General features: G+C 44.6%; 1 protein-coding gene across 6 annotated transcripts; it reads right to left on the reverse strand.

Annotated features, from left to right (window-relative positions):
* Positions 1-16,110: 16,110 nt before the first annotated feature.
* On the reverse strand, positions 16,111-231,885 carry LOC144696607 (fatty acyl-CoA reductase 1). Of its 6 annotated transcripts, none has more exons than XM_078568110.1 (13): positions 231,714-231,884; positions 156,723-156,946; positions 107,135-107,301; positions 104,410-104,589; positions 102,992-103,054; positions 73,207-73,384; positions 64,902-64,946; positions 61,344-61,462; positions 57,231-57,298; positions 40,581-40,752; positions 35,177-35,306; positions 19,690-19,817; positions 16,111-17,068 (listed from the first exon to the last, which is right to left on the reverse strand). In XM_078568110.1, the coding sequence occupies exons 2-13, from the start codon at positions 156,909-156,911 to the stop codon at positions 16,906-16,908; spliced, it is 1,602 nt and encodes a 533-aa protein (XP_078424236.1). In that variant the 5' UTR covers positions 156,912-156,946; positions 231,714-231,884; the 3' UTR covers positions 16,111-16,905. The 6 variants fall into 6 exon arrangements, with proteins under 6 accessions (XP_078424236.1, XP_078424238.1, XP_078424237.1 ...); XM_078568112.1 differs by lacking the exon at positions 231,714-231,884 and adding an exon at positions 225,937-226,034; XM_078568111.1 differs by lacking the exon at positions 231,714-231,884 and adding an exon at positions 172,484-172,633.
* Between the last annotated feature and the right edge of the window lie 56,473 nt (positions 231,886-288,358).

Here is a 288,358-nt window from a genome sequence, read left to right on the forward strand (position 1 = left end):
CAAATACACTTCTTCCATCGGCTGAAGACCGGCCATTACTCTTGCTCAAGTCTGTTCTTTTCCTTGCAGAAGAAAACACAGAACACTAGGAAGAGGCAGAAAACAGGAGCAGGTGCTTCACACCTCTCTGAGCTCACAAATATAGGGCTGAACTTTCTCAGAATTGGACTAAGTGCGTTGGCAGGTGGGTAAAATGGAGTCCTACCCACCGAGGAAAGTGGCGGGTTTTCACATCATATCTTCCCAAGCCCACCTCATTATATATTCACTCCCGTGAAACATGCCATTTCCATGGCGGTCGGACGCTCATTCACGGAGTCAGCCAGGGGCCATCGGGCACCCATAGGGAGGAGGATCACCAGGTGCACAGTCCTGGGCCACCCACCCAGCTGGCTCTGGGAGTGACTGGCCCATCTGACTCCCCTCTTCCTGTGACCTCTGCAGCTCCAGCTTCATAGGCCGAGGAGGGTGCCACTGCCACACAGCAGGACTCTGAAAGCAGGCCGGGGCCCTCCAAGTCTCAACCCTCCAGAGGACGCCCACCAAAGTCATCACGGCATCACAGTCAGCAGGCCGCCTCCACCTCCGCTGTGGATGTCCGGGGAGCACCAAGATGTAGCAGCAGTGTTAGGAAAGTTAAGGAGAATTAGTTGCACAGTCTGGCCATGGGTGTTAATCATTTGTACATAATGTTCACTATTGTCAAACTTCTAAGAATGTCTCCCTGCCTGTGGCTTCTTGTTCTAATGAGCAGTGTTCATGTCACTCAGATGTGAAATCTTTCTGCACAAGATAAAAAGCAGGTGTCTCAGTCCAGGGCCTCTTCTCTGTGCTCTGTGCGGCCTTCAGATCACATTGATGGTCCAACCTCCCACTCCCCGGAAACATTACTGATGCTTGCACCTTGATCATTGCTGCCAGAATGTAGTGGGCAGGCACCACAGAATTCTCTCATACACTCTGTGTGCTCTCAGCATCTTTAAGGTGGGGCTGGCCCCCATCACACCAGCATCTGTGATCAGTGATGCTGTGTAACAGCTCCTGAAGGGCTGAGGTGCTGAAGGCAGACACAGCATCAGATGCGTCTAAAGTTTCACGGCTGCATCTCTGAGATGGCCCTGATCATGGAGCACATGCGAACTGCCCTCAGCCAGACAGAAGTCAAGACATTCTCAGAGGCTATGTGAAGATCTGTGGAGTGACCTCACTGCATGTTGTCATCATCCTCCTGCGACTGAGCAACTATTAGGGCCTCCGCTGCATCTCAATGACAGGAGCATTCTCTCAGAGGGCATTGGCACTGTCATAAGCCAGACTGGAGTAAACATTCACAACTGCGATGTGAGGATTTATGGGGACAATTCACTGCATGTCGTCATCATCTTCTATAAATCTGGCAGCTATGAGGGCCTCCCAAGTGCCCCTGCCTCGTCTAACCAGAGGGAGAGCCTCATCCCCATCATCATCACCACTGAGGACCCCCTCACCCTCATCCCCATCAGTGCCCCCTCATTGGGGGAGACATGCAGCTCCTCTCCCCGTTGCAGCGCCAGGTTGTAAAGGGCGCAGCAGACGACGACGATGCATGACTCTCTCTGTGGACTGTATTGCAGGGCTCCACCAGACCAGCCCAGGCACCGGAACCTCATCTTCAGCATCCCGATCGTCTGCTCCACCAAGTTGTGAGCTGTTGTATGAGCATCATGGTAGCATCACTCTGCTGCAGTCTGAGGCCGCTGCACGGTTGTCAATTGCCAGGACCTCTATGGGTGGCCCTTGTCCCCAAGGAGACAACCCTGCAGCCTCTGTGGACCCTGGAAGACTGCGAATGACTCAGGATGTAGGGGCCGTGCACAGTCCCAGGAAACCGTGCACACGCCTGCAGGATGTGTTTCTGGTGGTCGCATATCAGCTGCGCGTTCAGTGAGTGGAAGCCTTGCGGTTGATGAAGTCCACTGAGGGTAGCGATGGAGACCTGAGCGCCACATGAGCGCAGTAATCGCACCCTGCACCTGTGGGAATCCCAAGATCAGGGCAGGGAGTGGGGTAAGGTATGGAGCACTTGGTGGCCCTTTGGTGCCTCTGCATTGCTTGCATGGGCGGGCAGGCTAGGAACCTGACCCCAATCATATCACCATGGCTGCGCCTGATCTGTCTCAGTTGCAGAGGCATCGTGAGTTTATACAGGTATCCCTAATGTATGGCCATTTCCTTCACTTACCCTGCCCCCACCTTGATTGCCTGTGTGCGGGATGTAGTACCAGAGCAGCACGACCCCCGCAGCCCCCCCCCCCATCAGCAGTCGCCTCCGAGGCCAGGCATCAGTTGCTCCCACCACCCCCCCACCAGTGCCCCTGAGGCCTGTAAACAACAGGCGAGCTGTGGAGAACGCTGTTGCTCACTCACCTCAGTTCCCCCAAAGTGAAGGCCGCCAACTGCACGACACCTGAATGCTTTTGTGAAACATGTCGACGTGCTTTCCCGCCAATGTGGACGGACGAAACTGCAAGGTTCCAAGAGTCTGGCGGGATGGCCTTTTAATTATATGTTAATGTATTACAATTAGCTCCCCACCGAACAATGGAGGAAAATGCAGCTCGCTGTCAGCGGGCTGAGAAGAAAATCGCGACCTGCCTTCACCGGTCGTGAAGTGGGTCCCGCCATATTTTCCGTGCACGCCACCTAACACGCCCACCACTAGCGGGCTCAGAAAATTCCACCTGTAGAGAGAAGTTGTTCAAAATGAAAATTGAGTCTCAGCACCCCTTGCCATCATAATGTCCAATTATGGCAATATCATTAAGTATCAGTGACCTTTATTTCATACAATACTCAGTTATATTGACTTGATTTCAACGGTGAGTGAAACGTGATCATCTCCCTAATGATAACCTCCAAGTCCTCACCGGTACTAACTCATGTTCTTTATTTCCTACAGGGCCTTCATGCATGCAGCAGAAGTTGGTGGATGTCATGGATGAGAATTCTTCAGAAGAACCGAATCCTGAGGGTGAACCATCACAGGACTCATGTCACATACCAGTTCAGATACCTGCACTTTAGTGGGACCAGTCAGACAGATAGTTTCAACTGGCAATGCTCACTTCCCAAGTGAACAAGAGCAGATAGTGGTGACAGGGACAGCAGCAGATAGTCCGTGACGGAGGGTGCAGCCCTCTCCAAGTTTTTCTCAGCTGGAAATGGTGTTGTACCCTGGGGTAAGAACAGAAAATGCTGGAAAACTCAGCAGTTCTGGCAGCATCTGTGGAGAGAAACAGAGTAAATGTTTCTAGTCCGTATGACGGCCTCTTCAGAGCTAAAGAGAAGTAGAAATATGATGGATTTTACTCTATTTAAGAGGGGTCGGAATGGAATAGAAGGTGAGGGATAGCTGACAGCCAAGGAATCTCTCCCATTTTCATGTTGAGGATTCCAGCCATCATGTTGTGTGGCACTACCACCATGCTAAATTGGATAGATTTCAAACAGATCTAGCAACTCGACTGGGCATCCAAGAGGTGCTGTTGGTCATCAGTAGCAGCAGAATTGTACTCAGTCACAATGTGTAACCTCATGGCCTGGCATATCCCCCAGTCTGCCATTACCACCAAGCCAGGGGATCAACCCTGGTTCAACGAAGAGTGCAGTAGGGCATGCCAGGAGCAGCACCAAGCATACCTAAAAATGAGGTGCCAACCTGGTGAAACTACAACGCAGGACTACTTGCATGCCAAACAGCATAAGCAGCAAGTGATAGACAGGGCTAAACGATCCCGCAACCAACAGATCAGATCTAAGCTCTGCAGTCCTGCCACGTCCAGTTGTGAATGATGGTGGACAATTAACTCAATGGAGGAGGAGACACCACAAATATCCCCACCCTCATTGATGGGGTAGCCCAAGACAGTGCAAAAAATAAGGTGAAGCATTCACAACAACCTTCAGCCAGAAATGCCGAATGGATGATCCATCTTGACCTGCTCCAGAGGTCCCCAGCGTCACAGATGCAAATCTTCAGCCAATTGGATTCACTCCACATGATATCAAGAAATGGCTGAAGGCACTGGATACTGCAAAGGCTATGGGCCGTGACAATATTCTGGCAATAGTACTGAAGACCAGTACTGGCCGTGCCCCTAGCCAAACTGTTCCAGTACAGCTGCAATACTGGCATCTACCCGGCAATATGGAAAATTGCCCAGGTATGTCCTTTACACAAAAAGCAGGACAAATCCAACCCATCCAATTAATGCCCCATCAGTCTATTCTGAATCATCAGTAAAGTGATGGAAGGGGTCATCAACAGTGCTCGCTTTTGATTAAATTAATTAAACTAAATTAGGAAAAACAAGGGACAAAACAAGATGCTGCACCTGTCATCAACAGTGCTATCAAGCGGCACTTACTTAGCAATAACCTGCTCACTGGCACTCAGTTTGGGTTCCGTCAGGGCCACTCAGCTCTTGACCTCATTACAGCATTGATTCAAACATGGAGAAAAGAGCTGAACTCCAGAGGTGAGGTGAGAGTGACTGCCCGTGACATCAAGGCAGCATTTGACCGAGTGTGGCATCAAGGTGCCCTAACAAAACTGGAGTCAATGGGAATCGGGGAAATCTCTGCTTGGAGTCACACCTACCACAACGGAAGATGGTTGTGGTTGTTGGAGGTCAATCATCTCAGTTCCAGGACATCCTCAAGGTAGTATCCTAAGCATACCCATCTTCAGCTACTTCATCTATGACCTTCCTTCCATCATAAGGTCAGAAGTGGGGATGTTGACTGGTGATTGCACAATGTTCAGCACCTTTTGAGGCTCCTCAGATACTGAAGCAGTCCATGTCCAAATGCAGCAAGACCTGGACAATATCCAGGCTTGGGCTGACAAGTGGCAAGTAACATTTGTGTCACACAAGTACCAGGCAATGACCATCTCCAGCAAGAGAGAATCTAACCATCACTCCTTGACATTCAATGGCATTACCATCACTGTATCCCCCACTATCAACATTCTGGGGGTTGCCATTGGCCAGAAACTGAACTGGACTAGCCATATAAATACAAGTCAGAGGCTAGGAATCTTGCAGCAAGTAGCTTGCTTCCTGACTCCCCAAAGCCTGTCCACCATCTACAAGGCACAAGCCAGGAGTGTGATGGAATACTCTCCAGTTGCCTGGGTGAGTGCAGCTCCAACAACACTCAAGAAGCTTGACACCATCCAGGACAAAACAGCCCACTTGATTGGCACCCCACCCATATACATTCACTCCCTCCATCATCGGTGCACAGTGGCAGCAGCGTGCACCATCTACAAGATGCACTACAGGAATTCACCAAGGCTCCTCAGATAGCACCTTCCACCCCATGACCACTACCATCTAGAAGGATAAGGGCAGCAGATAGATGGGAACACCATCACCTGGAAGTTCCCCTCCAAGTCACTCACCATCCTGACTTGAAAATATATCACCGTTCCTTCACTGTTGCTGGATCAAAACCCTGGAATTCCCTTCCTAACAGCACTGTGGGTGTACCTACACCACATGGACTGCAGCATTTCAAGGTGGCAGCTCACCACCACCTTCTCAAGGGCAACTAGGGATGGGAAATATATGTTGGCCTAGCCAGTGATGCCCAGATCCCATGAATGAATTTAAAAAAACCCTGGTCCACTTCTCTATCACCCCCAACTCCTCACACCCTACCCACGGCACCTTTCTGTGCAATCACCCAAAGTGCAACACTTGTCCCTTTACCTCCTCACTTTTCACTGTCCAAGGCCCCAAACACACCTTTCAGGTGGAGCAGTGCTTCACTTGCACCTCCTTCAATTTGGTCTACTGTATTCGCTGCTCCCTATGTGGCCCCCTCTATACTTGGGAGACTGAACACAGACTGCGTGACCACTTTGCGAAACACTTTCACTCAGCCTGCAAGCATGACCCAGACCTCCCTATCGCTTACCATTTCAACTCACTGTCATGCTGTCATGCCCACATGTCTGTCCTTGACCTGCTGCAATGCAAACTGGAGGAACAGCACCTCATCTTCCAAATAGGCTTTCTTCTGGAATTAACATTGAGTTCAACAACTTTAGACCATAAGCTCTCCCCTGCATCTTGAACCCTTTTTTAATCCAATGTTTTCTTCCCACCACCCTCCCACAGGACCATCTGTCACTTGTTCCTATGATTTGCTTTCACAGAGCGCAGACCCTTAGTCTGCTATTAACACGTTCTGCTCTCTTACCTTTATGCCACTATCAGCACCTTCTTTAGTCTTTAACACTGCCATTATCACTCTCTTTGTCTTGTGCCCATGACATCTTTGTAAAATCTCTCCTTAGCTTGCACCAATTCCTAACCTTCTATTTTTCCCCACCTGCAGCATGCCCTCTGGAACAGTATAAAATCCATCACATTTCTCCCTCTCTTTAGCTCTGAAGAACAGTCATTGGAAATGGAAATGTTAACTCTGTTTTTCTCTCCTCAGATGCTGCCAGACCTGCTGTATTTTTCCAGCATTTTCTCCCTTTATTACAGATTTCCAGCATCCACAGTAGAGTACCAATTAATGATTGAGAAGGAGATTCAGGCGAAGAGAGAGAACCTGAATGTAGAAAGTATAAGTATAACAAATGCCTTTTTCATTTAGGTCTCCCTTTCAAATTTTCAAATACCTATATTGATGGGAGAATACAATTGAAGGAATCCTATGTATTCCTATTAGTTAAATTGCAAAGCTACTCCTTTTTCTATGTTAGGACCATTCTTGCATTGTTAGCTTTTTGGGAGCTGTATCAGCTTTTTTGAAGCTACTTGACAGCTTTTAATAGTTATTTTTTAGGTTGGCTTCTGTGTAGATGTATTTTTAAGCTTCTTATATAAATCAAGGAATGTTCTGATTATAATTAGTAACTTTTTCAGATGTTCTAAGGTTTTGTTGTACATTCCAATATTATGGATGTGCTTCTGTACTAATTTGATTCAGTTGTATAGGCTGTTTCCACAGCCAGGTAACAAATGTCCTCCAGACCCCCAAAGATGGGAACTCACCTCCGTCAACAACATTTCTGCGATAAAACTTTCTGCATTTCAGAACCAGCACTTAAGTAACATTGTGGGCCAAAATAGTAGCCTAATTAGTTCATTCCAGTGCAAACTCGAGTGCTGATTACCCAATTTGTCACTGCAAGCAAGCAGTAGTGCACGTATCAAACACTGGGCTCCAAGTCCCTAATTTTCTGCCCATTAATTTAAAAGATGGTATATCACAAGCTGCGGGCCCAGGAGTTTTCACCACCGAATCTCATTCTGCATTGGAAATGTATGTTTGGAAGTCCCATGTGGAAGGTTCTACACTAACCGTCCTTTTAAAGGGGATCATTTTACTAACAACTGGTTGCTGTGGGGGCAATTAGAGTTGTTATTAATATTTTTACTTTTTTGTGCTGAGAGTTGCTAATTTGTCATTTTAATATCTGAGAAAAATAGGATCCTACAAAGCTCCGTATTTACAATGTTTTATATGTCTCAGTAATGTTAATTCTGAGGTTTTATCAAAACAGTACAACAGTATATTTCAGGCTGTTTTTTGCTTTATTTTCTCCTTTTCTCAGGAAGGGATATGGCTGCACAAGTGCTCACACCCCTCTAATTTTTCACCAAACTGGCCATACTCCATTTGTGAGCTGGGTGGTGAGTAATTGTAGGCTATTTGACTGTAGAGATAGCATCATAGCCTATCCTGTCCACTTGGCTAAATTTTTCTATCGTCATTCGGAGAGTAGAAGGATGTCAAGTGAGTTTAGACAATATTACAGATGTATATACATTATTAATAATTAACAACAATGACAGAAAACTGATTCACATTCAAAGGTAACTTCGCAAAAGGCTAACTTTATGCCTGGATGAGGACTTCTTAGTCATAATGATGACTGATGGGGTTAAATTATTTGTGAAATTTGGATCTGTAGCACACTGCCATATTGAACCATAAAACAGAATGAAAAGAGCAACTGGAGGCTGTGTTATAATGATGTATACTAGGCACAACATATTTCTAAATATAGTCGGTCTCCTTGGTTTGCTCATGGAGGAAATATTCAGAGAGAACTTCAGAACGTAGACCAATCCAAGTGCCCCATGTGCAATGAAATGTGATGAAATGCACTAATTGTTTTATAGTCAAATGCAGCAACCCTCCAAATCAAGTTGACATACGTGATAAATGGCATAAAATCTCATGTATACTTAAATGAGGAGTATTCATCAAAATGCTACATGATCAGCAGCTAAAAGCACCGGTTACTATGGAAACAGTCACATTTATAGCAAGGACCAACAAGCAATAGTTTCCATGGAAACATACTTGTGGCTGCTAGGGGCTAAGGAGCATTATGAACTACGGTGATTGCAGATGTGAGTTTCCAGTTACTTTGTTCTGCAGACAACAGTAATCAATTTTTTTATTAGTAGCTCATGGGATGTGGGCATCGCTAGCTAGGCCAACCTTTATTACCCATCCCTAATTGCCCAAGAGAACTGGGTGGTGAGCTGCCTTCTTGAAGCACTGCAACCCATGTGTTGTAGGAATAATCACAGTGCTGTTAGGAAGAGAGTTCCAGGATTTTGACCCAGCAACTGTGAAGGTACGGCAATATAGTTCCAAGTCAGGATGGTGTGTGGTTTGGAGGGGGGCTTGAAGGTGGTGGTGTTCCCATGAGTCTGCTGTCCTTGTTCTTCTAGGTGGTAGGGGTGGTAGGTTTGGAAGGATTGCTGAAAAATCACCAACTATTAGACTCGTATATGGTTAAATGGAAACAGGCAGTTAAAATGCCAATTCAGAGATCACTGTGGGCTGAGATTTTTAGGTTATACTGGCCTTGGGTTGGGATGACTCGAGAGCCCTTTAAAAGGTGTGGGCTGGTTTGGGTCAAAAGCCTACGTCCTGCACTCCTGATCTGGCTGGCTCCATTGCTGGGATAGACATGTCCTAGTCCTCTGCCATTTTCATGGAGTGAAGCCGGGTTTTCAATGGATTGTGGTTCATGTCACTTCAGAGGCATTGTGGACCGTAGTGTGCATGAGCGGACCTTTTAAAAGATAAGTCCAAAAGATCCTCCTCATGCGCCACTCCTCCCCCCCCTATGCCAAGGTATGCCTCCAGCCAACCCCTATAGCCCCTCATACCCTGACGCCAAGTTATGCCCTCCAAACAACCCTAATGGCCTCTTATGTGCCTCATGCTAAGGTATGCCCCTCATGCAACTCATGCCAAGGTATGCCCCTCCACCCACCCCTCTGGCCCCCTCTATGCAACCTCATGCTCCTATGCCAAGCTGTGGCACTTCCATGCCCATTGTACAACTATACATTGTATAGAACCAATGAACCCTATAGAGACAACAGAATGTGTACAAAAAAAGCTTTTATGAAGTCATTCCATTATATTAAAAAAGCTGAAGTAAAGTGTCTATTATCCAGACCCTTAAAGTTTCAATAGCTGAAATTGCAAGCACTTGAAATCTCTTAACCTTGTGTAAATTAACACTGTGCAATTGACAGCAGAGATCAGAGAGCCAGAGCTGTCAATCTAACAATGTTTTCTCTGGGGTTCAGGTGATTGAACAGCCTAATGGATTTCTGGGCTCTCAGCCAAGCCTCATTATGTATTCCTGATTGGTTGCGCTGTAATTTTTTTAGAGGGGTCAATCTGAATTGGCCAAACTAGTGAAGGAGTGGCACAATTTTAGAAACTAAGTGTAGCAAAGGAAGAATTGCATCATTAAGGAAGGGTTGGAATATTTATTTATTCTTTCATAGGATGTGGGTGTCGCTGTGCTGTCTATCCCTAATTGCCCTTGAACTGAGTGGCCTACTAGGCCATTTCAGAGGGCAGTTAAGAGTCAGCCACATTATTGTGGGTCTGGAGTCACATGTAGGCTAGACCAGGTGAGGATGGCAGATTTCAGATAGGTTTTTATGACAATCAATGGTAGTTTCATGGTCACCATTGCTGAAACTAGGTTTCACTGAATTGAATTTAAATTCCACCTGTTGTGATGGGATTTGAAGCTGTGTCCCCAGAGTATTAACATGGGACTCTGGATTACTAGTCCAGTGAACCAACACAACATTGGAGAGCAGGGGCAGCATAATCTCAAGGAGTGGAGTGCAGAAGGGAAGGGGGAGAGACATCAGAGGGCAGGCTGGAGCAGAAGCTGCAGAATAACGGCAAACAGAAGATGGATCAAAGTGTGGGAGGGGATTAGCATAAAATAAAGTAATGAGTTGGGAGTGCAGGAGCATAATTTGGGGGTGTTGGCTAGAACAGGAGATGTAGAACAGAGGAGAGTGGGAGTTGGTGAAAGAACAGTACAAAGCTGGGGCTGGCAGCAGAAGAGGAACAGGACAAAGAATGGGGCAAAAGTCCAACTTTCAGCCAAACAATTATTGACTCACTAGCATGTGTCATCTTAGGTGAAGCTAGTGAAGCTTAGGTGAATGAAGCTAGTATCATTTTAGGTGCAATGACTTCAGGGATGTTACTTTTGAAAGATGTGTCACACTTAAACGTGTTAACACAACTGAGTTATACACCAGTGGATTTCAGGCCGGGGATGAGGTGGTTGGGTGGGGTTGGGGGGGTGGCGGTGGGGGGGAGGTGGGTGGTAGAGAGGGTTGGATGTTTAAGCCAGAGGCAACCTCTCAGCATACCCTTCTATTATTTTATACCTTATAGCTTTTATCTAGCTCCTCTTACATGCACCTATTCTATCCATCCTGACTACCTGTGGTACCATTCTGGGTATAACATTTTTAGAGAGCTTGACAGGGTACTTGCTGAGATGCTGATTCTCTTGCCTGAAGAGTCTAGAACTAGGAGTCATAGTCATTCAGGACTATGATCAAAGAACTAGCTCCATTCAGAGGATTGTGAATCTTTGGAGAACTGTGGATGTTCGTCGAGTATATTTAAGATTAGATAGATATCTTTTGGGCACTAAGGGAATTGAAGGATATGAAGATAGGCCAATAAAATAAAGTTGAGGTAGAAGATCAACCATGAGCTCATTAAATAGGGGAGCAGGCTCCAGGGGATGTATGGCCTGCTCTTGCTCTTATTTCTTGCGTTCTTATTGTAGGACTTTCTGCTGAATTCTGGTGACTATCTTATATTTATTGGTCCTAATTTTGGTTTCTTCCGCAAGTGGAAACATCCCCTCTACGTCTAGCTTGCATAATTTTGATAGATATCTATTAGGCCATCCCTCAATCTTCTTTTTCTAGAGATAAGAGCCACAGCCTTGTTCAGCTTTCCCTGGTAAGTAGATTCTCTCAGTTCTGGTATCACCCTTGTAAGCTTTTTGCACCATCTCTAGTGCCTCCATATCCTTTTATAATATGGAGACCAGAACTGCGCACAGTACTCTAAATGTGGTCTAACTTAAGGTTTAATACGTTTAACATAATTTTGCTGCTTTTCAGTTCTGTCGCTGTAGAAATGAACCCATCTTTTGCTTGCTTTTTATATGGCCTCTTAATCTATGTTGCTACTTTTAGTGATTTACATATCTGTACCCCAGATCCCTTTGCTTCGCTGCCTCATTTAGACTCTTTATCCAAGCTGGATGCGGCCTCCTAATTCTTCCTACCAAAGTGTATTGTCTCACCCTTACCTATATTGAAATTCATTTGCCATTTACACATCCATCCTGTAAACTTATGGTCGGACTGAGATTTGCTGAGGGTCTGGTGTAACTCGACTGGAAAATCTAGATTAAGACTTTTAATAATTATATACAGGTAAGTTTTGAGGATATGTCACTTGAGAATATTGGCTCAAGGAGTTTAAATTCTCCTGTGGACTACTTTTAGCACAGGTGTACATCAAATTCCTCTTTGAACTATTTTAGCAGTCATTAACCTAGTTATTTTAAAAAGGTTAATGATATTATTAAAACACTGCACACATAAATTGGATACAAAAGGCTAACCTGTACACTACGAATAGCATTCCAGGATTTCAGTCTTAATGATTACTTCCTAAGGGAACTCCTTAGCAAGTTAGCCTCACTGCTTACTCACAGATGTTCTGCTTGATATTATGTGACATTGTTGCCATAATATTCAGTTCTCTGTGCGTGCACATAGGTGAAAAAGTGAAGACTACCAGATATATTGTACTCGGCCATTCTCCAATTAAGCAATTGAGTCACAAGGGTATTGTGCAATGCAGAGAATTCAGGAAGCATTCTGTGAAAGATTCCAAAGGGAAATAGGAAAATCCAATTAAAAATATAATTTATAAGATAAATAGAAATCTCCAAAAGGCAGGGAAGAAAGCATGTGGGGTACTCTGCATTAGCTGATTCAGTATTCTAGCATTTTCAAGATGAGTTAAGAATTCATTAAGAAAGCTTTAAGAATGATGTGATTTTTGGACTTATTGGAGGAATTGATGCTTTCTTAGGTTTATTGGGGGAGTTGGAACCAAAATATTGACCCATACACCTGTAATAAAGATGTGGTTCCCTCTAATGCAAACCACCCCACAACTCCTAATTGGTTTCCTACTAGACCTGTTTCATACTTTCTTCCTCTGCCACTTCTTTTTACCTGTACATCCCTGATTTTCTTTGTATCCCTAATGGCATCCATGCTTTCAGCTGTTTAGGCTTCAAGCCATGGAGTTTCATCACTAAACCTCTCGACCTCTCGCTGCACCTTTAAAACATTACTTAAAATCTCGTGACTCAGTGTCAAATTTTTCTGGTAATCACTAGCACAGAGACGCAGTTATGCAATAGAATTCTCAAAGCTGCAATTGTGCTTGAAATTTTAGAGCAGTTTCAGATCAGCCGGAGAGAAATTTGACCAAACCCATAATAAAAAGGCCATCAGAGGAAAATTGGGCTCATTTTGTCACCCTCTTGACATCCAAGGCCTATCTGTTGCCATATTTAGGCAGACCTGTAAAAGGGGCAAGCAGCCCACCTCTCTGAAACACAGGGCAGGATCTTATGTCCATTGGGCGGCACACGCCCGACCTGATCGGGTGTAAAACCTCGCGTGGCGACGTCGGACATGCGTCCCGACATCATTGCGCAATCTTGCAATCTTTCAGTCGGCGGGTGCGCGCGAGAGTTGGCAGTGGCCCGCCGACAATTAACAGGCCTATTAAGACACTTAAAGCATTAATTAAGTTGCATTTTCTGCTGCCCGCTCATCCGTTCAGTTGGCGGGCGGACAAATAGACCAGATGGCCTTGCATTTTTTATAAAACCTCATCCGCCGGATGGGATGAGGTTTCCAACAGTAAGTGAAAAACTCCAAAAAAAAAAATTTCCACTTCATTTTAAACATGTCCTTCTTCCTGTGACTGAGTGGGGACGTATTTATATAATTATTAAATCTTTATTTTCCTTTGTCCAAATCTTCAGCTCCCTGAGGCAGCTCTATGCCGTCAGGGAGCTGTCAGCGCGTGTTCCCCCGCGCGTGCGCAGACTTCCGTGCTCGCCTTCCTCCCACCCCCACCCCGGGGGGCTGAGCGTTTCGGCACAGCTTTCACACTGACTAGCCGTTAGTTGGCAAGCCGGCGTGAAATCGCGGTCGGGGCCATATCTCAGGCAGTGGTCTGTTTCATGGCCGCTCCTGGGCGTCCCTGCCCAACACAGGGAAAATCCTGCCCATAAGCATGAAATGGCTTAAATAAGCACAGAACTCCAAGTGGAAAAGGGACGAGTCTAAATAGTGCGCCCCCTGCCTAATAGTACTGGACATTGAGTAGTCCAACTATTGACCCTTAAAGAAATTACTAAACGCTGCCCTAAAACAAAAAAGCACAAGAAATCTTTCCTCCTAACCCACAAAAAAAAACTCCAAACCCTTTGAGATAGTGAAAAAAGTAATAAATTGACTGATTTTTCTCTCCGTCCATTTTTGCATGTTGTGTCAATATCAAACACCCATGGAGTAGCCAGCAAATTCTATTTCCATTTCACACATTAACCATTCTTGATGCTTCCGAATGATGAGTGGCCAATTTTTGATTTGAACAAACTGCCTTCCAGATACTCATAGCCTACATGTAACTTTGCCTCTATATATGCTTTTACTGAGGTTAATGGCCAGATTTTCCTGCGCTTTACTAACTGACCTCTAATCAGATGAAGTCATTTTTAACATAAGTTGAATCGGTCAGTGAGCAATCACACAATGTGGACAATTGTGAGGTCTGTAGACTAGACAACAATTAATTCTGATGCAAAATATTTTTCAAATAAAAAACTTATTCTTTTCTTTCATAGCAGCTCTAGACTTTGGTGCTCAGTCAGGTGGTGTTGAGGTCACTGAAATAACTTAGTTTGCAGCACAATTCTACTGTATGCTTGACATTATTCAGGAAAAATGGCACAAGTAAGACCGTTACTTGGTAATGTATTGAGAATGTAGAAACCTTACACTTCAAGATATGGAATCCAGCTGTATTATAAAATGATCCTCAAATCCTACTACAGCCAAACTAGCAAGGTTACAGGCAAAACATAGTTAACATGATTAATGTTTGCTTTAGTGAAGCATGAACAATGTGTGCAAATTACATTTTATTGGCTGCACAATGCAGTCTTATGAATCCTTAATTGGTGACTTGCATCATCTTCCACTATAATTAATTGCCATGCATTTGTCTCTTGAGGAATTGACTGTGTGCAGCATCAGTACATGTGGGCCATTTCTCTCAGGAATTTTCATGATAATTGAATTCCTGTTGCCTCCTCTTGCTTAAATTAAAGTGACTGTCTGTGTTTCTACCATACAGTGAACAAAGTTTACCATAGTTCACTTTAGAACCTCTCAAACTGCTAATAAGAAACACTAGACAAGCAAAGCCTGCCCATAATAAAGAGAAGCCAATATTATTCATACAAATATCAAAAGTAATATTTAATCTTTTACCATTTGCGTTGGAAGCAATAACATTACCATATCTGGTACTGATTTTCAGCTGCTCCACATGTTACAATTATGAGATTTATGAGATTATGCTTTGGGATTGTCTTTCATTTAAGGTAAAATAAAGGGGGTGATGTGACCTGTTTTGGGGTCTGCCTGACAACAAACCTGAGTGGTTTGATTGTTAGAGATTAAATGGGGCCGCGATTGTTTTACCGGGAAGAAGGTGCCAGGTGTTTACATTTGCAGACAATGGCAGCAGCCCATGAGCTAACAGTGGATTGACTGAGTCTCCAAAGCCCCAGAAAAGTATTAAGAATGTCGGGTTGTAAACAGTTGTGTTATAAATTGTCCATTTACTTTCAAATAGAGTTGTGGTCTCAAGGATAGCTAATCAACATCTCTTGCTAGATACAAGGCCCATGTGATTCACTTTGCCTGGTGATGGGCTTTGAGATGGGGAGGGAACCATTGCAATATCAGATTACAGGCTGTCCTAAAATATCACTGATTATCACAGGTTAGTCTGCCAGCGTCGGGGAAAGAGAGAGAGAGAGAGCGGCTAGCCAAACGTCTCTATGTTTCACCACTCAGGAATGCAGGTGGGAGCTCACACTCCGATTGGAAAGACCAAATTCATGAGGAGTTAAAATGAGGCTGGGTGATTTACCTAACTTTAGTTAGAGGGAGATGTCTCCAGGAAAACTCGTACTGTGAAAAACAGTTTTGGAGTTATAAGTTTCCAGGCTGGGAGAGAAAAAGATCAGAAGTAAACTCTCTGGAGATCAGAACCATTTTTGGACTGATTATTGGAGGATTGAGTGTCTACTTAAAGAACAATGTAATGTATATCTGATAGTTGGGTTTTATGGTTGTGTTAAAAGTTCTGCTGTGCAGTTTAAAGTGCAAGTTGCCTACAAAAGTATTTGGTCAATAATTCTTCTGGTCTGTAACAGTAAATATCTTAAAACGTCAAATCTTGTCGTGTCATCTTTTCAGCTATTAACTGGAAGTTCAAATTTCTTTTTAAACATTATCGGTCTCTACAGAGATCGTGACACACAACAAACTTTCTTTTCCTATTTTCTTGGCTCTTGGTAATACCTTTCTCTAATGATTCCTGGTTATGCACAAAACAAAACAGAATGAGTTTCACATATCAATTCTTTTTATTCTTTTTGTCATAAAAATGTGGTATGTTGTTGCCAAGGTCTCCAGTTGGTAGCATGTTGGCAAACTTGGGGAGGGGGAAAATGGTGACTTTCTGCAAATATTAGCAACAAATTCAGAAATTTTGGTCATGTGTCAACTTTTATATACATTTTACAAGTGTAAAACACCCAGTAATGTTTGTTAAGCTTTCTTTGCCATTTTAGCACCAAGAAGTAGAACGTTACTGTGTTATTGCTGGAAAGTGAAAGTTTCCTATTACATTAACTGTACAATGGGCCTCAAGCCCTATTCACAAAGATAACTGGATACAATACCAGTCTTGAATGTATTGGCACTACTAGTTCTATACACTGTGCAGGTTCCTTTTGTGAATAAGGGCCCTGCATCCAAAATGTAATGGTGCAGAAGAGACGATTTTGCACTTTACAATCCATTCCAGCAATTACCTGCAAAATCAAGCCAGGGTATTGCATGAGTGTGTAGAAATACAGACATTGAAAAACTGTTTACGTTGTCAATCCGAAGAAGGTAGTAATGCTAGAAAACCAGAAGGCCACACCAGCATATGCATGGTGTGAAAATATTATTGTTCTTTATTATAATATTGGCAGTGTGTAGTTTGGTTACGTTGGAATGCAGAGTCATATTATTTTCTTTACAGTGGCTTGGGAAGTCTTGTGGCCTTTTTGGGTCAGGGATATTCCTAAAGGATTGCTTGTTGTTTGGAGAAAATTGAGATTCTTCAATTTGTAGTATGCCGCATAAGCAGACCTCAGTACCGGATTGTACTGGATGCCCTGAAGTAGGACAGGAATTTGTAGCACAGGCTCACCACAAAATACCAGATGTGGCGAGCCATTTGTGATCGAGCAATAAAAACACGCCAGATGACGACGAGGAGAATAGTGTTGAAGGCATAGCGGATGTTTCGTAGCCTGCAAAAACAGAGAAAGGTTCCAGAGGTCAATGCACCTTCTCACACTGTGTTGAGCAGTAAATAATATGTCTTAGTACTTGCACAGGGCACCTGTTTCCATTTTGTGAATTATCCACAATTCAGATAATTAAATATTTTTTATTATTTTAGAGGATATCGTTTGCTATCTACACCCTCTTCAATATTTTTTCTTATAACCACGAGTCCTTCTTTCAACTGAGTCAGTGCCTGGATATACCTTCACTGCATGTAACGTGGGTGAAGTTAATTGTAAGGTGAGACATGAGGCATTACACCTGAGAATTCTTTTCTCATTAAACATAGTATTTTTAAATCAATTTTCAAAGTTTCATTACACCCCTTTAAGTTGCCACTTGGTGCACTACTACATCATTCCCTGGCAGACAAATCTTCTGCCCCAGCGAGAAAGCAGCCTGCATTGTCCACTTGCACTGAGCCTCCACTAAACATTTCTCTTAGTGGCCTGGGTCCCAGTTCTGGCGAAACATCTACACCTAAAGCATTAACCTGACTTTTTTTTTATTTTCAGATATTGGTCATAGGGAATTCAATAGTCAGTTGAACAGAAAGACACCTGACTTGTGTTGCCTCCCTGGTGTCAGGAGAAAGGACTTCATGGAAGCATGTACAGCATTTTGAGATGGGAAGGAGAGCAGTTGAATGTCATGGTCCATGTGGGAAGCGATGACAAAGGACTTCAAATGTTTTCCTGAAACTTTGAATGTAGGAAAAAGGTAAAGCGGCAGTTAAAAATCGGGACTTCAAAAGGTCGCAATCTCTGGATTACTCCCAGTCCACACACTAGTGAGTATAAGAACAATGAGATAAAATAAGTCAATGCATGGCTGCAGAGTTGGTGATGTTGGGAGAGCATCACATTCCTGTGGATTTGGGGACCAGTCTGGGGCAGGAGAGACCTGTCCAACAAGGACAAGTTTCACCACAGCAGGACTGGGACCAATGTCCTCACAGTGAGGTGAAACTGCGCTGTGAGCGAAGGCTAAAACTAAATTGTCAGGGGGTGGGACACCAGGACAAAGTATTAAAGAAGTGAAGAAGATGTGCAGAGTTTTGGGAAAGCCAAACAGCACGAGAGTAAAGAAAAAGTTTGGAAACAGGAATGCAGGTGCGTAAACTTAATGAGCATGTCAAGTCAGGTTGGTGAGTTGCAGGCACAAGTAGCTATATGGAAGTATTGGTGGAATTTATTGGATACTGTGGTGGGCCCGTCCAGTGACTAGCGAGTTGGCGGCAACTTTGCCGCAGCCATTTCTGGGAACCCTGCCAGGGTTAAATCCTAACAGCAAAGGCAATTTCCTGCTGGACTTCCTGGTGCAGGGGTAACGGTCCCACCTCTGTGAGCTGCCAGCCAATCAAAGGCCAGTAGCTCTCCAGTACCAGTGGCACCATTGGGAGTGGTGGCCGCTGCTGGTGGAGGTCTGAAGCTGAAGATTATCATTGAAGCCCTGGACCTCAGCTAAGTGGGGCAGGATAAGGATCACTGGGGCCAGCCAGTGAGGCCAAGGCAGGGGCGGGATGTTGTTGTCAATGGCAGGGGGATGTCTTCCCCTGGGTCCCTCATGCCCCCAGTGGGTCTGTCCATTGGGCACTGGATGCCTAAGAAGGAGGAACCCACTCCCACCGGACCGCAAGCATACCCAGCAAGGTTTTCTTAGTGGTTTCCCCACATGGCGTGGCCCCTCACCTGCCACTGGCTGAATACCTGTGTCAACGGGATAAGCCTCAATTGGCCTCAGGGGTGGAAAGGCCGTTCTCAACCCTTCCCATCCTGGACTTAATTGGAACAAGTCAGGAAGGCGACTGGGTCTCGTCCCGCACTTTCCTACTCCATCATACAGCTCCCCCTCCCCGCCTCCCAGATCAATTCTTAAATTCTTCCCTATGACAGTGACAATAACAAAGATGTGGCTCAAAGAAAGAGGGGATCGTGAACTTAACATTCCTGGCTACACAGTATTCAGGAAGTATAGAGAAATTAAAATAGGAGTGTTGAGGTAGCATTGATCAAAGAAATTATTTTAGCATGGTAGAGGGATGAGGGGGTCACACATTTGATTACATGTATTTAAAATTAAGGAACAGTAGAGGAGCTATTTTGCTACTGGGTGTATACTATAGGCTATAGTGGGAAGGAGATAGAGGAAAAAATTTGCAGGCTAATTGCAGGAAGATGCAAAAAAAAACCATAGTAAAATAGACTGGTTTGGGAACAGTGTAAAGGGAAAAGAGCAGGACAGTTCCTTCCGCACTGTAACATTATATCTGAAGAAGCTAACTGTCACTGAATGAGTACCTAGGGATATGTTATTATCAAGTGACAGCACATCAAAATTGTCCTGTTGTTCATTTATAAAAAAACTCCTGGACAATAATTTTCTATGGAAAGAAAGCTGAATCCAACCCATGTTTTGATCTCTGGATGCCTGCATCAGATACGAGAAATAAAACATAGGTGAGATGCAGAGGATGTGGCAGCAACTTATTATTTATACTGCTTATTTTAAAAGTTACCTTCTCCTTCCAAACACGTTTTGTAAAAGCCAAAGAGAAGCATCTAGTGAAGATGTCTGTACTCACTTCTTCAGGTGCTGTCTTGCTGCTGGGAGTCCAGACATGTCTTCATTTAGGACATATTTCTTAGTTCCTATACAGTAATTTTCAATGTATTCGGGCCAGTGAAGCTGGCGAACATCAAAATTGAATCCCTGCAAAAAAAAACATTAAAAGTTGACATTGTTTCCCTGGCTTAAAATTCACATAATTCACCTGTTGCAGGAAGACTGTAAATTCTCAGGCATGCAATCTCATTCATTGACATCTTTGTTTCCAATTAAATTTTGGGATTACACTTCCATTTTATAGAATGTTGCATTTAAATGTCTGCAAGCTGGCAGCACAAATGCTACTGGGTCAAGAGAATAGAGTTTCCATGTAAGTGTTTGATTGTGACTACACAATGCACACGGAAAAGCTACAAACATTATTCTGGTCCAGGGCTCCTATCAGAATTCTGCGTTGCTGCTACAAGCGATTAAACTTGGCTTCATTCTTTTGAATTCCTATCCACAGTATGGAGCCACACACAATCACTTCATCTGATAGCTTGCAACAGAATTTAGGTAGGAATCTACCAAAACATTGTTGAAATGTAGGGAGGAGGAAAGTTCCAGAATTAACGTAGAGGATGGTAGAGAACGAGGAATACCAATATGAACTGGGAGGGGGAAAGAAGAAGGAAAGTCTGTCACTGAGCCTGTGGAAACTGGTATTGCTGAAACCATCCAGGGTGACGGTAAGTTCCTGCCTTCTTAAATTCCACCTCATCGTCATCCCACAATCTGGTATGATGTACAAGTTACAGATGGTGTAACTATGCAATTTTGCATTTGTGCTTTCAGAACTAGAGGGAGGGGTTCCAGCATAAAGCAGGAGAAAAGTGAAGTATCATAAATAACTGGAGAAAGGAAGTTTCAGCTTATAATGGAGGTAAGGATAGAAGAGAGCTCCAGCATGAATTGGTGGGAGGAATGACGTGCCAAGGTGAGTTGAGCTGAGGATGAAACAAATGCTCAAGTTAATCTCCAACATTTCATGGAGGAGAGAATGCGATTGGGGGAAGAAGGGATGAGGAGGTTGGAGGGTGAACTAGATCTGAAAGGGGTAGAAAGTTCCTATGTACAGAATGGGAGAGGGTCTGGAGATGGTCAACGATGGCTGATGTAGCTGCGGAGGAAGTAATGATCTAGCTGTTTTGTTGTATGTTAAAAATCTATCTACTAGAACGCACCAACATTTATGAAGCAGAGGCATTATTTGCAAGAAATGTGTACAATTCTAGATTTGCTGCCTACAGTCTCAGTGGAATGGTCAAGATCTTGCTTTTTTAAACAATTCTTGTGGTTCAGGGGTGGGGGTGGGGGTGGGGGTGGGGGGGTGGGGGCAACATCTTTTAAAATATAAAGAAAAATAATTAATTTCCAAATGGCAAAGTCTAATTTTCAAAAAATTATGAAAATGTCCATTCCTTTTTAGATTAATAAATGCAATGTCCATCTTCATTGTAGGCTTTAAAATGCACAGAACACAGGATCAAGAAAATCTTGATTTTGCTCTGTTCTCCGACAGGATTTCCACCTGTCTCTTCTACCTTGTTCACCTTCATTGCTTTCCATTTCTCTCCTGGTGTTTGCCAAGGTGTTTACTAAAACCCGCTTTCACAGCCATATTTCCTTTCTCAGTGACTGTCTCCGTCTCCGACTCACCCCACGTGGATTTCAACTGAAATTCCATCCCTCTTGTTTCGAACCCACCCAGGATTACAGGTATCTCCGGGACATAAAACGCTTCTCGGACTGCTGTTCCCGTCGCATTCTGAGATCCACACTCAGTGCCATGTACCGCCATATGAGCACACTCGACCTCTCCCTCCAGCAGCACCGCCGCACCCTTTTTCAAAGCTGCACGTGCCCCCAGTTTCATTTTATTCTTCGCCTCATCCGACGCCTCAACAAGAAACTTTTTCTCTTTCTCTCAAGTGCTAAGGAACGCAAGCTCCAACAACTCATCGACACCAACACCCATCTGGGACCCTCCACCCCTGCTTGTCCCTCCGTCCCCACCCCATCTTCCAATCCCAGCCCCAGCCGCGTATTCACTATATCCCTTGACCTTCCCCTCTCCGATGCTGAGCGTTCAGTGCTCAGCAAAGGACTTAGTTTCATACCCTTACGCCCTCATCTCAATGAATTTCGGGCTCGCCACGATGCTGAACTCTTCTTCCGCCATCTTTGTCTCCGTGCTCACTTCTTTGGGCAGGAGTCCTCTCCCTGTTCAACGGATCCTTTTACCCACATCCAATATTCTCCCTCCACCTGGACCCCTCCCTCTGGATTCTTACCTTCTTTTGATCTTTTCATTGAGAACTGTCGGCGTGACATTAGTCGTCTCAATTTCTCTGCTCCTCTCACCCATTCTAATCTGTCTCTCTCTGAACTTACTGCACTCCGTTCTCTCAGGTCCAACCCCAACATTGTCATCAAACCCGCTGACAAGGTTGGTGTTGTTGTCTGGTGCACTGACCTCTACCTCGCGGAGGCTGAGCGTCAACTCGCAGACACTTCCTCCTACCTCTCCCTGGACCATGACCCCACCACAGAACATCAAGCCATTGTTTCCAGGACTGTCACTGACCTCATCTCCTCTGGAGATCTTCCTCCCACAGCTTCCAACCTGATAGACGCCCAACCTCGGACGGCCCGCTTCTACATCCTACCCAAAATCCACAAACAGAACTGTCCCGGCAGACCGATCGTGTCAGCCTGTTCCTGCCCCACGGAACTCATTTCTCGCTACCTTGACTCCCTTCTCTCTCCCCTTGTCCAGTTCCTTCCCACCTACATCCGTGATTCCTCTGACACTTTACATCACATCAACAATTTCCAGTTCCCTGGCCCCAACCGCTTCCTCTTCACCATGGACGTCCAATCCCTCTACACCTCCATCCCCCACCAGGATGGTCTGAGGGCCCTTAGCTTCTTCCTTGAACAGAGGCCCGAACAATCCCCATCCACCACTACTCTCCTCCATCTGGCTGAACTTGTTCTTACACTGAATAGTTTCTCCTTTAACTCCTCTCACTTCCTCCAAATAAAAGGTGTGGCTATGGGTACCCGCATGGGCCCCAGCTATGCCTGTCTCTTTATGGGGTATGTGGAACATTCCCTGTTCCAGTCCTACTCTGGCCCCCTCCCACAACTCTTTCTCCGGTATATCGATGATTACTTTGGTGCTTCTTCATGCTCTCATTGGGACCCATCTCCCGCGCATCCGCCCTCACGCCTTCTCCTCCCTCCCAGAAACATGATAGGGTCCCCCTTGTCCTCACTTATCACCCCACCAGCCTCCGCATTCAAAGGATCATCCTCCGCCATTTCCGCCAACTCCAGCATGATGCCACCACCAAACACATCTTCCCTTCAGCCCCCCTGGCGGCATTCCGTAGGGATCGTTGCCTCCGGGACACCCTGGTCCACTCCTCCATCACCCCCTACTCCTCAACCCCCACCTATGGCACCTCCCCATGCCCACGCAGAAGATGCAACACCTGCCCCTTCACTTCCTCTCTCCTCACCGTCCAAGGGCCCAAACACTCCTTTCAAGTGAAGCAGCATTTCACTTGCATTTCCCCTAACTTAGTCTACTGCATTCATTGCTCCCAATGCGGTCTCCTCTACATTGGAGAGACCAAACGCAAACTGGGCGACCACTTTTCAGAACACCTGCGGTCTGTCCGCAAGAAAGACCCAAACCTCCCTGTCGCTTGCCATTTTAACACTCCACCCTGCTCTCTTGCCCACATGTCTGTCCTTGGCTTGCTGCATTGTTCCAGTGAAGCCCAACGCAAACTGGAGGAACAGCACCTCATCTTCCGACTAGGCACTTTACAGCCTTCCGGGCTGAATATTGAATTCAACAACTTTAGATCTTAAACTCCCTCCCCCCATCCCCACCCCGTTTCTTCCCCCTCCCTTTTGTTTTTTTCAATAATTTATATAGATTTTTCTTTTCCCACCTATTTCCATTATTTTAAAATCTACAACTAATACCTTGTCAGTCTTTCCACCCCACCCCCACTAGAGCTGTACCGAGTGTCCTGCCATCCATTCTTAATTAGCACATTTTCTTAGATAATATCACCACCTCCAACACCTCTTTGATCCTTTTGTCTGTGACATCTTTTGATTATCTGCTCCTATCACTGCTTGCTTGTCCCTACAACCACCCCACCCCCCTCAACTTCTCTCTCCCCCCGCCCACCTTAAACCAGCTTATATTTCACCCCTCTCCTAACTATACTCAGTTCTGTTGAAGGGTCGTGAGGACTCAAAACGTTGACTCTTTTCTTCTCCACCGATGCTGCCAGACCTGCTGAGTTTTTCCAGGTAATTCTGTTTTTGTTCAAGAAAATCTTGTTCCTTTAGCTCTGGATCTCTCTTCAAGCTTTCATGTACTTAATATTTATTTTCTTCCAATATAAATGAACATTTGTTGTTTACATCTGCAGTTTAAATTACCTGCATGTATCCAACTGCACCTTCAGTGTAATCAGTTGAGTTGTCTGCACCAACTGGTTAGTCTTTGCCAGCTTTCTAGGCTGTAACAATGTGAGTTGATGTAGTTTTGCATTCTCCACATACATTTTTGACTTGAGATTCTATATCATAGAATCACAGAACAGTTACAGCACAGAAGGAGGCCCTTTGGTCTGTCATGTTTGCACTGACTCTCTGTAAGAGCAACTCAGCTTATTTCACTCCCTTGTCTTTTCCCCATAGCCCTGCAAATTATTTATCTTCAGTGGCTTAACCGAGTCTGTTTTGAAAGCCCCAATTCTATCTGCCTCCATTACAATCTGAGGTAGTGCATCTCAAATCCTGACCACTCATTGCATATAAAATGTTTCCTCATATTGCCATTGTTTCTTTTGCCAATCACCTTAAATTGGTGTCCTCTGGTTCTTGACCCTTCTACCAATTTTTTTTTTAGTCATTCATGGGATCTGGGCGTCGCTGGCTAGGCCAGCATTGCCCTTGTTCAGGGGACATTTAAGAGCCAAGCACATTGCTATGGTTCTGGAGTCACATGTAAGCCAGACTGGGTGAGGATGGCAGATTTCCTTCCCTATAGGAAATTAGGGAACCTGACGGGATTTTACAATAATCAACAATGATTTCATGGTCACCATTACCAGGACTTGCTTTTTAATTCTAGATTAATTGAATTTAAATTTGAACCCATGTCCCCAGATCATTAACCTGGGTCTGTGGATTACTAGTCTAATGACATTACCACTGTGTTACCGTCCACCCCAATAGTCTAGCACTATCCTTCTCATAGTTTACAATACTTCTTAAGTTTTGTGTAATCTGCAAATTTTGAAATTGTTCCCTGCACACCCAAGTCTATGCCATTGATATGTATCAAGAAAAACAGTGCTCCTAGAACAGAGCCATGGGTAAATTGTACTGCCTTCCTCCAGTCTGAGAAACAACCATTCAACACTATTCTTGGAGTCCTGTCACTCAGCCAACCTTGTATCCTTGCTGCCACTGCCCTGGTTATTCCATGGGCTTCAGTTTTGCTGGCAAGTTGATTATGTGGAACTTTATCAAACACCTTTACATCGTATAAAACACATTACCCTCATCAACCCTCCCTATTACCGCATCAAAAAACTCAAACAAGTTAGTTAACCACGATTTTCCTTTAAACAAATCCATGCTGGCTTTTCTTAATTAATCCATACTTGTTTGAGAGACTGTTAATTTTGTCCCAGATCATCACCTGTAAAAGTGATAAACTGACAAGCCTGTAATTGCTGGATTAATCCTTACACACTTTTTTGAACAATTCTCCGGTCCTCTGATACCATCCATGTATCTAAGGAGGATTGAAAGATTATGGTCAGCAGCTCCACAATTTCCACCCTTACTTCCTTCAGCATTCTCAGATGTATCCCATCCGGTCCTGGTTTCTTAACAACTCTAACTACAGCCAGCCTTTCCAAAACCTCCTCTTTATCAATTTTTACTCATCCAGTATCTCAACTACCTCCTCTTTCCCTAAAACTTTGACAGAATCTTCTTCCTTGGTAAAGACATATGCAAAGTATTCATTTAGCCTTTCTGTCTCCATGCATAGATCCCCTTTTTGGTCCTGAATTAGCACCTGCCTCTTATGACTTTTTTTTTTACTATTTATATACTTGTAGAAGACATTTGGATTCTTTAGATGCCAGTCTCTTCTCCTACTTTCTTTTTGCCCCTCAGATTTACTTTTACACTTTTCCTCTGAACTTTATGTATTCAGCCTGGTCTCATTTGTGTTATCAACCTGACATGTGTCAAATGCCTCATTTTTCTGCTTCATCTTACTCTCTTATCATCCAAGTAGCTCTGGCTTTGGCTTCCCTACCTTTCTCTCTTGACTGTATCCAAACCATTTCCTCCTTAAAGGTAGTCCATTGTTCCATTACATTTTTATCTGTCAATCCTTGATTCCAATGTACCTGATTCAGATCCACTCTCATCCCACTTAAATTGATCCTCTTTTAAGTTAGTATTTTTACTTTAGATTGCTCCTTGTCCTTTTCCATGGCTAAACTAAACCATATGCTACTATGTTCACTGTTCTTTAAATGTTCCCCGACTGACAGTAGATCCATTTGACCCACTTCATTCCCTAGAACCAGATCCAGTAATGCCTCTTTCCTCATCGGGCTGAAAATGATCAAGCAAATTCTCCTGAACCCAATTCTGAAACTCTTCACCCCGCCCTGAAAACTATTGCTATCTCAATTATATTAGGATAATTGAACTCCCCCATCATCAGTATGCTTTTTTCACCTCTCTGTAATTTTTCTGCAAATTATTTCTCCCAAATCTTTCCCGCTAGTTGGTGGCCTAGAATGCACCCAGTAGTGTAATGACACTTCTATTGTTTCTTAACTCTAACCAAAGAGATTCAGTTCTTGACCCTTCTACAATATCCTTTCTCTGCAGCACTGTAATCTTCTCTTTAATCATTACAGCCACCTCTCTCCCTTTCTTTCCTTTCCTATCTTTCCTGAACATCGTGTATTCAGGAATATTTAGTATCCCTTTTATGAACCAGGTCTCTGTTATCGCCACAACATCATATTCCCATGTGGCTATTTGTACTTGCAGCTCACTAACCTTATTTTCCACAGTTTGCCTATTTACATACCTTATACAATTACAGATCTTTGTATAGACTATTTATAAACAATAAACTGATGGTATTTGCCACAGTAACACTGAAATGTAGTTTAGACATCCAGATATTACTTGGATCACTGATGTAAAAGCACAAAAATGTGGATGGGCTGTACTGAAGTGACAACACATGTGGTATCACAGGGTAGTGGGACAGAGTTAGATCTCCATTCCACGAAGTGTTCATTTCTCCTCTCTGTATTCCCAATCGTTGCAAGATTGAAGTCTTGCAACGTTTTAAATTAGCCTTATGTGCTCTTTTCTATTGAATTTAAATTAGGCTATATTGAGCTTTTGTTGATTCCATCCTTATTTACAATTCTTAGCAATATGTGACATTCTGCTTGATTGATTCCCGCCATTCTAGAACTTCGGTATATAATCAAGACTGGCACTTTAGTGAAGTACTGAGGGTTTGCTATCTATCAAATAACATGTTAAACAAATGCCCCAACTGCCTGTAAAAGAACCTACAGTACTATTGAACAGCGGGCAGGGAGTTCACCTGGTGTCCTGGCCAGCATTCGTCCTCAATTAATACCACCAAAATAAATCAACTGATCATTTATCTCATTGCTGTTTATGGTGCCTTCCTATTTACAAACTGGCTGCTGCATTTGCCTAAAAAACAGGAGTGAAGACATTTCAGAAGGAATTAATTGATTGCGATGCATTTTGGGATATCTTGAGGATTTGACGCTATGAGCAGATACATTTTTATTTGCAACAGACTTAACTGCAATTCTTGTTTTAATACAACCATTTCTAAAGTACTAATTTTTGCTCTATACTTCCATGAAAAGTTTGTCTTGAAGCAGTTTTACTTTTTCCATTCCCCTTAGAGTCATAGAGGTCTACAGCACAGAAAAAGGCCCTTCGGCCCATCGAGTCTACACCGGTCAAACAAGTACCTAACTATTCTAATCCCATTTTCCAGCACTATACCCATAGCTTGTATGCCATGCCATGGCATCGCAAATGCACATCCAAATACTTCTTAAATGTTATGAGGGTTTCTGCCTCTACCACACTTTCTGGCAGTGAGTTCCAGATTCCCACCACCCTCTGGGTGAAAAAATTCTTCTTCACATCCCTTCTAAACCTCCTACCTTAAATCTATGCCCCCTGGTTATTGATCCCTCCACCAAGGGGAAAAATTCCTTCCTGTCTACCCCATCTATGCCCCTCATAATTTTATACACCTCAATCACGTCCACCCTCAATCTCCTCTGCTCCAAGGAAAATAACCCCAGTCTATCCAATCTCTCCTCATAGCTAAAACTCTCCAGCCCAGACAACATCCTGGTAAATCACCTCTGCACTCTAGTGCAATCACATCCTTCCTATAATGCGGATTCCAGAACTGCACGCAATACTCTAGCTTGGCCTAACCAGCATTTTATAAAGTTCCAACATAACCTCCCTGCTCTTATATTCTATGTCTCGGCTAATAAAGGCAAGTATCCCGTATGCCTTCTTAACCACCTTATCTACCTGTCCCGCTACCTTAAAGGATTGGTGGGCATACACGCCAAGATCCCACTGATCCTTGGTACTTCCCAGGGTCCTACCATTCATTGTGTATTCCCGTGCTTTGTTTGTCCTGCCTAAGTGCAACACCTCACACTTATCCGGATTAAATTCCATTTACCACTGATCAGCCCATCTGACCAGCCCGTCTATATCCTCCTGTAATCTAAGGCTATCTTCCTCACTATTTACTACCCCACCGATTTTCATGACATCCGCAAACTTACTGATCAACCCTCCTACATTCAAGTCTAAATCATTTATATATACCACAAACAGCAAGGGACCCAACACTGATCCCTGTGGAACCCCACTGGTATCCAGTCACAAAAACATGCCTCGACCATCACCCTCTGCTTCCTGTCACTCAGCTAATTCTGGATCCAATTTGCCAAATTGCCTTGGATTCCCTGGGCTCCTACCTTCGTTATCAATCTCCCAAGCAGGACCTTATCAAAAGCCTTGCTGAAGTCCAAGTAGACTACGTCAAATGCATTGCCCTCATCTACACACCTGGTCACCTCTTCGAAAAATTCAATCAAATTGGTCAGACATGACCTCCCCTTAACAAAACCATGCTGACTGCCCTTGATTAATCCCTGCCTCTCCAAGTGTAGATTAATTCTGTCCCTCAGAATTGCTTCCAATAGTTTCCCCACCACTGATGTTAGACTGAATGGCCTATAGTTCCCTTCCTCCCTTCTTGAATAACGGTACCACGTTGGCTGTCTTCCAGTCCTCTGGCACCTCTCCTGTGGCCAGAGAGGTATTGAAAATTATTGCCAGTGCCCCTGCTATCTCCTCCCTTGCCTCACTCAACAGTCTGGGATATATTTCATCCAAGCCTGAAGATTTATCTACTTTTAAGCCTGCCAGACCACTTATAACCTCCTCCCTTTCAATGCTAATTTCTTTAATTATATCACAGTCCTTCTGCCTGATTTCCATACCCACGTCGTCCCTCTCACTTGTGAACACCAACACAAAGTATTCATTTAGAACCCTACCTATGTCTTCTGGCTCCACACACAAATTACCACTATAGTCCTTAATGGGCCCTACTTTTTCCCTAGTTATCCTCTTTCTCTTAATGTACTTGTAAAATAACTTTGGATTTTGCTTTATTTTACCTGCCAATGTTTTTTTCATGCCCCCTTTTTGCTCTCCTAATTTCCTTTTAAGTTCCCCCCCCCCAATACATTCTATACTCCTCTAGAGCTTCCGCTGTTTTGAGCCCTCGGTATCTGCCATAAGCCTCCCTTTTTCTCTTTATCCAATAATATCCCTCGACATCCAGGGTTCCTCGGACTTGTTGGTCCCACCCTTTATCTTTACTGGAACATGTTGGCCCTGTACTCTCCCTATTTCCTTCTGCTCTGATGCAGATTTATCTAAAAGTAGGTGCTCCCAGTCCACTCTGGACAAATCATATCTGATCTTATTAAAATCGGCCTTCCCCCAATTTAGAACTCTGATTTCTGGCCTATCCTTGTCCTTTTCCATAACAACTTTGAATCTATTGGAGTTATGATCACTATCTGCAAAATGTTCCCCTACTGATACCTCTACCACTTGCCCAGCTTCATTCCCTAAAATTAAGTCCAGGACCGCCCCTTCTCTTGTAGGACATTCTACGTACTGGCTTAAAAAACTCTCCTGGATGCATTTTAAGAATTCCGCTCCCTCTAAACCTATCACACTATGACTAACCCAGTTAATGTTGGGGAAGTTGAAATCCTCCACGATTACTACCCTATTATTTTTACACTTCTTTGAAATTTGCCTACATATCTGCTCTTCTATTTCTCCCTGACTGTTTGGGGGCCTATAGTACACTCCCAGCAATATGATTGCTCCTTTTTTGTTTTTAAGTTCTACCCATTTGGCTTCATTTGAAGAGCTTTCTAAGGTGTCATCCCTCCTTACAGCTGTAATTGATTCCTTGATCAATATTGCGATACCCCCTTCTCTTTTACCTCCTTCCCTGTCTCGCCTGAAGACCCTATATCCTGGAATATTGAGCTGCCACTCCCGCCCCTCTCTCAACCCTGTCATGTGCCAGCAATGACATCATACTTCCATGTGTTAATTTATGCCCTCAACTCATCTGCCTTATTCGTCAGACTCCTTGCATTTAAATAAATACCATCCAACCTTGCCAAACTCCCTTGTGCCTTAACTGGCTTATAATTTCTATGCCTTCCAGACTCACTTGCTCTCTCTTCTAATTTTGGCTGTGCATCTCCCCCTGCTGAACCTCCTTTCAGGATCTCATCCCACTGCCAAGTTAGTTTAAACCCTTCCCAACAGCACTAACAAACTTCCCCGCAAGGATGTTGATCCCATTCCAGTTCAGTTGCAACCCGTCCACCTTGTAACGGTCCCAATGTCCCAGAAATCTGAAGTCCTTCCTCCTGCACCATCTCTCCAGCAGCGCATTCATCTGCACTAACCTTCTATGTCTATACTCACGAGCACATGGCACAGGAAGTAATCCAGAGATTACTATCTTTGAGGTCCTGTTTTTTAATCTGCTTCCTAGCTCCCTAAATTCTGCTTGCAGGACCTCATCCCTCTTTCTACCTATGTCATTGGTACCAGTATGTATCATGATCTCTGTCTGTTTGCCCTCCTCCCTTAGAATGCCCTGCAGTCGTTCAGTGACATCCTTGACCCTGGAACCAGAGAGACAAGATACTATCCTGGAGTCACATCTACAGCTGCAGAGTACAGGTATGGTGTGCCGGAAATCCTACTTAACCGGACTAATCATATTTGACCCTGAGGCTTTCATCTGTTGATTGATTGGGTTTGGTGATGGTCAATGTGCTTAAGAACTGGTTTGACCCCTTTCCACGTGTTTGCGAGTGTTTTGTGGGTGACAGAGAAGTAGAAGTCGAATTTCCAGATGGCTCAACAAAAAAAGCATATAAAAGAAATTGTCTTCTGTTGAGGGTTAAACCAAGACGATGAAAAGATATTAGATAGATATGTTTCTAATTATCCAATTATGTGGCTATTCAGTTAGCAAAGAGCCTGTTGGGTACCTCTCATATATGTCCCAAGGCTGCCTGATAAACAGGCAACTTGTCACGAAAATCTAGTTCATGGTTCATGTTTTAGAATATACCTTTTAGTTTTAGAATATAACTTGCAGTTTTAAGAATTAAAGTTTTGACTGTAGAAAATGGGGAATGCAACCTAAATAAGCTGGGAGGTTATTACACTTAAAAGCTCAGAATAGAAGAGATAGAACTATAAAACAGCAGGTGCAGGAACTTAAACAATACATGATTTAACTGAAAACAGAAACTGAAAATGGAAACAGAAAAGGGAAACGTAGAAAGGAAACTGACCCTCCCGTTTATAAGGGAACAAAAATGGAACTAGAGATTTCTTCTGAGTAGACTGAAACCGGTTGAGGCTGTATAAAGGGACACAGAGACATCCAAGTAGTAGTTGCAGCTTGGAAGTGGTGTGTGCAGTTTGCAGCTCACCGAGAGATGATATCCAAAGCAAATGACAGTTAAATAGACCCGCACTATAAGTGGAATAAAAACCAACTTCTTCTTTCGCTGTGATGAATGCAGGTGAGGCTTAATCTCAGTTTGAATTTTGTTAGGGAAGAAAAGTTGGAAAATTGCTTTGATTGAAATGAGTAGAAGAATCTACAGTATTCTTCAGAGTCTCGTGATAAAGAAAGCAACCAGTAGATTAGCTTGGAAATATTGGAAAAGTAACTAGAACAGGGACTGTTCAGTCAAGAAATGGTAAATGAAAGTTTTATCTCTGAGAATAACTGGAGCTGAGATGAATTAAAGTAGTCTCCAGAGGACAGTGGCATACTTAAGGGTCGTTCCTAGAGACGCAGATAACTTTAAGGTTGATGTGCCTTATGAGAAAATCCTTGGGGGAAGTAAGAAGTAAACTTGAGCGCATAACGTACGTAGTTATAAACAATATTGTTAATAGTGCTTGTTTTGCTTAAGTCCTTTATATACAATAGAGTTAATGTTTTTGTTTAAAAATGTGAAATCTAGTGTTATAGCTGGTTAAAATTAGGTGTTCAGATTTCCTTAAATGTTAATGGTCCCTAAACGGATCATAACAAACTTCAGATGTGGTGACTTTTGTGGGTCCATGGCCAAACCACTAGATGGAGTAGCTCCAGTAAGGGAATTATTGGCAGTGCCAGTTTCGCCCTGCTAAAATGCATCTCTAGTCTGCTCAATATGGATCATGATTGGGGTGGCACAAATCCAAGGTGCTTGTCCCTGTGTGTCCCATTTTCTCTCTCTGTAATATTTCAACATTTCAATGCTCTTTCAATTTTTTTTCTAAATGTTTGTAAAACATACTGAGATGTCTTTCTACATAAAAAAACATTAAATAAATGCAAGTTGTTATCTGGATATCCCTGTCTCTCCCAATTCAATGTGGTGTTCTGGGGAAACTCACAGCCACATCCTATAATAACATCACAACAATGGCTGATGTTGTTCCCATTGCTCCTGTCATACTAGTTCAGATGGTTTTCAACTTCACATTTCCTAAACGTGAAAGTATTGAAGTAAGTATTTTAGTATTAGTAACTGATTTTTGCCACCTGTTTAAAAAATACTATGGTGAATTTTGAAGCAAATTATTTGAACCACAAGTTATTTTCAACTTTTACACGTGCAGTAGACATGGATATTTTCAAATGATGGACAGTTAAGTATTCAGTTGTTTGTTGGGAACGGCTATGTGCAAGTTGCACCATGCCAAGACACAACGTGCCCAAAGGGCAGGCTGTTCTTTTACTGTGTATTATGGTATGTTTATATCGTTTAGTTTAGGAGAGGGTGAAATTTAATTCGGAGAAATCAGGCAATTTTTCTGTTGTGATGTTATAACGATATAAAAGCACCAATCACTCATAAGGGATTGTGTAAACATGTTGTGGGTTCATTTATTAATTCTAGGCATATGTGAACAGATATACACAGCCAGAAAGCTTGAAGGCATCAGAGCTGCAGCGCTGTGTACTGCGTGCTCTGCTCGAAAGCAACATGGATTTCATGTCGCACTTCCTTCTAGTGGTGTCATGTTGCAATCCCTTAAAAGCATATTATAACAGTTTCTAGTTCAGTAGCAGTATTGTTCTTCCTAAATGCTGTCATAATGTTCATTCAAATTTTGTATAAAGCCAAATTTCTTTGTCAAATGAAAATGTGAGGGTTCTTCAGTAATGATGGGTACTAGATACAAGGAATGCTTACATCATTGGGTGTCGACATTTCCTCACTTGACATCAAAGCCATTGCCTCAAATCACTTCTGCAGCAAAATCAAAGCTGATTTCATTTAGTGTGCTTTGCCAAAATGTTCTGAATGAATCAATATCTGGAAGTTTAATACATCGATCTATTTCTGCTTTATAACATCGGCCAATAGAAATAATAGAATTTCTTTGCAGGAGGTAGTGGGAACATGTTACAAAATATCTTCCAGAATTCAAAAGGTTAATGGCTCTTCATGCTACTAACTTTTGCTGCACTGATTTCCCTTCAAAGATGGTTCACTCAGAGCTCTTCACCAGCCAGAGCTGTTCCAACCCCTCAATCTTGTGCCTGAGAAATCCACTTCATCGAACAATAGCAGTTAGTGAATAATTTACTATGTGTTGTACCAGTGTTGTTAAGGACTGGCACATCCCACAGCTTCTCTGAACCATGTTTTCTAAATACCTCTCCACTAATGTTCTGTACTGAAAATATGTATACATTAACCTCTTGGACAACGGATGAGTTTGATTCACTTGGTATTGAACCAAGGGAAAAAAATAAAATTAGTTAAGTTCAATATTCCATTTGAAATAGCGTTTTTTTAAAATGGTCACAATTGCATATTTTTCCCAAATATCAAGGTTACTTTACAGAACTATCCTGGCACCTTAGTTTGATGCTTTATTGCAGACCCGTCCTAGTGCTGCTATTTGAAGTACTCAGTACTTCAGCATCTTATCAGAGGTGCAGTGAGTTGGATGTTATTATTTAGGATGGTTATTTTCCTGGAATATTTTGAGCCTTGGATAGCAAAATTTTGCTGGAGGCGTGACAGAATAGGTATGAAATATATGCTAGTGGGCCTGGCACTCCACTGCAGGTTACAATATATAGCCAGTGCATAGCCTTGTGACCTTGTGCTCATACCTGTAATATTGTTACAGTGCTGAAGATACTAGCATGTTGTAGTGTATAAATACATACTCTGCTTTAATTGCATGCAAGAGAAGATAACATGAGCTTGATTTTTTTCTTCCTATTTTGATTTCCCATGCAGTGGTTAACATTGGCTATGGAAAATCACCACAAGTTGCTAACACCATGCAGGTATAGTCAATGGAGCGGTCTTCAATTTTTCCTATCTGTCATCACATGGATGTGGTTTTCACATGAAGGCAATGGTTTCTTGATTTGAAAATGTCAGATTTATACATGAATTTCAGCATCCAAGGCAACATTAAACAACACTCCTCACATGGCACTGTTAAATTGAGTTAGCAGTACTTCATGAAAGATCATTACAGAATGAATGACTAGTGCTCACTCTCCTGCATATTCCTGCTATTGGGGGTCGTAGCATGGATTGGTGCTCACCCTTCTGCTTAGTCCTGCTAGTTAGGGTATTAGCACGGACTGGTGATCACCTCCTGCATGGTCTTTGCTATTTGGGGTACTAGCGTGGACTTGTGCTTACCCTCTTATCCTCAAGGCTGAGTTGACTCATCAACATATTCATGTTGTCTGTACTCCAATCCCAGGAGTTGCTGCTGAAGTACTCCAGTAGCATCATGGATTTGTGAAGTCTGTTGAAGATCTTCATCATTCTGCAATAAATGTACACTTAACTAGAGCTTACATTCAGTTACTCAATCCTTACATTTCTATTCATTAGTTAGAGAGTTGCTTTGATGTGAAAGGTCATTGTATTTTATTGACTTTATTGGAGCTCACTGATATAGTTTAGCATTCAACATTTTAAAAGTTGGTTAATTTTACATCTGAGTTATTTCATGATTTGCATTTCTATAATTATCTATTAAATTCAGTACATGGCAGACAAGCAAGAAGTATTTAGATGTGCACTTGAAATGCCATAGCATACAGGGCTACGGATCAAGCGCTGAAAAATGGGATTAGAACAGACAGGTGCTTGATGGCTGGCAAGGACACGATGGGCTGAAGGGCCTGTTTCTGCGCTGTATAGCTCTACGACTCAAATGAGTGATCCATTGAAAACTCACTATAGGCATCTAAATAACTTTTATTCCCATAGCAAGCATTGCAATAGATATTTTTAAATGTTAAATGCATCATATATTCCTGTCATAGTCAATGTCAGTCACACACAATAGATGCTATTTATAAAGTATATTATCTTCTTATTGATAATACAGCCACCAGGTTTCTGCAACTTGCTCAATTTGGTTTCTGTTTCTTTTTTTCCACCTGGCCTTTTGCTAATATCCAATGTTCAAAATAAGGGTTTAGAAAAAAAATAATAAAAATACATATAATAATGGTTAAGTTTACCCAGCACATTGACCTTTGTTTTTCCAAACACCTTCAGTAAAGTTTTTACTTGAAGCCTTAGGGCGGAATCATCCCAGAATTGCACAACGTGAAGTAGGTGTGGAAAATGATGTTTTACCTGCCGGCCGCAATGGTGGGTTTGTTCGCTGTATCCTCTGCTTCCCGACGAATCCTGCCTCATTAATAATGCATTCAGATTTGCCCACTGTCACCTCAGCACTTCCTCGCTCCGGGTGTCATGCTTAAAGCGCACCAGAGTGCAGCCTACTTCAGGTGTACAGACCAGGGCTGCTCCAGGTGACAAATGGTCTTGAAAGCAAAGGTGATTGCAGCCCCCAAATTTAACCACTCTGGGGCGCCTGCTGGACACAGTGGAAGGCTGCTGCGAACTCCTCTACCACCGTTCTGGCTGCAGGAGGTCCACCAGAGTCACCAGCCCGGCCTGGGAGGTGGTGGCAGCAGCAGTCAGCACCAACGGAGCATGGAGGTGGTCAGCCATCCAGTGCAGGAAGAGGATGAATGATCTCATCCGTTCCGCCAGGGTAAGTCAACCAGCTCATCACTCTCAACACATGCTCCCAAACCCACCACACATCCACAGGGATCTCATACCTGAAGGGACAACACCACTAACTCTCACACACACCCTCACATATCCATCAGGCTCATATCCTCTGGAGCTCGTGTCCTCATCCCGTCCATGGCACCATACAAACATTCTATGCATCCTTATCATCTGCCATGGCAAGCCTCCTGCTCACTCTCTCCATCTATTTTCATCAGGCTCACAAGAGGTCCTACCGGGGGTGGAGTGGCTGACATTAGGCCCCTCACTCACATTGAGGAGCGTGTCATTGCGCTGATTACTGAGGATGAGGACATGTACAGTGCCTGCAGTGACGGTGAGGTTGGTGGCGAACACCCTCATGAGGATCCTGCACCAGATCATCTCTCTCTCAACGTAACTGTGAGTGCTCTCTCTCTCCTGCTTTTAACTTTGCTGCCGTGCACTAATTATCTCTACTTTGGTTCACAGGGAGCTCTGCCAAACGACCAAAGTTCTCAGCCAGCCAGTCCCTCAGCTCCATCCAGACCCTCACCTCCAGCCAAGAGGACACCTCCTCCATTGGAGAGCTGTAAATATGCAGCCTGGCAGACCTGTCACAGCGCTTACTCACACCCTCCACCAGTGCAGAGACACACACCTCAGTGGGATCTAGATCTAGAGCAGGCTTGGGTTCACAATATGGAGGTCACCGCATGGACACGTGTCTGAAGCAGGAGGAGGCAGGTTCAGCCGAGCTCCCCGGCACTTGGAGGACTGCTGAGGAAGAGGCATCTCTGAGGCCCGAGTCAGATGAAAAGCTTCTGGATTCGGCCTTCCAATTCATCATGGAGAGTTGGCAGATGGCATGGGAACATCATGCAGAGCTGTTGGAAGCCCTCAACAGAGTGGCACGTGAGTTGGAGTGCGTCTGCCTGCTCACTGATGAAATGGTGCCCACATGTGCGTGCATGGAGGTCTCCATGGGGAGGATGGCAGATGCCAGGAAGACCCTGGTCCAGCAGGACACGGAGATGTGTGCAGACCAGCACTACATCGTGGGAGCCATGGGTGAGTTCCTGCAGTGGCAATTCCAGAGGGAAACGGGGCACCTCGATGTCCCTTCAGGTGCTCCTTCCCCTCAAGGAGTCAGGCTGGAGTCTCAGGCACCCACAGGGAGGAGGAGTAACAGCTGGACACCCCTGGGTCATCCACTCAGGAATCTGAGAGGCTGTCCTCTCCCTCCGAGTCTCCTTTGCCTGTGAGCCCCTCAACCTTGTCCTCTGTCACTGCAGAGGGAGCAGCTGGCCTTCAGGAGGACAGCCAAAGCAAGCCAGGGCCCTCAAAGCTTCGGCTCTCCAGAGGACGAACGCCGAAGTCATCAGAGGCAACAGGACCAACCATTGCACAGGCTTGCTGCAGATGTCAGGGCAGCACCTAGGAGAAGTGGTAGGCCTAGAGAAGTTAGGAAATTCTGATCACAAGTTGCTGCATGGGTGAACACATTTTTGTCACTTTATAACCTGAAAATATAATTATTTTCATTGAATAATGTGTAATCTTGTCTATCAGCGTCATTTACTGACTCTGAGAGTGCTCTCCTGCATCCCCCCCACTGCACGCAGCCAGACCGCAAGAGATTCTGGAGGGAGACGTGTGTGTGGCAGGGCCTTTCGGAGCCTTGTGCAAGCACTCTCCCACACGCAAAGCCTTCATCCATCACACTCATCTCACTGTCCTGAGCATTTTCAATGCTGCCTGCTGGGGTTCTCTTTCTGTTGTCCATCTGAGCTGAGCATCTCCACCCACCCACTGATCACACTCCCATGCAGCACCTGTTCCTACCCAGCACAAGGCTCCGCTCACTTTCGATTTTGAAAAGATGGTCGTGATCCAATTCCTCATGAGCTCCCCCACCATTTCCTCTCCCCTCCCCTGGTCACCCATGTCCTTTCCCCATAACCATAGGCCTCCCTGGCATTACCTTTGACCTCCCCATCGTAGCCTCTTCCAGCCCGAACATCATTCCAGGATGTCCAGGTGAACGTGCACGTTCCCTACCTTTATGGAAATCCCATCCACATTGACCTCCCCGACCTCTTTCCCAGCCCTGTGTCCATGTTTACCTCCGTGTCCCCACCAACCATCCTCACCTTCCCTCCTACCAAAACCATCGCACCTTCACCCTCCCAGCTCCCTCTGCCCCCTGTTACTCTGAACATCCTCTCCTACCATGCCCACACTGAGTTCGCTCCCCAGGAGGTAGTCATTGACCCCACAGCCCCCTCCCTTGCACCTTCACCAGGACATTCCACTGCCCTCTTATACCTTCCTCCCCCCCTTACTCTTTTCTGTTCCCTTACTCCCTCCGCCCCTCCAGAAACCTTCCCCCCCGACTCCCTCCTACCCCAGACACCTTTCTCCCTCCAAACTCCCTTCTCCCCCCGACACCTTAACCCCATTCCCTTCAAACTCCTGCCCTTACACCTACCTCCCCACTTGCATCATTCTCCCTGTTACACCTTCCCTCCCCTCCAGACTCCCTCCTTCCCCTGTTCTCCCTCCTCCCCCCGGACACCCTTCTTCCTCCTCCAAACCACAAACCCCCTGACCCTTCACACCACCCTCCCAACCTCAGCCCCCCAACACCTTTGCACTCCCCCACCTTCACCATCTCCGACACCTTCGCCCGCACCCCCCCCACTCCCCACCCCACCCAAACTCACCCACCCCGTGATACCTTTGGCCTCCGACTCCCCCAGTATACCTTCGTCCCCTACTCACACCTAGACCTTCCTCCCACCCCCCTCCTTTGCGATCATCTGTACCAGCCCATGATTAAGTCCATGAAGTTCTGAAGCAGACCCAAAGCATCAACAGAGACCATGGAAGGTGGTACGAGCCCATGGTAAAGTCCATGAAGGTCCAAAGCCTCAACAAAGTTGAAGCTGCTGCATAGAGGCCTCTCGCCTTCCGAGAACAGCTTTGTGGAGGAGCCATGTGCAGGAGGATCCACCCTGCATGCAATGCACGTGTTCCTCCAGGGTCTGGTAGCTGTAGGGCTCTGGCATCACATTCTCCTCGGATGTCTGCCATCTGAGCAAGGCCCTAAAGGTAGGCCCCGACTTCTGCATGGCACCCTTGTCTAGACGGCCTCCAACGGGATTCACGTTCTGACATTGCAGATGCCGCTGCAATTTCACGCCGGCGTGAAACCAATTTCTGCGTCCCCGCTGAATTCTCCACCCCCCTCCCCCCCACCCCCCACCCCCCGACTCGCCCACCCACCCCCTCCAGCCTGCCATGACACCCGCTGCAACCGGGAGCGGACAATTCCGGCCTCAGTCTTTCCCAAAAGCCTGGGTTTAGCTTTGATATATTTACCCAGAGCTGTGACTCCAAGAGCCGAATTTGGATAGTGCAGCCTCAGCATTTACAGTATAGCTAATTTCCCATCGTTACCATTCAGTTATATTGGGGCAGCATTCTAGTAGTTTCAAAAGTACAAAAAAAGTAACTGACAAATTGCAAAATCTCTACTGGGTAAAATTTATTTTTTAAAAAGAGGTCGTGTGCTTTTTTTAAGCTGTGTTTGTGTGCACGAGAAAAAGGACAAGTGTAGCTTTCATTTAATGTTTATAAACTTTTAAAAATGTATTAAGTTGAAAGAGAGACAGTTATTTATTGCTGTATTTGAGATTTTTATCCAAAGAATGGCTGCATTTTGAAGCAAATGGCGTTGAAATATCTCACCTGCTTATCACTGTTATGTTGACAGAATGTGTAAGTATTCTAATTACTAACAACTGTCAAAACAGAAACAGAGAGCAACATCTATATATCAATAGATAAGATCCTGTTAAAGAGGCTTTGAAGCTTCATTTTTGCCAAGCACCAATAGCTTTTCCATTGTAACACTAAATTCCATGTTTGCAGAAAAATAATTTGCAAAATTTGCTGAGAGTCCCTTTTCAATAGAGAGAGGTCACACCATTCAGAAAAAAAGTTACAAGGGTCGACTTACCGTGGTTTTTGCCCTGTTAGCCTCAGATAAAGATCATAAACCAAAGCAGGAGCTTTGTGACTGACAGCAATCCAATACTGATTAATCAAGTAGTTTGATGTAATATTTGCATTGGGCCTTCTAAAGGCCTGATCCAGAGGGTTCCTCTTAAACGTGGAAATGACGTGGTACTCTAAGAAGAGGAGGAAGAGAATCAATTATTTTTAGCATAGTTTGCTTTATTTAGTAACTCTGCCAGGTGGTAAAAGGCTTATTTTCTATTCCGAACAAAGCTGGAAGTTCAGTTCTTGTCCACTCTGGTGAGCATGGTGTCGCACAGAAATGCTGTGTCTTCACCCATATAGATGTGCTAAAATGTACAGCTTGTACATCACACGCTATAAATCAAGATAACTACTTATATAAGCTACAAATAGCTGATAGATTCTGTAGGGAACTTCATGATCTCACGATGTCTGAAAAGGAGAATTTTAAATACACTAGACCCACTTGGTCTATTGTAACTCCTTCTGGCACACCATGATCTCGGAGCTGGATAAATCACATTGCCTATGGCATTGTCTTTAAAAATCAAATACTTAAAACAAACAGTTCAGCCCTGAAATTCTGGAACTTCCCCCTTTAACCACCTGTTCAAGTGAAAAAGTCCTATTTTTAAAAAAAATTCTTTCTAATTTTTGTCTTCTCACAAATAAATAGTCAGGTATATCCATAAGGAAGCCCAGCCACTTTTCTGCCTTTCAATTTAAATGAATGGAAAATGAGTCTGATTACAAAGGATCCTCTCCACCCCGTTTTTCTTAATGCATTCTGTTCAGGCAATAGAGACCCTTGAAGCTATACTCAGAATTAGGAAAAGATCAGTGCTGATTGTCACAGCCCAGGGTCAGGAATGTACTCTGTCTAATGAACTGTTGAACAGCCTTCACTGCAGGTTAAAGAGAATGGTATTTAGATGATTCAGCTCCATCCCTTATTGACCTACATATTCCGTCTATATTGGTGCCAGCCTAACTGGAGTGGACAGAGGTGAAGCAACTTCAGAAATTTTCCACTGGCTGCTACTTCTGGCATTTTCCAGAGGTTAGGTGCTTTTAAATTCCCAAATGAGCCAACTTCCCAGCTCTGCAATTTGTAGGTTGTTTTGTTTTGGAAAAAATTCTTCCCCTCCTTGACAGGCCCCAATCACCATAAGACCACAAGACATAGGAGCAGAAATGAGGCCATTCGGCCCATCGAGTCTGCTCCACCATTCAATCATGGCTGATAAGTTTCTCAACCCCATTCTCCCGCCTTCTGCCCGTAACCTTTGATCCCCTTACCAAGAACCTATCTATCTCGGTCTTAAATACACTCAATGACCTGGCCTCCACAGCCTTCTGTGGCAATGGATTCCATAGATTCACCACTCTCTGGCTAAAGAAGTTTCTCCTCATCTCCGTTCTAAAAGGTCTTCCCTTTACTCTGAGGCTGTGCCCCCGGGTCCTAGTCTCTCCTACTAATGCAAACATCTTCCCCATGTCCACTCTATCCAGGCCTTTCAGTATTCTGTAAGTTTCAATCAGATCCCCCCTCATCCTTCTAAACTCCATCGAGTATAGACCCAGAGTCCTCAAATGTTCCTCGTATGTTAAACCTTTCATTCCTGGGATCGTTCTCGTGAACCTCCTCTGGACCCTCTCCAGGGCCAGCACATCCTTCCTGAGATACGGGGCCCAAAACTGCTCACAATATTCTAAATGTGGTATGACCAGAGCCTTATAAAGCCTCAGCAGCACATCCCTACTTTTATATTCTAGTCCTCTCGAAATAAATGCCAACATTGCATTTGCCTTCCTAACTACCGACTCAACCTGCAAGTTAACCTTAAGAGAATCCTGGAGTAGGAATCCCAAGTCCCTTTGCACTCCAGATTTCTGAATTCTCTCCCCATTTAGAAAATAGTCCATGCCTCTATTCTTCCTACCAAAGTGCATGACCTCACACTTCCCCACGTTGTATTCCATCTGCCACTTCTTTGCCCATTCTCCTAACCTGTCCAAATCCTCCCTGCCTCCTCAATACTACCTGTCCCTCCACCTATCTTTGTATCATCTGCAAACTTAGCCAGAATGCCCTCATTAATGTATGAAGTCATTGCACGTCATTTTACACATCAGCATGTTGGACCCAACCCAGCACACTGACTGAAAAATCCTGCCCCATGTTCTCCTGTCCATGGGTGGCCTGGTTTTTGAAAATTGTCTCACAACAGCTGCATGAGCAGAAATACTCAACTACAGGGGACCCAATCTTTACAAGGTGAGTGCGATAACACTTCTAGAAGTCATGTGATCAGGCATCACATGGCCAGCTGTTGTGTGGTCAGAATGTCTCTAGGAATGCCTCCGAGCAGAGTTGTCAACCTTCAATGGGATTCTACAAAAGCATAAAATCCAGGCCATGTAATTTACAACACCTAATTACTGAAAACTGTTTCAGTTCATTTTATCCAGAGTCAACAAGGAATTTTAACAATCAGCACTGGCAACTCAAATCATTATAGTATTTAGGATTTCTGCAATCTTCTAGAAAATACCAAAGCTTTTATTTTTGAGATACATTTTGGTTTTGCTGCTGTTGTCCATATCGCTTTGAGCACGAGTTCCACATGCCCTGTCCTTCTGATACATGAAACTGATCTTCCTCTGTCAGCTTAATGGTCAGGTGAGTCAAACCGAGCAAAAGGAAGATTCACAGAGAATTGCTGGAAAAAGAGACATGTCTAAGCTTTTCGCCTTACACTCATCAGGACACTCAAGAATACCAATATAAGGGAAAAACAACAATTTATACTGTGTGTAAAGAGAGTGCTGATTGATGGGAAGTAGTGTTGCAATACAGAATGCACCACTGATGGTGACTGACAGTTAATTGCCGAGCATTGTTTGAAATTTAAACCAGGCAGCTTGACCTTGATTGGTCAAGGCATTGCCCTGAGGAGTGAGTCAGCGAAAGGTTGTAACTTATTTTGTTTAGCTGAAACAGGCACAATGTGTGTACATGTTCTTTCTGTCTGCAAAGAACAGGACCCTGTGTATTAATATATGTAGCCTCCAGTACACACAAATGCGCTACATTGTGAGTCCGATTGACAATCTTAAGTTGGTTGTCAGCGTAATTCTTAGCACATTAAGGATTATTTAGCAAATGTTGTCCAATTGTAGAATCACATCTAATGTTGGACACTGTGTTTTGAGTTTTGCAAGTACAAGCTGGTTGGGTACAGTCTGTACCCTGCCCGTTGTGAACGGCAGCTAGGACTTGCTGTTTGATATGATTTGCCAGTCTTTGGATGTATGGCCTACATACTTAGCATCCCACGGGCACTGAAATTCATATACCACATTACCCATTTATGTGATAGGCAGAACGTCTTTTTGGCTTGACGGCAGTATCCCATTAGTGACGAATACCACTCGTGCGCATAGTGGCAGAGTGAAACAGCTAGCTTCATCTCTTGCTCAAACGTTTGAGATATCTTGCCCTTACAGTGTAATCTGAGATAGACTGGGCACTTTTCAGGGCCAAAAGTGACAGCCTTAGGCCCGTTCATGAGTTTGTGTGATATTCAGCGCAAAATGATCTGATCAGGGTAGCCACTGTCCTGCAGGATGCTTTTGATGCGCCCTATTTCAGCATCAAACTTGCATGGTGAGATATGATTCTGTGATTGGACAACATTTGCTAAATAATCCTGAGTGTGCTAAGAATTACACTGAAAACCAATTTAAGATTGTCAGTCGGGTTTGCAATGTGGCGCATTTGCGTGTACTGGAAGCTACATATATGAATACACAGGGCCCTGTTCTTTGCAGACAGAAAGAACATGTACACACATTGTGCCTGTTTCAGTTAAACAAAATAAGTTCAGCCTTTCGCTGACTCATTCCTCGGGGCAGTGCTTTGGCCAATCAGGGTCAAGCTGCTTGGTTTAAATTTCAAACAATGCTTGGCAGTTAACTGTCAGTCACCATTAGGGGTGCATTCTCCATGGCAACGCTGCTTGCCAACCAATCAGCACAGTCTTCACATCCAGTATAAATTGTTGTTTTCCTCCTTGTATTGCGAGTGTTCTGATGAGTGCAAGGTGAAAAGCTTAGACATGTCTCTTTTTTTCCAGCGATACTCAAGTTCTGTACTACCAAAAGACTATAAGATTCACAGTTAGTTTAAATTAACTCAATCCTTTGTGCAATGACTCTTCTAATGGGAATGTGGGTGTTGCATCAATATTTGGCTGTTTTCAAGTACTGGAATCTTCTACCTTAAATGCTAGCTTCCACCTTTTGGCCCCACCAGTGCTTTATATATCTTTGTGTTCTCAGGATTCTGCCTAAACTGAACTGGATTATCTATGTGAAAATGCATTAGAGTAACTCAAGGTGATACGGCTTCTCCTGATTTTCCTTCCCTTTGCTATTCTAATAGCTCAGGTGAGGTTAGCAAATCAATAAATAAACATCTTGCCACTCCATAGCACATGTTTGATAAAATGCCACATGATACACTTGCCAGGAAAGTAGAAGCTCGTGGAATGAAAGGGACAGTGTCAAAATGGATACAAAGTTGGCTGAATGACAGGAAATGAAGAGTTAGTGTGAATGATTGTTCTTTTTCCTGGAGGAAGGTGTACAGCGTGGTCCTTCAGGGGTGGGTTCTAGGACCACCTCTGTTCTTAATATGTATTAATGACTTAGACTTAGGCAAAAGACACAAAACTTGGAAGTGTTGTGAACTCTGAGGAGGATAATGATACACTTCAAGAGGACATAGACAGGACAGGCTGGTTGGGAAAATGGTTAAAAAGGCATACTGAATCCTGGGCTTCATACATTACAAAAGTAAGGAACTTATGTTCAACCCCTATACAACACTGATTTGGCCTCAGCTGGAGTAGTGTGTTCAATTCTGGGTATCGCATTTTAGGAAGGATATGAAGTCTATAGTGAGGCTATAGAGGAGATTTACAAGAATGGTTAAAATAATGAGCAACTTCAGCTGTGTGGATAGATTGGGGAAGGTGGGGCTGTACTCCTTAGAAAAGAGGAGATTGAGAGGAGATTTAATAGAGTTGTTCAAAATCATGACAAGTCTAGACAGAGTAGATAGGGAGAAACTATTCCCATTGGTGGATGGGTCGAGAACCAGTGAACACCAATTTAAGGTAATTAGAAAAAGAGCCATCAGGGGCATGAGAAAAATTGTTTTTCTGCAACAAGTGGTTAGGAGCTGGAATGCACTGCCTGAAAGGATAGTAAAGGCAGATTTTTAAAAGGGTATTAGGTAAATAACTGAAGAGAAAAAAATTGCAGGGCTATGGAGAAAGGGCAGGGGGTGGGACTAGCTGAGCTGCTCTTTCAGGGAACTGGCATAAGCATGACAGGGACAGGCTGAACGGTTTTGTTTTGTGCTGTAATCATTCTATGATTCTACGTGCATTGGTATACTGCCCATTGGTATACCGCCCAGTTAAACAAGCACACATTAGACTACCAACACCTGTTGGTCTTGAGGCTATGGGTTTTTCTATGTGATTCAAAATGTAACACAACACTCCTCTAGTTTTCACTCACTGTTTGCGCAAGCCTGTACCTGCTGCTGGAATAACAGCGTTTTTAATTAAGGTTACACTTCTGTTGCTACCTGTCTTCTGCTTTTACTAAATAAAATCCTTTGTAAATTCAACATCCACTTAGTTGGCGACACTGTTAAAGGAACCAAGTGTTTTGAAGATATCACTTTATCATTCCTGTAGCATTCTGGGTCAAAATGTGAAACTGTTTCCCTACGGTCACATCATTTTTAAGTCCAGATCAAAAACTTGTCATAAGATAGAAACGAGCCAAGGCACTATATGAAATAAAAACAGAAAATGCTGGAAAAACTCAGCAGGTCTAACAGCATCTGTGGAGAGAAAAACAGAGTTAACATTTCGAGTCTGTGTGACTTAAGAGTCATAAGGACTTGAAATGTTAACTCTGTTTTTCTCTCCACAGATGCTGTTAGACCTGCTGAGTTTTTCCAGCATTTTCTGTTTTTGTTTCAGATTTCCAGCATCCACAGTATTTTGCTTTTATCTTAAGGCACTATATGAAACTCGTGAACAAAACTTCTGTAACAACACTTTTAAGGGATTCCACCATTTGTAGCTGATTTGGCATCTAAAGGACAAAGTATGAATGCCAAATGTGATAAACAAAATGTTGGAGGAGCTGCAGCTCAGGGAGGAGAGGGTGAGGCTGGAGGAGGTTATAGAGATAGGGAGGAGTTCATTTTAATCAATAATTGAAAGCAGAAAATGCTGGAGGTGAGCACTAAAAGTAGCGCTGCCAGTCTGTGTGCCGGTTTCCCAGCTCCATCCACCCCGGGGTCACCATCAAGAGTAATTTAACGCAGGACAATGATGGAATAAAGGGGTCTCCCACAGGGGAATAAACCCAATTCTCATCATTTCAGCTCACATGTCACATGTTGATGGTCACTGTGCAAGATTCCCCAGGAAATATGTATCTGCACCATTACTAGTACTGCTACTAAATTCTCAACAGATCAGCAACTAAATTCTTGTCCTTCAGTGCATCTGCAGCACTGGGGAACGATGGGAAAAAAATGAAGAGACAGGTGACCCAATATTAAATCATGGCGAATGCATTTTTTAAAATAAAAAGGCTGTCATGCTCTCAAGTGTCAGGAGACTGGCACCTCTGATCTACGCAACAGAGAGCTGTGCTCTTGCCTTCATGGGGTTGCCGGCAATATTCAGTCTTAGTTTAATGACCTGGTTCTAAAAACTAAAAATCAGAACAGAAAGTGGATTGTCCTTAATTGACACCACAACTTTATTACCTGTGTAGGTGTACAATATGAAATAAGTGCCAACACAATATGGAGAATCTGAATGTACCAATCAATGAAATCCACCATTAAGAGAATGGCTTAAGATGAGCCGATCTCATTAGGGCCTGTCTTTCACACAGCTTGTAGAATGCTACTTTTTTTTATACATATAGCACATTAAGCCAACACAGCAAAGTGAATAATAATCAGTTAATTGTTTCATGGCCTTGCAAAGGTCTGTATACATGTATAGAGTTTTTAAATAGCTATTTATAGTTATTTAAAAATGGGTGACCATACAGAAAAAGCACTTTAAGTTGTTTTTTTTAAGCTGTACTCTTTATTACTCGGAACAGTTAGGTTGAAAAGGCGAGCATGTTAAACAGGTTGTTCCTGGCATCTGTGCCAGGACCCCTTCTGTTTCTTGTACACATAAATAGTTTGGATTTACAGCTTCAGTCCAAAGTAGTTAAACTAAAAAATGGCACTCAGCTGTGGAGATTATGAATCACCTAGCATCTTGCAAAGAGAACTATGTACTTGGGCTAATCAATAGCTATAAAAACCACATGAGCAAATGCAAGGTCCTCCATACTGGAAATTAGAAAATATTCCAAGTTCAGGTTAAACTTGTCACTTCACAATGGGAAAGTTGAAACAGGCTTGAGGATGTAAATTGTTTTGTCACTTGCTATGTATAGAGAACATGTGGTGACTAGTAAACCCAGGAAACTGGATTCTAAGGCTGGGATTTTACTGGCCACTGGGAAGTAGGCTAGGAGGCAGGGGGATGGGCGGTAAAATGCCTGGGAGCTGCATTGGGAGGGCTCCCCACTTGTTCCTGCTGCAGGGCCATTTTACCTGTGGTGGGAATAGCAGCCGCTTGGTCACCCACTGATGTGCAGCCAATTTACATAATTAAAGCAACAGCCATTTGACAGCCCTTCTTCTGAGGCGCCAATGGAGGAGCAGCCCCCCCATCGCCCCCACCCACCCACGTGCCCCCCTCCCCACCCCGCCACATAGGAAGACCATCAGTTGCATGGAGGTGGCCTCCCAGCACCTTCCCTGGAGAGGTGCCGAGGGGGGAGCCTTGGTTTCTGGAGGCTCCACTGCCCAAGGAGAAGACAGGGACAATGGCACTCCCCCTCCCCACAGCAGCAACATGGCCGCTGGAGGGGGTTACTCTTCTGATTGCTGGGCCCTGCCTGTCTGGCCCCGGCACAGCAAAAACCTTTTACCTGCTCTTCAAGGGTGCCTCAAAATGGAAGTGCCCTCTCATTCTCCTTGCAGCTTCAGCAACGGCCACTTCTCTCAGTGGCAGTATCAAGGCTGCAGAGCTGCCAGTCCTCTGGTTGAGCGACAGCATAGAGAGCCAGCCTAATTTCCTTATTTGAATGGCAGGCCTAATGGTGGCCTCTTAATTGGCGGCTGCTGGGAAGATCTCCCCTGTGGCCCTGCTGCCCACCAGCGTAGCCTCAGGACCTACATTTGGTTTCGAATGCAGGTACCTTGTGCCAGGAAGACCTTGGCCTACGTTGCACAGTGAATTAGTTCAGTCGTGATCCCCAGAAGCTTTCTACAGAGTACCTGGATCAGGGTACATCTGCAGTCTGCATACAAACTGGTCACCACAACATAAGGAGAACAGCGAGAACTGAGAGGCATTGAAGAAGAGGGCAGCAAGAGGACGAACTACAAGAAATGAATAAATAAGCTGGGGCTTTTATTTCTCAAATTAAAACAGTTTCAGAGAGGGTTCTGTAAAGATACAAAGCAATGGAGAAAGTAAACATAATGCTTCAGATATGACAGGACAGGACAAGAGGGCACAGGTTTAGAGTTGCGAAGGGCAAATTTTGGACAGATACAAGAAAGTGTTTATTTGCACAGAGGTTGCCAACAGCTGGACTTGGTTGCTGTAAAACATGGTTCAGACAAGGACACAGAACTTGTTTAAAAAACAACCGGATGCAGTATTGGGAAGACAGTAGGTTGGTATCCTGGAAGGAGAACATCAAATGGATGAAAGGGGCTTCCCATGATCTTTAATATTAAACTAATTTTTGGTGACTTAGTGCATGCAAAAAATTAACAGGGAAAAGTTTCAGAAACTTATTTATAAATTAAGAATGCTAGTTTAAGTTTTTCTTTAAATACAACGATTAGAGCAAATTACTTGATATGACAGCACATGCTGTGATGAATTTGTACAGCTACCAGCCCAGATTCAACTTGTGCCAACATGACTGGAAGCATAGCAAGATTTTTGACTGCCCAATTGAGTCACTTTGACACAGACAAATTTAAATATTTCCAGAGTTCAACAAGAATCATATGTGTGGCAGGAATTGGACACCTACAACAGGTTAAAGGGCCGGATTGCTTCTGCGTTTGAGGTTTTATTGTTGGTTCCAATTGTTGTCAAATTCTAATAATAAGGAAATATTGAGCACAAGTTCTGCAATCTATTAAAATACCTGCTACACAAGATTAAATTTTCCACCATATTTCCTGTTACCTATTAAAGCTGGATGCCTGCTGACTGTTGGTTTGAGTACTGCTCAACATTAATGAACGAATTATGATGGAAAATGTGATAAATTATATCATTCTGTTATTATCGCCTCAGTTAAAATTACATGTCTTAAATTCCAGCAGTTAAGAGACCAGGAGGAATGCAAAGCAGCTCAGGATCACTGTGAAGCAGACCGGGAGGAGTGTGAAGCAGACCAGGATCACTGTGAGGCAGACCGGGAGGAGTGTGAAGCAGACCAGGATCACTGTGAGGCAGACCGGGAGGAGTGTGAAGCAGGCCAGGATCACTGTGAAGCAGACTGGGAGGAGTGTGAAGCAGACCAGGATCACTGTGAGGCAGACCGGGAGGAGTCTGAAGCAGGTCAGGATCAAAGTGAAGCAGGTTACGATTACCGAAGTAAGAGAGAGAAAAATATCAAACTGGAAGGCCTTTGAGTTGATATCCCGGTGAATATTGTAGCTTTGTTTTCCTATCTCCAATTCTCCAAAGTTAGGAAGTTAGCCTAAGGAGCTGGGAAATTAAAAATTTCACTTTTTTAATAACAGGGATTAAGTAAAACATTTAAATTAGCCTCCCTATATTTAAGCAATAACAGAAGAAGAGAAGCAAGTAGTTGGTGAGTATTTTTTTAAGTAGTAAGTTCTATTAACTAATAGGTAGAGGAATGGCAGGGCAAATCCGACCCCTGGAATGTACGTCCCACAACCTATTCCATGTGGGAACTCCAGAACATAGGAAATGTCCTGGAACTGTCATCAGCTGAAACAGCTCAGCAATGGGCTTTGCAGCTTGAGTAGTAGCTGACGTCACTGCAGCGCATCAGCGAGGTTGAGAACTTTGTGGATAGCACGTATATGTGGTCACCCCGCAGCTTAAGAGTATGCAGGGAGAGAGAAAACGCACCTCTAGGGTGAATACTTCACTCAAAAGAGTTTTGAATCTTTTGAATTCTGTACCCCAGAGGGTTGTTCGATGTTCTATAGTCGAATATCTTTAAGGGGGAGATAGACAGGTCTAATGCAGCAAGACCTGGACAATATCCAGACTTGGGCTGACAAGTGGCAAGTAAACGTTCATGCCACAAAAGTCTCAGGAATGACCATCTCCAACAAGGGAGAATCCAACCAATGCCCCTTGACATTCAATGGCATTACCATCACTGAATCTCTCAACTATCAACGTCCTGGGGGTTATCATTGACCAGAAATTGAACTGGACTAGCCATATAAATACTGTGGCTACAAGAGCAGATCAGAGGCTAGGAATAGTGCGACGAGTAACTCATCTCCTAACTCCCCAAAGCCTGTCCATCTACGAGGCACAAGTCAGGAGCGTGATGGAATACTCCCACTTGCCTGGATGAGTGCAGCTCCCACAACACTCAAGAAGCTTGACACCATCCAGGACAAAGCAGCCCGCTTGATTTTTTAAAATATTTGTTCATGTGATGTGGGTGTCGCTGGCTAGGCAAGAATTTATTGCCCATCCCAAATTACCCTTGTTTGGAGGGCATTTAAGAGTCAACCTCATTGCTGTGGGTCTGGAGTCACATGTAGGCGGACCAGTTAAGGACAGCAGATTTCCTTCCCTAAAGGATATTAGTGAACCAGATGGGTTTTTACAACAATCAACAATGGTTTCATGATCGTCATTAGACTTTTAATTCCAGATTTTTATTGAACTCAAATTCCACCATCTGCCATGGAGGGATTCGAACCTGGGTCCCCAAAGCATTACCATGGGTCTCTGGATTACTAGTCCAGTGGCAATGCCACTATGCCCTTGACACCAGATCCACAAACATTCACTCCCTCTACCACCGGCGCACAGTAACAGCAGTGTGTAGTATCGACAAGATGCATTGCAGAAACTCACCAAGGCTCCTTCAACAGCACCTTCCAAACCTACGACCACTACCATCTAGAAGGACAAGGGCAGCAGATAGATGGGAACACCACCACCTGGAAGTTCCCCTCCAAGTCACTCACCATCATGACTTGGAAATATATCACTGTACCTTCACTCACTGGGTCAAAAGCCTGGAACTCCCTTCCTAACAGCACTGTGAGTGTACCTACACCACATGGACTGCAGCAGTTCAAGAAGGCAGCTCACCACCACCTTCTCAAGGGCAACTAGGGATGGGCAATAAATGCTGGCCCAGCCAGCGAAGCTCACATCCCATGAATGAATAAAAATAAAAGACAGATCTTTTGTCTCTCAGGGAATCAATGGGTATGTGGAGTGGGCAGCAAAGGGGAGTTAGAAGGATGATCAGCCATGATCCTATTGACTGGCGGATCAGGCACAAGAGGCCATATTGTCTACTCCTGCTTCTATTTCTTATGTTCATCACTAGTGTCTGTGAAGGCGACCATGGCAATGAACTTTTACATGTCTGTCTCCTTCCAGACTGGTGCTGGAGGTATTAGCAACATCCTGCAGTTTGCAGTTCTATGTTGCTTAAGGGAGGTCACTGAAGGTCTCTATTCAGAGGGAGATAATTTCATTTCATTCCCTCTTGCCAGAGAGAAGCAGTCAAGCAAGCATAAGAGTTTGCAAGGTTGCAGGCTACCCCGTTGTGCAGGTGCCATTGACTGCATTGGCCAAAATATTCCAGTCTCACTGGATTCCGGGAGGGTCCCAGAGGATTGGAAAACCATTAATGGAATACTCCCAAAAAGCAGGAAACTATAGGCCAGTCAGACTAACATCTGTTGTTGGGAAAATGCTAGAGTTCATTATTAAGGAAGAAATAGCAGGACATTTAGAAAAGCTTAACGCAATCAAACAGAGTCAACATGGTTTTGTGAAAGGGAAGTCATGTTTGACAAATTTGCTAGAGTTCTTTGAGGATATAACAAATAGAGTTGATAAAGGGGAACCGGTAGATGTAGTGTATTTGGATTTCCAGAAAGCATTCAATAAGGACCCACTTAAAAGGTTATTGCACAAGGTATTGGGGGTAATGTATTAGTATGGATTGAGGATTGGTTAACACACAGAAGACAAAGAGTCGGGACTAATGGGTCTTTTTCAGGTTGGAAAGGCATAACTAGTGGAGTGCCACAAGGAACTGTCCTAGGGCCTCAATTATTTACTATCTATATTAATGACCTGGAGGAGGGGGCAGAGTGTAATGTATCCAAATTTGCTGATGATACAAAAATAGGTGGGAGGGCATGTTGTAATGAAGACATAAGGAATCTGCAAGGGATATAGATAGGTTGAGTGAGTGGGCAAAAACTTGGCAGATGGAGTTTAATGTAGAAAAGTGTGAGGTCAAGTACTTTGGTAGGAAGCATCAAAAGGCAGGCTATTATTTAAATGGAGACTCCAAAAAGGTGTAGCACAGAGAGATCTGGGTGTTCTTGTGCATGAAACACAAAAGGTTAGCATGCAGGTGCAGCAAGTAATTAAGAAGGCAAATGGAATTTTGGCCTGTATTGCTTGGGGGTTGGAGTTTAAAAATAGCAAAGTCTTATTACAACTGTGCAGAGTGTTGGTGAGGCCGCACCTGGAGTATTGTGTACAGTTTTGGTGCCCATATTTAAGAAAGGATATACTGGCTTTGGAGGCAGTTCAAAAGAGATTCACTAGGCTGATTCCTGGGATGAAGGGGTTGACTTATCAAGAACAGCTAAACAGGTTAGGCCTTTATTCATTAGAGTTTAGAAGAATGAGGGGTGATCTTATTGAAACGTACAAGATTCTGAGGGGGCTTGACAGGGTAGATGTTGAGAAGATGTTTCCACTAGTGGGGGAATCTCGAACTAAGGGACATAGTTACAGAATAAGAGGACACTCAGACGGTAGTGAATGTCTGGAATTCTCTGCCTCAGAGAGTTGTGGAGGCTAGATCACTGAAAGTATTTAAAAAGGAGGTAGATGGGTTTTTTGGAATATCGGGGAGTTGGGGGCTATGAGGAGCTGGCACGAAAGAGGAGTTGAGGCCTGGGGCAGATCAGCCATGATCTTATTAAATGGCGGGGCAGGCTTGCGGGGCCAAATGGCCTCCTCCTGCTCCTAGTTGTTATGTTCTTACGACCTTATAATGGAAGGAAGATCATTGATGAAACAGCTGAAGATGGCTGGGCCGAGGACACTACCCTGAGGAACTCCAGCAGTGATGTCCTGGGACTGAGATGACTGCCCTCCAACAACCACAACCATCTTCCTTAGTGTTAGCTATGACTCTAACCAGTGGAGTGTTTTCCCCAATTCCCATTGACTGCAGTTTTGCTAGGGCTCCCTGATGCCACACTCATTCAAATGCAGCCTTGATGTCAAGGGCAGTCACACTCGCCTCACCTTGGGAGTTCAGCTCTTTTGTCCATGTTTGAACCAAGGCTGTAACGAGGTCAGGAGCTGAGGGCAAAATTTTGCCCTTGAAGGGCAGGCGGGCCCCACCGTCTCGGCGGCAGGCAGACAGCCGATCACCGCCACCGAAACGGGCCCCGCCGCCATTTTATGTGGGCGGGCCAATTAAGGCCTGCTCAGCGGGCCGCCCGACAGGAAGCGCTATGCGCTTCCTGTGCCGGGGCGGGGGGCGGGGGGGGATTCCCCAACTGTCAGAGTGAAAGAGCGCACATCTCCCTGAGACTAAGTGCTGTCTCAGGGATATCGGTGAAAGGTTTGTAAACTTCAAAAATAGAAAAATAAAAAAATTATTAACATGTCCCCCTCATGTGACAATGTCACACGAGATGGGACATGTTAATAAAAAGCACAGAAACTTTATTAAATTTTTTAAAAACAGGCATGAAACCTCATCCTGCCGGTGGATGAGGTTTCATGTTTTTTCAGAAGCCCGCCGGGGCTCCTGGCCTCCCCACCAACCTTAAGGTTGGACAGTCAGGGCCTTTACTTGGTTTAACTACCCTGTCAATGGCCTCAATTGGCTGATTTCGCTGTCCGCCCGCTTTCCTGAATATTTAAGTGGGGAGGGATGACGTCGGGGGTTCCTCCCGACATCATCACATGTCGGCGAGTGGGCCCCGCCCCCTTCTCGCCGACAGAAATTTTCTGCCCTGTGTGTGGTGCGAATGTTACTTGCCACTTATCAGCCCAAGCCTGAATGTTGCCCAGCTCTGCTGCATGCGGGCACAGATTGCTTCAGTATCTGAGAAGTTGTGAATGGTACTGAGCACTGTGCAATCACTGAACATCCCCAATTCCGACTTTATGTTTGAGGGAAGGTCACTGCTGGATGGTTGGGCCTCGGACACTATCCTGAGGAACTCCTGCAGCAATGCCCTGGGACTGAGATAATTAACCTCCAACAACCACAAGCATCTTCCTTTGTGCTAAGTATGACTCCAACCAGTGAAGAGCTTTCCCCAATTCCCATTATCTTCAATTTTGTTTAGGTCTCCTTGATGCCACACTCCAGTCAAATGCTGCCTTGATGTCAAGGGGCAGTTACACTCACCTCTGGAATTCTAGGCACATTGCAGTCCTTATTTGAAACTTCTGTGGCAGAACTCTAGCACCTGTGTTATTCTTGCTTCTTGCACTGGCTTGTCCCCAGTGCCTCATCACATGCAGATCCCCCTTCTACACTATCCTCTAAGATATGCATAATGTCATTATCTAAGATGGTGGCTGCAAGTGTGGAGTCAAGTGAAGGAGTGTCTTCATCATCACTATCCTCTTAGTCTTCCTCCACTGTCTAGCCAGGTTGAACATCTTGGGTCTCTAAAAGGAAAAATCCACAACGGTAAAGTTGTGGTGAAGGGAGAGGGAAAAGGAAGTGCATGCAGCTTGTAAGAAGAGAATGTGGGATGAGACAAAGATAATTGGCAATGAGAATATCATTATCTTCAATTTATTAAGTACTCATCTGGTCATAGTCTCAGCAATGCTCTTTCTGATAATGATCAGTACTGTCTCCTGCATGGAGACTAGAACATGCAGGTGCACCTTATCCCCTCCTGTTAGTTCCTGCCACCTCTGGTTGTGCACTACCTTCTCCTGCAAGAGAGAGAGATAAGTGTGTCAGTAAGTGTTGTGAAATATATTTGGGTGGTATCAATGTCATGCTTGAATGGGTGGCAGTATATGCAAGCTGTGATATGTGGATGTGAGGCTTGCAGCAGTGCTAAGTTTCAAGGTGAGGTGAAGCATATGAATCTTAGGTATATGTCCTGATTGATAGAGAATTTAGGTGAGCCATGAGTGTGCAGTGAATTGAGCAGTGATTGAGGCTAGTAGTGCAGTTGGTAGGATATGGCATTTGAAGACGCATTCACTGACCTTGACCACTTGTGTGGTTATTAAACTTCTTGCAGAATTGAATTGAGGTCCTCGGGGCTAAACTTGTGATGCTGACCTCCACAGATATATGTTCCCATAACCTCCTGCCCAACCTTACCCCCATGCTCGTGGATACAGGACATCCCTCCTCTACCTAGAACTCCAGTGCAGGGTCGGAAAACCTTGTTATACGCTCTCACCCATGATCAGCCATTCTTCTTTGTTGCACAGCATTATTCTAAATAATTTCAGCACCACCTTCAGCAGCCACAATGCACCTTCCCCTTAAGAGGTACAGGCCAGCTTTAAGTAGAGCTAGCAAGTAACAATATTGGGGCCCCTGTTGATGCAGGAAGCCAATGAGCAGTGCAGTTAGTGTTGCATGCAGAAATTGAGATTTATAAGCAGGCGTGTTGCCTGCATTATACTGAACAGTCCTATGTTAATTGTGCATCGTGAACCCCATGCCCATTCTCGGGGACTTTCCCTTTTTCTTCGTTTCCATACCATGGAGAAGATTTACTTCCACCTGTAATGTCAGGACAGATTTTCTGCTATTGTTTTATGGATCACAGTATTTACTATGCTCCACTTACTTATGTTTCCTCTGACCAATGCATTTCATGATAGGGCCACCTGTTGTGTTGGGGCGAGGTGGGGAGGCCAGGGTGGTGGAGCTTGTAGAATTACTCTAGTCACTATCTGACTATAAGAAAAGTTTTAAAAATATATTTACAATCTTGATAAGACACTGCAACTTTAACAGTTCTCCCAGATGTTGATTTAGTAAAGATATTGCACATTCCAAAAAGGCTTATTATATTTTCCCATATCCTGGTACACTGTAGCTTCCATATTAAATGCAAATTAATAATTTTAATTAATGAGATGGTATATTTGGCCATACTTGGGCGAGAGAAATCATTGGGCCAACTGGAAACCATCAATATAGTTTCAATTTACAAACTCAATCTTACCTATCTGTCCCCAGTGAAACGGGTTGATGCCTCCTGTGGTACAATTGTAAATAAGGGTAGTTTTTGGTCTGTAAAAAAAAAAGTACAGCAAGAGAGTTGTCAAAGAAATGTGCGTTAGGAATGTGGGTGTAATTGGTAGATTTTTTCATCTGAATTTTGGATTATTAGAGTTGTAACGTGATCACAGTACACCCTCTGCAACACCTGCTAAGGAACAGGAAGGTTCAACACTGCTGTTTTGAAGTAACATTGAAACTGGGTGGACTACCTCAAATAATGGTAAGGGATGCAGCAGAGTAAAGATAAACAAAGGAAGGGGGAAACAAACAAAAAAAAAAGATCGGTGGAGAAGAAATCAGTTAACATTTCGAGTCTTCACGACCCTTCGGCAGAACTGAAGCATAGTTAGGAGAAAGGTGAAATATAAGCTGGTTTAAGGTGGGGGGGCGGGGGGAGAGAGAAGTTGAGGGTGTGGTGATTGTGGAGATAAGCAAGCAGTGATAGGAGCAGATAATCAAAAGATGTCACAGACAAAAGGATCAAAGAGGTGTTGAAGGTGGTGATATTTGTCTAAGAAAAGTGCTAATTAAGAATGGAAGACAGGACACTCAAGGTACAGCTCTAGTGGGGGTGGGGTGAAAAGACTAACAAAGTTTTAGTTTTAGATTTAAAAATAATGGAAATAGGTGGGAAAAGAAGAATCTATATAAATTATTGAAAAAAAAGGGAGAGGGGAGAAACGGGGTGGGGATGGGGGGAGGGGGAGTTTAAGATCTAAAGTTGTTGAATTCAATATTCAGCCCGGAAGGCTGTAAAGTGCCTAGTCGGAAGATGAGGTGCTGTTCCTCCAGTTTGCGTTGGGCTTCACTGGAACAATGCAGCAAGCCAAGGACAGACATGTGGGCAAGAGAACAGGGTGGAGTGTTAAAATGGCAAGCGACAGGGAGGTTTGGGTCTTTCTTGCGGACAGACCGCAGGTGTTCTGCAAAGCGGTCGCCCAGTTTGCGTTTGGTCTCTCCAATGTAGAGGAGACCGCATTGGGAGCAACGAATGCGGTAGACTAAGTTAGGGGAAATGCAAGTGAAATGCTGCTTCACTTGAAAGGAGTGTTTGGGCCCTTGGACGGTGAGGAGAGAGGAAGTGAAGGGGCAGGTGTTGCATCTAGCTTCTAACACATCTTCCCTTCACCCCCCCTGACGGCATTCCATAGGGATCGTTCCCTCCGGGACACCCTGGTCCACTCCTCCATCGCCCCCTACTCCTCAACCCCCACCTATGGCACCTCCCCATGCCCACGCAGAAGATGCAACACCTGAAAGGAGTGTTTGGGCCCTTGGACGGTGAGGAGAGAGGAAGTGAAGGGGCAGGTGTTGCATCTTCTGCATGGGCATGGGGAGGTGCCATAGGTGGGGGTTGAGGAGTAGGAGGTGATGGAGGAGTGGACCAGGGTGTCCCGGAGGGAACGATCCCTACGGAATGCCGTCGGGGGGGTGAAGGGAAGATGTGTTAGAAGCTAGATGCAACACCTGCCCCTTCACTTCCTCTCTCCTCACCGTCCAAGGGCCCAAACACTCCTTTCAAGTGAAGCAGCATTTCACTTGCATTTCCCCTAACTTAGTCTACCGCATTCGTTGCTCCCAATGCGGTCTCCTCTACATTGGAGAGACCAAACGCAAACTGGGCGACCGCTTTGCAGAACACCTGCGGTCTGTCCGCAAGAAAGACCCAAACCTCCCTGTCGCTTGCCATTTTAACACTCCACCCTGTTCTCTTGCCCACATGTCTGTCCTTGGCTTGCTGCATTGTTCCAGTGAAGCCCAACGCAAACTGGAGGAACAGCACCTCATCTTCCGACTAGGCACTTTACAGCCTTCCGGGCTGAATATTGAATTCAACAACTTTAGATCTTAAACTCTCCCTCCCCACCATCCCCACCCCGTTTCTCCCCCCTCCCTTTTTTTTCAATAATTTATATAGATTCTTCTTTTCCCACCTATTTCCATTATTTTTAAATCTAAAACTAAAACTTTGCTAGTCTTTCCACCCCACCCCCACTAGAGCTGTACCTTGAGTGTCCTGTCTTCCATTCTTAATTAGCACTTTTCTTAGACAAATATCACCACCTTCAACACCTCTTTGATCATTTTGTCTGTGACATCTTTTGATTATCTGCTCCTATCACTGCTTGCTTATCTCCACAATCACCACACCCTCAACTTCTCTCTTCCCCCCGCCCCCGCACCTTAAACCAGCTTATATTTCACCTTTCTCCTAACTATGCTTCAGTTCTGCCGAAGGGTCGTGAAGACTCGAAACGTTAACTGATTTCTTCTCCACCGATGCTGACAGACCTGCTGAGTTTTTCCAGGTAATTCTGTTTTTGTTTTGGATTTCCAGCATCCGCAGTAGCTTTTAGCTTTTTGTTTTTAAAAAAAAATGATCATTGTGTCTGCCCACCGCATCCCTCTAATCTATATAAAATCTTGTCTTTTAAAGTTGCATTTCCTTTTCCTATGCTGACTTCAATAATGTATTTTTTGCACACAAATAAATCTGGCACCTTTTTTTCCATCCTATTTGTATCCTTCTACATTCCTTGTCACATCAGAACATTTCAGTATTGTTCCCCAAAGTACTATTTATAAATAAAAATGTTACAAAAATTTATAGGTGGATTGCAGGATTTCTGCGGTACTTATTATGCCTGTGGGTGGCACTGTGATAAGCCCTACTAATCTTAAAATGAAGATCTAACATTTCCGTTCTATTTTGCTTTCCAACTGCTAGAAACTTTCCAACATAAATTTACCAGTTTATTCTTGAAGAATACGTCATATCTGACTAACCTAGTCAAAGTTTTGAGGAAGTTACTAGCATGGTAGATTGTCTCCAGATGTTGTCCATGTGGACTTTCAGAAAGCATCTGCTAAACCTCCGCATGAGAGATTATTGGCAAAATGAGAGGATATGGTATTGGAGGTAACCTTGTGACATGAGGCATGGTTGGGAATTAGGAGACAGACAGAATAAAGAGTTTGCTCTATGATTAGAGGATGCAACATTACTATCCCCCAGAATCCGTACTGGGGGCCTTAGCTTTTCACTAGATCTCGCCCCAAGAGGCTGTGGATTTGGGTCATTTGGAATTTTCAACACTGGGGTTGATAGATTTTTATTAGCTAAGGATATCAAGGGATAAGGAACAAAGCCAGGTCAATGGAGTTGACATAAATTTCAACTGTGATCTAATGGGCCTTAAGAGACTGAATGGCCTACTCCTGTTCCTATGATTCTAATTCCTTGGCCCTGCTTCCACGTTCCCCTCCCGGTCCATGTGTTCACCCATGTTCTGGGTCCCTGTTAGACTAGTCAACATCCCTTCCCAGGTTTTTCCTTTGTATGAACCACAAGCGGTCCCTCTTATTCACCCTATCCCATTCACCTTCCCCCTCATTCCTCCACCCTTCCTCTCCTCCCACCTTCCCCATGCTCACCCCACCCCCAGGTCCAATTATTCCCCCCTCATCCACTAACCCTGTTTTCACTGAATTGAGTATTTGACATTGACTCTAATGGTGCAAGATGTGAGATCACCCCGCCATAAATAAAACAACCCAACACAAGGATAACCATGGCTGAACTGTACATTTTAATTTAAAATAGCAGGGAAGATTTGCTATTTGTCACTAGTTTATACCAAAATGGTTCTATTCTAAAGCATTTACAATTTTACTACAAACGGCAGAGCTATCCTCTCATGATACATTCAAAAATGGTAAGCTCTGTTAAGTATCTCCCACTTCTTCTCTTTTATAAACTGCATCAGTTCAGTGCCCCTGGGAGGAGAATGCCAAACTAGCGTCAGCGATTGCAAATGAAAGGGCAGTTTCTTCCTGTGGACATAAAACCAGAAATGTCTGAGGCAGTTCAAACTTGCCTCAGAAAGCCAATCATGCAAAGCAATTCTTGCATTTATTTTTGTCCAAAATGGAACATTTGATGAGTGGTGAGATAACCGACACTCGCAAAATTATAGTGAAAAGGATACTGGTAGCCAGAGACAAATCGGTGTTGTGAGCACACGATACGGTGTGGAGCTTACAGATCTCTCACCTGTGAACTGCTGTATACCAGCCAGCTGCGAGAGTGAGATTAACCACTACGTCAACAGGGATCAAATCAGCCACTGCATCATTAGTAGCTCTCATAGTGCGAAGAATCCCTTTGCCTGCCTGCATGACAATGGAAATAACATAAGAACAACATGTGTATGAAGTCATTTGATAAATTGCCCTTCCTTTTCAGCCCAATTTAGTAAAACTGCAAAATGTCATCACTGGCCGATCACTGTATGATACTTGTCTTCTCTGACACTTTACCTGTCACTTTTCCTCAACCCTCTCTCCACCCTACAACACATAAGACTATAAATTGGAAATGTGATATGTCCACCCTTGGACATGGGTGGAGATGGGGATGGGAAGAGTGTAATCTCTGTGCCTCAATGGTGATGTCTTTGGGCTTCATTTCAAATGGAGCTAGAGTGGCACAAACAGCCAGAGGAAACCAAGATCATGCTGTTGTCAGCATCACAGCAGCTTTTATGCAGGTGAGGACCAGGAGTAGGTGTGGAGGAGGTTGAGAGACCAGGAGGGAGATTGAAAACTAGGCCAAGCGGATTGGTGGCCAAGGGGTATCGGAGGCCAGAGAGATCGGTGAATGTTCCTTAAATGTGAAATTCGGAGGAACACCTCTGCTCTTCCTTGCTCAACATTCATGCAAGCAATTTTTTGTTAAAAATTAGTCTAGTTTTCCTAAGTGCAACTGCCTCTGATACCAGCTGTCTCCAGGCAAACCAATTTTGCAGTGAGAATCTCAAACAGGCTTTCGGCTCTTTATTTCCATAGGCAAAGGGCATAAAAGCTGCTTCAGGCATGCACACTGCACAATGACTTATTTTTCCTTTCCCAGTGTAGTGAGCATCGCATGTACAGCTGGAAATCTGCAATTACATCTTAAAAACGGGAGCCGTATGGCCAAATTCATAGATGCATGTTCCTTCCTGAAGCTTCTCCTGATCCTCATTCTGATTTTTAAACCTTAAAAGTCTTTAAATTTAAAAAATACATATATTAAACTCCTACTATATTAAAGCGATACTCCAGGCTAAATGAGGGCTAGCCATTAAATGAATGAATACCTTCTTTTAACATATTTAGAATGAGATTTTGTCATGATTTCCCCATTGAGATGATTTGCATTTGGAGGGCGAATATCTAGACATTGCTGATTTAATCGCAATAACCCCGTTGGTCTCATATACACAGGATGGGGTGGATTTTCTTTAATATGCCCCTACAAAGTTAGGATTGGACTTCCATTTGCTGCCCCAACTCCTGTAAGTACTGCAGTCGGCCTGGACCTGTGCAACAGTTGAATAGGCAGGAGGACACCCAAAGAGGAAATTGAGCCCTGAAGAAAAATTTACCAAGGCCTACAAAGGTAAGTGCTTGAGGTCAAATTGAGAAGCGACACTTGATACTTTGGTACCTTCCTGCCCACTACTGCCAGAGTGTTCCAGGCAGTGGCAGAGGTTGGTGGCCAGGGTAGATTGAAGTGGGCCTGTAGCCTAGGCTCTTCTCTACTGGCATTCACATGTAGCAGGAGGAGCAGCCAAAGGCAGTCCAACTGAAGCTGGGGGGGGGTGGGGGGGATGAAAATAAATTTGGGGTGAGGAGCTGGCGGTAGACCTTTCCATCTTATTTTTTCTGCTTTTCCAGTTGCTACACTATCCAATTTGGTGTAGGATAGCAGAGGAAAATTAGGGCTGATATTCTTAGAAAGCCATGTTTGGGGGTGAAAAAATTGAGCAAAGCATTTAAGGAGATTTTCAGACTGTTGAGGCTGAATGTTTTCTGTTTTTTTCCACATTTTTCTTAAATTTGATAATTTAACAGTACTTCACTTCCAGCAACCCTCCACTGAGAAGTATAATTGGAATTGGAAAAAAATTCTGAAGGACAGAATAAATTATAATATATAGAGGGACACAGATTAATCATGATCAGTCAGCATGGATTTGTTAAGGGAAGTTCATGTCTGACTAACTTGATTGCTTTTTTGAGGAGGTAACAGGGTAGGTCAATGGTAGCACATTTTAGGTAGTCAACATGGATTTTAAGAAGGATTTTGACAAGGCCCTACATGAGAGACTGGTCAAAAGCCCATGGGATTCAAGAAAAGGTGGCAAGTTGATCTAAAATTAGCTCAGCGGTAGGGAGCAAAGGGTATTGGTCAAAGGTATGTTAGCGATTGGAAGGTTGTTTCCAGTGGAGTTCCACAGGTTCTATGTACTCACTTTTCATGGTATATATCAATTATTTAGACATAACTGTAGGGAAAATTATTAAGAATTTTGCAGATGGTACAAATATTGGCCATGTTGTTGGTGGTGAAGTAGAAAGCTGGAGATCGCAGGAAGATATGAATGGACTGGTCAGGTACACAGAAAAACGGCAAATGGAATTCAATCCAGAGGAATATGAGGTAATGCCTTTGGGGAGAGCAAACACGGCAAGGGAATGCACGAGAAATGGTAGGATACTGAGAGGCATAGAGCAAAAGAGGGACCTCAGAATGCACATTTTCAGATTCATGAAGGTAGCAGGACTGGTAAATAAGATGGTTAAGAAGGCATTCAGGATATTTACCTTTCTTAGCAGAGGCATCAAATACAAGATCAAGGAAGTTATGCTAAAACTGTATGAAACACGAGTTAGGCCACAGTTACAGTACGGCATGTAGTTCTAGTTGACAAATTATAGGAAGGATGTGATCAAATTAGAGAGGGTGCAGAGGAGATTTAGGAGGATATTGTCAGGACTGGAGATTTTACCTTTGAGGAAAGATTGGAGCAGAGGAGGGTGAGTGGAGTTTTCATTGAGGTGTATAAAATTATGAGGGGACTGAAGAGAGTGGTTAGGAAAAATCTATTTCCCTTTTTAGAGAAGTCAATAATTCAATTAAATTAATTGAATCAATGGATTTAAAATAATTTGTAGAATTATTAGAGGGGCCTTAAGGAGCAGTGTTTTCACTCGGAGGACGGTAGTGGTCTGGAATTCACTGCCTGAAATAATGGTAGAGGCAGAAACCCTCATTGCATTTAAAGTTTATTTAAAAATGGACCAAGTCTTGGAAAGTGGGATTAGGTTGGAAGCATCTTAAGAAGGTGGAGAATGTGAGTAAAGTGGGATGGACATTTCCAACTTCCCACTTCTTTTTCTAGATGCTAGGCACACAAGCACAGGGTGGCTAGAAGAAACTGGCAGTGGTTTGCTCCCAACCTCAAAACAACTGTCTGTGGGTGTTCCAGGCCAGGTCGAAGATCCCACCACAGAGCTGACACCTTGTTTTTCAGACGCTATTACTGGTGCCAGGCCTTACTATGGGGCAGGTCTGTGGGACTTCCTGGGACATGACATGACAGAGGCAATCCCAGAGTTGGACTGGCGGAGTGCACATTGGGAGCACTGCTCCCGTTTAGCACTTAGGCACGAGGGGAGCAGGAAATTCAATCCTGTTATATTTGTTACCTGTAAATTCAAGAACTTTTAAGAAAGATTTTTTTACTCATAAGAAAATGACAAGTAAAAAAGATAATTTACATACAGCAATGAATAGCCCACTTGGTCCGTTGAAATTGTCGATCCAACCCTATTTAATTAAAAAGAAAGTCACAGTTAGTTTTTTAATTCATGACTTTGACAGTGTACAATTGATTTTACAGTGGTCAGCAAGGAGTTCTTTACAGAAATATTTTCACACTTTGTTACATCAATAACAGAAAGTCCTTCAAAAACTAAGGCATCCGTTAACATAAGAAATCTACTTTGAGATCCATTTGCATTCCATTTTAGAGAATCAGTTAGAAAAATTTACAACAAATTGATTCTGCAGATGTGATATTAACAGAAAGATGTGAGCATGCTGAAGTCTGAAAAGATATTTCAGTTTTCAAAGGATTAAAGGTACAGGACAATTTGTAAATATAGTTTAAAAGGTTTGAAGATCCCATATAAATGTTCATATTTCCTCTTCATACTTCAGCTTCCATCCATGTTCTTTTCTAACATATTATGAAGACAGAACTAACTCATTTTTTCACTGGAGTAAATGAGATTGAGAGGAACATTGTCTAGGTTTGGCTATTGGGCTGTTAGTGCTCATGAGCAAAAATATTTTTAGAAAAACTTTTAGTGAAAATTGCATGACGTTAAAGATTATATTACATCCAATCACAGAATTGTTTTGGCCCAGAAGGAGGCCATTTGGCCCATCGTGTCTGCACCGGCTCTCCAAGTTACATCCATTTAATGATATAATAGCTAAGCAATCTAAGTAGAGATACTTTGAAACCACCTTCCGATAAGGCGTGTCTTATTCCATATCAGAGAGTATGTTTGGATGGGGCTGGTCAGGACCTCAACAGCCTCAAACAATTTCTCACCATTCAGAGTCACATACGCTCTGTCAGTTAACACAGGAGCTCATAAGATCATAAGACATAGGAGCAGAAATTAGGCCATTCGGCCCATCGAGTCTGCTCCGCCATTCAATCATGGCTGATAAGTTTCTCAACCCCATTCTCCCACCTTCTCCCCGTAACCTTTGATCCCCTTACCAATCAAGAACCTGTCTATCTCGATCTTAAATACACTCAATGACCTGGCCTCCACAGCCTTCTGTGGCAATGAATTCCATAGATTCACCACTCTCTGGCTAAAGAAGTTTCTCCTCATCTCTGTTCTAAAATGTCTTCCCTTTATCTGAGTCTGTGCCCTCGGGTCCTAGTCTCTCAGTTTTATCTCCAAACTTCAACTAATCTACTCTTTCCTTGTTGCTAATACTTCTCCCTTGTTAGTGTTGCAGAAGTCAAATAATGCTGCATGGAGAAAAACAGTCCTGTGGTTCTGTGCATTTTACTTATATATTACACCATAAGTAACAATATTAGAAATTGTGATCAGGGAGGAGCAGAAACATGTGGAGAACAAGCCTACAACTTTATATAATTTCAAACAATAATACTGTGTGGTAGTGAATACAGAAACAAAAGGCCAAAGGTAAGCAAGCAGTTCTTCAGAATATTCATCCATTCCCACATCTCAACCTAAGTTCCCTCTAACCTGCACGCCTCTGCAGCTGCGTACCAGTACATCAAGTGCTGTGCACTTGATTATTAACACCATTCACATGGCCTCTCCACTTTCCTCCCACTTGCCACCTCTTCTGATTCACCGATCTCCCTGCTTGCCAAATGGGAGGGTCAGCGAGTCGGGAGAGGCGGCAAGCGTGAAGGTTCGGGAAGGTAGGAAAGGCTGGAGAGGCAGCAAGCTGGGAGGGTTCGGAAGGGCTGGAGAGGCGGCGAGCGGGAGGGTCAGCGAGGCTGCAAGCAGGAGGGTTTGGGAGGGCAGGAGAGGCGATGAGCGGGACGGTTCAGGAGGGTTGGAGAGGCAGCGCGTGGGAGGATTTGGGAGGATTGGAGAGGCGGTGAGCGGGAGGATTTGGGAGGCTTGGAGAGGCGGTGAGCGGGAGGCTTGAGGAGGGTCAGTGAGGTGGGAGAGGTGGCAAGTGGCAGGGTTCAAGAGGGAAGCAGTGAGCGGTAGAGGTGGTGAGCCGGAGGTGGGAAGCAGTGAGCAGGAAGTAAGTTATCAAGAGTTGGTCATTTCAACCATAAAGGAAATGTAAAAATTATTTTTTCATGCATCAATAATAATAAAATATTATGTTTCCTATGTCAAGAAAGTAAATAATGTTGTTTTATGCTAAAAAGGAATAGATACACGTGAGATTCTAAGACTAGTGAAACTCTTGCAGCATTAGCCTCTTTATATTTGATTTCATATCAAATTAACATCTTAAACAATGCCTCTTGTTAATTATCCCATATTTTCATATTCTTTCTTCTTCCATGCTTATGGTAACTTCTTAAAAATAGTTATTGAAAGTATTATATATAGGCTTTTTGTTTCTAATGGTGATGCACATCCACTCATTATCTTGACACTGGTGCACTTAACAAAACTCTTTCCGCACGTGGATGGATAAAACTAGAACACTGATCTCCACTATTAAACCATTAACAGCTGCTCCCCACATTCACAGCGGGGGAATTATATGGAGCTCGCAAGAACAGGAAATGTGACATGTTGGGTGACTGAATTAGGTGGGATATGCAATTTTGATTCCCCAACAACGGGTTGAGATTCAGAGATTAAGTCAGTGGCGTGTCTGTGGCAGGCTGGGTCTTGCGTCATCCTGTGGTGAGTTCATACTTGTAATATATTTGCATCCATGAATATTCATGAGTGTAAAAACTTTTTAAAAATAAAGTCCTACCTTCAGGACAAAGTTTAGTTACACAGGAAAACCTTGTCGCACTCGGTTCACATTTGCTTAAAGGAAGCATGCACCAGTCTGCTTTGTGCAGTTGCTTCTGAGGTTAGTGGTTTTTCTTGTTCAACTCTGTGGCACAAGGGAGGGGAGAAAGAGAATGACAGCTTACATCGAGGCTCGGGACCAGCCAAGGTGAGTCAGTGGTGAAGGGGGTCATAGGGTGAGGTCAGGGACATGGAGGAGTGATTGAGGAATCCAAAGGAGGACATAGGGTGGAGTTGGGGGCATGGAGAACTGGAAGGGGAAAGGGCCTGGCATCCTGGGTGTAGAGGGGGTGGGGTGGGGGGAGGTGGTGGCGAGGATAATCAGTTAACGCTAGACAATGAGGGGCCTAAAGGCCAGTGTCTAATGTGTATCCATTCAGGGTGTTGGTTGGCAGAGTCCTTGCAGGGTTTTGAGTTCACCTACAACATTTCAATTGTCCCTACTGAGATTTCTCTCAGCAATGTTCTTTACAACGTATATAAGGGAGGGCCAGCTGAGTCTGCAAGTTCAGCCATGTCCCACAAAGTGGCAAGTGCAACACTGGACACATTCAATAAAGAATGAACGCAAAAACACTATAATGTCACTGATAAAATTCTGCCCATCCTCACTCTCCAAGCCACAGTTGCACAGTAACTAATCTAAACCTAGCCCAAGATAATTTTCCAGCTCCATTTTTGAAAGAATTCATCAGTGCACTTAGACTATTTTTCCTGTTCGACATAATCACCTGGTAGAGAAAAATATTTTGATCTTGTTTTCCAGATTTGCTCATTTAGACCTTTTTAACTCAAATGTACCTCATTGCTTGCCTCTGGGTCCCACACGTAATAGTTTTGAACCATGAAAGAATCTGTTCTAGACACATGCCTTATATACTACATTCAAGCTTTGCCGTAATTGAAAAGACATGAGAAAGATAAAAATGTTCTGATCCTCTCTCAGCATGTTTTTGAAGGACTATGCTCAAGCTGAAGCTGATATCTAACAGGACCCTCAGGTACCAATATGAATCAAGACCCCTTGTATCTTCCATCCAATCTTTTTAAGACATCCTCTTCAGCAAAGTTATAATGTCACAATTAAGGACATACACCACCATATCTCACTGGTTAACCCACCGTTCAAGGTGATGAACAAAGCACATGCCATCTCCATCACAGTCCTCCTATGGGACAATATTATACGATAATATGAATAGAAGCGCCTTATATCTTTCAGAATTGCATGGATTACTGAGGGCATGACTGATTTGGTATCCAGCATGTCAGAAGTGAAGATACTGAATAGATGTGTGACTATGGACACAAGTTATCTTACTATGTCTTTGAGATTCAAGATCCTTCAGTAATTTTCAGGCTCATTAACATCCCCTTTTTCTTTCCTAGTACAGAAACCACAGCTACACTCTGGAGTATGTGTACCTCAACCAGAATTCTATCCACCAACTGAAGGTTCTTAATACTGTCCTCTAGGATCAATTCTGTAACCAATGTTCCCTCTCACTTCTGTTTGCACTGCGCGGATCCTTTAAGATTGAAGTGTAGCCACACATACCTGTACCCTAAAGGGAATGTTGCTTGAGCGCGGCCTGTTTGCTCCCTGTGCAGCACATTCTGATTGCCACAAGACTGCGTACCCACGCAGCTTAGAGTGAACACTGGCCATGTCCCTACTCCCCTGCCTAGAGCAACTTTTAGGAACTCAGTGAGATTGCCATTTGCCCTTCCCCTTCTCACTTCCACAATGTGGAATCCACTGTGACCAGAACAAAATATCAGAAAAGAGGACGAAAAGACAGGAAGTGGAAAATCTTCAAGATACTGAGGCTCCATTTAACAAGGTGAATTACTTTAGTGGTTAAAAACTGACCTCTGTTGCTTCTCAGTTGAAGACAGCATTCGGAAACTTTATGCGTAATAGTTTTGTCAAGGTTTTAATTCTTCCTAAAAAAATATCAGTTTTGTAGTAAACTTGATGAGAACCCCTGAACCCAGTTGAGATCTGCTGTCCATACCATGGAGTTGATAAAGCTGGTAGATGTTAGAAATTATGCAAAGTGCTTAACTCAGGTCTGGAATCACTGAAAAGAGCAACTACATCTTTTTTGTTAACGTCACTCACAATGACTGACAGAAATGCAAAAGTGAAAGTCAAAATACTTTTGTGTCTAATTAATACTCAGGGCTGAGAGTTGTATGGCACTAAGCAGTTTATTGGACACCTAGAGAACACAGTCCAGCCAAGATAATGCAGTTACCTTGCTCAGCAATGCAAGCCATTCAGTTGTATTCAAGAAGGCGGCTCACCACCACCTTCTCAAGGGCAATTAGGGGTGGGCAATAAATGCTGGCCCAGCCAGTGATGCCCACATCCTGTGAATGAATAAAAAAAGATCAGAGATAGGATCATATATGGAATCAAACTCACAAATGAGGGTGAGATTCCTTTGTGCAGCAGACAAAGAGATAACAGAATGTCTGCATGGGTGTAAACTTCCTTTGGGAATACACTAAACCTTGTAAAGGTTGAGCGCTTGAAAAATAAATTGCATACAATGCCATATATTTTAAATATAAGGGCCAATTATATGAAATTGCACCCCAATGGAGAGCCTCGTTCAACAGTAATGCATATTGGGAAATTATAGGCACCATAGTCTGATAATATACATTGTCACCAAATTCTCACTGTAGCTACAAGTATTAACTGCAAGTAATTTGGAAACCCAGCCTATCACTGTGTCTTTTGACATGTTTCGTTTCCAACTATTTACTTGAAATCTAAATTGTGTCTGGCTTGTGTCCATCTGCCCCTTCCATTCTCATTCTCTCCAAATCTCCCTGTCATTCATTCTTTTCCACTCTCATTACCTTCCTCTCATTATCTCTCTATCTTGCTTTCTTTTGTCTCTTTCTCATTCCTCATCTTCTATAGCCTTGCCTCCATTCCTTTGTTCCTTCCTTTTTTCCTCGTTTCTTTCTCTTATTTCCCCCTCGTACCATGTTTCTCAGATTCTGATCTCCCCTGCATGGTTTGAATATATGACAAATTCATTGTCTAGAATAACATTCCTTCAATGCAGGGAAACAGGAGTTGCCACAGGTGAGTTTCCACCCCGCTTTGTTTAGGAAAAGCTTCACATCTTCTGTTCTCCTTAGTTCCATTACTAGATCTCAATCATTTTATGGGCATTGTAGACCAGACATGCAATCCTGAGGATCTGCTAGGTTCATGACACTCTGCCATTGCATTGAAAAACTAGGAACTGGGTGAGGCACTGAGTCAAACTTTATCGATCATAAAGATGTTACGGTAAATCAGCAATGGAAAATCCACTCTATCTGGCAAGGCTTCTGCTTCATTATCTGATGGCGTACTCAAAATGTGCCAATAATGGCCTTGTTGCTTCCTGTTTGCCTCTCTGCTAGTTTGAGATTACTTATTCATGTGTGTCAAAGACGTTAAAGAACTATATGTCAATTACACAAGATGCTATCGCAGCCATAAAGAACCGAGCAGTTCACAATACAAAGTAGAGGGTGAGGCCACTGCTAAGAAGACAGTTCTGTAGCAAGAGCCACCAGTGCAACCATGTTAAGTCTTTGGGCAGAAGCAAAAATTGAGAAATGAAAAATAATGTCCGCATGCAGTCAGCTATGCAGGAACTACAAAAATTACAATTAGTTTGATTCACAATATTAAACCAAAAATTTGGGGGCCAATTTCCATACTATAATATTGCAAGTGAAACCCAACAGCAAGCCAGTAACCAAGCTGTCAGAGGTACTGCAGGTGAATTTTCCTCATTAGAGTCACTACCCCAACCATCCAAAGCAAAATGGCAAGTTGGATCCAAAATTGGCTCAGAGGGAGCAAATGGTAATGGTCGATGAGTGTGTTTGTGACTCGAAGGCTGCTTCCAGTGGGGCTTCATAGGGTTCAGGACTAAGTTTCTTGCTTTGGATTTAAATGTAGTGGTTATGATTAAGAATTGTGTAGACAATACAAAAATTGGGCATATGGTTGATAATGAAGAAGAAAGCTGTAGACTGCAAGAAGATGTCAGTGGACTTCACATAGGCGGAACTGTGGCAAATGGAATTCAATCTGGAGAAGTATGAAGTATTGCATTTGGGGAAGACTATCAAGGCAAGGGAGCATATAATAAATGATAGGACATTGAGAAGTGTACAGGAACAGAGGGACCTGCATACGCATGTCCACAGATTCATGAAGGTGGGAGGACAGGTAGATAAGTGGTCAAGATGGCAAACGGGACACTTGCCTTTATTGCTGAGGCATAGAATACAAGAGCTGGAAGGTTATGCTGGAACTGTATAAAACACTAGTTAGGTCATAACTGGAGTACTGTAATACGTGTAGTTCTGGTCATTACATTATAGGAAAGATGCGATTGCACTAGAGAAGGTACAGAGGAGATTTACAAGTTTGTTGCCTGAACTGAAAAAGCTTAGTTCTGAGGAAGGTTGGATAGGCTAGGGTTGTTTCTCTGGAACAAAGGAAGCTGAGGGGAGACCTAACTGAAATGTATAAAATTATGAGAGATATAGATAGAGTGGATAGGGACACCCTCTGGTTGAGGAATCCATGACCAGGGGATATTGGGCAAGAGGTAGGAGGTTTAGAGGGCATTCAAAAAGAAATCTTTTCACTCAGAAAGTGGTGGGGATTTGGAACTCATTGACTAAAAGAGTGGTAGAGGCAGAAACCCACATAATATTTAAAAGTACTTGGATATGCACCTGAAGTGTCGTACCCTGCAAGGCTACTGGCCTAGTGCTTGAAAGTGAGATCAAGCTGGATGGCTACTTGACGGCCAGCATGGACACAATGGGCCGAATGGCCTCCTTCCCTGTTGTAAATTTCCATTATTCTATCTTTATGCTATAACACACATCAACAGACCAGTTAAGTTTAATTGCAATATAACTCACAATGTGATCACAGCTAAGCAACTAACTGTAAGATCTTTTCAAGGTGTCATCTTGAAGAGGAATATCAGGCTAGAGATAGCTAATTCCCAGATTGCTTTCTTTAAGATAAACACCTCGAAAGTGCCTACTTTCCTTTTTCACACCAAACGCTTCTCAACAATTCTTAGCTCCCTATAAAATGGAAGTCTGCTAAGGCATGAACAGTGATCCCATATATCCCCGAGAAGCTCTTTTACCATCTATCTCAAACCCTGTGCAAGTAGGCAGCTTTGGTTTGACAGATGATCCCTGTCTCACCTCTAGCAACAAAATGGCATTGATATCAGTGTATCTGCTTCTCTAGGTATGATAGCAGGGAATGGTTATGAACTAACTCGAGTACAGTAGAAGCATTTCTCATTTTAATGTATCTCTCCTCTTACTTCCACCCAACTAAGTGGTTCCCCCCCAATCTGTGCCCATCCAGTGCAACAACAACTAAGATTTAGAACTAACGTTTAAACTAAGCCACATAGAGCTAAAGTAAAGCAGCAACAGGATGATAAAATACATTGCATTCAAGCAAAATGACTTACTGGGAATGGCTCCTGCCAACTTGCTCCAACAATCGAAGGCCTGATAATGGCAATATTCAAAGCCCCACTCTCCTGTTGGACCACATACTCTGCAAGTGCTTTTGTGTAGGTGTATGTGTTTGGCCGGTCTCCTATCAGTTTGGGGGTGATATCTTGGATCATACTTTCATCCATCCATCTGCAAAAAAGCAAGAGACTCATTAAACAAATGACCATGAGAAATTGCTATGGAAAATTTAATTACATAAAATAACAGGATTCCTTAAAATGGCTAGCCACCACAGACAACTGGCTCATTAAATACAGGAGGAGAGGTAGAGGTCTGAACAAGGCACTTGCTGAATTTTTTTACCCCCTTGGTGATGGTGATGGCACAAGCAAAAGTACGACCAAAAAAGAAACATCAGGTGGAGACGTGGGAGAGATGACCTAAAGACAGATTATTCTGAATTCTTAGGTGAGGTCTAAAGCAGTGAATAAAATGATTATTTCTAGTTAGGAGCATGTTGCCAGTTCGTCTTTCTTCACAGTTGGAAATGTAAAGATCGTTCGATGGATTTCAGGCAAGCAAAAATATTGAGATTGTAACAAAGCTCAAATCTCCTTCAGAACTCGGAGGACTAAATGGCCTTGGTGAGTTGCTGCAGTGCATCTTGTAGATGGTACACACGGCTACCAGCGTGTGGCAGTGGTGGAGGGAGTGGATGTTCAAGTGGTGGTTGGGGTGCCAATCAAGCAGATTGTTTTGTCCTGGATGGTGTCGAGCTTCTTGAGTGTTGTTGGAGCTGCACTCATCCAGGCAAGTGGAGAGTATTCCATCATACTCCTGACTTGCGCCTTGTAGATGGTGGACAGGTTTTGGGGAGTCAGGAGGTGAGTTACTCATTGCAGGATTCCTAGCTTCTGACCTGCTCTTGTAGCCACAGTATTTATATGGCTAGTCCAGTTCAGTTTCTGGTCAATGGTAACCCCCAGGGTATTGATAGTGGGGGATTCAGCGATGGTGATACCATTGAATTTCAAGTGGGGATGGTTGGATTCTCTTTTGTTGGAGTTGGTCATTGCCTGGCGCTTGTCAGCCCAAGCCAGAATACTGTCCAGGTCTTGCTGCCTATGGCCATGGACTGACTCAATGTCTGAGAAGCCGGTGAATGGTGCTGAACTTTGTCCAATCATCAGCGAGCATCCCCACTTCTAACCTTATGACGGAGGGAAGGTCATTGATATGGCAGCTGAAGATGGTTGGGCCAAGGACTTGATCTTGAGGAACTCAACTTCAATAATGTCCCACTTTGTGCTCTGTACCTTAATAACAGCCTTAATGCTTTATAATGAAGATCATTTTGAATGGACTAATTCTCCAGCAAGCTTCCTGGCCTTAACACAAGCCCTCATATGCCTGGTTTACTTGCAAAAAAAATCTCCTTAAAAGATTTAATCTTGCAAAATTCTTAGGGGCCTAAATTGGATCATCCTTGAAATTGGGCACCTGGATCACAATGCACAATTAACATATGCCGCTGTGGTCAATGCAACAGTCCTGCCCTGAGGCCCTGGATTCAGTGCTGAAAGAATCTTGATGATCTTACACAAGTGATCAAGGTCACTGAACGCATCTTCATGTGCCATAATCCACCAACTACACCACTAGCCTCACACATTGCTGCATTCACCACTGCCCCTTCACTTGCCTACCAACAATTTCCATAAAACACGCCTGATAACTCACATTCATAGTCTAACCTCAAACACCTAGCATTGCTGCAAGTTGCACACTCAAATCTTGCATACACGGCCAGCTATTCAACAGTGGCAGGCACCTTACGCAGACACACTGCATCACACTCAGTGGCACATTTCCCTCTCTCCGACAGGACAAAGTGGTCGACAAGAGGAGGCAGCAGCTGCTAACCGGTGGGGTCTGGTGGGAGGTAACAGGCAAGGCTGCCTCTGCTCATGGCCATGGAGCAGATGACACTGGAAGTCACTGGAGTGGCCATCACTGAGGCAGTGGCCAGCAGCACGGTTCAAACCATTGAGAATGATGATCTGTTCCTGCCTAATTCTCCTTTCACACCCCACTTCACTCTCCTCATGCAATCTGTTTTGATTTACAAACCTGCAAATGGTACATGCCTTTTACTTCTCCCCTTCCCTCATCCAAACGTTGTTCTTGTGCCTTTTTGCTTTCAGACACTCAAGAACTACCATCTGGCCAGGCAGTGGTGCAGCAGACTGAAGATCTAGAGAAAGAAGAGGCTGAAGAAGGAGAAACACTGTCCTCAATCTGATACACACTGCCATCAGCTCCGAGACTGGAATACTTCAGAGAGCAGCATAGAGGCAGGATCTGCATATGCTGGGTTACAGGGTATGAGTGGCCTGCAGCCAGGGCAGGAGGAAATGTTGGTGCGTATGCCAACTCACTGGAGGTATGTTGCAAAGGACTCAAGCGAGGACCTCGATAGAGCAGTGTACAGAAATAGGCTAATGGGGATCACACAGAAGTGCTTGGTGCATTAGCACGTATGCCCTGCTGTCACGGTCAAGGAGCATGGAGGAGTCCAGCTCTAACCTGGCACACGGTTTTGCGCAGAGAGTTGGGCCCATCCTTTCCTGTGTGGATTTGGCGGCCAGTTCCATGACAGCTCTATGTCATGAAAATATAATAATTTTCATAATGTTATTGGGATTTATTGTAAAAGTAGGAATAGTGGAGTCTAGATTATCTGTGTGTGTGTCTGGGACTTAACCAAATTAAAGACAGCTAGTCTGAAGGCTTTGATGTATCAGAAGAGAAGCTAGGTTTGAAATGTCAATTAAGTAAACATGGCTGAAGTTTTAGAATGTGAGGTGTAAAGGAAAATTTGCATTTTAGATAAGCGAAAGTTGTGAATTTCAAAGGAGAGGCCGAAGAAGCAAAACAGTGTGTTTATTTTTCCCAAAGCTTACTGACAATATGAATGCTATGAAAGATTTATATTATGGAAAAAGTAAAGTTGCAAAGACATATTGGAACAATGGGATTTGCATTAAAAAAGGAGAAACATGTATAAAGGAGATGAAGTTATGTATAAGTAGAAGGAATTCTAAGATCTAATAAGTCCGAAAAGTCTTCAGCCTCTATGTACCAAGCTGCTGCCTATAGAAATTTAAGCTAAGAGATTTCACTGTGAATATCCTTGTCCAGGGTATCATGTGCTTTGCCTGGGTCTGTTAAAATCTATTTTGTTTTATTGCTGTTGCCTTAACGGAGGTGTAACTGGGAGTCAAATTAATCAGGGAAGCTAGGAGTTATCATAGTAGTAATCTGTATACCTATATATGTGCTTAAAATATTTTCTTCTATTAATAAATGTTTAATTTAGTTTTGTAAAAAAAACCCTAAGACTCGGCTGTCTCATTACTACTGAATTCAAGGCACGCGTCTTGAACTAAAAATACAAATTGCAAAAATAGTTGTGGCAGCTGTTTCAAGTTTCTCCTGATAAGGAGCGGTCGCACAACATGTCCATGTTGACTGCTTCCTCCCTTCCTCTTCCTCCTCCCTCTTCCTGCCCTTGATACCGTCCAAGACAAAGTAGTCCGCTAGATTGGCACCACATCCACAAACATTCACTCCCTCCACCGCCAATGCACAGTAGCAGCAGTGTGTGCCATCTACAAGATGCACTGCTGGAATTCACCAAGAGTCCTTCAACAGCACCTTCCAAACCCATGACCACTACCATCTAGAAGGACAAGGGCAGCAGATAGATGGGAACACCACCACCTGGAAGTTCCTCTCCAAGTCACTCACCATTCTGACTTGGAAATTTTTCACCGTTCCTTCACTGTTGCTGGGTCAAAATCCTGGAACTCCCTTCCTAACAGCACTGTGGATGTACCTACACCACATGGACTGCAGCAGTTCAAGAAGGCAGCTCACCACCACCTTCTCAAGGACAACTAGTGATGGGCAATAAATGCTGGCTCAGACAGCTAAGCCCATGTACCATGAATAAGAAAAAAAGAGGTTGCTAAATCCATGGAGTTTAAGGGCTGCACCCTCACATTGGCCAGGTTGTGGATTACCATGAATAGGGACACCCACACTGGCAAGGACTGGAGGACTCCTCCAGAGCAACCAAGGCTGTGGAACTATTGCTTCTGTGGCAGCATGCCTTTCATTATACATGTGCCGGCCCCGTGGATTGTAGAGAGAAGTCATCAGCCAGGTGTGGATTGGATACCCCTTGTCACCCAGCAGCCACCCTCTGGTTTAACATGTGGCTGAAAGATTATTGAAACGGCAGATTGGCAGAAGATGGAATGCATCATGACTGCTGCCAGGATAGTGGGCATTCGCTTGCATGAAGTGCTGACTGTGGTTGCACGCCATCTGATCACTGCACGAGTGGTATGTGGTGCATCTCGGCAATGAGCACTGGCGACTGCAAAGCCACATGTATTCTGTCGATTGCACCCTGCACCATGTGGCAGCCCAATATCTTGGCTAAGTCACTTGCGCACTCTGTCTGCTTCTCTCTGTTCACAACGAACACAATGAAGTTCCATCTCCTGACATAGAGAGCCTCTATCACTTCAACGAGGACAGCAAAAGACAGTGAACGGGAACACATTCGATAAGTCACCTGTTCTGGCCTGGAAGGATCCCAACACAAAAATATCCAGGGCCACAGTCACCTTCACAGCCATTGGCAGTGCCGTACTTGCCCTGCTCTGAGCTTACAGGACTGGTTCCAAGAGGTGGCTGAATTCTGTGAGCACCTCCTTTGCGAGTTGCAGATGACAAACACACTGCTCCTGGCTTTATTGGACGTAAGAAAAGTGCTCTCAAAAGACCCTAGGCAAATAAGGCTTCCTGCTGAGAGCCCTTCTCCCCCTCCTCCCAAGCAAACACCTTGTCTTCTCATTTGCAGCCTCTGCATCATCTCACCCTTGTGCTGCAGCCAACTGGCATCTGCTATTATAGTCCCCACTATGGAAGCAAGTGGTGTGCCAAGAGCCCCTGCAGTCACAGCCAAAGCTTTCTTTGCATCCAGCACCACGCCCTGTAGACTTCACCAACTGTTACCAACTCTTCCAAATACCCAACCTTTCCACAAACTCAAAACAGATCCAGCAGAAAGTAAGTGGAAACTAGATTGCAAGTTGATGACGATCACTTTAAAAGGGTTCGTTGGGGTGTGGGGAGGGTGGAATGGGGTGAGGGGGTGGTAGTGGGGTGGTGGGGTGGTGGTGGTGGTTGGTGGGAGGAGTGCTTTGTGTTGCCGTAACCGTGTTCAGCTGTGTGTCTTTAAGAGAAGGTATATAACTAGGGCAGCTAGGCCCAAAATGGCAGCACTGGCATAAATTCAGTGTTAGATGCTGACTGATGTCATAATATGTCTACGCTACATACTGCTGGCGTAAACTCATAATGTCCACACTAACCACCTGACCAAGATGGTGTTTGGTATGGGCAGCTCTGGAACCGCACAAAACCAGCACAGGTGCTATTTTGGTACTAACCCGACAGCAGCGCTACAGAGCTGAATTTTAGGCCTTTATGTTCAAATAACAATGCTAATTCATCATTTCATCTTTTACATTTTCACCTGCTGAAATAGCAAATGTTCCAATATATCAACTCTTCTAAGACTGACAATGATGTAGAAGGGCCTCCAAGCTTTTACTGTAAATATAGAATTGACTAGCACGTTAGTTCGCCACCTTCCCCATCCTTTTACAAGTATAGGGACAGACATTGGGAAATACAGATTATAAGTTCTCTTCATCAGTAATTCATTAAAATAAAAGGGTAATTGTTCTGACAACTCTTTTCTGCTAGGTTAGAGGATGCCAAAAAATATCTGCTCTTTTCTTACATGCCCACTGATTTTTCTAATGCTGTTAGTCAGCTTTTTGTTAACTCAAAGGTGTGGGCCTGTTGCAGGTTCTTGAAAGGCAACTTTTAAGCTGCAGTTATAGTTGTATTTATGTCTAATTAATAAATTACATAAATACAGGTTTAAAAGTCTTATTCAACTACTAATTAGTATTCTTCACACAAATCTTGTTTTCCAAATATCATACAAAGTACAACTTTGCATCTTAATGAAGTGTAGCTCTATTATTGCCCATTGAAAGCCTAAGCAGTTCCTCTCAAATTTACATGTAGTGTGTTAACCTATGCCTCCAGTGGGTTTTTAGTTGGTGTCGGGGAGCGTGAAATTGCAGGGATAGGATTCCCTCCAGGTTCCTGCCCGCCCCGACCTTGCAGCAATTTTTACACTGAGGTGGGTAAGGCCTCGGTTGGGAAGCCCGCCCTTTCCCCAATTAATAGCCACTTAAGGGCCATTTCCCACCCAGCCTCAAGTTTTAGGCTGGCGGGCTGATTGAAGCTCTGTGCGGGGAACCCGAAAATAATCCAAGTTATATCTGGAGGGGGGAGGGGAGAACCACCTCCATCAGAAGCTCCCTTCTGACTGGGTGCACTCACCTTGAAGGCCCAGCGACCTCCGGACCTCCTCCCCAACCACACACCCCCACCGGAACCCAATCCCGCCCCCCCCAGGCCTTCCCTATCCTCCCTGCCCTGGGACCTGTGACATTGACCTTTTCCTCTGGATCCTGGACTTGATCTCAGGCAGAGTTTGGTGCAGCTTTTCTTCTGGCCACTGCAGCAGTGTTGGCAGGAACTGGAGAACTGCCGGCCAAACAGATTGGCCATCAGCTCTCTAAGCTGGGGCTTCCTCCCGAGTGAGTTGATGAAGACCTGCCTAATGCCAATCAACGCTCCTTAGAGCGTAAATTGGCAGCGGGACGGTCAGAGTTGACAGGGGAGGCGAGTCCCCGCCATCCTAAAAATTCAGGCCCTGGTAAATTTGTAAGACACTCTGGAAACCAGAGTAGCCATACTGAAATTATTTATTGAACTAGCGTTAAATTATTTTTATTCCAGTCGGCCATTGAGAGTGTAATTCACAAAAAATTATTTTGTTGTAATATGTCTTTAAGAGATAGCAGTATGCCATCACTTTAAAGGAAGTGTGTCATGTGATCCAGCCTCAGTTTACTGAGGCCTGGAGCAAAACACCCACACAGCTCCGATGTACTCAGCTTTTTGACCGTGTATGTTTGTTCACAAGTGCCTAGGATTGCGAAATGAATTCACAACGTGCTTGCACAACCTTTCTTGAGCGATTGGTGCCTTCATATCATTATAACACACATGGCAGATTTTATCTTATTTCAAATACTTCAATCATGTAGGTGTTTGACATCAATATTTGATAGCTTAAAGTAATTACAATAGTTGCACTTTAAAGAGAGAGCTCCCCATTTGGGAATATTTCCAATCAGAAAGTCCAACATCAGTAAAATTATTTCCTTCACGGAAACCTTCAGCTGGAATATAAACATCGTAGAGTATTGCCAGTGGCTGTCAAAGTCAGTGTTGCCCTGAACATTTAAATAGTAGGACCATCCTAGATTAGCACTGGGGGATGCATATAGTTATCGGTTACCAACAAATGGTTTATCTTTAACCCCACACAAACCTCCAGACCTCTTAGTGAGACACCAAACAACCTTACAACATGGAACATATTGGGCAAGTAGTAGGCGGACGATGATGTCAGTGACAGTGCCAATCAATTTTAGAGGGCAACCATTGTTTACGTACAGGAAGTGAGCTGCTAACACTAACTGTGCCTTTTAAATGAAGCTTGTCAGTTGGGAGGGCAGGAAATCTGGCAGACCAGCTGGTTGTCAAGGGCCTGTAGCTTTCAAGGAGAGTGGTAGAAGTGTCGGGAGTGGAATCAAACAGCAGTTTTCAGCAATATGGAAATTTCTGGAGCTCCCAGAGGACGGAGATGATGAAATAATGGAATAATGAAATGCTTTGATCTTGAAAATACAAAATAGGTTACAGAGAAAGTGAGTTCCAGGACCTGTTTCCAGCTTCCCCTGACTGTTGCCAAGGATCACTTTAAATACCAGTGAAAACAGTCGTTTCCTGACCAGTACCATTCATGGTTCGAGGAAGTAGTTAAGGCTGACACAAAAATGGCTTTTGGAGCCCTGACAATGCTTGTTGATCCTATTTACATACATTTAATAGACACCCACTCGGCTCTAGTGGAAGTACTGGCCAGCTAAATCAAGCTGTGCCTGAAAATTGGAATGTATGCTCCTCCAGTTATAAACTAATGTTTTCTATTTCAATTTTTATCCTGTTACCACACAATTTGCAAGTGTAAACAGGAAAGTAGTGAGATGAAAATGAGCCCATTATGCCCATCAACATAGAGTCATGTAGGTTAGCATCTGCTCCCCGGAAGGCTCCGTGATGTTTAATTGAAAGATGCAATGATTTAAAAGAGTGGAAGGGTTTCTCCAGGGGGACAAGGCTGCCCAATGCAGCAAAACCTCCTGATATACATGTCTTTGCCATGGACAGAAGCAAAGCATAAGTACAAAGAAGCTTATACCACAACCTTGGCATTGATGTTTCATCTCAGGATTGATTGGGGCAGCTAGAGACAGGACAATCTGAACCCAGGTTTCCAAAATAATTCCCATCTTCTATGTGCTGCATAATTTTGAACTGACAAGGGAGCTCAGCATACAATTTGACGACTGGGATGAGAACCATTGCAGAGTAAGAGGTGAAAAGACAAATAAGGAATTGACAGTAGTTGCAGCAACACAGTAGAAGAAACTGGTTCTTGAGGCACTTATTCAAAATACACCATTACCGAAGGGAAAACCACATTAGCCAAGTAATTGTGGCTAAACCAGCTTGTGTTGTATTTTCATATTTGGTTCCTCAAAGCCTTCTGTTGCCATCTGGGTTCTTGCTATATTGGTGGTGATTTTGAGGCCTCCTGCCCAGCAGAAGGAGGGTGATAATGCTTTGTAAATGATGGGGAGTGACTTACTGCCCTGTTGTTGCCAATGGTGTGGCTATCCCGATCTTCCCCAGCACCTCTACCATCGGGTGACCAGAGCGCTGGACTGAATCAGACAGCAGGTATTAGATATGCAGATTGGGGACATGTGGCATCCATAGCACTCTCATGATTATTTTAGGACAGTACTGGGTGGACTAGGTGCTGCACACACTCCACGCAATGAAAGGAGTCAAGCAGGCAAATTTTTGTTTTATTTTGTGGGGCTGGGTGAAGCTGCAGTTCTTTCCCGGGCTCCACGAGAACAACCTAGGCTGCTGCCCCCCCAAACTAAACAGATCTTTTTATGATTGGGACATCATTATTGTGATGGCCTGAAGCTGGCAGGCTAGCCAGGGGTGTTTGCTTTCAGGCAATCATTCGATAGCCTTATATTAACGAGGCCCAGCTATCAAATAGAAACGGGTCTCTTGCTGAGGCAGCAGACGGCCGAGGGATACTCTGTAGAGAGGTACTCACAAACACTATTCCGAGGCAAAATCTACCCCATTGTAATGAATAGATAAATATTGTTAGAGTGCATTTATAGCCTCTATTAGATAATGGGCAGAATTGTCTCGGTTTTGTACTAAGTATGGTAGGGGGCATGAAAAAAATACATTTTACCCACCAGCCGCAATGGCAGGTTTTCACGTTGTCTTGTCTGCTTCCCACCTCATTAATTAGGGAGCCACAGGAAACACGCTGTCTCGCTGGCGGGCAGCCTCTGAATCACCCTCCTCACCATTACCACACTCCAGGTGCCATATCTAAATTGCAGCCGCGCACATAGTTCTCAATGCTTGCAGCCTGCACTGCTCCAGTGTAGACATGTCCCTGAAAGCCAAGAAGAATTCAGTGACACGTCACTGGAATGACTTTTGGAGGCCTGGGGTGAGGTACTCACCCCCACTCTGGCCATTGGGGGTCCAGAAATCTCATCAGTCCGGCTTGGGAGGTGGAGGCAGTGGTAGTCAGTGCCAAAGCTGCACAGAAGAGGTTGGCCATCCAATGCAGATAGAGGATGAATAATCTCATCCGTGCCGCCAGGGTAAGGCAACCATCTCATCACTTTAAACTCACACACTCAAGCCCATCACACATTCACTGGCACCTCACTCACTGCCAGCTCAAGGGACATCACCACTGACACTCTCACACACACCCTCACATCTCCATCTAACCTCATCTCCTCTGGAGACTGCCTCCTCAGCCCTCACCATCTTGAGGCCACTTACACAAGTCGATATGTGCCCACACACACACCCTGGGATACCCCCATTCCCCAAAACAGCCATTGCCCTGCAGCCCCTTCCCTTGCCTGAAGCTGCTTCTCCCCCTTCCCCAAGAAAGCCCTAGCCCTGCAGCTATTGAAAAGCCTTACAGCTGGTCTGAGTCCCTCTAAAAGTGATGTGGTGTTCCCTGCAAAGCCTGGCACTGATGATTGCAAGGCTGGCCGAAGCAAGGTAGGCAAACAAAGTCTTAAGTGAAGTTCAGCTCATCAGGTACACATCGCTTATGTACAGTTGTGAAACACGTCACTGTGATGCCCTGATGATCCAGCGTGGGGGATGATTCCGGCGAGCAGGACTTAAATTGAGATGCTAAAGTATTGAAATTAGGGGTGGAATTGTCCCAGATTTGCGGTAGCAGGCGGGCAAAGTAACTGACTCATGCCAATGTGGGTGGACGATCCAGCGTGTGGGATGAGTCCAATGGGCTAGACTTATAATGATATACAGATGTATTACCATGAGGTTCCCGGTGTGTGGGGCGGGAAATGTGGCCCGCCATTGAGGGGGGAGCGGACAATCGCAAACTGGTTTCATGACGATGTAAAACCGATTTTTGGCCTTCTTGCCATATTGTCCGCTCAGGCCCGCCATGATGCCCACTGCCAGGAGTGGAAAATTCCAGCCAATGTGTGAATGCTAATAGCCAGACATGGCACAGTGCTAGGTTTAGTTTTTAAAAATTCATTTATGTAATGTGGGCATCGCTGGCTATGCAAAAATTTATTGCCTATCCCTAATTGTCCTTCAGAAGGTGGTGGTGAGCTGCCTTCTTGAACCACTGCAGTCCCTGTGGTGTAGGTAAACCTGTAAGGGAGGAACTTCCAGGGTTTTGACCCAGTGACAGTGAAGGAATGGTGATATATTTCCAAGTCAGGATGGTGAGTGGCTTGGAGAGGAACTTCCAAGTGGTGATGTTACCATCTGTCTGCTGCCCTAGTCCTTCTAGATGGTAGGGGTCATGGGTTTGGAAGGCGCTGTCTAAGGAGCCTTGGTGAGTTCCTCCAGCGCATCTTGTAGATGGTACACACTGCTGCCACTGTGCGTTAGTAGGAGACGGGGTGAATGTTTGTGGATGTGGTGCCAGTCAAGCGGGCTGCTTTGTCCTGGATGGTATCAAGCTTCTTCAGTGTTGTTGGAGCTGCACTCATCCAGGCAGGTGAATATTCCATCACACTCCTGACTTACGCCTTGTAGATGATGGACAGGCTTTGGGAAGTCAGCAGGTGAGTTACTCAGGATTCCTAGCCTCTGACCTGCTCTTGTAGTCACAATATTTATATGGCTAGTTCAGTTCAGTTTCTGGTTAATGGTAACCTCCAGGATGTTGATAGTGGCGGATTCAATGATGGTAATGCCATTGAATGTCAAGGGGCGATGATTATATTCCCTCTTGTTGGATGTGATCATTGCCTGGTACTTGTGTGCGCGAATGTTACTTGCTACTTGTCAGCCCAAGCCTGGATATTGTCCAGGTCTTGCTGCATTTGAACATGGACTGCTTCAGTATCTGAGGCATCACAAATGGTGCTGAACATTGTGCAATCATCAGCAAACATCCCACTTCTGATCTTATGATGGAGGAAATGTCATTGATGAAGCTGCTGAAGATGGTTGGGCCCCTAGGACACTACCCTGAGGAACTCCTGCAGTGATGTCCTGGAGCTGAGGTGATTGACCTCCAAAAACCACAACCATCTTTCTTTGTGCTAGGTATGACTCCAACCAGTGGAGAGTTTTCCTCCTCATTCCTATTGACTCCAGTTTTGCTAGGGCACCTTGATGCTACACTCGGTCAAATAATGCTTTTATGCCAAGGGCAGTCACTCTCACCTCACTTCTGGACTCCAGCTTTTTTGTCCATGTTTGAACCAAGACTGTAATGAGGTCAGGAACTGAGTGACCTGGTGGAACCCAAATTGGGCGTCAGTGAGCAGATTATTGCTAAACAAGTGCCGCTTGATAGCACTGTTGATGACCCTTTCCATCACTTTACTGATGATGGAGAGTGGACTGATGGGGTGGTAATTGGCCAGGTTGGATTTGTTCTGCTTTTTGTGTACAGGACATACCTGGGCAATTTTCCACAATGCCGGGTAGATGCCAGTGTTGTAGTTGTACTGGAACAGCTTGGCTAGGGGCGCGGCAAGTTCTGGAGCACAGGTCTTCAATACTGTTGCTGGAATGTTGTCGGGGCCCATAGCCTTTGCAGTATCCAGTGCCTTCAGCCTTTGCTTGATATCACTCAAAGTGAATTGAATAGGCTGAAGACTGGCATCTGTGATGCTGGGGACCTCCAGAGGAGGTAGAGATGGATCATCCATATGAATCGACCCATCTGGCTGAAGGTTGTTGCTAAGCTAGAGCTAGTGCTCAAGCTTTGATTCAGCTGCTTGATATCTAACTTGCCAATCTTTACACGTGTGAAAGAAGTGTGCTTGCTAGTGACGTGATTGTCCTGAAAGCCTTCTTGGAATCTGTGACCCAGACCTTTCAGATTGTATATTAAAAAGGCTCTGAGTGTGGGTTTACCATTTCCAGAACTGTAGTGGTTGGCAAGTATTAAGTTCTCTTAGCATCCCCCTCCCATGCCTTGTTTACAAGGCATCTCTAGGGAGGGTTAGCAGTCAGAAATACAGTACAGGATCAGGAAGGAACCTGACACCAGGACCACTTACAGGTCCCAACCTTACACACGTCAGTTATACCACGTGGTTTTTGATGATAAAGACCCTAATTAGCCCAGAGGTGAGTTCGGCATGCAAATAGGAGCAGCAGGCACAGGGAGGAGGTGGGCCTAGTTACGGAAGACAATTTTAAAATGCAAACAGCAGTTATTACTAGGTTTTCGGTTTCCTGGAGGAACGGAGTGGGCTGGAAAGCTGGGGGCCAACAGCCTCATGGTCGACACAATTGTTCAAATGCTCATTTCTCCAATGCTCAAGCCACTCAGTTCAAGCAATGGCAAATTTTTGCCACTGCATGAATGTCCCAGTCTAACTATCCTTTTTTATGCAAGATTTTTCATCGGCAACCACAATGAATAATGGCTCCTTGCTGTGCACTAGCACGCCCCAGCCTGTTTGCTCTTCCCATTATTAATTTTGAAAATATCATTCTGTCCCTCTCCAGCCTATGAACAAGCTCATTAAAGAGCGTAACAGCAAGTTAATTAGAGGCATGTGGGTTGTTGGCCCTATCCACCCCACCCTTTAAAAATTTCAGAGTGTCACAGAGGCATCAGAAGACTGAGAGGCCAAGGAGGGCACTATTTTCAGAGCACACCTGCACCGACCTCACCCCCATGAGCGATTGAAAATCCTGCTGATAAATTGCATCTGTTCACCTTAAATACCTGCCTTACTACTGACTGTGTTTTACCTGGTCTCTTCACTCCAATGTTGAATTCCACCATAATTTGACTAAATAATCATCTGTCTATTCCGTCTCAATGTAGTTCAAAACTGATTAATAGAATTAGCGTTTCTCTTTCTTCCAATAGCTGGTCAACTACATGGGAAATATAGCCAATTTTAGCCAACAGATTGAAAACAGCAAAATTACATGTAAATCAGCAGGTTTCATGTATAATAATTGTTGTCAGCCACTGAATATTGTACCAATAGCAATTTCTAGGCTTATGCGTCATAAGTTGTTTACAGTTAAAATATATGTGTTCATGTGACCCACCCAACATCTCATCAGCTCTTCATTTCGATAGACGTCAGGGCAACATTCCAGTGGATTTATAATGATATTGTTCAAATTGAAAAGAAAGACTTGCATTTATATAGCACTTTTTACGACCACCAAATGTCTCAAAGCGCTTTACAGCAATGAAGTACTTTTGAAGAGTAGTCACCGTTGTAATGTAGGAACAATAAGTATAGATCTGGATTCAAATACTCTCAGGAAATCCTTCAGCACACACCAGCCCTCATTAGATAGGGCTCTCATTTCTCCATGGGACATGATAGTGGTGCTTCTGGAGATTTTGGGGGAGGAGGTAATTAGTCTTTATTTTATAAACCTTAATTATTGCATGGCATACACTTCGAAAAGAGTAACCAAATTGAAAGAACTGGTTTTAAGGCAATTTTAAGAACTGACCTCTTTGACCAAGCTTTTGGTCAACTGATCGAATATCTCGTTACATGGCCCGGTGTCTTTCTTTATTTTATATTGCCCCTGCGAAGTGCCTTGGGACATCTCATTATGTTAAAAGGTGCTATGTACATGTAAGCTGTTGTTGTTGGTATATTTTGAGAGATTTACTAGGTGTATTTGAAAGGGGCAGGTGCCTTAATTGCTTCAGAATTATATATCTACTTTTTAATCCAGAGCATCTGAGATAACAGTAATGTCAATAATGTTTCTTACTTCAAAATTTCTATAATAAGGGAAATTAAATGAAACACAACCCATAAAGCATTACAAAACTTCCTGCCAAATAATGTAATGTCTGTGGTCCATTTAGCTTCTCCTTCAGAAGTGTGAGACCATCAATGCCACTGCTTCCGAGATGTTTGAAAGATCCCAAAAACTGAAATATATTTAAAGAGCAAAAATACTTATTATAAGCAACTAATAGCTGCACTTTGCACTGAAAAATTGTTTCAGCTGCAAAGTGGTATAAAACATCCGCTGCAGCAGCTTTAAGGCTGCTGGGACTGGAAGATAGAGAGCTGGATTTTCCTTCTGGGAACAGGAAACAGAGGTCAGGACTGTATTGGGTGCCAAACCTGTCCCCAGGGGAAACAGTCATTTATTACAATTTTCACAGGGTTCACCCTCCGATTAAGGGTGGTGGGCGGGTTCTCAAAGGTGGAGGACCAATCAGAGACCTACTAGCTTGAAAGGAGCGGGAGGCTATGAAGCAACTAAGTAACAGGACACTTCATTGTGGAGGTGCCCTCTCCAACTCGTTAAATCTTTAACTAAAAAATTGCTTTTGTGGCCAGGCCACCACTGTGGGGACAGGGGACGGGGGACGGGGGACGGGGCGGGGGGGGGGGGGGAGAGGTCAGTGAAGGGAAACTCCGCCCCAGCACAGGGCAGCCTGTGTCTGAGCCTGCACCCAGGCTGGCAGGGAGGGCCTCTAGACCTGCCTACACTGCTGGCCACCCCCAGCCTGCTGCTGGAAAGCCATCTTGAAGCACTTAAGCCAGCCCCTGTCACCTGTGGGAACCTGGGAGCGGGGAAGTCACTGTGTGTCATTTAGATTTTCAGTTCGGTGAGCACCCCCACAACCACCAGGGGAAAATTCTACCCCTGGAAGCTGACTATAAAATTCCCGTTGGCCTCCGTTAATTGGCCTCATCCCGCCACATATGGTCAAAAATGGCCTGGTTGTGGGTTGGAGCTGTGGAACTGTTTTGCTCCCATCCACCTCCAATCCCAGCCCCGGTGTGGGCTGAAAATACAGCCCATAGTTTTGTGTCAGTGTGGCTCAACACAATTGCAGTGTAGCCACAACTGGTATGAAGCAAACATCTTTTAAAAAAAATTAAAATCTTTTAAGCGCTCCTATGGGTAGATGGTTGGACCATTTCAGAGTTTGAATGCTGGTTGGCTGAACTCTGCATGTGTGTGTTTCAATGGAAACACAGAGCGTTTGCTTTCCTTACCTAAAAAGGGATCTGAATCTAGCAGTCTGATTTACACATCTCTTTAATCACAACTCAAACCAGTAAAATTGCACTCCAACAAAAAACATAAAAGCAAAACTGTCAAAGGAGAACATTCAAGTGAAAACTAATCAGATTCATTGCTGCGTACTGCTTTATTTTAAAGTTTCTGTAATGGAGACTTTCCAACTCCGTCTCATTTTAAGGACGTAACACAGACTTTGGCATGGTCCTCCATCTCATTCCTTCCAAATTTCATAATTGACCTCTTTTGACGTTTCTCTAACGTTTCTTCTCTCGGAAGATCAGATAAACAGCGTATCTGTGGTAGAAACTGCCTGCTCACCACTTTTTAATTACAGCCAAATGTTTGTGAATCTGAAAATCTTAGCTGCTCAGCTTAATAATTTAAAAACGCCTATTTACAGAGCTATTTATACCGCTGAATAACCTCACTCATGTAACATGCTGCTAATCTGTTTTTGTTTCTATCCAATTTAAAAAGCAATTATACTCTTAAAGTGACAGTCATAAAAATTCAGTTGCAAGGGTGAAATTTAGTAAAGTGCTCATCTGTCACAAATCTTGTTTATATTTCATGCCACTTTGGCATAACAAATAGAAAATAAGAAGTCCTTAAATGGTCCCATCTTCACAGAAAAGAGCTTAGCAAAACTTCTCACTGGTTTACAAATACCATGCAACGCCGTCAGTTTGGTCAAAATCCATCGAGGAATCTTCCTGATGGAAGCAAAATACTGCGGATGCTGGACATCTGAAATAAAAACAGAAAATGCTGGGGAAAAGCTCAGCAGCATCTGTGGAGAGAGAAACAGTTAACGTGTTGAGCCTGTATGGCACTTCTTCAGAGCTCAGGGATCTTTCTGACCTGATGCTATTGTCACTTTCCTCCTACCCTGTTAAAATTGTGTCGGGGTACCAATTATGTCAAGGGAAACCAACTGAAATACATTCATCAGGCATCCATCAACTTTTGGTGTCTGTGTTTCAGAATAGAGTCAGTTGCTCTGTTTAAATCGGGGCAAGTGAAAGGATGGGGTGGTATGTCGTTCCGCAGATTTAACAAAACACCTGCCCTGTTTAGGAATAAAACCAGGGCTTAATCCATATTCAGTTGCAATGAACATAAGGTGTACATTTTTGTTTCTACCAATCCTGGATCCATGTGTCAGGAGGGAATACTGGAAACTGGGTGCTGGACCTAATCATAGGATCACTTCTCTATCCATTCAAATTGGACAGAAGGCCTTGGGTCTACCAAGTAAGCACTTGCCCAAATTCCTGAGAAGCATTCCTAGTGCGTCAAGTGCTGCACGGGTGTGCTAAAGGCAAAAACGTACATCAATGTCTTCTTCAAGCTGGCTGTCGGCTTTGCTATCAAATTTCAGAAAGGTAATTATTGTCCACCATTTAAAAATGTATTTCAAATTTCTGTATCCCCAAGGAAATGCTAATACGTGTCAAAATAGCTCAGGAATCTATAAAGCTCTATGTAGAACAAGATGTATGTTTCTGTCAAAAGTAACTGGCAAAACAATTGTGCTGTTTATCAAGCCAAGTGACACCACAAAAATGCACCGTATTTCATGCAAATGCTGCAATTCCTGGTTACATAACCCACATACAGATGACGCAGTTTGATCAGCAACTTCAAGGAGAAAAGTACATTAATATTTTGAATGTAACCCTTCAAAGTTCACCTGTTTGTTCCTCTTCAGAGGCCAATGTGCCTGCTCATGTTTCCAGCATCGACTATTTTTATTTCAGATTTACAGGGGGGATTTTTAACTCCCAAAAACGGATGGGTTTGGGTTGAGCAAGATATGAAAATTTTAAAAATCTCAAACACAACCATAATCCACCTTCAAACCACTTCCAGTTTTAAAGGAGCCAAGACAGACAGTGAGCAACCAATTTGCTCTCATGAGGGTTGGTCATTTAACTATCAAAATGAGGTTGCATGCCTAATGATTTAACATATCTCCCAGGTACAACTTGGTAGCTAAAGGGAGGCAAGCACTGCCTCATGGAAAAAGCAAGTGCCTTTACAATGTTGCTTGTGGGTCAGCAGGAGCATTTCCTCCCAGCCCAGAAGGCTTATCTGCTTGCCCCATTCTAACAATTGGATGAAAACCAATGTCTCATTTTCTCCTGCTGATGCCTGTCCTACCACCATCTACCCAAGATCCAGGTCCTTCACTCCCACGCATCCCATCCGCTGCCTCCCTACCCCACCACCTCCACTAACCCAGTGCAGGCTTCCTACTAGCTTCTGGCCTGCAGCTTTCTCTGGAGCGCTCCCTACCCAAAAGGGAACCAAATCTATTAATTAGGTTGGTTTCCAGGTGGGAGACCTGCTGGATAAAAAAGATGGAAGCAACTCCACAACATGCAGGCTTGACAAAACCTCCTTTCCCCCCTCCCCACTCTCTATTGCCAACTAACCCCCACCCCCGCCAATCCCCCCATGCCCCACCAACCCTGCCACAACACCTACCATAGTCAACATTGCGGCCACAGCATCTATTGCTAATGTTACAGCAGTTTGAAAAGGGAAATTACTTAAAATGTTTAAATCTTTGTGGACATGCTTTGCTTCACTTAGCAGACAAGGGGCTGTGATATGTTGAAAATATTTTTCTATTGGAAGTTCCTTATTCAAGTTAACCTTTGAGAATCAATGTCAGTAGCCACATAGCCAAAGAATTATAAGCTTAGTTTTTTCATATGTAGCATACTATGGTTGTACTTATAAACTGATGCAAAAACTGAGGCCAGGATTTTTAGATTAGTGCAGGGTTTGGAGGCGGGCAAGTGTGCAATTTGGCACCACTGTCCTCTGTGCCGGCTCGCCACCACGATTATGGCCCTAAGCCATTTTCAATGAGGGTGGCTTGAGGTCAGATCAGCTACCCGCCACTTGTCGGTGGCAGCGAATTGAGGCCAATTATTGATAATTATGGGACCTGTTAAGGTTCTGTTCCTGCGGCAACTGGGATTTTTAGTCAGCAATGTGGGCAAACCCGTGTTGATCTAGACCATGGCCAGACCCGCGTGGTGGGCTCAGGGCAGAGATGAGGTTTCCAAAAGCAAATGAAGATAAAATAAAAGTTTTAAAATTGAATTAATAACATGTCCCTGCTCATGTGACAGAGTCACATGAGTGGGGGCATGTTTTATTACATTTTATTATTTTCTTCATTTTCTTTTTTTAACACTTCATCTCCCTGAGGCAGCTCGGCCCGCTCGCCTTCCTCCCCCTCCCCAGGCACAGGCAGCGCTCAGAGCTGCCACTCACATTTTACGCTGGGCGGGCCTTAATTGGCCCGCAGCATGAAATCGCGGTCCGTTCCTGACCACGGGCAATGGTCGGCTTCCTGACTGAACCCGCCAAGGGCAAAATTCTGCCTACAGAGTGTATTCAGGACAGTTTCCTAGAACAATATGTTGTGGATCCAACCAGGGATCAGGCTATTTTAGATCTGTATAATGAGGCAGGTTTAAAAAGTGATCTCAGAGTAAAAGATAACCCAGGAAACAGTGACCATAATATGGTAGAATTTAGCATTCAGTTTGAGAGTGAGGAAAAGTATGCGCGCTGCTGCAGTTTAAAAATGGCGCCCTATGTGAGGAAGCGGCGAGGTAACGGTGTGGCAGGCAAATCGGAGGCTGTCTGCCAGCGAGGTAGCGTGTTTCCTGTGGCTGCATAATTAATGAGGCGGGAATGGGATAGAATGGCGCGAAAACCCACCACTGCAGCCGCAGGTAGAATGACTTTTTCCCCGCTTGCTACTGCACTTTGTGCAAATCTGGGACGATTCTGCTCCATGTTGCAATTAGCTAAACACTGAGAACATTCAATACAGTTATAAACCAATTACAGTCACCGAGATTGCCCTATTGTATTTCCATCTGGAGCAGTTATGTCAAAGGATTGACAGATTTAAACTCTTTATGGGCCAAATATCTGTGATGTTAAGCACCTCGATTATAGTTTGTTTTTAAGATTTATACGTTATGCTTTAAAATAAAGGACATCATAAACTCTAAAGTTCATAAATTCACAGCCTGGCTCAAAGTTACCAACATAGGAAGAAATGAGAAAGGTGTCAGCTGTGGTTCAGTTTGTAGTACTTTAACTTTCAAGTCCAGAAGGTTGTGGATTCAAGTCCCACTCCAGAGACTTGAAGCAAAAATCTGGGCTGACACTCCAGCGGCCCTGTCTGCTCATTAAGGTGGACATGAAAGATCCAATGGCATTACTTTGAAGAAGAGGAGGGAAAATAACCTGATATCCTGGCCAATCAAAAGTACAAAAACAGATTATCTGCTCATTATCACATTACTGATTGTGGGAGCTTGCTGTGCGTAAATTGGCTGTTGCATTTCCTGCATTACAACAATGACTATACATCAAAAGTACTTAATTTGGCATAAAGCACATTGGGACATCCGGAGTTCATGCAAGATGCTATATAAATACAAATCTTTCTTTCTTATGTAAAGCTAAGTGCTACTGCCGCCGGAGTGATAACTCCCCTACCACACTTCATAACATGTATATATTATGCTTATTTCAAAGTTCCTTAATATCTGTGCAGCATCCAGTCAGGTATGTTAGGCAACATTTCCCTCAGAAAAATGTTTGGGGGAACTTCTCAAATCTGCTTGGAGGCACCTGGTGAAATGATTAAAATCATATTGTGAAACTTCTCTTTTGTCACCATAATAAAAATTAGGCAGAGCTTTTTGCCCTAAAAATAACTGGCGGACAAACTTCACAAAGGCTTTAATAAAGAAAATAGAATAGAGTTGAAATAAAAATAGTACAAGAGAGAACAGTTACAGATGAATTTATGAAAATTCTTTGCAAATCCTCTGTTATATTCAGAGCATTGCAATGTTGTGACAGACTGCCACAATGCTGATATTGATTCTCCTGTAGCGTAAACAGCTGAAAGTTCAATTTGATCCAATGTGGTGAAAGAAAAAAGGAAATTAAACCTGACACGTTTAGTATTTGGAGATCATTTGCTGGCATCACAGGAATAGTTGGGTAGGAGAAAGAGCATTAAATACTACAACATAAGAGATCCATGGCCCCAGATCCAAATCTGGCTGATGAAGAGGCTGACTGCCCATTCATGAACAGGTCAGCCTCCATTTGGTTTTCTTTTTATGCTTTCTTTCAGATAGCATTATGGGAAATTGTGATTAGGTAAGTGAAATTAACTTCTGATTATGTGAAGGTCACCTTCATAAACAAAGTAAGCGAGCTTGCAGCCCAGTTATCTCACAGTGAAGATGCCTTCTCACAAAGTTGCAATTCTGGGATTTATGTTTCTCAAGGTTAATTCATGTTCAACTCCGCCATTATCCAAATGTGATGAGAAGGCTAAGAGAAGATTCGATGGCGGTGTTTAAAATTATGAAGGGTTTAGATAGAGTAAATGAAGGGGAGCTGTTTCCAATGACTGAAGGGCCAATAACCAGAGAGCACAGATTTGTGATTGTCAAAAATTATTTGACGCAACAAACAGTTAGGATTTGAAAGGCACTGCCTGATAGAGTGATAGTTGGAGATTCAATGGTGGCCTTAAAAGAGGGAATTGGGTAAATACTTGAAGGAGAAATAAATTGCACAGATGCAGGGGAAGAGCAGGGAGTGTGGCTAACTGGATTGTTCCTATAAAGAGCTGGTACAGACTTGATGGGCCGAATGGCATTCTTCTATGCTGTACTGTTCTATGATCCAATTAATCCATGACAAGTAGAGGTTCAGGAATTTTATAAACATTAAACCCCACATGACCTGTCATTCCTGCTCACATCTGTCAGTCAGAACTGCTCGACTATCATTCCCAGGGGACTCGAATGACTCTTCTAATAAACTGCAAGCTTATATCTTTGTGACAGATGTAGGTCACTTACAATGTCAGTTTATTCCCAGACTCAAACATTATGAGCAATACTTTGAATGGTGTGGAGTTTCTGGTCAGCGGTGCATCCGCATATATAATGAATTTTTACTTTACAACCTTTTCTTTAATTTTTATTTAGCAGTCTGTGAAAAGGTTGCATCTAAGGGCAATAAGGAATGAGATGATAGGGATTTTTGTTACTTCTTCCAATGCTGATATGTGTTATTATTTGGCTCTGCCTCTTGCCAAAACAATCACAGGGGCTATTTAACACTTGAAATAGAATCATACAGCACAAAAAGAGGCCATTTGGTCCATTGGGCCAGTGACATCTCTTTGAAAGAGCTGTCCAATTTATCCTGCTCCTCTGCCCTTTCCACATAGTCCTGTAATTTTTTTTCTCTTCCAGCCTTTATCCAATACTCTTTTGAAAGATTGAATCTTCTTCCACCACTCTGAGATGGTGCATTCCAGATTGGGACAACTTACTGTGTAACGAAACAAATCTCATTTCACCTCTGGTTATTTTGCCAACTATGTTAAAATGTAAGTCACTCTCGTTTGAAACAATAGCCAGTACAGTGACTTTATGTGAAGCGCTAACTAGGCCAATTGTAAATTTAGTGGAAAGAAGGGATCAATATTGCTATGATCAAGCAAAAGAAACATCATGGTAAATATAGCTTCATTCAGTTTTGCATTTGTCTGCATCTGTGATATATATTTAAACAATAAAGCAAAGGAGATTGTGAGAACAATGGAAAGAAAATTTAAATATAAAATGGAAATTTTTTGCAAAGCAATGAGAATACACCTTTTTATAACTATTGCTTTTGAGTTGGCCAAGACATTTGTTGGGATATCAATGGATTTTAACCAAAGGCTTCAGTAGAACACTCAAATTCATTCTGAAATACCTGAACCGCTTTCAGGCTGCATACAGAGCCATTGCTTTAACATAGTCAGGCAAAACACCTCAACTTAATCCCTTTTTATCAGAATGCTTTGTGCTTTCTGCTATGAACAGTATGGCCAGGATTTTACAGCACCCCCCCACCCCCCCACTACCCAGTGGAAGTGGCGAGCCATTTAAATCTCCATTCTGTTCGGTGGGACCGTGATATCCCGCCAGGCGGGGAGGGGCCGGAAAATCCTGGCCTATGTGAATTGATGAAATTTGTTGCCACCATTCATCGATTTTTCACAGCTGAAATGGGAACTTCACATTGTTTGAATTAAATTCAGTTCATGCAGAGCAATTAAATGGCCTTTGATAAATGTGGCTGGTTTAAAGAAAATGAGAATGGTTTGCATAAAAGCATTGTGGCTCTGTGCACTTTTTGAAAATGAGTAGAATGCAGGGTGAAGGTGAGGAAAGAATATGATGTCAATTTTTTTGTCTTATGTCCAATTTCTGCCCTCTGTCTGGAAGACTTTGTCTTTTGCTAAGTTCCATAGGCACTGACTCCCACTGGCCATCGTGTAGGTGCAAGACCAGACAATGAATGACGACATGCTATTTGACAGTCCACACAGGTGGAGGTCACTGGATAGTGATCAACCGTGGGTCAACATTGTATTTCCGTTTCTCATATGAGCTATCTTTGTGTGCTGTTGAACAATTTGATGTCACTTGCTGTAACTTATGGCCAGTTTTGTGTTAAGCTGCAGTTGGTAAACATGGACTGATACTGTCAGATTAATTTTGCTCAGGAATTTTATTGTTATAACAAAGATAAAATATTCATTCCATCAACTTAGGCTAGATTCAAACCAGCATCCAAAAGCAAAATAACTGCATTCTAACCCACTGTTCCAGGGAGCTCCTCAAGCCAAATTACATTATGTGGCAGTTAATCCTAACAATTTTGTCAATAAAAAATGTTTCAGCATGACTCATTTGCTGGCCACAGATATGATTAATAATACTATGCTGTAGAATATTTTCAATAAATTGCAGACAACTAAAGGTCATGCAAACAAACTTTATCTTCATCAACTTAGAAAATGAAGTCAATAACTTCAGTGCCAACATTACTCATCAACTGCTGTAGTTCCTCAGGGTAGTGTCCTAGACCTAACCATCTTCAGCTGCTTCATCAATGACCTTCACTCCATCGTAAGGTCAGAAGTGGGGATGTTCACTGCTGACTGCAATGTGTTGAGTTCCATTTGTAACTCCTCAGACACTAAAGCAGTCTATGCCCACATGCAGCAATACTTCGACAACACCCATGTTTGAACTGATATTTACGCCACACAAGCCAGGCAATGGCTATCTCCAACAGGAGTGAGTCTAACCACTTCTCTTTGACTTTCAATAGGATCACCATTTCTGAATCCACCACCATCAACATTATGGGGGTTACCATTGACCTGAAATTTAATTGGACCAGCCACATAAATACTGGAGGTACAAGAACAAGTCAGAGGCTGAGAAATCTGCAGCAAAGTAACTCACCCTCCTGATTCCTCAAAGGCTGCTCACCATCTACAAGGCACAAGTCAGGAGTGTGATGAAATAATCTCCACTTGCCTAGATCAGTGCAGTTCCAAAATCACTCAAGAACACGATACCATCCAGGATCAAGCAGCCCATTTGACTGGCACTGAATCCAACGCCTTAATCATTCACTCCCTCCACTACCGATGCACAGTGGCGAGAGTGTGTACCATCTACAAGAAGCACTGTAGCAACTTGCCAAGGGATTTTCAACAGCACCTCCCAAACCCACAACCTCTACAACTTAGAAGATCAAGGGCAGCAGGCGCACGGAAAAATCACCCAAAGTTGCCCTACAAGTCACACACCTTCCTAACTTGGAAACCGATCACGGTTCCCTCATCATCACTGGATTAATATCCTAAAACTCCACAACAGTATTTTGGGAGTATATTCACCACATGGACTCTGGCAGTTCAATTTGATGCTTTACCATCACTATCTCAAGGACAGGTAGGGATAGGCAATAAATACTGGCCGTGTCAATGAATGAATCAATAAAATAGAAATGTATCCATTCCTTGGCTTTGACAGTATATGTAATCAACTTAATCTACAATAAGTAATATGAGCAGAACACCAATGCCTAAGAAAAAGATCCCAAAATTCCAGCTGGGGGTGAGATGGAAACCTTCTGGATTGGGGAGTAGACAATAGGGTGAAAACTGGTTAACTCTTACTATTTTCCAGTGAAGTGGTGTGGACTGATCTTCTGCCCATTCACTTATGCCTTGCATCAAGAGAACATATCTGAAGGTGCTTCTGGTTTACTCTGGATATTGTGCTCATTCTGCCCTCTGGGCACAAGAGCAAAACAATTACTAACAAAGGGCCTCATATTTCTGGGGTGTGGGGAGGGGCACAGACGGCTCTCCCCCCAGAAGCAAAGGGGGGTGTGGAGCTGACTCGCCCCATGCCAACCTGCCCCACAGCACATATGTTGCGCTGCAGGTGGCTAAATAGGCAGCCAGTGGGACATCCACCCCTCACTGGGGAGGAAGTCCCATCCTCAGGAGCTGTCAGCCAATCAGACTGGCCAGCAGCTTCGGCAGTCCCAGCAGCGCCAACAGCACATTAGTGGGCACTGCCAGGTCTGCAAGCAAGCCCAAGAAGGCGGCCCATGGATCCTGGAGCCAGGTAAGTCCGGGGTCTTGGGCAGGGACGGTTTGGCAGTTTAGGAAGGGGGAATGGAGGGCTGGAGGTGGTGTGTTTTATTGAGCAGGTGGGCAGGAAGAAAGGGTGGGTACTATCTTAGGGGGGCTGCCCCTCTGATGGCCAAAGAGCATATCTCAAAGACAGTACCTCCCTTCCTTCATGCCCTTGGAAAAAGTTTTGGAAAAAAAAAGCCTGCCCACTCCCATCCAACTGCCCATGCCAACCATATTATGGCTTGCATCAGGAAGAGGGAGACCCGTTGAGAAGCACCCCCTGCCCTTGCTGCCGACAACACCCCACTATCCCCCGCGCCCCGTTACTCACCTGTGGCCTGGGATCCAGCGACGATATTTGCCCCGGGTGGGTGCTGCTCCAGCAACAGCCACCGCCTCCCCTGTGGTACTGCTGTTCAATAGATCTGCCAATCTCTGTTTGACTTCTGCCCCCAGGTTCCCTAATCCTGGAGAAGGCCACCTGCTGTTCAGTTAAGTGCTTGAGTGGCACTTAATCCGGCAGGCCTTCCCCAAATGAGGTGTCACAGGGCACTCGTCGGCTCTCCAGCTGACAGGCAAGACCCCCGTTTCTTCCAATAAATACTGTCCATGATGTCTCTTTTAGAGCTCAGAACAAATTGGAACCTTATGCGCAATTTTACCAAAACTGTTTTTAAACAGGGGCCAGGACCATTTCCAGGTCCCGACCCCAATGGTGTCTGAGGATCACTGTCTGCGTGATCTTCCCAGGGGCGGCCAATGGGCTGCACGGACAGGAAGGCCAATCAGAGCACCCGAGGCTGTGGGTGATTGGCAGCCCCACCAGGTGAGGCGGGTGCTGCCAATATAGGTGGAGGACTGTGAGGGCACCTCAAAATGGCGGCACGTTCTGAAGACTTCTGAAATTTTAAAAATGAAGTGTGGCCACAGCTGCCAGGCCATTACTGTGGATGAGAAACCCCTCCACAGGATGGGCTGCAGCCTTAGCTGTGACCCTCTGATCTCTGCGGCTACAAGATGGGAGGATTTAAAGGAGGTGTTGTTTGCCCTTGGCCTGCTGCTGAAAGGCCTCCTCCAGGCACCCTGTCACATTTCGGCCTCAATGTGGGGGCTATCCGTTGTGGAAATATCCTGGCAGAATCCCCAATTTGCCCTCAGGTAGGTATTTAACTGATCCTAATTGGCTATCCGCCACTGCTGGGCAAGATCGCTCAGAGGCACGAACATGTGGGGTAAATGACCGGACTCGCAACCTTCAGAAATTCCCCGCCCTCCCACCTCCAAAGCTGCCTCCGTGCATCTGATAAGATTCCACCCCTTGTCAGCATTGTACAGCATAACCCCCAGGGCTATGAGCCAAGTGCTAAAAAATGGGATTAGTGTAGTCAGATCTTTGTTGAACGGCACGGACACTATGGGGTGAATGGGCTCCTTCTGTGCTATAGACATCTATGAGTCTATGAGCAAACCCTACTTAATCATGTAGTGATATTTTATGCTTGGAAAGGACTGCAAGTATTATAGGGTAAGCACTGCCTGTCAGTCAGCTTGAGGCTTAAAGGAGCATTCCTTCCTATGCTTCTTCTGAAATAAGCATTCTCCATAGAACCCTGAATGATTGTCTATATTATGGGATAATGCAGTTTATATAGAGTATTCCTTGTAACATTCAGTGAAATGAAAGCCAGTACTACACCAGTTCAAATCATATAATTTGATCTGAATTGGTGTGAGTGCAGAGGCATGCAGATCATCACTGTCTATACTCCCCAGTAGCAAAAGTTACTGCAAAGTGGAATAAACTAGCCTGCATATCACAATTATAGTTAAGAATCAACAACTAGGACAGGAGTTGGTATTGATGTATTTTAAAGACAGTGGCCATAAAATTTGGTGATATAGCACTTGTACTTTTGGCAGTAAGGATGCTGTTTCACATCCAAAACGGCCTCTACACTGGTTGCACACGGTGCCAGACATCATTATGGGTAGGTCATTAGCTTGGGCACTGGGAGTATAAATGCCCTTGTGCATTCCCTTAGTGCCTGTCTTGCAGGTATCTTCGCCTGTCCTAGCTCTCCTGCGCCATGTTTCCTCAGTGGCTGGCAGAAGGCTGCTGACGTTCAGGTGGCCTTGCAGGATACCCTCCTAGAAGGTTCAGCTTTGGACTGCTTCACCTTGGCATGGGCAGCAACATTCTGGGCTGGTGGGCTGACAGGGAACAGCAAGGACACTGACGAAGAGTATGTTGTATATGCCCCTGGCTGTATTGAATCTGTATCTGGGAGTATCGAATGCTGAACTTTGTGTTAAATTTAAGGAACCTTTTCACTCATGGGACTACCATTCCTTAATCTTGAAAAATACAAATGTCACCAAAGATAACAAAGTTTAACAGAAGACATAACTGATGAACCCATCAAAATGTCTTTTAACACACAGCAGCCTGTGTGTTTATCCTTTTTGTACTGTAGATATTACATATTAATAAACTCGGATCCTTCAAAGATTCATGAAAATTCTTCCAGCATGTTTCAACACAGTACAATAACATTTTCTCATTAATTCTATGAAAACTCATTAGACAATTTTATTTTATTGACATCCGCACGTCTCAATAAACGATGGACTGTACCCAGGGCGTATGTCACTTCTGTATTGAACATCATCTGTTGTGGCTATAGAGGCTGATTCGAGAGGGCCAGTCCTTTCCACAGCTGGCACAGATGAAAAGTGTTGGCCCGAGGTTGAATGATGTTCTTTTCCTTCCACGGGCTCTCTACGCCATCTGGCCATTTCTTTTGTCCTCTGCTTTTCCAACGCCCTTCCTGACTATTTGTCTCCAGGCACTATGGTCAGCAGCAAGCATGCATTGACTCAGATCCTGGCCAAGTTGAAGTATGGCCCCGAAAGGCATAAAGACTGCAACAGTTGGATGCCGTGGAGGCCCGCTGTAATGTCCTCTAGCCCCGCTCTGGCCATCGGAGTGGCAGCTACATTACCACTCCGGCTTGTTAGGCGATGGCAGCGGTGGTCAGTGCCAATGCTGCACAGAAGAGGTTGGCCATCGAATGAAGGTAGAGGATGAATGATCTCATCCGTGCAGCCAGGGTAAGGCAACCATCTCACTCTAAGCTCACACACTCAAGCCCATCACACATTCACTGGCATCTCACTCACTGCCAGCTCAAGGGACATCACCACCCATTCTCACACACAAACCCTCACATCTCCATCTGGCCTCATCTCCTCTGGAGATTGCCTCCTCAGCCCTCACCATCTTGAGGCCACTTGCACAGATCAACATGTGTCCCCACACACATCCTGGGATACCCCACTTCCCCAGTACAGCTTTCATCCTGCAGCCTCTTCCCTTCTCTCCCCCTTCCCCAAGCAAGATCTTGCCCTGCAGCCATTGAAAAGCCACCCACATACGGCTGATCTGGTGGGTAGAGACCTACCTGTGAACCCCTCTAAAAGTGATGTGGTGCTGTCTGTGAAGCCTGCGAGTGCTGACTGAAGCAAGGTAGACAAACAAACCTTGAATTCCCGAGCGAAGTGCAGCCCACCAACTGCACGCCTTATATGCGCTGTTGTGAAACATGTCGGCATGTTTTCCCGCCAATGTGGGCGGACGATCCAGCGGCGGAGGATGATTCCGGCGGGCAGGCCTTATAATGATATGCTGATGTATTACGATGAGGTTCCCGACGTCCGATGGTAGGGAATGCGGCCCACTGTCGAGGGGCTGAGTGGATGATCGCAAACTGGTTTCACAATGTCGTGAAACCAATTTTTGGCCTTCTTGCCATATTGTCCGTTCATGGCACCGAACATGCCCAGCGCCGGTGGGCAGGGAAAATCCTGGCCTATGTTGAAATGCTAGCTGTAACTACAAGTGTCCTGGCAGACCTGCTGATTTAACTTCAATGAACGTGCTCCCATTATGTTATAAACACAGCTGGTGCTACAGTTAGATGGCACTGGAGAGCTCAGAGCTGGCTTTGAAATCACTATAGTAATGATTTTAGAGTGGGTGGTCATATCTTGAGAGTAATAAGTGTTAGTAGTACCACTCAGTTCTGATTACAAGCATATGTGGCTTTACTCAATTGTCAATCTGGAGCCAGATTTTTGTTGCTGGGAAACGGGTCAGACAGAACACAGGTGATGAGAAAAATTGGCATCGATATCATACATGACAACGTTCCACCTCTGTTCCCAACCCTGCCAATTTTTGCGAGAGCAGGAGGAGCACAAGGGATGGGCAGGAAATGAAGCTGTCCACATCATTAATTGGGCACCTTGGGTAATTAAGCAACTCCTTAAGAGCTCACCTTTCAAAATTTTCACTGGGTTGGATGGCCTTTGGAAGCTCTGGAAAGCTCAATAGCTCCTGGCTGTCGAGAACAGGGTCGGAAGCATGAGCAAAGTTTTATTTGACTGAAAAAGTGTAAGTTTTGAAGAAAATCTATTCCACAGCAATGAAATTTTAATAACACTATGATTGCCCTACCTTATCCCAGGTTCCAGCTCTCCACCTGCTCTGGCCAGGCTGAAGGTTCAGAAACTTTCAATTTTTTAAACCATGCGCAGACAGCATGGGCCTCAACATGGCCTGCTTCCCTGGTGTCCCACCTCCATTTCAGTTCCCCCTGTCCCCAGCTATTAATTGACCATCACTCCTGACCCCTTTCCAAATAACCCCTAGCCTCCACCAAAATCAGAAGCTTTGTCTGCTTCCTGTCCGGATTGAATTTGCGGCCTGAAAACAAACCCGCCTCATTAGCCAAAATCCAGCCCCTGGTATGAGTCTGGTATTATATATGCTCCAATATATCAAAAATTCTGAATAATTGGCGCACTGCACAGATTACACCTCAATGGAATTTGAATACAGGGGTATGAGGTTATCTTCAGGTAAATCTCTTGTGCTGTTTATAGATGTAGCTTACTGTCTGTAGCTTGTACTGTATTTGAGCTTCTAAGTCTCTCCATATATTCCTTATACTTTACTCATCTATTATCTCTAGGTTGTCTGCATCTTAAAGATGTTTAGATTGGCTTGTAGTCTGGAAGTCAATCTAAATGGTTTAAATCTAGCTGTACTGTGCAACTGAATTGAACCGTGCTGGGTTACTGAAAATTTAGAATGTTTTTACCACATGTCCTATAAAAATAAAGTTCTGGGATTTGCACAATGAATGTAACTTTATAATAGGATACCTCCTCTTCAGGTACAAAGCCCTGAGAGGGCATTGGTGATCATCGACTTGCATTTGATTGGTCCATTACGCTTGGCAATGTTTTGCAGTGGGGTTTGCCGTTGCTTTCCACAGGATAGCTGACCAGGAAACTCTCCTGCTCTTTACTGCCTGCCATCAGATGTATTGGAAGGATTTATAGGTTGATAATTAGCCAGCGTGGCCATGTTATGAGTGCACCTCCATGACCATCAAGTCCTGAAATTGGCCTTGAACCCAGAGGTAGGGATGCTACCACTACGCCACAAGCCCTATAATATAATTGCTAAAATAATATTCAAAAGACAACTAGCTTACTTATTACTTTGCATTACAAGTCAAGAACAAAAGCTTAGCATTTAATATACCAGCTTTCCATTGCTGCTGTCCAGGTTTCATATTTCAATTTTGGTTGATATTTGAATTCCTGCGATATGACAAAATTTGCGGGGGCAGGGGGGTGGGGGGTGAAGAAGCTAAATATAATAAAACAATTATAAAAATAGGCTTACTCTAAAGAGTCAATGAGCTTCTTTGGCTCTACAGGTGGAGGGTAGATGACCTCTTCTACGTGGTTCCGGTTGCAGTTTGCATAAGCAGTGGAGATGTGGATGAAGGCTTCAAGCTTCTGCATCTGTCGGGCCAGCATTAGGAGCTGATGTGTGGCCACCACATTCAGCTGCAGGGCATGTCTGTGCAGGGCGAGAGCAAAGGAAAATAGGATCATGGAGCGGGAAAACCAATCCCTGGATGAGGTAAATGAATGCATAAGCGGACAGCCTAAAAGACAACATTTTTATCTTCCTGCAATTGCATGGGGGCCCTGCTGACATGCAGAAGTATCTCCTCTTGTTAAACAAATGGCATTATAAACATGGGGGTATGGACTTGTCAAACCAATGAGAGCCCGAAAGATGAGATGGAACTCTAAAACTGCCAACCTGTCCTAATTTGGCAAGCCAGTGCACCTTGGAAAGATTTGTGACTATGGGCAGGCCTGGTGGCACCAACAGGCAGCACTGTAGAGTAAAGAAAATAGCGAGCTCAATTCCCATTCTCCACTGAGTATGTGATTCCAATTGCAGGTTTTGATCACGCCCTCCCCCTCACCCCGCCCCCATTTTGTGGGATGAAACACTGGAGAGGGTTCTCCCTGGAGTGTTGCCATGTGCCTTTTTAACAGCTGGCTGAAGAACACCATTAGAAGCCTGGGAGCAAGTCACACACTTGCCTTCTCTCTGCAGGAGGCTCTTGACCTGGCAAGGCTTAAATGGAAGGAAATAGGAAGAAAAGTTGGTTTTACACCACTACACAACAAACACAAACATGGTGATCTCAGCTCTTTATGGACCTGAAGGGATTGGTGGATTTCTGAATGAATGATTAGAATATGGAGTATGCTTCAAGTTTAAATTCTAGTTTATGGTCAGTTTTGTTTTGATCATTTTCCTTAGCAGTGGCTCCATGAAGTATTTTGCAATGATAACTTTAAAACACAATTGCAGGAGTTCTTTTCCCAAACCATTGTATATGTAAATTATACACTGGTTGCCACACAACGGCCTGAATCTTCCGAGTAACAGTAATGTTGAGCGGATTGCCGCTGCGCATAAAGATTCTCCTGACCCCACGCAGCTGCACATTTCTTCTGGGATCTTCCAATCCCAGCTGTCAAAGAAATGTTCACCATAATGTTCTTTGGAGAACTCCATCGAAGCAGAGTAGAGTTGGGGGAAGACAGTATACTGCCCCTTTTTACGGCCATATGGAAGGTTTAAATGCCCAGTCTTTGAATGCTATTGAATAGATGTGTGAATGGGTGAGAGGATAAATGGGTGAGTGAGTAATTGGGTAGGTGGGTGAGTGGGTAGGTGATTAAGTTGTTGAGTGGGTGATGTGGGTAGGTAGATGAGTGGGTAAATGGTTATGTAGGTAGGTGGGTAAGGGTGACTGGATAGGTGGGTTGGTGGTAAGGTGAGTGAGCGGGTGAGCAGGTGAGGTTGGTACGTGGGTGAGGTAGTAGGTCAGTAGGTGCGTGAATTGGTAGTCAGGTTGGGGGCTTATCAAGTCGGTGGGGTAGTCGGGTGATCAGGGTCAGTCAGGCCAGATCTTGGGGTGTATGGGTCAGGGGTTAGTCAGGTCTGGTTGGGTGGGTGGCTGGGTCAGGTCAGGGATTAGTCACGTGGCTGGTAGATAATAAGGTTAGGGGTGTAGTCAGGTCGGGTTTGGGTGTAGTCGGGTTGGGGGGGGTGGTAGATAGGTCAGGGTAGTCGGGCAGTTGGTGGGGTAGTCTGGGGGTCGGGATGGGGGGAGGTGATGGGTGGGTGAGCTGTCGAGTTACCCAGGTGTTAGACTAGGTTATAATATATCTAACAATTCCTGGGTAACTATCCAGGTAAGTCTCAGGGAACTGTCCCAAGTCTCTGACTCTAACTCAAGAATTGGAGATATTCATGGAGGGTACCAGGGAGCAGGGGAATTACCCATTGGAAGTTTTAACTTCCTGGGCAATTCCAATGTAGGTCCATGTGTCAGGGCTTCCACAGGGTCCTGACGTGCATCTTCAGTCATATGTCCGGTCTCTCACAATCCAGAAACTAGAAGACTTGACCCTTTGAAGAATTGAAGACAAATCCTGCAATGTAACTATGTTGAAAGTGGATGTAGATGATGATGTCATCCAATTACAGTCTATGAAACATTATATCATGGAGAAAATTTATTTCTAACATTTTTGCCATTATCAATCATACTGTGAATATTTTTACGATACTATTGAATTCACGGATTGCCGGCAGAGTGGACACTGGAAAGTTTAACCTGATAAGTATCTGAATTTAGGGGGGCCGGTTAGCTCAGTTGGCTAGACAGCTAGTGTGTGGTTCAGAATAACGCTAACAGCATAGGGTTCAGTCCCCATTCTGGCTGAGTTAGACTTGGGGCCTGCCTCTTTGCCCTGCCTGGTAGTAAACCTTGACTTACAGCAACCCTTGAATAATCAATGATGTTACCTGGAGAAGAAGATGATTTGTATTTATCCTACGCCAGCAATAGGGAGGAAATGGCTGTGTGAATACAACAACTTACAACTCAATTATTGCTATGGTCATAAACAGACCAGAATGAGCAACAACTTCCGAAAATAATTATGCAAAGTTACCAATACAGAAAAGTAGAATTTAGTAAAACTTTTTTTGCCTTTCCAATTTGGGTGCAAAGAGTACACAAGGGACATACTTCAAAGGCTCGTCAAATCGTATCGTGGCTGCACAGTGGAAGACTACGTTAATGCAGGAGAGCAGATGTTCGGTGTCCTCTGAGTTTATGGCCAGATTAGGCTGCATCAGCTCACTGCCGATAGGAATAATCTTTTTCTGGAAGTCTTCTCTCACCCTATCAAACAGCTGCAATGGAAAAAAAGATTAAAACATTTGTTATATTTTTAAAACTTTCACTGCAATTTTGCTTCACTCAGTGTACTTAAGCAATATGGTGAATTACTGTTAAAGTGCACAAATGATTCTTATCCTTTTTTATTATTGTCCAATGGGCTATGAGCATTTGTAATTCTGGTTTTTGGAACTCAGTGAAATTTGACTGATTTAAAACAAACTATTATGGCTGGAGTTATACTGGGTTCTTTGTGAATACACCTTCCCGGAGAGGTGTAACACCTCGGGATTAGTGCCTTCAGTAGTCTTCTGACAGGACTCATTTTTACATTCTGCGTATCCAAATCGATTGTGCATCTATGAGAAAGTCAAAGAGGACTTTATCCTATTCAGTTTTCCAAAACAAAGTGTGGTTCACCATGCACTGAAAAACATGAAGCTTTAACTATTCAAAGATCAGCTCTCATTTAGAAGGACTTAATATTAGCACTTAAAAAATAAAAATCTAGGAGGAGCAACCTATGTAGAAAATACACCCATTGACTGCCTCACCCTATAAGCTACAATGGCCTGGATTCGATGGAGGGTTTTGATGGTGATCTATCAGTGTTTGCCATCATTTCCCCTCTGAAATTGACCATAACTTCAGAATTTAGCACAAGTGAAGACTGATGCTGAAATACTGAAGCTTCATCTGTTACTCACTGCTCCATTGTAGTTCTGTGGACTCCCCTCACCACCACCCCCACCACCCCCGCCCCCCAACCATCTTCCAGAGCCAGCAATAATTAAAAATAATTACATCTGTTGGAAACTTCGCTTTTTCTGCTCTCGCATCACTCACTGTTGGAAATCCCATAAAAAATTATGCCTTGTTCAGTCAGGTGTATCTGGGATTTAAACAGTGATCTGGGAGGTAACTATTGCTGAACAAGATTTTGCTGAACAAGAATGTTGTTAAGTGTCAACATTAAGATTAATTGTTAGAGGTTTTAAACTAATTTTTTTTTAAATAATTTTTTTCAAAGTCTTTTCATGACATTTTAGCTTCTACCTTCACCCTTGCGTACATCCCCATCTTTATTTTTCTATATGTATAAGCTTTAAAAGTTATTTGATTTCAATGTTTTTCATTTTCTGGCTGTCCGTGACAATTTCTTAATGTGACTGATTGCTTGGATAGCTTGATGACATCTCTGCAGCCCACGCTGGGCATCTTCATTAAAGAATGCTCTAATCTACTGCACATTGAGAGGAGGTAAAGTTATTGCCACAGAGATCGCTAGATGTCTCAGCAAGAGTCAGTGGTAGGTCCCATTCAAAAATGGCATCAGTTGCACTGTTGGGATTAATGAAGCAAAAAGGCTATCGATCCCACACTCCAACCCCCATTAACACTAGGCAGAAGTTACAACTTTCCCTCTTTGAGTCAGTAGCCTTGCTTCACCACTGACTACAAAATGCATGCCAAAACCTTGAAATATTGATGTTCATATTTACATCAAAGAGCTTGTTCAGGTCATTTGCATTGTATGCTATGGTCATTCATGATAGTTTTACTTTGTCCCATTAAATTATTTTGGGAGATGCAAAAGCAGAAATTATTATTTTAGACATTAACTACAGTGAACATGTAACAACTGATTTTTAAAATAGTTGTGCCAGCAGTGGAAATCACCAGTCTTTTAATGAGCTAACGAAGCCAACCAAAACTGAATCTCTGCTGATCCTAATTGCTCCAAAGAGCACTCCTGGTATCCAAGCTTCCAAAGGGACAATCAGAACCGAGGCCCAGCATCAAAATTAGCTGTGGTATGTAGGCACGCTGAGCCTTATTACAAAGGAGGCACAAGTACAGAGCTTTCTGATGGCTAACCCACGCTTGAACTGATCAGAACACAATGTTCTGCCAACATCTGTGACTAATAATTTCACATGGCTCTTTCTAACTGAGTTTTTGACTCATCACAGAAATAGGTGTCAAGAAAACCATTCAGGCTCACTGGATGTGTTCAATTCCAAGCAAAAGTGGAAGAGGTCATCTTCGAATGAATGGGAAAGGCAATGTGAATATCACATCCAAACTATAGAGCCAGTAAAATTAGTTTAGCCACATAAGACAAATAAAGACAGAAAACCAAAGTAGCTCCCATGTGATTACAATACCAGTGCAGAGAGAGTGAGAAGTTGAATTTGGAAATTATTATAATATCCATTCTCCCATTGGTGTCTTTGGGCTGGCTGGCCACTCTTCTACCCACTACCTCTGAAAATCCCAGGGCTGCATAAAAGACATAGGGAAGAATTTTCCCGTTGGCGAGCGAGGTGGGGCCCGCTTGCCGACAAGTAAAACGATGCACGTTGACATCAGGCGGACGTCCCGACGTCACCGCGCGTCATTTAGATTTTCAGTTCGGCGGGCGAGCAGCCGTGTCAGCTGCGCACCCGCCGAACTGTCAAAGACCTATTAGGGCCATTTAAAACCTAATTAATTCAATTCAATGAGCTGCCCGTCCAACCTTAAGGTTGACGGGCAGGCAAAGAGTCCAGGCGGTCTTCGTGTTTTTTCATCAAACCTCATCCATGGGCGGAATGAGGTTTCATGAAGTGTTTTAAAATCTAATAAAAATTTATACTTTTATTCTTTGACATGTCCCAGCTCATGTGATAGTGCCACGAGGGGACATGTTTTATAAGTGTTAAAAGCATTTATCTAAAAATTTAGCACTGAAACAAATCTCCCTGAGGCACCTCCGTTCCTCGGGGAGATCTCTGCGCTCTTTCGTGCGCATGTGCGAAAGAGCGCAGGGAATCTCTCAAGAAATAATACCCCCCACAGGGAGCGCTGAACGCTTCCGGGCGAGCGTCACGCTGGGCGGGCCCTAATTGGCTGTGCGGCCCTGATCGAGGGCGCCGATCGGGTTCACGCCCGCCTCTCCAACGGGGGGTAATTTCTGGCAATAGAGACCCAAAGAAACATTTTTTGCCCTCTTTTCCTCATTTCTGTGCCTGGTAAATGAATGTTTTCTAGGTAAATTGGATCTGCGAAGTTATCACAAGACAACAAGCATAAGGCGGTCAATTTTGGGCCAGCAGAGGTCACCAGTCAATTGCCCCCAACTGCAGTGAAGAAGCAGTTGCAATTTTGAGGCCTCAACCTCATTGGCATCAATATGGAGAGCTGCAGGGTACCAAATGTGCATCTAATGCAGTTCAGATAATATCAGATGGAAGAATGGTAGATGCAGGAGTGCGGTTGCTGCAATCAGAGTGGAGGTGAGCCAAAAGCAGCAGCAGCAGCTGACATTATTCATGTGGAGCCCTGAGGAGCATTCCTGGCCCTCCAAAGATAATTTCATACATAAATTTGCTGGGCATCCTTGATGTTATTGCCCATTGTATTAATTAGGAAAAGAAAGCACGCACATCATTCTGACCTAAAATGGCAATTGTGGTCTTAGGACTCCAATTTTCATATTGAAGGGGATCTTCTGCCTGAACCAGGCAAGCCCTTTGGGATTCAGTGGTAGGTCCCAATCAAAAATGGCATCAGTTGCACTGTTGCAATTAATGGGACAAAAAGGTTACCAATCCCACATTCCAACCCCCATTAACCTATGCAGAAGTTGTTACAACTCTCCCTCAAAAATTGTAAAACATAGTCCAGCAAACCAACACAGGTAATAGCGAAGAAACTGTTCAAAAGAATACTAATTCTGAGTGAGACAATTTTGCAGTTAAACTATGTAAAATTTGCAGCTGTTACCTTAAAGGAACTGGATGGCTTGGTGCTGGACTTCTATGTGCACTGACTTAAGTACACATTGTAATCTGTGTGAGGTGGAGCCAATGTACAAGAGGCTGACTCTTGTCTTAATGGGAGTAGTTGTTATGGATTGAGTAACAAGTGGCCATGTGTTAATCTTATGTAAAGGGAATCCATTGAGTTGAAGTAGACTTAATATGGCGAAGTTCTTGAAGTTCTTGTTGTAATGTTTCTTGTCACTGATGGAGTAGGCACTTCTAATGAGGGTGTTGGAAACTGATTGGAGGTTGGAGAGATGATGGAAGAATCAGTAGTTCAGATATCTGTCAGTGTGAGTGGGCTTACTTGTATTGGTGTGATGCTGTGAGCATTGGTGGTGAGAACATCAAGAAATGGTATAGAAAGCACAGATGACAATATATACTCAAGTCAGCAGATGTAACTGTCCAACACAAGTCATCCAAGAAGCTCCAATCCATCCTTCATACCCACGAAGACGAGAAACCATTTCACAATAAACCAGGAATTTACAGCATACCATGCAATTGTGGGCTTGCCTAGGCTGGGGAAACAGGTTGCAGCCTATACACTAGACTCGAGGAATATCAGGCCTACTTTAAACACAGTGAATGGGACACATCAGCTATCATCAAACATGTTCAACTTCATGCCCACCACATCTAATGGTCCAACTCTAGACGTATCTCATCCATCACACGCTGGCATACAAGACATGTCAGGGAGGACATGAAGATCTACCAACACCACACCGTCCCTCAAGACAGGGGCTTTCTCATCTGTGAAATCTAGTCACCCTTACTAAAGAAACACATTGACAACCATTCTGCACAGTCAGTCAATCAGCAGAAAGAATAGTAACATGAACATATTACAAACACAACAGCCTGACAGCAGTAAGATCCTGCCCTTATTCCCATCTTTCATCAAATATAACTACTGTTACCTGTTCCAGATCACAGGCAGTATGTAGCATGAAATGTTGAGGCCTATCACTTTTTTTTAAGGAATTCTTTTAAAGTAATTTTAAAGAATTCTTTGAAGGAAACAACTGATCTTTTCAGGGCAAATTTCACAAGGTTAACTATAAATTGTCTCACTTCAAACAACTTTTAGGAATACTAATTCTTAAAAGAAATATGCTGATTTTATTCCAATTTGACTTGATACCATATTGTGCTTGAAGTTTCTTTTACTCGAGACTTTCAATAATAATGGCTGATATCTATCGACTGTGTCGCTTGTTTCTTCACTAATTACAGAGCTGAAAAATATGCTGTCAGATGAGACAGCATAATCACTCTTTACCACTACCATTAACATTCCCTTTGCCTTGTGTCCATGATATCTTTGTCAATCTCTCCTTAGCTGTCCCCTATCCCTGACTTTCTATCTTGTTCCACCTGCCCCAACCCCTCTTAAACAGTATAAAATCCATCACATTTCTACTTCTCTTTAGCTCTGAAGAAGCCATATGGACTCAAAATGTTAACTCTGTTTCTCTCTCCACAGATGCTGCCAGACCTGCTGAGTTTTACCAGCATTTTCTGTTTTTATTTTATATTATTATATATGAAAAATATGTTCATCCCTTGGCTAACTGCGCTACCTTGTGCAGTATTAAGACATGCAGAGCAGTATTACAGCTAGTCTTAGGGTCTCCGCGTTAAGATTGGAAAAAAAATTATCCAGAATTCTGGCTGACACTCATCTTAAATATTGGGTGAGAATTTCCATGGGGTTCTCCCCACTTGGACTGAAACTCTGGAGAAACTGTATTAACAGTCATTTATAGCCATTTGTGATGTTTCTCCAGGAGTTCCAGCAATCTTCCACTGGAGAAACTCCTATCAGGATCTGGCTTGGCAATCAAACAGCCAACAACAACATATATGTAACACCTTCTAATCCACCAATATTTACTGCTCAGGCTCATCGGGTGAATGGCCACATGATCAAAGTACTTTAGACCAGTGACACCCATAGGGCTGAACCAACATGAATCACTGTCGAGGATACGAATTTCTGTTTCTCTTCACAGACAAATGGATGGAATCACAGAATCATATCTCTTCAAAGCTCCAGTAAAAATCCTGAAATGTGACTTATTCACTCATCATAACCTAACTGTATTGCCTTCAGTAAAGAAAGGATAATGGGAGGGTATAGGTAGGGTGCTGGAATGGTTGGTAGCTGGAGGGCGGGGGATGGTGTGGTGATGGGGGGGCGGTGTTGAGCAGACTGTTCGAAATTAATTTTTCTCTCAGCAAAAAGTGTTTGTCCGAGTGTCAACCCAGACAGTTCCTACTCCTTCACTCTGTGTTAATTCCTCATTTTATACAGTCGCTTGATCTCCTCCTAATCCCTGTGCCTTTTATAAAATTTTACTAACGGGAGAAAAGATGTTTCCCATTTTCTCAGATCTCAAATTCTAAAATAGAATAGGGAAAAGATATGTTTTAAAAAATTAACTTCATTTATTAATATTGGCACGGTGACGTGATGTCAGTGATGCTTGGCTGGCTACAGCAGGAAACAAGAGAAGACCCAACAAAGCAAGGAGCGGCGATTAGCCAACCTGAGAAACACACTGTTTTCCTTAGAAGCTAACAAACTGCTTTGTTCTCCCTTCACTAACTGTAGAAAGTCACTGCACCACAGTAAATGTGCGAGTAGAGTTTTCTAACTCTGATTCATAGAATGTTACGCCGCTGAGAATGGAGCAACAAATGAACTACATATGACAATGTAAATCTAAGGCCTTAGTTTCTAATTGGAATTGAATGAGCACATTCATACAATGTGTAATGAATTAACCAACCTGTCACTAACTGGTCTGAATTATACATTTTCCTTTGTCCATTTCTCAGTAGTTCTTTGCACCCCACCCCCCTGCCTCTGCTAACAACAGGTGGAGAAGAATTAGTGTGTATGTGTTGCTAAAATTCAACTAGTTAATGAACCATCACCCTGTCAAATCTTGAGAAAACTCAGTTGGGATCATTAGCACTTAGTAGGGAAGCTTGTAGCAAAAGGTAATAAGATTTTGGAAGATGGTTTGGTGCAAAATTAAAAAGCCTCTGCCATTTTCTTTGTGCTTATTTTCTTGTTAATGAAAACCCCCATAGAGCTGTATTATGGATAGTGATAGTAGATGGACAAAAAGTTTTAGATTTCAGCTTTACGTTTCCTGAGGTAGAAAGACACATTGCACATGCGAAATAAAAAGGAAAAATGCACTATTAGCATCAGAAAAAGGAAAAGACAAGTTAATTTTTCAGTCAGGACCCCTTTATTTGATGAAGGAAATATTAATAAAATGTTCTTTTTTCAGATACATTTATGGCCAAGGTAATTTAGGAATAGTAAGAAAGAGCCAGGTAGCCAATTTGATTGTGGCCCTGCTGTGTGAACACCTTTCAGTTTTTCCAATGACTCCATTATGAGATTCTAAAATAAATGATGTTTGTTTTCACCTCTGTCAAAGTGCTCATTTTAAAGGTGCGACTACAGCTCAGCTTTCTTTTTCTATTTTGAGGGAGAGGGAAATTGAAGCGCTGTGCAGTGTTTTTAATCAAAAACCATCATTTATGTTTTGACTCCATTTGCATTGTCACATTGTAGCTTTGCTACACATTTTCCTAAAGATTGTCCCCTTTAAATAGTGGAAATGGAATTGAGCCTCACTTCTTAAAGGAAAGTATTATTTAGCAGGCAGTGCAGTATCGCTCAGTATCCTTAACTGCAGGAACAGTACTATGTCAACAGCTTTAGCTAATTATACATTGGACAATGCTAAAAACTCTGCTAGTTCACTGATTCTTGATCAGTATGCCAGTTTGGTGAAGTATGCAGGTTCAGTAAATGGAATATTTACATTAATTGTTTTCTACGTCCATTTACTTTATTAAATGCAGCTTAATGTGGCCTCAGGAGATAATTCCTTAAAAATGGCACAGTGCCAGAAGATGAACGTTAACCTGTATTCTTTCTGACTAACAGGTGCAGGTTTGTTCCCTCTATCTTAGCCAAGTTCTTTGGCAACTGTAACGAAACTATCATATTTTTCATAATATTATTGTGAGGTATTGTAAAGGTTTATGTTTGTGTTTGTGTGGATGGTTCTGTCTGTGTGACTGATTTAATTAAATTAGAGGTGGATAGATTGCAAGGTTGAAATTATCAAAAGAGTTAGGTGTAAAAGGGCATGTGAAATGCTAATGAGTGAACTCGGGTAAAGTCTCAGCAGATAGAGTGTGAATGAAATTTGCATTTTAAGATTTCAAAGAGACATGGTAGGATGTTTACAACTAACAAGGTAAATAAGGCAGATTATTACATTGATTTTTCCCAAAAGCGTTGACCATAATGACAACATAAAAGATTTTTTTTATGAGAAAAGTAAATTCTAAAGACACGTGGGGCAGAAATTTTCACTCGGCGGGTGGGTGCAAGCCCAACCTGCTCAAGCAAGAAGTGACGTGCGTTGACGTCAGCACGCTCCGCTGACATCAACGTGCTGTCGGGCAACAGCTCGGTCAGCGGGCGTGCGCATACCCGCCAACAATTAAAAGGCCTATTAAGGCCCTTATAGAATCAATTAACTTACATTTAAGTTAAATTTAACCTAAATTTTTCACTGCCCATCCAACCTAACGGTTGGTGGGCAGGCAAAAAGGCCAAGCAGCCTTCACATTTTTTTGAAACCTCATCCACGGACGAGGTGAGGTTTCCGAAAGCAAATAAAAATAAAATAAGTTTTACAATTGAATTAATAACATATCCCTGCTCATGTGACAGAATCACGAGAGGATGTGCTTTATTACACTTTTATTTTCTTTATTTTTTTTTTAACAGCACTTCATCTCTCTGAGGCAGTTCTGTGCCTCAGGGAGATTATGAAGTGCTCACTCGCATGCAGATGTGAACTTCACGCTCACCCTACTCACATTCCTCCCCCCACCCACACAGGAAGCGCTCAGCACTGCCGCTCGCGTTTCACGCTAGGCGGGCCCTGATTGGCCCACCAGCATGAAATCGCGGTCCAGTGCCAATCGTGGGCTTCCCGACCGCCCCCACCAGCCCCCGCGCCGAGGGAAATATTCTGCCCATGGGAGAACAATGGGATTTATAGATTAAAGAGGAATAAATATATTTAGAGAAGGATTGGAAGGCTATGGGTATAGCCGTGTAAAATCTGAAAGGTACAACGTGTGAAACAGACTTGGGGAAAAGCCTCTTGCCACTTTCCAGAAGTCTGCTGTTCCACTAACCAAAGTTGTGTTAAAAGCCTTTGGAGTTTCACTGTCGAGTGGTTGCCTGTGATAACCTTGTTGGATTGTGACTATAAATTTAAAATCTACTTTGGACTGTTGCCTTAAAGGAGGTGTGTAGTTAAGAGTCTGGTTAACTAGGAATTTTGGGAATTGTAATAATATTGGGCAGGATCTTCCGGTCGGCAAGCGGGTCCATTTGCCGATGCGTAAGATGACGCGAGATGATGTCGGGTGGAACTCCCGACATTGCCCCGCATCATTTCCATTCTCAGGTCAGTGGGGGCACAGCCAAGTCAGCTGCGCGCCTCCAAACCTGTCAACGGCCTATTGAAGCCATTGAAAAACTAATTAAGGTCATTAATGGACCCGCCTGTCCAATCTTAAGGTTGGCGGGCAGGCCGGGAGCCCTGCTAGGCTTCGGAAAAACCATGAAACCTCATCCACGGGCGGGATAAGGTTTCATGAGGGTATTTAAATTTTTATCCGATCTTCCAGTGAAAGCTATGGACATGTCCCAACTCATGTGGCAGTGTCACATGAGGGGACAGGTCAGGGAAATTCTATTATCATTTGTGTTAAAAATGTTAATTCCGAGCCGATCTCCCTGAGGCAGCACTTAGCCTCAGGGAGATCTGTGCACTCTTTCGCGCACTCCCAGCTGTGGGAAACCCCCCCACCTCCCGCCCGCACAGGGAGCACATAGCATTTCCAAGCAGACGTCACGCTGGGCGGGCTTTAATTGGTGGACCATGTAAAATGGTGGTGCACCCCCACTTGGGTGCTGATCGGAGGCGTGCCAGCCTGTGCCCGCTCCCGCACTTCCCGCCCCCCGCCCGATGGGGGACAATTTTCCCCACTGAGTAACTGTGTAATTGTAATCTTGTGTATGTGTTTTATTCTTTTCTTTTGTTAATAAATGTTTTAATTTAACTTAAAAATCTCTAAAGGTGTTCGTGGATTCATTACTTCTGAATTCAGAGCACAAATCTTCTCATAATAAATACAAATTGCAAAACTGTTGTGATAGTGGGGCCAAGTTTCCCTTGTGGATTTGGTCAGCCTGGCAAATACCACCTGCTGTGTCATAACGCAACACATTACAGTCACTAATATCATCCAATAAATTGCGTGAAGAATTAAAGCGTCTAGCAAACTCCTTACATTACTTGTAACATAACTCCAAGCGAGTACAATGCTTTGATGCAAACAGAATGCAAGAATGGGAAGGGAAGGTGTATCCTTTAGGGAGTTTTTGTATGCATCAATATCCATGTTAATGATATTCCAAATACTCCCTTTGGGAACCAGAATAAAACTCACCTAAGTCCTTCCACATCTGGCAATCACTTACACTTTCAACAACAGTCACTACGGTAGAAACAGAAAAACTGGCTGATTTACCTTCTCTGTAACTCGGGCATGGGACTAATTTTTTCAGTTGCCCCAATTGAGACGCTCTTCACCACAGAGCTTTATATTAACAAACAGTAACATGTAGACAATAATCGCTGGGTCTGAAACTTGGAGAAAAACTGTGATCAAATTGCTTTCTTTCAGGAACTATTACAGTAAGAATATCAAGTGTGATTTGTTGATGTAACTCAAAGCAAGGTGTACACAGTCATCAGTGGTAAGAAAATAACCTGCTAAATGACAGCATAAATATTCTTCTGTTTCAGACACAGTATTCACTGGAGGTAGGCTATAAAAATTCTTGATGGTGCATGCAAGTAAGTACAAGACAGTATCAGAACAGAGTCAGTCCACTGAATCAGTCACACAGTCATCACATCTGGATTCAGGCAGGGTTTAATTAGTTTGATTGAACAGACCACGACAGTTTTAAGCCCCTTGGTGAACACATAGATTTTTACTTAGCAGTTCTGATGTTTGAGCTGATCACCAAGAAGGAAACCTGCAAGCAGAATCTTTTACAAACAGACCCATCACAACACTGCTGACGACTGACCTTGAGTGGCTGAGAGTCAGAGGTAGTTAGTCCAGCTCTTCAGCAGACATAGGAAAGGCAGACTGTTGCAAGTGAAAGCAGTGAACCTCAACAAAACCACAAGCACTGAAAAAACCATACAAAGCACAATAAACATTCACAAAAAAAACGGATTCTTGCTTAACAAGTGCTCTTTACCTTTGCTGCATTTGGAACAAAAATCTATATTTCCTGTCTTTTATGTTACTTTGATATCCATGTATCAATTTAGAGAGACAAGAAATACGGTCAGTTTGATTATTTTTTTTCCCAAAACATTTCTATTTATATGTTCCCTCCATTTCTGAGTCATAATTCCTCCATCCCAACCTTCAGTCAATGCTATTGGAATCAACTGCTAGGAAGGACACAAAGGTTGTGCCCAGTGACTCTTACGTATCCTCTCTCCTTTGTCCCACCATCAGTTGGCATGCATTCAGCCAGCTGTGCCCCATGCTCTGGAATTCCCTTACCATCTCCACCTCCACCCCCTGCTTCAAGATCCTTCTTAAAACCCAAATCTTTAACCAAGTTTTTGGTCAGCCCTCCCATTTCTCCTTCTCTGACTTAGCATGACTTTTTTACTTACACCTTTATGAAGCACCTTGGGATGTTTTTCTACTTTAAAAGTACAAACTAAATGCAAATTGTTGTTAATACCACACTGTGAGCCATCTTCTTTTCATAAGTTCAGTGACCTGTGGGCGCTTGTGATAATTATCAAACTGAACATTACAGTCATTTAAAAAGCAGTATTTAAAATACTGCGTTATCAGAGAATCACAGAACTGTTACAGCACAGGAGGCCATTCGACCCATCGTATCTGTGCCAGCTCTCCAAGTGAGCAATTCATCTCATCTTTTCCCCATAGCCTTGCACTCTTCCTTTCCAAGTAATAACCCAAGTCCTTTTTGAATGCCTCAACTGAACCTGCCTCCAGCACACTTATGCAGTGCATTCATCCATTTGCTTCACGTTTCAGTTATCACATCTCTCCCTTTGGTTTTTGTTTCACAGCAGAATCCGCCCTCAAAACGTCACAAGTAACCCACAAACAAAGTAAAGAAGGGAATGAAAAATTCAGGAAAGGTTGCCCATGTACAATATTACTTTACATTTTGGCTCTTCTATGTTCCAGAGCTGACCGCCAGTGCAGGCAATCCCAGAGAGCGGGAAAACAAGCCAGAGTTTGATTGGACGAGCAGCAAGCGTGGGAGTGCATTCCAGATCTTAACCACTCGCTGTGTGACAAAGTTTCTCCTCATGTTTCCATTGCTTCTTTTGCCAATAACCTTCAACCTGTGCCCTCTCGTTCTTGATCCTTCCACCAATGGGAGCAGTTTTTCCCCATCTACTCTGTCCAGGCCCCTCATGATTTTGAATATCTCATCAAATCTCCTCTCAACCTTTTCTTCTCCCAGGAAAACAGTACTAACTATTCCGATCTACCTACTTAACAGAAGTTTCTCATCCCTGGAACCATTCTCATGAATTTTTTCTGCACTCTTTCTAATGCCTTCACATCTTTCCTAAAGTGTGATGCCCAGAACTGAATGTAATACTCCATTTGAGACTGAATAAGTGTTTTATACAAGTTTAACATAACCTCCTTGCTTTTGTACTCTATGCATATATTAATAAAGCTGTGCATGCTGTATGCTCTATTCATGGCTTTTCCAACATGCCACACCATCTTCAATTACTTGTGCACATATACACCCAAGTCCCTCTGCTTCTGCACCCCTTTTAGAATTGTACCCTTTATTTTGTATTGTCTCTCCATGTTCTCCCTAATGAAGTGAATCACTTCACACTTCCCTGCATTGAATTTTATCTGCCACTTGTCCGCCCATTCCACCAACTTGTCTATGACCTTTTGAGGTTCTACGCTATCCTCCTTATAGTTTACAATGCTCCCAAGTTTTGTACCATCCACAAATGTTGTTGTACCCTGTACAACAAGGTCTAAGTCATTAATAGATATCAGGAGAAGCAAGGGTCCCAACACCAACCCCTGGAGAACTTCATACAAACCTTCCTCCAGTTCATGAAACATCTAATAGTCACTACTCTGTTTCCTGTCACTCAGCCAATTTCATATCCATGTTGCTACTGTCCCTTTTGCATTCCTGGGCAATTGCCATTTAAGTCCTTAACTGGGAACCTCCAAAGGGGAGCCCCCAGCGCATTTTTGGGGTACCTCCCCAATCCGACACTGGGGCATTCAGAAGTTAAGGCCCATTATGTATACATGAAAATGTAACAAATTTGTTTTCTAGCTACCATTCAATGTGAATCAGAGTTAAAGTGCCACAAATCAATCAGAAATATTTCACTACCCTTGAACCATGTAGGCAACAATCTGTGTGGAAAGAGTGTATCTTTTATATATTTTTAAGCCTTGATTGAATATCTGTTTTCAATGAGAATAGGGAAAGAATGCACTAAACAGCCACCTTTCAAGGTGAAAAAAGCTAAAGCTCCTCACTGTGGGAGGGGTGATATCTTTCTGTAACCTTCTCACCCACTCCCTCCTACCCCACCATTGGCTGCTTCGCTCCCTCAGGCTCAGCCTCTGCGCTCCCTCACATAATCCAAGTGTCCCTTTTTTTTTTAAAAAGAGTTGGTCACCCTGTCTTAAGTGGGCCTCATCCCACCAGCTGGCTCAGATTTAACAGGCAACAGGAGAGTCCTGCGCCCAACATGCAGCCTGCCACGTTTGTCCCTGCGGGCTGCTGGCTAGTAAAGTGGGGAGTGGCCTCCTTTCCAGGTCTTCAATTTCATGACCTTCTAGTTTTCCTTCCCCGCATCCACCCTCCCTCCCTGCCCTGTCCAACATGCAACCCTCCCATCCTCCTTGCTGGGGCCTCCCAGCCTGACTCCAGCAGGATCCCAGACTTGCCTGGGTTCTGGGGCATCCAAGGTAGCTCTTCCTCTGAGCGCCCTGCAATACCAGCAGTGGTCACTGCTCCTGGTGCCAGGACGGCAGAGTTGCCGGCCTCCAAATGAGGCGGGACTTCCTCCTGGAGAATGGCAGGTATCCCGCTTCATAATTTTTTGGCCAAAGGGCCTTCAACTATTAAAGTGGGTCGAGCTGTCCAAGCAGAGGCGGGCTCCCCCCCAACATTTATGCTGGGGTGTGGGGAGCCCGCCTCCAGCATATAATCCTGCTCAAGGAGTAAGGTTTTCGGAGTAAGCATTCCTGGCACTACATTTGTGATTATCAGTGTTTGAAAGTAAACTAAGAGTTGGCTTGCAATGGTAATGAGTTTTACTTGATTTAAAGAATTATAATGAGATGTCCAGCTTTAGGATTTAACTGCAATGAGATATGATGTCAGATTGTTTTTGGGACAGTTGTGGTGTCTGTTATGTTTTGTAACTTTGACAGCAGTTTTCAGTTCTGTTTGTACTTTTGGAAGAGATCCCTTTGCTAATATGAACCCGCACTGTTTATTTTTTAGCAGCCAACATCCAATGGTGGTCATATATGACTGACATCAATAATGGAGCATTTACAGTTTGCAAATTCCAGATTTAGAAGTCATCAGATCAATCTGAGGGCTCAAAATTGAAGGCTCTATTCCGGCAACACATGTTTTATTTATTTTCTTCCATAATAATTGCAGTGCACATTAGTTTATTTCCAGGACAAAATAAACATTGTTATCAAAGCAAAAAGCAAAATTGGGCAGAATTTTCCATGCCCGTTGGCAGTGGGCGTGTTTGGTGGCATGAGCAGACAAAATGGCAAGAAGGCCAAAAATCCGTTTCATGACGTCATGAAACCAGTTTGCAATCGTCTGCTCTACCCATCAAGGGCAGGCTACATTTCCCGCCGTTGGACAACGGGGACCTCATTGCAATACATCTGCATATCATTATAAGGCTGGCTCACCGGAATCATCCGCCCACGCTAGATCATCCGAGTATATCGGTGTGACTTCACACCGACATGTTTCACAACTGTACACAGGTGAAGTGCACCTGGCGGGCTTTGAGGTTTGTTTGCCTACCTGGCTTCGGGCAAGGTAGGTGGGATTGGGACAAAACAGCATGAGAAGCCGCCATTGCGGCTGGTGGGTAAAACGTCCTTTCTCCTGCCTGAGACCACACTTAGTGCAAAACTGGGACGATTCCGCCCATTGGTTAAACTATAATTGATAACAGCAGATGAATAATTAACAATCAAGTTGAATGACATTTCTCTACCTGTTATCCGTCATTTATTTTAAGTAGTTCCACCCCTCTGACAGAGGAACGTCACACAAAAATGTTAACGATTCATTTACTGTTATTACCAATACTAGTCTCATGTGGCAGAAAATGTTTACAATGCACAGTAAATTGATTAGCAACTAAATGAGTTAAGGTTAGGGTATGACCTTTAATTAGAATTCTATTCTAGTAGTGGCTCACCCACATCCGTCCTGGAGCTACATAAAAAGGTTAGTTCATTACTTCGAAGAATTAAATCAACGTATCCTGAATGCATCTAATCCCACAGTGCTTCTTGCTTGCCATGGGGGCGGGGTGGACCTATGCAGAATGAACCAGTTTTGTTTGTGGAACACATTGGCAATTGGGATCATTGCAGGTGTGCACTGTGAGAGATTTCAACTCGCAGGGTAAAAGGATGTATCTGGGTTAAGATTTATTAGATCCTGCAAAACTATACTATACTATATATGTTCACACAAATAATTTTATCCCTGTTAACACAGCACTACTTTCTGCAATTATAGCAGAACATTATTGTAAGGAATTGGTTCCAAAGTGCAAGTTTGCAAATTTACAGACCTGACAGCAGAGCCTCATAGCAGGAAGCTCAGAGCCAATTGCATTTTGGTTGTGCTATTGGATTCTAAATCAAATTCTAAAAGAGCAATCACTTAGTTTTGGAGAATATGTTCAGTTTACTTTGTGCACTGCAGTCAATTCATAGACATAAGATAACAGGAATGTTCAGCTATAGGTATCAGTGATTTGTGAACATACCACAGCTGATGCTCCAGCACTAGCCGAAGCCATTTGTCAAAGAGCAATTCAATCACGTCCTTTCTCAAGCTGTTGGCAGCACAGTCATAAATTGCTGAAGTGCCATAATCCAGTGTTCATCTTGCTGCATAGCATTTATGATCAGCTAAATTCGACTCAGCAGAAAATGGTACAGGCTGGATTCCTATGCATTTTTTGGCATAAATTCAATTTAGCTATTAGCAAGTTGACAGAATCGGATCCTCTTTCATTAATAAAAGCACAGTATTTTCACTTTCCACTAGATTAGTGAGACACAGGGGAATTCAATACTACTTGAGAAATAAAACAAAACATGATTCGAACAGAAACATCAAGTGGGAATGCTACGAGTAAGCCAAAGACTTGCACATAATGACTCTGAGGGAAGGGAGAATGAGGTATGCACCTTGCTGTACCTCACTACTGCCATCATTTTGCTACCTTTGACTATCAAATTTGTCTCTACAGATACCCAACCCTTTATTTACTCAAGCTTAGGCCCCCATACCCATTTCTTATTTTTTATTCATTCATAGGATATGGGGGGTCGCTGGCTGGGCTGGCATTTATTGCCAATCCCTAATTGTCCTTGAGAAAGTGGTGATGAGCTGCCTTCTTGAACTGCTGCAGTCTATGTGGTATAAGTACCCTCATGGTGCTGTTCAGGAGGAAGTTCCAGGATTTTGATCCAGTGACAGTGAAGGAACAGCAATATAGTTCCAAGTCAGGACAGTAAGTGGCTTGGAGGGGAACTTGCAGGTGGTGGTGTTCCCATCTGTCTGCTGCCCTTATCCTTCAAGATGACAGCAGTCGTGGGTTTGGAAGGTGCTGTCTAAGGAGCCTCGGTGAGTTTCTGCAGTTCATCTTGTAGACTGCACACACTACTGCCACTGTGTGTTGGAGGTGGAGGGAGTGAATGTTTGTGGATGGGGTGCCAATCAAGTGTGCTGCTTTGTCATGGATGGTGTCAAGCTTCTTGACAGTTGTCAGAGCTGCACTCATCCAGTCAAGTGGAGAGTATTCCATCGTATTCCTGACTTGTGCCTTGTGGATGGCGGACAGGCTTTGGGGAGCCAGGTGGTGAGTTACTCACCACAGGATTCCTAGCCTCTGACCGGCTGATGTCACCACAGAATTTATATGGCCAGTCCAGTTCGATTCTGGTCAATGGTAACCCCCAGGGTGTTGATAGTGGGGGATTCAGTGATGGTAATGCCATTGAATGTTAAGGGGCAATGAAGATGGGCACTGCCTGGCACTTGAGTGGCGCAAATGTTATTTGCCACTTGTCAGCTCAAGCCTGGATATTATCCAGGTCTTGCTGCATTTGGACATGGACTGCTTCAGTATTTGAGAAGTCATGAATGGAGCTGATCATTGTGCAATCATCAGCAAATATCCCCACTTCTGACCTTATGATGGAAGGAAGGTCATTGGATGAAGCAGCAGAAGCTGGCTAGCCCTAGGACATTACCCTGAGCTATTCCTGCATTGATGTCCAGGAACTGGGATGATTGACCTCCAACAACCACAATCATCTTCCTTTGTGCTCGGTCCAACTCCAACCTACAGTGCATTTTCCACCGAGTCCCATTGATTCCAGTTTCGCTAGGGCTCTTTCATACCACACTCAGTCAAATGCTGCAGTCACTCTCACCTCACCTCTGGAGTTCAGCTCTTCTGTCCATGTTTGAACCAAGGCTGTAATGAGGCCAGGAGCTGAGTGGCTCTGGCAGAACCCAAACTGGGCGTCTGTGAGCAGGTTATTGCTAAGCAAGTGCCGCTTGGCAGCACTGTTGATGACCCCTTCCATCACTTTACTGATGATAGAGAGTAGATTGTTGGGGCAGTAATTGGCCAGGTTGGACTTGTCCTGCTTTTTGTGTACAGGACATACCTGAGCAATTTTCCACATTGCTGGGTAGATGCCAGTGTTGTAGCTGTACTGGAACAGCTTGGCTAGGGCCTCAGCAAATTCTGGAGCACAAGTCTTCAGTACTAATGCTGGAATATTGTCAGGGCCCATAGCCTTTGCAGTATCCAGTGCCTTCAGCAATTTCTTGATATCAAGTGGAGTGAATCAAATTGGCTGAAGACTGGCATCTATGATGCTTGGGACCTCAGGAGGCAGCTGAGGTGGATCATCCACTCGGCACTCCTGGTTGAAGATTGTAGCAAATGCTTCAGACTTATCTTTTGCACTGATGTGGTCTCCCCCATCATTGATGGTGGGGATATATGTGGAGCCTCCTCCTCCATTGTGTTGTTTAATTATCCACCACCATTCATGACTGGATGTGGCAGGACTGCAGAGCTTAGATCTGATCTGTTGGTTGTGGGATCGCTTAGCTCTGTCTATCACTTGCTGCTTATGCTGCTTGGCACACAAGTAGTCCTATGTTATAGCTTCACCAAGTTGTCAGCTCATTTTTAGGTATTCTTGGTGCTGCTCCTGGCTTGCCCTCCTGCACTTTTCATTGAACCCGGCTTGATCCCCTGGCTTGATGGTAGTGGTAGAGTGGGGGTTACAGATTGTGTTTGAATACAATTCTGCTGCTGCTGATGGCCCACAGCGCCTCATGGTTGCCCAGTCTTGAGTTGCTAGATCTGTTTGAAATTCATCCCATTTAGCACGATGGTAGTGCCACACAACCCGATGGAGGGTATCCTCAATGTGAAGACGGGACTAAGTCTTCACAAGAACTATGCGGTGATCACTCCTACCGATACTGTCATGGAGATATCCGCATATTTGACCAAAAGGGTAGAATGGTCAAAGGATAGTCTTGAAATTTACAGTGGAGGCATCTGACAAATTGAACTATGAATGACACTCCTCTCTTCCTCTCTCACAGCCAGTCATCTCTTCTTCCTCTTCATGGGTAAGTGATTGAGCATCGTAATTAAGACCAGGATTCAAGCTCAGGTCTGAGATGATCCCACTCTTAATCATTGTAATCACCAATTAATTTAATCTTTTGTGACTATCCAGCTCATTCTTATTTATTCATGCCTTTGCATTTGACTTGTTATGAAAGTAATAGTATTACTAATTTTTACCTGATTAAAAACTTGACAAAGAAAATATTAGGATTAATATCTTGTTAAAATAGGTGCAGCAAACATCATAACTCCACCAGCTACAGGTGTGGATAACCACTTACTGGGAACAGAGGAACAGCAGAAAATATTGTGGGCAACGTAGTCCTTGAGGGTGCTTCCTACCCCTTCAGCAGTCCCTCAGGACTCCAGTTCAATGGGCTCCGAGATGGCTGATAAGTGCAATGCACGATCTACGTACTCTGCTACATGCGTGACAGATAGTGCTTGGAGGGTGGGGTAGGCAAGGTATTTGGAGATTTGTGCAATTCTCCAGTGCCTCGACTTTGCCTCTGCATGTTCCTGTGATTGGTGCCTTCCCAAATGAACCTTCTACATTTTGGTCAGTCACAAGCCAGGGACTTGGCAGGGGTTGTCTGACCTCTTCAAGGATGCTTTCAAAGCATTTTGCTGTCCTCCTGGGAGTCTCCTGCTGTGACCTGGTCCCAAATAGAGCAGCTGCTTTGGGAGTCTGATGTCAGGCACACAAACACCATCTCCCGGCCAGCAGAACTGATCAGCAGCTCAATGCAGGGCATGTTGGCTAGGGAGAGTATGGACCACCTTTCTTGCCACCGGATTTGAAGGATCTTGCAAAGGCACCACTAGTGGTACTTCTCCAGTGCTTTGAGGTGCCTGCTGTAGATCGTGCAAAGTCTCCAAAGCATTTACGAGCACAGTGATCTCTGCTGCCTTGTAAACCATGGCTTTAGTCTCTGATTTGAGATCCTGGTCTTCAAATGCTCTTTACCTCAGTCGGCCAAAAGCTGGGCTGGCACACTGGAGGCAATGCTGAATTCTGGCACCCATATCTGCCTTGTTCCAATGGAGTTGGCTCCCAAGTTGAAGAATTGTCCACATTTTCCAGGATCACCGTTGATCTTAATTGATAGGGGGGAGTTGTTGTGCTGTGGGAGTGGTTGAAAGAGGACCTTTGTTTTCCAGATGTTTAGTGAAAGGTCCATTTTCTCTTGTGCTTAGGAGGAAGAGTTAGAAATGACCTGGAGCTCAGTTTCTGACACAGACATGAGTATCACCTGCATACTGAAGCTCAATGACTGAGGGTGGAGTCGATTTGGTTTGGATTGAAGGTGGCTTAGGCTGAATAGTTTCCCACCTGTTCTGTCGATTATCTCCATGCCTGTGAGTAATATCCTGGAGGTGAGGTGCAGTATTGCAGCTAGGAAGATGGAGAAGAGGATGGGTGCAATGACACAGCCTTGTTTGACCCTCATCTTCACTGAGACAGGGGCTACGGTGGTTTCGCTGGTGAGGATCGCGTTTGCATGTCATCATGGAATAAGCGAAGGATGGTGACAAATTTCTGAGGGCAGCCAAGTCTGAGAAGAATACTCCATCAGCCTTCACAGTTGACAGAGTCAAAGGCTTTCATGAGGTCAAAAGGCCATGTACAGCAGTTGGTGCTGTTCATTGCATTTTTCAGTGAAGATCATATCTGTGGTGCCTTTCGATGGGCGAAAACCACACTGCGACTCTTGAAGGGGTTCTTTGGCCATTGGGAGGAGGCAATTGAGGGGGATCTTTGCAATGATCTTCCCTGTGGCAGCCAGCAGGGAGACTCCTCTGTATTTACCACAATCTGACTTCTTTAAAATTTATTCATTAATGGGATGTGGGGTTGCTGGTTGGCCAGCATGTACTGCCCATCCTTAATTGCCCTCAGGTGGTGGTGAGTTGTCCTCTTGAACAGCTGCAGTCCATAAGGTGTATGTACACCTACAGTGCTGTTAGGGAGGGAGTTCCAGGATTTTGACCCAGCAATTATGAGGGAACAGTGATTATAGTTCAGAGTCAGGATGGTGTGTGCTTTGGAGGGGAACTTGCCGGCGGTGGTGTTCCCATGCATCTGCTACTCTTCTCCTTCTAGGTGGTAGATGTTGCAGATTTTTCGATGGAGCCTTGGTGAGTTGCTGCACCTTGTAGATGGTACACACTGCTGCAACTGTGCATCAGTGGTGGTGGGAGTGGATGTTTAAGTGGTGGATGGGGTGGCGATCAATGGGTTGCATTGTCCTGGATAGTGTTGAGCTTCTTGAGCATTGTTGGAGCTGCACTCATCCAGACAAGTGGAGAGTATTCCATCACATTCCTGACTTGTGCCTTGTAAATGGTGGACAGGCTTTAGGGAGTCAGGAAGTGAGTTACTCGCTGCAGAATCTCCAGTCTCTGACCTGCTCTTGTAGCCACAGAATTTAAGTGGCTGGTTCAGTTTCTGGTCAACGGAACTGACACCCCCCACCTCCCCCCACATCCCATAACCCCACAGGATGGTGATAGTGGATGGTTTAGCAATGGCAATGCCATTGAATGTCAAGGGGAGATGGCTAGATTCTTTCTTGTTGGAAATGGCCATTGCCTGCCACTTGTACAGCACAAATGCAACTTGCACTGATCCACCCAAGACTGTTGTCCAGGTCCTGCTGCATATTGACACAGACTGCTTCAGTATCTGAAGAGTCGTGAATGGTGTTCAGCATTGTGCAGTCATCAGCGAACAACCCCATTCTGATCTTGTGATGGAGAAAAGGTCATTGATAAAGCAACTGAAGATGGCTGGGCCTAGGAAACTATCCTGAGGAATTCCTGCAGTGATGACTGAGCTGACTGACCTCCAGTAACCACAATCATCTTCCTTTGTGCGAGGTATGACTCCAATCACTGGAGAGTTTTCTCTCCGATTCCCATTGACTTCAATTTTGCCAGGGCTCCTTATGCCACACTCAGTCAAATGCTGCTCTGATGTGAAGGGCAGTCACTCTCGCCTCACCTCTGGAGTTCAGCTGTTTTGTCCATGTTTGGACCAAGGCTGTAACGAGGTCAGGAGCTGTGAAAGGTGCTATATAAAAGTAAGTTCTTTCTTTCTTTGATGATCTCTGTGTGTAGTAAAACTTCACAGGAGATGAAATCAGGACAGATGACCAAAAGTTTGATCAAGAAGGTAGGTACATTAAATACATCTCAGGTCAAGCAGCACCTCTTCTATCCAGATATACATTCATTCCAGTCTTACCAGGAAGCGTTTTAAATCTTGCTGGATATTGGAATTCTCAGATGACATTCTGAACAAACATGTTTGCTGGAGATGTATTGGGGGACAGAATAACATGCTGAAGAGTTTCTGGGGTCCACATTCCAAAAGGTGGTCACCCTATTGGTCAATAATAAACTAGAAGATAAGGATAAAGATGGGAAGCACATTACCATCGATTGAGGCAGAAAGAGTAAGATGGACATTCTTGGGAAATAAGCTTTTAATACTGTAAATTTAATCTAAGACCAAAGGCCATGGAAGGTAGCCACAGGAAATGCCATGGTACCATGGAAGAAGTGTTTGCCCAAGATAGAGAGAGGGGAGAACACAGTTCAAAGAAAAACAAATTAAAAGCAATACATTTTGGAAGAGATAGGAAATATCCATAAAATGGTGCACATGGGTCTTAGTGTGCATCTGCACAAATCATTAAACATGGAGGGGTATGATACGAAACGGTGATATGTCATACATGAATAAGTATTTAAAAATTAATTAAATTCAGGAACTAAATATAGGTCTTCACCTGAACTGCTTTGTTACAGCATGTTTTTTTTATTCATTTGTTTGACGTGGACATTGCTGGCATGGCTTGCATTTATTGCCGATCCCTAAATGCCCTTAAGAAGGTGGTGGTGAGTTGCTTCTTGAACTGCTGCAGTCCGTGTAGTGCAGGTGTGCCCAAGGTACTGTTAGGTAGGGAGTTCCAGGATTTTGATCCAGAGACAATAAAGGAACGGCAATATGTTTCCAAGGTGAAGATATCTGGGCCCGGGACATGGCCCCGAAGAACTCCTGCAGCAATGTCCTGGGGCTGAGATAATTGGCCTTCAGCAACCACAACCATCTTCCTTTGTTCTAGGTATGACTCCAACCAGTGGGGAGTTTTCCCTGATTCCAACTGACTTCAATTTTGCCAGGGTTCCTTGATGCCACAATTGGTTAAATGCTGCCTTGATGTCAAGGACGTAATTTTCACCTCACCTCTGGAATTTGCTTATTTTGTCCTTGTTTGAACAAAAACAGTAATGAAGCCTGGAGATGAGTGGTCCTAGCAGGACCCAAACTGATCATCAGTGAACAGGTTATTGTTGGAGGTACCACTGTTGATGACATTATCCATCATTTTGCTGATGATTGTGAGCAGACTGATGGGGCAATAAATGGCTGGAATAGACTTGTCCTGCCTTTTATGGACGGGACATATGTGGGCAATTTTCCACATGTTGGGTAGATGCCAATGGTTTGGCTGTACTGGAACTGCATGGGAAGAGGTCCACCAAGTTCTGGTGCACAAGTCTTCAGCAGTACAGCTGGGATGCTACCAGCATCCATCTCCTTTTCTGCATCCAGTGCACTCAGCTGTATCCAGTGCATTCAGCTGTTTCCAGTGCACTCCGCTGTTTCTTGATATCAAGTGGAGTGAATAATTGGCTGAAATTTGGTTTCTGTGATGGTGGGGGCCTGAGGTGGAGGCCAGGATGGATAATTCAACTGGTATTTCTGGTTAAATGTTTTTGCAAAACTTCAGCTTTGTCTTTTGCACTCACGTGCTGGGGTGTGGATTAATGATGCAGACATTCATGGAGCATACTCTTCCCCTTAATTGTCCACCACCATTCGTGACTGGATGTGGCAGGGCGGCAGAAACTTGATCCAATCTATAGTTTATGGGGTCGCTTTGCTCAATCACATGCTTCCACTGTCTGTAGCTTCACAGGTTGACGCTTCGTTTTTAGATATGCCTGTTGCTGCTTCTGACATGCTCTCCTACACTCCTCATTGAACCAGGGTTCATGCCCTGGCTGGCTGATAATCGTAGAATAAGGGATATGCCTGGCCATGAGGTTATAGATTGTGGAATACAATTTTGCTGCTGCTGATGGCCCACAGTGCCTCATGGATGCCCAGTCTTCTTTTTAATCTGCTAGATCTGTTCTGAATCTATCCCATTTATTGTAGGTTTTTTTTTTAAACAATTTTAAAGTTATTTTAAGAGCCAAATGCACCCTTAAAACATCCCTGCATCTGTTAGCCTATGTGCTTTTCCAGGGTGAAGGGAAGATTCAATTGCAACAACTAAACTGCTCTGTTTGAAGCATTACCAGGGGAACGAGGCCCTGCTCAATCACACAAGTTTCCTCAACTGGTAGAGTTCCAAGGTAGCAGGGGCTAGCAAAATGGGAAGTCCGCTGTATTTCTTCACAGATTCTTTTGTCGTACTGCATTCCAAAAAAATCCAGTCATATTGTTCTTTGAGTAATGACTCATTTACTGGCATCCTTTCCCTTGTCAACTTGTTCATTTAACCATGTCAACGTTCAAGCCTTTTTGAAATATTATTTTTCATAAAATTACCAGTGAACTTTGAATGTTTAACATCATGAAGCAAGTTGTGCAAAAAAAAACGGTAGGAACACAGAATATTTCTCTTTCTTGTTTTTTTTTAAACGTTTGGTTTTGCAATCCTAAAGTTTCTTTCATCCTTCAGACATTCAATTCTCAATAACATTTCATCTGCACCTCCCTTAAAAGCTTTCCTTTTGTCAGGCTAATAAATTAAATATGAAGCAAGGACACAGCACATTTTCATCTTAACTGTCTTGGGCAGTATGGGGGGTGCGGCGTGGGGAATGGATCACGTACCAGTAACTGAACTCACTCGACCTTCTTGCCACCAAAATTAATAGAAGTAAAATGTGGCATATTTTATAAGGACCCTGTGATCGTCTCTACCAGATTTCCCTTTCTGCTAGCAGGTGCTAATTAACACCTGGGTTATAAAGTTGAACAGCTTACTTCATTACAACAATTATAATTTTTATTCTTTTGCAAATAAACAAATACTTGAAATAATTTAAGGCCTAATTTGTAAAGAGCTAAATATCATGTTAGCCTGAGTTTATATGACAACACCTTTTGTTTCAGGTCAAATCTATTACAGACTTACATCCTAAGGGAAACACACACTGCAAACTTTGCAGGCCACAACAATGCTCATACAAACCTTTGAGGTCCCAATTAAATGTAAAATATTTAAGGAATAATTACAATTATAATCATGGATACTGGTAAGTGATCATGTGAGGCAATTTCAATGAGGCAGTTAATATCAGTGCAAAAGAAAAAGCTGAAGCATTTGCTACAATCTTCAGCCAGAAATATCAAGTGGATGATTCATCTCGGCCTCCTCCGAAGGCCCCCAGCATCACAGATGCCAGTCTTGAGCCAATTCGATTCACTCCATGGGATATCAAGAAATGGCTGAAAGCACTGGAGACTGCAAAGGCTATGGGCCCTGACAATATTCCTGCAATAGTACTGAAGACTTGTGCTCCAAAACTTGCCACACCCAGCCCCCAGCCAAGCTGTTCCAGTACAGCTACAACACTGGTACCTAACTGGCTATTTGGAAAAGTGCCCACATATGTCCTCTATACAAAAAGCAGGACAAGTCCAACCCGGCCAATTGCCGCCCCATCAGTCTACTCTCAATCATCAGTAAAGTAATGGAAGGGGTCATCAACAGTGCTGTCAAGCGGCACTTGCTTAGCAATAACCTGCTCACTGATGCCCAGTTTAGGTTCTGCCAGGGCCACTCAGCTCCTGACTTCATTACAGCCTTGGTTCAAACATGGGCCAAAGAGCTGAACTCCCAAGGGGAGGTGAGAGTGGCTGCCCTTGACATCAAGGCAGCATTTGACCAAGTGGGGCATCAAGGAGCCCTAGCAAAACTGGAGTCAATGGGAATCGGGGGGAAAACTCTCCGCTGGTTGCAGTCATACCTGGCACAAAGGAAGATGGTTGTGGTTGTTGCAGGTCGGTCATCTCAGCTCCAGGACATCACTGCAGGAGTTCCTCATGGTAGTGTCCATGGGCCAACTGCTTCATCAATGATCTACTTTCCATCATAAGGTCAGAAGTGGGGATGTTCGCTGATGATTGCACAATGTTCAGCACCATTCCCAACTCCTCAGCTACTAAAGCAGTCCAATAGAGCAAGACCTGGACAATATCCAGGCTTGAGCTGACAAGTGGCACATAACATTCACACCACACAAGTGTCAGGCAATGACCATCTCCAACAAGAGAGAATCCAAACATCGCCGCTTGATGTTCAATGGCATTACCATCAGTGAATCTCCCACTATCGACATTCTGGAGGTTACCATTGACCAGAAATTGAACTGGACTAGCCATATAAATACTGTGGCTACAAGAGCAAGTTAGAGGCTAGGAATAGTGCAATGAGTAACTCACCTCCTGACTCCCCAAAGCTTGTCCACCATCTACAAGGCACAAGTCAGGAGTGTGATCGAATACTCCCCACTTGCCTGGATGAGTGCAGCTCCCACAACACACCATCCAGGACAAAGCAGCCTGCTTGATTGGCACCACATCTACAAACATTCACTCCCTCCACCACTGATGCACAGTTGCAGCAGTGTGTACCAGCTACAAGATGCACGTCAGGAACTCACCAAGGCTCCTTAGATAGCACCTTCCAAACCCATGACCACTACCATCTAGAAGGACAAGGGCAGCAGATAGATGGGAACACCACTACCTGGAGGTTCCCCTTCAAGTCACTCACCATCATGACTTGGAAATATATCACTGTTCTTTGACTGTCGCTGGGTCAAAATCCTGGAACTCCCTTCCTAACAGCACTGTGGGTGTACCTCCATCACATGGACTGCAGCGGTTCAAGAAGGCAGCTCACCACCACCTTCTCAAGGGCAACTAGGGATGGATAATAAATGCTGGCCTAGCCAGCAACGCCCACATCCCATGAATGAATTTTAAAAATATAAATATCATTAACTGTTAACAGTTTAGCCTTAGGGGTTTGGAATGGTCATCTTAATCCCTCAATGAATCGCTGTCCAGTAGATATTCTCATTATTATAAAATACATATTGTATCTAAATATAAATAGTGTATATTTGTAGAGTTAATTTGTTCCATTTTCTATTTTTCCAAATTGGAGGATCAATTCAGGCAGTGAAAGCCAGAACACTTGGGAAAGGGTTTTCCTCTTTTGCACTTAGGATTACAACAATTTCTAAATTGGAACACAAACTAGTAAATCAGGTAGGGAGGGTTGCATGCCTGTGACATTTAAATAAAGGGTGGGAAATCAGCTGGGCTATGGCTTACATGCAAAGCTCTCCTGTACTTTTCCTCCATGAACTGCCCTTGTTTATTTATGCCCAAATGTAAAAGAGAAAATTTGCCAATTATGCTGCTGCATTAAAGTAGCATGCAACCATAGAGAAAAACAACATGTGACACAGGCCACTAAGAATTATTCCAGTACTAACAAAATAAAGGATAATCTGATCAGGATTGTGTCATCTAAACTTCAAAAATGGGATTAGATGGTAAATTTAACAATCCCCTCACCCTACTACTATAGTACCAGTTGTCCAAACTGTGCCTCTTTCAATCTTAATTTATGTGTTTGGGATTGATTAATTTACCATTACATCCTCCAGACTATCTGCATTGTTATAACATGTACCAGTAATTTCAAAGCAGTAAATTTACTGAGTTTTGGATCTTCTGTTTTTCCTTAGTAGACCTTCTCACCAATAATGCTGACAGCAAATACCTTGGTTCACTCATAAATACTGACGCCCAGACTAAGGATTAACAACAATGAAATAACTTGCCTGAATATTAGTCATTAAATATCAAAAGCAATTAACTTTGAGGTGTTTTGAAACAATAGGTTGGTATATCAACACATATATTAAAATTACTGCTACCTCACCAAGAAATTATCCATGGTAGACAGTTTGAAACTCAAATAAGGAGCACAGATTTTAGAGTCCTAGAAATTTTCATATGCAAAAAGGCAATTTCTAGCCCAATGTATCTGTTGACTGCACACCAGCACACTGTATTCTAGACTCCTATTTCCGTCTGTCCCCTGTAGCAATTTTCTAAGTGTTTATCTAATTATGCCCTGAATCTTGTGTTTGGCATGTGGGGGCGGACCCCGCACGCCGATGCGTAAAATGACGCACGGTGACGTCGGGCATGCGTCCCGACGTCACCAAGCGTCATTCCGATCTTCAGTTCGGCGGGCACGCACCGGAGTTGGCTGCGTGCCTGCCGAACTGTCAAAGGCCTGTTAAGGCCAATAATCACCTAATTAAACTGATTGTCTGGGCTGCCCATCCAACCTTAAGGTTGGCGGGCAGGCAGAGAGCCCGGGCAACCTTCGCATTTCTCACGAAACCTCATCCACGGGCAGGATGAGGTTTTATGAAGGGTCTATAAATTAAATAATTTTTTTTATTAAAATACATAAACATGTCCTAGCTCATGTGACACTGTCACACGAGGGGGACAGTCTGAGTAATTTTTTCTCTTTTTTAAAAGTAATTTTTGATTCTTAAATTAATCTCCGAGGCAGCTCCGTGCCTCAGGGAGATTTCTGCGCTCTTTCACGGGCATGCCTCCTCCCCCGCCCACACAGGTAGCGCTGAGCACTTCCGGGTGCGCGTCACGCTGGACGGTCCTTAATTGCCCCACCCACGCAAAATGGTGGCGTTAAGCCGTTGGCGGGTGGCGATTGGCTCCGTGCCCACCTGCGTCCACTCCCGGACTACCCGCCCGATGGGGAGAAAATTCTCCCCTATTTTAAACATTACGTACAAGCTTCAATAGTTTGTGGTAATGAATTACATATATTAATAATGCTTTATGTATGTAAAACAAATTGATCTCCTTAGTCTGTTGGCACTAATCCTAAATTTATGCCTTTATGCCCGTTTATTAATGAAAACAGCCTTTCACTAATGTTTTCGCCCTTTAATAATCTTGAACACTTCTATTAGATTTCCCCTTAGCCTGCTCCGCACCAGACAATTCTGCCTTAGCTTTACCAGGGCTCCAATATCATTTTCTATAAAAGCAGGCACAAGTTTGTAGACAACAATAACAGTGGTTTAATCAATATCCTGTGCAGAGTCAACATCACTGCCTTCTTTTCAGTCTCCTTGCCGCTAAATATGAGAGCTATAGAGGTTGATGGATTGGGGATGGGGAAGGGCAAAAATTGTTCTTTGGCGGTGGCTCAAACTGGGTGATAACAAATCCATGGTTTGTTTTGCAGTGCGGCCTGATCTCCTTTTCTATTGACTTCAATCGAAAGGAGAACAAGCAGGGTGTAAAATGAGCAACAGATTTTCCCCCCACTGCCCATTTTGTGATACCACCAAGATTGAATCTCATCTCCAGCTTTCCAAATTGATGCTACTTTAGAAAGAATTCTGCAATGATCATTTTAAATGGAATTCCACCACATTTGTGTGTAATGATGCTAGCCCAAAAATGACTAAAATACAAGCAAGAAGCGAAGCTAGCAATGAGCAACAATGATGTTATCATCAAAACGCTTAATGTGCTTGGAATAATTTCCTCCTCCTGCCATTTTAAATAGAGGCATGAATATATTTAAAATAAATGGGTTAACAGCACTGTTAGAATAGTTTTTGGAGAAATTGATACAAGCACATTAAATCATCTGGACAACAATTTCCAAGCCAAAGAATCTGGCAAACATTTCACACTAAGCTCTTTGCAGACTATATTCCATAAGGCTACATTAGCATATGGGAGCCATTTGTTAATGCACAGTAAAAGGAAAGAAAATCAAGGCTGAATTACATAACATAATTCAAAGTAAGAGCCATTATGTCATCATTAGTTCAACAATAAAGGATTGCCTGGAATAAAAAGGATAGATATATCACCCTTCCTTTGGACCTACCTAAACAGACCCATCAATCTTTAAGCCAGTGACAAATTAATTTGGTTCACAGGGACGTACAACAACGTTTTGCAAAATTGTAAATTTCTAATCAAGAAAAACACATCACTTTGAAGCAAATCTATCCAGACCAACTACAATCAGGTATGTGGTCAAGTCAAGGAAAGTTTAGCAGTATGAATGGCATCACCTTGGTTAGCAATCATCAGTGCTCATCCTACACAAGGCCATTAGACTAATTTATCCACTATATGCTAGAATTCCAATTGCATCACAAATTGTAAATTCAGGTGATTTCAGATGATTTTTTTTATTCTCATGAAAGAACTCAGTATTAGCATACTAAATCATTTCCCAATCATTCCCTTGGAACAGAAGTTCTGATCTAGTACAATACTTAAATGTACTGATTCATGAATAATATGTTCCACAAGTCCTGTTACAATGTTTAGGCCACTCAATATTTTCAGCATGGGACCTAATAGTTTGCATTATTTTGTTGCAAAAACATTCCAAGTTGTTAACTTCTTTCCTGTAGAAGGTTGATGTTGGTTAATGCTAGAGATACAAAAGCCAGTTAAGAAGAGCTAAATTTGACTAAAACAATGACAAAGGGATGGCTGAGTAATTTCTTGGAAAGAAAGGGAATAAAAAGTGTCCATAATGATATTATTCAAAGTGAAAGATGGAATGTCACAATATGACTCTTGAGAGTGTAATTATTTTAAGTGTTGTGGTGCTTTCATAGATATGATTGTGAAAGGCTTTTTATCATGTTATGTTTCACTTGCAAATTTGATGACCCAGATTTTACAGTGAGGCTAATGCATTCTGTGTTATTTATGAGTAAATGCAGCAGCATCGGGTGAGGGGCAAATGAGTTGTTAAACTCAAATATCCAAATGTTACTGTCTGAGTTGTATCACTCCACTGTTAGCTTCATGAAAGCAGCACCTCTCTGCCTGCCTCACCATTAAAATGCACTGGATGGCATGAAGCTGTTGCGTTCATGCGATAGATACAGACTAAACTTCAGTTGGGGAGTTGGGGGTGTTCCGGGGAGGGGGGGTATCCGGAGGTCGTGGGGGAGGGGGTCCGAGGTTGGGTGGAGGGGTGTCCAAGGTTGGCGGCAGGGATCCAATGTCAGGAGGTGTGAGGCTGGTGGGGGGTGAGGTGGGGTTGTCGGAGGTTGAGGGGGATGGATGGGGGGAGTCCCATGGGATCGGTCTGGGTCTTTACAATAGTTGCCCAGAAGTTAGAAGAGGTTTTAATTCTTCTAACTTTCTGGGTAACTATTGGTATAACCCTGGTGGTACCATTCAAAGTTTAAGATTTAAAAAGCATTTCAGATGGTTTCCAGTGCAGCGCAATTGTCCAGAAGGAGTGTGCACTTCTGGGCAATTGCCGTGCTAACCCTTACCTGGGAACTTGCCAGAGGGATGCCCCAGCACTTCTTTGGGATAACCCCCAAATCCAACACTGGGAAGCTCAGAAGTTACGGTCCGTAAAATTTGAAAATAATCTTTAAATTTTTATTTCCTGTTGCTTTTTCTCTCATTTAGTCCAAACTTTTTTTGCTTTTCATATTTCTATTTCTCTAATTGATTTGACATTGAATTCGTCCACTCTAATTTACATCTCCTTCTCAGTCCTTGTACTGTTAATTTCATATCCTTCAATCTGATTGGTTAAGGAGATACACAGTTGCCTGACGTGTTCACTCAGGCCCCAGATTCCCTGGTTTCCTTGCTGCAATGTTACTACCTCACACTCTCAGCAACTTGCCACACAATATAAAAATCCAAATATGCAAGGTCATCTCAACGAATGGAAGATGCCATTAGATGCAGTGACAGCAAAATCTTGCAAAATGGCCCAAAACATCCTCAAAGTGTAACTGATAAGTTACAACAAAATTTTCACCAATTTTGCGACAGCTTATTCTGAAATTTCCTGACAATCTCATTAGCATACACCAGGAGATAAAAATCTGTGTAAAATTAGCAGAAATCAATGTAAACAATCGAGGCCTGAGGAATGGTAAGGAATTTCTATTATATTTGTTCTTTTATGCATGAAGCTATCCTTTATGGAAATCAGACATATCAAGGTTAAGCCATTTCTTGATATCATTTGAAGTGAACTGAATAGGTTGGCTTATTTTATGATAAGGACGTCAGGAGGGAAGAGATGGAGCATCCACGTGACACTTCTAGTTGAAAATGGTCACAGATGCTTCACACTTGTCTAGTATACTTGCATACTGGGCTCCACCACCTCTTCCTCCTGTAAATTGTTTGGTTGTCCACCACCATTCACAACTGGATGTGACAGGGCGGCAGAATCTGATCCACTGGTTATGCAATTGTTTTGCTTGATCCATAGCATGCTGCTACCACTGTTTAGCATGCATGTAGTTCTGTGCTGTAGCTTCACTTGGTTGGTGCCTCATTTTTAGCTATGCCTGAGGGATATGCTGGGCACGAGGTTATGATTGGGATCCAATTTTGTTGCTGTTGATGGCCCACAACACTTCAAAGATGCCCAGTTTTGAACTACAAAAGTGGTCCTGAACGTGTGCCACTTAGCACAGTTGCACTATCACGCAACACGATAGAGGGTATCTTCAGTGCGAAGAAGAACTTAGTCTCTATAAGAACTGTGTGTGGTCACTCCCACCAATACTACATGGATAGATGCATCTACGACAAGGAGGTTGTTGGATGAGTTCAAGTAGGTTCTCTCCTTATGCTGGTTTCTCTCAGTCTGGCAGAAATGTCCTTCAGAACTCAACCATCTCAGTCAGTAGTGGTGCTACTGCACCCCCCTTAAGTGATGGATATTTAAGCCCACCAGCCAGAGTATATTTCATAACTATGATAAAAGCAAAATACTGCGGTTGCTGGAAATCTGAAACAAAAACAAAAAGTGCTGAGCTCTGAAGAAGAGTCATACGGACTCGAAACGTTAACTCTGCCTTTCTCTCCACAGATGCTGTCAGACCTGCTGAGTTTTTCCAGCATTATCTGTTTTTGTGTTTGTGTTACATTTCGTAACTGATTACCTTTAGTCTTTCTTCCAAGTAGTGTTTGAGATGGAGGAAAACTGATTCATCAGCTGAGGAAAAGTAGTAATCAGTAGGAGGTTTTCTTGTTTGATCTGATGCCATGAGATTTCATGGGGTCCAGAGTCAATGCTGAGGACTCTCAGGGCCACTCCCTTCTGACTGTATAACACAATGCCACCATCTCCAGTGGATTTGGATATACCCAGGAATGGTGATGGGAGAGTCTGGGCATTGGCTGTGAGGTATGATTTAGTGCGTTTGATTACGTCAGTCAATCAATTGCTTAACTCGTCTGTGGGAGAGCTCTCCCAATTTTGGCACAAGTCCACCAATGTTAGTCCAATCACTAGGTCAATGTCATGTGGCATCTAATGAGAGCTTTTCATATTGGTTTGATACAACTAAGTGACTTACTAGATCATTTTAGAGGACAGTTAAGAGACAACCACATTGCTGTGGGTCTGCAGTCACGCAAAGGGCATTGGTGAACCAATTGGGGCTTTACTTAAATCTGGAATTTAACTGGTGGATTGCAGTAATCAACTCTTTTAAAATTCCTATGACTGCTATGGCAGGATTTGACCTCATATCTCCAGATCATTAGTCAAGGCCTCTTGATCACTGATCGAGAAACATAACCACTGTGCTACTGAACCCATTCACATAATAATGCCCGAAACTAACCTCAGATGCATCCTCACATATGCATTGCCATCAGGTGTCAGTGGATTGTGATTAGGACTCAAAACCTGGACAATTTTTCCCTCCTCCTAACCTGTAGGCATTGATGATAATTATAATATCCCAACTGCAACCCAGGATATAGTCAGCAAACTCAGCAATGTGGAGTAAATCTAGGACTTGCCGCTTCATATGACTCAACTATTCACCATCTTGACAGCTAAGCTAATGGGAGAGAACAGAATCTCAGGATGGAATCGTCCCAGATTTGCACTAAGTGCGGTAGCGGGCGGGAAAAAGGATGTTTTACTTTCTGGCCACATTGGCAGCTTTTCGTGCTGTATCATCCCAATCCCACCTCATTAATCATGCATTAATTAGTTGATTGATTCATTCATTCATTAGTCAGCGCCTTTCGGAACCTTGTGCAAGCACTCCCCCATGCACGCGGATCCTTCCTCCTACATGCTCATCTCACTGTCCCGAGCATTCTCAATGCTGCCTCCTGGATTCTCTTTCTGTTGTCCATCTGAGCTGACCTGTATCTCCGCCCACCCACTGATCACACTCCCATGCAGCATCTGTGCCCATCCAACACGAGGCTCCGCTCACTTTCGATTTTGCAAGATGGTTGTAGTGAAGTGTGTCTTCAGATCCCCCGTCCTTTCCCCTCCCCCAGTCACCCGTGTCCTTTCCCCCATCACTGTCGACCCACCAGCATCACCTTCCGCCTCCCCACTGTCACCTACCAGCCAGAGCCCTTTCTCTCCGGATGTCCAGGTGAACGTGCACGTTCCCTATCTTCTCAAGAATCCCACCCCCATTCACATTGACCTCCCCGACCTCCTCTTTCCCACCCCCAGGGTCCGTGTCTGCCTCCGAGTCCCCACCAACTACCCTTGCCGTCCCTTCTACCGCTACCATCGCATCTTCACCCTCTCACTTTACTGGCTCATTCTGCCCTCATACTCACCATTCCCTCCTACCACGCCCACCCTCATTTCACTCCCCAGGAGACAGTCATTGGCTCCACCCCTCCCTTACACATTCACCAGAACATCACCCCACCCTTACTCCTTCCTCCCCCTGGACTCCTTTCCCCCTCTGAACTCCTTCTTCCAACCTAAGTCCTTCTACCCCTCCAAACTCCTTCCTGCCCCCCGAATTCCTGCCCCATCCGAACTCTTTCCTCCACCCAAAGTCTTTCCCCCTATGAACTCCTTCACCCCCACAAAATTCTGCCCTCTCTGAACTCCTCCTTCCACCCTTCGAACTCCTCCCTCCACCCAAAGTCTTTACCCCCTCCGAACTCCTTACCCCCACTGAACTCCTTCCCTTACACCTTCCTCCTCCTTTACAACTACCTCCTCAGTAGCCGCATTCTCCCCCATTACATCCTCCTCTCCCGTACTCCCTCCCCCTTCCCAACCTCACCCCCCTGACACCATCATTCCACCACTCCCAACCTCACCCCCAACACCATTGTTCCATGTCTTCCAACGTCACGCCCCACACCCGTTACACCTTCCTCTCCCAGTCAAACATAGGCCTTCCTCTCCCACCTCACCAATCCCTCTACTCTCCCGCCAGTTACACCTTCCTCTCCCACTCACAGCTGGACCTTCCTCTCCCACCCCTTCGCCGACCATCCGTAGCAGCCCATGACTGCGACATTCTGAAGCTGACCCAAGACATCAACGGTGACCTCCCACCGTCCGTGAGCTGCTTCACAGTAGAGCCATGTCCATGAGAATCCACCCAGCCTGTGATGCATGTGTTCCTCCAGTGTGCTGTTGCTGTCGGGCTCCAGCATCCTCTGCTCGTCGGATGTCCGCGATGTGAGCAAGGCCCTGGCAGGAAGTCCTGACTTCTGCATGTGACAGTTATCAAGACGTGTTCTGCACCGACGTGTTTTCCAGCCAACGTGAGCAGTAAATTTGACATGGGGGATGACTCCAGCGAGCAGGGATTATAACAATATGTAGCTGTATTAAAATTATGTTACCAACGGTTGGCGGTGGGAAAGAGGGCCCGCCATTGACCGGCGGAGTGGACGATAGCACACTGGTTTCACGACATCGCTAAGCCGATTTTTGGCCTTCCCACCATATTGTCTGCTCACGCCTGCCAAATCACTCGATGCCAAGGGGCACGGAAAGTTCCGCCCTTAGTTCTTTTCTTCAACCTGCTGATTTTGGTTCCTTGTTTCCCAAAATATTACTATAGCACTTTTTATTTTACAGGAACAAAACCAGCTGAACCTTCCTCATCATAGAGAGAAATGGAGAAGGGAAGGGAGATAGAAGTTTATATCCTGGACAGAATTTAATGGTCACAGTGGTGGGTCCGTCCACCAGCTAAAGAACCCACTGCAGCCATTCTGGGCCCCTCAACCTGATTTAATGCCAATCAGGCGCTTACCTAGATGGCAACGGAGTCCTCAGTGTCTTCAGGGCACACAGCCTGTCTCTGAACACTGCCAGCCAATTGAAGGCTAGCTGCTCTCCAGTTGCAGTAGCATCACCATTGCGAGTGGTGGCCATTGCCAGTACTGTAGAAGGGCCCATGGGTAGGATCATGGCTGAAGCCCTGGACGAAAGCTAGGTGAGATAGTATTGCTGAAGCCAGTCAGGGAGGCCCCTGCGAGGTGGGGATGGAGCTCAGCTTAAAGGGAAGGCAAGGGTCTTCCCGTATGGACAACCCTTGCCGCCAGCTGGCCTCTTCGTTGGGCACGAGCTGCCCAAGTAGGAGGGGCACACACGTGCCCCCAAACCAGGCCACAGGCATGCCCGCCTGAGTTTACCTGGCTGTTTGCCCACATAGCATGGCCTCTGTCTGCCACTGGTAGTGGTCACTTAAAAGTCTCAATTGGCCTTCCAGGCGGGAAGGCTGTCCTCCATCCTTCCTGCCCCAAACTTAATTGGAGGGAGTTGGGAAGGTAACCGGGTCTCCACCTCGCATCTTCTTGCCTGATTATATGGCTTCCCCCACCCTGCCACCAGGAAGCATTTATTTCCACCTCATAACTCTTCCTACAAGGTAGTAAACTGGGAATTGCGGATCTGCTGTCCTTTATATAGCATGCTGGATTTAAAATCCACTGACTTCACGGGAAAGGAGAAGTGGTCAGGATGTATAACAAGTGGGTGATCTGTAACAGCCAGTTTTCAGCCTATGCACAGAGTGAAAATCCCCTCTGTGGAGTGCAAAAGTTGTCACGGTTGGACTATTCATCATTTTGAATTATGCCAACTTATTAGATTTTGTACTTGTCATAGAATTTTGCTTTTAAAAAAGATAAATTTGTACTCTAACTGTGCATTTAATTTACAGAAGTAACAAAATGTACATATATAATGCACACATGTGCTATGTGGTGATCTGTGAAGCAGCATAACTAAATATAGTTCATATTGGACCAGCAAAGTAATCTAGATGCAGAACTAACTCATCTCAGTGAGCTGACATGTAGTAAATTTAATGCATCATATGTAGAAAGAAGATTATGCAGGCCTTGGCACCACATTTAAACCAGCATACCTGACTACCTAAAATATGCATCAAGGATGGAGCAACTGACAAATTGCCACCGATTTTAATACCGACTGTTAAATATTTGGATGTGCAAAAACATCTAGCGCCTCCTTTCAGTGCATATTACCTATCATTTAACATGGCAGCCTTTTGTCTGTCAATTTGAATCACTGCTAAATGTGTGGCAGTGCTTCAGTGCCAACTCGGCAAGCTACCTTGTTGTGAGACTCGTCAGACTTGTGAGCTAACTGGATATCACCCATTTTACACCATCATCCAGCGTTAAAATCACCCCCAGTGCATCTGTTTTGCACAGTGCACTTCACTCACTGGACAAACAGCAATTTAACTACAAGCGCACAACAGAAACTGACCCTGCATCAAAAGTTAGCATAATTTCACCTTTTAAAATATACGACATTGCTATTGGCAGACTGCTGGTTTTACATTTAACGAAATATCTCAATTCATCAGCACAATCTTCAACATCCAAAACAAACCAAGAAATACATTGTTATTAAGTGCTGCTTGTAAAACAATAACCATTTGCACTCTTCACTGTGGTGTGACTTCAAAGCTCTCTATTCATAACGCCTTCTGTCTCATTTCAGGCATCACATGGTTGGGTTAAAAGGCTTCCGTCCCTTAAGGACTGTGCTCAGTATCATTCATTTCTGTGTTTTGACAGCTGAGCTTAGAAGGAAGAAAATAAGAAAACTTGTTTTTACATAGCATGTTATATCATGTCCTCAGGATTGTCACAAAGCACTCACAGCCAATTAAGTATTATTAAGACTCAAAACGTCAACTGTGCTCTTCTCCACCGATGCTGCCAGATCTGCTGAGTTTTTCCAGGTATTTCTGTTTCTGTTTTTGTTTTGGATTTCCATCATCCACAGTTTTTTGCTTTTATCTAAGTATTTTTGAAATGTATTCACTGTTGTTACATAGGCAAATGCATACAGCAAAGATTACTAGTTAATCGCTTGGTGTTGGTTGAAGGATCACTGTTGGCCAGGATACTTCAAATAATGTCATGGAATTTTATGTCCACCTGAACAAACACAGTCTCACCTTACCATCTGATCTAACAGACAACACCTTCACCAATGCAATGACGCTGCAATAACAACCTGGATGTCCTGAGGTGATTCTTGAACCCATAACCTTCTGAAAGTGTAACCAAATAAGCCAAGCTGCCAATTAAGCAAACAACAGGCTGAATGACAAAAGGAACCGAGAAATACTTATTGAGGGTTGTTGAGCAAAAGGGGTGACAGGATCAGGCTGTGTAGGAGAAATGTGACAAAGAGGTGGTTAGATTAGGATGGACAGTAGTCAGACACAGAGTGGCAGTGGAAGGGCTGGGAAGGAAAGAAGTGAAGTAAACTTTGTGTAATTCTGTTTTTGTTTTGGATTTCCAGCATCCGCAGTAGCTTTTAGCTTTTTGTTTTTATCTTTGTGTTATCCGGCACTGTACCAACTGGAATGCTCTTTTAACCAGAATTTCAGGCCTGGTCCTAACAAAGAAACAGTTCCTGCCCTACACCTGCACAGCAGTTCTCATTTCAGGGACCAGGCAGTGACCGCATTCACTGCAACCTGAGTTTATCTTGTCAAAAACTATAGTATTTTTCTTAATATTATCGTGGGCTTATGGTTTTGTCTGTCTGGCTGATTTATTTAGAGTCAGATAGAGTGCAAGGTTGAAATTATCAAGAGTTAGGTGTAAAAAGGCTTTTGAAATGCTAATGAGTGAACATGGATGAGGGCAGCTTGTAAGATGTGAGGGAAATTTGCATTTTAAGAGAAGTGGAAAGGTGTTTGGGTTTCAAAGGGATGGTAGGTTTACAACGAACAAGATAAATAGGGCAAATAGGGTTTATTTTTCCCAAAAGGAAAGGGGTCATATTGATTTTTATATTATGAAAAAAGTAAATTTTTAAAAACCTGCAGAACAACGGAATTTACAGATTAAAGAAAGAGACAACATATATGAAGAGGGATGGAAGGCTTTGTGGCCATGTGAGATCAAAAGGCACACCGTGTGAAGTAGTCCTTGGGGAAAAGCCTCTAGCCACTTTAGCTTAAATGTGAGGTGGAGGCCCAAACTGTCGGCTTCCAGCAGCAGATCTCAGTCACGAGGCCAAGGTGAGCATAAAAGATCTCATTTTAGCACTCGACCTCTTGATCACTGGCCCATTGATCACCGCCCCCCCTCCCAAATGCTGCCCCGATACTCTCTCACACCCCAAATATTCTGTCACACCCCAATATTCTCTCATGCCCTGAGTGCTGGCCTGATGTTCTCTGCCCCCTGCCTCGATCACTACCCCAGGGTTCCTGCAATATTTGGAATGATTTTTGCTGTGGGTGGGTGCTTGGAGAATAAAAACTGACATACCATACATCAGATAATTCAGAATTTCAAAAGTTTCATAAAAACATTCATGGCAAATGATCTCAACAAATTCTTAGTAATAAGGTTAATCTGCTGATCATCATTTACCATGATTTATCAGACAATGACTGAACTTAGAGATGATTTCAGTCAACATGCATCTGAACAGAAGGTGAACAAAGTTCACTCTGGTCCATGTTCTGGTCACATGCAATGTTCAGTTCATGCAGGGACAAAATACTGGTATCAGATCTGTGTGCTGAAGATAACAGTCCATATTTCCTGCTGTGAGATCATGCTGTAGAGCAAGGGAATGTTGTAGCAATCTCTAGTGGTCAAAACATGAAAAATATTTTCAATCATCTATTGTTTACATTGTTCCTGTCTTATGCGCAAAATTGTCCTGACCTTAAAATGGAGGGTTAAGGGTGAATGAAGGTTACAAATGGGCAAAAGCTCATTGGCCAGTCTTTACAATAACTAACTAATTAACTCCAATAATTCAGGTTGCTAGTTAACTCTTTAGTTACTCATTTTTGAGGCAATCTGTGGGCCATGCCTTCTGTGGGACAGATATTAAGTCTTCATTCATTCTTGATAACCCCAACCACAGGTCAAGAATCACTCTGCTGAGAATCTGGAATAATCATGGGTAGAATTTTACAGTCACCCATCGGCAGGTTTGTAGGAAGGAGAGGGTGCTACCTCAAATATATCCTTTCTATACTGGCCACCCCTCACACCACCACCCCACCAAAGTCTGCCCCAGCAGACATTCCCTCCACCGCACCCCCCCCCAAAAAATCCGGTCTCTCCATCAAGACCTCCACCCCCTTCTCCACACCCGTCTTCTCCTGCGGTTCATCTCCCCTCCCTGCCATGAGACCCCGCACTTGTGACCCTGGGGTCCGGGACTTAAAATTTGAAGACTGCTTGTAGTCCCAGTCCTGGTCACCGCTGCCATTGGTGATTGGCCAGCAGCTCCCTGAGGTGGGACTTCCACGTGAGTGAGGTGTGGAAGTCCGTCTCCAACCAATTAACACTCCATGAGGCATTAAATGGCTGCGGGGCTGCTGTGATCGACATAACGGCAAACCTCACCATCTGAAAAATCCTGCCCTCTGCATCTCTGAAATATACCCTTCTGCCCTGCCACTGCAATCTACACAAAGCAGCATAACTCAATCTTGCATCTTGGATGTTATGGTATTTTATTTTAAGATTCCTGTGGAACCTGAAAAGAATAAGCACAACATATCACACAGATTTCTAAGCAGAGTCCTTGGTTGGAGGGGGACGGCTATGGGATTTTACTGTATAAAATCTGTCAAAATGTCTGCCACAGTACAAAGTGATAAACATCCAGTACAAATGTTTAATTAAAATAAAACAGGCATTTTATATACGTTCCTGCCCTGAACTCTCTAAAATGGCTAATAAGTCTTGTGTCGATTTGATTTGTAACAGTTTGAATCCAGAAAGTGTAGACATTACCACCCTATGGATATTAATTACCCAAACAGCAACTTAAGGTATCAGAGATGAAGGAGCTTTAATTTATCAGCTGCCAATAAATTGAGGCCCTTTTATTATTGAAAATATTCAACACTTCATTTACTTTTATGTTAATGATGCAGAAGATGTCAAAAAAGAATTTCAGGTTCTGCTTGGGTTGCTCATGTAAAAAGCTGCAGGTTTTGAAAGTAGCCGTTTGGTTGGACAGAACTTGAGTGTTTCTGAAAAAAGAGCCGTGTCAGCGATACTCAAGTTTTTGAAAAGCCATGTAGCTGCTGAAGAAGCTGAGTGGCTATCACTATCGCTAACAGCATAATAATGCTAAAGTTCGATGGACACTCAGGGCCACTAACTGATACCAGGGAAACAGAGCAGCAACTAGCAGCAGTGTGACAATCACAAACAAGGTACTGCCCAATACAAAGTCGGTCTGTGCAGCTCTTGTCCAGCTCTCTGCAAGAAAAAAAACTAGTGTTCTTGCCTCTTCTATCTGTAATACTGAGTGACATTTAAGGGCTATATGAAATCATAACAGTCTCTTAAAGACTGTGAGCGGAATTTTCCATGCCCGTTGGTGTTGCACTTGTTTGGTGGCGCGAGCAGACAATATGGCAAGAAGGCCAAAAATCAGTTTCACAATGTGAAACCAATTTGCAGTCGTCCTCTCTGCCCATCAGTGGTGGGCCGTGTTTCCTGCTGTCGGGCATCGGGAACTTCATTGTAATACATCTGCATATCATTATAAGCCCAGCTCACCGGAATCAACCCCCAACGCTGGATCATTCGAGCACATTGGTGTGATTGCACGCCAATGTGTTTCACAACTGCACATAAATGATGTGCACCTGGTGAGCTGCACGTCACTCGAGGCTTCGAGGTTTGTTTGCCTATCTCACTTCAGGCAGCACTCGCAGTCATCAGCGCCAGGTTTCACAGGCAGCACCACATCACTTTTAGAGGGGGCTCAAGGGCAGTTTTCTACCTACCAGACCAGCCATAAGGCAGGGGTGGCTTTTCAACAGCTGCAGGATAGGGCTGTACTGGGAATGTGAGAGGAGTAGCCTCAGGCAAGAGAAGATGCTGCAGGGCAAGGGCTGTCCTGGGGAAGAAGGGTATCCCAGGGTGTGTGTGTGGGCACAAGCTGATCTGTGCAATTGGCCTCAAGAGGGTGAGGGCTGAGAAGGCAATCTCCAGGCCAGGTGGAGATGCGAGGGTGTGTGAGAGAGAGTGAGCGGTGATGTCCCTTGAAGTAGCAGTGAGTGAGATGCCAGTGAATGTATGATGGCCTTGTGAGTATGTGAGTTAGAGTGATGAGATAGTTGCCTTACCCTGGTGGCACGGATGAGATCATTCATCCTCTTTCTGCACTGGATGGCCGCCCTCTTCTGTGCAGCATTGACACTGACCACCACTGCCAACGCCTACCAAGCCGGAGTGGTGAGGTTGCTGGACCTCCTGCGGCCAGGGCGGGGGTAGAGGACATCATGGCAGGCCTTCACGGCATCCTAAAGGCATTCCAGGGACATGAGACTGAATCGAGGGGCTGTAGTCTTCTTGCCTTTCGGGGCCATGTCTTCTGTGCAGCAGTCCTGGGCTGGAAGCACTGAGAGGCGTGCACATGACTGCGCTTTAAATATGGCGCCAGGCGTGAGGAAGGGGTGAGGTGACGGGCAATGAGAACGCATCTGCCATTGAAACGGCACGTTTTCCGGGAATGCATGATTAATAAGGCGGGATTGGGAATGATACAGCATGAAAAGCCGCCATTGCGGCCGGCAGATAAAACGTTCTTTTTCCTCACCCGCTACTGCACTTGGCGCAAATCTGGGATGATTCCACCCTGTGTTTCACCCAGAGCACATAATAAAATTTGCTGCATCGATAATATGCCAAAAATCACACGTCTGAGCACACTTCCTGTCTGCACCGCTTGACAATGCATTTTCATGTTTTGTCACAATTTCCTGTCAATGTTTTCCACCACTCGAGAAACACAATTATAAAAAGGCATGTTTACATAGACAGCTTTCATTATAAATTTTCATATCCACAACTATAATGAAAATGAATAAAAATAAAGATAGAACATACAACATTAGTGTCACGGATGATTATGTTTGCACATCATGGTTCAGAAAGGATAAAATGGATGCCATATGATGTGTGTGTAATGGCACAAATTCTTTTCCTAAAGGAGCAATGGTACATTAATTATAGTCTCAAAGGTACATTTTTCTGTTGTTGATAAGCTGTATTTGCAATTATTTTAAGTGTGGGAAATACTGTGTTCCAAAATGGCAATGTAACCCATTGTGTATACAATTATATTATGCTACATACTGATTATAGGAGATCTATAGATGGTTTTGTGACACAGTCGGTGGTGTCCCTGCCTCTGAGCCAGAAGCTCTGGGTTTGAGTCCCATTCCAGGATCATGATGCAGCCAAACAGGTTGAGTATCAACCTGAAAATCCTTCCAATACATGCCAATGCAGGCGGTAAGAGCAGAAGAGATTCCTGGTCAGCCATGTGGTGGAAAGAAAGTTGGAGCATCTACCATCACTATCCACAGCTCCAGATGACAACATGCGTATAAAAGGTGCATGCTGCCAGTGCAACTCTAACTCCCCGAGTGATCTGTAACACGCTACAGAGATTTTATGCTGGTGAGACTAGGGCCGGGATTTTCCAGACCTGCTACGGGCGATGTGGCGGCCCAGCCAAAAGTCCATTGACTTTCAGCAGGACTGGACAATCTTGGCGGCGGGCAGGGCCAGAAAATCCCACCCTGGGTGTGCCACACGCACTCCATGCGTTGGACAACGTTGTTTGGTGGGAGGATTATGTTCCACAGAAGGACGAAGGCACAGAATGAAAGTTAATGGTCATGTTATTGCACAGCACTCTCAAGACAAGTTCAAGAGGAGCACTGGCAGATGCCTAGGTGTCAGATTGTGTGCCAGCTGCCATGGTCAGTGAAAAGGGGATGACACATTGGGGCCTGAGTAGCGGGCAAACAGAATCAGTAAATAGAAAAAAAAGCAGAACAGTGGCATCAAATGTGTCACTGATACTGTTTATGACATCCTTAAAGCTGAAGGTCAAAGTCAGTAATTTACAAAGTTATCCAAATCCCACAAATGTCTAATGATACAGAGACTTAACCCCAAAATAGACCTTGGAGATATATAAAATTCAATTTCAAATTTCATTTGAGTCTTAACATAAAGTTCGTACCTTCCATTTCCATGCAAATCATCCACAGCTGTGCTACAATTAAGTCAGCTAACAGGAAGAGGTTCTTTTTTTAATGATTTTACACAAGTCTACTCCTGTATACTTTGTAAATTTAAAATCGAGAAAAAGTGTTAAGAAACATAATTTGAGCAAGCTGTAATGTAATGTGCAATGTAAGTGAACAGTCACTTCTTGTTTCATCAGCTATTATTCTCTGCTGCTGCTCCTACATGCACACTCCACCCTAACAGTGGTCAATTAATCATGTGTGTTTGCCTACATAATCAGATCTTCAACTGCTTACACCAAGTGTTTCTGTCTCATAGAATAATAAACGATAGGATAATAATACACCAGAGTAAGAGCAAGGATAGTCTCAAGCAAACATTGTTCAACACTGAGTAATTCTTGACTTAGAGTTTTTCTTGAGCAAGTGGCAAGATCAGAATTATTATTGAGATGTTAGTCTAGAAATTTAATCACGCCTGTATAACAGTTGTGCAATGGGGCAGTGCTTACGATTCAAGCGCCTGTTTTCCTGGTCCCAGGCAGTATGTGAAATTGGTTTTGGGGATCTCATTATTGTGCTGCAGGTATGCAGGTAGCGCTACCTACACTATTCGTTGGTGCACGTCTGTTGCAGTGGGGGAGAGTGGGACAGAAATTGGGTTTCACTGACGCCATTCAAAGGTAACCAGCTCCACTTAAAATAGAGGAGTGCCCTGGCTGCAGACAGAATGGAACACTTCTGAATAAATAAATGGCTGCAACACCACAGACCAGGCAACTGGATTTTGTGATGTCACTTTGAAGCCCTAGTATGATTGATGGACGACAGGAGATCATCTGCCCTCTAGCAGGCAGAAAGCCCTCCAGGCCTGTGCCACCAATGGGAAGAGGTTGCAGTGTTAGTTCATGCCAGGCGTTTAGCTCCCAGCACTTGACCGCAATCCACAATGGAAAATGTTTTATGATCTCACCAGAGTTATCAAAGTTAGAGTATTGCTCTATTCCTCCCTGCTTAGACACCTACTGCCTCCAGCCTCAATATTCCCCTTCACTGCACTTCCTTCTTCTCATATTCATACACTCTGCATTTCTCACCATTATTGCAACTCTCATTTTCCCACACCTTACATGTAACGCAGTGCAGACAAGCTATTTGACTGTAAAAGGTACATTTGCTAAACAGCTCATAAGGGTGTCACTGAACATCCCTTCTTTCTTGCAGGAGCTCACGTTTTGAGACAAAAGGTTGCCAAACAAAGGTCGCCAAGCCCACTTGCACATCCCCTTCATCGGAGAGGAAGGGTCACACCGATGGCAACTGCCAACAGTGGCAGAAACATTGTGCAGGGCTTCATCTTACCATATTCTCCATTCCCTCTTACTTCTATCTCACCCCACACACTCTGCAGATGGTTTCAGCAGCCTGTTCTTTCTTTGCTCTCTCCTGACATCAAAAGCTAACCCTAGTCTTTCTCTTTCATTTCAGGTATTGGAAATGTGGATGTCCTGTGCTCACATCAGGAAGAGGAGGCCAGCCTTCCTGAAGGTGCAGCATCACTTGATCTGACCCTAGCAAGCACCAGATTAGAGGCTGGCACCACACAAACTTTAGACCGCAGGATAGTAGACATGTCTTATCAACGGTCAGAAATCAGTTTCCCGAGTTAGAAAAGCAATAGCCTCAAATGATCCCATGCTGGGATAAATTTTCTCAGCTGTCAGTCTTCCAGGACTTCCAGGAAGGCTTGCCAATCTGACTTATTGGTTTTCTTTGATCACTGTAACTGCATGTATCTCAGTAAGGTTTCTCGGAAAATAATAACAATGTCAAAAAAGATCAAAGTAACAATCAGGGATAGTTTTACAACATCCAGAAACTTGAACTGTTCTGAATACCAGCGTTCAGGTCAGAGAAACTATTGTATCATTCCGAAGAAGTCATATTGGACTCAAAATGTTAACTCTGTTTCTCTTTCCACAGATGTTGCCAGACCTGCTGAGTTTTTCCAGCACTTTCTGTTTTTAATCACAGATCTCCAGCTTCTGAAGTATTTTGCTTTTATATAAGAGAAAATATTGTAATGTGTTGTCTCAACTTTGGGCACCTAAAGTGTTACACAATGTATCTGAGTTACTGAAGTAATAAATTATAACGCATAACTTCATCCAAGACTTTGCTACCATTCCTTGATTTAGTTAAGTTCATAAAAGTTGCTCACATTCATAGACAAGATAAAAGAAAAATCTTGCTATCCAATAACTGATTCTTATTTCATTTCCAGTCTCCAGTCCAGCCTTTTTAAATAATATAACTCTGAACTTAATGCTCTTGTTTCTCCTAAACTACAAATTCCCCAACCTACACAACTCATCCTCCAACCTGAATTCTTAATCAGACCATCTCCTGCTCTAATTTATGTTTTCTCAGGATTACAAAGTTGCAAAATCCCTTGGCCCTGAATTTACTCTGACTTGCTGCTACTGCACCATCGTAACAGAGATAGTGGATGCATTAGCTGTTATCTTCCAAAACTCCCTAGATTCTGGAAAGGTCCCAGCAGATTGGAAAACCACAAATGTAATACCTCCATTCAAGAAAGAAGGAAGACAGAAAGCTGAAAATTATAGCTAACTATAGTTAGCCTAACATCTGACATTGGGAAAGTGCTGGAACCCATTACTATGGAAGTAAGAGCAAGACATTTGGAGAATCATGATACACAAACAGAGTCAACATGGTTTTATGATTGGCAAATTTATTAGAGCTCTTTGAGGATGTAACAAGCAACGTGGTTAAAGAAGAACCAATAGATATAGTGTGTTTGGATTTCCAAAAGGCATTCGATAAGGTTACTATACACGATAAGAGCTCATGGTGTTGGGGGTAATATATTAGCATAAGTAGAGGATTGGCTAGCTAGGATACTCGCGCAATGATGTTCTGGGACTGAGATGATTGATCTCCAACAACCACAACCACAACCATCTTCTTCTATCCTAGGTATGGCTCCAACCAGTGGAGAGTTTTCACCCTGATTCTCATTGACTTCAATTTTGCCAGGGGTCCTTGATGCCACACTCGGTCAAATGCTGCCTTGATGTCAAGGGCAGTCACTCTCACCTTCGCTCTTGAGTTCTGCTCTTTTGTCCATGTTTGGACCAAGGCTGCAATGAGATCAGGAGCCAAGTGGTCCTGGTGGAACCCAAACTAAGTGTCAACGAGTAGGTTATTGCTGAGTAAGTGCTGCTTGGTGGAATTTTCGATGATACCTTCCATCACTTTGTTCATGATTGAGAAGAGGCTGATAGGACAGTCATTGGGCAGATTGGATTTGTCCTTCTTTTTGACACTTCCTTCTCACAGCCATCAGGTTTTTAAACTCCAAGTCTGGTCTCATCTAATGACTGTTTCCTTCTCTTTTCAACCTTAATGGTGTCCTCGGCACTTCGTGCATGCTAATACTTCCGAATGGGCAAATGAACAGTATAAATGAGATGAACAGAAATGCATAGGAAAGAACCTACCACCTCTGCCTGAGTGCACCATAGTTTATCAGCTGTTCTTTTAGACATCTTGCCACTACCTACTATTTATTATAATATTAAAAATAGAGTTTTAGGAGGCTGCACATTACCACAAGCATTTTAAGCAGTCCCTAAATTCAGCCACGCCATTCAGGCAATGCAATGAATGGACACTTCTCATTGTCTCAGAGTGAGGAAGGGAATGTTGGAGGAAAGTTAATTATGGAGTGGAGTTTGAAAAGGCAGAGGCAGGTACATGTACGAGGTATGCTATGGAAAACAAATAGGACATTTTGATTGAAAGCTGGAGACTAAATTGTTGAAATGTTCTTCTGAACTCTTCTTTCCTTTCAGCACTAAATATGTAGTACATGGTTGATTGTATTCAATCATTTGCATAAAGAGATGTTATTTGGGAGTTCCAGACACTCCCAATTCCTAGAAAGTTAGCTCCAATCATCTGTTTACAAGCTGCTGTGCTGGTTATACAGGGAAGTCTGTTGATAGGAGACTTCTATATATTTAAAGGAATTTAATGGCCAGGGTTTTTAGGATGGGGTGGGGTTTCCCTTCACGCCATCCAAAGAGTCGATGGAGAACACATCCCGCTGATGCTGCCTGCTCTCCAGCCACTTAATGCCCCAACAAGTGTTAATTGGCTAGTGATGGGACTTCCACCCCTCACTTGCAAGGAAGTCCTGCCTCAGAGAGCAGCCGGCCAATCTGCAGGGATGCAGCACCAAGAGCTGCAGTGGACAGGACTGGGACTGCAAGCTGTCCCCAGAGTCTAAGTCCCGGGAGTCCAGTACCAGGTAAGTATGAGGGGTCTCAGGGTGGTGTGGGGAAGTGAGGCCTAGGGAAAGAGAGGCCTGGATTGGCGGGGGAAGGGGGGACCTGCAGGGGCCAGTCCTTTTGTGGGGTGGTGCCCAATGTTAAAAAGAGGCTGCTGATAGAGGTGACCCCCCCGACACAAACTGCAGCCACCCCGCATCCCACACCCACCCCCCCACCTCCCCCTACCCCCCCACCACCGAGGCCTGAACAGAGTTACTTTTCAGGCATCCCCCTGCCCCTGAACTCCTTCTGGCAACCTGAAAATTGAGGCTACGTGGGAAACAGCCCTTAAATAGTCAACAGTTAGCTACTTAAGCCAAGGCCTTGCCCCTCCCAGCATAAAATTGCGGAGAGGTAGGGGCGGGCGGGAACCCAGCAGGAAGGTAATCCAAGAAATTTCACGGCCACCCCTCCCCCAACTATAAACCCACCAGCATAGGAATGTAAATTCTGCCTAATATTTCAATAGCAATGAAGGTCAATGGCCAATGTCACTTTGTTATCCATAGCATCCATGCGTGTTGTGTTGGCAGCCCCGGTAAAATGCTGTGCAAATCAAGAAACAGAATGAACTCACAGGAAGTAAAGCCCAGCTGCCTTTTTCCAAGTGGCTTATGTATTACTGTACCTTGCATTTCATCATATCTGTGACTCTTTCCTGCATCGACTGTCCGGCTTTAGGCCTCACCAATATGTAGATGGCTTTCACCTCAGGGCAGGACCGCAGCAGTTTCTCCACAAGTACTTTGCCCATGAAGCCAGTGGCTCCTGTGATGAGCACATTTTTTCCTGCATAGTAAGCAGCGATCGATGACATCTTGGCCAACCTTTATTCTCCCTCTTGCAGTATTCCTTGATTGAAAAGATATTAACAACATGAGTACAACTTAAAATGCATATCATTTGTACATCTTTTAACCCTGTTTCTTTCCTGCAGAAGGGGTGATTCATCAGCATCTGCCATGTAACCACATTGGTCAGTTAGTCAAGAGATAGTTTAGTTCCTTCCTCCTCTGTTGTTTTGACACTTGTGATGAAGACTGATCAATGGTTCACAGGCAGAACAGCAGTTCAACAGCCCAGGGGAGGGTAGATTTGTTGCGCAGTATTAGTGGAGGAGACTGGACGCGCAGGCTGGGAATACTGGGCTGTAGGTGGTATGTCCAAGTTATGGTGTTACCAAAATAGAAATTCATGATGTCAAGTTATGCACAAAATTTCCACTTTTCTGTTGCATTAAATCAGACATCAATAAGGCGATCAAGAGATTACTACTAAGAATACCAGGAGTAAGCTTTAGAACATTAATGAACATATGGAGTTATTCAGTCGGATATGCATTTATGAAGAAAAATTATTCACCAATACATAATGTAAGCTAAAAGCCAAGAAATGAACTGGTCTGCAGATGCTGTGAAAGATATCACACTGCGCTAAACTCAGTACCATTCAAAATTACTGATGAAAAGGTTTCTGTCCACAATAATGAATCCTTTATTTATTATTTAGAAAGAAAGATATCTATGAAGGTTTTAGACCCTTTAAGTTATCACTTTTATCCCCAGTTTTGCAGTTACAATGTAGTGAGTTTGTTTCTTAATCCACACTTTGATATTTTGGAATCCTTCCCAAGCACACATAATCTTTCAACTACCTATTAATGTCTGTTAGTGATGTTGCCACTACAGACAAACAGAGGCAAGGGAGCCAAATTCAGCTAAGAAGTACTGCTCGGTAATTCCATGCATGTTGAAAAGAAATAGGGGTGAACTGTCCAACCTTTCCCACACTACAATGGACCAAGAGCTGGAGTGGTTCTAGAGTAGGCAATAGGCCAGATGGAGAGCGCTTTTTAGTTTCTACAGTTTGCCATTGGCAGCATTCTGCTTCCACCTATCAAGTATTTTACTACATTCATTTAAAAAATGATAGATGTACCTCTTGTGAATGGAGGAAGTTTATCGATCACTGCCATCAGGAACTTATTGAACATTTAGGGGTTGGGCTGACAAGGGGCAAGTAACATTCGTGCCACACCAGTGCCAGGCGATGGCCATCACCAACAAGAGAGAATCTAACCATCTCCCCTTGACATTCAATGGCATTACCATTGGCAAACCCCCCAAGATCAACTTCCATTGATCAGAAAATGAACTGGACTAGCCGTATAAATATTGTGGCTACAAGAGCAGGTCAGAGGCTAGGAATCCTGCGGCAAGTAACTCATCTCCTGATTCCCCAAAGCTGTCCACCATCTACAAAGCACAAGGCAGGAGTGTGATGAAATATTCCCCACTTGTCTGAATGGGTGCAGCTCCAACAACACTCAAGATGCTTGACACCATCCAGGACAAAGCAGTTCGCTTGATTGGCACCACATCCACAAACATTCACTCCCTCCACCACCGACACACAGTAGCAGCAGTGTGTACCGTCTACAAGATGCACTGCAGGAACTCACCAAGGCCCCTTAGACAGCAACTTCCAAACCCACGACCACTATCATCTAGAAGGACAAGGGCAGCAGACAGATGGAAACGCTATCACCTGGATTTTCCCCTCCAAGTCACTCACCATCCTGACTTGAAAATATATCGCCGTTCCTTCACTGTCGCTGAGTCAAGATCCTGGAACTCCCTCCCTAACAGCACTGTGGGTGTACCTATACCACATGGACTGCAGCGGTTCAAGACAGTTCACCTCCACCTTCTCAAGGGCAATTAGGGATGGACAATAAATGCTGGTTTAGCCAGCAATGCCCACATTCCATGAATGAATTAAAAAAACGGTTCACACCATTGTTCAGGCATGGGGGTCATGCCCCGTTCAGGTGGTGGTCGGCAGCACTTAAGTGTGGTGTTGCTGCCTCATTTATCTGATAGTAACGTTGGACCGAGCATCACACACTCTTCTTGCTGCCTCTGCACTCAGCAGAAAGCCAAGCAGTTTGTCCAAACAGCACAAGGTGCAGTCAGTCTTGTGTTCTTAAAGGCTCCTCTTGAAAGGAAGTTGCTCTGAATCACAGGCGGTTGCTGCTGAATGATATTGCAATTGTAAACAAGAAAAATGGAACACTGAGCTGACAGTGGACTCCTGAGCACAGATAATGCACTGGAGGCCCTAGTGGTGGAGGAGGACAGGAGGGGAGATGTCACTGTTCTGCAGAGGGCCATGAGGCCCTCAAAGGACACTCTCAGAAGGGACTGAGAGTACATGGTCGGGGAGATCAATTCCCGACAAGTGGGCTCGAGGACCTAGATGCAGTGCCACAAGAAACCTTATGACCTTGTGTGGGTAATCAAGAATAGTGAATGCATCATCACATGACATCTCCTACCAATCACTCCACTAGCCACTGCTTAATGTACCACAGCCCATTACTCACCAAGCACTAGCTCTGGTACTCAAGTCTCAGGCCTAACATCCAAACTGGCATGCTCAGGACTGCCTCTCGCTACCTCCACATATTTCCAGTCATTTAGCTGTGGCATGCACATCAGTCAAACACAGTGCTGCACACAATAATAGACATTCTTCTCTCTCTCTTGCATGGCAAGCTGGCACACAATAGAAATGAGCAGAGGAGAATTGATGGGGCCAAGAGGGCCTCCATCTCCTGACCATACAGGGATGGTTCTCCGCATCAAGGAATTGGCTATGACAGAGCCCGTGGCATTCACCATCGCTGAGAACAATGAGGATGATGGCATGTTCCTGCCTTACGCCTATTCTCAACTCCCAGTTCAGCCTTATCTTGCCATCTGACATGATGAACAGGCTGCCAACAGTATGACCACGGACCTCTTGCTTTCCACCCCAACCCCCTTCCCTCACTCCAAATTTCCCTTTCTGATTTTCTGCTTTCAGACACCCAAGAATTGTCACTTGTCCATCCTAAGAGGAGGAGAGAGAGCAACTTCTAAAGAGACAATGTCATTTGTTTGGACACTCGCAGCCATTAACTCAGGCACTGCACATGCCTGTCAGGGTGGTATAGATTTGTCATATGCACGTGGTGAATCACCAGGCATGAGCAGGCTGGAGCCAAACAAGGAAGAAAGAATAATTTCACCCCTCTCCTAATATTACTCAGTTCTGTTGAAGGGTCAAGAGGACTCGAAACGTCAACTCTTTTCTTCTCCGCCGATGCTGCCAGACCTGCTGAGTTTTTCCAGGTAATTCAGTTTTTGTTTAGGAAGAAAGAATGTTTTATGTGCTGGCTCTCCGGAGACCGAGGTGACAGACAAGCTCTGCTATAGAGAACTCAGATGTGGACGTTGATGGGGTAGTGTACAGGAGAATGCTGACATACCAAGGTGGTGGGTGCATTGGCTGGCCAGCCAGACAGCCTCCTGTCACTGTCAAGGAGCAAGGAGTCTGGCTCCAATTTAGCAGAGGGCAACACACAGAACTTGCTCTCTCTGCAGCCTCTGCTACATCTCCCTGTCATCCTGCAGACCCAGAGGCACTACAACTGCAAATCCCAGGACTGTTGCAGATCACCTAATACTCTATCCATCCTGTGAGGATGAAGTAACAGTCCCTGCCAAATCTAGGAAGTCACCGCAACACCTTAAAAATCGCTCTAGAGTACTTCCAGAGAATTCGCAATAGCAGAAGTTCCTCACATTACCTTACTGGTAATGCTGGGTGCCTGACCCTTTAAGAGACATTAGTGCTGGGACCTCTTGCAGCTGAATACATGTTCTTTGGTGAAGGACATGCAAATTGTTGAATGGGCCTGCGCATTCAAATTTGGAAATTGAGCACCGATGTAATGACTGCACCAATTCAGCTGCTCCATGGGACACCCACATGAGCATCCTTCTTAAACATAGGCATCAAGTTGTTCCAGCGGTGCTACAGATCTGAATTTTACACCCTCAGACTTTTATGCTTGTTCTTTAACATCGGTATTTTTTAACAAAAATCAATGGTTGGATTGGGAGATTTACATTTTCAGACAAGTGAGCAATGCAGTGATTGATGCATTTCTTCCTGGCAGAGGCGAATGAGGAAAATGTGACACCTTCTTCTAAGGAATTGTGGTGTTTAAGCTGTTATTTGTTAAATTGGACAACAACTAACAAGGGGAGGACACCAAGATCATGCTTTTAACATTTTAATGATGGCGTAGTATTTGTAAGATATTTTGTAAATCAAACAGCTGATCATCTTTTGTTATTAGCTTATCATCTGCAGTAATGCCAAGGTTTGAATAAACTCCACCCCATGTGGCACTTGCTACAATATCTGTTCACACGCTGATATTTTCATTGTGTTTCTACAACCAGGAACAAAATGTAGAAATTCCATGAGAATTTCAAGTAAAAAGTAACATCCCTGGAGAACTCAGTAAGAACCACTGATCAACAATACTCCAAGAAACATTGGACAACCAGAACCAACAGTGAAGCAGTTAAATGGGCATCTCTAGAAACTGCTGATGTTTTGGCACATACGTTAGCAGATTTATTCCCACCTCTAACCTCCTGTTTTAAATGCTCAAGTGCACAACATGCAAACCAATAGCAGAGTCTGCACAGAATAAGCTTTGCTGAAGATCAATCCGGCAAGGACTACCCATGCAGCACGCTGATGCTTAGAGTCAGATGTCTGTCCTGAATTACAACACAGCTTGATTACAATAATTCATAGCAGGTTTACATTTTAAGCTGGCGTGTTTGGCATTACTGAGCAGTCCCCAAACACGCCAGTGAGTGTATGCAAATGCTGTGGCTATGGAAACCACTTGATTTGTTCTGAGCAGTAAATAAAGTCATGCTGCTTATTCCCACAACAGAGGTAGTCCAACCCTCTGAGCAGAGATAATGTGGATGAAATAATCACAAGAATTCAAAACATAAAACAGTTAGCCACTCTCTGCTTGAGTAATAAAGCTTTCACAAAAATAATACTAATTTCTGTGCTGCACAGAATGATACTTCAATGTTACACATTCCACTAAGGTCATTTAACTGCGATGCAAGTAACATGAGTGAGTTTGTTTTAAATTAAGATGTTTACTATTTTTGATTCTTATCTTCTTTGAGATGCTTGAAAAAGCAAGAGGGGCCAACAAGTGAATCCCACTCAGACTTCCAACAACGGCAATGTATGCCCAGTTGCTAGGAGAGGCATGTGAACAGCTTGGGGGAAATTCCCTCTCTCCACTGTGGACAAGTCCTCAAACCCTTTTCCAAGTTACAATGCTGATTTCTGTACAGCACATTACAGCATTTACTTTTTAAAACAAATATTTAAAACTTATAAAATTTAAAACCACGATTCTTTTCACCAGTTTTTGCTCCTTTTCTTCCCCTGAAAATTTTGATTTACCGCCGGGTCACAGTTCACAGGGCCAAATGCCCCCCCCAGTGTTTTACCTTCACATATTAAGCTGCAACTGAATGTTGGCAGCCAAACCTGGTCCTACCATCCCTTCAACATCCATTCTCAGCCACTTTTCAGTTGGGGCTGCTGGACAGCAACCCTGACTGCTGGACTTGATCAGTCGCTCACTGATTTCTCACTATTCACTCTTTACTGAATGCCATTTTTGTTGTCAGCACCTCTAGTTTTTTTTTCATTCACGCCTTTCTGTTTGATAAAGCTTTGATTCGAATGTTTTCTACTAAAAAGGTACACCCAACAGATGTGAATGAATCTGCAGCTGGTCACCAGCTTTTTTTTTTAAAAGGCAGCAATATTTTTTGCAGTGTGCTTCAGTTGACAGTGAGTATACAGTTTTAGAAAGATACAACGTTGAAAACTCTTCAAATTTCAGCTGCCTTTCCATTTACAGTCTGTTACTAACACCAGTGTTTACAAGTTCTGTAATCCTAAGTAACTCAGATGCTGTCTTTGATCTTTCACACCCTGAAACTCTTAAGACGGTCTACAGTATAGTATGCATGATTCAGCAACTATATGCTGTTATTTGTTTTTCTTATTCATTTACTGGATGTGGGCATTACTGGCTAGGCCAGTATTTATTACCCATCCCTAATTGCCCTTGAGGAAGTGGTGTTGAGCTGCCTTCTTGAACCCCTGCAGTTCCTGTGGTGCAGGTACACCTACAATGCTGTTAGGGAAGGAGTTCCAGGATTTTGACTCAGCGACAGTGAAGGAACAATGATATATTTCCATGTCAGGATGGTGAGTGTCTTGGAGGGGAACTTCCAGGTGATGGTGTTCCCTTGTGGCTGTTGCCCTAGTCCTTTCAGATGGTAGTGATCGTGGGTTTGGAAGGTGCTGCCTAAAGAGGCTTGGTGAGTTCCTGCAGTGATTCTTGTAGTTGGTACACACTGCTGCCAATGTCTGTTGGTGGTGAAGGAAGTGAATGTTTGTGGATGAGATGCCAATCAAATGGGCTGCTTTGTCCTGGATGGTGTCAAGCTTCTTGAGTGCAGATGGAGCTGCACTTATCCAGGCAAGTGGAGTGTATTCCATTACACTTCTGACTCATGCCTTGTAGATGGTGACAGGCTTTGGGGAGTCAGGAGGTGAATTAATTGCTGCAGGATTCCAAGCCTCTGACCTCTCCAGGTATTGACCACCCTGCTCTGAATTTAAGGGGAGGTGATGGCATAGTGGTATTGTCACTGGACCAGTAATCCAGAGACCCAGCGTAATGGTCTGGGCACCTGGGTTCAAATCCTGCCATAGATGGTGGAATTTGAATTCAATAAAAATCTGGAATTAAAAGTGATGACCACGAAACCATTGCCAATTATTGTAAAAACCCATTTGGCATTCCTAGGGGGAAATCTGCTGTCCTCACCCCTGGTCTGGTCTGGACTAAATACGACTCCAGACCCACAGCAGCACGGTTAACACTTAAATGCCCTCTGAAATGGCCTAGCAAGCCACTCAGTTGTATCAAACCACTACAAAGCCTCAAAAAAGGAATGAAATCAGACAGACCACCTGGCATCGACCCAGGCACTGGAAATGACTATGGCAATCTCAGCCTTGTGGACCCTGCAAAGTCCTCCTTACTAACATCTGGGGGCTAGTGCCAAAATTGGGAGAGCTCTCACAGACTAGTCAAGCAAAAGCCTGGCATATTCATCACCAACCCTGGGTATGTCCTGTCCTACCGGCAGGACAGACCCAGCAGAGGTGGCAACGCAGTGGTAATACAGTCGGGAGGGAGTTGCCCTGGGAGTCCTCAACATCGACTCAAGAACCCATGAAGTCTTATGGCATCAGGTTAAACATGGGGGAGGAAACCTCCTGCTGATTACCATGTACCGCCCTCCCTCAGCTGATGAATCAATGCTCCTTCATGTTGAACACCACTTGGAGGAAGCACTGAGGGTGGCAAGGGTGCAGAATGTGCTCTGGGAGTGGGACTTCAATGTCCATGACCAAGAGCAGCTCGGTAGCACCACTACTGCCTGAGTCCTAAATAGCTGTTAGACTGGGTCTGTGGCAGGTGGTGAGGGAACCAGCAAGAGGAAAAAGCATCCTCATAAACCTGCCTGCCTCAGATGCATCTGTCCATGGCAGTATCGGTAGAAGTGACCAGTGCAGAGACAAAGTCCTGCCTTTACATTGAGGATACCCTTATCATGTTGTGTGGCACTACCAATGTGCTAAATGATAGATTTGGAAAAAAAATCTAGCAACTCAAGACTGGGCATTCATGAGGCACTGTGGGCCATCAGCAGCAAACGCAATCTGTAATGGCATGGCCCGGCATATCCCCCACACTACCATTACCATCAAGTAAGGGGGGGCAACACTAGTTCAACGAAGAGTGCAGGAGGGAATGTCAGGAGCAGCACCAGGGATACCTAAAAATGAGGTGTCAACCTGGTGAAGCTATGACACAGGACTACTTGCACATCAAACAGCATAAGCAGCAAGTGATTGACAGAGCTAAGCAATCCCACAACCAATCAGATCTAAGCTCTGCAGTCCTGCCACATCCAGTCATGAATGGCGGTGAACAATTAAACAATTGTTAATTAAACAAACTGGAGAAGGAGGCGGCACAAATATCCCAACCCTCATTGATGGAGGAGCCCAGCACATTAATGCAAAAGATAAGGCTGAAGCATTTGCTACAATCTTCAGCCAGAAATGCTGAGTGGATGATCCATCTCGGCCTCCTCTGGAGGACATCAGCATCACAGACGCCAGTCTTCACCCAATTAGATTCACTCCACGTGATATCAAGAAATGGCTGAAGGCACTGGATACTGCAAAGGCTATGGGACCTGACAATATTCTGGCAATAGTACTAAAGACTTGTGCTCCAGAACTTGCTGTGCCCCTAGCCAAGCTGTTCCAGTACAGTTACAACACCGGTATCTGCCAGGCAACGTGGAAAATTGCCCAGGTATGTCCTCTACACAAAAAGCAGGATAAATCCAACCCGGCCAAATACCGCCCCATCAGTCTACTCTCAATCATCAGTAACGTAATGGATGGAGTCATCAATTGTGCTGTCAAGTGGCACTTGCTTAGCAATAACCTGCTCACTGACACCCAGTTTGGGTTCCGCCAGGGCCACTCAGCTCCTGGCCTCATTACAGCCTTGGTTCATGGACAAAAGAGCTGAGCTCCCGCGGTGAGGTGAGAGTGACAGCCCTTAGCATCAAGACTGCATTTGACTGAGTGTGGCATCAAGGAGCCCTAGATAACCTAGAGTCAGCAGGAATCAGGGGGAAAATTCTCCACAGGTTGGGGTCATACCTAGCACAAAGGAAAGTGGTTGTGGTTGTTGGAGGTCAGTCATCTCAGCTCCACGACATCACTGCAGGAGTTCCTCAGGGTAGTGTCCTCGGCCCAACCATCTTCAGCTGCTTCATCAATAACCTTCCTTCCATTATAGAGATGTTCACTAATGATTGCACAATGTTCAGCACCATTCATGACTCCTCAGATACTGAAACAGTCCATGTCCAAATGCAGTAAGACCTGGACAATATCCAGGCTTGAGCGGACATATGGCAAGTAACATTCGTGCCACACAACGTCAGGCAATAACCATCTCCAATAAGAGAGAATCTAACCATCACCCCATGACATTCAATGACATTACCATCACTGAATTCCCCACTATCAACATCCTGGGGGTTACCATTGACCAGAAACTGAACTGGACTAGCCATATAAATACTGTGGTTACAACAGCAGGTCAAAGGCTAGGAATCCTGCGACAAGTAACTCACCTCCAGGCTCCACAAAGCTTGTCCACCATCTACAAGGCAAAAGTCAGGAGTGTGATGGAATACTCCCCATTTGCCCAGATGAATGCAGCTCCCACAACACTCAAGAAGCTTGACACTGTCCAGGACAAAGCAGCTCACTTGATTGGCACCCCTTCCACAAACATTCACTCTCTCCACCACTGACGCACAGTAGTAGCAGTGTGTACCATCTACAAGGTACACTGCAGGAATTCACCAAGGCTCCTTAGACAGCACCTTCCAAACCCAGAACCACTACCATCTAGAAGAACAAGGGCAGCAGATAGATGGGAACACCGCCACCTGGAAGTTCCCCTTCAAGCCACTCACCATCCTGACTTGGAAATATATCGCCATTCCTTCACTGTCGCTGGGTCAAAATCCTGGATATCCCTTCCTGACAGCACTGTGGGTGTACCTATACCACATGGACTGCAATGGTTCAAGAAGGCAGCTCACCATCACTCCTCAAGGGCAACTAGGGATGGCAATAAATGCTGGCCCAAATAGCGAAGCCCACATCCCATGAATGAATTTTTAAAAATTACTCAAAGTGAGACTTTCCAGTCAAGATATATATTTTAATAAAAACCCTTCATTAAAAATACCAGTATTCTATATTTGTAATTAGAATATGTATTCTTAGCATTATGAATCAAATATGCTATGGGCGATCGTAAGTTCATGGTGAATTATGCTAACACCATCACATATCGAGATAGTTATCACTCATCACAGTTGCTAATCCACATTGAAAGTTCTGCGTACGGTGCATACATCCTGTAACTGTCATACTTACCTCCTGGATAACTTTTGTCATTATACTCTTGTGACTCATCATAAACAATGCCATCAAAAGTTTATTAACATAAGGACTGAGTCATAAAAAAGGGCAGTCTTGGCAAGCCGGTTTCCCTTAACCTGGAGCCAAAAATTTACAGGCATTAACCAACTGCAAGCTTAGCACTCTATCAGCAATATTAGAAAACCTCAGAATGTGCTTACTTATATCGTTAGCACTTTGTAGCCTTAAAGCAACAGAACAAGTTACATAAAGTTCAGTTGGACTTGTGATGCTACCACTGGGATATTGGGACACAGGGCAAGAATTAGCAGTTTAAATATAGTTTGCATTCGGGAAATAATCTACTGTGATCCAAAATAAACAACTACCATTGTAAAAGTGCATAAAAGTAAATTTGAGTGTATGGATCATGTACATGAATATCCAGTGATTCAACAACTGGGGTTGTTTCTAGCGCTTTCTTTTTCCCTTTACACTCCAATCAAATTTTATTTTAACTTCTTTTCCATTTTATTTTTATACAATTTTACTACTGTTTCTAATTTTTAATATATTCTGCTTGTAACTTCCTTATGCTCCTTCTCATTATTGATTCAACTGTTTCAGTTTCTTAACCTGTTTATTTCTATTTTCTTTCTTTGAAATAATGGGTCGAATTTTGCCCTTGCCATGCGGGATCGGTGGGGGCTGTCGGGAAGCCGACCGCTGCCCGCAATCGACAGCGCACCGCGACTTCACACTGCGTGATACACGAGCGGCAGCGCTGAGTGCTGCCTGTGTGGGCTGGGGGAGGAGCGCGAGCAGGCCTAGTGCAAACCTTGCGAATTCACACGAAAGAATGCTGAATAATCCCCTTGAGGCACGGAGCTGCCTCAGGGAGATTAAGAATATATTGAAAAAATTATTAAACAACAGAAAAATTTAATAAAACATGTCCCCTCATGTGACTCGGTCACATGAGCAGGGACATATTGGTAATTAAAAATTAAAGTTTTTATTTCATTTGTGTTTGCTTTTGGAAACCTGTGGATGAGGTTTCCAAAAAAGATGCAAAGGCCGCTTGGCCTTTTCGCCTGCCTGTCAACCATTAGGTTGAATGGGCAGTGAAAAATTAAAGGACAATTGATAACTTAATGGCGTTAATTAGGCCTTTTAATTGTCAGCGGACATGCTGCCGGCTCCGGTGCGCGCCCACCAACCGACCTATCATGCGACTGAGCGTTGATGTCGGCATGCTTGGCCGACGTCAACGGGCATCATTTCACGCTCGGTTGGGTCAGGCGCGTGCCCGCCCGTCGAACTAAAAATTCTGCCCAATGCATTCAGAAAAATATTGTTCTTTCATAAGATGAGGGTGTCATTGGCAAAGCCAGTATCTGTTGCCCATCCCTAATTGCCATTGAACTGAGTGGCTTACTAGGCCATTTCAGGGGGCTGTTAAGAGTCAGCCACATTGCTGTGGGCCTGGAGTCACATCTAGGCTAGACCAGGTAAGGACAGCAGATTTCCTTCCCTAAATGACACTTGTGAACCAGATGTGTTTTACAACAACCTATGATAGTTTCATGGTCACCATTATTGAAACTAGTTTATAATTTCCAATTTTATTAAAGGTAAATTTCACTAGTTGCTATGGTGGGATTTGAACCTGCGTCTCTAGAGCATTATCCATGGCCTTTAGGTTACTAACAATACCTCTACACTTCCACCTCCCTCTAATGCTACAGTATTTAAATTTTATTTTGAATTCACTTTCTACTCTTGCCAGTGCTTTCCTCCAATCCCATAGGTGGCTGTTCTCCCTCATTTTGTTATATTCAAGTCCCTCAGAAAGCTCAGTAAATGAGCATGGGAGCAGAACTCATCTGTACTGAGCTTGAAATCCTCTTATCCTTTCATCAAGACCACCTACCTAGGTTGATTTGGTACGCCCTAAATCTGATCAAATGTTCTAATTCATTGACTATTGTCTACTCTGGTCTTTCCAATTTGTCATTTGATGAGATTATATGAATTGTAGAAATTATATGAATGATATTGACAAGTTGAGGCATCATATAGACGTTTGTAGAGAATGGTCAGTCCACATTCGATAATGGAATTCTGTGATGGAGAACAACAAGCCAAGTCATAGGATTTCCATCAATCCTGGTAATCTTGGTACCTTCCCAAAGGAGACCATGCTGAACAAGTGGGAAGTACAAATGACCATGTTTGTTCTCTTTCTGTTCTCAGTTCATTTGTAAGTCAATGTGTTAAAGAGAGATAGGCTTTTAAGTTTTCTTTACGTATGTTTAATTTGTTCCAGGAAGTAATGGGAATTGAAGAACGTTTATAATGATTTTACAATAACATGAGAATAAAGGGGAAAACATTTTGGTATTATTTCTGCATATAATAAATAATTGATTAAAAAGAATTATCATGGGTCTGGTCATGCACTGTACCTCATTAGTGCGATTCCATTATCCTAAACATCTGAAGTGTGGAAATTTATGAATAAAATAATTTATAATTTAATGAAATTAAACAACTAATTATATGGAGTACATAAGATGCAACCATTTAGACTGGTTTCAGATTAGCAGTGACTATGGAAACAACAGAGAAATTGCATTGACAAGTAGTGTTTCTCAGGCTCTTGTCCTTGAAGATCAAAGGGTTGTAAATGAATGTCAATGATTCATATCTTGGATATGGAATGTATGCCTGTATGCTTGATGGTAGGACAAAGTTTCTTGAGTGCAGTAGAGCTTGAAACATGGAGTACAAGTTGAGACTAGGGTCCAATCTAAATGATGACTTGAAGTCCCAAAACTGGGCTTGAGCACAAAACTCAAGATTGACTCTCCAGTGCAGTACTGAGGGAGTGCTACATTACTTACGCCATCATCTTTCGGATGAGATGTTAAACCAAGGCCTGATCTGCCTGCTCGAGTGGATGTAAAAGATCTCATAGCACTATTTCAAAGAGAAGAGTAGTTATCCCCAGTGTCCTGAGCAATATCTATCCCTCAAATCAACCACACAAAAACAGATTATCTTGTCCTTATCACATTGCAGTTTGTGGGAGTTTTCTGTGTGTATATTGGCGGTTGTGTTTCCTACATCACAGCAGTGACTATACTTCAAAAATACGCCATTTGTCATAAAGCATTTTGAAACATCTGGTGCTCATGGAAAGTGCTTTACAGGTGCAAAGTGTTTTTTTTTCTCTCCTGGTGATCTTACTTTTCTTTTACTGTGAGTTCTGCACAGCACGGTTTGCTGTTCCTATTAAGACCCATCTTTTAGTGCACAGCACAAACATCCTTACCTTCAAATCTCTCTCAACACAGAGAGCTGTAGTTGCCTGTCAAATGTTAGACTCACAAGTGTATATTAAAATGTTTATACATGAATGGATGTTAAATTCCTTCTTCTAATTATTTGTACATCTATTTTTGTCCCTTACTTGCTTCACTCCCTTTACTCTTCAGTGTCTTTCTAATTGTAGGTATATTTTGCCAATGCCGCTTTGTAAGTAGGTGATGTTAGCAAAACATTTCCTTCCCTTTCCATGGGCAGATACCCACATGTCTCTCACCTAATGGTGTGTTCAGAAATAGGTTTTCACCATCTGGGCAATTCAAGATATTAAAACCTGCATTTCTGTGACTAACTGTGTGGGGTGAAATCCCAAAGTAACAGCAGATGAATGAGAGGACCCAGAAATTCACCATATAGGGCGGGATTTTCCATGCCTGCGTGTTCGACGGTATAAGCGGATAATATGGCGAGAAGGCCAGAAATCATGTTTGTGATTATCCGCTCAGCCCGATGATGGCAGGCTGCATTTCCAGGAACCGCATTATAATGATAATGCATATCATTATAAGGCCCGCTCACCGGAATCATCCCCCCCACACTGGATCGTCTGCTCACGTCAGCGGGAAAACAAGCCGGAGCAGAACACGGCCTGACAACTGGGACATTCAGAAGTCGGGACTTACCACCAGGGCCTTGATCACATCGCAGACACTGTGGCGCCCGGCGTGATGAAGCGGCGAGGTCATAGCGTGGAGGGTGAATGAGAGCGCAGCCACCATTGAAACAGCGTGTTTCCCAGGAACACATAATTAATGTGGTGGGTTTAGGACGATATGGCATGAGAAGCCGCCATTGCGGTCAGCGGGTAAAACGTCGTTTTCCCCGCCCACTACCGCACTTGGTTTAAATCTGGGATGTTTCTACTCAGTGTGGGATTGGAGTCACATGCCTGCCAGGTACGGGAGGGACTGTAGGCTCTCTTCTCTGAAGGCCATTAGTACATTACATGGATCTTTATGAGAATCTGGCAGTTTTCATGATTCTTTTCTGCCTGGTACCAAATTAATTGAAGTCAATTTCTCTAATGTGCCATGGCAGGATTTGAACTTGTAACCACGTGGGTTACTGACCCAGCACCGTAACCATTACATTACTGTACCACCTTCAGCTTAAAGGTCAAATTGCAGGGGAGAGGAATGGCAACGTGGGAGCATACAAACCACTGCTCACTCTCACTTAAAACTATATTTAGGTTTGGAGAAACTGTACTCGAACAGCACTAACCTTCTGAAAAATCCAGACCAAAAATTTCGCTGAGGACAATTAAGGTTAGACATAGATGGTGTTTTGCAGTTAACGTTTGTCGGCATTGCTATCTTTATTTTGAGGTTTGGATAATCAAATTTCTTATCTATTTGATATCCTGAATGAAATACCTACTTAGTATACAGAATGGAACATGAATTTTACCAAAAATGATCAAATTGTCAGTATATCAGTACTTTAGAAAAAACACACATTCAGAGATTTAGTCTTTAAATTCCAAATATTGTGCTAGACTGAGAGCTGCTGCAGCAAACTGACTGATACAAGAGTTGAAGGTTAACCGTGTCCTAATTTACTTTGTAGATAAAATGGCAGAGAATTCAATTTATAAATGGACGTGCAAAATATAAAATAAATTGGCTCCTTTGATATCAGAATGTCTGAAGCATAATTGGATTTGACTGTTAGATTCTGTCAGACTTGGCTTGCAAGGCCAAATGCTGTTCTGCTCAGGTGTGTGCCAAGAGGTCCGCTGCATCAGTTCCTGAGGGACACAGACATTTCTGGTTACACTTTTTTAAAAAAAAAACTAAATTATCATCATATGATGAATAAAAATCTAAATCAGGAAATGATACAAGCATTTCCTGTGTACAAAGAATTAGAAAGAGGGCTCGTGTTCTAAGCATTTTGTGTTGCCTGCTTTAATGTGAATTATTTGATTATATTAACTGCTCCTTTTTTCCCACTTACGGAATATTTCCACATAGCTAGCCTAAGATGAAATTGTGTGATTGACACTCTTACCTGGTTTCATGCAGCACAGCACCTTATTCAAGGGATCCTGACAGCAAGAGACAGAGAAGCAGGAAGCAGGTGGGTGGCACCCAAGATGCCAGCAAAAGATATACCATAGAAGTAGGAGGTAGAGCACTCAGAGGAGACACCAGCATCATGTGGAACAAAAGAAATTAGTGAATATTGATATACATAATCAAATTTTGTAACAAACTAAATTGGGGCCATAGATGTAGAGATAGCAAACATGAAGAAACAAAAGTGAAAGAGAATAAATAAAAACTGAACGTATAACAGACTGAAACAAAAGAGAAAGAAAGCAGCCAAATAAAGATCTGGGAGTGGTAGAGATGATTACAGCAAAGAAATGCACATGTTCTTAGGATATTATAATGTCAAGTATAAAACTTGTACTTCATTAGATTTATACATTGTGATCATTTATCATTTAATCAATCAGCAAATTCGCATGGTGCAGACTAAAAGTTTTACAAGTTCTACAAGTCTTATTAAAGGAAATTTTTAAAAATATTTTTGAAAAGTGACTACACCGACTGTTGCCTGGAATTGGTAATCCAGCTGAACTTTCTTGTTCTGTGTTGCCCTATTAGCAAGATTTCCTTCAGTTGTTTGGTTATATTAGAGGTAAATGCAAAAGGATGCAGTTTCTGCCAAAAGTACTCAGGAAATCTAATTTTGTCTGGGGAAGGTAGCCATTTATTATTTTGTTATGATATGAAGTGCGAGGGGTGCATTGATTATTAATTTGTTGCTCTCTTGTAATCAAATGAGAAAAAGGTTTTGTGGAAGATAGTTCCACTGTATTGTATGGCCGGGATTCAAGGATGTCACAATTTATAGCACATGCGACTTAAAAAGTGCCAAAGCCTTATACTGCTACCACAGAAGAAAAAACTTTTTTCATTTTACAATTTGGCCAGTCTGAACTAGGCAATGGCACTTAGGATACAATTCTAGCGTTGAAAAAAAACCTATATAGTATCAAAGCTCTGCTTCATCAGATTGTTTCAATGGGCAGCACTTCCCTGTCAATGAGCGAGGGGCGGGGCCCGCTCGCCGACGTGTAAAATGACGCGCAGTGACATCGGACGTGTGTCCCAAAGTCACGGTACGTCATTTAGATTTTCAGTTCAACAGGCTGCCAAACTGTCAATGGCCACTTAAAGCCTTTAAAAAAGTTATTAACCCAATTAATGGACCTGCCCGTCCAACCTTAAGGTTGGCGGGCAGGCGAAGAGCCCAGGCGGCCTTCAGAAAAAACATGAAAACTCATCCACTGGCGGGATGAGGTTTCATGAGGGATTTAAAATGTACACAACATTTTAAAATATAAGTAATTGACATGTCCCTGCTCATGTGACAGTGTCACACGAGGGGACATGTCAGCAATATTTTTTTCTCCCTTCAATAAAGTTTTCAAACTTGAGCCAAGCTCCCTGAGGCAGCACTTTGCCTCAGGAAGATCTGTGCGCTTTTTCGCGGGCGGGCAAGTCAATTAAGGGCCGCCTACATAAAATGGCAGCACGTCCATGAATGAGGGCGCCGATTGGAAATCCGCCCGCCCGCGCCCACACCCACACAACCCCCCCCCAACGGGGGGAAAATGCTGCCCAGTGAGTAGGAATGACAGGAGTAGGGAGACCAAGGCACAATGTAGGCTTCGGTGATAACCAATTTGGCTGATACAAAGGCTGGAATCTTGTGTTCTGGCTGCTGGTGAGCTTGGAGGCAGGAAGGGTATTTACCTAAGGAGATGGTGGCGTACCGGAACCCCGTCACCCTCCCACCTCTGTCAGAATTATGTTCTGGGCAGGAAGGTCCATGGTCAATCTTCCTACGCCACTGCCAATTAGGGCCATTAAGTGGCAAATTAGTGACCACTTAAGGGCCTCATCCAACCGCTGCTGGAATAACCCAGCTGAAAGCGGACCTGTCACCGTACGGCGTGCACAACAGTCTGATCAAGAGATTGGACATTGGGAAGTGGGGGCTGACCAAGAGCCCTTGCTGCCAACGTCCCTGTACCCCTCTCCCCACCACCCCAATCCATGAAAACCCCCTCCCCCATATTACTTACTTGAGACCTGGTTCGGTCCACAATCCTGGAACTCCGGTGCCTGTTGTTCCGACAGCAGCCATAGCCTCCCCACTTGCGCTGTCGAGCACAAGAGCTGTCGGCTTCAGATTGGCTGGCAGCTCCTGGTCAGTGACATTGCCACCCCCAGGGTCTTGATTCCAGGGTAAGGCCCATCACTGATCTTGCCACTGCCTGATTGGCATGTGGTTCAAGGGACCTTCCCAGAAATAGGCAGCAGGGGTTTCTCTCAGGCTCTCCAGCCAGCGGGCAAGACCCCCAACATCTCAACAAGATTCTGCCCAAAGTATCAAATATTTGGGAATATTATTTTGAACTAGGGGTTTATCATTAAGGCATGGGCAATAAAAATGCTCACCGAGCCAGCGACACCCACATCCCGTGAAAGAATAAAAAAAATTAGTGGTTGAGTAAGGAAACATATTTGTGAAAACAGCGGGCAAATTTAAAGGACAAGGTTATTTATTTGGGTCTTATCTGATTGTATCATCTTTTATTTGTGATAATAGTTTTTGAAAGATTATGGGCAGAATCTTACCTGTGGCGGGCGGGCTGGGCGGGTGCGGGCGCAGAGCCGATCGCCGCCTGTGATCAGTTGTGCGCCACAATTTTATGTGGGCGGGCCAATTAAGGCCCGTCCGGCGTAACACGCAGCCGGTAGCGCTCAGTGCTACCTGTGTGGGCGGGAGGAGGAGGGAGAATCAGGGCCTGCGCACTTTCGCACTTGCACGCAAAAGAGCGCAGCAATCTCCCTGAGGCACGGAGCTGCCTCAGGGAGAACAAGTGGATAATAAAAGTTTTTTAAAAATGAAGTAAAAATTATTTCAACATGTCCCCTCATGTGACAGTGTCACTTGAGCTGGGACATGTTTGTGAAGTTGACAAAAATTTATTTATTAATTTTATAAAACCTTCAGGAAACCTCATCCCGCCCGTGGATGAGGCTTCCTGGAAAACGAGAAGGCCGCTTGGGCTCTTCACTTGCCGCCAACCTTAAGGTTGGACAAGCAGCCCTGTTAATTGTTTTAATGACTATTTAAATGGCCTTAATAGGCCATTGACAGTTCAGTGGGCGCGCAGCCAAGTCAGCTGCACGCCCGCCGAACTGGAAATCTAAATGACGTGCGGTGACGTTGGGACGCCCACCCGACATCACCGTGCGCCATTTTACGCATCGGCGAGTGGGCCCCACCCCCACTCGCCGACCCGAAAATTCTTCCCCATGAATAAATGCTTATTCTAGGGTCAGGAATTTTTAGCTGATACCCACCATCACATTCACATTAATTTAAATTTAAAAATAAATAGGTGTCCTCTCCATGGGCCAGGATTTCCCGGTCGGCAAGCGGGGGGCAGGGACCGCTTGCCGATGCATAAAATGACGCAGGATGATGTCGGGTGGAACTCCCGATGTCACTCCGCTCCATTTAAATTTTCAGGAAGGTGGGGGCTCAGCAGAATCAGCTGTGCGCCCGCCAACCTGTCAATGGCCCCATTGAGGTCATTGACAGAGTCATTAAAGTAATTAATGGACCTGCCAGTCCAACCTTAAGGTTGGTGGGCAGGCCAGGAGCCCTGGCGCGAATTAGAAAAAGCATGAAACCTTATCATGGGAAGGGTGAGGTTTCATGTAGGTTTTTTAAAAATTTAAAACTGTATTTACAAGTGATGGACATGTCCCAACTCATGTGACAGTGTCACATGAAGGGACATGTCAGAGAAATTTTTTTTTCTATATTTCAGATTTTTTTACTGTAGAGCCGATCTCCCTGAGGAAGCACTTACCCTCAGAGAGATGAGTGCGCTCTTTCATGTGCATGCGTGAAAGAGCGCACTCTCGGCTTAGGGAATCCCATCCCCCCCCCCCCCCCCCCTGCCTGCACAGGGAGCGCATAGCGCTTCCATGCGGACGTCATGCTGGGTGGGCCTTAATTAGCCCGCCCACGTAAAATGGCGGCGCGCCCCCAAACGGGGGCGCTGATCGGAGGCGTGCCTCTACACACCTGCTCTTAAATGTCCCCCCCTGAAGGGGGAAAATTCTGCCCATTAGATCACCTTTCTCTATAGTATAATATAAAAACTAATGTTTCAGATTATGACATGGCAAGTTCCCCTTTTAAGAACTGCCTCTTTTTAAGGTATTTTAAACTCCATTCATTTCCTTGGTTAGGGAATGTGGTAATACAAAGTTACGAAGAAACTGTAATTGAAAAATGTCATAAAACATAGCCTTGTGAATGTGTGTACAGTACCTTCTGCACCAGTACTTAAATCCTGTTTGCACATATTGCTAGTGAACAGCAAAAATGCTACAACTGCTAAAATGAAGCACAGAAAATTTTCTGCTACTGATCTCTGCGCTGAGATTTTACAAATCTTCAAAATAAATGCAACCACCCCAGTACGATGCCAGTGCACAAAAGACAGTCTGAATTATCCTAAATACAAATGATGTAGACTTTTGCTATTAGAGGGATATAATGGTGTGAATTTTGTTCAACAGCTAGGGCTCTTTTGACAATTTTTTTAACTCTGTAATGCCAGCAGCTGCTGCACTGTAACAGTAACAGAGGATGAGCAACTGTTGAGTTCTATCAGGGGGGGATGTCACCCTGATGCTAATGTCAAAAGAGTCCCAAGAAGAATAGGTGCTACTTATTATGTGGATCATAGAGGAAGAGCCCAGTTACTGGCCACAGGTTTTACAGCATTTTTCCCCCAGTTAACCAGTAAGCATACTGTGCAATTAGGTTCACAGTATCTAGGAAAATATTACATGCATAAAATTGCACATGCCTGCACTGTTCTGTCAGACTACACTTGCATTCACCACTTCTTATTTTATGGATGTAAAGTGTTCATTCCACTATAGTTTTGCCTTTCTGGTGCATACAGAATCAAGAGTAAAGGAAAGGGAAAAGGAATTTGATGAGCATTCAAAAGGAGAAAAATTGCAGGGATATAGGGAAATAGTGAGATTAATTGGTTGCTCTTCGAAAGAGTCGAGATAGAATCAATGGGCCAAATACCCCCTCCTGTGTATTATTCTATGATTTAATTTCAGTGTCCATTGGCCAAATGCAATAAGGGCCAACTGACATGCCTTAGTAACATGCAAGTAAAACACACTCGCCACTCAAGTGCCAGGCAATGATCAACTCCAACAAGAGAGGATCTAGCCATCTCCCTTTGATGTTCTACAGCATTACCATCACTGAATCCCCCACCATCTACATCCTGGGGGGTTACCATTGATCAGAAACTTAATTGGACCAGTGATACAAATGCTGTGCTTCAAAAGCACGTCAGAGGCTTGGAATTCTGCGGCAAGTAATTCACCTCCTGACTCCCCAAAGCCTGTCCACCATCCACAAGGCACAAGTTAGGAGTGTGATGAAATATTCTCCACTAGCCTGGAGCTCCAACAACACTCAAGAAGCTCATCGCCATCCAGGATAAAGCAGCCCACTTGGTCAGCACCCTAACCACCACCTCAAACTCCCTCCACCACTAGCGCACATTGGCAGCAGTGTGCACCTTCCGAAAGATGCACTGCAGCAACTTACTAAGGTTCTTTCAACAGCACCTTCCAAACCCATGACCTTTACCACCTAGGAGGACAAAGGCAACAGATGCTTGGGAACACCACCACCTGCAAGTTCCCCTCCAAGCTACACACCATCCTGACTTGGAAATATATCACCATTCTTTCACTGTCATTGGAGCAAAAGCCTGGAACTCCCATCCAACAGCACTGTGAGTGTACGTACACCTGTAGCAGTTCAAGAAGGCAGCTCATCACCACAATATCAAGGGTAATGAAAGATGAGCAATAAATGCTGGCCTTATAGTAATGCTCACATCCCAGGAATGAATAAAACAAAAGGCCATTAAGCTCCAAGAATGGCAAATGCAAGTAATTAACTTTTTGAAAATAAAAACAAAGGTTAGAAGGGCCATGTTCCATTCAGTCTCACATCCAATGATTTATAAATTGTTTCATTAAATAATGAATTAAGTCTTAAAAACAGATGTCAATGTATGAGTAAAGCATCTCCATCAGTGGAACACTCCTTCAGTACTGCACTGAAGTGCCAGCTTTGATTATGTGCTAACGTCTCTGAACTTAGAACCCGCTACCTTCTGACTTGGAAGTAAGAGCCCCACCACTGAGCCACGGTAATATTGTCAATCTCAACATTTTCAGGTATGGGAATGGGTACAGGATGGTTTATATAGTTAACAATTTCATAGAATTTTTCTGCATGGAAGAAGACTATTTGGCCCATTATGTCTGTGCTAGCTCTTCACTTGGTCTCATTCCCCTACTCTTTCCTCAAAACCTTTTAAATTAATTTTCAATTATTTATCCACTTGCCTTTTAAAAGCTATTGTAGCTTCTGCTTCAACCATTGTTTCCCTTAGGAGCTTCCATATCCTAACAGCACTCCACATAAGAACACTTCTCTCCCTTTGTTCTTCTGGTAATGATTTTAAATTCATACCCACTAGCAGTTGACTTAATGACAAGGAAGAATACTTTTCTTTCTTTTTTATCTTATTAAAAACCGTTTTAACCTTGAACACATCCATCAGATAAAAAGAGCATCAGTTTCCATAATTCACTTCATAACAAAACTTTTCATTTGCACTGCTCTATATCATTACAGTTACAGCATCACAGGCTGTAATGAACCATTACAGTTACACAATGACAGATCTCACTGTACAATTGCAATTACCACATTACACAACTGCACCATGATATTAGTTACAGCATTATGGACTGCACTGTGCCATTACACATACACCATTACAAGACAACTCTATGCCATTACAGTTAACTATTATAGACTACACTGTATTATTAGTTATAGCATTACAGACTGCTTTATGTCATTACAGTTACAGCATTACAGTCTGCACTGTAACAATACAGCATTATAGAGTGCACTGTGCCATTCCAGTTACATTACACTGAACCCATTAGAGTTACACCATTACAGACTGCACTAATTCTTAAAGGTACAGAATTACAGACTGCAATATGTCAAAACGGTTACTGCATTACGAACTCACTACACGATTACAGTTACAGCATTACATTAATCACTGACAGGTTCCAGGAAGAGGGGATATGGCCAAGTCTCTCCTAGCCCTCAAAGCAATTTTCTTTCAACTCAGGGGATGGCCACCCACTTGCAGTGAGAACAAGTCCCGCATTCACATCTGCCTCATGAATTGCCAGGCCATGATCTTTGCTTTGGTAGGTGGAGCCCTGTGAGTGAGCTCACTCTGGGACCTGAGAGTCCATTTCAGAACAAGAGCGATGCGAGAGAGGATTTGAAACCTTCACCGCCATCTAATGATGCAAACACTGCTGCGACTGAGATGGACATGTCTAGGGATCTCCTGTTCCTGTGCATATTTTTCTTCTGCCACTACCACTAAGGAGACGCTGCTAGAATATCAATGCTGATGAGCTGCCTTCATTCAATGGTGTTCTTTGAGGAAGAAGGGTTAGAAACGCTTACATCACACACTTCCAATAAAGATTTAAACACATCTCCCTGACATCACACAAGGGGTGCAGATACTACTTCAACTGAGGTTGGCATTACAGGAATGTGAATCTCACAGTGGGACACTATCACTGAGTGGGAGGAAGGCTAAATCTCAAAATAAGAGGACTCCAAAATACAAAATCACAATGGGTTCATTTGACAAGAACATTCACATAACCATCAAACGTATTCACAAAAGTGCAATTTCTTTACATGTATAACACACCCGTGACCCAAAAGTGACATCAATTTTTCTTAACTTTACTAACTCTAGCGCTAAGCCTGGGTGCAGCCCTGACATCCGCAGCAGGGGTGGAGGCAGCCTGCTAACTGCTGCATCCTGATGTCTGTGATAACCTTGGCGTCCGTCCTCTGGTGGTCCTTGGCCTGGAGGGCCCCAGCCTGATAAGGGTCACCTGCTTAGGGACAGAAGTGCCCTTGGAGTAGCTGGAGTGGATGGGGTCACAGGCAGAGTGTGCAGCTGCACACGGTTGGAGTATCCTGAGAGGAAGTCCCCGGAGTGTCCGGCTGACGCTCATCCTCCCTGTGGGTGCCCGAGGGGCTCCGCCCTGATTCCTGCAGGAGGTGGTGCACCTGGAGTGGGGTCAAGGTGCCTCATTCCAGTAACGCCTACATCTTGATGCTGCCCACCAGGGTGTGTGGCCATGGAGTGCAGGGCCGGGCACAAATCCAGCAAGGCCTGCTGGACCAAGGTCTCCATGTAGTTGCCAACCTTCCCATGGTGATCTTGAGGCGCTCGTATGTCGCAGCCACGACATCAGGCAGAACACAGACGGACTCCTCCACCGTTCACTTAAGTCTGCTGAGTGACTGTAAATCTTTGCCTGATGTTCTGCCGCCTGTCGTTGCATCTCCAGCATTGAGTTGGCGGCCGCTTCCAGTGGCTCCTCATCTGACTTGGACTGAGTGGATGGCTGGTCTCCAGCAGCCCTCCAAGTGCTGGAAACCTGGGCTGTCCTTGCCTCCAACTGCTGCGGGGATGTGTCAGTGAGGTGTTCTCCAGAAAGTGAGTCCGAGGCTAATCTACAGCCCCACCGACATGTGAGTCTCCAAGCTGGTGGAGGGTGCGTGTGAGTGCCATGACAGTCCTTCCGGAGCTTCCTCTTTGGACGTGGTCTGGGGGCTCGGACTGGTGCTCGCCTGGCTTTGGGGCCTCGATCTGATAGTGCCTAGAAAATAGAGTTTCAGCTAATGAGCATGAGTGATATAAGACTGCATGTGACTCACTGTGAGTGTCAGGATTTGACGAGGTGATGGAGCTGTGATCCGTACTGGGTTGGTGGAAGAGGCCGATCTCCTCTTCCCCACAGGAGTGATCCTGTCCTCCCCAGCCAGTTCAGCTGCAGCCTCCTCAAACTCAGTGAGGGCAATGATGTCAGCTGTCCCTCCCCCAGGTCTGCGCTCTCTCGCGCCTGTTGTGTGCTGGCTTGGCCTGTATGAAGAAGAAAGAAAGGCATGTAATGAGAAAGGATGGAGCAGAGGTTGGGTGAGATGCATGTCCCCTGTGTGTGGTGAGCCCTCCCCAGAAGGCCCAGAGGATGGAGTGTGAGTAACATGATAGATTGGATGGTGGTGATGTGAAAGTCTTGGTGAGAGAACGAGTGTTGATATGTGTCCCCCTCTAATGGCTGCGTGAGATCCCAGGATAGCCATTTGAGCGCATGATGCCATGATGAGAGTTTGATATTGAGGGAGTTGAAGGATGACTTACCCTGGTGGAGAGGATAAGGTCATTCATCCTCTTCCTGCACTGGGTGGCACTTCAGGCGCGGATGCCAGTCATGCTGACCTGCTCCGCAACAGTCTCCTAGGCCGGAGAAGTGAGGCTGCTGCACTTCCTGCAGCCATCCCTGCAATAAAGCACTTGCCTGTGCACCTGCACACCTCTAATTGAGACCTGGAGGGCCTGGTGCATGAAGCAGTGTGCTGCTTTCTTCTTCAGGCTCTCGGCCTTCCTCTTCTGGCTGCAAGACATCTCTGGTGGGCTGGAGAGAGTGAGATTGTGTGTTGGGTTGGCCTTCAAAAATGGCGCCTGGTCTTGCGAACCCACCAACTTATGGCAGCTGCACAAATCAACCCCCCCACCCGCCAGGTGATTTGGGCCAATGCCCACTTTGCACAATTGGGCACGAATTCCCTCCATTCCAGTCAGTAGGGTGGGTGTTGCTGAAACTTAGTCCATTTATGGAAAATTCCTCCCTACATTACTGATCGTATGATCAGTTACTTCATTACGGATGGCATTGTATTAATTCATTTGCAGCATTACTGACTGCACTGCACCATTACAGTTACACCATTACAAACTGCTGTACCATTACAGTTACAGTATTCAAGACTCCCCTACGCTATTACTCCGTTAAAACATTACAAGCTACACTATGCTATTGTAGTTACACCTTTACAGGTGGCATTGTGCCATTACAGTTCCATTACAGATTGCACTTACAATTACAGTTACCCCATCACAGCTGTGTTGTTTCATTATCATTATAGTTACAGCATTAAGGACTGCTCTATACCATTAGTTGTATTACAAACTGCATTGCACCACTACAGTTACACCATTACAGAATGCACTATCTCAACAACATTCAGAGCAGTCTATTCAGAAAGACTATACAAATGGCCAAAGCAGCGCTGGCAAACTATGTACGAGAACATCTGGACCAATAGACAAATGAGCATGTCCTGGCTGATGGATGTTTGAGATAGTGATTTCACACCTTGAGACATCTACTGACATCTAATTATGACTGACTGTATTATGCAATTACTGCCAGTAATGTACTGAAACAAACTTGGTTGCACAATGCATATTGTGCTTTTTCTGATCATGTTATTTGTAACTTAAATGTTGCTTACGATTTCAGAATAAGTGTAATGCTATCAATATCAACTTGTATAACTAGGACATTTTTAGGGATGCGTTCATAGCAGAATTGAATATCTGAGTGTTCATCTCTGTATAAAAAGCAATGAAAAATACTTCAGTTTTAAGTAAATCCATCTTATTTCTGTTGCTTGGCTGCCAAAGACCAAAAACTAAGCTCTGTGATATATAACAGAGAAAGTCAATTTGTGATATTTAAGTTAATGAGGTAAAAGTAGTTATAGTTTTGTACAATTAATCTAGCTTGTGTTTAAATAACAGACTCAGTGGGCAGTATTTAATGCAGGCGACTGGGTTCTCACCCACCAGCTTGAGAGCAGGCGAGAGCCCCACTTCCCCTCCTTTGGGGAAGGCCCGTTGGTACTGTGCACCTCTTATGTGGCCAGTGCTGGGTCTTCCCAGGGATTAAGGACCCAGGGGACAGAAATCCCATTTCCCCAAGAGTTGCCAACCAAACAGAGGCCAGCAGCTGTCCACTGCAGGCAGCACCGATGGGAGCAGTGGCAGCTGCCAGCAATGCACCCACGGAGAGGCCCAGGATTGCAGAGAGACCACAGGCCACAGGCGAGCGAGGGCTGGAAGGCAGCCATGGAATGGGCTCACGGGAGGGATAGGGGTCATCAGCAAGGGCAGGGTGTAGCCTCTCAGAAGGATCATTCCTTCCTGACGCCGGGTCCCTCGATTAAACACTTAATGCCTTTGAACAAGGGACCCTCCATGGGAACCCGGAAGCTTCCTCCATGTTAACTACCCCACCCACCACTAGTTGAATACCAGCGGAAGTGGGATGAGGCCCTTAAGTGGGCAGTTAAGGGCCTCAGTTGGCGGTGTGGCGTGAAGGCTATCCATGAGCCTTCCTGCCCCAGACTTAATTAGGGCAGAAGTGGGAAGGCAGCAACATCCCGACTTATCATATCATTCTCCCATCCTAATAAATGCCCCCCATCTCCAAAATCACTTTGGGGGAGGGTATTAAATTCCACCTAATAACTCTGTACCATTGACACACACTTTTCATTTAACCATATCTATATATCAGTTATTTTTCAATGGTCCATTTTTGAACATCACAGGAATATGAGTCATCACCTCAGGGGGAGGAGGTGGCGTAGTGGTATTGTCATTAGACTAGTAATCCAGAGACCCAGGGTGATGCTCTGGAATCCCACCACGGCAGATGCTGGAACTCGAATTCAATAAAAATCTGGAATTACAAGTTTAATGATAACCATGAAACCATTGGCAACGGTTGTAAACATCCATGTGGTTCATTAATGCCCTTTAGGGAAGGAAATCTACCGCCCCTTACATGATCTGGTCTGGCCTACATGTGACTCTGGATCTTGACTCTTAAATACCCTCCCCTCTGAAATAGTGCAACAAGCCACCCAGTTCTATCAAGCCTCTTAAAAAGTCAATAAGGAATGAAACCAGACAGACCTACCGGCATCAACCAAGCACCAGGACACTGAGCCCTGTCGACCCTACAAAGCCCTCCTCACTAACTGTGCCAAAATAGGGAGAGCTGTCTCACAGGCTGGGCAAGCAACAAGTCTCATGGCATCAGGTCAAACGTGGGCAAGGAAACCCCCTGCTGATCACCACGTACTGCTGCACACCCGCCCCAGCCTCCCCCTGCCCGCCCACCCCCCAACGTCTCACTTGATGAATCAGTGCTACTCCATGTTGAACACGGCTTGGAGGAAGCACTGAGGGTGGCAAGGGCACAGAATGTAATCTGGGTGGGGGACTTCAATGTCCATCACCGAGTGGTTCAGTAGCACCAATACAGACTGAGCTGGCTGAGTCCTGAAGGACATAGCTGCTAGACTGGGTCTGGGGACAGGTGGTGAGGGAACCAACAAAAAGGAAAAACATACTTGACCTCATCCTCACCAACCTGCCTTCCACAGATGCATTTGTCCATGATAGTATCTGTAGGAGTGACCACCACACAGTCATTGTGGAGATGAAGTCCCGCCTTCACATTGAGGGTCCCCTCCATCGTGTTGTTTGGCACTACCACCGTGCTAAATGGGATAGATTTCGAACAGATCTAACAACTCAAGACTAGGCAACCATGAGGCACCATGGGCCATCAGCAGCAGCAGAACTGTACTTAACCATAATCTGTAGCCTCATGGTCTGGCATATCCCCCATTCTACCATGACCACCAAGCCAGGGGATCAAACCTGATTCAATGAAGAGTATAGGAGGGCATGCCAGGAACAGCACTAGGCATACCTAGAAATGAGGCGTCAACCTGGTGAAGCTACAACATAGGATGATTTGTGCAACAAACATCATAAGCGACAGACAGGGCTAAACGGTCCCACAACCAATGGATCAGATTTAAACTCTGCCGTCCTGCCACATCCAGTCGTGAATGGTGGTGGAAAATTAAACAACTCACTGGAGGAGGAGGTTCCACAAATATCCCCATCTTCAGTGATGGGGGAGCCCAGCACATCAGTGCAAAAGATAAGGCTGAAGCATTTGTAATAATCTTCAGCCAGAAATGCTGAGTGGATGATCCATCTCGGCCTCCTCTGGAGGTCCCCAGCATCATAGATGCCAGCCTTCAGCCAATTCAATTAATTCCACGTGATATCAAGAAACGGCTGAAGGCAATGGATACTGCAAAGGCTATGGGACCTGACAATATTCCGGTAACAGTACTGAAGACTTATGCTCCAGAATTTGCCGCGCCCCTATCCAAGCTGTTCCAGTACAGCTACAACACTGGCATCTACCAGGCATTGTGGAAAATTGCCCAGGTGTGCCTTGCACACGAAAAACAGGACAAATCCAACCTGGCCAATTACCGTCCATCAGTCTACTCTCGATCATCAGTAAAGTAATGGAAGGGGTCATCAACAGTGCTATCAAGCGGCACTAGCTTAGCAATGACCTGCTCGCTGACGCTCAGTTTGGGTTCCGCCAGGGCCAATGAGCTCCTGACCTCAATACAGCCTTGGTTCAAACATGGACAAAAGAGCTGAACTCCAGAGGTGAGGTGAGAGTGACTGCCGTTGACATCAAGGCAGCATTTGACCAAGCGTGGTATCAAGGAGCCCTAGCAAAACTGGAGTCAATGGGAATCAGGGGGATAACTCTCTGCTGGTTGGAGTCATGCCTAGCAGAAAGGAAGATGGTTGTGGTCATTGGAGGTCAATCATCTCAGTTCCAGGACATCACTGCAGGAGTTCCTCAGGGTAGTGTCCTAGACCCAACCATCTTGAGCTGCTTCATCAAAATGTCAGGAGTGGGAATGTTTGCTGATGGTTACACAATGTTCAGCACCATTTGCAGCTCCTCAGATACTGAAGCAGTCCATGTCTAAATGCTGCAAGACCTGGACAATATCCAGACTTGGGCTGACAAGTGGCCAGTAACATTCACGCCACACAAGTGCCAGGCAATGACCATATCCAACAAGGGAAAATCGAACCATTTCCCTATGACAATCAATGGCATTACCATCACTGAATCCCTCTCTATCAACATCTTGGGGGTTATCATTGACCAGAAAATGAACTAGACTAGCCAAAAAAATACTGTGGCTACATGAGCAGGTCAGAAGTTAGGAGCCCTGCAGCAAGTAACTCACCTTCTGACTCCCCAAAGCCTGTCCAACATCTACAAGGCACAAGTCAGGAGTGTGATGGAATACTCTCCACTTGCCTGGATGAGTGCAGCTCCCACAACATTCAAAAAGCTTGACACCGTCCAGGACAAAGCAGCCCACTTGATTGGCACCCCATCCACAAACATTCATCCCTTCCACCACTGACACCCAGTAGCAGCAGTGTGTACCATCTACAAGATTAACTGCAGGAATTCACCAAGGCTCCTTCGACAGCACCGCCCAAACCCACGACCGCTACCATCTAGTAGGACGAGGCAGCAGATAGATGGGAACTCCACCGCCTGGAAGTTCCCCTCCAAGCCACTCACCATCCTAACTTGGAAATATATCACTGTTCCTTCATTGTCGCTGAGTCAAAATCCTGGAACTCCCTTCCTAACAGCACTGTGGGTGTACCTACACCCCATCAATTGCAGTGGTTCAAAAATGCAGCTCACCACCACCTTCTCAAGGGCAATTATGGATGGGCAATAAATGCTGTCCCAGCCAGCGAAGCCCACATCCCATGAACGAATTAAAAAAAAACTGCCAGTGGTTTAAAAGGTAGTGGTAAAAGGTAAGAGGTATTGGTCTGATGTTCAGTATCACCATGGCACATAGGGACTCCACTGAATATGCACAAATGTGCTGCTTTTCTCAATGAATCTTAAATAGCCATTAAAGGATAGTCTGAATGCTACAAGTGTGCAGAGGTGATTGGAAAATTGCACACACTATAGGCTGCCAATCTTCGACAATTTCCTCTGAACCCTTCATCCAAAAAATGTTTATACCCCCAAGAATCAGTGTGGCTCTAGACCATTAGCAGATGTTCAGGTCATCTGCCTTGAGCATTTTTTTTTAAACGGGATTTGTTATCATCACACTTGAGTTTTCAGGGTCAGCCCATGGACTGGAACAGACAAAGAAACTGAGGAGGTCTCAAACAAATTTCTGATACATTTTGGGAAGTTTGTCAGGTCTCTGCCATCAGTAGTAATACAAAAGGCTGCAATGAATTGTGGTGTTTTAATATCAGGAGTGAGAGTGAGGTATAAGCTGATCAAAATGGCAGAACATCGCATCACCGATAGATTGATTACTGAGCACTGCCACTGATACTCATGTGACAGATTCATATTACACATACCAGGAAAAATACAACAACTTATTCACTTTTAGTACTGCTTAACTTGGGCACATCTTGGTGTCAAATTCCATCCATGCAAGGCTTCAACTGGATATGGTGTACACAAACCTGAGCAAAGGTGATAGTCCAGGTGGTCATAAGCATGTGACAAATACTGGCATTAATTCACCTTCTGCCTCAGAGGGCACTTCAGTTGCTTAAGCTGAAACCATGAAACCATGGTTGATTGTTGTAAAAACCCATCTGGTTTCACTAATTTCCTTTAGGGAAGGAAATCTGATGTCCTTAGCTGGTCTGACCTACCTGTGACTTCAGACTCACAGCAATGAACTGGCCTAGCAAGCCACTCAGTTCTCAAGGCCCAGCCAATGACGTATGCCATGAACTAAAAAAAAACTCATTCAATCCCACACAAACTGAACAGGTCTCTAGTACAAATCAACATATAAATGCAATTTACTTATACAGTACCACCTGGGTACAAGTGACTGTCATTGCTCTTTCACATTAATAAAAGAACCATTATGTCAAACACTCTTATGTGAGTTACATTATCAGTTGCGCTTAAATAGCCACTGCAATGTTCCATGGAGCACTAGCAGAATTTTATTTAAAAATTGATTCCACACATGATACAAAGGACAGCTGGTGATTACTCATCAAATATTCTCCATGTCAATTCAGGTCCACAAAGAACATAAGGGTAATAACAATTGCAGGAAATCTGAAACAGTTATACAAGACAACATAGAAAATGTTGGAAATATACAGATGGTCCAACAGCATAAGAAGGTTAACATTTTGAGTTGAGATGCTGTAATAGGGAAGAACTGTAGGTTTTTCTAGATTGATGAGGTAAGACAGTGTGAATGACCTTCCTTATTCATACTAGTCTTGTAAAATTGACTCTCTTCCATGATTCCATGAAAATGGCTCTTCTTCAGAAGCATCCATCTGCAGGACCTCAATTCAAAACCTTAATTTTCAGATGCTGATGGTATGGCTATGCATTTGATGCTTCATATAAATTTCAAGTGCATTTTGAGAAAAAAATAAACTCCAGGCACATACTCCAGTTGAAAGTTGGAGAATTTTAATTAAAAAATAAACAAATAAATCAGAGAACATGCCAGATACATTCAGTCGTAAGTTCCCGCTAAGCTGCATGCCTGTATAACAGCGCACTTGATTATTAATGCCAAGCACATGGCATGCGGGGAGTTTTTTTGCTGCTCTGCCAATTGATGCTTCATGAAGCTGTGACATCACACATGGCCAGGTTTCCACAGGTGCCTGATCCCACTCATTGCAGCCTGTCAGGCCACGTGGCAACAGCTAATTGGTTGGCAGGTCACCCAATGACAGGGCAGGAACAGAGAGCGCTCTGGAAGCGAGAGATGGTGGAGAAAAGGAACCACCATTTGAGGAGTTGAGTTGTCTGACTCACTGAAGTAGTGAGTAGTTTCTGAGGAACCATGATCTCTGATGGATGCAAATGTTTGTTTCTGAGCATAATTTCACATTTGATGTTTTGTTTGCTGTAATCATGTTTGACAAACTTGTTGAAGTTTTTTTGAGGTTATTGTAGCATTTGTAGCATTTTTTTTATTATTCATTCATGGGGTGTGGGCATCATTGGCTAGGCCAGCATTCTTTGCCCATCTCTAATTGCCCTTGTTTAATATTTAAGAGTCAACCACATCGCTGTGGCTCTGGAGTCACATATAGGCCAGACCAGGTAAGGACAGCAGATTTCCTTTCCTTCCCTAAAGGACATTAGTGAACCAGATGGTTCACAACAATTGACAATGGTTTCACAGTCATCTTCAGAATTTGAATTCTGAATTATTGAATTTAAATTTCACATGGTGGGATTCAAACCCAGGCCCCCCGAGCCAGGTTCGAACTGTCCAGGGGGCAACCATACCACTATGGACCCCCCTCCTCACATATTCACATGGGACAGGGGGGGTCTCCCCTCTGAACCCCTTCCCCCCCCTTCCCAAGGGGGGGGAAGGGGTTCAGAGGGGAGATGTCCATGTGAATATGTGAAGGAGGGGGGTCCGATGGGTCCATGGTTGCCCCCTGGGAAGTGAACTGAGGGTGGGCATGGTAAGAGAGAATTTGAGAATGACTGAGGGCAAAGTGAGGTGGTAGAATGGGAGGGTGCAGGTTCAACAGTAGCAGTAGAGGGGGTGGCGAGGGTGGTTGGTAGGACTCGGAAGCAGACACGGACCCTGAGGGTGGGAAGGAGGAGGGGAAGTGAATATGGATGGGGGTGGGATTTTTGGGAAGGAAGGGAACATTCACGTTCACCAGGACATCCCCGAAGGAAAAGAGTTGTGGCTGGAAGGTCATGGAGGGGAGGTGAAAGGTGATGACAAGGGGGTCAACTGTGATGGGGAAAGGAAATGGGTGACTGGGGGAGGGGAAACTCGAAAATGAAATGACAGTCATGGTGGGTGAGATCAGGTGCTGCATGGGAGTGTGATCATTGGATGGGCGGAGATGCAGGTCACCTCAGATGGACATTTGAAAGTGAATCCCAGCACGCAAAATTCAAAATGCTCAGGACATTGAGGGGAGTGTGATATGTGAAGGATCTGTGTGCGTGGGAGAGTGCTTGCACGAGGCTCTGAAAGACCCTGCCACACACACACCTCTCCCTCCAGAATCACTCGTTGGCCACCTGCTCCCTCTGCGGTGACAGAGGACATGGTTGAGAGGCAAAGGGGACTCGAAGGGAGAGAACAGTCTCTGAGATTCCTGAGTGGATGACCCAGGGGGTTCCAGCTGCCACTCCTTCTCCCTTTGAGTGCTCAGGGGTATCATGAAGATGTTAATGTATATAATGTTATTGGAAATTATTTTAAATTGGACTTGTGGTAGGACCTGTATCTGTGGGTGTGAGCGTGTGTGGATTAAAGCCAGCCAGTGTGGGTGCTTTGATGTACAGTAGTTTTGAGATGCGAAACAGTAAGGCAATGAGTACATTTGCATTTTGTTGAATAAACCATTCAAAGACTGGGGGTGAAATCTTGCACCTAGCTAGGAGACACCAAGCAATATGTTTATATTATTAATAAAATTGGTACTATGAAAGGGGTTTTATTGTTAGAAGAGGTGGAGTTCAAAGGCCCTGGTGATACAATGAGAATTTGCATCAAAAGGGAAGGCTAGGTATATAGAGAAAAGAGTTTTGGTGTGTGTAGGTCAGAGGCATTAATATCTAAGCAGCCTGTGAGCCCTACAACTGTCTGCAAAGGAAACAAATTGAAAGGAACCTCATTTTGAATTCTTAAGATAAAATGTGCTTTGCCTGGTGTCTGTTTAAGTCTATCGGTTATTGTTGCCTTGGGGAAGATTGCCTGGGAGTGATTAATTTGGGGATTTGCTTATAAGTTATTGTGGTAGTAATTTGTAGACATGTGTGTGTGTTTAATTCCTTGCTAAATTAATAAATGTTTAATTTAATTTATATAAAAAACCTCTGGAGGCTTGGTGGTTTCATTTCTGAATTCAGAGCTGCATCTCAAACATACCAATTGAAAATATAGGTTATGGCAGTTGTTTAGGAACTTTCCCTCTGGGATTTTAAATAACTCAGCCTTTACCAACTGCTGTGTCATAACAGGGGTGCCAGCCTGACTCCTTGATGGGAAGGAGCACCTGGAGGGATGTTGAGGATGTTGCCACTGCAGAAACTCACCCATGGCTCCCGCAATGGTGTGCAGGTCTGCAAACATCTCTGCGTTCTGCTGGACCAGGGTCTCCACGAGGTCCGCCATACTCCCCGTGGAGACCTCCAAGCACGCGCATGTGGACACCACTTTACCAGAGACTGGGCGGACGCAGTCCTCCGACTCATGTGCCACTCTACTAGTAGAGGGCTTCCAACAGCTGTGTGAGATGTTCACATGCCTTCTGCTGACTCTCCATGATGAGTTGGAAGGCCAAATCAAGAGGATCGTTATCTGATTCGGACCTCACAGATGCCTGATCCCCAGCAGTCCTCTGAGTGCCGGGGAGCTCGCACGAACTCTCCTCCTGCTGCTGCGGACGTGTGTCCGTGCAGTGACCACCAGATTGTGAACCTGAGCCTGCTCTAGATCTAGGTCCCACCGAGGTGTGTGTCTCTACGCTGGTGGAAGGTGTGGGTAAGCGCTGTGACAGGTCTTCCAGGCTGCTTATTTCCAGCTCTTCAATGGAGGAGATGTCCTCTTGGCTGGAGGTGAGGATGTGAGGAGGTGAGGAGCAGTTGTGGGCTGGAAGCACTGAGAGGTATGCACGTGGCTGGACTTTAAATATGGCATCCATCGTGGTGAAGCAGCGAGGTGATGTGGCAGGCGAACGAGAGCCCGTTTGCCATGGAAATGGCGTGTTTCCTGGGAATGCATAATTAATGTGGCGGGTTTGGGATGGTACGGTGCGAAAAGCTGCCATTGCAGCCGGCACTTTACCCACCCGCTGCCCCACTTAGTGCAAATCTGAGACAATTCCACCCAGTGTTTGATGGAATTAACTTATCTGCTAGTAATGTGCAAGCTATTATAGATGCTATCAAAGATGCTCACACTCTGAATAAGCTGGACATGATGAAAATGGTGATGCTCGCTTCAGATGGCGCTTCCGTATAAAGAAAAACAATGGTGTTGCCACATAATTCAAGCAGTACATTCCACAATTAATAGAACAACACTGCATGGCTCACGGTAAAGATCTGGAGTTAGTCAATGTCTAGAACAAAGTGCCTATGATGAAGGAAACAGAGACACTTTTGAAGACCATTTATGCAGTCATCTGCAGATCCTCGGTCCAGAGGTCAATTTGAGGAAATGGCAAATGTCCCAGAAATACGACTGTATCGTTTCAACCTCTAAATAAAATGAGGTGACTATCTAGACCCTTAGGTACTTTGAACATGAAATCTTTAAAAATAATGACCCAATAGCAAAGTACTGCCTGAAGAATCTCTCTAACACGTAAGTACCACATTACTCTAACTGCATTAAATGACATCTTATATGAATTAGCAGAACTGACCAAATGCTTTCAGGGGAACTCTAACAACAGTTGAAGCTGTACAGCTAACAAGGGACAAGATCTGCAAGATGAGAGGACACTATCTCAGAGAAACAGTCTCTTGAAGCAACAGTGTGAATAATCTAATTGGAACCAAACACAAGAGATGATCAATTCAGCGGTGAATCAAACAGTGGGTTTGATTTTACAGTAGCTCACTGAAGGTTTGAAGGTGGGGCTTGTAAAATGCAGCAAGTGGCCTGTCCATTGCCTTCCCATCCACCCCTGACCTGTCTCCCATATTGTGGGGTGTGGTGAAGGTGTCCGGTGGCCCACTCACCCTGGGGTTTATTGAGGCCCTTAAGTAGCCAATTAATGGCCACTTCAGGCCCCATTCCACCCCTGACATTAGTTTACCTGCAACAGGGGGAGGCCCAGGCCAAATAGGCAGCCCGACGAGTTTTACTAGGCAAGCTGGTGTCGGACAAGTAGCAGGGGAGAATCTCCTTTGGGTGAATCCCCTGTGCCCATGGGAGATATTCCAACCCCAGGTCACACCCACACCTTTAACCCTCCCCATCTGGCCTCTCAAACCTAGCCCCTGACCTCCATCAACCCCCTCGCTGGGGACTGACAGCCAGCCCCCACCAATAACCCGGACTTACCTTCAGTCTGGCTTTCACCATCTCCTCTTCTATAGGTTCTGGCTGTAGTCCCAGCAGTGGCCACCGCTTGAACCTGGCGCTGCTGGGACTGCAAATCTGCTGACCAACTGGACTGGCCGGCAGCTATCTAAGGTGGGATTTCCTCCTAGAGGGGGGCAGTAGTCTTGCCCTGACCAAATTAATACCCCACCAAACATCCCAGAAGGAAAAAAACAGTTCGGACCACTACTCTTATTTCGCAGTTTTTACTGGTGTTCTATTTTAAGGTATATAGGACCAGTTTGGACCAGTATTGTTATTTCCCAGTTTTTACTGTTTTTCGTTCTGGGATAAAATGGCTGCATGGCAGCCAGCTTGTGAGCAGGCTCTTGGCCAACTTTTTAGTGGGAGTTGGCGGATGTCAGGGAACACAACACCCCATAAAATCCAGCCCCCTCGGTTACAAATTTGGCACTGAAAACATTCTCAAGCTAGATGACAAATATAGAAAAAATTTGGACCTTAGTCAAGTGAAGTCATCTGCGCAAAACACCCTAATTGTAGAGAAATATAAAGCAAAGTTGATGCCAAATTTCCAGGAAATAATGACTTTCAACCTACAAAATGCAGAACAATACAGTCCACAACTGGTGGATAGGTGCAACCTTTCAAGCTTCCTGTGCTGATTGTGAGCGTGGCTTTAGCCTAATAAACATTTTAAGTAGTGCATTTTGTTACTTATCCCTTGTTTTAATATTCTTTCTTTTTCTTCCGTGCCTATGGTAACTTTTTAAAAATGTATATTATATGCAGGTTTTTTGTTTCTACAGGCAGCGCACACCCCCACATTAGCTTGATATTGGCGCACATAACAAAATTCATTCTGCACAAGGATGGAAAAAAGTTAGAGGGAACATTGATTTAGTCCTGTTTCACTCAAGACAGAACTCAGAGAAGAGTTAAACACAAACTCTAGACAGGCCAGCTTCAATAAATTACCCCAAGTTCTTAGGTGACAGATAAAGGACAAGGACTACACTACAATGTTATGAATGAGAGATTTTTTTGATTTTTGTTTTGGACTGTCTCTCTAGGGTAAAATAGATTAGTCATGTGACTAATTAAGATTAGATTAGCCGTGTGATTGTTTATGAATTCTGGAAGACAACAAGGCTGGGTGGCTTGGTTACCATTGTTGTGATACTGTATGCACGCCAATGCAGATAATGACATTGCTGTGACATCACCATGTGTGAGGCTGGAGTATAAAAATACAGCCTCCAAGTTAGATGCTCATTATTGCCTGTGCTCCCTATTGCAGATACTCACTACTGCCTGTAACCCTGTGTTAGCAAAACTCTAAGTACATCTTATGAGTCAGGCATATAGTCAAGTAACCAGCCTATGTAACTGTTAGACCCAGGCCACATCAAGGCCTGTGCAAAGCTGTATATCGTTGTTGCTAGTAATAAACTTCAGATACTCGTGTTTGACCAGAACCCTTATTAGTCTCAACATCTTATTTAGTATAGATATAGAAACAGATCCCTTGAGGTCTGCATCAAGACCTTCTACGTATACAGTGACAGCAGACCACAACATACCACGTCAACCATGGGGATAGGGGGGACCCAGAGTGAGACTCACCAAGAGCAAGATGTAAATGTTCACACATGAAACACAAAGGTAAGAGCAGCTGAGCTAACTGTAGACAGACTTTCTGTCTCAGTTTTTTTTGGGCAGTAAGAGCGAGAGAAAGGTCACTTGGAGAGACAAAAGGCTGCAGCTAGTGTGGTCAGCAGAAAAGATTGTACTACCTTTCTGTGAACTACTAGGCAGAATGTGGGAGGGAGATTGATCTCTGGTCAAAGAGACCCATCTCATGGCACTGTAAAGACCAGATAAAACCAAATAGCTCTTCAACCTGACTGAACAGTTGCTCTCTGGCATTCCAACACAGAGTGCTGAAGCGAAATGAAAATACTTCAAGACACCATCTACAATACCACATTCTCAACATATGGGAAGCAAGAGCGGAAAAACACTGACTGGTTCGAGGCTAACATCACTGCAATAAACAGTTGGACAGATGAGTGGAAGATTACTTTGAGTTGCACTCTGGAGAGAACACTGTCACCAAGAAAGTTCTAGACACCGTAGAAATCCTGCCTGTCACAGCAGAGTTGGATATCAAAGCCACGGTGCAGGAGCTTAGCAAAGCTATTGATTCACTTGTAATGGGAAAAGCTCCAGGTGCTGTTACTATACCACTTGAACTCATCAAGCACGAGAAACCAGCTCTCCTGCAGCATCTATACAATCTTATCTGTCTCTGTGGAGGGAAAGGGCAGTGCCCACAATAGGCGTGATGCAAAGATTGTGGCCATGTAAGAACAAGAGCGACTGCAGCAATTGCATCAAGCTATCTCCCTGCTTTATTGAAAAGTATTTGCCTGTGCTGCTCTTGTTAGACTGCAGATCTTGGCTGAATGCATTTATCCCAAAACCCAGTGTGATTTCAGAAATGGAAGATCTACAATTGACATCATCTTCTCAGTTCAGCAGCTGGAAGAGAAATGCTGTGAACAACGGAGACCACTACATATTGCCTATGCCTTAATCGATCCCACCAAGGCATTCGACCATGTGAGCAGAGGTGGTCTATTTAAACTGCTGGAGAACACTGGCTGCCCACTGAAGCTGTTCAATGTGATCTCCTCTTTCCATGACAACTTGATGGCTTAGGTCAGCTATGATGGGGCAACATTCAACCCTTTGAGATCCACAGTGGGGTCAAACGTGGTTGTGTTCTAGCACTAACACTCTTTGGCATATTCCTCTCTTTGCTGCTGTCATATGCCTTCAGGTCATCTACAGAGGGTGTCTACTCACATACCAGAACTGACAGAAGTCTCTTCAGCCCTACTTGCCTGAGATCCAAGGCAAAGGTGCGCCACATCCTCATCAGACATATGCTCTACATGGACAATGCCGCCCTAACATTCCATATGCAAGCATACCTTCAGTGACAAAAGGAGAGACTCTCACATGCCTGTAAAGAGTTTGGTTTGGCATCAGGAAGACAAAGGTCATGGCCCTGGATGTTGTCATACGGCCAACATCAACATTGACAACGTGACGCTGGAGGTTGTTGATAGCTTCACATTTCGAGGCTCTACAATTACCAGCAATCTGTCACTTGATGCTGAAATCAACACAATCATTGCAAAAGCTGCAACTGTTATGTCCAAGCTGAGTAACAGTGTGGAACAAGCAACCTGACTGAAAACACCAAATTGCAAGTCTACCACGCCTGCATCCTCAGTGCACTCCTGTACAGTGGTGAGACCTGGACAACATATGCTAGAGATGAGAAAAGGCTGAACAGTTCCCACCACCACTGTCTGAGATGTATTCTCGGCACCTCTTGGCAGGCCAAGGTCACCAACTCAGAGGTCCCAGAGCAAGTTAATTGCATCAGCATACACTCATTGCTAAGCCAACGACATCTGCATTCGCTCGGCCACGCTCATCGGATGGCCGTATACCCAAAGACCTTCAGACCTTCAGTATGGTGAACTAGCCATTAGGTCACAACCTCCTGGGTGCCCACATCTCCACTACAAGGACACCTGCAAGCAAGATATGAAGATGGTGGACATTGACACTGACGACAGGGAAATAGTCACCAACAACTGTGACCTCTGGAGGCAGACTGTTTGGAGGGGCATTGGAAGAGGCGAGCAGAGGTGAAAAACCCAGCTGATTAAGAAGAGGGCCCAGAGAAAACAGAGGCCAGCAAATCGTGCAACTTTTAAACTTTCCTCTGCAGCAAATGCAATAGAGACTCTTAGGCAAGAGTGGGGCTCCTGAGCCACAGCAGGCAATGTTTATCATAGAGTTGACCACCATGGCACATACCATTGCCTTACGAGGTTGAAGGCTGCCACTCAAGTGTTTATGGGAGTTTGCTACGTGCAAATTAGCTGCCATGTTTCCTGCATTACAATTGTGACTACACTTCAAAAGCACTTAATTGGCTGGAAACCAGTATGGAACATCCAGTGGTGATGAAAGGCGCTATATAAATGAGTCTGGTGGTCATGCTGGATTACATCACCTGACTTAACTTAGGGTAGATATGCCAGCATCTGTGGGGAGAAAAACAGAGTTAATGTTTCAGATCAATGACCTTTCATCAGTTGGAACAGCAGGTCCCCAACCTGAAATGTTAACTCTGCTCCTCTTTCCACAGATGCAGCCAAACCTGTTGAGTATTTCTCGCATTTTTTCTTCTATATTTCAGATTTCCAACATCCACAGACTTTTGCTTTTGAACTCTGGGTGGGGTGCTGATATCTGTCCATCTCTTGCAGTTTAGGTATTTCATGAGAGGTGTTGAAGCTCCATGCGAAGCCTCCTGTACTGAACAGCCCGTAGATTTATTTTTAAATTCTCAAAAGATCTTAAGGCATGTTTCTGGGTGAAACCTATCTTTGTTCAAATAGATATTAACAGTCCAAGGAGGCCTTTCAAGAATAGGGGGCGGAATTTTACGGACCTGTCACAACGGGGGCAGGGTCATAAAATGTCCTTTGACTTCGGTGGGACCATATAATCCTGCCAGCGTAAAATTCCGTCCATGGAATTCTGCCAGTGGGCTGGTCAATATTCATGCATCAAGCAACATTACCAAAGTATTTTATTTTATTTCTGCTCATTGGATCTTGCTCTTTTTGTTGGGTCATGCCCCACTTATTGGATTCTGCAATTCAACAAATGTAATGCCACATTTACCAACGAGCAATTTCAATAAGTACTCCATGTGAAGTGCTTTGTGATGTTTCTGAGAGAAATAATGACGTTTAGTGTGTTGCTCCCTTGTTATCTCTCGGAGGCAGTAAGGAGGAGCTGGAGTGGCAGATGCCAGCTGACCATCAGGGTCATGGAAAAGATGGCATTTGAAATTGGTGTAGGTATAAAGCTGCAGAACCGGATTAAATTTGAATATTGGTTCCTTTGTAAGAGGGCTTATTTCAAATTCAGGAGTATTTCCGGCCAAAACTCCAGCCTGAAACATTTCTGTGGGCCCCATCTACACCGCTCCAATCAACCGGGGGTCAGTGTCTTGCTTAGGAAGTGGAAACAGCAGAAAATCCAGCGGATGATGCCATCTCACTGGCCTTGTCTCGTTTAAAGTGCCAGGCTTCCAAACAGCAAACAGAAATTCCACCCATCTCAGGGCCGACACAGAACTCCAGCAGCCTGCTGGGTCCTGCCCCATTTGTCACTCCTCCAGTTATTTAATGATAGACTTCTAATGACTCCAAAGAAAGCTGGAGTCAGTGTGAGCAATTTGGTCACCTTACCTTCAAAAGGGATCACTAGATAAAAGCAACTAAGATGACTTTAGGACTTGAGGCTCCTGGTCTAAGCTATGGACTGAATTAATTTTAACTGTAAAAAAATTAGGATGGGAAGTGACTGCTGTGTTCAAATGATGAGTCATGAGGACTGCAAATTAGAGGCTGGACAGTAAAATCAGCAAGTCACAAGTAGGATTAGACACCCTCTGCAAAAAAACATAAACAGTCTCAACCCTCAGAAAGTAAGGACTGGAAAAATATACTTAATTTTTGACTGAAAGTTATGCAGACAGGCACAAAATATTGAATTATCTAATAAACATGATGGTTTTAATGCTATTGGGATCATGTGGAATGCAACTGTTCAGAACTATAATTATGGATCATATTGGGTTAATATGCTTGACTATCTTCATATGATATATGTTCCAAAAGATTTTACCTTCTTGGAGGTTTATCTTTGCTTTTCAACTCCCTCAGGAGTAGTACAAGATGTACATAACTAGTGCAAGGATCAGATTTTATGGAACAAAAGCTCTCTCTTGTTCCATTTTTCATGTGGTAAAGAAAGCAGTTCCACTTGAAAAAAAGGTGTTTGGAGTAAATATTGAAAGGTGCCTGGTGAGTAAGGCATTTATTTCATGCCATAAAAACTGAAAATGCTAGAAACATTCAGCATGTCAGGCAGCAAATGAGGGGGGAAAAAACAAGAGTTAACATTTCAGTTCAATGGCCTTCCATCGGAAGTATTTGTCCATTTTATTCTGCAAAAAAGATACAAAGGCAAAAGTGTGGTTACCTGGCTATGGTCATCGACCTGAAAGGTTAACTCTGTTTTTTTCTCCGCTGATGCTGCCTGACCTGCTGAGTATTTCCAACACCAACAGTATTCTGCCTTTTAATTTGACGTTGCCTTGGCCTGAAGAGTTCTAGTCCTAGTGATATCTGCAATATAATTTTTCATGGCCCATACAGTTCTGGAATATTCTTCATGCATTCAGAGATTTTCAGTTGTGCTAGAATTTCTTTTCCCCATTATCTTTAAACATCTGAAGCAATAAATGCATGCTGTATAAACACCTGTTTCAGTTTTCATTCCATAAACTACTATTCACTTGGACAGTGCAAAACTTAGGAGTGAAAACCTCTGAACGCCCCACTGGACTGTGTTCCCATACACGATCATGAGAAGAGTCAACTTGCCCTTGTAAAGCTGCCAGTCTATACTTAACACACTGAGTTAAAACATATTGCCTTGTCAATGGTCTTTGATATAAGCCCAGGACCCAATCTAAATCTGAATAAACTGACAAAAAAAAAGAAGAAAGATAAATGAATGAGGAAGATGAAAGAACAGATCCTTTCAAATAAAAGATGTGAGGGCTGATCTTCGGGTGACTTCCTCTTAACCAGGAGTAGGATATGTCCACTAAAGATGTGCTTCAACAAGAATTGTTCTTAATCAGAAGCTCAGTTTTCCACTTATAATGACACTCGGTTCTCTCATTCACAGAAGTACTTTGCTCTCTAGCCTTTTGGGCTTTTAAGAAAAATAACTTGTTTTGAACAAAGTTCTAGGAAACAATGTTTGAAAGTGGAAAACAAAACTAGTGGACAAATCAGTTATACATTGATTACATCAGTTATACATACCCAGGTAGAAAGCAAAGATAATTTTAAATATCTTAACAATTTAAATCACTGGAGTCCACTGTAGCAGTAGAGAATCAAACTTCTTTACAAAGGCAACAGCTGCTTCTTTAGAATTTTATGCCACTGAAGTGAATGGAGGAAATTCATGCTGCACTCTTCCTGATAAGTGGAATTTGTTCTATCAAATGGACTCATAAGAAAAGACTATTTCCATCTATTATTGCAGCACAATCTTGAAAGTGGCAGAGATTTTTGGGCAGACATTATTTTAACACCGGCAATAACCCACTTATAACAAATGCTCCCAGTTCGCAATTTCAAAGGATAAAACAAGAAAATGAGAGAGAGCAGCATGTGTATAGATAGGTCAACTATCCTTTTGTAATATTTAGGAAGATGCAAAATTCCTTTTAGTAAAGTTACACTTACCAGCACTTGTTCTGTGACTTCTACTACAACAGAACATTGAGAAATAACAGTTGGCAAGTAGTTCCACAGCACCATGGAAACCACAACAACACTCAACAGGATCACATTCAGAAGCAAGAGGCGGCAGTGCATGGCCGAGTAATTACTCAGAGCTGCTCCTGCTCCATCGGCATGGTTTTGTTGCAAATGAGGTTTTCATCGTAGTTTCAGCCAAGTACCGATGGCAGAGCAGGAGCAGCTCCAAAGGATTGCCCGACGGTAAATTCATTTGAATTTGAGCTGGCATTTTCCTCTGTACAATGCTCACAATCATTTTAGTTGAGATAATTTAGGAAAAGTTGAATAGAAGGATAAACATTCAGATCTAAACTTTCCCATAAACCCATTTGTCGCCTGCCCACCACTTTTATATGCCCCTCCTTATATCTCCCTACAAACATGCATTTTAATCTCGCTTCCCTGAATCGACATGCTCAGTTTCTACTCACCACAGCCATCCTCCGCAAATGCTGCACATTTAGGATTGGGATAAAACCATCAACCCTGTGTCCTACTAAACTCCAGCACAGCTTATTCTTCTGCCACTACACATTCCACTTAGATGCAAAGGATTCTTCACTATACCCCCTCCCTGCTTCCACACAGTGCTGCTATTTGTAAATAAGTTGATAGTGTTGTCATAAGGTTCTTCTGATTTTATTTTCACAGGAAAGGAAGTCACTGTGAAGTAGCGCCAACTTTTTCTGTTAAAAAGTTACATGTCAAAAAATACATGAGTGATATCAAATGACACTTTATCACAACAGATAAGTAAGGAGAAATTGATCAACACTTTCAGGACCAGCTGATGGAGTAAAGGGAAAATGGTTACCGTTCATCCTGAAGCACTACAGCTTGCCAGAAGCTCCTACACTGTGTAGGGGGTTTAAGAGTCTTGCTTACAGAACATTGCCCCAAATTGTGCGGCAGTAATGATGGCAAAACTGTCAGTGTTTGCTGCCATTACTCCACACAAGCTAACAGAAAATTTTGGAGTCCTTATAAGTGCAGAGTAAGGTGAAAATTCAGAAATTACTGTCAGTGATTCAACATGCCTCCAGAGATCACCCAGACTACAATTCCTAAGCCACTAGTGAATTGGCAAAAACTTCCATTAATGCTAAAAAAACTCTTGAAAAAGTTAAACCTTGTTAAATGAGGTGTAACTGTGTTTATAAGAGTGTACTAGCTTCACAATTACTGCGAAATTGATCCTGGTAAGCTATGCTTATAATTGTAAAATGACCTTGTGGTAGGTGGTGGGGAGGTGGTGGTAGCGATGAATGTCGGGAACTGGGGGTGCCAGGGAATGTCAGGAACTGGGGGGGGCCAGGGAGTGTCAGGAACTGGGGGGGGGGGGCGCAGGGAATGTCAGGAACTGGGGGGGGGGGGCGCAGGGAATGTCAGGAACTGGGGGGTGCCAGGGAATGTCAGGAACTGGGGGGTGCCAGGGAATGTCAGGAACTGGGGGGTGCCAGGGAATGTCAGGAACTGGGGGGTGCCAGGGAATGTCAGGAACTGGGGGGTGCCAGGGAATGTCAGGAACTGGGGGGTGCCAGGGAATGTCAGGAACTGGGGAGGGCCAGGGAATGTCAGGAACTGGGGAGGGCCAGGGAATGTCAGGAACTGGGGAGGGCCAGGGAATGTCAGGAACTGGGGAGGGCCAGGGAATGTCAGGAACTGGGGAGGGCCAGGGAATGTCAGGAACTGGGGAGGGCCAGGGAATGTCACTAACTGGGAAAGCGGGGGGGTGGGTACCAGGAACTGGGGGGGTGATGGGGAGCAGGGAATGTCACAAAGTGGAGGGGGGCCAGGGAATGTCACAAACTCGAGTTGGGAACAGGGAACATCATGAACTCAGTGGAAGAGAAATCAGAAACTCATGAGAGGCAAGGTCAGGAACAGGCTGAGAAGGGGAATTAGAGGAGGACACAAAGACAACTGCAGTGAGGGGAAGAACGTAATCCAAGTCTAAAATGGGAGGACCTAGGCACATGGGAATGAGAGCGGGAATGTCACCAAGGTGAGATAATGAATCACATTCTATCCCCATCTCTGTTAGACCTGTGTCGCATTCTTCCAACCATATCACCCTTGCACTTGCAACACATTCTCTGTCTCCTCCACCAGTCCTGGATCACACTCTGGGCTATCAACAAAAGTTGTTTTCCTGGAAAGCCCAGTGCATGCACAGCAGTGGCTGGAAATTTGATATTAAATATTGGAAACACTCAGCAAATCAGGCAGCTGTTACGGAAAGGTACACAAAGTTAATGTTTCAAATTCTGATGAAAGGTTATCGACCCAAAACATTAACCCTGCTTTCCTTGTTAGATGCTGCCTGACTGGTTCAGCATTTTGTGTTTTATCACTCAACTGATGACTTTGGGTAAGACAGAGCAAGCTATATGTGTCCTTTCCAAAGTTCTTTTGCTTTATTAGGTGACCCTCCACATTAACAGGTAGCTGCCATTCCCTTAGCTGAACTGCAGCAGGTTGGCTTCGGGAGCAGCAAGTTCTGCCACATCGGTCTTCTGCTCCTTACCTGGGATATTTGCTGTGTCCAGTGCACTGGGTCACACTTCCCCGATGCATTATTTTTTAAAAAGGGGGAGAGAGATAAACCCACCAATTACAAGCAAGGCAACCTATTGTATCATGTTATCCAATAGTGGAATCACATCTAATGTTGGACACCATGGGTAGAATTTTCGGGTCAGTGAGCAGGGGCGGGGCCCGCTCACCGATGCGTAAAATGACACGCAGTGACATTGGGCGGGCATCCCGACGTCACCATGAGTCATTTAGATTTTCAGTTCGGCAGGCGGGCAGCCGACTCGGCTGTGTGCCCGCCAAACTGTCAAAGGCCTATTAAGGCCTGTTAAAAACTAATTGAAATAATTAAATGAGCTGCTCATCTAACCTTAAGGTTAGCGGCAGGCAGAGAGCCCAGGCGACCTTCGCATTTTTCATGGAACCTCATCCACAGGCGGGACGAGGTTTCATGAAGTGTTTAAAAATTCAATAAAAATTTTCAAGAAAATTCATTGGCATGTCCCAGCTCATGTGACACTGTCACATGAAGGGACATCTTTTAAAAGCTTTTAATTTCTTTATTTCAATGTTTAAAACTTAAACAAATCTCCTTGAGCGCATGCGCAAAAGAGCGCAGACCCCGACTCAGGCAATCTCCCCCCCACCACACAGGAAGCACTCAGCGCTTCCGGGAGCGTGTCACACTGGGCGGGCCTTAATTGGCCCGCCCACGTAAAATGGTGGCGTGGCCCCAATTGGGGGTGCCTATCAGGTTCGCGCCCACTCCCGCACAACCCCCCCCCCCTCCCAACGGGGGGAAATTTCTGCCCCATGGTCTGGGCTTTAAAAGTACAGTCAGTACTTTGCATATTGTGAACAGCCAAAAGGGACGTGCTGCTTGATACAATCCACCAGTCATTGGGGCGTTTAAATACCTGGCATCACACCGGCACTGAAATTCATACACTACATTACTCATTTGTGTGCAGAATGTCTTTTTGGCTACATGGCAGCATCCTTTCAATGGAGAATACCACTTGTGTTGCTACTGCATAGTAGCCGCACAAATCAGCTAGCTTCACCTGTTCCCCAAGTTTTTGAGGTGCCTTACCCTCCCAGGGAAATCTGAAGTCGACTGGGCATTTTCAGGACCGGAATTGGTGGCTTTAGGCCCATTCACAATTGGACAACACTTACTAAACAATCCTGATTTTGCTAAGAGTTACACTAACAACTAATTTAAGATTATCAGTCAGGCTCGCAGTGTGGCTCACTTAAGTGTGCTAGAAGCCACATATATTCACACACAGGACCCTAGTCCTTTGCAGACAGAAAGAACATGTCTACATATTATGCCCTTTTCAGCTAAGCAAAAGCTTGGGGGAAAACCATTCCCTGGTTCGTTCCCCGTGGCAATGCCTTGACCAGAGTCAATTTGCTCTGGTCAATTTAAACAAAAGCTTGGCAGTTAACTGTTCCCTGGTGCATTCTTCATGACAATGCCTCTACCAATCAGAATCCACTTGCCAACCAATCAGCACCCTTTTCTCATCTAGAATAAATTGTTGTTTCCATTGAGATTTGGTATTCTTGCGAATCTGTTCTGGTCAGTGCCAGAAGCTTCAATAGCATGTCTCTTTTTTCAAAAATACTCAAATAAAAATCAGCAAATGAACCAAATGTTAGTCATTGAAAATAAGACCATAAGGTATAGGCGCAGAAGTAGACCATTTGGCCCATCGGGTCTGCTCCGCCATTCAATGAGATCATGGCTGATCTGATAATCCTCAACTCCAATTTCCTGCCTTTTCCCCATAACCCTTGATTCCCTTACTAATTAAAAATCTGATTATCTCAGCCTTGAATATACTTAGTGACCCAGCCTCTACAGCCCTCAGCGGTAAATAATTCCACAAGTTAACTACACTCAGAGAAGAAATTGCTCCTCATCTCTGTCTTAAATGGGCACCCCCCCTACTCTGAGATTATGCTCTCTGGTCCTAGACTTTGCCATAAGGGGAAACAACCTCTCAGCATCTACACTGTCAAGCCCCCTAAGAATCTTATATGTTTCAATAAGGTCACCTCTCATTCTTCTAAACTCCAATGAATACAGGCCCAACCTATTCAACCTCTCCTCATAAGAAAATCCCTCCATCCCCAAGATCAATGTAGTGAACCTTCTCTGGACTGCCTCCAATACCAGTATATCTTTCCTTAGATAAGGGGACTAAAACTGTTCACAGTATTCTAGGTGTAGTCTAATTAGTGCCTTGTATAGTTTTAGCAAGACTTCCCTATTTTTATATTCCATTCCCTTTGAAATAAAGGCCCACATTCCATTTGCCTCACCTAATTCCTTCTGAACTTGTATGCTAACTTTTTGGGATTCATGCACGGGGATCCCCAAATCCTTCTGTGCTGCAGCTTTCTTCAGTCTTTCGCCATTTAAATAATATTCAGCTCCTCTATTCTTCCTGCCAAAGTGCATAACCTCACACTTTCTCACATTATATTCCATCTGCCATATTTTGCCCACTCATTTAACCTGTCTATATCCCTCTGTAGACTCTTTGTGTCATCCTCACCACTTGCCTTCCCACCTATTTTTGTCATCCACGAACTTGCCAATAGTACATTCATTTCCCTCATCAAGTCATTAATTGTAAATAATTGTGGCCCCAGCACTGATCCCTGTGGCACTCCACTAGTTGCAGGTTGACATCCTGAAAATGCCCCCCGTATCCCAACTCTCTGTCTTCTATTAGTTAGCCAGTCCTCTATCCATGCTAATATACTACCCGCAACACCATGGACTCTTATCTTATTAAGTAGCCTTATGTATGGTACCTTATTGAACGCCTTTTAGAAATCCAAATATATTACATCTACTAGTTCTCCTTTATCTATCCTACTTGTTACCTCCTCAAAGAATTCTAATAAATTTGTCAGGCATAATTTCCCCTTCATGAAGCCATGCTGATGCTGTTTGAATATATTATGCATTTCTAAATAAATGATAAAGCTGCTAATTTAAGGACATTTACTTTCTAAACCTAAGACAAATTTAAACCTAATTTGAAGTAAATCTCATTACAACATGGGGTTCCTGTGTAAATGTGCTGTCACGATCAGCTAAGATCCAAAGGTGGACAGGGTTAACCATATAGAGCAAATGTGTATGGAACCTGGTGATTAGTTTGAAGTAGACATTTTCATTTCAAAGCTCTTAAAGACTGCACGGCGTGAAAAATTAACACTGAAACCTGGGACTATTACATCTTGATCTTGTAGTATGAAACAATAGCTGCATCTCTCCACCTTTCTCTCCTATAAATATATTGAGCAGCATTTTCCAGCCCCACCCACCATCGGGATCATCCGGTCCCACCGAAAGTCAATGGACTTTAGCCTGGGCCGTCAACTCTCCCGCAGCAAGTCCTGCCACAGCAGGGCCAGAAAATCCAAGCGATTGTTTTATAAATTGTAATAAACTCAACTTTTACTTAGTTTACATCTAACCCCTTGAGTTTTCCAAGTGGTGTTTATGGTGCAAGGTAGAAAATTGATTTCAAGGATGACAAATCAAGAAATGGACTTTTGTGGATGTCCTGTTTTGAGCCCATTACACCAGAAGTAGAGAATCACTGCACTTTTACCCAATCATATCCTAGTATTTCAATCAACCAATCAGATCCAAGAGATGACTACTTGCACTTATATATCACCTTTACCATTGTAAAATGCCCCAAGGTGCTTCATAAGAGTGTTATCAAACAAAATTTCATAACAAGCCACATAAGGATATTTTAGGACAGGTGAGTAAAAGTTTGGCCAAAGAGGTAGGTTTTAAAGAATGCCTTAAAGGAGGAGAACGAGAGAGAGAGAGAGAGAGAAGTGGTGAAATTTAGGGAGGGAATTCCAGAGTTTAGGGTCAAGACAATTAAAGGCACAGCCACAAATGGTGCTGCTGTGAAAATCAGGGCGCACAAGAGGCCAGAATCGAAGTGTAGAGATCTCTGAGGACTGTTGGGCTGGTAGTTACAAAGACAAGAGGGGCAAGATATGGAGGAATTTGAAAACAAGGATTAGAATTTTAAAATCAAAGCATTGCTGGACCAGGAGTCAATGTATATCAGTGAGCAGAAGGATATTTGGGTGAACAGGACTTGGTGCAAATTAGAATAATAACATCAGAGCTTTGGATGTTCTCTAGTATACAGAGAATGCAAGGTGGAATGCCTGTCAGGAGAACCTTGTAATAGTTAAGTCTATAAGTAATAAAAGCATGGATGAGTATTTCAGCAGATTGTCTGAGGCAGGAGCAGAGACAGGCAACGGGAGATGGAAGTGGGCAACCTGAAAGGGGTCAGAAGCTCAGTCAGGGTCAAATAGGACATCAAACCTGTGAACAGTCTGGTTTAGCCTCAGGGCAGGGAGAGGGGTGGAATTGGTGGAGAGGGAATTGAATTTGTGTTGGGGACCAAAGACAATGATTTTGGTCTTCTCAATACTTAATTGGGGGAATTTTCTGTTCGTCCAATACTAGATGTCAGACAAGCAGCAATGATAAATCAGACTATTGTCCAGAAGCAAAACAAGACCTAGTCAAGTCCCAGTTACATCAACAGGGCCAATCAGATCCCAGTACAGTCTCTCCAATGTCTTTGAATCGCATTCTGTCCAAAACATTTTCGAAGCACACAGCTACCATAACTGTTACCTATCCCACCATACACCTCTAATATAAATGGTCACAATGATGTTGAGGTACTAAAGATGAAACTTTAATGTACATTACTAATGAATCCTCCATTTGCAGACAAGCTAAGTAAGGAACTAATACTGAAAGTATCTCTCATACTCAGCTGACCTAAGTCTACTGTTAAATGCATATCATTTGCCACAGTAATACAGCATTAGGTTAAAAATGAAACACAATCCCACTCCAGAAGAAAAGAAAATGGCTAAATTAGTGGACCCGTATACACCTCCCTTCAGTATTGAACTCCAGTAGCCAAACTGGAAACGGATATGTTATCAAGTAAAGCGCTGCTAAATAGAGCAAATCAAAATATCTGGCCTCAAAAAATCATAATGCAGGTCCGCTGAAACTCACACCCCCTTCTTACATTCTAAATCTTCCATGCTATAATTCAGCATTTGACAATTTACAGGAAATCATTTGTGCACATCATGTTTGAATGAGAAGGTACATTTATTTTGATTCTTAAAATGGTGAAGTACTCAAGGAGTTAATTTTCAAATCCATTCCACTGTCTATCTTAACACCCAAAAACAGCAAAGTGATGAAATAATTTCCATTCAATTGGTGCACTTATCTTTAAAAGAGGAACTGTCACACCATTTGCAGTTACTTCCCTCTTTGCGCTACGACATTCCAGTTGAATCATCCCTTCTGATCTGCCCACTTCAGCCAATGCCTATACTCAGGAGCTTTGTGTGAGAACAAAGTATTGAGAAGGAATACTTGGTATCATGCTCATTTAAATGCCATCCTGAGCAACCAATTAAAAGGGGTTATGGCATCTGCCTTGGTGAACTCCTTCCCAGAGTAAAACAAAAACAGAATTACCCGGAAAAACTCAGCAGATCTGGCAGCATCGGCAGAGAAGAAAAGAGTTGACGTTTTGAGTCCTCATGACCCTTCAACAGAACTGAGTAAAATTAGGAGAGGGGTGAAATATAAGCTGGTTTAAGGTGGGAGGGGGGGTGGGGGTAGAGAAGTTGGGGGAGGGGGGTGGTTGTAGGGACAAGCAAGCAGTGATAGGAGCAGATAATCAAAAGATAAAGGAAATATAGCTGTGAAAGCGGGATTTAGTAAACACCTTGTCAAACACCAGGAGAGAAATGGAAAGCAATGAAGGTGAACAAGGCAGAAGAGAGATACGAAAATCCTGTCAGAGAGCAGAGAGTGTTCTGTTCCCTTAGATGGATTGGGAGATGAATTGCTGAGCAAGTGATCAATGGTAGCTCACTGGGAACAAAACATTCTCATGTGTAACTGAAGCACACAGTGAAGGATAATTAATTGAGCTTTTCAGCACCTGTACTTTCTAGCTGGAGGTCCCACTTCTGTGGGTAGTTGTTTTTTAAACCAGTGACTACGTATGTGCATTGCAATACATGACAGTATTATTGAATCTCCTGTAGCATTACCTATGTCACAGTACAGAAGCATGACATCTAATGCATGACATCTAAAGTTGAGAACAAGAAGGGCAATTATATTTTTAATGCCATTTCCTGCTCGGCGTAAAGGGACTGGCTTGAGAGCAGTGATGTGCTGTTAAGGCAAAGTTGTGTTTAACCTATCCTGTTCCTTTGAGACCCAAAGCATAGTCGCTGTGAGGACGATTTCTAAATTAGTACGTCCTGAAGTCAATTATAGGCAAACTGCTATTGGATAAGAGAGTTAAACCTAGATTGGCAACTGCTTGCAAATCCTTGGCACATTCTGAGGTCAATTAAAGGCTAATTTGGAGTTGTTTCATCTCCAATTTTGCCCATTTTTCTGTGAAAATTGTTGATCAACAACTTTGATTATTACTATATGTGCCTTTACGTTTGTAGAATTTTAGCTCTTACCTATATATATTGCAAACTGGTAACCATTATATATCAAGTTGGAGATATGCACTTAGTATTTATGAGTTGGGAGTGGGGGGTCATCATGAGCTTTAATAGCAGTTGGGATTTTGTGGCAATAAGAGATGACCCCAAGGTATGGCATTGTCTGTCAGCTATTCCAGTGTGGATGCTAAAGTTTTACAATACTTCAGTAGCAGTGATGTGAGGAGCAGCCCGGGTTCAGGGGCACTAGGGAAATGTCGTTATATTCCCTCATTCCCTTGTATATTTCCGAAACTTAGATGATACATTTGCTATATTTGAATCTGCAGCTGCAAGTAAGAATTTCCTTGCACACCTCAATAGGCTCCATCCTGCACTCAAATTCATCTTTGAAATAGAAGTCTAACGAGCTCCCTTCCTTCAACATGCTAGTTGAGAAATCTGCTAATGGTCTCAGGAGAAGAGATTGAGGAACTGGGAAGTGAGCAGTCATTGGGGCAGTTTGAGTTGGAATGGCTTTTGAGGGAAATCAGGGAATAGATCCTCAGAAGAGGGGAGCTGAAATCCCTCGTGAGGAAGACAGAAGTGTAAAGGATTTTGTGACTCACAGTGATCACTGATGTCTGGGTGCGTTGCTGAGAAATTAGTGGGATCTGTCTTGGTGGTGTCTGCCATGTAATGTGCAGTTTGTGGTGTGTTCAATTACAGGTTGCCTGTTAATTCATGTTTACTTCATAATAATTGTATGTTAGAGTATAAAATAGATAATATTGATTATCCTTTTACCCACCTCCAATATTCTCCCTCCACTTGGACCCCTCCCTCTGGATTCTTACCTTCTCTTGATCTTTTCATTGAGAACTGTCGGCGTGACATTAGCCGTCTCAATTTCTCTGCTCCTCTCACCCATTCTAATCTGTCTCTCTCTGAACTCACTGCACTCCGTTCTCTCAGGTCCAACCCCAACATTGTCATCAAACCCGCTGACAAGGGTGGTACTGTTGTTGTCTGGGGCATTGACCTCTACCTCGCAGAGGCTGAGCGTCAACTCGCAGACACTTCCTCCTACCTCTCCCTGGACCATGACCCCACCACTGAACATCAAGCCATTGTTTCCAGGACTGCCACTGACCTCATCTCCTCTGGAGATCTTCCTCCCACAGCTTCCAACTTGATAGACGCCCAACCTCGGACGGCCCGCTTCTACCTCCTACCCAAAATCCACAAACAGAACTGTCCTGGCAGACCGATCGTGTCAGCCTGTTCCTGCCCCATGGAACTCATTTCTCGTTATCTTGACTCCCTTCTCTCTCCCCTTGTCCAGTCCCTTCCCACCTACATCCGTGATTCCTCTGACACCTTACGTCACATCAACAATTTCCAGTTCCCTGGCCCCAACCGCTTCCTCTTCACCATGGATGTCCAATCCCTCTACACCTCCATCCCCCACCAGGATGGTCTGAGGGCCCTTAGCTTCTTCCTTGAACAGAGGCCCCAACAATCCCCATCCACCACTACTCTCCTCCGTCTGGCTGAACTTATTCTCACACTGAACAATTTCTCCTTTAACTCCTCTCACTTCCTCCAAATAAAAGGTGTGGCTATGGGTACCCGCATGGGCCCCAGCTATGCCTGTCTCTTTAAGGGGTATGTGGAACATTCTTTGTTCCAGTCCTAATCCGGCCCCCTCCCACAACTCTTTCTCCGGTACATCGATGATTACTTCGGTGCTGCTTCATGCTCTCGTCGGGACCTGGAAAAATTTATTAATTTTGCTTCCAATCTCCACCCCTCCATCATCTTCACATGGTCCATCTCTGACACTTCTCTTCCCTTCCTTGACCTCTCTGTCTCAATTTCTGATGATAGACTGTCCACCAATATCCATTACAAGCCTACCGACTCCCACAGCTACCTCGACTACAGCTCCTCACACCCCGCTTCCTGTAAAGACTCCATCCCATTCTCTCAGTTCCTTCGCCTCCGTCGCATCTGTTCTGATGACGCTACCTTCAAAAACAGCTCCTCTGACATGTCCTCCTTCTTCCTTAACCGAGGTTTTCCATCCACGGTCGTTGACAGGGCCCTCAACCGTGTCCGGCCCATATCCCGCGCATCCTCCCTCACGCCTTCTCCTCCTTCCCAGAAACATGATAGGGTCCCCCTTGTCCTCACTTATCACCCCACCAGCCTCCGCATTCAAAGGATCATCCTCCGCCATTTCCGCCAACTCCAGCATGATGCCACCACCAAACACATCTTCCCTTCACCCCCCCTGACGGCATTCCGTAGGGATCGTTCCCTCCGGGACACCCTGGTCCACTCCTCCATCACCCCCTACTCCTCAACCCCCACTTATGGCACCTCCCCATGCCCACGCAGAAGATGCAACACCTGCCCCTTCACTTCCTCTCTCCTCACCGTCCAAGGGCCCAAACACTCCTTTCAAGTGAAGCAGCATTTCACTTGCATTTCCCCTAACTTAGTCTACTGCATTCGTTGCTCCCAATGCGGTCTCCTCTACATTGGAGAGACCAAACGCAAACTGGGCAACCGTTTTGCGGAACACCTGCGGTCTGTCCGCAAGAAAGACCCAAACCTCCCTGTCGCTTGCCATTTTAACACTCCACCCTGTTCTCTTGCCAACATGTCTGTCCTTGGCTTGCTGCATTGTTCCAGTGAAGCCCAACGCAAACTGGAGGAACAGCACCTCATCTTCCGACTAGGCACTTTACAGCCCTCCGGGCTGAATATTGAATTCAACAACTTTAGATCTTAAACTCCCCCTCCCCCCATCCCCAACCCGTTTCTTTCCCCCCTCCCCCGCTTTTTTTTAAAATAATTTATATAGATTCTTCTTTCCCCACCTATTTCCATTATTTTTAAATCTAAAACTAAAACCTTTAGTCTTTCCACCCCACCCCCACTAGAGCTGTACTTTGAATATCCTGTCTTCCATTCTTAATTAGCACTTTTCTCAGACAAATACCACCACCTTCAACACCTCTTTGACCCTTTTGTCTGTGACATCTTTTGATTATCTGCTCATCTCCACAATCACCACACCCTCAATGTGTCTCTCCCCACCCCCACCCACCTTAAGCCAATTTATATTTCTCCCTTCTTCTAACTATGCTCTAGTTCTGCCGAAGGGCCATGAAGGCTCGAAACGTTAACTGATTTCTTCTCCGCCGATGCTGCCAGACCTGCTGAGTTTTTCCAGGTAATTCTGTTTTTGTTTTGGATTTCCAGCATCCGCAGTAGCTTTTAGCTTTTTGTTTTTAATATTGATTGTTTGCTTTGCTGAATTTTCTATGGTAAAATTTCTTCTGTTCGTTTAAAACGTGGAATCTTGTGACTTTATTCACCTAGTAAGTAATTGGGATTTCAAATTTCTTCTAGTTCACAACGAAAGTTACTGTTCCATAACCAGGTCGTAATAAATTTGGAGGTCTGGTCTGGGATCATAACAGCAGCCAACCAACAGAGAACACTTTCATGCCACCTACCCAGAGAGAGTGGAGTGTTTACAATTGGGTCCAGGAACATAAATAAAAAGCAACAAATAAAAAAGTCAATTTAATTGGTTGCAGTGCATACGGCTGATCAGAGATAATCTCATTCACATGTGTCTATCGTATTAAATATGGAACTACTGTGTTTAATAAATGTCTCAAATTTCTGACAACAATATTATAATGTTACTGAAACAGGAAAGTTCTGTTCCAGCTGGGGCTTTCACACTCACAGAACGAACTCACAACTGAAATTTTCAATGTTTTCTAACTGGACAGTGACATGTAAAAGCAAATGCATGCTTTATTTTTAATTTCATATTATAGACACTAGACCTTCACACAATAATTATGTCAACGTACTCCTGCGGTAATGTTTCCTGAGCAGATCTTACAAGAGATATTTTTCCACACTTCCACATTGGCACATTAGGAAAGAGAATTAATATTCAATCACTAGTGTACAGTTTTGCATATCACTCTATACATTTAAGGTTTTGCTCTTGTGCAAGAAAACTGTAAACACCTTGTTTATAATGCAGTCTGATTTTGTTAGCAGGAAAGTAAAAACAATAGCCAAAAAACTCAATAGCTATGAGAATGACTGCCTTACCCAATTTTCTGTATGTATATCACAGTAATTTTACTAGAATCTGGTGGTAACGCACCTCCCTTATAACTCTTCAAAGTACTGGCAGGAAGGGAGGAGATAAGCGAGACCATGCACTTGAAACAAACTTTAAAGAGTCATGCTTGCTGTGCTTCCTGTATTGAGCATGCTTACAGCACACAATCATACATAGTTATTCAAATAAGGTGTCATAAATGTTCTCCTCAAAACTTCAGAGTTGAAAAGGGGTAATAAGGAGTGAAAAGGTGCTGACAGTTATTGATTAAATTGCTGCCCTACCAATATGAGACAACTGGGCTGACAAGGTTGAAGCTGTCTGGCTGTTGGTGACTGCTGTCACATTGACCACCACTTGATGGTAACAAGAAAGTTAACAGCTTTTAAGTTTGATCCATCAAAAAGGTGCATTCAGTCAACATTCTAAATTTGTACTATTTAAACTGGCAAACAAGAGCAGAAGCACACATTCATTCAGTTTATGTCTGCTTCCCAAAATGATCTCAGGTACAATTTGACCATTTAACCAACCTGAAGATGACAGCTCCAATCTTTAATACTCACTGTACTATACTGTGCTTCTCAGGTTACTTTTCTTAGAAGTAAATGGCTTAAGAGAAGTGTACTGCCATTGTGTACAGGAAGATTGGGATCATAAATTCATTATCTGCAAATATGTATGCAAATTTATTACAGGGCCTTTCCTTCTCTCTACTACTTTGCTAAGTAAAGTACATCTCTAAAAGTTCAACCCTTTAAAAATTAAGAGTTGATGAATAACTCTTATTAAAATCAAGCAATTGCAAAAAAAAAATTTTTAACACCTTGTTCTTCTGAACTGTTGAATATTTTGGTTAAGTTTTTTTTCCCAACCTGAAGATGATAGCTCCAATCTTTAACACTCAGGATTTGGCATTACCAATAAGATCCGCATCTATTGCCCATCCTTAATTCCATTTGAGAAAGTAAGTCACCTTCTTAAATACAACTGATGGCTTGCTACGCCCTTTCAAAGGGAAGTTGAGAGCTAACCACATTTGCAAGAGTCACACATGTAGACCCGATCAGATAAGAACAGCAGATTTCCCTCCCTAAAGGATATTAGGTTTTGTGAAAATCTGGTACTTTCATGGTCACCATTAATGGTACAGGCTTTCGGTTCCAGATTTTAATTCACCAACAGATTGAATTACAATTCTCCAGCTGCCATGGTGGGATTTGAACTCATGCCTCCAGGTTATTAATGCAGGCCACTGGACTACTAATCAAGTAACATTACCACTATACTGCAATACTCCAGAACACAAGCTATTGCTTCTTGTTGTGCAACGGATTAGGAATCAAGCTGGACACAGTTGGATAGCTACATTATTAAAGAGGTGTTAATCAATGGATGTGTCACAAACATGTAATTTCTTCTCTATTTCTGCCAGTTCAACTTCTTCAATTTATCACACTTCATAACTCCTCCAGAATCGTTTCCCTGACTATATAAGTCACTTCAAAAAAATGTTGACATTCGTCATTTTATGCAACATGATTAGGGAAATTAATTGAAATAAGTTGTGAAGAACACAACTATCTGAGGAAGGATGTTCTTGCGATAGAGGGAGTGCAGCGAAGGTTTACCAGACTGATTCCTGGGATGGCGGGACTGACATATGAGGAGAGATTGAGTCGGTTAGGGTTATATTCACTGGAGTTCAGAAGAATAAGGGGGGGATCTCATAGAAACCTATAAAATTCTAACAGGACTAGACAGGGTAGATGCAGGAAGGATGTTCCCGATGTTGGGGGAGTCCAGAACCAGGGGTCACAGTCTGAGGATACGGGGTAGACCATTTAGGACTGAAATGAGGAGAAATTTCTTCACCCAGAGAGTGGTGAGCCTGTGGAATTTGCTACCACAGAAAGTAGCTGAGACCAAAACATTGTATGTTTTCAAGAAGGAGTTCGATATAGCTCTTGGGGCGAAAGGGATGAAAGGGTATGGGGAGAAAGTGGGAGCAGGCTATTGAGTTGGATGATCATAATGAATAATAATAATTGGCTTAGTTGTAGGAGACAGAGGGTGATGACAGAAGGATGCTTTAGTGACTGAAAGCCAGTGCCCAGTGGCGTACCACAGGGATCTATGCTCGGTCCCCTATTATTCGTCATTTATATAAACAACATAGATGACTATGCGGGGGGTAGGATTAGTAAGTTTGCGGGTGACACAAAGATTGGCCGGGTGGTTAACAGTGAGATTGAGTGTCATTGGCTACAGAAAGATATAGACGGGATGATCAAATGGGCAGATAAGTGGCAGATGGAATTTAACCCTGAAATGTGTGGGGTGATACACTTAGGAAGGAGTAATTTGACAAGGAAGTATTCAATGAACAGCATGGCACTAGGAAGTTCCGAGGAACAAAGGGACCTTGGCATGTGTGTCCATAGATCTCTGAAGGCAGAGGGGCATGTTAGTGGGGTAGTGAAAAACGCATTTGGGACACTTGCCTTTATCAATCAAGGCATAGATTACAAAAGTAGGGAGGTCATGTTGGAGTTGTATAGAACCTTGGTGAGGCCACAGCTGGAGTACTGTGTGCAGTTCTGGTCACCACATTATAGGAAGGATGTAATTGCACTGGGGGAGGGGGGTGCAGAGGAGATTCACCAGGATGTTGCCTGGGATGAAACATTTAAGTTATGAAGAGAGGCTGGATAGACTTGGACAAAAATAGAAATACCTGGAAAAACTCAGCAGGTCTGGCAGCATCGGCAGAGAAGAGCAAAGTTGACGTTTCGAGTCGTGACCCTTCAACAGAACTAAGTAGAAATGGGAAAGGGGTGAAATATAAGCTGGTTTAAGGGTGGGGGGGGGAAAGAAGGGGGGGTGGGTTGTTGGGACAAGCAAGCAGTGATAGGAGGAGATAACCAAAAAATGTCACAGACAAAAGATCAAAGAGGTGTTGAAGGTGGTGATATTATCTAAAAGAATGCTAATTAAGAGTGGAGAGCAGGACAAGCAAGGTAGCTCTAGTGGGGGTGGGGTGAAATAACCGATGGGTGGAATGCATTTAAAAATAATGGAAATAGGTGGGAAAAAAAAATCTATATAAATTATTGGAAAAAACAAAAGGGAGGGGGAAGAAATGGAAAGGGGGTGGGGACAGAGGAGGGAGTTTAAGATCTAAAGTTGTTGAACTCAATATTCAGTCCAGAAGGCTGTAAAGTACTTAGTCAGTCTTTTGGTTATCTCCTCCTACTACTGCTTGCTTGTCCCAACAACCCCCCCCCACCACCCCCCCCCCCCACCACCCCCCTTAAACCAGCTTATATTTCACCCCTTTCCCATTTCTACTTAGTTCTGCTGAAGGGTCATGAGGACTCAAAACGTCAACTTTGCTCTTCTCCGCCAATGCTGCCAGACCTGCTGAGTTTTTCCAGGTATTTCTATTTTTGTTTTGGATTTCCAGCATCCGCAGTTTTTTGTTTTTATCTCTGTGTTTAATTCACTGATACTTCTCTTCAAGAAATGCCTACCTTGAAGAAGTTTTGTACTACTCTCCGTCAGGATTTTCGAATCTCTCTTTTGCCTTGTTCACCTTCATTGCTTTCCATTTCTCTCCTGGTGTTTGACAAGGTGTTTACTAAAACCCGCTTTCACAGCCATATTTCCTTTCTCAGTGACTGTCTCCGTCTCCGATTACCCCACGTGGATTTCAACTGAAATTCCATCCCTCATGTTTTGAACCCACCCAGGATTACAGGTATCTCCGGGACATAAAACGTTTCTCGGACTGCTGTTCCCGTCACATTCTGAGATCCACACTCATGCCATGCGCCGCCATATGAACACACTCGACCTCTCCCTCCAGCAGCACCGCCGCACCCTTTTTCAAAGCTGCACGTGCCCCCAGTTTCATTTTATTCTTCGTCTCATCCGATGCCTCAACAAGAAACTTTTTCTCTTTCTCACAAGTGCTAAGGAATGCAAGCTCCAACAACTCATCGACACCAACACCTGTCCAGGACCCTCCACCCCTGCCTGTCCCTCCGTCCTCACCCCATCTTCCAATCCCAGCCCCGGCCGTGTATTCACTATACCCCCTGACCTTCCCCTCTCCGACGTTGAACGTTCAGTGCTCAGCAAAGGACTTAGTTTCATACCCTTACGCCCTCATCTCAATGAATTTCGGGCTAAACACGATGCAGAACTCTTCTTCCGCCGTCTTCGTCTCCGTGCTCACTTCTTTGGGCAGGAGTCCTCTCCCCGTTCAACGGATCCTTTTACCCACATCCAATATTCCCCCTCCACTTGGACCCCTCCCTCTGGATTCTTACCTTCTCTTGATCTTTTCATTGAGAACTGTCGGAGTGACATTAGTCGTCTCAATTTCTCTGCTCCTCTCACCCATTCTAACCTGTCTCTCTCTGAACTTACTGCACTCCGTTCTCTCAGGTCCAACCCTAACATTGTCATCAAACCTGCTGACAAGGGTGGTGTTGTTGTTATCTGGCGCACTGATCTCTACCTCGCAGAGGCTGAGCGTCAACTCGCAGACACTTCCTCCTACCTCTCCCTGGACCATGACCCCACCACTGAACATCAAGCCATTGTTTCCAGGACTGTCACTGACCTCATCTCCTCTGGAGATCTTCCTTCCACAGCTTCCAACCTGATAGTCGCCCAACCTCGGAAGGCCCGCTTCTACCTCCTACACAAAATCCACAAACAGGACTGTCCCGGCAGACCGATCGTGTCAGCCTGTTCCTGCCCCACGGAACTCATTTCTCGCTACCTTGACTCCCTTCCCACCTACATCCGTGATTCCTCTGACACCTTACGTCACATCAACAATTTCCAGTTCCCTGGCCCCAACCGCCTCCTCTTCACCATGGACGTCCAATCCCTCTACATCTCCATCCCCCACCGGGATGGTCTGAGGGTTCTCAGCTTCTTCCTCGAACAGAGGCCCGAACAATCCCCATCCACCACTACTCTCCTCCGTCTGGCTGAACTTGTTCTCACACTGAACAATTTCTCCTTTAACTCCTCTCACTTCCTCCAAATAAAAGGTGTGGCTATGGGTACCCGCATGGGCCCCAGCTATGCCTATCTCTTTATGGGGTATGTGGAACATTCCTTGTTCCAGTCCTAATCCGGCCCCCTCCCACAACTCTTTCTCCGGTACATCGATGATTACTTTGGTGCTGCTTCATGCTCTCGTCGGGACCTGGAAAAATTTATTAATTTTGCTTCCAATCTCCATCCTTCCATCATTTTCGCATGGTCCATCTCTGACACTTCCCTTCCCTTCCTTGACCTCTCTGTCTCAATTTCTGGTGATAGACTGTCCACCAATATCCATTACAAGCCTACCGACTCCCACAGCTACCTCGCCTACAGCTCCTCATACCCCGCTTCCTGTAAGGACTCCATCCCATTCTCTCAGTTCCTTCGCCTCCGTCGCATCTGTTCTGATGACGCTACCTTCAAAAACAGTTCCTCTGACATGTCCTCCTTCTTCATTAACCGAGGTTTTCCACCCACGGTAGTTGACAGGGCCCTCAACCGTGTCCAGCCCATCTCCCGCGCATCCGCCCTCACACCTTCTCCTCCTTCCCAGAAACATGATAGGGTCCCCCTTGTCCTCACTTATCACCCCACCAGCCTCCACTTTCAAAGGATCATCCTCCGCCATTTCCGCCAACTCCAGCATGATGCCACCACTAAACACATCTTCCCTTCACCCCCCCCGGCAGCATTCCGTAGGGATCGTTCCCTCCGCGACACCCTGGTCCACTCCTCCATCACCCCCTACTCCTCAACCCCCACCTACGGCACCTCCCCATGCAAACGCAAATTATGCAATACCTGCCCCTTCGCTTCCTCTCTCCTCACCGTCCAAGGGCCCAAACACTCCTTTCAAGTGAAGCAGCATTTCACTTGCATTTCCCCCAACTTAGTCTACTGCATTCGTTGCTCCCAATGGGGTTTCCTCTACATTGGAGAGACCAAACGCAGACTGGGTGACCACTTTGCAGAACACCTTTGGTCTGTCCGCAAGCATTACCCAGACCTCCCTGTCGCTTGCCATTTTAACACTCCACCCTGCTCTCTTTCCCACATGTCTGTCCTTGGCTTGCTGCATTGTTCCAGTGAAGCTCAACGCAAACTGTAGGAACAGCACCTCATCTTCCGACTAGGCACTTTACAGCCTTCCGGACTGAATACTGAGTTCAACAACTTTAAATCTTAAACTCCCTCCTCTATCCCCACCCCCTTTCCATTTCTTCCCCCTCCCTTTTGTTTTTTCCAATAATTTATATAGATTTTTCTTTTCCCACCTATTTCCATTATTTTTAAATGTATTCTACCCATCGGTTATTTCACCCCACCCCCACTAGAGGTACCTTGCTTTCCTGCTCTTCACTTTTAATTAGCATTCTTTTAGATAATATCACCACCTTCAACACCTCTTTGATCTTTTGTCTGTGACATCTTTTGGTTATCTCCTCCTATCACTGCTTGCTTGTCCCAACAACCCACCCCCCCTTCTTTCCCCCCCACCCACCCTTAAACCAGCTTATATTTCACCCCTTTCCCATTTCTACTTAGCTCTGTTGAAGGGTAATGAGGACTTGAAACGTCAACTTTGTTCTTCTCTGCCGATGCTGCCAGACCTGCTGAGTTTTTCCAGGTATTTCTATTTTTGTTTTGGATTTCCAGCATCCGCAGTTTTTTGTTTTTATCTCTGTGGATAGACTTGGGCTGTTTTCGTTGGAGCAGAGAAGACTAAGGGGCGACCTGATTGAGGTGTACAAGATTATGAGGGGCATGGACAGGGTGGACATGGAGCTGCTGTTTCCCTTAGTTGAAGGGTCAGTCACGAGGGGACACAAGTTCAAGGTGAGGGGCAGGAGGTTTAGGGGGAATGTGAGGAAAAACTTTTTTACCCAGAGGGTGGTGACGGTCTGGAATGCGCTGCCTGGGAGGGTGGTGGAGGCGGGTTGCCTCACATCCTTTAAAAAGTACCTGGATGAGCACTTGGCACGTCATAACATTCAAGGCTATGGGCCAAGTGCTGGTAAATGGAATTAGGTAGGTAGGTCAGGTGTTTCTCACGTGTCGGTGCAGACTCGATGGGCCGAAGGGCCTCTTCTGCATTGTGTGATTCTGTGAATGGCGAAGCAGGCTCGAAGGGGTGAATGACCTACTCCTGCTCCTACTTTCTGTTTCTATGTAATACGGCCATGGCTAATCTTTGGCCTCAACTCCATTTTTCCAACCACTCCCCATTTCCGTGGATTCTCTGAGCAGCCAAAAATTTGTCTCAGAAGTCACAATGATATCACGAATTATTAAACCAGAATTCTATCTACTCCCTCTTTTCATCAGGCCCCCAGCTATTCTCACAATAATAGCATCACCACCTATTGTTTAAGATGCCAATCATTCAATTATAATGCAGTGTATTAGCGCCACAAATGTATGCCATAGATTGCTATGGTAGTCATCACCATGGTCATTTGCACATTAAGCTACTGATCTCAGTTGTGCTGCTATGTGGAGGCCCCTGAGTGCAGGCCAGACTCAAACAGAAGAAAAGTTATCCTCGGCCACTCTCACATACCCCTAGCAGCTGGTTTCAGATTGATAACATAAGAGACATGGGAACTGGTCACATATTCCTAGGCAATCATAGTATATTGCACAAGCAGGACCAAAAAGGTTGCCGGGGGAGGGGGGGGAATCTTGTCTGTTTAAAAACCCCAAAACATTTTCGTATTTTTTAAAAATGGAATCCTGATAATAGGATTCCTATAAATGTAGGTTGTCCAATGCCTGATCCAGAACCTGAATTCAGTCTTCTTCCCAATTTAATTTGGCCGTAATAAAAACTGTCTTGTAGCTAATAAACCCCACTTCCCCCAATCAGCACAGAACCATGGGTAAATTGGTTGAGTGCAATTCATGAAGGGGAATTGCAATGTCTGTCGATTATTAAGCCAGGTTCTAACTGGAGTGAGGCACGTGTGGTGCCAATTACATTCTGTCTGCCAGCAGAACTGTCTGATGTATTTTATTCCACAACTCTACGAGCAAGCCAACTAGCACTGACACAGAGCATCTCCAGAATTAAGTGCTTTTTATTAATATTTCGCACCTCACTTTTATTGAACTCTATGCAGAGAGAATTGTCATTAATGCTTGGCCAGCCCACCTCAGAATGACTTGCTAACTCAAAGCAACCCTCAAGAGCAAACATGAAGGATGGTTGAGCTTGAAGACTTCAACACTGCTGCCCCATCTGTAGAAGGCTAAACAGGAGACTTTCATACATATCTCATCCACCAGGATACAATTGGGTGCCCAATGCACAGACACATTGCAATTGAATCTAACTCACCAACCCAAATCCCAATATAGCTGCCTTGCCCCATCCACAGTTGCAGATGGCAATTAGAGAATAAGGAAAAGAGAAAAAGGTGAAAAATAGTAAAAGAATAAAATGAAGGGAGAGACAGAAGTAAAATACCATAAAAATACAAAAATGAATGAATGAGCGATTCAGCAGACAAGACAGGCAATTGCATAATTGGAATAGAGAGACAGATTGAAGTGAAAGACAAACATAAAGAGGTGAAAGACACATATAAATGAAAGAGTAGAAGGAAACATGCAAAAACAGGGGTGAAAGAGGAAGTCCATACACTGTTTACCAGGGCCAGATGGATTGTTTCCGAGGCTGCTGAAGGAAGTCAGGGAGGAGATAGCAGATGCTCTGAGGATGATTTTCCAATCTTCACTAGATACAGGGGAAGTACCAGAGGACTGGAGAAATGCAAACCTAGTTCCATTGTTTAAAAAGGGATCAAAGGAAATGCCAAACAATTATAGGCCAGTTAGTCTTACATCAGTGGTGAGCAAGTTAGTAGAATTAATCCTGAGAGATAAGATTAACTGTCATGTGGAAAGGCATGGACTAGTCAGGAATGGTCAGCATGGATTCGTTAAAGGAAGGTCTTGCCTCACAAATTTGATTGAATTCTTTGAGGAAGTGATAAGAAGGGTTAATGAAGGTAGTGCAGTGGATGTTGTGTACATGGGTTTTAGCAAGGCCTTTGACAAGGTCCCACATGGCAGATTGGTCAGGAAAGTAAAAGCCCATGGAATTCAGGGAAATGTGGCAAATTGGATAAAAGATTGGCTTTGTAACAGGAAACAAAGGGTAATGGTCGATAGATGCCCTTGCGAATGGAAAGTTGTCTCAAGTGGTGTTCCACAGGGCTTGGTGTTGGGACCCTTGCTGTTTGTGTTATATATTAATGATTTGGACGTGAACGTGGGGGGCACGATTGGGAAATCTGCAGATGACACAAAGATTGGCTGAGTAGTGGATAGTGTAGAGGATAGCCATAATCTCCAAAACGATATAGATGGTGGATTGGGCGGTTATGTGGCAGATGGATTTTAACATAGAGAACTGTGAGATCATACATTTAGGGAGGTCAAACAGTTACAGGGATTATGAAATAAATGGAAATATCCTAAGAGGGGTAGATGAAGTGAGAGATCTTGGCATACAAGTACACAGGTCCCTGAAGGCAGCAGTTCAAGTAGACAAGGTTGTAAAGAAGGCATATGGAATGCTCTCCTTCATTGGCAGAGGTATAGAATATAAAAGTAAGGATATAATGTTGGAATTGTATAAAACACTGGTGAGGCCACAACTGGAGTATTGTGTGCAGTTCTGGTTACCACATTACAGGAAGGACGTAATAGCTCTGGAGAGAGTGCAGAGGAGGTTTACAAGAATGTTGCCAGGGTTAAAAAAAGTGTAGCTACGAGGAGAGATTGGATAGATTGGGGTTATTTTCCCTGGAACAAAGAAGGCTGAGAGGTGACTTGATTGAGGTGTATAAAATTATATGGGGAATAGATAGAGTGGACAGGATAAAATTGTTTCCCTTGATAGAGAATTCTAGAACCAGGGGACATAGATTCAAGATAAGTGGCAGAAGGTGTAGGGGGGACATGAGGAAAAACTTTTTTACGCAGAGGGTGTGGGTGTCTGGAATTCGCTGCCCAAGTTGGTGGTAGAGGCAGAAACTCTAATCTTTTTAAAAAATACCTGGATCTGCACCTAAAGTGCCGTAAGCTGCAGGGCTATGGGCCGGGTGCAGGAAGATGGGATTAGAAAGGGCACCAGGGTGTCCTCGGGCTGGCATGGACAAGAAGGGCTGAATTGCCTCCTTCTGTGCTGTAACTTTTTAATGGTTCTATGGTTCTATGTTTGATTTAATCACACACACAGCTTACAATATGCAAAAATCCAGCCCAATGCCCCACTACTGCATTACCAAACAAATAGGAAACTCTGAGCTTTACCAATCTCCTGAATGGTGTAAGCTGTCGTAAATTACTGAACTAAACCACCATTTCTCTATTTTAAATTGACAAAATAATATTGTCTTCAGTGAACCAAAAGTAGGGTATTTGGTAGAATAAATTCACCAGCTAATATTTTCCTTCCTTTATTTCACAAATATTGACCCCTGGTATCCTTCAACTTAAGTTATAAGGCTCTCATTTGCTTTCCCCTGTTCTCTGCTCTTTCTAAGGTATTAATTGCAGTATGAACTATTGGCTAGGATTCTGCCCTCAGCAGCGAAGGAACAGCTTTGGCATCCACTGTGCATACAGTTGCCCGTAAACTTTCTGTGGGCTCATCAACGAGTATTTCTACTAATTCATCAGGCGGAATCATCCCAGGTTTGCACTAAATGCGGCAGTGGGCAGGTAAAATGGCGTTTTACCTGCCGGCCGCGATGGCTGGTTTTCACACCGTATCATCCTAAACCTGCCACATTAATTATGCATTCCTGGGAAGCACATTGTTTCGATGGCAGGCAGGCTCCGATTCACCTGCCATGCCATCACCTCACCACTTCATCACTCCAGGCACCACAGTTAAAGTACAGCCATGCTCAGTGCTTCCAGCCCAGGGCTGCAGCAAAGATGATATGGTCCAGAAAGGCAAGAAGACTGAAGCCCTCGAGCGCCTTTTGAATGCCATGGATGCCCTCTACCCCCGCTCTGGCCACAGGAGGTGGCAGCAGAGGTGGTCAGTGCCATTGCTGCACACAAGAGGTCAGCCATCCAGTGCAGAAAGCTGATGAATGATCTCATCCGTGCCGCCAGGGTAAGGCAACCATCTTATCACTCTAAATTCACACACAAGCCCATCACACCTTCACTGGCATGTCACTCACTGCCAGCTTAAGGGACATCACCACCCATTCTCACACAAAAACCCCCACATGTCCATCTGGCCTCATCCCCTCTGGAGACTGCCTCCTCAGCCCCAACCATATTGAGGCCACTTGCACAGATCAATATGTGCCCCCCCCAACCCTGCCACACACACCCTGTGATACCCTCCTTACCCAGTACAGCCTCACCCTGCAGCTCCTTCCCTTACCTGAGGCCACTTCTTCCCCTTCCCCCAGCAAGACCTTGCCCTGCATCTGTTGCAAAGCCACCCACATATGGCTGACCTGGTAGGTAGAGTCCTACCCCTGAGCCCCCCTAAAAGTGATGTGGTGCTGTCTGTGAAGCCTGGTGCTGATGACTGTGAGTGCTGACCGAAGCAAAGTAGGCAAACAAACCTTGAAGTCCTGAGCAAAGCGCAGCCTTCCAAATGCACACCTTATATATGCTGTTGTGAAACACATTGGTGTGTTTTCCCGCCGATGTGGGTGGACGATCCAGTGGGAGGGGGGTGGGATAAGTCCGGCAGGCAGGCCTTATAATGATATGCTGACGTATTACAATGAGGTTCCCCGTGTCCGATGGTGGAGAATGCGGCCCACCATAGGCGTGGAGTGCATACGATCGCAAACTGGTCTCATGACATCGTGAAACTGATTTTTGGCCTTCTTGCCATCTTGTCGGCTCACACCACCGAACACACCTGATGCCGGCTGGCACGGAAAATCCCAGCCATTGTCTGTTTCAGTTTGGCTCCGTTGGTGATCTGTGGTGTTGGAATAGAACAAACAACAGCCAGGCTCTTCAACCAATCAGATTGAAGAATTCTCACTGCAACACACAGACTCGAAACCAGGAAGTAAAAAACAGAAAATATAAATTTTATTTGAAATATGCACAGGGAGCGAAACATGTATTAAGAAACATAGATGGGATTTAGAGAAAGATAAAAGAGATAAAGAAAAAATATTGAAATTTTTATTTTAAAGAAAATCTTTAACATTCTTTGAAAGAATGAAACTCCACACTCGTAATACTATTTTTTTCAGGACCAGAGAGGTTTGTCAGCAATAATTATTATATCGTTAAAAACTCCCTTACTCCTGAATGCTCTAGCCCTAACTGTTTCAGCTGTTTGTTTAGTACAGGGCTAGTGGCTAAATACTCCAAGTTCTTGCTATTACAGTGATTTCAGTGCTGTGTTAATCGGCAATGACTGCAATACTGCACCCTATAGAGGAACATGCTATCTCTGACAGCAACTTCTGCATTTCCATGTTTAACCACGCGAGTGTGAAGGCTAGAAGTTGCAGTCAGATTTACCCTGTAATAATGGCAAGCACTGACAGCCCATTATTATTAAAGTAAAATTCAGACCATGATAACAAGATGTTCACATGCTTTACATCATTTGTACTGGCACAGCAAATAGAAAGAGAGATGAAAGGGGCATGAAGTTGCCACTGTTTGTCAAGCACAAAACCATATTGGGTATGGCTTGAAGGAATGTAAAAGTACAGATAAAGTTGTATTTCTGAGCCCTGAAATTGCAATATTGCCCCAACTGCACAGGCAGCGGTGAGCAATGACCTTTTAGAAATTTTCAAGGCTACCTCTCCAACTAGATATCAATTCATTGTAATAGATATCAATTATTAGGACTCAGATGTTGGGAATTAAGCTGAGCAACCAACAATTCAAAGAAAGGAAAAATGCAACCAATGTCTTTTTCCACCAAAACAAATTGAACTTCGATTTATCTTCAAAACAGAAAAGCAGCTTTTATGAGTCCAACTGCAACAGGCAAGACCACTGGTTTAATGATTCACCCATTTTTTAAAGACGTGTGAGGCACCATGGATGGGACAAGAGCTCGACAAAACAATGAGAACTGTAACAAGGGATCTCATTAACCAAACTTTTCCTTCATATGGGAGGCAAATGCTGGCCAGCAACAGAAGCTGCCTTTGTCACTTATTTTTCTGCTATGAATTGTCGTGTCATAGTGATTCCAATTTCTATCTGTCTGATGTCCCTGTGTACTCCCTGCCCCCCCAACCACTCCCTCCCCCACACCCACACCAACACCCATTCCCTCACACCACTGCACCCCCCGTACCTCCCCCACCACTCCCCCTCCCCCCGCCCCACCACCACCACGACCCCCCACCACCATGCCCCCTCCCCACACACCACCACGCCCCCTCCCCCCCCACGCCGCCCCCACCACCACGCCGCCCCCACCACCACGCCCCCCCCACCACCATGCCCCCCCACCACGCCCCCCCCCACCACCACGTCCCCCACCCACCACCACCACCACCACCACGTCCCCCCCCCACCACCACCACCACCACCACGCCCTCCCACCACCACCACCACGTCCCCCCCTACCACCACCACCACCACCACGCACCCCCCACCACCACCACCACGCAACCCCCACCACCACGCCGCCCCACCACCACCACCACACGCCCTCCCCCCCACCACCACGCCCCCTCCCCCCTCACCACCACGCCCCCACCCCCCCCTCCACCCCCCCACCACCAACACCAACACCACGCCCCCCCTCCCCCACCACGCCCCCCCCCTCCCCCACCACCACCCTCCCCACTCCCCCTCCCCCACCACTCCCCCTCCCCCACCACTCCCCACTCCCCCACCACTCCCCACTCCCCCTCCCCCACCACTCCCCACTCCCCCTCCCCCACCACTCCCCCTCCCCCACCACTCCCCCTCCCCCACCACTCCCCCTCCCCACTCCCCCACCACTCCCCCACCACTCCCCCTCCCCACTCCCCCACCACTCCCCCTCCCCACTCCCCCACCACTCCCCCTCCCCACTCCCCCACCACTCCCCCACCACTCCCCCACCACTCCCCCTCCCCACTCCCCCACCACTCCCCCTCCCCCACCACTCACCACTCCCCCTCCCCCACCACTCACCACTCCCCCTCCCCCACCACTCACCACTCCCCCTCCCCCACCACTCACCACTCCCCCTCCCCACTCCCCCACCACTCACCACTCCCCCACCACTCCCCACTCCCCCACCACTCCCCACTCCCCCACCACTCCCCCTCCCCCACCACTCCCCCTCCCCCACCACTCCCCCTCCCCCACCACTCCCCCTCCCCCACCACTCCCCCTCCCCCACCACTCCCCACTCCCTCCACCTCCTCCTACCACTCCCCCCCTCCCTCCACCCCCCCACACCACTCCCACTCCCCACTCCCTCCACCTCCTCCTACCACTCCCCCCCTCCCTCCACCCCCCCACACCACTCCCTCCTACCACTCCCCCTCCCCACCCCCTCCACTCCCCCTCCCCACCCCCTCCCCCTCCTCCTCCTCCTCCTCCTCCCCCCACTCCCCCACCACTCCCCCCTCCTCCTCCATCTCCTCCCCCCACTCCTCCACCACTCCCCCCTCCTCCTCCTCCTCCTCCTCCTCCCCCCACTCCCCCACCGCTCTCCCCTCCTCTTCCCCCACTCCACTTCTTCCAATTCTGGCCTCTTGTATGTCTCCAACCTCCTTTGTCCCATCAATGGTGGTTGTCTTCAGCTGTCTAGGGTGCCAAGTTCCAGAATTCCCTGCCGAGACCTGTTTGTATCTCCACCTCCCTCTTTTCCTCAAGGCACACTTTAACACCACTGCTTTCATTAAGCATTTGGTCACATCAAAACAACCTGTGATCTAAACCATAACAATTATTTTACTGCATCCTTCTGTTGTGATGCAAATTATTTTGAAGAGAATTACTGAGGGCACTCACATTTATACGCAACAGACTATTAAAATAATCCAGACTGACACCTCAGTCCAGTACTGAGGGAGTGTTGCACTGTCAGGGGTGCCATCCTTTGTATGGGATGTTAAATTGAGGTTCCATCTGCTGCCTCACAAGTCATGTAAAAGATTCCATGGCACTATCTGAAGAGGAGCAAGGGAATTATCCCAGTATCCTGGCCAACATTAATCATTCAACCAACATCATGTAAAAGTCAATTTTCAGGGCGACTGTCTGGCAGTAATATTAAGACTTATCACGCCATTAAAAAAGGTACTGAGACCAAAATGGGCAAGCCCCAATTTTCTGCATCTACCATGCAAGTACAGGAAACTCTTTCGAGTTACCAACAGTCACAGATTGCAACTTCTTTTGAGTACAATCACAGTTCTTGGTTTTCCAGGAGTGGGTCATGAACCCACAACCCTCTGATTCAAAGGCGAGGGTGCTATGAACTGAGCCACAGCTGACACCACTTGTACGGTCCAACACATTGGAATAAGTAGCCAGAATGTAAGATACCATTTCCTGCAGCCTATAGGGAAGCAACACAACTCAGGCAGCAACTTCCAGATGTTTGCATTTCATTGTTACCTGAAGTTGCTGCTCGATTTGCGAATGAATAATTTCCTCCCTCCCGTTTGCCTCATCGTTATTTTTACAGTAAAGGCCGAACCATAAATCTACCTGAGTGGCCCAAATACAGCCAAACTGGAGGCCAAGCATAAAGGAGTTAAGTCGAGCTTTTAGTAACCGGCCGTTGCAAGGAATGACGGAAAATGAATAATACAATTTATTTTCTTCAGACCCTGCTTCCTTAACCGAATGAGTCAGTAATATGGCAACCACGGACAGGAACTGTCTTACAACAATTGGACACGCCGCAGCTAAAATTAGAGGAAACATATCTCAAAAGAGGTAGTGAGTACCCCTTTGCAAAAGGAGTTTTCATGTGAGGCCAGTTTCTGGAACCACTAGTAAAAATCCATGCAGACACACAAAGGCAAAGTGACATCCCAACGGATATTAACCTCTTCCAATGCCGCTTGCAAAATTTCCCAAACCTGAATTCCCGAGTTCAGAAAGAAAATGAAAGAGGATTGAACATTGAATCTGCAGTGGCTTGGGCTATATGACTCCGTGAAAAACACTTGCAGCTGATCGTAAGACACCGAAGTCTAGAGGCACCGCCCCGTTACAGAGACGCAGCACAAGTCACCCTCTCTCCCTCTCGCCAGCCCAATTATAGACAGTCTTATCGAAATAAATCAACCGCTTCTGCCGGCTCCTTTGACATACGAGCGATGACTGTGAAGTAATTTAGAGATTAAGGCACGTTACTGTATAACACGAGGCTTCTGTTGAAACACCAAGACGTGTGCTAACAACCCACTGAACATTAAAACAGCGGCTCCACTACCGCCGCCCCGGGGTTGATTTGTGAGCACTGCATCCGATCTGATGCACAAGTGTCCTCTCTCTCCTGTCTTAGTCCTAATATTGTGCAGCCTTTCCGCTTACGCTTGTTTTATTAGATTCCTAACCAGCGCCCCCCCAAAGACGATTAGCCTTATTCAGCTTGTGCCAAAATTAAAATAACTTCACTTGCGTTTTTTTTAAAAATAATTTCTGATCGCAGTAAACAGATAAGCAAGCGTGGTAACGCCGAGTTAACACTCTGGTTAAAACTTGCAACTAGGTAAGAAGCAGCTAGTTGGGGGATTGGAACTGGGGCGGGGGGTAGATGGGCCGAAACGTCGTCCTCACCCACTTGCAGTTTGTGGAAACTGTCATCTTATATTTTCCTATCCTTTCCTTTCCCTATACGGGAAGGATGCTCAGTAAGGGATCAGTACTGAAGCAAGGGAGCGACTACACTCAAAATGACATTACTAGTGTGGGCGAGATAGTGAAAAATCAAAGATAAAAATGTGCAATACTTATTTTCAAATATAACATGTGGAATTGCAAAGGAAATGGCAGAGCTTTCCTACAGAGCATAATGTCCAGCCATCTGCAGCGGCTCCACACCCGCTCTATCGCTCCCAGAGCGTTACCCGCCCCCCTCCGCTCCGAAACATCGTGGCGGAAGCTTTTTTGGTGTGTTTTTCAGTTTTTACATCCAGTTCCTTCGGTCCTTATTGCGTAACGTGCATTTTTTTTTTTAAAAAGAAAATGTACAACACAATCACAGAACGACTGGGCAGCCTGTATCCCAATGCACATCCCAAGGCACGGTACCTGCATTCATTCATTCATTCATTGTATTGCTGGCTTTTTGCAACAAAAAAAATAAATAAAACAAATGACAGACGCTCCAGGGTGGAAGGAACAGGTGAGTTTCACAGGAGGAAAGACGATAAAGGTGGGTGACGGTGCTTACCGTGTGCATGGGTCGCCGTGTGCGCTGCTGTTGTGACCTGGCGCTGGTTTAACACAAGCCTGAAGTCAGCGGAACTCAGAAGTAACAAGCGCCGGTGCTGAGGCTGCTGCTGCTGTAACCGCCCCGGGTCCTTCTCCCGCAGCGCAGGCGCCGCTTTCTCACTGTCTCACTCACACCAACCAGCCTCCGCCAAGCAGTATTCAAATAACTCTCCTACCCACAGGAGGCAAGCACGCCGGCAGTCGTTTGTTCTGGGATTTGTAGTCTTTGCAAAGCAGATCTAGCGGCGTTCGCCAGTATGTTACACGCCAAGGCTGAAGGACCTAATTTGAAGATTTTCATGTCATGATCCTATATTGTTCAAGTAGGCTTTAAAAGCATCACTTTTAAAATGTCAACCTTTAACACATGGCAAAGCTTTGCCATGGCATGAGAATGCGGTGGGGAATTTAGAGTACTGAGGCTCCTTACTTACAAAACACATAATACGGAGTATTTTCTTTACCATGATAAATGCTGCCACACACTTGGACATGAAGCAAAAAAAAGCACCATGTAGGAGATTATTTTTGCCTGGAGTTCGAACAGTGATAAATAATCACGGACCAAGACAACCATTTAACCGCTTATCACGGGGTGGGCTGCAATAACTTGAAGTAAAAGCCATAACCAAGTGAGCGCCAGACATTTCAAGCATAGCAAAGTAGGACTAAGGAGCAGGTGTAGGTCATTCGGCCCTTTGAGCCGGCTCCACCATTCAATAAGGTCATGGCTGATCTGTTTATGGTCTCAACTTCATTTTCCTGTCTGCCCCCCACCCCCCCCCCCGCCAATAACCCTTGACTCCCTTGTCAGTCAATAATCTATCCAACTCTGTATTGAATAAATTCAACGACCCAGTCTCCACTGCTTTCTGGAGAAGAGAATTCCACATTCTAGCAACCCTCTGAGAAACCCCTCCTCGTCTCCATCTTAAAAGGGAGACCTCTTATTCTTAAACTGTGGCCCCTTATTCTAGCCTCTCCCACAAGTGGAAACATCCTTGTGGTATCTACCTATCAAATTCCCTCATGATCTTATAGGTTTCAATAACATCACCGCTCATTCTTCTAAACTCCAATGGGGTGTGGGGGGCTGGGGGTGGGGGGTGGGAAGCAAACTTCCATTGAAAATTTATAATATGAATATTTTGGATCTAGACCAGTATTTTCAGCACTACAGGTACCAGTTTGGAAGAAAAATAGTGTCCAAGCCGCTCCTAACCATTTCCAGCATGCCACTTGATGAATGGCATGTTGTTGAGTGCATTAGTATTGTAGTATAAGGGTATCTGGCATAGCAAGACTTAATGTGGGACTGGGTAACAATACTGTCCACAGTGTGATGCAAAGAGATACATGAGCTGAAATTAGTGTCAGTTGTGGACTGGAAAGAGACCTAAGTAGAATCAAGCATGGAGTTAGCTCATAGCTGTATGTATGTACATAGTTATGTGTTTGTTAGCAATAAACACAATGTTCAACCATACAAGACTCAGAACCTCTTCATAAGACCTAGTGAACATACAAATACAGCAGCGCAGCAGTGAATGGAAAAACCCAGAACCTCAGAGAAGCTGGAGCAGAAATTCAAACACTGGAAAACTAAAGGAGCAACATTCTGACCTGACTGAAGGCACCTGAAGTGAAGACACACAGGGAGATCACCTGAAAGAAACTCCAATGCAGAACTGGAAGCAGAAAGGCAGGGGAAAAAAATCCAGTGTGCAACTGAGGACTCCATAAGATTTTATGGAGGTCCATTGTGCGTTTTGTTTAATTGATTCATGGAATGTGGGTGTCACTGGCTGGGCAAGCATTTATTGCCCATCCCTAATTGCCCTTGAGAAGGTGGTGGATGAGCTGCCTTCTTGAACCGCTGCAGTCCATGTGGTGTAGGTACACCCACAGTGCTGTTAGGGAGGGAGCTCCAGGATTTTGACTGAGCGACAGTGAAGGGACGACAGTATATTTCCAAGTCAGGATGGTGAGTGGCTTGGAAGGGTACTTCCAGATGCTGGTGTTCCTATCTATCTGCTGCTCTTGTCCTTCTAGATAGTCGTGGTTGTGGGTTTGGAAGGTGCTGTCGAAGGAACCTTGGTGAATTCCTGCAGTGCATCTTGTAGATGGTACACACTGCTGCTACTGTGCGTCGGTGGTGGAGGGAGTGAATGTTTATGGATGGGGTGCCTATCAAGCGGGTTGCTTTGCCCTGGACGTTGTCAAGCTTCTTGAATGTTGTGGGGGCTGCACTCAACCAGGCAAGTGGGCAGTATTCCATTACACTCCTAACTTGTGCCTTGTAGATGGTGGACAGGTTTTGGAGAGTCAGGAGGTGGGTTACTCATCACACAATTCCTAGCCTCTGACCTACTCTCATAGCCACAAAATTTTTAAATGGCTAGTCCAGTTCAGTTTCTGGTCAATGGCAACCCCCAGGATAAAGATAGTGGTGGATTCAGCTATGGTAATGCCATTGAATGTCAAACGGTGATGGTTAGATTCTCTTTTGTCGGAGATGATCATTGGCTGACACTTATGTGGCATGAATGTTACTTGCCACTTGTCAGCCCAAGCCTGGATATTGTCCAGGTCTTGCTGCATTTGGACATGGACTGCTTCAATATCTGAGGAGTCGCGAATGGTGCTGAACATTGTGTAATCATCAGTGAACATCCCCACTTCTGACTTTATGATGGGAGGAAGGTCATTGATAAAGCAGTTGCAGATGGTTGGACTGAGGACACTACCCTGAGAAACTCTTACGGTGATATAAGTGATCCATTACTTCATTCGGTAGGTCCAATAACCAATGATATTGTTGCAAGGCAAAGAATAAATTAATCCTCAAGTAAATTTGATGAGGTTATAAAATTCTTCAATACATATTTTAATCTAAGAAGCAACAGAATTTTACAGAGAACAGAATTCAACAAAAGTGTCCAACAGCCTGCAGAACTGGTTGACTCTTTTATAAATGAATTATACAGATTGGCTGAAGACTGTGACACAATAACCTTAAGTCAGAACTCATAAGGGACAGAATTGTTGTCGGAGTGGCTGCCAATGCCCTTTCAAACATACTACAGGTCAAGGAAGACCTGACTCTAGAAAAAGCCATCCAAATAGTCAGACAGTCTGAAATCCGCCAACAGCATCAATTTTATGTGGCAAAAGCAAACCATGTAACAGAGCAACCCCAACTGTCCAGCTAATGGGGCAGACAGACTCCAGGCCAAGGAAGATAATACCCAAAATCACCACAAGAAGGTGGGTGACCATGTCAGTGCTGTGGAGCCAAATGACCTCACAGGTGGGAGCAATGCCCAGCAATCTCAGTGCAGTGACACCCAGACCCACGGAGGATCCCAAGATAATCCATGAGATTGAGGTACCACATCAGGAAAAGACCCAACCATACTTCTTGGGTGAGATCAAGATCCTGGATTTTCTTTTTGGAATGCAGACATCTCAGTAAACAGTCACTTCACCAACTTCAAATTGGACACAGGAGCCAGTGTTACAGTCCTTTCAGACAAAGAACCATGGCTGGTGACACACCTGATGCCACCCACAGCACAGCTACCCTGAGCAGGTGGCATTAATCTCCCAGTTAAAGGTACATTGCAGTTGATACTCCAATAAAAAGATAATCAAATATGGGGGACATTATTTGTAGTCCATAATCAAGAATTTTCCCTTTTAAGCACCAAGGCCTGTGTTGAACATAGGAACCTCTGGGTAGGAGTAGGCAATTCGGCCTGTTGAGCCTTCTCCACCATTCAATTAGATCATGGCTGATCATCTACCTCAACGCCACTTTCCTACGCTATCTCTATGTGCCTTGATGTCATTAGTATCCAGAAATCAGTCAATTTCTGCCTTGAACATGCTCAGTGATTGAGCTCCCACAGCCCTCTGGGGTAGAAAATTCCAAAGATTCACCACCCTCTGATTGAAGAAATTCCTCCTCATCTCAGTCCTAAATGGCCTACCCTTTATCCTTAGACTATGCCCTCTGGTGCTAAACTCACCAGCCAGGGGAAACATCCTATCGACATCTACCCTGTCCCGCCCTGTTAGAAGTTTCAGTGAGATCACTTCTCATTCTTCGAAACTCTACAGAATACAGGCCCAGTTTCCTCAATCTCTCCTCACAAGACAATCGTGTCATCTCAGGGATTAGTATGGTGATCCTCACTTCCTCCATGACAAGTATATATCCTTCCTTAAACAAGGAGACCAAAACTGCACACAATATTCCAGGTGCAGACTCACCAAGGTTCTATACAATTGCAGCAAGATATCTTTACTCTGTTCTCAAATCACCTTGCAATAAAAGCCTACATATCATTTGCCTTCTAATTGCTTGCTGCACCTGCACCTATTAGTGACTCATGAACAAGGATACCCAGGTCCCTTTGGAAATCAATGCTTCAAAGAACAAAGCAAAGTACAGCACAGGAACAGGCCCTTCGGCCCTCCAAGCCTGCACCGATCATATTGCCCGTCAACTAAAACATTTTGCACTTCCGGGGTCCGTATCCCTCTATTCCCATCCTATTCATGTATTTGACAAGCTGTCTCTTAAACACCACTATCGTACCTGCTTCCACCACCTCCTCTGGCAGCGAATTCCAGACACAAATGATGAAATGATGAATTCCCAACATCTCACCATTTAAGAAATACTTTGCCTTTCTGTTTTTTCTACCAAAGTGGATAACTTCACGCTTATTCACATTGTATTCCATCTGCCAAGTTCTTGTCCATTCCCTTAGCCTGTCTAAGTCCCCTGAAGCTTCCTTGCATCCTCCTCACAACTTACATTCCCACCTAATTTTGTGTCATCAGCAAATTTGGAAATTATACATTTGATCCCCATGTGCAAATCCTTTATACAGATTGTAAACAGCTGTGGCCCCAACACTGATTCTTGCAGTACACCACTAGTTGCAAACTTCCATCCTGAGAATGACCAGTTTATTCCTACTCTCTGTTTTCTGTCTGTCAACAAATTCTCAATCCATACAAGTATATTACCCCCAATCCCATGTGCTTTAATTTTGTTTACTAATCTCCTATATGAGACCTTATCAAAAACATTCTGTAAATCCAAATACACCACATCCACTGCTTCTCCTTTATCTATGCTACAGTTAACATACTCAAAAAACTCCAACAGGTTTGTTAAACATGATTTCCCTTTCATAAATCCATGTTGACCTTTTTGGTCATAAAGCGCTGCAGGATGGACTAATGAGTTTGGACTGGGACTTCCACCCCTCATTGGGACAGAAGTCTCGCCCTCTGAAGCTGCTGGCCAATCTGATTGGCTGGCAGCTCCATCAGTCCTCGCAGCTCCATGAAGGCATCAGTCACTGCTGCCGGGGCTGCTGCTGAAGAGAGGAGCCCAAGGCCTTGGATCCCCAGCGCATGTAAGTCCGGGGTCTTGGACCGGGAGGGCGTTAGTGTGTTTGGGAGAGGGTCAGTGTAGCGGGAGGGGTTGGGTTTAAGGGAGGGAGCAGGTAGGAAGAAAGGGGAGTTCAGTCTAAGGGGGGCCACCCCACATTTGCAAAGGGCAGTCCCCAAAGAACAACCTCCACCACCGCCCCCCCACTTCCTTCCTGTCCTCTAAACATTTCATGTAAAAAACATTGGGCTTCCCGCTCCTTCCCTGCTTCCCACACCAAATGTATTATGGTGTGGGCAGTGTATCACCAGAGTCAATAAGCTGATAGCAAGCCTAATTGACCCTTAATTGTTCATTTATATATGGGAGGCAAGCTGCCGATTTTGGCACCCTGGTCGCCCCTGTATTATGGGGGTGAACTCGAGGGTAGTTGGGAAGGTGGTGGGATGTGTGCTCAAACCATTTTACATGCCCCCCACCCTCTGCGGAAACATGCTCGCTGGGGCACGTAAAATTCACCCCATTATTTTCCGAGTGTTTAGTTACCACATTTTAAATAATAGATTCTAACATTTTGCATACTACTGATGTCAAACTAACAGGTCTGTAGTTCTCAATTTTCTCTCTCCCTCCCTTCTTAAATAGTGGGATTACATTTGCTAATTTCCAGTCTGCAGGAGCCTTTCCAGGTTCTAAAGAATTTTGAAAGATAACCACAAATGCATCCACTTATCCACTTTCTCTATAGCCACCTCCTTCAGCACTCTAGGATGTAACTCATCAGGTCCGGGGAATTTATTGACCTTCAATCCAATTAATTTTTCGAGTTCTACCTCTTTATTAATACTAATTTCTTTCAGTTCCTCGTTTTCACAAACCCCTTGGTTTCCTAGTATTTTTGGGAGATTTCCTGTATCTTCCTCCATGAAGACGGACATAAGTGACTGTTTAGTTTCTCTGCCATTTCCCTATTCTGCATTATAAACTCTTCCATCTCAGTCTGTAACGGACCCACATTTGTCCTTGTTAATCTTTCCCTTTTCACATACCTAAAAAAGCTCTTACCTTTATGTTTCTTGCTAGCTTGTATTCATATTCCCTTTTCCTTCTCTTTATCAGTTTCTTGGTCCTCCTTTTCTGGATTCTAAATTGCTCCCAGTCCTTGGGCTTACTATTTTTTCTGGCAACTTTATAGGCCACTTCCTCTGATCTAATGCTATCTAATGCAATCTTAAACTTCTTTTGTTAGCCACTGTTGATTCACCTTTCCTGTTGGTTTTTTGTGTCTTAGGTGTATATTTATTGTCGACCATGTAATACATCTTTAAATACTAGCCATTGCTGTCTAATGTCAAATCTTTTAGTATATTTTTCCTAATTCACCATAGCCAACTTACCCCTCATGCCTTCATAATTTCCTTTCTTCAGATTTAAGACCTTAGTTTCAGAATGAACTATATCACTTTCAAACTTAATGTAAAATTCTATCATATTATGGGTGCAGTGTTCTCCATGTGTGAACAGGCACATGGGCTTGGCATCCTCCCTTATTGTGATACTGTAAGCAGTGCTCAGCGACCCTAATCCAGTGAAGAGTTTGGGAAATTCATTTTTAAGTTTGGAACAGCAGAGGCCAAGTGTCACCGTCACAAAAATTTGTTTTAAACATCAGAAACACTTCACTGTGATAGATGACCTGCTAATGTTTAAGAATCAGTTGGTCATTCCAATAAAAACAGAAAATGCTGGAAAGACTCAGCAGTTCTTCATTTGTGCGGACTCTAAACGTTAACTCTGTTTCTCTCTCCACAGATGATGTCAGACCAGCTGACTTTTTCCAGCACTTTGTTTTTATTTCATATTTCCAGCATCCTCCGTATTTTGCTTTTATCATAGTTGATCATTCCAGTCTTCCTTTGGCTGGAGATTCTCCAAAAAGTTCACCAAGGCCACCTGGGCATTACAAAGTGCAGAGCACAGGCCCAATATGCAGTGTGATAACCCAGCATATCAAGAGCCATTGAAGAAATGATCGCAAACTGCCAGATGTGTGCGCTGCACAAGCCGGATCAGAGAGAGCCCCTCATCCCCACAGGGGTCCCTACCAGGCCGTGGGAATGGTTGGGAATAGATTCATTCATTATTAATGGCAAATCCATCCTCACCCTTGCTGACTGCTTCTAATGAATTGAGGTGCAGCAATTTCACACGACGACCACAGAGGCGGTTATTAGACCCTTGAAGAATTTATAAAGTCAGAGATTTGAGTGGGGTCGGGGGCGGGGGGGGTGGAAGGGGTGTCATGATTGTAATGTAAATACATTGGGTAAAGACTTGAAGGAGGGGTAGTATAAGGGTATATGGCATAACAAGGGTTAATGTGGGATTGGGAAACTGTATCGCCCACAGTGTGATGTAAAGAGACATACGACCTGAGATTAGGGTCAGTTGTGGACTGGAAAGAGACCTGTGTAGAAGCAAGCATGGAGTATGTTCATAGCTTGGGCTACACCCTCTGCACCTACATAGTTTTGTGTTATCAATAAACACTTAGGGCAAAATCATCCCAGATTTGCACTAAATGTGGTAGCAGGCAGGTAAAACAACGGTTTAACCGTCAGCCGCAATGATGGTTTTTCACGCTGTCGTTTCCCGAACCTGCCACACTAATTATGCATTCCTGGGAAACACGCTGTTTCCTGGTGGGTGGGCTCTCATATGTACACCACCCCATCACCACGCCACTTCATCACACTGAGCACCATATTTAAAGTCCAGCTGCACGCACACATCTCAGTGCTTCCAGCCCAGGATTACTGCAGGGAAGATGTCCACGAAAGGCAAAAAGACTGCAGCCCCCAAGTTTAATGACACGTTAACACCTTTTGGACGCCATGGAGGGTTAGGGTTGATGTCCCCTACGCCTACTCTGCCCGCAGGATGGGCAGCAACATGACCAACCAGGCTCGGGAGGCGGTGGCTGAGGTGGTTAGTGCCAATGCCCTTCAGAAGAGGACAGCCACCTAGTGCCGAAACAGGATGAATGACCTCCTTCATTCCACCAGAGTAAGTCACTCTTCTCATCACTCTCAACTCACACACTCACAAATCCATGACACATCCACAAGGCCCTCACTCACTGTGGGTTCAAGGGACATCACCATTCGCTCTCTCATACACAGCTTCATTGTCCTCATCCTGTCCATGTGACCACTCATCACCCATACATGCCAGGCATACTTATCATCTGGCCTGGCAGGAGTCCTGCTTACTCTCTCTCCATCTCTATTCAGGACAAGCTGGTACACAACAAAAGAGAGTGGTTGCAGACCGGTGGAGGAATGCATGAAATCAAGGTCCTCACAGGCTTTGAAAACAGAGCCATCCAGCTGGCCAGAGAGGATCTGGACCGTTCCTGTGCTGATGGTGAGGTCAGTGGTGCTCAAGCAAGTGAAGGTCCAGCAGTGCAACATCCATCAGACAACCATGCCGTGAGTGATGTGTCCTGTTCCACAGGCCACTGCCATGCACTAATTATCTCCCCTTGCTTTCACAGGCACATCTGGGAAACGGCTTCCCCTTCTCCTCATGAATCAGCCTGGGGCCCTTAGGCACCCACAGGGAGGAGGATCAGCAGGTGTCCCCTCCAGGATCATTCATTCAGGTGACTCAGGGAGTGACTGGCCCATCCAAACCCCCTCTTCTTGTGACCTCAGCAGCTCCAGCTCCACAAGCCAAGGAGGGTGCCACTACCAGATAGCAGGACCCCGAAAGCAGGCCGGGCCCTCCAAGCCTCGGCCCTCCAGAGGACACCTGCCAAGATCATCACAGACAGGGTGTAGCAGTCAGCAGGCTACCTCCACCTCCGCTGTGGATGTCCAGGGAGCACCAAGACATAGCGGCAGGGTTAGGAAAGTTAAGAAGATGTAGTTGCACAGCCTGGGCATGGGTGTTAATCACTTGTACATACTGTTCACTATTGTCAATAAACTCCTAAGAGTGTCTCTCTGCCTGTGGCTCCTTGTTCTGATCAGCAGTGTTCGTGTCACTCAGATGTGAAACCTTTCTGCGCAAGATAAAGGCAGGTGTCTCAGTCCAGGGCCTCTTCCCTGTGCTTTGTGCAGCCTTCAGACCAAAGTGATTGTCCAGCCTCACACTCCCTGGACATATTACTGATGCCTACACCTCAATGGTGCTTGTCATTGCCGCCAGAATGTTGTGGGCAGGCGTCACAGAGTTCTGTGACCAGTGATGCTGTGCTCCTGAAGGGGGTCAAGCGCTGAAGGTGGACAAAGGATCAGATGCTTTTAAAGTTTTACGGCTGCTTCTCTACGCTATGACACTGATCACTGAGCGCAAGCTGCCCTTGGCCAGACAGGAGTCAAACATTCTCAGAGGCTATGTGAAGATGTATGGAGTGTCCTCACTGCATGTGGTCATCATCCTCCTGCAATCAAGCGACTATTAGGGCCTCCGCTGTGTCTCCATGACAGGAGCATTATCACAGAGGGTATGTGCATTGCTATCAGCCAGACTGGTGTCAAACTTTCATAGATGCACTGTGAGGATCTATAGTGTCTCTTCACTGCATGTCATCATCATCCTCCACAAATCAAGTAGCTATGAGGGCCTCCCAAGTGCCCCTGCCTTGTCTGGCCAGTGCAAGGGCCAGTGCGAGGGTCTCATCACCATCATCATTGCCTTCAAGGACCTCCTCACCCTCATCCCCATCAGCGTGCTCCTTATCCGTGGAAGCCTCCAGCTCCTTCATCTCTTCCTCAGGCGGCTCGTCTCCCCGTTGCAGTGCCAGGTTGTAAAGGGCGAGCACATGACGATGATGCGTGACACCCTCTGTGGACTATATTGCAGGGCTCCACCAGACCGGTCCAGGCACCGGAACCTCATTTTCAGCATCCCGATGGTTTGGTCCACCAAGTTGTGAGCTGCTGCATGAGCCTCAATATTGCGTCGCTCTGCTGCAGGCTGAGGCCGCCACACAGGTGTCATCAGCCACGGCCTCTGCGGGTGGCCCTTATCCCTGAGGAGACATCCCTGCAGCCTCTGTGGACCCTGGAATACGTCAGGGATCTAAGACCGACTGAGAATTTAGGAGTTGTACCCATTCCCTGCAAAGCTGTGTGCAGACCTGCAGCATGTGTTTCTGGTGGTCGCACACCAGCTGCACGTTCAGTGAAGGGAATCCCTTGCAGTTGATGTAGTTGACCATGTGTTGTGAGAGAGACCTGAGCGCCACATGGGTGCAGCCGATGGCACCCTGCACCTATGGGAAATCTGAGATCTCAGCAAATCCAATAGCCCTTGTGTCCTGGCTGTCCTGGTCCCGGGTGAAATGCACAAAGTTGTGTGCCCTCGCGAAGATGGCATCTGTGACCCCATGGATGCATTTGTGGGTGGAGGCTTTTGAGATCCCACAAAGTTCACCTGTGGAGCCCTGGAAGGAGCCACTGGCGTAGAAATTGAGTGCCATGGTTCCTTTCATGGCGATTGGCTTTGGATGCCCTCCATGTCCCCATGGTGCCAAATCCTGCAGCAGGTGGCAGATGTGACCGACCAGTTTCCTAGACATGCGCAGTCTTCAGCGGCACTGGTGCTCGGTCATCTGCAAGAATGGAAGGCAGCGTCTATAGACCCTGGGTCTAGCTAGGTTCCAACCAACAACGGCTCGCTGTGGCGGAAGCCCCATCCACACCTTCTTCCTGAGATAGTTGCTTCTGCCTCTATGCAGCCAGATGCCTCAGTCGCTCTCTTCTTCATCGTCTCCACTCTCTGTAAGCCATGAGGCATACAGCTAGGTCACCAAGCTCCATGATCCTGATATACTCCTCCTGCAGGATGAAAGTGAGAGACACTTGGGTTAGCATGGGTGTAGTAAGAACCTGTCTTGGTTAAGTCTGAAGGCCCCTAAACATAGTCCGGAGAGTGCTGACAACACTTGGATGGCCAGAGATTAGTGCGCAGCCTGGCTGCCTGAAACCCCACCCACCTCCGTCCCACTCTTCCCGACCGACTGGTGGCAGCTTTGGCCATTGGACTGCATGCTGTACTCTCTGCTCAGGCGCAGGCATTCTCCAAACCTACACTGCAAGGCTGCACTGTTAGCTTGAAACATGGGGGAGCCTGGTCCAAACCGGGATGATGGTATTACAAGGGGCTGTGAGTGCCTCCACCATTGACTACTCCACGGCCAGCTTTAGGAAGGAGATTGTACAACATGCCCAGTCGTCCAACTGTCCTGCAGTCCACAGTATCCACGGACGATCCAGTGGGTAGGACGATTCCGATGATCTGGCCTTATAATGATATGCTGATGTATTACAATGAGGTTCCCGACATCCGATGCTGAAGGGAGTGGGAAGAAGCAACAGGTGCATGGTTATACCATTTGCAGCTTGTACATCATAACAAATTGCCAGATGAGGGTGAAGTGGGATTTGACAAGATGCACATCCTCAATGATGTCAGTGATTCTGGTGGCCACAACTTCAGTGATGGCCACTCCAATTATTCCCAGTACCATCCCCTCCATGGGGAGAGGACAAGAAACCACACCTACTCCCGGTCAGTTAGCTGGTGCTGTCATCAATTAAGGGCCTGAAAAGGTGAGGAAAGTGTTTTAGTGCATGTGGTGCAATGTGTTTGGATGATGCACCTAGCTGGTAGTATGTGCAAGCTATGAGATGTGAGTATGTGGCTTGCAGCAGTGTTAAGTGTGTAAAGTGAAGCATATGAGTGGGAGGTATGAGTCATGGTGGATATAGACTGTTCTTGTTCATTCCTCAAGGTCATATTTGGTAGGGTTGCAGTGAGTATGTAGGTGACTGGCCTATCTGCGCCCAGAAGGTTCTGCTGAAAATAGGAAATGATACTGCAGAGAGTTGAGTTTTGGATGAGTTGCTGGCTAGGGATTTCCTCGCCTTGCATTTCTTTCTGTTGCTGATATGCGCTTGCCTTCAAAGGAAGCTTCACCATTTTATTTAGTTGCAGGTGCAGCAACCCTGGGTGAGTTTTTCCTAGGACTCGAAGGACTTGATATCAAAATTCAGAAGTGAAGCATCCAGATTGTCCTTATATTGCTTCCTTTGACCACCATGACAGCGAACCTCAAACTCAACCTCTCCATTGAACATTTGCTTTAGTAAGCGAGTGCCAGGTATTCTGGTTACATGAACAGCCCAACTCAGTTGTGACAGTCTTGATATGGTGTGGATGTTTGGCATGTCAGCTTAGCTGAGCACCTCAGTGTCTGGTATTTTGTCTTGCCATCTGATCTTCAGGAGCTCTTGAAGGCAGCTCAAGTGAAAGTGGTTGAGCTTCTTGGCATGACACTGGTACACAATCCAAGTCTCACATGAGTAGAACAGGGGGGGGAAGGACTATTCCTCTATAGTGTTATCAACAACATATAATTTTTAAGTTGAATATATATATATATATGTATATATATAATTGTGTGTCAAGAAAGGTAAAATGGTTTCAGTTTCACTTAAGTTGTTTGTGAGCCTTGGTGCCTGGGAGTCTGGATAGACTTCTGACTAAAAGATCAGGTATTTTGGATTTGTTTGTATATATACATTTTTAATGCAGTTTTACAGCCCCTGAAGTTAGAGGCGAGTTAAAAGGGGTTAAAAGTTAGTGATTCTGGAAAAAAAAACTTTACTGTTGCCTAGCAACAGTGGTCAAGTGACACAGACACAGATAAAAGACAAAAGGAAAAAAAAGATTTCAGTGTGTGTCAGAGAGAGAGGACAGGAATTTTAAGCTCTTTGATAAGAAAGACTATAAGGCTGTTGGGATGGTAGTTAACTGAATAATCAGTTATAGGATTCAGTAGAGTGACCAGTTCAGCAAAAGTGCTACTGGAAGACTGAGTTTAGGGAACTCATTTTGTTTGCTCTGTAGTTGAAGAAGCAGTGAGTTTGGAGTATGGTTTTTAGGTGTCTCGGGGAGAGATATGAGTTGCATGAGAAGTATCAAGTGAATGCTCAGGAATTCACCGGAAGAAAACCGCTTGTAACTGTGCCAGTCCAAGCAAGAAGTCTTTGTGTCAAGCTAGTGGTAACTCTTCAAGGTTTATGGGCAGCATTTTCCCATCGGCGAGCAGGGGATGGGGCCTGCTCGCCGATGCATAAAATGATGCGCAGTGACATAGGGCGTGCGTCCCGACATCACTGAGCATCATTTCGATTTTCAGTTCAGCGGACGCACAGCCAAGTCAGCTGCGCACCCGCCAGACTGTTAACTGCCACTTATGGCCTTTAAAAAAGTAATTAACCAATTAACGGACTTGCCCGTCCAACCTTAAGGTTGGCGGGCAGGCGAAGAGCCCAGACGGCCTTCAGAAAAAACATGAAACCTCATCCACAGGCGGGATGAGGTTTCATGAGGGATTTAAAATGTATATAAAATTTTTAAATATAAGCAATTGACATGTCCTTGCTCATGTGACAGTGTCACATGAGGGGACAAGTCAGGAATATTTTTTTCTCCCTTTAATAAAGTTTTCAAACTTGAGCTGAGCTCCCCGAGGCAGCACTTTGCATAGCGCTTCCGGCCGGACGTCATGCTGGGCCTTAATTGGCCCGCCCATGTAAAATGGCGGTGCGCCCCCAAGAGGGGGTGCCGATTGGAAATCCGCACGCCCGCACCCACACAACACCGCCAACGGGGGGAAAATGCTGCCCTACGTATCTTTAGAGATATTGCTGGGGTAAAGGAATAGTGGGAATTTGAATCATCTTCTTGTGTTTGCAGTGAGATCTTTCCAACCTTTTTATCTGGTGTAATATAGTTCACTTTTCCTGTTTTAATAAATATTTTATTCTTTATATTAAAAGTTCATCAGCAGATTCTTGTGAATTTGTTCAGTAACTTACCTCCACGTTTCTAAAAAAAATAGTTAGGATCTACCAAGCTAGGTTTCACTCTGAGATCTGGTTTGGCCAGTATTAACAGCTGCTGGGATTGTAGCAAAATGGCACCTCTTGCAGGCTCAAAAATCCTTTAATTTACAAGCAATCAGTGAATCCTTAAAGAAACGAGTATATGGAGGTACTGGGCGTAGGAACAGGTTTTGCTGTGAGGTATATTACACTGGTTGGAACTGGTTTTGGCTGTTGCTAAGACTTTTCTGGGAGTAAAAAATGTAAGAGCAGATTATTTGAAATCCTTGACTAGGGCTATACGAAGAGCGTTAGCAGATAAATTGAAGGTAGAAGTAAAAGCAGGATGCTGTAAGAATATGATTAAAGAAATTACCCAGCATTTAGAATTAAAAGAAGGGAATCCTGAAATCGATATATTACAGCTAAAGTTAGCTAGACTTCAGTTGTGAGTGAAACAGCTTGAAATAAAAAAAGAAAAAAAAAGAAACCGCTCGAGGTAGAAAGAGACAGAGAAAAGCAAAAGCTTGAACTTCTCCAGAGGGAGAAGTTACTAAAAGAGGAAAAAAGAAAGAGGAAAAGAAATGGAAATGAAGCAGCTCGAATTGGAAAGCAAGGAGAAAGAAAAAGAAAGATTGAAAGAAATGGCAATGCAAAAGCTTGAGCTCAAGTTTCAAAGAGAAAAGGAAGTCAGACAATAGGAACTGGCTATAGAAATGCTTAGGGTACAGAGTGAAAGAGAGGCTAGTAGTTTAGATGAGGCATCAAGTTTTGGTATAACAAATCGTCTTCATTTAGTGCCTAAGTGCACAGAGGATGTGGTTGAAAAATATTTCACCTCATTTGAAAAAGTTGAAGTGGCCAAAGGATGCTTGGACCTTAATGTTACAGTATCCCAACAGGTACAGCTATGAATGTATACACTAGTCTATCAGAAGAACAGTCCACAGACTATGAAGTGAGTAAAAGGGAAATATTCAATGCTTAAGAGCTTGTCCCTGGAGCATATCAGTTGAAATTTTAGGCTTTGAAGAAAAGACCAAATGAAAGAGTTTGTAGAATTTGCTGGAGGAAAAGAAATGCTATGGGACCAGAGGTTTCGATCGCTGAAGTTAGAGAAAAATTTGGAGAATGTGAGGGAAATCATGATTATGGAAGAATTCTGAAATAGCAGTCCAGTAATTATTAAGACTTATTTAGATAAACATCAATTATCAAAGATCTGAGAAGCGGCAGTTTTGGCTGATACCTGTGATATCTCACATAGACAGTTAATGTGGGGAAATGGTCATATAAGAATCAATAGGGAAATTGAAGGAACAGAAAATCTGGTGATAGAAAAGGTCCTAGTTCTAGAGAACAGACAGAAAGTGCTAAATTATTAAAGGAGATAGACTAGAATCTTAAAGTAATGTAAAGAAAATAGTATATCTTCCATTTCAACACAACTGGACATGCTAAAGCTAATTGCTGGAAATTAATTGGGAGACCTATAAGGACTCCAAAAGATTCTTTAGGAAAAAATAACTTAGGGAAGGAGACAAATGACAAAACAGTAGCCATACTGCAAGTGCAAAGTGAAGGCTCAGAATCTACCAAAGAGATTGAGATAATTCCTCAGGCTAGTCAAGTAAATTTGGAAAAACAAATTATGGAAATGTTTAAAGATTTTGTTTATTGAGGAGAGGTATTCCCTTATTCTTTTAATCAAGCAGGTGAACAAATAAAGATATTGAGAGACACTGTTCAGTCACTGATACTGGCTGATGATACAAGTTGTCTTCCAGGGGGGTTAATGAAGGAAAAAATATCGATTGGAGGTATCCAAGGATGTTATAAACCAGTTCCATTATATCAGGCTTGTCCAACATTTTGTGGCCCGTAGAGCGATTGTTGAAAATGGGACGGGTCAGTGAGTTTGAAGATTTCTGCAGGGGACTGCTTGTCCAATCACAGCCTGGTTCTCTCCCATGTTTGCTGCTGATAGGCTCATGATTGAGCCTATCAGCAGCAAACATGGGGGAGAAAGAGGCTGTGATTGGCAGAGCAGCGAACACTGGCAGCTGCAAGTATGTGAAGATAGAGAGACTTAGGAGCATGCTTTCCATGGCGCTTTCCAGGCATACTCACCATGCAGAGTGTGCATGTGTGTTTGTGTCTGTATGTTGGGGGGGGGTGGGGGGTGCGTGAGAGTGTGTGTGTGTGTGTGGGAGGTGCATGAGTGTGTGTGTGGTGCATGAGAGTGTGTTGTGTGTGTGTGTTGGGGGGGTGCATAAGAGTGTGTGAGTGTGTGTGTGGTTCGTGAGAGTGTGTGTGTGGTGCATCAGAGTGTGTGTGCGTGTGTGTGCGTAGCGTCAGCGGTGTGTGTATGCAAGTGCATGTATGTGGTGCGTCAGAGTGTGTGTGTGTATGTATGTGTGTGTGTGGTGGGTGTGAGTGAGTGTGTGGTGGGTGTGAGTGTGTGTGGTGCGTGAGAGTATGTGTGTGTATGTGGTGCATGAGAATGTGTGAGTGTGTGTGTGTGTGGGGGGGGTGCGTGAGTGTGTGTGTGGGGGTGTGCATGAGTGTGTGTGTGTGTGAGATGCATGAGAGAGTGTGTGTATGTTTGTGTGTGTGTGTGTATGCGTGTGTGTGTAGTGCGTAAGAGTGTGTGTGTGGGGTATGTGAGAGTGTGTGTGTGTGGGGTGTGAGAGTGTGTGTGTGCGGGGTGCATGAAAGTGTGTGTGTGTATGTATGTGTATGTGTATGTGTGGGGTGCGTGAGAGTGTGTCTGTGTGTTTGTGTGTGGTGCGTGAGAGTGTATGTGTGTGGGGTGCGTGAGAGTGTGAGTGTGTGTGTATCTGTGTCTGTGGGGTGCGTGAGAGTGTGTCTGTGGGGTGCGTGAGAGTGTGTGTGTGGGGTGCGTGAGAGTGTGTGTGTGGGGTGCGTGAGAGTGTGTGTGTGTGGGGTGCGTGAGAGCGTGTGTGTGGGGTGCGTGAGAATGTGTGTGTGGGGTGCGTGAGAGTGTGTGTTTGGGGTGCGTGAGAGTGTGTGTGTGGGGTGCGTGAGAGTGTCTGTGTGTGGGGTGCGTGAGAGTGTCTGTGTGTGGGGTGCGTGAGAGTGTCTGTGTGTGTTTGTGTGTATGTAGTGCATGCGTGTGTGTGTGCGTGTGGGGTCCATGAGAGTGTGCATGCGGTGCATGAGTGTGTGTGTGCGTAAGTGTGTGTTTGTGTATCTGTGTGTGCTGAGTGAGAGTGTGTGTGTGCTGAGTGAGTGTATGTGTGGTGCGTGTGTGTGTGTGTGTGTGTGGGGGTGGGTAGGTGCATGAGAGTGTGTGTGGGGGTATTGAGTGTCTGTGTGTCCGGGGGGTTGTGACTGTGTGTGTGTGGGGGTATTGAGTGTCTGTGTGTCTGGGGGGTTGTGACTGTGTGTGTGTGGGGGGAGGAATGGTGTGGGATAGGTGAGTGCATGCAGCAGAAACATGTGAACACGGTAAGTTCCCCTCCAAGCTGCCTACCATCCTGACTTGGAATTATATCGCTATTCCTTCACTGTCATTGGGTCAAAATCCAGGGACTCCCTTCCTAACAACACTGGTGAGTGTACCCACACCAGATGGATTGCAGCAGTTCAAGATGGTGACTCATCACCGCCTACTCAGAGGGCAATTAGGGATAGGTCACACATGCTAGCCTTGCCTGTGATGCTCACATCCCATCAAATAATTTTAATAAATCCCATCAAATAAATTTAAGAATAAACATGGGGCAGGTACAAGCCATGGGAGGTTGGGAGATTGTGCACAGCAGCCACCAGTTGCAAGGCAGCCCCTGCAGGTAGGAGGCTGGTGCCTGGAGTGTTGTTAGGAAGGGAGTCCCTGGATTTTGACCCAATGACAGTGAAGGAATAGCGATATAATTCCAAGTCAGGATGGTAGGCAGCTTGGAGGGGAACTTACCATCCCGGATGTCAATAGCCAAATTTTCCAGTGAGCTGTGCAACCGGGCATTATTTGTTTTTGGACATATTTACAATCACAGGATTGATATTTACCATCCACGTTTAGTTATTGCTGGGTATTTTCTTCCCTTTTCTTCTGAACAAAAGTTGCCTTTTTCCTGGGCTATGAAAGAAGGGATAACTAGAAGATTTTATTAAAATGAATTAATTTGAGTAATTTTTACAGTGTTACATGTTTAATATATTTGTTGCTTCATTTGCTTGTTGCATTGTGAACCTCGGTAATGGATGTGCATTATACTAACTGCTCTTTTAAATGAAGGAGTAGCGTTGGAAGGTGGCTGCATAGCAACTGAGGAGTTTCAGGAGGTATCAGTATAGGTGTTAACATATAATGTAATGGGCTTGTATTAGGGCCAGTAATTTTCATTGTAGTGTGTTTTGGCTCATGTTGGAGATATAGTCCAAAACTGGACATTGGAGTTCTCCACATAACCCAGAGAACCTATAACTTCATGTACAAAGAGGAAAGACTTATTAATAGTAATCTGATGTTCTATTTTCAATTGAAAGCAGGTTCACTAGGGTCTGTATCCCAATACAACTCAGTAGGGAACACAGAACACTAGTCTTTCATCGAGTACCAGCTGATTTCTCATTAACCAGCAGCACAGTGCACACTTCCCTCAACATTGCCCTTTGCTTCACTCGGTTCTTTCTAATCCTCATCAAACTATAGTTCTCTCACTAGCTGTTCAATTGTACTGGTACCGGTGACAAGCTGTGGTAACAACTCGTACAGTTTTAAGATTCTGAGTATATCTAGTGGTCCACTGAATTCTCCTTGTTCTGTAAAGAGAGTGGATGAAACATTATAAATACATCAATACACAACCACTGCAATCTCATAATGCATTCTGTTGAGGCTCATCAGTTTACTGTGACTGAATAATTCAGATTACGAACATACAAACCTGGAATTCTAAGAATTCCGCCAACATTTTGTGAATTGCATCTGCAGTTTAATCCAGTTACAGACATACCACTGATTTACAGTAATTGAATAATTTCAATTCCTTTATATTGCTACGCATTTAGGATTTGTTTTGGAGATCTCATTTTAGGATTTTATTTTTCTGTGGAAATAGCAAACCAGTCATTTCATTAATTAGCCATTTACGCACAATGTGTATGGACGTCTCGATGCAACATATATTTGTGAGAATTATAGAATATCTCAATAATTGGTTACCTACTATCAAGGCTGCCCAATTATTTAATATTCAAAGTGCCAATATCTTACAAATTCTTAAACAATTCAATAATTGCTTCTTTATAGAATGCTATTTCCTTCAGCTCTGCATACTATATTCTTTTATTATGTAAGAGCTTTCCCTTTGCATTGCAGCATGTTAGTTAAGCTGTGGAAATTTCCCCTTGCTCAATGTGCTTTATATAACATTATTTGCACAACCCCAGCATGTTTTTGCAATAACTTTGCTAATGTCTCTGAGTCAGTACAATGCAATTTTGCACACATTTTTGTACAGCCACAATTTTTTTCTCATCTGTCAATATATCTTGTTATATCACTGCCATATTAATGCTTACCTTTCAGGTTGTCTTATCATCTACCTGCTTTTGGACTTCTGACCTTTGTCACAATAGGAAATTGGCCTCCTTTCATCATAAAATGTGCTTGTATCACTATCAGACTTTGTCGGCACTTGAGGGGCCTTATCATTAATCTGGCCTTTTCATTGCTGTTATTAAACTCTTATTGCCAGGAATTTTATTCACAAGTGGATTTTTGTATGTAGAGTGAAACGAGAGGCTAAAGGACCAAATTATGAGGATAAGTTACATAAGGGTGGCTTGCATTCCCTTGAGTATAGAAGACTGACGAGCGATCTAAATAAGCAGTTTAAAATTATAAAAAGGTTCAATAGGGTAAACATGGAGAATCTATTTCATCAAAGGATACAGAACCAAAGTGAGTAAATAGGGAGAGGTAAAATCAACAATGATCTAAATGTATATCAGAGCGGGTTCAAGAGGTTTAATAACCTGTTTCTATATTCTCATGTTATCTGCCTCGGAAGTGCGAAGGTCATTTTTGCAAGCACGTTAAATTGCATGGTATGGTCACTAATAAGAGTCATTGTTTCTTAGATGATTGTAACAAGCTTTATTCTCAAATTTTTGAGCCCTCAAATCCTCTGTTTATTCTCCTGTTTAATCTCCTGTTTATTCGAAAGGGTTAACCAAATTCAAGGTTATCAGGTCATGGCACCCTTGAGAAATGGATCTGTTGTACTTGCTAAGGTTGAGGAGCAATCATGTAAAGGGTGGGGCCCCAGCGCTGTAAAATATGTGAATGATATAATTGTTATATATTCACTTGCTCATGGTTAGTCTGAAAGGTTAATTTGACAATACAAACCTGAACAATGTGGAACTTACATAGTTACATAGAATTACATAGGACAGAATCTTCGCACCTCATATCCCCATTTGAATAGCCAACAATCACACTTAACCTCAGCCTAAACACTTTTGCACCCATGCCTCACAGTTACCCCTCACTAATGGTGTCCTTCTCTCTTCTCCACACAAGCCATTACGAGCAATGACACCTCTCTGCTTTCTCTCCTTGCAGAAGACAGCACAATGCCTGTCAAGAGGCAAAAGACAGGGTGGTAGGATCACTGAGCTGTCAGTAAAAGGCACCTTTTCAGCCATTGGCAACATGTGTCCACATGCTCCACTGGGAAGGAGGTCTTGTTCCAGGAAGCTGCAGATGTTGGATGAAAAGAGACAGCAGCCTGTCGTGATGGCCTAAGCCTCCTGAGGCATCAATGCTCAGACATATCGAGGGAGCTGATCCTCTGCCTGTAGACCCTGTATTGGGGGTCTCATCTCCTTCCAGCTAGATTTTGGTGTCTTTCCATTTACCCAGTGGAGGGGCATGCAATTGAGAAGAAGGCAGCTGGTGTCGCTGCTGAGGCTGTTGGCAGTGGTGTAGCTTCCACTCTTGATCCTCAGCAAAGTTGGACACTGGAGCTAAGTAAAATGCTCCCATGCTATGGTGAAGACTGGCAGCAGTGCGGCCTGCAGATGAGGTGCCTTCCAAGAAGTTGGAAATTAACTGTTAAGCAGTGGACATACTCTCTGAGAGAAGTGCTTTGAATAGCAGTCTCTCAATGGCCATGGTTGAAGTTCTTTAGTGTAAATGGTCAAAGTTAGTTTCCCTGAAGAAGCTTTTCACACTGTATACTCACCTTCAGGACCTTAGTGAGTCTGACACAGTGTGGAAGCTGTGCCCTGTTTGAAAAGAAGGAACTCATGGCTAAAAAGGCTATTTTTAATCACTGCTTTCCCACCAAACTTATGAGCATTCCCCACCTGCCCAAGGAAAGCCTGAAGAGGCCAGTATCACATTGGAATCCCAATTCAATGGCATTTTCCAGGACTTTCAAACCTTCACGCTCTGGAACCCACTTCCACCAGGCTGGGAAGATTCTGCCTATAGAGTCGACAGCACAGAAACAGGCTATTTGGCTCAACAGGTCCATGCCAGTGTTTATGCTTCACATAAGCATTCTCTCACCCTCTTTTCATCCAACCCTATCAACATATACTGTCCCTCATGTGCTTATCTAATTTCCCTTTAAATATATTGTTGCCATTTGCCTCAACTACTTTTTTGTGTGACAGTGCATTGCACATTCCAATATACTTTGGGTAAAGAAGTTTCTCCTGGATTCCCTATTGGATTTATTAGGCTGTACCAGTTTTATGTCCTTCAATTTTAGACTCCCCCACAAGCGGAAACCGTTTCTTCCTGTCCAACCTAAAAAACCCTTTCATTATCTTATAGACCTCTATCAGGTCATCTCTCAGCCTGCTCTTTTCTAGAGCCTGTTCAGCCTTTCCTGATAAGTTAATATTCAGAGCTCCAGTATCATTCTTTTTTGCACATTCCCCAATACCTTTTTATCCTCCTTATAAAATGGAGACCAGAACTGTGTACAGTACTTCAAGTATGGTTAAACCAAAGTTCTATACAAGTTTAACATAACTTCTCTATTTTTCAATTCTTTCCTTCTAAAAATAAACCCCAGTGCTTGGTTTTCATTTTTTAAATTAAAGTGCATCACTACTTTTAGTGACTTGTATACCTATACCTCTAGATCCCTTTGCTCCTCTATTCCATTTAGACTCTTATTAGTCAATCAAGATATGGCCTCCTTATTCTACCCACCAAAATGCACTACCTCATAATTACCATATTAAAATTTATTTGGCAATTACATACACATTCTTCAAGTTTAGTAATGTCTTCCTGCATATTGTCACATACTTCCTCCAAATCCTGTGGGCAGAAGGTAAGTTTCCATGAGGGAGGCAATGATGTAGTGGCATTGTTGCTAGACTAATAATCCAAAAACCCAGGGTAATGCTCTGGGGACCTGGGTTCGAATCCCGCCACTGCAGATGGTGGAATTTGAATTTAATAAAAATCTGGAATTAACATGAAATCATTGTCAATTGTTGTAAAAACCCCATCTGGCTCATTAATGTCCTTTAGGGAATGAGATCCACCTTCCTTACCTGCTCTGGCCTACATGTGACTCCAAACCCACAGCAATGTGGTTGACTCTTAAATGATCTCTGAACTAGGGCAACTAGGGATGGGTAATAAATGCTGGCCTTGCCAGCGATGCTCACACCCCATGAATGAATAAAAAAGAACTAAAGAAATCACCAGAAAGATTGCTCTATTCACTACCTTTGCTACATTTCAGAAAGCTCACCTACATAACAAAGCTGGTGAAAACAATTTCAAAGGCATTAAGAGTTGGATTGTGAGCTTGTCCTAAAACATGGAGCTGAAAATTTCAAAACATAAGAGGAGAAAACCCAACATCTACTTAATCAGTTCTCTCCACCCTGAGTCCTATCCCTATTGTATTTTTTATAAGTACAATTGACAACTCTGTGGTATTGCTGAGTCATTGACAGAGAAGAAGGTCTTAATTTCTGGCTTGTTTTGCAATTTAACCCTGATTGTCATTTTAAAAATGTACTGCCAAATTAATATAATATGTTGTTGGTGCTTAGGAAATAGCATGATTTTGGTTCAGTTAATGCTTAAATGCATTAATGCATAAAATCAATAAGTCTAAAACAGAGTATATAGAAGTAGTGGAAAGTGTTTAGTGAATGGCAACAATTTGGATGTTTTAGAGCTATGAAGAGGTCAAGGAAGCTAAATCTATCCTCACCAGAAAATAAAATCAATAATGATCTCAAACTCTATGTAGAGAATTCGTAGTGGGAATGCAGAGGTATTTTGTGCACAGCCAGGATAGGAAAATCAACGAACATGATTAAAAACTGAAAATATTATGAGCCAAATTTAACGGAACAAACAATGTCTTCACACTTGTTGAGTTATGGAACACACTGCCATCTAGTGTAGTCATTACGGACTCAACTGGAGCTTTAAAAGGGGTATGAATGGATAGCTTCAGCAAACTGCAAAAGGATAATGGATATAGGCTTAGAAAGAAAAATGAGCAATGATCATATTGGGTCCTGAAACAATAATAATAAGTGCGATGAAACTGCCTCTTCTTCTTAAATTCTTTTTTTTTCAGAATGTTACTCAAATATTTCCTGAAATATTTTCTGTTCTCTTCAGGCTATGTGCTTCTTTTGTGTAACCTGTTCCTGCCTATGTTGTCTCATTAAGAAAGGCAGTCCAACACTAGCACCTTCTCCCAAGCCAACATGTCCAGCATCGAGGTCCTAATCACTCAAAACCAGCTCCACTGGGCAGAACATGACGGGCGGATTTTTCCCAAATTTGCACTAAATGCAGTAGCGGGCGGGTAAAACGATGTTTTACCTGCCGGCTGCAATGGCAGGTTTTCATGCCATATCGTCCCGAACCTGCCTTGTTATTTACGCACTCCCGGGAAACACGGCATTTGCATGGCGGGCGGGTTCTCATCCGCGCGCCTGCCATCACCCCGGCGCTGCTTCATGCCAGGCGCCATGTTTAAAGTCCATGGCACAAGCACACATCTTAGTGCTTCCAGCTCACCACTGCTGCACGGAAGACATGGCCCTGAAACTGAAGAAGACTGCAGCCCTCCAGTTTAGTAATGAGTCTCTCAAGCGACATTTGGATGCCGTGGAGGCCCGCCGGGATGCCCTGTACCACTGCTTTAGCTGCAGGATGGGCAGCAATGTGACCAATCCGGTTTGGGAGGCAGTGGCAATGGTGGTCAGCGTCAACACCCTTCAGATGAGAACAGCCACCCAGTACCGTAAGAGGATGAATGATCTCCTCCATTCCACCAGGGTATCATCACTCTCAATGCGCACACTCACAAACCCAGCACACACCCACAGGGCCCTCACTCACTGCCAGTTCAAGGGACATCACCAGTCACTCTCTCATACCCACCGTCATTGTCCTCATCCCATCCATGGGACCACTCAGCACCCACACAGGCCAGGCATACTTGGCATTTGGCCTGGCAGGAATCCTTCTTACACTTTCTCCATCTCTATTCATGCAGGACAAGCTGGCACACAACAAGAGGGAGAGGTCACAGACCGGTGGAGGAATGCCTGAAATCAAGGTCCTCACAGACTTTGAAAACAGAGCCGTCCAGCTAGCCGGCGAGGATCTGGACTGTTTCTTTGCTGGCGGTGAGGTTGGTGCTGCTGTACTAAGTGAGGATCCAGCAGTACAACATCCATCAGACAACAATGCCGTGAATGATATATCCTCTTTCACAGGGCACTGCCATGCACTAATTATCTCCCCTTGCTTCCGCAGGCACATCTGCTAAACAGCCGACAGAGTCCATGACCCAGGGCCTCCAATCAAGCCCCAAAAAAACCTCTGAAGGGGAATCTGAAGGTACCCTCCCTGAAGTCCCGTCATAGCTCCCACCCACACCCTCTTCCAGCGCAGAGACACACACCTTGGTGGGACCTAGCTTTAGAGTAGCCTCAGGATCACAATCTGGTGAGTACATCACACTGTCTGATCCACTGCAGGTGGCAACAGGGACTTCCCAGGTGTCCGGCACTCGCAGGACTGTTAGAGGCCAGAATGTTGCTGAGTCCAGGTCAGATGACGAGCCTCTGGACTCAGTCATGTCACAGTTGCTGGAGCTGCAAAGGCAAGCTCGGGAACAACAGGAAGGAATGTCCGCTGCACTCCTCAGATTGCAAGGCACGATGGAGGAGTCCGTCCGCCTTCACTCTGAGGTGATAGCACCAGCATGCCAATGCACCGAGGTCAACACTGGTAGGATGGACTGCTGCATGGGCTCAACTCCATCACTGATGCCATAGTTGGCCTCCAACAGTGTGCACGTGAGAGGGGTGCCGGGCAGCTCGATCTCACTCCAGCTACCCCTGCTTCTCAAGGAGTCAGCCTGGGTCCCCGGGCACCCAAAAGGAGGAGAATCCGCAGGTGCACACTCCAGGCCCGTCCATCCAGATGACTCTGGGAGTGTCCGGCCCTCTTCCTGTGACCTCAGCAGCTCTAGCTCCACAAGCCAAGGAGCATGCCACTGCCACACAGCAGGACCCCGAAAGCAGGCCAGGGCCCTCCAAGTCTCAACCCTCCAGAGGACGCCTGCCAAAGTCATCACAGACAGGGCGTCACAGTCAGCAGGCTGCCTCCACCTCCGCAGATGATATGAAACTGAAGAGCTTTGTAAACTGTGAGGTGGACAGTATAGAACTTCAAAAGGACATAGACAAGTTGTTGGAGTGGGCAGATAGGTGGCAGATGAAGTATGGAGAAGTGTGAGGCGATGTGTTTTGGTAGGAAGAACATGGAGAGACAATATAAAATAAGGGGTACAATTCTTAAGGCGGTGCAGGAGCAGAGGGACCTGGATGCATATGTGCACAGGTCATTAAAGGTGGCAGGAGAGGTGGGGAGAGCAGTTAATAAAGCATGCAATATCCTAGGCTTTATTAATAGGGGCATAGAGTACAAGAGCAGGGAGGTTATGCTGAACTTACATAAGACACCAGTTAGACCTCAGCTGGAGTATTGTGTACGTTCTGGGTACCACACTATCGGAAGAATGTAAACACATTGGAGAGCGTGCAGAAGAGATTTACAAAAATGGTTCCAGGGTTCAGAAACTTCGGTTATGAAGATGGATTGGAGAGATTAGGATTGTTCTCCATGGAGAGGAGAGGGCTAAGAGGAGATTTAATAGAGGTGCTCAAAATCATGAGGGGGCTAGATAGAGTGGATAGGGAGAAATTGTTCCCACTTGTAAAAGGATCGAGAACGAGAGGGCACAGATTTAAAGTGATTTTGCAAAAGAAGCAAATGTGATGCGAGAAAAAACTTTGCCATACAACGAGTGGTTCGAGTCTGGAATGCACTGCCTGGAAGTGTGGTGGAAGCAGGTTCAACTGAGGCATTCAAGAGGGCATTGGATGATTATTTGAATAGAAAACATGTGCATGGGTACGGGGAAAAGGCGGGAGAAAGGCACTCAGTCATAATGCTTATTCGGAGAGCTGGTGCAGACTTGATGGGCCGAATGGCCTCTTTCTGCACCATAACAATTCTGTGAATCTGTGATTCTGCCAGATAGATAAACGACAAGATGAAAGTAAATTTTTCTGAAAATCTCACGGGACTAAAATCTCCAATTTTGAAGTGCATACAATGTTGCATAAAATAACCAGGGAAATTAGGGGCTTGTTATTTTGTTCATGTGCATTTGAAAACTGTAGCGCTGATAAATACTGGTATTATATAAGCAATTGTGCAAAGAGAAAAGGCCATTCAAGTTCACTGCTATTTTTTATTTGTTCATGGGATGTAGACGCCACCGGCCAGTATTTATTGATAAGCTCCACATTTATAAATACTTCCATAGATCCTGTGCAGACTACCATATTATATACCCTGCTCTATTTTATTCCTTGTGCCTAAGATTTGCAGGAACACACCCTGATCACAAATGTAATCAACCAAAACCAGAAATGGGATCCAACATGCCAGCCAGCTCTGAAGAAGTCATATGGACTCTGTTTCTCTCTACACAGGTGCTGAGTTTTTCCAGCATTTTCTGTTTTTATTTCCAGTATGCTACATTTGTGCTATCTAACCTGGCCAGGTGCTCTCCACAGATCGCAAAATTTCTTCTAATTTAGCAACACTGAAGCCATCGTACCACATGGAGCATTGGCTAACACAGACCATATCAATTGTTATCACCTTCAATCCTGTTCATGACTAGGTATTTATTCAGGCCAAACAGGTATCAATCATACAGGGAACTTAACCCTCCGTTCATGCAACTATATAAAATATCATTGTTACCCAATCAGTTTCTATTCCACTGTTTTAAAATTCTGATTGTATTTTTTTGGATACCATGCATCAGCTATTTTTAAAGCATGAAGTCACAGAGCAAGTGTGAAGGAATAGTTGTATAATGCAAACTTACAATTTGTAAAATTATGGTTCTGACCTGTGGTTTAGAGAAGTTGAGCCTTAACAGAACTCAAACAGTGGGGGGAAACTACAACAACCTTTTCTGGCTACCCACACATCTCAACGGTAATGAACTGTTTACAAATCTCTACATATCAGGGGATAATTAACACATAGTTATTAGATAAAAATAAAAAACTACTGCGGATGCTGGAAAGTTGAGTTATTAGATGTTACTTGCATTTAACTAAACCAAATAAAGCCATGAAAATAATTATTATAAGTTTGGTCAGATTGTGGCTTGCAGTTTAATGCAAGAGAAGGATGTTATAACATAAGTGGCCATTTTCCTTATCTAATTGGAAGTTTGAACCCAACAACAAATCATGGTGATATAGCAATTAAAAGTGATGGGTTTTTTAAAAAATATTTACTAGGAACCAAGTCACTTTAATTAAACACCAAAATACAAAAAGCCATTTGAAAGTTAAAAGTAATAAGTTCAATAAAATTTTAACAATTACACTACTTCCAAATCTGTTTTACACTGCCACACTTTATATACATGGACTCTGGGCTCAATTTTAACTCCAGGTTGAAAATGCAGCAAAGCGAGCAGAGTGTCCAAAGAGACACAGCAGGCAAGCTGGACTGTTTCACCAGCTGGGCATCACTGACCAGTTACAAAACAAAAACAAAAATACCTGGAAAAACTCAGCAGGTCTGGCAGCATCTGTGGAGAGGAACACAGTTAACGTTTCGAGTCTGCATGACTCTTCAACAGAACTAAGGAAAAATAGAAAAGGGGTGAAATATAAGCTGGTTTAAGGGGGGATGTGGGGGGGTGGGACAAGAAGAGCTGGATAGAGGGCCAGTGATAGGTGGAGATAACCAAAAGATGTCACAGACAAAAGGACAAAGAGGTGTTGAAGGTGGTGATATTATCTAAAGGAATGTGCTAATTAAGGGTAGAATGCAGGATGAGCAAGGTACAGATAGCCCTGGCATACGCTGATGACGTGCTCCTTATGTTTAGTGACCCGGCTGACCTGCGGAGGATGCGCGAGTGCCAGGAGGTCTACTCTGCGGCTTCTTCTGCCAGGATCAACTGGGATAAATGTTCTGGACTCCTGGTCGGCCCGTGGCAGATGGATCCCCTACCCGAGGAGCTCAGGCCTTTCACCTGGAGCAGGACCAGCATCCTGTACCTGGGGGTCCATCTCTGCCCTGCCGAGGAATCCTGGCAGGCGAACTGGCAGGAACTGGAGACGAAAGTCACCGCTCGCCTGCGGCGCTGGACAGGACTGCTCCGAGTGCTGTCTTACCGGGGTCGAGTTCTGGTCATAAACCAGCTGATCGCCGCCATGTTGTGGTATCGGCTGGTCACTTTGACCCCTCCCTCGGACTTTGTCGTAAAAATCCAGAGAATGCTAGTCGACTTCTTCTGGGACAAAAGATTGCACTGGGTCGCTGCTGAGGTTCTGAGTCTCCCACTTAGGGAGGGCGGTCAGGCGCTAGTGTGCCTACGCACGCAGGTGGCGACTTTCCGTCTTCAGACCCTGCAGCGATACCTTCTCCAAGATGGTGTGCCCTGGCGATGTATTTCTTCCGCCAGGAGCACGGCCTGAATTATGACATGCAGCTCCTGTTTATAGAGCAGAGGGGCCTCGGTGGCTCCTTACAGGCGTTGCCCGTCTTTTACCAGGACCTGATCAAAGTCTGGAACGTGGTTGCCTCGCGACGCAGCTCTCCCCCGTCAGGAGTAGCGGCTATCGTCAGAGAGCCGCTGCTCAGGAATCCGCCCCTCCGTCCTTTTCAGTGGCTGGCGGAGAGGAGGGCTGTGGCTGCCGGGGTGACCAGGATCGGGGACGTGCTGGGTGGCGGAGGACTGGGCTGGATGCTCCCGCAGGAGTTGGCGCGTCGAGCGTCAGTGAGTGTCCAGATCGCACCCGATGCCATCCAAGACCTAAGGACGGTCGTGCTCGGACCCGAAGTCATTTTAGGTCTCGAGGTGGCCCAGGTGCGCGGTGGTCTTCCGTCTGAACATTCCCCTGTTCAGACGGAATTCCACATTGGCCCCAAGCCCCGAACCCTCCCTCGGGTGCCGGTGCCCCGCAATAATATGAGCCGCCTCGGGGACATGCCCTCCGTGCCATTTGGCATGGCGCAGAGGGGTTTTCTGTACGGACTGCTGCTGCACACCTTCCATTTTCTCGCCCTGGTCCGCCGCCCAGACACGCCCTGGCGTGCCTTGTTGCCGTCCGGCGGCGGAGGCCCCCGATGGGAAGCCCTCTATGGAGGTGTTCTCCCTCTTTCTATCGGGGACCTGGGTTTGAGGGTGTTGCATGCAGCAGTCCCCTGTAATCGTAGAATGTGTAGGTTCATGAACTCCCAAGACACCTGCCCTTTTTGCGGTCTTGTGGAGTCCGTGGACCATGCATATATAGAGTGTCTTAGGCTGCACTCCCTTTTTAGTTATTTAAAAAATCTTTTGTTACTATTTTGTTTGCACTTCAGTCCCACGCTCCTGATCTACGGACACCCGGTGCGGAAGGGGGTCGGGAAGGAGGAGGACCTCCTTGTGAACCTGCTCCTGGGCTTGGCCAGGTTGGCCATTAACAAGTCCAGGCAGCGGGCGATCGAGGGGGGAGTCCCGCCCGATTGTTTGTCCCTCTTCCGCAGCTACGTTCGCGGCCGGGTGTCCCTGGAGAGGGAGCACGCAGTGTTTGCTGGCACCATCGAGGCCTTCCATGCCCAGTGGGCGCCGTGGGGACTGGGGTGTTTTGTTGACCCCTTTAATCACATTTTGGTTTAATGTTTGTAAGTTTCCTTTAAACTTTGTCCTTGGTTTTACAGCTGACCTGAATTAGGGGCTGTGCTTGATTTATCCCTTGTTATTGTTAATTTAGTTAATTGTTTTGACTCGAAAAGAGTTACAGATAGCCCTAGTGGGGGTGGGGTGGGGTGAAGGAATCGAAAAGGGCTAAAAGGTAGAGATAAAACAATGGATGGAAATACATTTAAAAATAATGGAAATAGGTGGGAAAAGAAAAATCTACATAAATTATTGGAAAAAACAAAAAGGAGGTCCAGGTGGAGGGAGAATATTGGAGGTGGGTAAAAGGATCCGTTGAACGGGGAGAGGACTCCTGCCCAAAGAAGTGAGCACGGAGACGAAGGTGGTGGAAGAAGAGTTCAGCATCGTGCCGAGCCCGAAATTCATTGAGATGAAAAAGAATCTCTCTTTTGCCTTGTTCACCTTCATTGCTTTCCATTTCTCTCCTGGTGTTTCACAAGGTGTTTGCTAAAACCCGCTTTCACAGCCATATTTCCTTCCTCAGCGACTGTCTCCGTCTCCGACTTACCCCACGTGGATTTCAACTGAAGTTTCATCCCTCATGTTTTGAACCCACCCAGGATTACAGGTATCTCCGGGACATACAACGCTCCTCGCACTGCTGTTCCCGTCGCATTCTGAGATCCACACTCAGTGCCATGCGCCGCCATATGAACACACTCGACCTCTCCCTCCAGCAGCACCGCCGCACCCTTTTTCAAAGCTGCGCGTGCCCCCAGTTTCATTTTATTCTTCGTCTCATCTGACGCCTCAATAAGGAACTTTGTCTCTTTCTTTCAGGTGCAAAGGAACGAAAGCTCCAACAACTCATCGACACCAACACCCATCCATGACCCTCCATCCCTGCCTGTCCCTCTGTCCCCATCCCGTCTTACAATCCCAGCCCCGGCTAGTATTCACCAAACCCCCCTGACCTTCCCCTCTCTGACGGTGAACGTTCAGTGCTCAGCAAAGGACTTAGTTTCATACCCTTACGCCCTCATCTCAATGAATTTCGGGCTCGGCACAATGCTGAACTCTTCTTCCACCGCCTTCGTCTCTGTGCTCATTTCTTTGGGCAGGAGTCCTCTCCCTGTTCAACGGATCCTTTTACCCACATCCAATATTCTCCCTCCACCTGGACCTCTCCCTCTGGATTCTTACCGTCTCTTGATCTTTTCATTGAGAACTGTCGGCGTGACATTAGCCGTCTCAATTTCTCTGCTCCTCTCACCCATTCTAATCTGTCTCTCTCTGAACTTACTGCACTCCGTTCTCTCAGGTCCAACCCCAACATTGTCATCAAACCCGCTGACAAGGGTGGTGCTGTTGTTGTCTGGCGCACTGACCTCTACCTCGCAGAGGCTGAGCATCAACTCGCAGACACTTCCTCCTACCTCTCTCTGGACCATGACCCCACCACTGAACATCAAGCCATTGTTTCCAGGACTGTTATTGACCTCATCTCCTCTGGAGATCTTCCTTCCACAGCTTCCAACCTGATAGTCTCCCAACCTCGGACGCCCCGCTTCTACCTCCTACCCAAAGTCCACAAACAGGACTGTCCCGGCAGACCGATCATGTCAGCCTGTTCCTGCCGCATGGAACACATTTCTTGCTATCTTGACTCCATTCTCTCTCCCCTTGTCCAATCCCTTCCCACCTACATCCGTGATTCCTCTGACACCCTACATCATATCAACAATTTCCAGTTCCCTGGCCCCAACCGCCTCCTCTCCACCATGGACATCCAATCCCTCTACACCTCCATCCCCCACCGGGATGGTCTGAGGGCTCTCAGCTTCTTCCTCGAACAGAAGCCCGAACAATCCCCATCCACCACTACTCTCCACCGTCTGGCTGAACTGGTTCTCACACTGAACAATTTCTTCTTAAACTCCTCTCACTTCTTCCAAATAAAATGTGTGGCTATGGGTACCCGCATGGGCCCCAGCTATGCCTGTCTCTTTGTGGGGCATGTGGAACATTCCTTGTTCCAGTCCTACTCCGGCCCCCTCCCACAATTCTTTCTCCGGTACATCGATGATTACTTCGGTGCTGCTTCATGCTCTCGTCTGGACCTGGAAAAATTTATTAACTTTGCTTCCAATTTCCACCCCTCCATCATTTTCACATGGTCCATCTCTGACACTTCTCTTCCCTTCCTTGACCTCTCTGTCTCAATTTCTGGTGATAGACTGTCAACCAATATCCATTACAAGCCTACCGACTCCCACAGCTACCTCGACTACAGCTCCTCACACCCCGCTTCCTGTAAGGACTCCATCCCATTCTCTCAGTTCCTTCGCCTCCGTCGCATCTGTTCTGATGATGCCACTTTCAAAAACAGTTCCTCTGACATGTCCTCTTTCTTCCTTAACCAAGGTTTTCCACCTACGGTGGTTGACAGGGCCATCAACCATGTCCGGCCCATCTACCGTGCATCCGCCCTCACACCTTCTTCTCCATCCCAGAAACATGATAGGGTCCCCCTTGTCCGCACTTATCACCCCACCAGCCTCCACATTCAAAGGATCATCCTCCGCCATTTCTGCCAACTCCAGCATGATGCCACCACCAAACACATCTTTCCTTCACCCCCCCTGGGGGCATTCCGTAGGGATCATTCCCTCCGTGACACCCTGGTCCACTCCTCCATCACCCCCTACACCTCAATCCCCTCCCACGGCACCTTCCCATGCAACCGCAGAAGATGCAACACCTGCCCCTTTACTTCCCCTCTCCTCACCATCCAAGGGCCCAAACACTCATTTCAAGTGAAGCAGCATTTCACTTGCACTTCCCTCAACTTAGTCGATTGCATTCATTGCTCTCAATGTGGTTTCCTCTACATTGGAGACACCAAACTCAGACTGGGTGACCGCTTTGCAGAACACCTTCGGTCTGTCCGCAAGCATGACCCAGACCTCCCTGTCACTTGCCATTTCAACACTCCACCCTGCTCTAATGTCCACATGTCCGTCCTTGGCTTGCTGCATTTTTCCAGTGAAGCTCAACGCAAACTGGAGGAACAGCACCTCATCTTCCGACTAGGCACTTTACAGCCTTCCGGACTGAATATTGAGTTCAACAATTTTAGATCATTAACTCTCTCCTCCATCCCCACCCCCTTTCTGATTTTCCCCCTCTTTTTTGTTTTTTCCAATAATTTATATAGATTTTTCTTTTCCCACCTATTTCCATTATTTTTAAATGTATTTCCATCCATTGTTATATCTCTACCTTTTAGCCTTTTTCGATTCCTTCACCCCACCCCACCCCCACTAGGGCTATCTGTACCTTGCTCGTCCTGCTTTCTACCCTTAATTAGCACATTCCTTTAGATAATATCACCACCTTCAACACCTCTTTGTCCTTTTGTCCGTGACATCTTTTGGTTATCTCCATCTATCACTGGCCCTCTATCCAGCTCTTCTTGTCCCACCCACCCCCACTTAAACCAGCTTATATTTCACCCCTTTTCTATTTTTCCTTAGTTCTGTTGAAGAGTCATGCGGACTCGAAACGTTAACCGTGCTCCTCTCCACAGATGCTGCCAGACCTGCTGAGTTTTTCCAGGTATTTTTGTTTTTGTTTTGGATTTCCAGCATCCGCAGTTTTTTGCTTTTATCTCATTGACCTGTCACTTTCCAATCACAACAGCTGAGACATTGGCTGGAAGCAACTGCCTGACCATTAACATCGGGTAACAGAAGTCTGCCGTAGGGACCGAGGAATATGGTCACTAGTATAAGCTAACATTCTGGATGGGCAATCCCAATGGGAGAGGATGCCTAAGCTTTCCTTGTAACGCCTGGAGGATCATTACAGCTCCTCTAGACCTATAAGGAAACTGAAAAATATTAAACTTACTTTGCTGGGACACTCCTGACTCTGACTGCTGTTCCTGATTGGTTTGGCTTGTCAAAAGAGCCACCATCTCTCCCCTACTCAGACCTCAGGTTAAAATGACAGATCTGGCCCCAGTTATATCATCAGAGCTAGATCTGTATATTTGAAAAAGAACCCTGCCAATTTGTCTTGGCAGTGAGCTGGATCAGGGCTTGAAAGGAGATAAGACCTATGCTCCATTTTAACTGCCCCAAGCAGGGGAAGTCAAAATTGAGACATGCTTTTATGCTATTAATATATCCCTGCTAATATGTAATAGTAAATGAAAAAACCTGGTAATCAATTCTGAATTTGAATGCATAAGAAGAATGATACAGTTTCCTATAAGACCTAATAACCTACATGACATTTCATCCTTGAAAAAACCTGATAACATATTGATAACAAAAGATAATCTGAAATCTAAACAAATCCCCAAATTATCCTGCGTAAAGTACTGGTTGCCCTCTCCTCCCCGACATTATTTTCACTAGAACATTTCAGACTTGGTCCCCTCCTTATCCAGATGCATCCTTATCCAGATGGGGAGGTGGTAGCATGGTGGTATTGCCACTGGACTAGTAATCCAGAGACCCAGGGTAATGCTCTGGGGACCTGGGTTTGAATCCCACCATGGCAGATGGTGGAATTTGAATTCAATAAAATATGGAATTAAAAGTCGAATGATGACTACCATTGGCAATTGTTGTAAAAACCCATCTGGTTCACTAATGTCCTTTAGGGAAGGAAATCTGCTGCACCCCCCCTGTGACTGCAGACCCACAGCAATGTGGTTAACTCTTAAAAATGCCCTCTGAACAAGGGCAATTAGGGATGGGCAATAAATGCAGGCCTAGCCAGTGACACCCACATCCCATGAATGAATTAAAAAAAATCCCCAGGACATAGAGCCAGTTCCTACATATACATTGATGCCATCCAGTTCAACCTCTCTCAAACAATCCACTGTCTTTGTGTTGTCAGACTGCTTGCCCAATGTCCAGTCATGGAATATGCTGCAATTTCCTACTGTTAAACATTGGGAAATCTAAAGCCATCGTCTCCATCCCCTGCCAAAAACTCCATACCTTTGACACTGCTGCCATCGCCTTTCCCAGCAACTGTCCCTGGCTGAACCACAAAGGTTATTAACCTGAATTGATGGGTTGAATTTTTCCAACTTAGTCCCTGGCCAAGCAATGGGACCAGTTGTGGGTTGGGAATCTGAATAGTTAAGGAGCAGGCTTTGCTATGGCTCTTTAGCAGAGTCATGGCATTAGCATCCCATCTCCAGGTTCCCCAATCAATCAGGGAGGGTGGGTGAAATGATGCATAGATTCTGTCAAAGGAAGAATTTCTGGTTAAAGAGACCGCAGCATGGTTCAATGGTTCACCAGAACTTGGATTTTTGAGGCTTCGGCAATCACAGGAATGGAGAAGAGACCTGGGAAGGCTGCTCCCCTGGTCTCTCATTCTTATCTGGATGTTCTGTTGCAGCATCTGAGGGGCTGCAATGAGTTGAGTTTTCACAGGGGAAGGGGCAGGGGAAAAAGAACAGCCTCTCAAACCAAACAGGCATGGCCAAGGAAGTCAACAGCAGAAAGTTGTTTCCTCCAATCTGGAGGCAGTGGATCAAGAGGATTTAGGACCTCCAGTGACCAGGTGAATGGCATTGCACTTTGAGGAGCCAAGCCCACTCTGACTTTCCCTACATAGCACTCCTCAGGATAGCAGGCCTTCATTCCTCCCTTTCTAGGTACCCCTCACATCCACATTTGAATAGCCAACACTTACAGTCACGCTCAACCTATTGCCCTCTTGAAGTCATGTCTCACAGTCACCCTCTACAAATGTTGCCCTTCCCTGCTATTCATTCAAACCATTATGAACACTCACAACTCTCTGCTTTCTCTCCATACAGGAGATGAGAGCACAAAACCTCAGAGAGGCAGAGATCCAGAGGGGTGAGGGGGGATTGGCCCTTCAGTGAAGGGCATGTTATCAGCCACTGGCAATGTGTGCCCAACTGCTCCACTGGGAAGTAGCTTTTGTTCCAGGAGGCTGCAGATGACAGCTGCAACCTGCTGTGGGAGCCTGAGCCTCCTGATGGACTGCTGCTCAGACAATTTGAGAGAACTGATTGACTGTAGATCCTACGCTGGAGCGAGGGTCTCACCTCTTCCAGTTAGATTTATTTGTCCATCTCCTGTGTCCTGTGTAGGGCCATATGGCTGAGGAGAGGCAGCTGGTGCTGCTCCTGGTGTTGGTTCTCCTCTTGCCCTTCATTAGAGCTGTATCAGCTGCTCCCATGCTGTAGTGAAGGCTGGCAGTAGGGATGTACAGCTGAAGGTGAGTGAAATGCAAGGAAAATAGGAACATCGAAGCAGGGATAAGCCATTCAGCCCTTTGACCCTGCTCTGCCATTCAACTGAATCATGGCTGACTGTCTATCTCAATGCAATTTTCCCACGCTATCCCCATATCCCTCGATGTGATTAGTATCGAGAAACAAATTCAGTGACTGAGCTTTCACAGCCCTCAGGGGTAGAGAGTTCCAAAGATTCACTACCCTCAATGAAGAAATTCCTCCTCATCTCAGCCCTAAATGGCTTGCCCCTTATTCTGAGATTGTTCCCTGATTCTAGGATCCTCCCCCCGACCCCCAGTGAGTGGAAACATCCTTTCTGCATCTACCCTGTCTAACCCCTTAAGAATTTTGGTAAGGAGGTGAGACCTGCTGATCTTTACCAGCATTTTCTGTTTTTGTTTCAGATTTCCAGCGTCCGCAGTATTTTGCTTTTCCCTTAAGAATTTGTAAGTTTCAATGAGCTTGCCTCTCATGCTTCTAAACTCTAGAGAATACAGGCCCAGTCTCCTTAATCTCTGTTTATAGGACAGTCCTGCCATCCCAGGGATTGGTCTGGTGAACTTCTGCTGCACTCCCTCTATGACGAGTATATCCTTCCTTAGGTAAGGGGACCCAAACTGTACAGAATATTTCAAGTGTGGTCTAACCAAGGTTCTATACAATTGAAGCAAGACATCTTTACTCCTTTACTGAAATCCTCTTGCAATAAAGGCCAACATAACATTTACCTTCCTAATTGCTTGCTGCACCTGCATGTTAGCTTTCAGTGGCTTATGAACAAGGACACCCAGGTCCCTTTGGATATCAACACTTCTCAATCTCTCATCATTTAAGAAATACTCTGCACCTGTGTTCCTCCTACCAAAGTGAATAACCTCACACTTATCTACATTATATTCCATTCTGCCATGCTCTTGCCCACTCACGAAGCCTGTCCAAATCCCCTAGGAGCCTCTTTGCATCATCCTCACAACACACTTCACACCTAGTTTTGTGTCATTCACAAACTTAGAAATATTACATTTGGTCCCCACATTCAAGTCATGTATATAGATTGTGAACAGCTGGGGCCCAAGTACTGATCCTTGTGGTACCCCACCAATCACAGCCTGCCAACCTGAGAATGACCTGCTTATTCCTACTCTCCGTTTTCTGTCTGTTACCAATCCTCAGTCCATGCCAGTACATTACGTTTGCTCTACTTTTTTTTTTACTAACCGCATGTGTGGGACCATGTAGAAAACCTTCTCAAAATCCAAACACACCCTTATCTATTCTACTAGTAACATCCTCAAAAAACTGCAACAAGTTTGTCAAATAGGATTTCCCTTTCATAAGTCCATGTTGACTCTGACCAATCAGATCATTATTTTCTAAGTGCCCAGTTATCACATCCTTAATAATAGATTCTAGCATTTTCCCTACTACTCATGTCAGGCTAACAGGCCTGTACTTCTCCTTCCTTTCTTAAATAGTGGGGTTATGTTAGCAACCTTCCAATCCGCAGGCACCAATCCAGAATCTATAGAATTTTAAAAGATGATCGCCAAAGCATTCCACTATCTCGATAGCCACCTCTTTCAACACTCTGGGATGTAAATCATCAGGTCCTGTGAATGTATTGACTTTCAGCACCATTAGTTTATTCAGTAATACATTTTTATTAATACTAATTTCCTTAAGTTCCTCATTCCCGCTAGTCCCTTGGCACTCCATTGTTTCTGGGAGGTTTATTGTAGCTTCCTCTGTGAAGACTGACACAAAGTAATTATTTAGCTTCTCTGCCATTTCCCATTACAAATTCTCCTGTCTCTGCTTGTCTTTTGTCTTTGCTAATTATTTTCCTTTTTAGATACCCATAGAAGATGTACAGTCCATTTTTATGTTTCTTGTTAGTTTACATCCATGTTATATTCTCCTTTTCTTTATTTGTTTCTTGGTCCTCCTTTGATGAATTCTAAAATGCTCCCAAATCTCTGGCTCACTAATTTTTTTTGGCAACTTTATAAGCCTCTTCCTTTGACCTAATACAATTTTAACTTGCTTTGGTAGCCACGGTTGACTCACTTTTCCTGTTGGTTTTTTGTGCTTAAAGGACTGTATATTTGGTGCAAACCATGTATTAATTCTTTAAATACTAACCATTGTCTGTCTTCATCATATATTTTAATATATTTCTCCAATCCACCACAGCCAACCTGCCCCTCAAACCTTCATAGTTTCCTTTGTTTAGATTTAAGACCCTAGTTTCGGATTGAACTACATTGTTTTCAAACTTAATGGAAAATTCCATCATATTGTGGTCACTCTTCCATCAATGTTCATTTACAATGAGATTATTAATTAGTCCTTTCTCACTGCATAATATGAGACCGAAAGTAGTATGTTCCCTAGTTGGATCCTCACCATACTGCTCTAGAAAACCATCTCATGTACATTCTAGGGGCAGAATTTTATGTTCGTCAGTCGGGTGGGCAGGCAGCCGATTGCCGCTGGTGAAACAGGCCGCGCCGCCATTTTCCACAGGCGGGCCAATTAAGGCCCGCACCGCAGCTTTGCGACTCCCGTGGAGAACGGGAAAATAGTCGCGGGGGCGGGCGGCCTCAGACTGCCGGTTCCAATGGGGAGCCGGCAGCCTGTTTAAAGAGTGGCCAGGCAGCCTGCTTGAAGCAGAGAGGTAGAAATGCTCCAAGGAGGGCAGAGGAAGAGGAGGTGGAGGTGGAGGTGGAGGTGGAGCGGGGCAGGCTGCAGGAGAGGCCAGCAGGGGGCCACTGTGCATCCAGATTCTCGGACGCATGCCTTGCTGTCCTCCTGGAAGAGGTGGGCCAGCGATGTGATGTTCTGTATCCTGGGGATGGGAGGAGGAGGGGCCCCCCCATGTTACCAGCCAGGCGTGGGAGGAGGTGGGCGAGGCTGTAAGTGCCCATGATGACGTCAGACGCACTGGCACACAGTGCCAAAAACGCTTCAATGATTTGCTGCGCTCCGGACGAGTGAGTACCATGTCTGTCTGGGCTATTTGAGGCAGAAGGCAGCCTTAGCCTTTGTTCCCCCCCCCCCCCCCCGGCCCCATATATTGCTGTCATTAATGCACAGGGTATCTGTTGCACACTGGGTGGACAAATGGGTACTGACAATGCTTACATCAGCCTTAGTGGTTGAGGAGTAGAAGGGCTTTCTGTGCAGCATGTTGGTTTCTGTGGCAAGCTGCAGGGGAGGCCGGTAGACACATACTCAGAACACCAACACGTGTCATATTGATGGTAATGACATGGTCCAAGGGGCGCCTCAAGGTCTTTTGGGCAAATCCCATCTGCTGGCATCGGCGCTGCACCTATTTGATCCTCCTTTCCATGGGCGCTAGGACCCGTGTGCTATTCAAAGTGATGGACGCCGAGTATGTCCAATGGGGCCGGTGGGGGAGGGGTTTGGGACCAGCCGTACTGTCTTCTGGGGACTCATCACCAGTAGTGTGGGCAGGAACCGCTGGAGGCCTCAGATGGCCCACTGTGGTTGGGGTGCGGCTTGTGTGTGCAGAGTACATGAGTGACCTGCCCCAATAAATCCTCTTATGTGTTTTGCAGGCAAAAAGTAACCACAATGCCCGGGAGTGCCTGAGGACTGGTGGTGGGTGCACCCTCCTCCAGCGCCTCACCCCTTTCGAGGAGCATGGAGCTGGGCAGCAGTCAGGAGGCCAGGGCGGCTGGGGGCGGTGGGGCTGGGGTCCAGCGGGCAGGTATTTGAGGTCCACAGTCTCATCCACTCCGTCTGCCCACCATCCAAACCACTGATGGTTGCTGCAATCGTTAATGCTGCAACACTGCTCATTCACAGACTGAGACACTCTGACGTCTGGGTCATACAGGAGGGACCCTCATCCCCTTGAGGAATAGCCTCTCCACCACCTTCCAAAGTCACCTTACCCCATTTGTCACCACTATCCCCATGGTCTCACATGCCATTGGATTGCCGCTGCACACCCAAAGACTTATTCCATTTTCGGGGGTTTGGGACCTCCTGCACCCTTTCAGCCAGTGCGCTCCACATTACTGTGTCCAGAAGGTCCTCAGCACCTCAGCTGTGAACCTCATGACACTCAACTTAGATGAATGCCACCACGTTACTCATCCCTGCACCAAGGGGATATGTTGCTTTCTGTCTACGTCCCTCCTTACAGAATGAAGGGTATTAATATGACCTCTCAATCTCCTGAGCTCGGCGGAAAATGACACAACTGTTTGAAATGTTTCCTCAGCCGTGCAACTATCCAGACAACAATGCATCCACATCAGATACCGCTGCACTCTCCCCACTCCTCTGGTTCTTTACAAGCCATGTGCCATTCATGAGGCCGTCTAACCAGCCTGTTTGCATGTGCGTTTAATGCTTGGGGCCCGTCTTGACTCATTTGGACCTCACCAATGTTCTTCTTTTAAGGGTTTTTAAGGGTGAGCTACTTATGAGGCTGGGGGGGAAAGGGATGAAAGGTTGAAGTGAATGTACGCTAACTGATGCACTGTCCTTGTTGTTAATTTCAGCATCACCACCACGTCCTCAACGCAGCCGCCCCTCCACACTTGAGGGGCAACAAGTGCAACTTGTGGCACATCATTTCAGCCAGCCAGGCACCAGCACAGACACACACACCTCGGTGGGGACTTTACCGTCGGCTAGTGTCCCGGGTCACAGTGGAGAGGGCACATCACGATCGCTGGAGGAGATGGTAGAGGCAGAGAGTGCCGATGGCTCCAGCAGGGGACGAGGTACATGCTGAGTCCGGCACTGATGATGTGCCTCTGGAGTTGTCCCCATTGCAGCAGCCGCAGGACAGGCGGCAGGAAGTGCATTTGCATCTGGCAGGGTTGCATGAGGGAATGGTTCAGTTGCTCTCTGCGACTGAGGAGTCTAGGCAGAGAGCATGTGAAGAATCCGCCCTCAGGGCAGAGCATCAAGATTCCTTCAGTGAGAGATTGGCGACTCTCATAGAGAGGGGTTTCCACCAAATGGATCAAAGTATGATTGGGTTATGCTCTGACCTGCAAGCCCTCACAGCAGTTCTGGCCACAGGTGGTGGTTTCCATTGAGGGAGATGTTGTGGACACCAAGCGCCAGCACTCGGTGCCCATGCATCTGCGGTGAGCAGGGAGGTAGATTTGAACCTCACATCGACACAGCAGCTGCCTGCCGTCGCTGAGAGACCCTCTCAGGGCGCTCTGGATGAGGGCAGCAGCTCCTCCGCCCCTCTGCCAGTCAACGTTGCTTCCATTGAGGCTGCGACAACTGGGGAGGTGCCAGCTCAGGAGCTGGTCACTCCCTCCCAGGCGGGGCCATCACAGGCTCCATGGGCCAGAGGATGCCCGCCAAGGTCATTGACGCCAACAGGACAGCAGAGTCAGCAGGCTGTCTCACAAGCCACTCCGAGCGATGGGGCAGCACCTAGACATAGCACCCAGAAACGTACGCATAAGGCACATTAGGCACTCAACGGGTATGTCACTGGTGATTTTGTGTTGGCCTTAGAATAGGGACCCGTTTTTGCAACATTGTCGAATAATCATGTGGGCTTTAATTGTGGACAGAATAAAGTCCACCTTTGTTACCATGGCTGAGCGTCTTTTCATTGTGGTGCTTTTTTCATTTTCACACAATTATCATGAGTGTTAGAGTGGAGATTGATGTTTCTGTACTAAGGCCTTAATTACAGCTGATAAGGTGGAAGATGTAGCACCTAAGTGCCACGTGTGGAAGTTCCAGGCAATGCCGCTCCTGCTGATCCATGTGTGTGGAGCTGGCTGAAGGTTTGTTGGATTAAATTGTCCCGGATGTCCCTGCCTCCTTGGTGCAGTAGCGGGTCAGTTTCACTTTTTCACAGTTTCACCTCTTCACTTTCACTTTTTAAAGCCTTCCCAGCTTGTCAGTTTCACTGAAGAAGCCCTTCCTGTTGTTTACTCACCTCAGTGACCCCGTCAAGTTGCTGACAGATCAGAAATAAATGCCCTGGCTGCTAAAGGCAGAATGCCAGGCTAAAAAAACAGTTACATACCAATTATAATATTTAAATTACTTATTTGACAGCTGCACAGGGGTTCCCTGTTTGTTTACAAACCTGTCTGTGTGAAACCCAGAAGTGGACAGGATGATGTTGGGATCCTGAGCCAACATCACTTTTGGAGGATTTAACTCCCTGCAGGCACCAAAGCCCACATCCCCTTGCCTGAAAAAATTCCATCTGTTGACTGTGTTTCTTTCTACATAGATGCTGCCTGACCTGCTGAGTATTTCCAGCATTTTCTCTGTTCCAATGTTCTTCTCACTGGCCTCCCATTCATTACTCAGTTTTTTTCTTAATGTTCATCTGAAACTGTTGCCCACATTTTCACAAAGTTCCACACACACATCACCCTTGTGCACATTAGGGCTGCAATTTTCCAGTCCCGTTGGCGTCAGGCATCACGAATGCTAATGGGGGACAAATGGCGTGAAACCAGTTTGCGATCATCCGCTTCACCCGTCAATGGCGGGCCGTGTTTCCCACCACCGCAGTCAGCAACCTAATTTCAATACTTTAGCATCTCATTATAAGCCCCACTGGAATCATCCTCACATGCTGGATCATCCAGGCATGTCAGCAGGATTGCACACCAATGTGTTTCACAACTGTACGTAAGCCAAGTGCACCTGGTGAGCTGCACTTCACTCAGGACTTCGAGGTTTGTTTACCTAACTTGCTTTGGGCAGCACTCTAGGTCGTCAGCGCCAGGCTTCACAGGCAGCACCACATCACTTTTAGGAGGGCTCACAGGAAGGTCGCTACCTTTCAGGCCAGCTGTAAGGCGGGGGTGGCTTTTCAACAGCTGCAGGGCTAGGGCTTGCTTGGCGAAGGGGGAAAAGCGGCTTTAAGCAAGGGAAGAGGCTGCAGGTTGAGGGCTGAATTGGGGAAGGGGGGATATCCCAGGGTATGTTGATCTGTGCAAATGGCCTCAAGATGGTGAGGGCTGAGGAGGCAGTCTCCAGAGGAGATGAGGCCAGATGGAGATGTGAGGGTGTGTGTGAAAGAATGAGTGGTGATATCCCTTCAGCTGGCAGTGAGTGAGATGCCAGTGAATGTGTGATGTCCTTGTGAGTGTGTGTGTTTGGAGTGATGAGATGGTCGCCTTACCCTGGCAACATGGATGAGATCATTCATCCGTTTTCTGCACTGGATGGCTGACATCTTGTGCGCAGTATTAGCACTGACCACCTCTGCCACCACCTCCTAAGCTGGAGTGGTGAGACTGATGGGCCTCCTGTGACCAGAGCAGGGGTAGAGGACATTGCGGCAGACATCCGCAGCGTCTATAAGGCGTCCCAAGGATGCATCACTGATAAGGGGGCGGGGCTACATTCTTCTTGGCTTTTGGGGCCACGTCTTCACCGGAGCAGCCCTGGGCTGCAAGCATTGAGAAGTGTGCGCGTGGTTGCAGTTTAAACATGGTGCCCTGCGTGGGGAAGAGGCGAGGTAACGGCGTGGCGAGCAAATCGGAGGCTATCCACCAGCAAGATGGCGTGTTTCCTGTGGCTGCATAATTAATGAGTTGGGAATGGGATGACATGGAGTGAAAAGCCACCATTGCAGCTGGCGGGTAAAACGTCCTTTTTCCTGCCCACTACCGCACTTAGTGTAAATTTATGACCATTCGCCCCAGGTCTTAGTCACCCAATTCTTTAAATTTACAATTCTTATCTTTACGCTTAAATCCATCTATGGCCTTATTCCTCCCATCGCTGCAACATCCTCTAGCCCTGCAACCTATAAAGTACTCTCCATTTGTCTGATTCCACTTTCTTGCGCATCCGCCCCCACCCCCATCCCCCTTCGCCCTATCATTGGCAGCTGTGCCTGTGATGCACTTTTAAGATCATTCCTTAGGGCCAAATTATGGAAGATAACGGATCGAGAAGTAATTTCCATGTTAACGTAATTTTGGAGCCTCTATGACCTTGTGCTTTGATCACTAAAAGCAACCAGCAAGCAGCACAGCTCAGTCACAAAAAGCAGTCTTGTGTAATCTATTGATGTGAGTAGGCACAATGTAAGAATTTAGGGTTTCAGCAGTACCAAATATTCCAACAAAATCGCTTGAAAATATTGTACCAATCTAAAAATGATTAAAAGCTTTTGTCTTATTGACACCTCATTTGAAGGGCTGGCAATCTCAAGAGAGAGAGTGAGAGAAGTAAAACACTGCCATTAAGATAGAATATTTTGATGTGAAGATTTTTCTTATGCTTAGAACTGCAAATCCACAAAAAATAATTCTGATTCAACTTTGTTCTTATTTTAAATGAATACAAGACAATGATAATTCTTTCTAAAGTAAATGCTGAAAGTTAATCAATAGTATTAGCATAATTTATTAAGTCCTTGAAGGAAAATGAATAACAGTCTCCAAATTGTTTGGATTTCAACATGTATCAAACCTACTCAGCTTTCTTTTTAATGACTCAACCGTTTTAGAAAGTTCAAGCAAGACAATTGCTCCTTTAATGATTTTTATGAAACATTTAAATTGAGTGTTAACTGTATGAATGCCGAAGTGATTTTTTCCAACTTAAAAAATGTCATTCAATTACCACCATTCATACAGTATTATCCTGAGTAAAATTCATCTCAGATGAATTGCATTTGTATTGCCTGCAATAATAAGTTTCATGCTGGCAATATTAGGTTAATGGACAGAGTGCACTTTACAAAATCTTATGCAAAGCATGGGCATACAAGCTGAATTTGCACTATTCTATTGTGATAATTATTCTGGATCAAATCACTTCTGTGCAAGAAATGGAGCTGAAGCACACAGATACAGTTGTCTACATGCACAGTCTGAATTCTTGAGTTCCTCTCATTGCAAGACAACCAGTCACAAATATGTAAATTAATTTATTTTAATGGTTTCAATTTCAAATTTATATACTATTAACCAGGAACTGTGGTTCAATTATTCATATTTCAATAATCTCAATTGCAGGCGCATTTAAAGAGAAATATTTGTCAATGGTTTCTGTATTCATTCAAAACAAAAGTATTACAGTTAAGAAAAGACAGCCAAAGACCACTCTGAGAGTTGAATTAATGCACTATCCTTTTGCCTTTAACACCAGAGTTTGGCTAAGCCTTATAAGTAGAAAATGCCTTCTCTTCTTTGGTTATAAAGGACCTAAGTGAAATGAGTTTTGTCAGTTATACGTCAGCTCTTAGCAAGAGGATAAATGACACAAAACAATTACTAATGCAATACTGATTGCAAATTAGAGGCTAGAAGGGCTTGGTGGAACTCAAAGGATTGGCCATTTCCCTTTGAACCTAACCATCTAGCGCAAAGACATCTGAATTAAGTGGGAGAGCTGCCCACTTTAGCAAAGTAAGTCTGAAAGTGCTGATGTAGCGATTTTATGGCTCTATTTCTGAGAACAGGGGAGTCCTTCTTTCTGTCCTGGCTAATATTTATTTCTCAACCAACATCAGTAAAACAAAAAACAGATTGCTTGATCATTATCTCAGTGCTGTTTGTGGGGGCCTTGATGTGCGCAAATAACTAATTAATTGGTCGCCATGTTTCCCACATTACAACAGTGACCAAACTTCAGAAGTACTTAATCGATTATAAAGTGCTTTTGGACATTGTGAAAGGCACATGAATCAAATTCCCACTTGATGAATCATCAAATTCCTTAAGAAATAAAAATTTGCCAAGTTATCAACTTAACTCGGTTTAACGTGTTCTATTCTAAATTTCTAAGACATTCTTTTCCCAAAATATCTGTTAAATAATTATCAGTTATTGTGGGTGGAATCTTCTGGTCCTGCCAGCAGTTGGAATTGTGGTGGGTGGAGGCATCTAATTTGGCAGGAGGCAAAAAATTTGTTTCCCAACTGTGGGGTGAACTGTTTGAATTTTGTTCTCTCGTCTTTCAAGGCGGGTTGAGCTTCCTGATGAACAATGTCGGGAACCCCATTTGCAGGTATTGAAAGGCCACCTCTCCAGAATTAAGTTCACCCTCCAAATAAAGTTCCCCGCCAGCAAGAAATTAGAACATTTACTTTTACAACTGTATATAAGTGGCGTGCACCCAGTAAGCTTCACCTCTTCCATGATTTTGAGGTCAGCATATGCTGCTTTTGCCTTCTTGGGGACTGCTCATAACTTCACTCATATCAATACTGATGCAAAAGATGCACCAAGATGCACGGGAGGCAGGCTAAGTGGGGAAGTGTGGAGTGTCCGGGGAAGGGGGGGATGGAGAGTCCCCAGGGAAGCGGGCGAGGGAGAGTGTCTGGGGAAGGATTGGGAGTGAATGTCAGGGGAAGGGGATGGAAGAGAGTGTCTTAGAGGACAGTGTCGTTGGTGTCGACTTTGGGGTCCTGGGAATGAACTCAGGGTACTGGTGATAGGAGGGAACAGTCAGAGAGAGGAATGGATGCAGTAGGGTGAAAGGTCCAGGCTAAGAGATTGGTAGTTGAGGGTCTCACGGGGGCATGCGGGGAACACGGAGGGAGGCTGGACAGGTGGCTCAGACAGCATCAGGATGAGCATGGGGACAGGTGTCGACTCTAAGGAGAGGGAAGGCATGTGGAGGTGGATCGTATTAGGATCCAGGGTAACGGGGGGGAGGGGAGGGGGGTAGGTTCAAGGGTGAGAGGAGAGAAGAATGGTGATATTGGGTGAGTTAAGGGTGATGGGGGGAAGTTGGTGGGCCACAGGGGGAACTAGAAGGTGATGGAGCGAGACTGGAAGGTGACACACACCTTTTTTCAAATGTGACCTTGACGACACAGTTAGTCAGTAAGTGCGATCCCTCGAAGTGGGAGGAGGGTATTTTCTGATGGATGGAGTTCAAGGTGAGCACAAGTGGCAAACTAAAGGGAAACCCTAATAATTATGAGGCAAGTGGATGTCAACCATGCTCAATTGTGTTCTCCTCTCCATGGTGAAGCTCATAAGGCAGTGGTTTGCACCCGACATGGGTCTCATAACATAGAGGTCCCAGCAAGGTCTGGAGCTGCCATTCATTCTGTGCCATTTGCTATCTGCTGCAGTCAGAGGCAGGGATGAAGGGAGGGAGGGAGGTGGATGTGTCTGAAGGCCTGGCTGTTGGACGGCAGCCAACTCGCAACTCCAAACCTCCATCCTCACGGCTGAATGGTCATGGCTGACGAGGATCATGTGGTTAATCTTTCTATGCTGCCAAGGCAATGGTCTCTCTATAGAGTCTCTAGGGTAGTGGAGGCAAGCAGAATAGTGTCAGAGGGAGGCTTCTTGCACATGGCTCTCATCACCCTGGTCACAGAGCAATGTCTCCATGCGCTGTCATGTATGAACAGGAGAAAAACCCATCTCTGGCCCTCCAGGATGTCCTTCACTTGGAAGGGTGGAGTCGGGATGCCATGTCTAGGCGGAGGCCAGGTGAAGGGCTTAGCACTGGGCTGCTGGCGTTGAGATGGAGGGAAGCCTGTAATGGACATGCTCACTAAATGTATCACTTCAATTTGTTCACAGATCCACTGAGACATTGATGATGCAGGCTGCAGGCAACCCTGCCTTGGTAATGGCTCTCATCCAGATGAGGAGGAGGAGGGCCTATCGCAGGTTGGCACAGGGCCAGGAGGAGCAAAGGCCCAAGCAGCAAGAGGCAAGAAGGTCAAGATGCTGGTGAGCAGGGTCCACTGCAACAGTGAGTATTGGCCAGACAATGGGTATGTCACAGGCAGTAGGCAGTGTTCTTATCTAGAAAAGAACAAAAAGCAATGCCAGAGGCACCTTCGTATGTCTCAGGATGTGGTTGCTCACATCTTCCAGCTTCTCCAGTATGAGCTGTGGTTGCAAGGACTCTGGAGGGGTAATACGGAGCTCCTGGCCTGGAATGATTGAATGGTTGTCTGGGTGCCATCTAAATATGGTGCCAGGACTTTCAACCCCATGAGGTATTGCATGACGGGTGACTTCCTGCCCTCCCTGTACGAGATTCTCCGTGCTCATCATGGATGCATAATTAATAAGCTGAAACACAGAAGATCATGTGTGTTCAGCTGTCCTGCCGCTCAGCAGGAATCACACCGACTTTCCCGCCCACCATCAAACTTGGGGCGGGATTTTCCGGTAGTGAGCGTAAAATCAGTGTTTTCCCCGCCAGCTGCAAAGGCGGGTTTTCACTCCGTATCACCCGCTTCCTGCCTTATTAATTACACAGGCACGGGAAACACGCCGTCTCACTGGCGGGCGTCCTCTGAATCCCCCACCATGCTGTGACCAGACTGAGGTTGCAGTGCCGAAATTCAAGATCCAAACAGAGTTCGAGAACAGAAACATCAAGCTGGCTGGAGAGGATGGTTATTGTGCCGGCGGTGATAATGAGGTCGGCGGCAAAGACACTTGAGGATTCTGCTCCACATCATCCATCAGTCCGCTCTACTGTGAGTGCAGTCTCTTGTTTTATCCTCAGGCTGCCTTGCGCTAATTATCTCTACTTCCTTTCATAGGCACCACTGCCAAGCGCCCAACGCCAGCCAGGCCCTCAGCTCCAGGCCCAAGGACATCTCAAGTAAGGAACCAGAACACAGCAGCCTTGAAGACCCATCCCAATGCTCATGCATGCCCTCACACCTCAGTGGGGCCTAAATCCAGAGCAGGCTCGGGGTCACAATCTAGTGAGCACAGCACACAATCTGGTCCACATCAGGTGGAGGCAGGGACATCCGAGGTCACCGGCATTTGGAGGACCGCTGAAGGCCACGATTCAGCTGAATCTGAGTCAGATGACGAGCCTCTGGACTCAGCCCTAAATCAGTTACTGGAGTTGCAAAGGCAAGCACAGGAACATCAGGAAGGAATGTCAGCTGCATTCCTCACGTTGCAACGGATGATGGAGAGTCCGTCCACGTTGAGTCCGAGGTGATTGCACCGCTATTCCAATCACTGAGGTCAACACTGGTAGAATGGTGGCCACTATGCAGACCTTGGTCCAGGACATCGGAGCTGCACTATAGCAGGAGCTGCACTTCATTGGTGTAGGCATTGGTGGTATCCATCAGTGTGAAGGCAAGAGGGATGTGGGTCACCTCGATCTCACTCCAGATGCCCCTTCCCCTTGAGAGGTCAACCAGGTGCCCTCGGGCACTCATAGGGATGGGGACCAGTAGCTGGAAACCCGGGGCCATCCACCCAGTTGGCTCCAGGAGTGTCTGCCTAATCCCAATCCCTTCTTCCTGTGACCCCCATCACCTCCAGCTCCACAGGCCAAGGAGGGTGCACTTGCCCCACAGCAGGAGACCCAAAGCAGATCTCCACGTCTCTGCCCTCCAGAGGGCACCTGCCAAAGTCATCACAGACAACAGGGAATAACAGTCACAAATTAGGGATGCAGCCCTGTGCGTCCCCTCACCCGAGCACTCACTGAAATCACTGAGGCTAATTCCAAATGGTCATTTCTGGCAGGCAATAGAGGCTTTGAGCAGGATCTGGAAGTGCACAAGCATACAGGCTATACAAATATCCCTATCCTCAATAATGGAGGAGCCCAGCACATTAGTGCAAAAGATAAGGCTGAAGCATTTGCAACAATCTTCAGCCAGAAGTGCCGAGTGGATGACCCATCTCAGCCTCATCCGGAGGACCCCAGAATCATAGATGCCACTCCGCGTAATATCAAGAAATGGCTGAAGGCCTTGGATACTGCAAAGGCCATGGGCCTTGACAATATTCCGGCAATAGTACTGAAGACTTCAGTGCCCCAGAACTTGCTGCACCCCTAGCCAAGCTGTTCTAGTACAGCTACAACACTGGCATCTACCCGGCAATGTGAAAAATTGCCCAGGTATGCCCTGTACACAAAAAGCAGGACAAATCCAACCTGGCCAATTACTGTCCCATCAGTCTACTCTCGATCATCAGTAAAGTGATAGAAGGGGTCATCAACAGTGCTATCAAAAGGCACTTGCTTAACATCAGCCTGCTTACTGATGCTCAGTTTGGGGTCACTCAGCTCCTGACCTCATTGGTTGATGCATACATGGACAAAAGAGCTGAACTCCCAAGGGGAGATGAAAGCAACTGCCCTTGTGTCAAGGCAGCATTTGAAGGAGTGTGGCATCAAGGAGCCCTAGCAAAACTGAAGTCAATGGGAATCAGGGGAAAACTCTCCAATGGTGGAATCATACCTAGTACAAAGGAAGGTAGTTGTGGTTGTTGGAGGTCAATCATCTCAATTCCAGGACACAGCTACAGGAGTTCCTCAGGGTAGTGTCCTAGGCCCAGCCACCTTCAGCTGCTTCATCAATGACCCTCCTTCCATCGTAAGATCAGAAGTGGGGATGTTCGCTGATGATTGCACAATGTTCAGCATCATTCGTGACTCCTCAGATACCATCCAGAAGGACAAGGGCAGCAGACAGATGGGAACATCGCCACCCACAAGTTCCCCTCCAAGTCACTCACCACCCTGACTTGGAAATATATCGCCGTTCCTTCACTGTCGCTGTGTCAAAGTCTGGAACTCCCTTCCTAACAGCACTGTGGGTGTATCTACACCACAGGGACTGCAGCGGTTCAAGAAGGCAACTCACCACCACCTTCTCAAGGGCAATTAGGAATGGGCAACAAATGCTAGACTAGCCAGCGACGTCCACATCCCATGAACGAATAAAAAAAAGGTTGTTTTGTATAATGTGTAGGGGAGAAATGGGATAGGAGTGAGGATGTCATGAAGCTGAAGTGTGCTCTTTATTCTCAATGATGTGTGCCCTTGAAGGCTTCATGATGTCTGTGCATTTTGTACTTGGCAAGGGCCAGGGCTGGCCAAGAGGGCACAATGTCTGTGGTAAAGAGGAGCCATTTTAATGTCTGGCAGGCAAGTGTTTGACGTGGTCATGCTCAGGTCATCTGCGTCCATATAAAACTGAGCATAAATGCAGCCTAGGATCCCTAACTGAGACTGCCGGATGCTAGTGCGATTTGAAAGAACACAGAGATGACTGAGTCATCTATAAATGGATTCACAGCAGCGGAATGTTATCGGCTGCCTTGCCCAAGTGTGAATTACCTGATTTACAATCGATGTTACACAGAGTGCGTAGTTCCATTGCTTCAGATGGATCTCCTTGAGGAGCCGAAATTTCAATGAACGTATACAGAACACTGAGGATCGATTGACAGCTCCTGGCACTTGTAGGGTACCATTGTGACTGGGATTCTGGAGAGATGCTTGAAGAGGCAGCACCTTCTGATGTCTGCTGCTGGAACGCTCTCCTCCAGTTAGCATCTCATCTCAGCATGGACACATGCTGCCAAGGATTCATCATCCTTCAAAGGATCAGGACAATGTGAACCTGTTGTGTAACTATTCACTCTCACATTGAACTGCATGGGTGAAATGAGAGAAATTGCAATGCTGGTGCTCATGCTGGCCCATGAAGGAGGGCTCATGTCCAATATTGTACTCACTACAACTCGTCATCCTCCCTGTGTACGCCTGCCTCACCTGGCCCATGCTATGGCCTCTTCCTCTGAGCCTCATTTTCCTCAAATTCATCACCCTCATCCACTTCATGGTCCTTCTCATCGGAGGAGACATGCAGCTCCTCCATCTCATCATCTGGTAAGTCCACCACCCACCACTTTGCAGCGCCATGTTGCGCAGTGCACATCAAGCCAAGATGATCCGTGAGACCCTCTGGGGACTGTACTAGAGTGCACTGCCAGATCTGTCCAGGCATCAGAATTGCATCTTTAGGATCCCTATGGTGTGCTCCACCAATGCTCGGCTAGCGCCATGAGCCTCATTGTACCTTTTCTATGGAGGAGCCTGAGGCTGCTGCACAGGCATCATCAACCATGCCCTTTGCTGATACCCTTTGTCACCCAGGATCCAGCCCTGAATCCTGTTTGGTCCCTCAAAGATGTCCAGGATCTGTGATCTACTCAAGATGTATGAGTCGTGGATGCTTCCTTGGTATCTAGTGCAAACCTGCATGATGAGTTTCTTGTGGTCGCAGACCAGCTGTACATTGAGTGAATGATAGCCTTTTCAGTTTATGTATTGCAATGCCTGTTGTCCGCGAGCTTTTATAGTCACATGAGTGCAGTCGATGGTGCCCTGCACCCGTGGGAATTTGGAAATCTCAGCAAAGCCCAGTGCTCTGGTGTCCTGGCTTGCATGATCTCTGTCAAAGTTGACGTAATTGTGAACCTTGGCAAAAAGGGTATGTGTGACCTCATGAATGCATTTGTGCATGAACGCTCAAGAGATCCCACAAAAGTCCCAGTGGAGTCCTGGAAGGAACCACTGGTGCAGACGTTCAGTGAGACGGTTACTTTCACAGTGACTGGCAATGGATGCTCTCCCAGTCCATATGGCACCAATTCCTGAAGAATGTGGCAAATATGAGCCACCAGATCCCTGGACATGCAGAGGTGTCAGCAACACTGGTTCTCACTCATCTGCAGGTAAGACATGGGAGTTCTGTGCACCCTGGGTATTGTGAGCTGCTTATGCACAACATCTCTGTGTGCCTTATCCTCTGCATCTGGAGGAGGTCCTGCTGGCCCTTGGACTTGAGGGTCTTGCTCCTTCCTTTGGCGATCCAGGTGTCTCCGTCGCAATCTTCTACTTCTTCTCTCCTGCCAAACTTATAAAGATGTGCTATGGCAGGAAACAGGGCCCGCCATTGACGGGTGGAGCGGAGGATCACAAACTAGTTTCACAACGACGTAAAACCAATTTTTTGACCTCTCGCCATATTTTCCGCTCCCACCTGCCATGACGCCCTCCATGAACAGGGTCGGAAAATCCCGCCCTTAGTCTCCAGAATGGAAGAGTCTGCCCTATGAGTTCCACCAATAGGTGATCGTAAAAAGTTAAAAAAAAAACTTATTTTGACTTGATTTGCTGGATCTAGAATGTAATTTCGATAGAAATATTTCAGTCACTGTTTATAATGTGCCCCCAACCACCATTTATAATTCTTCAATTTTAAAATGAAGTAATAACATTAATTACTACTGAAAATGAACTGTTATAATTTGTATGCAGCTAAAATAAAATCAAATATCAAAATGTTACCTTCAATTATAAGAATCCAAATAATAACCTTTATAATTATATTTAAACAATCTTTCTTAATTTGTTTCAACCCATTTTTTTCTGACAGATGGGTATTTTGGCCTTTGTTTTCCTTCATTATGTTTAATCATCTTTCCTCCATTATCTCCAGCTGGTTTTCCAGTTTGCCGATGTTTCTCCCTGTTTCTGCTTTTTGTTATTTTTTAGTAGCTGTTGTTCGAGTCACCTACTTTGCATATTGAGGTGAATGTATTCTGAATACTGGGGGGTTATTGGGGGGGGGGGGGGCATGTGGAATATCATAACTAGCTCAATTCTATCCTTAGCTGACATTCACATACATAAACACACTTTTCAACAGGAGAAACTGGGTACCAAGCAAAAACTGGGACCTGCCTATTTTTTTCTCCTCTTCTGCCCAGGGTTGCTGAGGCTCACTTGTACTGTTCCTACGTCCCCCTAGATGTGATCAGCTCAATTAGTAGAGATCAAAGCCTGAATTTTATGAGCCTGCATGAGTCAGTTCCAAACACTGCCTCTACCCACCAAGCCATAATGTCATTGCTTTTATGACTGAGAGAGGATGGATAGGCAAATTATTTTTTGGCTGTTTTCTAAGACTGAGTTGACTTGTCTTACAATCGATCCTTCTCTTTAATGCAAATGACACCAAAAACGGGCTTCACCTATTCTTTACGCTTTCCTTCAAGATCTGAACTGACCAGGAATTCAACATCTTGGAATTGCATGTATAGAACAGTGTCCCATCACATTTTGGAGTATACTATTGAATTTGGAATGTGTCCCAACATGCAATCTTATTGCTGAAGTAACAGTAGAGAGAGGATACTTTGATCACTCCATTCTAGACTGGATTGGAACTGCAAAGGAACAGTGTGTATTTCAACTGTTACCCAGTTCCTTTCAGGAGCTAAGCTCTAATTCAAGTTTTGGGGTTTCTCATTTGAGACCAAATAATTGGAAAGTTACAGTTTTCTAAAAGTACAAGGAAATTGTGTCCAATTTCCTGCTCTCAGCCTTTACTCTGTTCAATGTCTGAATTGCATTGCATAGAATGTGAACTTGTAAGGAGAATTGCGAGCATGAATGCAGAAGCAACAAACACGTGGTGGCAATCATTCCAGTCACACTAATTTTGATGCTTCAATATCAGCTATTTGAACATCTTTAAACTTAAAACCATGTTACTTCTTGTTGTACGGTTGTTTGATGTCTCATGGGGTCTGGAGGCTTGTACAGTTGAACATTAAGTGGTTATTAACAACTCATAACTATATACATCTTCAGGGTACAGCCCTACATGCGTGGCTCCGTGCTGTCTCCATGCTGGCGCCTTTCAGACTGTACTACGTACAGTCTACCATCATGTGACTCTCTACATTACATCATGGGAGGTATTGTTCTCCAGTCCCACATTAACCCTTGCTCTGCCCAAACATTCTTGTACTACACCTCCACCAAGCCCTTATCCAAATATATTTACAATACTATCTTTTTTATTTGCTACCCCCCACCCCCCCCACCGCCTCAAGTCTCTGATTTTATAAGTTCAGATGGTCTGGAGACTTAAAAATTCTTACAGATATCATTCTTGTCCCATTTGGACGAATGGTAGTCTCAGTTGCTTTGGGTTGACTTTGTCAGTTTGGTGTTGAAACGCTGTTTCCAGTACTTGATTGTCTCCATTTGATTTGCCTTTTATGCTCCTATGAGTTGAATGTCTCCTTGTTGACAACCCATCTGCTTTGTTCAGACACCCTGGGTTTATCTCAATCTTTCCAATAGGAATGTTCGCTCTGTTCATTCCTAGAGTGGGCTCAGTTTTTCTTTTTCCATGGGGTCCACCATGTTCTTCTTCGAAGTTGATGTTTCAAAATGGAGCTTTCATTTCCATTTGTTTCACAGTTTTAGCCAAATATTTGTTTACTCTCTTATTTTCCAATTCTTTTTCAAGTTTATGAATCTTTTCATTCAGCTCCACAATTACACCAGTGAAATATAAACAAAAATTGCTGGAAAAACTCAGCAGGTCCGATACAGACTCGAAATGTTAGGACCTGCTGAGTTTTTCCAGAAATTTTAGTTTTTGTTTCAGATTTCCAGCATCTGCAGTATTTTGATTTTAAATTACTCCGGTGAGTTCCGTTGTCTTTGTTCTAGAGTTATCTGCTTTTAAGGTCTGGATTTGCTGTTCCCCAATGCACATCTCATCTTTCACGTTCTTCATATTGGATCAAAGTTCAAGAATTTTGGTTGTTAATTCTGCATTCAGCCAACTATTCTGATTCATCAGTAATTCCATTTCCTGTTCTACACATTCTTCATGATACTTAATATATACTTCTGATACTTAAAGTTCATCAAGTTTCTAATTTTTCATGAGCAAAACTATCTTCTATGCATGAGAATTGGTTTTCTACACTGATCAGTTTTTCCTTAGTGGAGTATAATTCCTCTGCACTATCCTTCAAGCTCATATTTTGTAATTTTACTTCTACTAATTGTTTCTGAGACTCTTCGCACTCTTTTCTAAGAACTTATACTTTCTCTAGCGAGTCTAGACTCTTGATTTTCATTTCTTCATATATTTACTTGGAAATGTAATGCTTTTCCAAGTATTCTTCCAAATGCCCAACTATTTTCTTC

Source organism: Cetorhinus maximus, chromosome 22 (assembly GCF_964194155.1).
Source record: "Cetorhinus maximus chromosome 22, sCetMax3.hap1.1, whole genome shotgun sequence".
Taxonomy (NCBI): Eukaryota; Metazoa; Chordata; class Chondrichthyes; order Lamniformes; family Cetorhinidae; genus Cetorhinus; species Cetorhinus maximus.

Bases quoted from the DNA above. Each gene is read 5' to 3' on its own strand.
- LOC144696607 (XM_078568110.1), bottom strand. From the start codon at position 156,911: ATGTCATCGATCGCTGCTTACTATGCAGGAAAAAATGTGCTCATCACA. The intron at 103,055-104,409 runs GTAAGCCTATTT...TGTTCTCGACAG, and splicing joins AAGCTCATTGACTCTTTAGA to CCAGGAGCTATTGAGCTTTC. The intron at 61,463-64,901 runs GTATGTAAATTA...ATTGTCATGCAG, and splicing joins CAAGTGGGCTATTCATTGCT to GCAGGCAAAGGGATTCTTCG.